The 288,358-nt window shown below is 42.6% G+C and overlaps 3 protein-coding genes across 8 annotated transcripts in view; 1 reads left to right on the top strand and 2 right to left on the bottom strand.

Moving 5' to 3' along the window:
- Positions 1-73,816: 73,816 nt before the first annotated feature.
- On the bottom strand, positions 73,817-235,044 carry tarbp1 (TAR (HIV-1) RNA binding protein 1). Of its 5 annotated transcripts, none has more exons than XM_052013185.1 (30): positions 234,172-235,044; positions 227,684-227,781; positions 226,450-226,519; positions 225,254-225,402; positions 224,250-224,302; positions 224,071-224,168; positions 219,918-220,053; positions 219,304-219,400; positions 216,780-216,869; positions 207,826-207,964; positions 206,080-206,179; positions 203,259-203,437; positions 190,971-191,065; positions 183,719-183,880; positions 174,909-175,102; positions 166,371-166,632; positions 165,931-166,113; positions 150,054-150,253; positions 149,690-149,761; positions 148,218-148,338; positions 143,849-143,959; positions 143,212-143,361; positions 130,846-130,932; positions 125,873-126,075; positions 125,024-125,105; positions 123,017-123,191; positions 112,575-112,769; positions 107,515-107,639; positions 100,407-100,543; positions 73,817-74,815 (listed from the first exon to the last, which is right to left on the bottom strand). In XM_052013185.1, the coding sequence occupies exons 1-30, from the start codon at positions 235,022-235,024 to the stop codon at positions 74,650-74,652; spliced, it is 4,782 nt and encodes a 1,593-aa protein (XP_051869145.1). In that variant the 5' UTR covers positions 235,025-235,044; the 3' UTR covers positions 73,817-74,649. The 5 variants fall into 5 exon arrangements, with proteins under 5 accessions (XP_051869145.1, XP_051869147.1, XP_051869149.1 ...); XM_052013187.1 differs by having other exon boundaries at positions 225,254-225,318; XM_052013186.1 differs by lacking the exon at positions 73,817-74,815 and adding an exon at positions 89,548-89,675.
- A 10,237-nt stretch (positions 235,045-245,281) lies between these two features.
- Positions 245,282-259,997, top strand: c3h1orf198 (chromosome 3 C1orf198 homolog). The gene is made up of 4 exons (XM_052013196.1): positions 245,282-245,657; positions 250,792-250,842; positions 254,312-254,905; positions 257,042-259,997. The coding sequence occupies exons 1-4, from the start codon at positions 245,319-245,321 to the stop codon at positions 257,096-257,098; spliced, it is 1,041 nt and encodes a 346-aa protein (XP_051869156.1). The 5' UTR covers positions 245,282-245,318; the 3' UTR covers positions 257,099-259,997.
- Positions 259,998-260,362: 365 nt separating this feature from the next.
- The window catches only part of ttc13 (tetratricopeptide repeat domain 13), a 44,483-nt gene continuing 16,487 nt past the window's right edge, over positions 260,363-288,358 (bottom strand). Inside the window, exons 9-23 of one of the 2 annotated variants that reach the window (XM_052013192.1) lie at positions 287,877-287,959; positions 287,399-287,540; positions 285,193-285,367; positions 282,483-282,639; positions 280,994-281,124; positions 278,264-278,396; positions 274,920-275,012; positions 272,959-273,042; positions 271,747-271,831; positions 270,657-270,766; positions 269,924-270,059; positions 268,554-268,633; positions 267,337-267,415; positions 262,975-263,054; positions 260,363-261,933 (exon numbers count right to left, since the gene is read on the bottom strand). In XM_052013192.1, coding sequence (XP_051869152.1) covers positions 261,819-261,933; positions 262,975-263,054; positions 267,337-267,415; positions 268,554-268,633; positions 269,924-270,059; positions 270,657-270,766; positions 271,747-271,831; positions 272,959-273,042; positions 274,920-275,012; positions 278,264-278,396; positions 280,994-281,124; positions 282,483-282,639; positions 285,193-285,367; positions 287,399-287,540; positions 287,877-287,959 — 1,683 coding nt within the window. In that variant the 3' untranslated portion in view covers positions 260,363-261,818. The remainder of the gene's footprint in view (positions 261,934-262,974; positions 263,055-267,336; positions 267,416-268,553; positions 268,634-269,923; positions 270,060-270,656; positions 270,767-271,746; positions 271,832-272,958; positions 273,043-274,919; positions 275,013-278,263; positions 278,397-280,993; positions 281,125-282,482; positions 282,640-285,192; positions 285,368-287,398; positions 287,541-287,876; positions 287,960-288,358) is intronic. The other variant, XM_052013193.1, reaches the window with a different exon arrangement.

The following is a 288,358-nucleotide window of genomic DNA, read 5'->3' as shown; positions in this document are numbered from 1 at the left end:
CTCTATCTAATAAACCACCAGGCACCATTCTGTTCAAACTGGGTTTCAGCCTTTCAATAGGCCAACGCCCTTCCTTCTTGCTTAGGGTCTGAACTTGTGATGTTTCTTTTGCTTATTCATTGGAGGTTATTCATCTATAACCGTCCTTCTGAAGTGTGGCCACTACAGAGGGAAGTTCAGTGTTATGGATCTGGAGTTACACACAAGCCAGATCAAGTAAGAACAGCAAAATCCTGCCCTAAGACAAGTTCTCCCTGTGAATGCATGGGTTTCCTCTAGAGCTCCAGATTCCTCCCATATCCCAAAGACATGCCATTGTAGGTGAGTGGGAGAACCCAGGGGCAGTTGCTGGAAATTTGAAGATGACACCAAAATTGGTGGCATAGTGGACAGTGAAGAAGAGCGTCTAAGGTTACAACAGGATCTAGGTCAACTGGGAAAATGGGCAAAGGAATGCCATCCATCATTAAGGACCCTCACCGCCCAGGACATGCCCTCTTCACATTACTACCATCGGGTAGGAGGTACAGGAGCCTGAAGACCCACACGCAATGTTTCAGGAACAGCTCCTTCCCTTCCGCCATCAGATTTCTGAACGGTTCCTGAACCCATGAACACTACCTCGTTAATCCTCTTTTGCACTATTTATTTACTTTTGTAACTTATAGTAATTTTTATGTCTTTATGTAATGCACTGTACAGCTGCCACAAAACAACAAATTTCACAGCATACGTCAGTGATAATAAACCTGATTCTGATTCTGATGGAATTTAACTCAGACAAGTGCGAAGTGATGCATTTTGGCAAGTTAAACCAGGGCAGGACGTACACAGTGAATGGGGATTGTTGTTGAACAGGGAGACCTTGAAGTACAAATACATAAGAGTCATAGCATGGAAACAGGTCCTTCGGCCCAACTGGTCCATGCGAACCAAGATCCAAGCTAGTCCCATTTGCCAGCATTTGGCCCATAACCTTCTAAACCTTTCCAATCCATGTACCTGTCCAACTGTCTTTTAAGTAGTTCCCTGAAAGTGGCAGCACAGGTAGGCAGGGTGGTGAAGAAGGCACATGGTATGCTTGACTTCATCAGCTGAGGCACTGAGAATAGAAGGTGGGACATCAAGTTCCAGTTGTACAAATCATTGGTTAGGGTACGCTTGGAGTATTGTGTGCAGTTCTGGTCACCACGCTAGGGGAAGAATGTGATTAAGCTAGAGAGGGTGCAGGAAAGATTCACAAGGATGTTGCCAGGACCTAAGGGTTTGAGTTAAAACGGAGAAATTGGATACGCTGGGACTGTTTCCCTGGAGCGAAGGAGGCTGAGGGGTGACCCTATAGAAACATGAGGGGCATAGACAGGGTAGGTAGGATCAGTCATTTTCCCAGGGTAGGGTGTCTCAAACTAGAGAGCATAGGTTTAAGGTGAGAGGGGAAAGATTTAAAGGAGATCTGAGGGGCAAGGTTTTCCACACAGAGGTGGGTATGTGGAACAAGCTGCCAGAGGACGTAGTAGGGGTGGGTAGAATTACAATATTTAAAGTACATTAGGTATATAGTTAGGAAAGGTTTAGAGGGATATGAATCAAACACAGACAGATGGGCATTTTGGTCGGCATGGATGAGTTGGACCGAAGGGCTTGTTTCCATGCTGTATAAGGCTGCATATCTATGAAATGTAGGAAGAATAGGTTACAGTGAAAATTAGTGAGGGACGGGATGGGTGCTGGCATAGACCCCATGGGCTGAATGGCCTCTTTTGGCGTTGTAAGAGAACATAAGAATATAACGAATGAAGCAGACGAGACAAGCTTTTTAATTCCAGATATGTTCTGGTGCTTGCAGCTAAATACTCCCCTGCCATGGTGGGATTCAAATATATTGCTCCGTTTGGTCCTGATGCAGGGTCTTGACCTGAGATGCCAACCATCCCTTTGCCTTCACAGTTGCTGCTCAATCCACTGAGTTCTTCCAGCTGTTTCATTTTTTGCTCCATTTGGATAGCCCAGAGCATTGGTTGTTAAACCGGCAACTTAACTATTCTCCTATAGTACTCGACGAATGGTCTCAGACCTGAAATGTTAACTGTTGCTCTTTCCATAGGTGCTGCCTGACCTGCTGAGTTTCCTGTGCTTTAGCACCACTTATTACACTTGCAAGTAGACCCATGATTGAATGATAGTTTCTGTATTCTGTACACCTGTTATGAAACCCAAACCTACATTAGTTTTTAATGCCCTTGTCTATTGATTGATGTTTTTAATAGCTTATGAAATCAATGCCCCCCCCTCCTCTGTCCTCAGTTTCTCTGCCCTTCCACATCACCCAACCTTTTCAAACTATATTTACTTTCTTACCAAAGTGAACCACCTCCCGCCTACTGGTTTAATTGGACTTCCAGATATTTTTGCTTATTTCACCGTCTCATTGATACTTCCCTGCAGTTTAATTTGGTCATCAGAATTACTCATAATGTCCTTCTGTTGGCTTTGGATGCCAAACCTTGCAGTCCAATATCCAAATCATTAATGGTCTACCCATTTTGAACCACTCTGACAAACTTCTCCTAAATCCTATTCTTCTGAACAAGTATCAATCCAGTTTGATATCACCCCTCAGTTTATACATTTTCATCCCCTTTACTAACGGCCAACTTGTGAAGTGTCAGCATGATTGATTCTTGTTGGTGGGGATTGTGTGCTCAGTTTTGGCTCTCCCAGTCAAGCCAGTGTGCCATAAAAGCCACAAAGCTCATTGTAAATCCTTGACACCCACAACAAACATATTCATTATTTTATTTATGGTGAGATAAATTAATGGAACAAGTGGCCAATGTAACGCGGCATGAACTATAACATCTCCAGGTTTAAGAGTGGCATTTGGAATGGGAAAAGGATTAGAGTTAGTAGCACATTTAATGAAATATTATAAGGCTTTCTGGGTCAGCTATAAATGCAATATTAGTTCAATAATCTTGTTATCAGTTAGTGTCATTAAATCACGACTGTATTAGTTTAAACTTTGTTCATCAGACAAACAGAATATGCCACCTAATTCTGTTCAACATGCTCTCATCTATAATGGACATGTACAACATGCAAAGCAATAAAAATTTTAGTAAGGTTTAGGTTTACCTAAAAATGGGCAGGCAAGGTAGTGTAGCGGTTAGCGTAACGCTTTACAGCGCCAGTGACCCGGGTTCAAATCCGGCCACTGTCTGTAAGGAGTTTGTACGTTCTCCCTGTGTCTGAGTGGGTTTCCTCCGGGTGCTCCAGTTTCCTCCCACATTCCAAAGACGTACAGGTTAGGAAGTTGTGGACATGCTATGTTGGTGCCGGAAGCTTGGCGACACTTGCGGGCTGCCCCCAGAACACTCTACGCAAAAAGATGCATTTCACTGTGTTTCGATGTACATGTGACTAATAAAGAAATCTTATCTTAACAAGAATATTTTCGTTGAATGAATTATAGAAATGCATAGCACAGGAAGAGGCCACCCATTTAATGGTGCCTGTGTCAACTCATTAGTAAATCTCTCCAATTGGTCCCTCTCTGTATACTTATAAAGATTTAGCCACACTTGCATTTGTGCCTCTATTTATAGAATGTTTTTTAACAGCCTTGTCAACTTGTCCTGCTGCTGTCAAAGATTTATGTATGTGAACTCCCCTAGTCTTTCTATTCTTGTAAATTCTTTAAAATATTATCATTTAAAGATTGCCCTGAAGAAATTTATTCACTGGCCTGGTAGATTATGTACAAATGAGTTTGTACATTAAGTTTGAATTGAAAAGATGCCTCCAGTTCTAAAATTGCAATCAAATAGTCGTAAGGATTCAGCCAATCCCATCAAAACATTTTTACCAATGCCAGGCAAAGACTTGGGTTTCAAATTTCAGAACCATTGGCCTCCTGCAAGGTTACTAGTCTGGAGTGAGTTGTCGGAATTGGTAATCAGACAACGTAATGAATGGGATGTCAGATTACATTCTGTGAACTGTCATGTTGCAGCCAGAGAAAACTTGCAAATGGCGAGAGCTTCCGATGTGATTAGTATTTATTGTAAGAAATAAGTGTGATGCTGAGTGATTACAAGGTAGTAATCATTGTGTCATCTCCTGGACCTTGTGAATAATTGCCTGCATGTTATACAATCCCAGTCATGTATTATTCTATATAAAGAACAACTTGAAGCTGTAATGACAGGAAGCTCAATTGAAAAAAAGTTTGCTATTGTTTTTGCTGTTAACTCTGTGTTTCCATTCCATTCAATGGGATAATCTTAGGTCTACTTTTATTGAAAGAAGATGTTGAATAACCATGCCTGCAATTTCAATCATCTTTAGATTGCAATTTTGAGAAGACTCCTAAATTCTAATATTCCACAGGTCCCTTTTGGGCTTGCTATTGTGAGAAAGTGAGTTTCAAAATTTCTGTGTGGAGGAATTGTTGCAAATATTGAAACATTCTCAGGGATACCTGGATAATATTGACACTCTCGTTGGGATACCCTAAAAATATTAACTTACTCCTGAGCAATCACGCAACTAATGATGCAGAGGACTCCCTGAAGATATGAACGCACTACCAAGGACATATGGCTCAGGATTCACCTTGATGAGCTCTTGAAGTGCCATAAACTACTGGGCTACTGATTGAGAGTTGAGAAGGAGGGTCAGTCTGAAGAGCTCCTTTTGGGTTGGTATGATCATGATGAACCACAGTCTCATTCAATATATAAATTTCATAGAATCGTAGAAAATTGACAACGCAGATAGAAGTCACCTATTCCTTATACCTGTGGCAATCAAAAAAGAATCCCAAACGTAATCCCAGCACCAGGTCCATCACTCTCTTCAAGTACACATTCAGGGACTATTTAACTATAATGAGACTTGCTCTGTCTCCCACCCTTTAAGGCAGCGTTTTCCAGACACCTACTAGTCTCTGATGAAAAAGAATTCCTCATCCCTCCTCTAACCCTTCCACCAATCACTTTAAATCTCCTTTCGTCTTTTCCCTCTGCCCAACAACCCTCCTCACTCCCCTGACACCTCAAAGGGTAGTTCCTTCCTGCTGATTCTATCCAGGCTCTTCATAATTTACTACCCCTCAATTAATTCTCCCCTCAACCTCATTGTTCCAGAGGAAACAACCCTACCTTTCCTCATAGCTGCACTTTTCCAGTCCCACAATATCTTTCATAAATCTCCTCTGCACCCTCATATCTTTCCTGTAATGTGGTGACCAGAACTGTACCCTGCACTCAAGCCATGGTCCAACTTGTGTTGTGGACAGCTCCAGCATGGACCCCTTTGCTCATTCATTCTGTGCTTCAGTTAATAACAGGAATATTCCCATTTGCCTTCTTAACCCTTTATTAACCTGATCTGCTCCAAGGTTCTTGTGTTCCTTCACACCACTCAATCTCTTCTCTTATCTTGCTGCATCTCCCCAAATTCATTACTTCACACTTCTCTGGATAATGTTCTATTTTCGCTTTTTCTGTCCAACCAACCAGAGCATCTCTATCTTCCTGCATTATAAAGCTTTCTCCTCACTGTCAATCATAAGGCCAATTCTTGTATCATTACAAACTTCTTTATCACACCTCACGGGTAACAGCCTTCCAATCACGAAAGCACCCGTCAACCATTAGCCTTGTCCGAACACTTGCCCCTACGCCATCTCCCTCACCACCATCCAGGGACCTAAACAGCCCTTCCAGTTGAGGCAAAGATTCACAAAGATTCCAATCCTCCTCCAACCTCACCCATTGCGTTCAGTGCTCTCGATGTGGCCTCCTCTACATCGGTGAGACCAAGCAAAGACTAGGTGACCGCCTTGAAGAGCACCTGCGCACTGTCCTCGATGGCCATCTTGAGCTTCCGGTTGTTTGCCACTTCAACTCTCCTCCCCACTCCCACACTGACCTGTCTGACCTCGCCTTCTCCACTGCCAGGGTGAGGCCAAGCACAAACTAGAAGAGCAACACCTCATCTGCCTATGGTATGAACATCAGATTTTCCATTTTCAGGTAACCCACACTCTGTGTTCCTTTCCCACTCCCACTGGTCCACACAGGTTCTCTCTCCCTTCTCCATTTCCATTTACCCATCACCCACACACCTCCCCACCTGGGTTTCTTCTCCCTTGGCCGACCCTTCTTATCTCCTCCCCCATCTGCCTATCATCCACTGCCTACCACTGTGATAGGACTATTGAACGGTTCCCTTATACAATGAGATGGACTCTGACCTCACGATCTGCCTTGTTGTGACCTTGCACCTTATTGTCTACCTGCACTGCACTCTCTCTGTAGCTGTGACACTTTACTCTTGCTTTTACCTGTACTACCTCAATGCACTCTGTACTAACTCAATGTAACTGCACTGTGAAATGAATTGACCTGTACGATCGGTATGCAAGACAAGTTTTTCACTGTACCTCGGTACAAGTGACAGTAATAAATCAATACCAATACCAACCCCTCTCTTATCTGGTTCTGCATCACCTTCCATCTATCTCTACCTTCCCTCCCCACACCTGGCCCCATTTACCCATTTTTACCCTTTTATCTGTTTCCAACTATCACCCACCAGCCTCTGTCTCTAACCACCACCCCCTTCCCCCTCCCCACCCAATCTGGCTCTATTTTTCCATCATCTCCCTCCTCACCTGGTTCCACCTATCACCTACCAGCCCCTGCCTCTCCCCTCCCTTTCACCACTTTACACTATCTCTCCTTGCTCTATACTCTCAGTCCTGATGCAGGGTCTCGACCCAAAACGTTGACTGTCCCTCTGCCTCCACAGATTCTGCCTGACCCACTGAGTTCCTCTAGCAGTTTGATTTTTACTCCACATTCCAGCATCTGCAGTCTCTTGTGTAACCATTACCCTTTGCTCCCTGCTATCGGCCAACTTTGGATCCTAAAGCAACAAACAAGATGCTGGAGGAACTCAGCGGATCAGGCAGCATCTGCGGAGAGAAATGGACAGTCAACGTTTCGGGTCGAGACCCTTCATCTGCTGCTCTCCTTCTCAACTTTGGATCCAGCTTGCTTGTCTCCCTAGGATCCCATTGGTTTCAATCTTAGACCAGCCTGCTACATTAGATCTTCAGAAAAGCCTTGCTAAAGTCATGTCAACAACATCAAATACACAGCCCTCATCGACTCTGCTTGTTACCCCCTCAAAATGTTCATTCAAGTTAGTCAGACATGGCCTTCCCTTAACAGATCCCCGCTGACTGTTCCTGATTAATCTGTGCATATCTGAATGGAGGTTTATACTGCACTTCAGAATGGATTCCAATAATTTACCCAACACGCAAAGTTAAACTAACTGGCCTGTCCTGTAATTACTTGGCTTATTCAACATTAACAGTCCTCCAAACCTTTGGCAACAATCCTGTAGCCAGAGAGGAGAGAGAAACTATAATCAGAGCCTTTGAAACTTCTTCCCTTTTAACAGCCTGGGATATATTTCATCCAATGATTTATTCACTTTCAAAGATGATAAACACCTTAATACTTGCACTGTGTTTACCCCATCCGATATTTCACACGATCATGTTACCTACAACATCAACATCTCTTTTGTGAAGATGGTCTCAAAATATTCATGTAGATCCTTACTACATCCTCTGCCTCCACACACTCTTTCCTTAGTTGTCTCTTGCTCCTTATATCGTTTATTTGAATATTTATTAATTTTACTTGGAAGCATATCTTCCATGCCATCCCTTAGCTTTCTTAGTTTCCCTTTTAAAATTCATGTTGACACTTTCTATATTCTCCTATGATTTCTGAATTCCATATGGGAAAGAATTTAAAATTATTCGAGAAACTGTGTATGCAAGTCGCAAAGAGCTAAATCCTAGATAGACAGAAATTCACTAATCTTCTGGTCCCACAGACTTCTGTGCAATTCTTATGTTGCAGTTGTACAAAACGTTATTAAGGCCGCATTTGGAAAATTGTGTTCGGTTTGGTCGCCCTGCTATAGGAAAGATGTCATTAAGCTGGAAAGAACGCCGAGGATATTTACGAGAATGTTGCCGGGACTTGAGTACGTTAACAACATTTAAAAGGTACTTGGACAGGTACATGGATAGGAAAGGTTTGGAGGGACATGGGCCAAATGCAGGCAAATGGGATGAGCTTAGATGGGTGTCTTGGTTGACATGGACCAATTGGGCCAAAGGGTCTGTTTCTGTGCTGAATGACTCTGTGAATGGATGCACGTGTAACTGTTACATCTGTGACTTTTAACACACCTCTGTACAACAGAGTCTTCACTCATATAGCTGCTATCAACTCAAATGCATTATCTGTTTTCAAGCACAATGCAAGAGGCTTCTAAGCTTCTTCAACAGCAAGGATATCAATCAGCATTTTTAAAAAATGATTACTCAGCAAATTCTCTAATCTCTTCGTGGAGTCCAGTTGGTAACAACAGGTCTTGTGGGGTGGAGTGACTGTGAATCACCTGGGCTCAGTGTATTATTTAAGCTAAAAGCTCAGGCAAGAGATAGGTTACAGGAAATTAAGCGTACAGATGACTTTGATTATCAGTGTACAGATAAAGTTAACAGGCACAGACACGCAATATGAGCAAAAGGTAGGCAGTAGGGGACAAACCTTGCTCTGAAAGTTCAGGGGACGATACACACCACCTGCTTTCCTGTGGAAATCAACAATATTGAAAATTGGGCTACTTCCGTACTGGTAACCCGAGATACACACACACCCAGTCCATCAGGGCGAATGGTACCACTCTGTGTACAGAATAAAGTTACATGTAAGTGCAAAGATAATTTAAAACAAAACTAAAACAAATTATGCTTTTAAAAAATAACAAAGCTTCCCTTTTGCCTCCTAAATCTTGCCTGACAATCAAATCAACAAGACTTCAGGGTTATCCCTTTTATATTTATACAACTTTTCGCATTACATTGGACAACATGATCTTTTCATTCAATACGTGGGCATCTCTGAAGTTTTTTTAAATTCTTCATTCAGTACTTGAACGTAGTTCCATATCCTAGGGAACAGTTCCTCATCTACAAGGACCTCCTCAGATCCCTGATGCCTACAGTGCTCCTCCATGATGCAATTTATATCCTTCATTGCCTTTGGTAAAGAGTCATATCAAAATAGCAGTGTTGGAAGCAAGACACCTTCAAATACTGTAGGGTAAGAGAGCCCAGGAGGTGAGATATCCCTTGCTCACTGTTGGTTCCAGGTTTGGCTATGCCTCAGTTTCAAAATTCTCATCTTGAATTCCAAACCCTCCACTGCCACCCCTCTCTCTCTGTGACCTCCTCCCAACCTGCAATCCTTTCAGTCCTCTACAAAATCCAGTGCTGGGTTCTTCCTCAATTCTGCTGCTCTGCCATTGGTGACTGTGGCTTTAACTACCTGAGTCCTAAGATCTGGGAATTCCTTCCTGGATCCTTTTCACTTCCCTCTCCTCCTCCAAACACTCCTTAAGGTCACTCCTTGGACCACTTGACTTCTGTTTGACAAAATGTTTAGTCACCTGTGCTTACACAGCTGAATGTAATTTTTTTCTCATTAACTTTCCTAAGAAGAATCTTCAGTTTACAGTAAAGAGACCATATGAATGTAGGTGTTTGTTGCTAATAGTGACAATATCTTTCCCTTCCTGGAGGAATTAGCAATAATCTAGAGGTTTTCTAGAAATGGCCGACAATACACTGTGCAACTTGAACTTATGACATCCTAATTATGCTCTGATACCTTAGTAAATACACCATTATATTTAAGCAATATTGTAATGGGAGGTCGATAGATCCGCAACATGTGTCTATGTCAATATGAAAGTGATGCTTATATCGATGTAACAAATCATTACACAAGCTACATTTATATTGGGCCATTTTTTAAGTAATATTGATTTTCTGTAAGTGTGAGAATGAAGCAAAAGTCTTCACTATTGGTGTAACATCCTCTTGACAGAGACCAGAAATAAACTGCAGACACAACAGAGACTGCAGATGCTGGAATCTGGAGAAACACACAAAATGCTGGAGGAACTCAGCATCTATGGAGGGAAACGGACATCGACATATCAAGTCGAGACCCTTCCTATCAGATTCATAGAACATAGAACATAGAACACTACAGCACAGTACAGGCCCTTCGGCCCACAATGTTGTGCCGACATTTTATCCTGCTCTAAGATCTATCTAACCCTTCCCTCCCACAGACCCCTCCATTTTTCTATCATTCATGTGTCTAAGAGTCTCTTAAATGTCCCTAATGTGTCTGCCTCCACCATCTCTGTCGGCAGTACGTTCCATGCACCCACCATCCTCTGTGTAAAAAACTTACCTCTGACATCCCCCTTATACTTTCCTCCAATCACCTTAAAATGATGTCCCCTCGTGTGAGCCATTGTCACCCTGGGAAAAAGTCTCTGACTGTCCACTCGATCTATGCCTCTTATCATCTTGCTCACCTCTATCAAGTCACCTCTCATCCTCCTTCTCTCCGAAGAGAAAAGCCCCAGCTCACTCAACCTATCCTCATAAGACATGCTCTCCAATCCAGGAAACATCCTGGTAAATCTTCTCTGCTCGCACTCTAAAGCTTCCACATCCTTTCTAGTACAAAGTACAAACCTGAACGGAGGATGTCAGAGGCAGAGTACAGGATTCTTAGGGGGAATTCTTCTTGGAACTTGGTCCGGATCTACTCTTCAGTTTACTTCTCATGGTTTCCAGATCCCTTTTCCAAGTTTATCTGTGTTCTAAAATTTGTTCAAAGGAAAATGTTTGGTTTCCTCTCTCAGTTTCCCCGGACTATTCCCTTCACATTGACTGTGTATCTTGATGCTGTTTTTTTCTGGAGCAATACACAAAATGCTGGAGGAACTCAGCGGGTCAGGCGGCAGCTATGGAGGGAAACAGACAATCGACATTTTTGGTCAAGACCCTTCATTGGGACTGGAAGGAAAGAAGGGAGATCGCCAGTATAAAAGGGTGGGGTGAAGGGGTGGAGCAGGAGCTAGCGGGTGACGTGGATCCAGGTGAATGGGGGGTAGGATAATGGCCAGATAGGTGAGGGCAGGGGAGAGTGGGAACGATATAAGAAGCTGGGAGGTGATAGGTGGAAGCGACAAAGGGCTGAAGAAGATGGAATATTGATGGTGTATTGAGTTAAGAGCCGCAAAGTAACGTTGCAGCTCTGTAGAACTCTGGTCAGACCACACTTGGAGGATTGTGTTCAGTTCTGGTCGCCTCATTATAGAACATAGAACAGTACAGCACAATACAGGCCATTCGGCCCACAATATTGTGCCGACCTTTAAACCTCGCCTAAGACTATCTAACCCCTTCCTCCCATATATCCCTCTTTTTCAAATTCCTCCATATACTTATCTAGTAATCTCTTGAATTTGACCAATGTAGCTGCTTCCAGCACCGCCCCAGGCAGCGCATTCCATGCACCAACCACTCTCTGGGTAAAAAACCTCCCTCTGATATCTTCCTTGAACTTCCCACCCATTACTTTAAAGCCATGCCCTCTTGTATTGAGTATTGGTGCCCTGGGAAAGAGGCGCTGGCTGTACACTCTATCTATTCCTCTTAATAGTTTGTACACCTCTATCATGTCTCCCCTCATCCTCCTTCTCTCCAAAGAGTAAAGCCCTAGCTCCCTCAGTCTGTCCTCATAATCCATACCCTCTAAACCAGGCAGCATCCTGGTAAATCTCCTCTGCACCCTTTCCAACGCTTCCACATCCTTCCTATAATGAGGCGACCAGAACTGGACACAGTACTCTAAGTGTGGTCTAACCAGAGTTTTATGGAGCTGCATCATTACCTCATGGCTCTTAAACTTGATCCCTCGACTCATGAAAGCCAACACCCCATAAGCTTTCTTAACTACCCTATCCACCTGTGAGGCAACTTTCAGAAATCTGTGGATGTGGACCCCCCGATCCCTCTGCTCCTCCACACTATCAAGAATCCTTCTTTCCTTCCAGTCCCAATGAAGGGTCTTGACCAAAAATGTCGATTGTCTGTTTCCCTCCATAGCTGCCGCCTGACCCGCTGAGTTCCTCCAGCATTTTGTGTATTGCTCCAGAAAAAAACAGCATCAAGATACACAGTCAATGTGAAGGGAATAGTCCGGGGAAACTGAGAGAGGAAACCAAACATTTTCCTTTGAACAAATTTTAGAACACAGATAAACTTGGAAAAGGGATCTGGAAACCATGAGAAGTAAACTGAAGAGTAGATCCGGACCAAGTTCCAAGAAGACTAATTTTCGAAGGAAATCCTATGCATAAATCCTGTATTAGTTATCTCTTGAATCAAATGGAAACAAGTAGAAATTCAAATTGCCAGACATAGGATTGTTTCTTTGAGACAATGGAATTGGATCTTGAGATGTTGAGAAGGCAGGCACAGTAGTGTAGCGGTTAGTGTAACACTAGTGTAGCAGTTAGCGTAAACCTTACAGCGCCAGCGACCTGGGTTCAATTCCCGCCACTGTCTGTAAGGAGTCTTTACATTCTCCCCGTGTCTGCGTGGGTTTCCTCCGGGTGCTCTGGTTTCCTCCCACATTCCAAAGACATATGGGTTAGGAAGTTGTGGGCATGCTATGTTGGCACCAGAAGTGTGGTGACACTTGCAGGCTGCCCACAGAACACTTTACACAAAAGGACACATTTCACTGTGTGTTTTGATGTACATTTGACCAATAAAGAAATCTTTAAAAAATCTTATTTTAGTAGATGTATATTTGCATTTGAGACTACATTTTTATTTCACTAGTTATTAGGTACTAAAAGCTAGAGTGTATTTAATTCTGACATTTTCTAACAGTGAACAGATTGGGGCTTTTCCCCTTGAGACACAAAGCTGAAGGCTATGGAATCAGATACCACACAGAAAAATGGAGACACAGGAGACTGCAGATGCTGGAATCTGGAGCAACACAATCTGCTGGAGGAAGTTAACGGTTCAAGCAGCATCCGTGGGAGGAAAGGAATTGTTGATATTTCAGGTCTTGATGCAGGTTTTTGACCTGAAAGGTCGACAATTCCTTTCCCCCCACAGATGCTGCTCGACCCGCTGAGTTCCTCCAGCAGTTTGTCTTTTGCACCACGCCCATTGAATCTGTGCCAGCTCATTCAATCGCCCTTGCTTCTCCATATACATGTAAGTATTCCTTCTTTGACTATTTATTCAATTCCCTTCTGAAAGCAACGCTTGGATCAGTCAGGCAGTATGTTCCAAATTTTACTATCTCTATTACAACTTCAAGGATTCTCTACTCCATAAGGAATGACTCCTGCTTCTCCTGTCTATCTGTGTAAACATCATCCTTCATTCCTGGAACCGTTCCAATAAAGCTCTTTTGTGTGTCCTCTCCAAAGGTTTAAAACCTCTACTTAAGTCTAGCACTCTGAACTGGGCATTCTAGTTGCTGTTTGTTTCCTGTGTTAGACAACAGAAGATCAATTCTTTCACAAATGTGTAAGGAATTCTCTCTAAACTTGAATGTATCCTTGAGGTTCAGGTTTAAGTGTGTTGTCCAAAGGCAAGTATTTCACCAACCCCCCCCCCCCACCCCAAAAAAAAGTCCCACAATGGATAACGTACAGCCATCCACACCACCAGGTTCAGGAACAGCTATGTTCCTACGACCATCAGGTTCTTGAACCGACCTGCACAACCCTACCCCTACCTCAGCAATGGAACACTATGGACCACCTCTTGCACTGCCATGGACTTGTCTCTGATTGTGTTCTTGCACTAATATCTTGTTTTGCACTGTCTTTTTCTTCACTATCTTGTATGATTTATGTATAAGGTATCTTTGGTAGTCACATTTACATCGAAACACACAGTGAAATGCATCTTTTGCATAGGGTGTTCTATTGGCAGCCTGCAGGTGTCACGACTTTTCTGGTGCCAACAGAGCATGCCCACAACTTCCTAACCCATACGTCTTTGGAATGTGGGAGGAAACCGGAGCACCCGGAGGAAACCCACGCAGGCACGGGGAGAACGTACTGTGTGTTAGCTGAATCTACAGGCCTGTGATGCTGCTGCAAGTTTTCCACTGTACCTGGACATCACCGTACCTGTGCACATGACAATAAGCTCGACTTGACCTGACTTGAACCTGGCTTCTTGCAGGCCCAAGTCACTAGACTCACTTTCTTTAGGTAATTCGTAATGGCAATTGGTTTATTATTGCCACATGTACTGAGGTACAGTGAAAAACTTTGTCTTGCATGCCATCCAGATGGATCAAATCATCACATCAGTACATCAAGGTGGTACAAAAGGAAAGGCAATAACAAGATACAGAATATAATGTCACAGCTACAGAGAAAGTGCAGTGCAAGCAGACAAATAAGGTGCAAGGGCCATGACGAGGTAGATTGGGAGATCAAGAATTCATCTTTATTGTACAAGAGGTCCATTCAAGAGTCTTCTAACAGTGGGATAGAAGCTGTCCTTGAGCATGGTGGTGGGTGTTCTACGTAGAACTTAGAACATAGTACAGCACAGAACAGGCCCTTTGGCCCACAATGTTGTGCCGACATAGCTATTCCCTCCTAACTACAGAATGCCCACATCCCTCCATTTTCCTCTCATTCACATGCTCATCCAAGCCTCTCTTAAAAGCCCCCAATGAATATGCCCCCACCACCTTATCAGGCAACGCATTCCAGGCATCCACCTACTCTCTCAGTAAAAAATGTACCACTGACGTCTGTTCTGAACCTACCCCCTCTCACCTTAAATGCATGCCCTCTGGTATTGGATCTCTCAATAATGGGAAAAAGATTTTCAAGCTTTTTTATGGAAAGGGAGAGAAGAGAGAATGTCTGGTATGGGAGGTGTCTTTGATTATGTTGGCTGCTTTCCCAAGGCAGCGGGAAGTGTAGACAGATGGTGTTTGGCTTCTGACTACTCCATAAGTCCTCCCCTTCCAGAGTCTTCTGATTATTGGGGAATTCCCTTGTACTTCCACCACCAACTCCGGAACCTTTTTCTTTAATGTCAATTCACGTCACCTGATACTCAGAAATGTCTCTTCTGTCCAAACCTCCAGGCTTCGATGTCATTTGTTAAAGAACTAAAAGGTTGCTGTGTTGGGCACATGCCCGTTCAATCTCCTCTTCTCACACTTCGTAAAGGGCAAACCACACACATTTCCTAGGCTGACAATGTCTCAGGATGTGGACGACTCCAGGTGGAAGACTAGATTCAAAACTGTGATTATTCTGATTAGGAAGTGTAAAGGAGCAGGTTCTAGCAGATTGATTCTGGTCACAAAAACACTCAATGATTACAGAAAGTTTGAGCAGACACTTGCCAATATGAGTCACCCTTGTGATTCATGCAATTTCCATGTCAGGGACATACAGGGTGATGTCATACCTCATATAGGTTAGCCTGGGGTGCCTGTCAACCAGAACTTCAGGGACAACACAGCCTTCGCAATGGCAGGTGTGGAAGGTAACAAAAATATTCAATCGAAAACCCAAAGCGACGCCCCCAACATCACCCTGATCTCCATCCCACCCCTAACCCTCCTATCTTACCCCATGCTCACGTCTAACCCCAACACACCAACTGCTGCCTACCTCATTTCCGCCCCCCAACTGCCCTCCCCACCAGTCCCTCGCTCCCCAGTGGGTGTACCAGGGTCCCTAGACAGATATTCCAGGCAGGGTGATGAAGCAAGAGTTTGATAAAGGTTCAGCATAACACCCTGGCTTCTGATCTCCTTTCTTTAATAAGCCCTGAATCTTATGTGCATTACTAGTTATGTTTCACTAACCCATCCTTCTACCTTCAAGGACATGTAAAAGTAGCTATTGGATGCTCCCAGGTTATAGCCTCGGTAAAGTTTAACATTTAATGTCTCTTCTCACTCCTTCTATCAAAGTCATGGAGTATCATGGAGACGTACAGCACAGAAACAGGCCCTTCAGCCCACCATGTCTGTGCTAACCATTGTATTTATCTATACTTGCCCCACATCCCCATTTGGCCCCAAGCCTTCTATGCCTTGGCGGTTCAAGTGCTCGTCCAAGGTGCCCCCACCACCTCTTCAGTATAACCTCATGTATTGCTCTGTTGAATTTCATCTTCCATAGGGAGACACCAGAGACTGCAGACACTGGAATCTGGAGCAATAAACAATCTGCTGGAGGAACTCAGCGGGTCGAGCAGCATCTGCGGGGGGATGATAGGACACGGAGGGGAAACCGAAGGGAGGCGTGGTGAATTGAATGTACACACATGGGGTCCTGGCTGGGGCCAAACCGGGAGGCCCAGGAACGGAGCTGGAAGCCGCACGGGAAAAGGTGGCGGCGAAGGCAAGTACTGAGGAAGGACACGAGTCTTCGGAAGAACGTGATCGAAGAGCAGGAGAGCTGCAGAAACCACAGAGAGGGAGCAGTGAGGGAGGCCCTCACAGACCTCGCATCGGAGGAGGGAAACCTCTTCAAAGTCGGCATTCCTTGGAGAGACTTCACGGTGGAGCAGTTAAATGGAGACACAAGAGACTGCAGATACTGAGAATCTTTAGCTACAAGCAATCTCCTCCCCCCACAGATGCTGCTCGACCCATTGAGTTTCCCCAGCAGATTGTTTGTTGCTTCATCTTCCAGATGGAAAGTCAAAGTCAGAGTTTATTGTCACATGCACGAGTCCATGTGTGCACAGGTGCGATGAAAAATTTACTTGCAACAGCATCACAGGCACATAGCATCAGATAAGCAGCATTCACAAGAAAAAACATAAATATTTGTAAATTTTACTCAATTTTTACAAGAAAGAACTAAATTAGTCCATTGCAGTGCAAAGTGGTCATAGTGTTGTTGTACTGAGGTGGTGATTAGGGTTGTGCAGGTTGGTTCAAGAACCAAATGGTTGAAGGGAAGTAGCTGTTCTTCAAGTTCAAGTTATACTTTATTGTCATTCATCCATATGCTATAAAAACACATGAACGAAATGTTGTTTCCCCCAGACTCACACAACAGAGGACATACATAGAACAGAGGACATACAATAAACACAGACAAAAAAATTGTGCAAGTACAAATAGTGCAAAAAACGGTATATACAGAATACAACTAGTTCAGAGTTAGTGCAAAACTGAGTTGGACGAAGAAAGTACAGAACTCAGTGTGTTACACTAATTGTATAAACATGTTCAGCAGCAGCCAAGGTTCTTATACGCTGTTGTGCAAACCAGGGCTTTTGACACGGCATTTGTCTGAAACCGTCTCCAGGGTATTCACGAGCCTGACGGCCTGGGGGAAAATACTGTTGAACCTGGTGGTGTGGGACTTCAGGCTTTTGTACCTCCTGCCCAATGATAGCTGCAAGAAGATGGCATGGCCCGGATGGTGGGGATCTTTGATGATGGATGTTGCCTTTTTGAGGCAGTGCCTCATGTAGATACTCCCGATGGTGGGGAGGGATGTGCCCGTGATGCATTGGGCAGAGTCCACTACTCTCTGCAGCTTCTAACGTTCCTGTGCGTTCAAATTGCTGTACCAGACCATGATGCAACCAGTCAGGATACTTTCAACAGAACATCTGTAGAACTTTGTTAGAGTGTTTGGTGACATGCCAAACCTCCTTAACCTTCTAAGAAATTAAAGACACTGGCACACCTTACTTATGGTTGCATCTATGTGCTGGGCCCAGAACATAGAACATTGAGCAGTACAGCACAGGAACAGGCCCTTCGGCCCACGATGTCTGTGCCAACCATGATTCCAATTTAAACTAATGCCATCTGCCTGCACGTGGTCGATATCCTTGCATTCCTTGCCTGTTCATGTGCTTTTCCAAATGCCTCTTAAATGTCGCTGTCGTTCCTGCTTCCGCCACCTCCCCTGGCAGCCTGTTCCAGGAGCCCACCACCGTCTGTGTGAAAAATTTGCCTTGTAATCTTCTTTAAACCTTCCCCCTCTCAACTTAAACCTGTGCCCTCTTGTATTTCACATTTTGCCACTGGCAAAAAGACTCAGACTTTCTAGAGACACACGAGACTGCAGATGCTGGAATCCGGAGCAAAGAGCAAACTCAAATGCCCACATATATTTCTACCTACCTCAGTGTCTACTACACTTTCAGGTTTGGTGTCATCTACAAACCGGAAACATCTGATTCTTAGCTGAATGCTCCTATGGTTTCAGCTGTGAGCAGATTTGCTCACATTACCGTGGACAGGTTCCGTCACATCGGGAGAAATCCGCCCATCCCAAAGTTAATTCCGAGATGCTGCATTCTCTTTCTCTCTTTCAAAGACTGCATTAATCCCTGCCATATTTTGATCAATATTGGTCTAATGTTTATTCACCATCAGGCTTATAACTATATCTGTCTCATTACTTATTACTCATTACTAAATCTAATTTGGCCCACCCCTTGTTGGTTCTAGTACATACTGTTGCTAAAGCTACTATAAATGATCATCCTAACCATGGGAATTATTATGCACTTTGTGATATAATTTGTGTAATGACTGGTGACTGGTAACCCATAAACCTTATTAGTTTGATAACGCTTTTCCTCTCTTGTGGTTCAGGTTTGATTGCAATTTTATGAATACCGTCCAATTCTTGCTGCTGTTGGCAGAAATTGCTGCAGAACATACTTGAGAAATTTGCTACCTTTCTGAAATCCCTCACTGAAACCATTCTGCATTTATTTCATATTTATCTGTTGCTAATAGTCAACAATCCCTTTCCCCCCACAGCTGCTGCTCGACCCACTGTGAACCGATAAAACTGCTCTGTGCCTTGACCCTTCAGGAAACCTGTGATCTTTGGAAAAAGTTAAAATCTTACAACCTGCATCTCCAAAGAATCACCTGACATTGTGACAAAGGTGGGCATCCAGGAAAGGCGTGGTAGTGTAGCGGCTAGCGTAACGCTATTACAGCGCCAGTGACCTGGGTTCAATTCCAGCCACTGTCTGTAAGGAGTTTGTACGTTCTCCCCGTGTCTGTGTGGGTTTCCTCCGGGTGCTCCGGTTTCCTCCCACATTCCAAAGATGTACAGGTTAGGAAGTTGTGGGCATGCTATGTTGTTGCCGGAATTGTGGCGACACTTGCCGGCTGGCCCCAGAACATTTCACTGTGTGTTTTGATGTACATGTGACTAATAAAGATATCTTATCTTACCAGAGCAGTTCTGGTTCTCCCATGCATAAACACCTTTTCTGACCCATTGAAGAAGATTCCTTGGCCTTAAGTGATGAGCTCCTGAATTTTGCTTCAGGAAAGGTCTATCCTTTTGTCCACTAGATCAGGCCTTTCCTCAAGCTGTTGAGGCCTGGTGTTCTAGTCAAAGCCTACACAGTTTCTTTAATACACTTCTGTCTTCCACACTGTCCTTCATCTTCATAACTAAGGATGACTTGCTTCCACCCCGTTTTGCGGCCTCCAAAGTTGCTGATCAGGCCAGGCCCTTCCACAGCTGGAGCATGAGGGGCCTAATGAGACAAGTAGATGCAATATCAATTGACATCTCTACTGTTCACATGCACGGAAACCAGTGAATGAACTTCACCTTGCTCGCCTAAAGTCCAAACACCATCTCCTAATTGATTTGCCCTTCCTTGAAATCAGGTGAGACCTAAAAAACACATGCCATACGATAGAATTTCTACCTCCAGGTAATCGTGTTATTGTCACCATGTCCATTTACACCAGCAGTATTCTATTTGTACCTCAACAATGAAACAGACCACTAACAGGGAAACAAAATGAAATTTTAAAAAAATCACATAAAGTCACAGACAAAAGAGGCTCTGCAGATGCTGGAATCTGGAGCAACACACACAAAATGCTGGAGGAACTCAGTGGGTCAGACAGCATCTATGGTGGGAAATAAGCAGTCGATGTGTCATAGAGCATAGAACATTACAGCACAGTACAGGCCCTTTGGCGACATTTGTGTGTGCCGACATTTTATCCTGCTCTAAGATCTCTCTTACCCTTCCCTCTAGCATAACCCTCCATTTCTTTATCATTCATGTGTCTATCTAAGAGTCTCTTAAATGTCCCTAATACATCTGCTTCCACAACCTCTGCCGGCAGTACGTTCCATGCACCCACCACTCTCTGTGTAAAAAACTTAACCCTGACATCCCCCTTGTATCTTCCTCTAGTTAACAAATTATGTCCCCTTGTGTGAGCCATTTTCACCCAAGGAAAAATCCTCTGACTGTCCACTCAGTCTACGCCTCTTATCATCTTGTACACCACTAACAAGTCACCTCTCATCCTCCTTCTCTCCAAAGAAAAAAACCCCTAGCTCACTCAACCTATCCTCATAAGGCATGGTCTCCCAATCCAGGCAGCATCCTGGTAAATCTCCTCTGCACCCTCTCTAAAGCTTCCACATCCTTCCTAATAATGAGGCGACCAGAACTGAACACAATACTCCAAGTGTGGTCTAACCAGACTTCTAGAGAGCTGCAACATCACCTCACAGCTCTTGAACTCAATACCCTGACTAATGATGGCCAACACATCATACACCCTCTTAACAACCCTACCAACCTGCGCGGCAACCTTGAGGGGTCTATGGACGTGGACCCCAAGATCCCTCTGTTCCTCCACACTGCTAAGAGTCCTGCTATTAACCCTGTATTCTGCCTTCAAATTTTATCTCCCAAAGTGTATCACTTCACACTTTTCCGGATTGAACTCCATCTGCCACTACTCAGCCCAGCTCTGCATTCCATCAATATCCTGTTGTAACCTACAGCAACCTTCTACACTACCCACAACACCACCAACCTTTGTATCATCAGCAAACTTACTAACCCACCCTTCCACATCCTCATCCAAGTCACTTATAAAAATTACAAAGAGCAAGGGTCCCAGAACAGATCCCTGCGGAACACCACTGGTCCATGACCACCGGGCAGAATACCACCACCCTCTGTCTTCTACAAGCGAGCCAATTCTGAATCCAGACAGCCAAGTTTCCCTGGATCCCATGCCTCCTGACTTTCTGAATGAGTTTTCCATGAGGAACCTTACCCATGTACACCATATCCGCTGCTTTACCTTTATCAATGTGCTTTGTCACATCCTCAAAGAGTTCAATCAAGCTCGTGAGGCACGACCTGCCCCTCACAAAGCCGTGCTGACTGTCCCTAATCAGCTTATGCTTCTCCAAATGCCCATAAATCCTGTCTCTAAGAATCTTCTCCAGTAATTTGCCCACCACTGAAGTAAGACTCACTGGTCTGTAATTCCCAGGGTTATCCCTACTCCCTTTCTTAAACAAAGGAACAATATTTGCCACCTTCCAATCATCTGGCACTACTCCTGTGGCCAGTGAGGACGCAAAGATCATTGCCAAAGGCGCAGCAATCTCTTCCCTTGCTTCCTGTAATAACCTTGGATATATCCCATCCGGCCTTCATGAAGAATGAGGGGCTCAACCTGAAACGTTGACTGTTTATTTCCCTCCACAGATGCTGCCTCACCTGCTGAGTTCCTCCAGTATTTTGTGTGTGTTGAAACCACATAAAGTCCTGGGAGAAGTGGAGTGGTAATGTTCTGAAGGAGCTGTAAGGCCATTCTGGTCACGGAAGAGCACAAGGCAAGGTACACGTGCAGTTTGCCCTCTTTGCTTTGCCCGAGGAACCCCCTGATGCCCTGGACGGGAAATGTTGAAAAGAGGAACAGGGTGATGGGGCAGAGAAACCCTATCCCTTACCGGACTCTTGGAATTTCCTGGGCTATTCCGCAAATTGATCATGACCTCATCCCTTCCCCTACCTATGTCGTTGGTACCTACATTTACCACAACCTCTGAACGTTCACCTTCCACTATCAGAATGCTCCAGCATCCGCTCCAAGACATCTTTCACCCAAGCACCAGGGAGGCAACATATCATCCTAGAGTCTCACTTGCGACCACGGATACAGTAGAATTCCCTACCACTATTGCTCTCCCAGTTCTGTCTTTCCCGCCCCACCCACCCAACCCCTCTGTATTGCAGCACCCACTATGGTTTGCTGTTCTCCCATGGAAGGCCATTCCCCCCCCCCCCCCCACCATATCCAACACGGTATACTTGTTATCAAGGGGGAATGACCACAGGCCATTACCTATCTGCCGGCCCTGACAGCCTTTCTTGGTGGTCCCCCACCTGCTCTCTTTCTCACTACCAGCGGAGTGACCAGCTCACTAAAGGTATTGAATACCATATTCTCTGAATCCCAGATGCTCCATAGCAAGTCCATCTGCAGCTCCAACTGCTCTAGGCAGTCTGCCAGGAGCTACAGATTGACACATTTCCTGAACTTAAGTCTAAGGAGTGAATTGTTCTTCATTCCTCAATACAGTTCTGGGTTTTGTGGTTGGCATGTTCTGTTTTTAAAACACATTTATTCAGTCTAAGAGTAAGGGTGACATTAATAAATCAATATTTATTGCCTGTTATAATTTTCCCAAGGGCAACAAACATCAGCTTGAGACCGGAGTCACTTGGAGACTTGAAAGGAGCAGTGAGTACTGAGCAGTGTCAGTGGAGATAGAAATAAACGTAACAATTCTTGGGATCTATGGATCTTGGGGTCCAAGTTCATAGCTCGCTGAAAGTGGCTGCATTGGTTGATAGGACAGTAAAAAAGGCTTATGGCATACTTGCCTTTATTAGTTGGGGAACTGAGTTCAAGAGTCAGGAAGTTATGTTGCAGCTTTATAAAACTGTGGTTGGGCAGCATCTGGAGTATGACATTCAGTTCTGGTCGCCCCATTACAGGAAGGATGTCGGGGTTTTGGAGAGGGTGCAGAAGAGGTTCACCAGGATGCTGCCTGGATTAGAGGGCATGTGCTTTAAGGAGAGGTTGGACAAACTTGGTTTGTTTTCTCTGGAGCAGCGGAGGGTGAGGGGAGACCTGATAGAAGTTTATAGGATTATCAGAGGCATAGACAGTAGACAGCCAGTATTGTTTTCCCCAGGGTCGAAATGTCTAATACTAGAGGGCAAGCATTTAAGGTGACAGGGGGTAAGTTGAAAGGAGATGTGTGGGGCAAGTTTTTTTTACACAGAGATTCAAAGGCGCTGCCAGGGGTGGTGGTGGAGGCAAATATGACGTTTAAGGGGGTCTTAGATAGGCACATGAATGTGCAGAGAATGGTGGGATATGAACATTGTGTAGACAGAAGGGTTTAGTTTAGTTAAGCTTTTAATTACTAGTTTAATTAGTTTGGCACAACATTGTGGGCTGAAGGGGCTGTTCCTGTCCTGTACTGTTCTACGTTCTATGTATGTTCTAATTCAGATCTTTTATGAAATGCTAGTTTTGTGATTACCATTACGTGTTTAATTCCAGGTGTTCATTACTGGAATCTAAATTCTTCACCTCCTGTGGAGGAATTTCACTTCATGCTTGGGGATTAATGATCAAGAACTTCAGATGTTTGTCCAATAACTTCTGAAGATGCTGTTGAATATGCACTTTCAGGCAGGAAATTGCAGATTAGATCAACTATTGCTAAAAAAAATTCCCATGGTCATAGAGTTATACAGCATGCACACAGGCCCTTCAGCCCAACTTGTCCATGCTGACCAAAGTGTCTTCCTGAGCTAATCCCATTTGCCTATCCTATCCCTTATGTAACTGTCCAAATGCTCTTCAGCTTGCTGCTGTCCTTTCCCCTATTATTTGAAATCTGTATCCACAAGTTGTCATGGTGTCTACCAGAACAGAAACTGTCCGCATCAAACATCAAGCTCCCACTTACACTAATCCTGCATTAGTCCCATTTTATTTATCCTACGTTTCCATCGTTCACCCCGACTCTATCAATTACCAATGCAATGGGGCAATTTACAGCGGCCAATTAACCCACCAACCCGCACATCTGTGGGATGTGGGAGGAAAACAGAACACCCTGAGGAAAGCCAGCACTGCTGGTCAGGATTGAACATGGACCACTGGAGTGTGAGACTGCAGCCCTACTAGCTGCACCACTGTGCAGTCCATAGTTACTGACCAATCCCCCTTTGGGAAAAAGACTTTTCTCTACTTTATTAAGGTCTCTCACTAATCTATTAATTTTCTCTTCTCTATGCCTTGAGTAACCTCAACAGGTAGCTGAAATTACCCAGCCTACAATACGCAGAAGGTATTTTAATGGAAACATCTTTACTTAAAAAAAACATTAAGTTGGAAAAAACAATGGACAAAAATACTGCATTTTACCACCATGGTTTCATATGAATACATTAAGTGTTTGCTAACATTAGCAACTGTAATTACTGGTGCATGATAACTGTTATATCACCATTAACTGATAATTAATGACAATTTAAATCCGCGCAACAGAGCTTGATTACTGTGTGCCCAAACACAATATTTGGATTCATTCTACTATAAACTGAACTCTCTGGTGAACCCACTGTTCTTTTTTTTTCATGAGAGATCATTTTCCCCACCTTCTCCTGCCCCACTATCTCCCCTCAGCCCTTCCTTTCCTCCCTGCCTGCCTCCCATGCTGATCTAGCCTTGCTCGGTGTTTCCTTCTTGCTCTCTCCTGTCTGCTTCCAGATCCTCTATCCTGATATTCACTGAACTCTCAATCTCTGCATCACACCGGGTCGTCATTATCGGCAAGGGGTAGGGACACAGACTTGAGAGAATAACGAAGACAGGGATACCTCCAAGCGCGCTGGTGATGACAAGATGGCTGCATTGAGCCTCCTTGGGCAGGATGACTTCTGAGTATATTTCAGCTTGTCAAAACTGGTGTAACACACAAGTTGCTGGAGGAACTCAGCGGTTCAGGCAGCAGTAATGGAAGATAATGGACAGAGGACATTTTGGGCCGAGACCCTTCATCTTGGACTGAAATATACAGCCAGTGTAAAGAGATGGAGGGAAGGGGTGGAGCAAGAGCTGGCAGGTGGTAGGTGGATCCAGGTGAGGAGGGGTGAGAGGCAGATGGGGGAGGGGAGAGTGGGAATGGTGCCAGAAGCTGGGAGGGGATAGCTGGAAGCGACAAAGGGCTGAAGAAGATGGAATCTGATAAGAGAGGAAGGTGGAGCCTGGAATAAAGGGAGGTGGGGAGGGGAACCGGTGGGTGTTAGGCAGATGGAGAGGGTGGAGGAGGGGTCTCCCAACATTCCTTACCTGACCCCAGCCGCAAACCTACCGATGTTCCTGACCTCTTGATCTCTCAATCTACCTCGTCGTGGCCCTTGCACTTTATTTGTCTGCCTGCACTGCACTTTCTCTGTAACTGTAACACTATATTATGCATACTGTTTTGTTTTCCCTTTGTACTATAGTGTAGTGGCGCAGTAGTGTAGCGGTTAGCGTAACGCTATTACAGTGCTAGCGACCCGGGTTCAATTCCTCTCCGCTGTCTGTAAGGAGTTTGTACGTTCTCCCCGTGTGTCTGCGTGGGTTTCCTCCGGGTGCTCCAGTTTCCTCCCACATTCCAAAGACGTACGGGTTAGGAAGCTGTGGGCATGTTATGTTGGCGCCGGAAGCGTGGTGACACTTGCGGGCTGCCCCCAAAACACTCTGTGCACACTGAGTGTTTTGATGTACTGTACATAGAACACAGAACATTACAGCACAGCACAGGCCCTCCAGCCCACGATGTTGTGCTGACATTTTATCCTGCTCTAAGATCTATCTGACCCTTGCCTCCCACATAGCCCTCCACTTCTCTATCATTCATGTACCTATCTAAGAGTCTCTTAAATGTCCCTAACGTATCTGCCCCCACAACCTCTGTAGACAGTGTGCTCCACGCACCCACCACTCTCTGTGTAAAAAAACTTACCCCGACATCCCCCTTATACCTTTCTCCAATCACCTTAAAATTATGTCCCCTTTTGTGAGCCCTTTTCTCCTTGGGAAAAAGTCTCTGACTGTCCACTTGATCTATGCCTCTCATCATCTTGTTCACCTCTATCAAGTCACCTCTCATCCTCCTTCTCTCCAAAGAGAAAAGCATGTACATGTGACTAATAAAGGTATCTATCTTATCTTATTTTACTACTTCAATGTAATTATGTATGGGATGATCTGTCTGGATGGCACGCAAACAAAAGCTTTTCACTGTATCTTGGTACACGTGACAATAATAAACCAATGACCAATTAGCTCCAGAATTCCATCTAACTGCACATTTCAGCCAGTCTGGTCGTGCTGCAGTGAGGCCAATCCAGTTCTCAATGACTTTGGAGGTGATGGTGGTTACTACCTGTGAGCCTGTCAGGGGCCAGGATTTGCAATCTGTAAGCATAGGGCACCTGGGATATCAGGCATATGAAGAATCATCCCCAGACAAAACTGGCACAGGTCTCCTTTATAGCACCATCTTAACACACAGGAATCCCATCCGCCCCGTCTCCATCTCACCGCTGCTTCTTGTTATATCACTCTCTCTGACTGATCTATCCTATGGGAAAGATGGTCACAAAATAAAGGAATATGAAAAGACTGCCACTGACTTAAAAGACTAATCTACCTCTCCATCCGTAGCCTCTTCTGATTAACTACTCAGCTATCTGTATAAATATTCATGAATATTCACCATCATTGCCTGGGGTCTTCACACTTCACATGCCTGTGATTGCTTTCCTCAACTTCGCTGCTGTAATGGGCCTTTTAATCTAGTCCTGTCAGAACCAGGGACCTTGGGGAGGTCCATTCTGTCTAAACATTGTGATGTGGCAGGGAAAGACAAGTCTCATCTTAGAAAGATGCAAAGGCAAAAGAGGTCTGTTAACTGAGAACTAAAGCCATCAGACTCCTGGAGGTGTTTTAAGGGCCTGAATTTGGCCCTCGCTCTGTAGGGCAGGGGTCAGCTGATTTCAGGAGAAGAGGTCAGAGAGCACCAGGGAGAGCAAGAGAAGCAGAGAGGTCTTCCCACAGATCAAAGCAGATCAACCTTCCAGAGTAACCTGGGACAACCCTGGCTATGTCTGTTACCTTCGATCTACTGGTAGCACGGTTTTACAGCAAAGAGTGTTAAACATCTAAATTCCTAACATTCTACCATCACAATGGGGCAAAGGATTCAAGCCCAGTCTAACTGAGGAAAAGGCAAATTTTGTGACTAGCACCGGGAAGCTCTAACATTTCTCATGACTTGTTTCAAATATTTATCTATCTCCACCTTTAATATGGGGATGTGGAAGGGTGGGTTAGCAAGTTTGCAGATGACACGAAGGTTGGTGGTGTTGTGGATAGTGTAGAAGGTTGCTGTAGGTTACAACAGGACATTGATAGAATGCAGACCTGGGCTGAGAAGTGGCAGATGGAGTTCAACCCGGAAAAGTGTGAAGTGATACACTTTAGAAGATTGAATTTGAAGGCAGAATACAAGGTTAATAGCAGGACTCTTATCAGTGTGGAGGAACAAAGGGATCTTGGGGTCCACGTCCATAGATCCCTCAAGGTTGCCACGCAGGTTGATAGGGTTGTTAAGAAGACGTATGGTGCATCGGTCTTCATTAGTCGGGGTATTGAGTTCGAGAGCCACGTGGTGATGTTGCAGCTCTATAGAACTCTGGTTAGACCACACTTGGAGTATTGTGTTCAGTTCTGGTCACATTATAGGAAGGATGTGGAAGCTTTCGAGAGAGTGCAGAAGAGATTTACCAGGATGCTGCCTGGAATGGAGAGCGTGTCTTATGAGGATAGGTTGAGTGAACTGGGGCTTTTCTCTTTGGAGAGAAGGAGGATGAGAGGTGACTTGATAGAGGTGAACAAGATGATAAGAGGCATAGATCGAGTGGACAGTCAGAGACTTTTTCCCGGGGAGAAAATGGCTCACACAAGCGGGCATAATTTTAAGGTGATTGGAGGAAGGTATAAGGGGGACGTCAGGGGTAAGTTTTTTACACAGATGGTGGTGGGTGTGTGAAACACACTGCCGGCAGAGGTTGTGGGGGCAGATACATTATGGACATTTAAGAGACTCTTAGATAGCCACATGAATGATAGAGAAATGGAGGGGTATGTTGGAGGGAAGGGTTAGATAGATCTTAGAGCAGGATAAAATGTTGGCACAACATAATGGGCTGAAGGGCCTGTACTGTGCTGTAATGTTCTATGTTTAATATATCTAATAGAATCGTAGAGCAGGGAAACAGGCCCCTTGGCCCAACTTGAATGATCCAGCCTCCACCACGTTCAGGAGCAGAGAATTCCAGAGACTCACCAACCTCTGAGAGAAGAAGTTTCCACCCACCTCAGTTTTAAATGACTGGCCCTTTATTTCCTTGCTGTGTCATCTTGTTTGCAGCTCTCGCACTAATGGAAACATCTCTCCATAGGATCTTATACGTTTAAATAAGGTTGCCCTCTTTCTTCTAAATTCCAAGGAACACAAACCCAAATTGTCTCGCCTCTCTTGGTAGGACAAGCCTCCAGTCCCAGGAATTAGCCTGGTGAATCCCCTTTGGACTGCCCCCAGTGTTTCTATATCCTCTTGTTAGGTAAGGGGACCAAAACTATGTGCAGAGTTCCAGATGTGGCCTCACCAATAAACACCCTGTACAACTGTGACAGAACCTCCCTATTCATAAAGTCCAACCCCTTCATAATAAAGGCCATCATGCAGATTGCCTTCTTAACTACTTGTCAGACCTGCCTGCTAACCTCTTATGATTCATGCACAAGAACATTTGGATCCCTCTTTACTCATTTGCTGTCTCGCTCCGTTTAGATAATAAACCACCTTTAGGTTCCTCTTACCAAAGTGGATGACCTCACGCTTCCCCACGTTAAACTCCTTTTTGCCCAATCACTCACTCCACCCCTTTGCAGAATCACAATGTTCTCATCAAAACATGCCCTTCCACCTATTGTAGTATCTTCGGCAAACTTGGAAACCTCACAGACACAAGAGACTACAGGTGCTGGAATCTGGAGATACAATCAAGATGCTGGAGGAACTCAGAGAGTCAAGCAGCATCTGGGGGGGTGGGGTGAAGAGGACGGTCAACTGTATCTTTTTCGTTGCCTGGAAATCAGTCCCTTCTCCAGGTCAATAACATAAAGAGTGAACAATTGAGGGCCAAGAACTGATCCCTGGGGTATTCCGATGGTTATGTCCCTCCAGCTTGAAAAATACCTGGATCATGTGACTTGGCTTCTCAGCCAGGAATGGTGGAACTGATGACATTGCCTGTCAAGGTCAGTGCCATAACCACACCATTGTTCCTTATACTGGGGATTCTGATGAACTTATTAAGTTCATCTTCTTTCAGTTCTACAAAGGGCCTTTAAAATTGTTAGATTTGGTGTGAATTACAAGTATTCATGTGATGCCAAGTGTTAATAATGCTGGCAGTGATAATCTTGGATAAGTTTCTGTCTAGAAGGACCATATATCAAATTAATTTGCGTAAAACCAATCGAAAGCTGTAACATTTCACAGTGAGCTATTGCAATCAGTTCTGCGGCCACACTGCAGGAAGAAGGTCAAGGCCTTGTAGAAGGTTGCAAAGGAGATTGACCAGAATGGAGCCAAGGCTCGTGTTATGCAGAGACTGCAAAACCTGGTTCCGTTTTACAATGTTAAGGGTGCATTGAAGAGGAAAGACGGTGCTCCAAACACCAACAGAGCCAAGTTTACAAGAGAGGTAGGTGATAGATCATTGTTGACTCCCCTTGTAATCTTGAAGCCCTTGATGAAGGGCTCCTCATTCACAAATTCACAAGACATCTTTGAAATCCGGGCAGTACAAAAGGTGAAAAGAGCGAAAGTATTCCAGGGCCAAGCAAGTTAATGCAGAGTCTTGACCCGAAATGTTCACCATCCCCCTGCCCCCACAAAGGTTGCCTGACCTGCTGAGTTCCTCCAACAGCTTGGTTTTTGCTTGACTTCTCCCACTGCCAGAGAGACCCTGAGTCATGTCCGGTATGTGATTGGAGCAATGGCATCACTGCATCGCGGTGCAGTTCCCTCCAGACACGCAAGTCGTCAAGGACGCCTGGGTGACTGGTTGCTTGTCACAAAAAGCACACCTGCACTTGGGACAGGAGCCAGGACAAACTGAGTCTGAGGGTCTGACTTCCCTTGTGATCTCTTTGGTGCCACAGTGGTGCAGCTGGTAAAGCAGCAGCCTCACAGCTCCAGCGACCCAGGTTCGATTCTGGCCTCCGGTGCTGTCTGCGTGGAGTCTGCACGTTCTCCTTGTGACCGCATGGGTTTCCCCCGGGTGCTCCAGTTTCCTCTCACATCCCAAAGATGTGCAGATCAGTAGGTTAATTGGCCACTGTAAATTGTGAGTGAGTGGTAGGATCCTCGGGGGGGGGGGGGGGGTGCGGAGTTGATGGGAATGTGGGGAGGATAAAATGGAATGGGTGTAGGATCCGTGTAAATTTGGAAAGTCGGCCATTCGGCCCATCGAGTCTACTCCGCCATTCTATCATGAGCTGATCCATTCTCCCATTTAACCCCACTCCCCCGCCTTCTCACCATAACCTTTGATGCCCTGGCTACTCAGATACCTACAGTACCAATCTCTGCCTTAAATACACCTAATGACTTTGCCTCCACAGCCGCCCGTGGCAACAAATTCCACAGATTCACCACTCTCTGGCTGAAGAAATTTCTCTGCATCTCTGTTCTGAATGGGTGCCCATGAGTGAAGATCCCCTGGAGTCAGTGTGAGGGACACTATCATTTCTTAATATATATTAGTGCTAGGGACTTGGATACACTGGGCACAATTTCCAAATGTGCAAATGACACCAAGTCAGAAACATAGTGAACTGCAAGGAGGAAAGTGAGAGACTTCAGGGAGAAATAGGAGGGCTGAGAGAATGAGCAGGTAGGTGGCAGGTGAAAGGTAATGCTGAGAAATGTGATGAAATATCTTAGTAGGAGGTGAGAGAAGATGGAGGGCATAATCCAAAAGGGAGTGCAGGAACAGAGAGATCTGGGGTGAATGTGTACGTTTCTTTGAATGTGGCAGGGCACGTTGACAAAGTGCTCGTTACCCACATTACAACTGTAACTATACCCATTGGTCTGTAAACATACAGCCATATGAATAAGGCGCAGAGGGAGTAGGTCTCTCCGCCCCTCAAGCCTGGTCCGACGTTTACTGACGACAGAGCGGACCTGACTGCAACCTCAATTCTGCATTCCGTGTCAGGATCTATCAGTCTCTCCCTTAAAGATATTCAAAGGCTCTTCCTCCAGCGACCTTTGAGGGAAAGAGTTCCAAAGATCACAACCCACTGAGAGAAAAAATGTTGCCCCCGTCTTAAGTGAGTGACCATTCATCTTAAACAGTGACCCCTAGTTTCCCCCAGAGATTCCTCCATAAGAGGATTGTGTTTCAGCTAAGTCCCCTCTCAGTCCTCTAAACTCTTGCATATCCAAGCCCAGCCTGAGCAACCTGTCCTTATAAGACAACCCACCCACTCCAGGCTTTAGTCAGGTTAACCTTCTCCAATGCATCAACATCCTTCCTGAAATCAGGAGACCAATACTGTACACAATAGTCTGGATATATCCTTATCACTACTCTATATATAACTGAAACATAACCTGCCTATATTTGCATTCAATTCCCCGAGCAATAAAAGAGAACAGGCTGTTAGCTTTCCTAATTACCTGCTGAACTTGCCTTTTGCAAACTGTGCACTGGGACACTCAGATCCCTCTGCGCCTCAGTCTGTCATCCTTTAGGCAATACGCTTTTTTTATTTTTCTGGACAATTTCACATTTTCCCACATTTGGCACCTTTGCCCGTTCACTTAACCCACCTATATCCTCTTGTGGCCTCCTTATGTCCTTATCACAGCTTACTTACAAGAACTTACAAGATGGCGCCGGAGCATAGTGACTCGTTGCTAGCTCTCTGCAGATCTACACATTACTTTTACTATAATCATTCTACTCATTTAAATTTAAATTCTATGTCACTAAGTATTCCCTTCCCTGTAGCTGTGACACTTTACTCTGTATTCTGTTATTGTTTTTACCCTGTACTACTTATTCAGATCATAATCGAAGACCCCACCCACCCAGGACATTCTTTCTTCTCTCCTCTTCCATCAGGTAGAAGGTACAGGAGCCTGAGGGCACGTACCACCAGGCTCAAGGACAGCTTCTACCCCACTGTGATAAGACTATTGAACGGTTCCGTTATACAATGAGATGGACTCTGACCTCACGATCTACCTTGTTGTGATCTCGCACCTTATTGCACTGCACTTTCTCTGTAGCTGTGACACTTTACTCTGTACTGTTACTGTTTTTACCTGTACTACGTCAATGCACTCTGTACTAACTCAATGTAACTGCACTGTGTAATGAATTGAACTGTATGATCGGTATGCAAAACAAGTTTTTCACTGTACCTCGGGACAAGTGACAATAATAAACCAATACCAATACCAATACGATACCAATACTTTCCTACCCATCTTTGTGTCTTCTGAATATTTAGCAACCATACCTTTGGTGCCTTCATTCAGGTCACATCTAACTTGTCAGAGGCTGAGATCCCAGCACTGACCCCTGTGATACACCACTCGTCTCACCTTGTCAACCAGAAGAGAGAAGCTTCTCTCTATGCCAACATATTGCGCCCTGCACCATGAGCTTTTATTTTAGCAATAACCTTATCAAATGCCTTCTGGCAACCTAAGTATAGTCCATTCACTGGTTCCCCTTCATCCACAATGTACAGAACAATAAACAGATTAAATGTGATTTCTCTTTTACAAAACTGTTGATTTTACCTGATTGCATTGAATTTTTTAAGTCTCTTGCTATAGTGTTTTTAATAATAGCTCTTAACCTTTTCCAATGAAAAATGTTAAGCTAACTGGCCTATAATTTCCTGCTTTCTCTCTTGCTCCCTCTCTGAATAAAGGAGTTATACCTTGGCTGCTTTGAAATGTGAGAGGTTCATTATAATATTTTCTGCAGGGATCTTCACAAGTTAATGCATCAGCTTTAGTGCTGGCATGTGTACGTTTATCTAATGCAGCTGCCATACACAGTCAATCTATTTCATTCGGGCGAGAGTCTTGATGATAGCTTATAATGGCCATTGTAGAAATGTTTGTACTGTTTTATGGCCTTCATTTACAAGATTAGGTATTGCCAGCAAGGCTGGTATTTATTGATAAGATAAGATATCTTTATTAGTCACGTGTACATCGAAGCACACAGTAAAATGCATCTTTTGCGTAGAGTGTTCTGGGGGCAGCCCACAAGTGTCGCTACGCTTCCGGCGCCAACATAGCATGCCCACAACTTCCTAACCTGTACGTCTTTGGAATGTGGGAGGAAACCAGAGCACCCGGAGGAAACCCACACAGACACGGGGAGAATGTACAAACTCCTTACAGACAGCAGCGGGAACTGAACCCGGGTCGCTGGTGCTGTAATAGCGTTACGCTAACCACTACACTACCGTGCCTGCCCATTGCCCATTGCTAATTGCCCTTGAGGAGGTGATGGTGAACTGCTGCAGCCCTAATGTTGCTCCCACAGTGCTGTTGGGTAGTGAGTTCTAGGATGTAGACCCAGTGATGGTGAAGAACCAGCGATATTTGTCCAAGAGAGGATGGCGTGTGGCTTGCAGAGGAACCTGCAGATGCTGATGTTTCTTTGGACCAGCTGGTCTTAGCCTTCCTGTTGGTAGAGGTAATTGGTAGAGGTCGAGGTAGAGGTAATTGGTTTGGAAGATGCTGTCAGTGTAGCCTGGGTGAGTAAATGCAGTGCATTTTGTAGATGGAACACACTGCAGTCACTGTACACCAGTGATGGGGGGAACGAATGGTGAGTCTTGTGTATGGGTTGCTAATCAAGTTGGATACCTTAACCTGCATGGTGTTGAGTTTCTTGAGGATTACTTGAGCTGCATTCATCCAGTAGGTGTTCCAGCACACTCATGGCTTGTGGTTTGGGTTTGTCGGGAGGCGAGGCATTCCCCCAGGCTCAGTCCTGCTCCTGTACCCACTGTGTTTTAGTGACTGGTCCAATATTTTGACTGCAACCACCAACAGAGTGTTGATGGAGTTGATAATGGTGTTGATTGTCAAAGGCATGTTGACAGAGATGGTCATTGCCTTTCACTCTGGTGGAGCAAAGGTTACTTGCTGTTTATAGTCATAAGAGTCACAGAGTAATACAGCATGGAAACAGGTCCCTCGGCCCAACTCCTCCATGCCCATCTAAGTTAGTCCCATTTGCCTGTGTTTGGCCCATATCCCTCAAAATCTTTCCTATCCATGTACCTGTTCAAATGTCTTTTAAATGTGGTTATTGTATCTGCCTCTACCACTTTCTCTGGCAGCTCATTCCATATACCCACCACCCTCTGTGTGAAGAAGTTGCCCCTCAGGTCCCTTTTAAATCTTTTCCCTCTCATGCTAACCCTGTGCCCTCCAGTTTTAGATTCCCTTTCCCTTGGGAAAAAGACTGTGTGCATTCACCCTATTTATGCCCTTCATGGTTTTATGCGCCTCTATAAGGTCACCCCTCAGTCTCCTGTGCTCTAAGGAATATTGTCCTCGCCTGCCCAACCTCTCTCTATATCAGGCCCCCGAGTCCAGGCAACATTCTCGTAAATCTTCTTTGCACTCTTTCTAGTTTAATGATGTTTTTCCTATAAAAGGGCAACCAGAACAAAGCAATATAATATTGTGTACAGTTTTGGTTATCCTTTTATAGAAGAGATGTTGTCTAGGTCCAGCTGCAATCAGTTGCATTTTTAATAGAATATAGAACATAGAACACTACAGCACAGTACAGGCCCTTCGGCCCACAATGTTGTGCCGACATTTTATCCTGCTCTATTATTTATCTAACCCTTCCCTCCCACATAGTCCCCCATTTCTCTATCATGTAAGAAACACAAAATGTAGACATTTAAAGACTGCTACTGGGTTTAGGTAATATTGTGGCACTGGCCTGAATTACTGATCATGGGATGTGAGATCAACTCTCAATGGGGAATTTAAATTGAAAAATCACAAAACTGCCTGGCTGCTGTAAAAAACCTGCCCAGTGACCCTCAATGAAGAAAATCTGCTGTCCTGGGGTATATGAGACTCCAGACCCACACTAGTTGTTCTTTACACAGAGAGTAATGAATCTCTGCAACTTGCTGACCCTGAGGGTGATGGAGGCTAGATTAGAGGTAAATATATAAAAAAATTTTAAAAATTGAAAAAAGAAGTAAGATTAATGATGGATTATTGTGCATGGGTGGTCGATGAACAGCATGGACTCGATGGGCTGAAGGGTCTGCTTATGACTCTAAATTTTAGATTTATGGCTATAAATTTTAGATTTATGGCTCTATTGATTTTAGATTTATGACTCTATAAATTCTATGACTATAAATATTTTAAGTATTTGGAATTGAGGGCCATGGGGAACTTTTAGCAAAGAGGAGTTGAGGCCTGGGGCAGACCAGCCATGATCAAATTGAATGGTAGGGCAGGATGGGGCCGAGTGGCCTACTCCTGCTATCTTCTTGTGTAATGTGAGTGATTCTGAAATGGCCAAGCAATCTGAACCAAACTCTTCATGAAGGGGGTTCACTCCCACCAAACAAGGGGTGAACGTTAGGCCAGACACCTGAGGTAACGCGTACGGTCTAGTCCAGGTCCATATCTGCTAACGGACGGAGATACCCATTCAGCTCACCAAATGGACTGGAAGCACTGCAAAAGTGGAACAAAATGGAAATCTGTGCACTAAAGAAATACATTTAATACATCAGCAGGGGAGAAGATAGAGAAATAGAAGAACCAGTTCTCCTTCATTAGTCACAGCAATTATTGCATTAAAGAGTGCCCTGCTTCCCCTTTGATCCCATGGGTCCTGTTTGTATTTATAGCCTTCTAATTGGGGATGAGGGCACTTGAGACATAGCTGAGTAAAATGGATTAAGTTTAGCACAGATAGGGTATCAGTTCTAAAACTGAAGCAACAGTGAAAAGAAGAAACGGCTATTTTTTATAGATGGGACATTAAGGAGGTAAGGCTTTCATTGAAGTGAACAGCCTGATATCTCTGGAGCAAAAATCAAACCACTGGAAGAACTCAGCAGGCCAGGCAGCATCTGTGGAGGAAGAGGGATAGTTGACGTTTCAGGTCAAGACCATGCATGATGCAGGGTCTCGACCTGTAATATTGGCCATCCCTCTGCCTCCACAGATACTGCCTGACCTGTTGAGTTCCTCCAGCAGTTTGGTTCTTACTCCAGAGGGCAACATCTGCCGTCTCTCGTGTCCTCAGCCTGACAAATCTATTTGCCCCATTTGTCCTTGCCGGTTGAAATACAAAAGTAAAAGTCATGTCTGGACATCCACAATGCAAGAAAGTATTAGGAAAGAAATCAAGATATTCCATACGTGAACATTGGGGTTGCAGTTTACATGGTGGGGGAAGCCTCTGTCATCAAATGAGATCCATGGGATTTCTATCATTGCAACTTAGAAAATTCTTGCAGGGTTCTAATTAATTCTATTCAACAGGGTAAGATTTAAAAGGGACCTGAGGGACAACTTTTCCACACAGAGGGTGGCGGGTATATGGAACGAGCTGCCAGAGGAAGTGGGAAAAGGAGGTTACAATTACAATGTTTAACAGACATTTGGACAGGTACATGGATGAAAAGGATTTAGAGGGACGTGGGTTAAACACAGGGAAATGGTTCCCCACTGCCCTCAGGTTCTTGAACCAACCTGAAAAACCTTAATTCTACCTCAGACTATATTTCCCTCAACTTGCACTGATGTTTTTATTTTGTTGTGTAAGTTATGTATAATTTATGTTAATTTAAGTTTATTTAATTTATGTTTGTCGTGTTGTTATGTACTGTGCTGCCACTGCAAAAAGCTAATCTTCATGGCATTTAAACCCTGGGTATGTATGTTCATGAGAATAACCAAATACACAACAAACAATGAACAATAGACTAGCTCAGGTGGGCACCTTGGTCAGCATGGACGAGTTGGGCCAAAGGGTCTGTTTCCGTGCTGTTGGGTGACATCAACAACCAGAAACACTGTGCTTTTCTGTCCATATAAGGTGCCTGAGTATTAATTGAATTTTCTGTGTTTTATTACGGCCTCCTAATTTCAAAAGCTTCTGATAAACTGTCTCTTTGAAAACCGACTAGAAAATCAAAAGAGATATCTGATATTAGAAATAAAATGCCACAAAGACATGGCAGGTGAAGCTACTCATCAGGACTGATCCCATTCCCTCAGGTTTGTACCGGAGACTATGGCATCGCCTTTAGTCTGGAACCATGGTCACCTTCACTGCAAATGATGTAAATACCTACCTTTGCGTCACATCACAGAAGTTGAGGAGAAAGAGAAGGACAATTCTTCTCGTTTTCCTTGTCCTTAACACACATCTCTGAATAATTTTCCCATTCAGATTCCCTGAGTGAAGGTATTAAATCCTCCTCATGATACTATGGATGTGAGGAAGAGCTCCTGGAACACAGGAGGCTCCAGACTGGAAGGGGATCTGCACAACTGAAAACTAAGGACACACTAAGGAATATTTGCACAATTATTTTCTTTTCTGTTGCTTTGACCCGGACCGAATTTGTAACCATGCACATGTGAAGAAGGTTATTCTTCACTCTGGTGCCTCAGCGCTGGGTAAATCTTAAATTGGAATGCCAGGGATGTAAATAATTGGATGGGAACCTGAATTTAAACTGTACATGGAAGCTCACAGAGCCTAAATATCAGACATCACTGGTCCTGTCAACCTCTGATCACACCAGTTAACCGCATCATGAAGTCTTCGCTTGCAAGGTCTAGACAGCATATGGGGAAAGTCACCAGTTGTACACACCTTTAATAAGTGATGATCAGTTTCCTTACGGAGCCTAAGAGAAACCTTCCCTCAAATTGGTCCTTGCTTACAACTAGGTTTTCCAGGGGATAACTTGGCTTCCAGATAGAGAACTATATGTGGCATCACACAAGGCATTGAACTTGCGTTGAATGAGCTGGCTAGACTGGGGAACTGTTTCCTGTCCATCGCTGTTCAAATGTTCATCTGACGCTCTTGCTTCATAGGACGACAGGAGCCCAGATCATAGTTCAAGCTGCAGAATTATAGCCCTCAACCTTGCCCCCACCTCAGCCCCACTGAGGCTTCCCTCCACATGCACCTGAGCACTTTGGCACATCCTGAGGTACATGGATAGGAAAGGTTTAGAGGGACATGGGCCAAATGCAGGCAAATGGGACTATCAGGTAGGCAACTTGGCTGGCATGTGTGAGATGGGCTGAAGGGCCTGTTTCCATGCTGTATAACCCTATGACTCAATGAACTGATTAGATTCTATATCAATAAAATCCATAGACTGACTCCATTATGTCCCCGTGTCCATGGGGAGTAACTGGGAGTCTAAGGACAGAGACCATCCTCCACTTTGCTTTTTTTTCCATTGCTCAGCAGATTTACGCCTTTTGTGGGAAAATCCTGCTAATGCCGGGGTCCCAAATGTCCAATCAAACCCCTCGTATGACCTTTACTGAATGAGATTATCCAATCAGAGTCATAGAGTCATAGTCATACAGAACAGTAACAGACCCTTCAGCTCAACTGTTTCATGTCAATCAGGTTCCCATCTAAGCTAGTCCCATTTGCCTGCACTTGGCTCATATCCCTTGAAAGCCTTCCTATCCATGTACCTGTCCAAGTACCTTTTAAATGTAGTTATTGTACCAACCTCAAACACTTCTTCTGACAGCTCGTTCCATATACTGAGCACTCTCTGGGTGAAAAAGTTGCCCCTCAGGTTCCTATTAAATCTCTCCCCTCTCACCCTCAAGTTTTTGATTCCCCAACCCTGGAAAAAAGACTGCGCAAATGCCCCTTGCGATTATATATTGCAACTCTATAAGATCACCCCTCAGTCTCCTACTCTCCAACAAGAACAGTCCCAACCTGTCTCCATAACTCAGTCCCTCAATTCCCAGCAACATCCTTGTAAATCTCCTCTGCACTCTTTCCAATCAATTAATGCCAAACTGCATGCAGTTTTGCCTGCACGGATGGGTAGGAATCCACTGGGGAAATCAATTCCAAGTGGCAAAACACGGTAAACCCACCATGTAGAAATGGAGACTCAAACCACCCCTCGTGTCTGTCAGACAGTGGTGTGAAAATGAAGGGGGCATTTTTCTGCATTTATTCACATTCAATGAATGGGATCATTCCTTTCCCTTGCTTGCAACAGATTCATAGGGACCACAAAACTCTGCATTCTAAATATAGTTCTCTCGTGTCTGATTTTTTTTTCTAATAAACATCTTTAGCTTCTTCAGGTGCTCTGCAGTGACATCCCTGACTGGCTGCTTAATTAAATGTTGCTGAAGGATTCAGCAACTGAGGCCCGAAATATCTCTTGCCTGAGGATTCAGCATTATCACACATTAACTTTTTCCTCTCTGGGGTTTGGCTGCAGGTTTCTGTTGGTGTGCAGGGTGATGCAATGTGTAAAAAGGATACTGAACAAATACAATAAGGGGAGCACATCTACTTCCTCACTCTTGTTTCCACAGTGGTGCAGCTGGTAGAGCCGCTGCCTCACGGCCCCAGCAACCTGGGTTCGATTCTGACTTCGAGTGCTCTCTGTGTGGAGTTTGCATGTTCTCCATGTGACAGTGCAGGTTGGTGGTAAAAATTGGCAGTAGTTCAGGGAAATATGGGGAGAATTAAGTAGGACTTGTACGGGTTAGGAAGTTGTGGGCTTGCTACATTGGCGCCGGAAGCATAGTGACACTTGCGGGCTGCCCCCAAAACACTCTGCGCAAAAGGTGCATTGCACTGTGTGTTTTGATGTACATGTGACTAATAAAGATATCTCATCTCATCGAAGCCAGTCCCATCTGCCTGTGTTTGGCCCATATCCCGCTAAACCTTTCCTGTCCATGTACCTGTCCAAGTACCTTTTAAATGTTGTTAATGTACCTGCCTCAACCACTTCCTCTGGCAGCTCGTTCCATATACTGACCACTCTCTGGGTGACAAAGTTGCCCCTCTAGTTCCTACTAAATCTCTCCCCTCTCACAAACTTGGATGTATAACTTCGTGTTCCATTAGTATGAATTCAGCAGATATTCCTCAGCAGAGATTGGATGGGATAATCATCTCTTGCCGTACTTCCTAATAGTTTTTATCCATTCACTGGATATGGAAGTGACAGAACCCAGAATAGAGAGTCTGTTTCAGGAGTCTGGATATTAGACATCCAAACAACATGGTTGTGCCCAGGGGAGCCCAGTGAATGTAACCAGGTCCTTGGTTAGTAGTTCACGTTGATGACTTTTCATCAGAAATGGCAAGAAAAGAACTCAAGAGTGTTTTAGTTGGCAGAGAATGGTGACAGGTGGAGAAAACTGAGGGAACATTTGTAACTTAAACCACCCTCCTTCTCTCACCCTTCCAGTTCATTGACCCAGGCCAATAGCTGTTTTTCCACAGATGCTGCCCAAGTTTTTCCAACATCCTCTGTCTTTATGTCAACTGGCATCCTTTGATTTCAGAATCAGAGTCAGGTTTATTATCTCTGTAGCTGTGACACTTTACTCTGTACTGTTATTGTTTTTACCTGTACTACATCAATGCACTCTGTACTAACTCAATGTAACTGCACTGTGTAATGAATTGACCTGTACGATCGGTATGCAAGACAAGCTTTTCACTGTACCTCAGTACAAGTGACAATAATAAACCAATACCAATACCAATCACTGACATATGTCACGAAATGCGTTGTTCTGCGGCAGCAGTACAGTGCAAGGCATTAAAATTACTATGAGCTACAAAAATAAATATATAGTGCCAAAGAGGAATAGTGAGGTAGTGTTCGTGGGTTCATGGACCGTTCAGAAATCTGATGGCGGAGGGGAAGAAGCTGTTCCTCAAACGTTGAGTGTGGGTCTTCAGGCTCCTGTACCTCCTCCCCGATGGTAGTAACCAGAAGAGGGCATGTCCCAGATGGTGAGGGTCCTTAATGATGGATGCCACCTTCTTGAGGCACCGCCTCGAAGATGTCCTCAATGGTGGGGAGGGTTGTGCCTGTGATGGAGCTGGCTGAGTCTATAACCCTCTGCAGCCTCTTTCGATCCTACACATTGGAGCCTCCATACCACATTTTTTTTGCCTCTGAGCCAATTTTGGATCCAATTTCGGATCCAATTTCAGGTTTTCTCATGAATCCCATGGACCTTTCATTTCCTGACCAGATTTTCATGTGGGAGATCCTCAAGCAATGTGCTAATATCCAATGAAAATCCAAAAATCTGCAGGTGCTGGATATCTGAAGTTAAAACTGAAAGTGCTGGAAACATTCAGTAGGTCAGGCAACATGTGTGGGAAGAGATACCAAAGTTTCGGATCGCTAACATTCATGCAGACTACAGTGAGCACTCTCTTCCCTCATTGAAGTTCTTTGCTTCTGACTCCAGAAAAATAATAGCTAGTCAGACATACCTTCCCTCGCTCTCCCAGGGTGTCCCCTGCCACTCAACACTGATTTACCTGTGGAAAAGTTGTTCCAGTGGTTTGCATGGGGTGGAGGGATAAAGAGGCGGTGTGGGGGGAATGGCCATGGGGGGGAAAATAGAGCCAAAAAATATAAACTTAAGATTCAGCCGTCTTATAAATGGAATCCTGTCAGATCAACGAATATGAAGTAAATAATTACAATGACTATAATTATTATGCTAATGAGCAGAGATCTTCAGGAGCTCATTTTACTGATGCAAATACATTCAGTGCACCCTCATTCCACTCCCACACTGCCACCTCCACCACCTATAGAGACACTCCACACAGCTACAAATATAGTGGTTAAACTACTTGATTAGCCGTTCAGGAGATGTGAGGTGGAATTCAAAAACATAAACTCAGACCTCACCGTACCAGCTGGAGGGTTTAAAGTCTGTTAATTAAATAAATGTAAAATAAAAGGCAGAATCAGTAAAGTCAACCACAAAACCGCCAGAATGTCATATCCCATCGCCTATAGAAACGAAATATGCTGGAAACACTCAGCAGGTCAGGTAGCATCTGTGTGGAGGAGAGAGAGAGAGAGAGAGAGAGAGAGAGAATGCTTCAGAACATAGAACATAGAACAGTACAGCAAAGTACAGGCCCTTCGGCCCACAATGTTGTGTCGACATTTTATCCTGCTCTAAGATCTATCTAACCCTTCCCTCCCACATAGCCCACCATTTCTCTATCATTCATGTGTCTATCTAAGATTCTCTTAAATGTCCCTAATATACCTGCCCCCACAACCTCTGCTGGCAGTGCGTTCCATGCACCCACCACTCTCTGTGTAAAAAACTTACCCCTGACATCCCCCTTATACCTTCCTCTAATCACCTTAAAATGATATCCCCTCGTGTGAACCAGTGTCGCCCTGGGAAAAAGTCAGGTTGAAGACCTTTCATCAGAACTGGAAAACTTAAAGATAAACTGGTTTTATGTTGCAGAGAAAGGGAGGAGAGTGGGCAGGACAAAATAAACCAGGTGTGATCCGAAGCAGAGATTAATAGATAGGTGATGGAGTTGGCTAAAAGCAGTGATAAAGGTCTGTCTGGGTCAGATGTAACTGGAGGGACACAAATGAAATTTGAGAGACCAGAAGAAGAAAGAGAAACAAATTGAAGGCTGGAAAATGGAAACAGAGGTATAGTGAACTGTGTGTAGGTTAGTAACAGACTTAAGAGGGATATAGGCAGACTTGTGGAATGGGCAGGTCACTTGCAGATGTTTAACGTTGAGAAATGTGAAGTGAGATATTTTGGCGGGAAGAATGAGAGGTAACATCAAGGAGATGGAATTCTAAAGCAGGGGCAGGATCAGAGAGATCTGGGGGTACATGTGCATATTCCCTCGGAAGTGGCAGGGCAGGTTGAGCAAGTGGTTAGAAGAGCAGATGGGATCCAGGGCAAAGTGTATGAGAGCAAGGAGGTCATGGTGGGGCTTTATAAAACATTGGTTCTGCTACAACTGGGTCCTGTTAGTGGCGCTACACTTTAGAAAAGAAGTGAAAGTTTCAGAGAGGGTGCAGAAGTCTATCCTTACCTGATCTGGTCTGTATGTGACCAGACCCATGGCTCACTCTTGAATGGAATAACAAACAATATTCTGGAGGAATTCAGCACGTCAGGGAGCATCTGTGGAGGGAAATGGACAGTTGAGACCCTTCGTCCGGATCACTTCCCTCCACAGATGCTGCCTGGAGATTCCTCCAGCATCTGGTGTGTTGCTCCAGATTCCAGCATCTGCAGAATCCCTTGTGTCTCCATCTTGACTGAAACAGCCCACCAAGCCTTTCAGTTCAAGGGCCAGTGATACGAGATGGTGCCTCCCAACCTTTCTAAATGAAAGCCCCTCATTCACTCTCAGTAAAACACATGCCCCTCTCCATAAACCCCTGATGATGTCAAGAGCTGCTCGTCTTGAGGAGTTGAGGCTATGCCAAGGATTCTGAATGACTGCTAAGGGCAGCTGGTGGGGCCAACTATCTTTTCATTTAATTGGTTAGCTGCAATTTTATTAACATCTCACAGACCTTCATAATCTGTGGCGCCTCTCCGGGTGTGACCTGGACTCATGATGGATTAAAATGTACAAGCGTTGTACATCCACTTAACTGACACACTGAGATTTAGTGGCAGACTTTTGGTGTGAGGTTCAACTATATTCTGGCGGAGTGGGAGGCTGAGAAGAGCTGAGTTAAAAGGTACAATCCCACTGAGCTCTGCTTGCTCCTGACTGACTGAAAGGAAATCACAGCTGGACATTAATGGAACCCTTACAACATAACACAGGGTTCATCAGAGGAGCACCTCATATAATTCTGCCATTCTGAGTCCATCTTTTATTTAAAAAGAATTAAATACAGCTTGACAGCCCTAGGAGATGAAGCTGGATGAATTATTAATTATAAGAATTTTTTAAAATGATAATGTGACAGGCAAATCTATTTTTTAATTGGTATAATATGACTTTTCTTGGCTTATGTACTGCTGCTGTTAGATTTTAGTGCTCAAGAAAGCTTCCAACTCTGATTAAAAATATTAATTTGGTTCCACTGTAAGTAATTAGCACAGTAGAAAGCTTTCTGTTTGCTGAGTGCTGCTTAAAAGAATTAAACTATTCTGTACGGATCCGGCAATATGTAGTCCAACCCATTGTGATGATAGTTTCATTCCCAGTAGCGATAGTATGGGAATTCAACCATCCTGATACTTGAAAGTTAGTGGAAGAAGAGAGAGCTCAATGTGTTGAACTGGAAGGTCAGAGTCAAGGCCAGAGAAGGTGGTGGTGAGTCACCATCTTGAAGTGGTGAAAATGCTCCCACAGTGGTTGTGTGTGGGGTGCTCCAGGATTTTGATCCAGGGATGATGAAGGACCCCAGCGATATATTTCCAGCTCAGATGGTGTGCAACTCAGAATCAGAATCTGAATCAGGTTTATTATCACTGACTTATATGACGTGAAATTTGTTGTTTTGCGGCAGCGGTACAGTGCAATGACATAAAATTACATGCATCACTGCCTGGTATGGAGGATCCAATACGTAGGATTGAGACTCACAAGATCACAAGATCACGAGACAAGGGAGCAGAAGTAGGCCATTCGGCCCATTGAGTCTGCTCCATGAGCTAAACTAAAACTATTCCTATCTAGCCCCAATTTCCAGCCTTATCCCCATATCCCTTGATACCTTGACTAATTAAATACCTATCAATCTCCTCCTTAAACGCCTCCAATGATTGGGCCTCCATTGCTGTACGTGGCAAAGAATTCCATAATTTCACTACCCTCTGGCTAAAGAAATTTCTCCTCATTTCTGTTTTAAACCGGTACCCTCTAATTCTAAGATTGTGCCCTCTAGTCCTGGACTCACCCACCAAGGGAAACAGCTTAGCCACATCTACTCTGTCCAGTCCTTTCAACATTCTAAATGTTTCTGTGAGGTCCCCTCTCATTCTTCTGTACTCCAGTGAGTACAGTCCAAGAGCCGACAAACACTCATCATATGTAAGCCCTTTCATTCCGGGAATCTTCTTCGTAAATCTTCTCTGAACCCTCTCCAACATCAGTATATCCTTCCTAAGATAAGGGGCCCAAAACTGCACACAGTATTCCAAATGAGGCCTCACCAGTGCCCCGTAGAGCCTCATCAACACTTCCTTACTTTTATACATTATACCTCACAAAATGAATGCCAACATAGCATTCGCTTTCTTTACCGCCGATCTGACTGGTGGTTAACCTTTAGGGTATCCTGCACGAGTACCCCCCAAGTCCCTTTGTACTTCTGTACTTTGAATTTTCTCCCCTTCTAGATAATAATCTGCCCATTTATTTCTTTTTCCAAAGTGTACAACTGCACATTCCTCAACATTGAATCTCATCTGCCATTTCTTTGCCCATTCTCCTAAACTATCTAAGTCTCTCTGCAACTCGTTATTCCTCTTTTGCACTTTTTTTTTGTAACTTGTTGTAATTTTTACATCTTGCATTGTACTGTTGCCACAAAATAACAAATTACATGACATATGTTGGTGATAATAAACCTGGTTCTGATTCAGAAATAAATAAATGGTGCAAAACAAATGGAATAATGAGGGAGTGTTCATGGGTTCACGGATCATTCAGAGATCTGACGGCAGAGGGGAAGAAGCTGTTCCTAAATTGTTGAGTGCGGGTCTTCAGGCTCCTGTACCTCGTCCCTGAAGGTAGTAACAAGAAGAGGGTGTCCTGGATGGTGAGGGTCCTTAGTGATGGATGTCGCCTTCTTGAGGCACCGCCTCTTGAAGATGTCCTCGATGGTGGGGAGGGCTGTGCCCATGATGGAGCTGGCTGGGTCTACAACCCTCTGCAGCCTCTTGCGATCCTGTGCATTGGAGCCTCCACATCAGGCGGTGAGAGGGGAACCTTCAGGTGCTGCTGCCTTTCTTGGTGGAGGAGGTCATGGGTTTGGGAGCTGCTGTCAGAGTAGGCTGGGTGTACATGTTGTAGATGGTACACATTGCAACCACTGTGCAGTGATGGTGGAGAGGATAGACTGAGGTGGTGGATGGGGTGCCTATACAGTGGGTCATTTGTCCTGGATGGTGTCGAGCTTTTTGAACAAGTGGTGAATATCCCGTCACACCCTGACTTGTGCCTTGTAGATGATGGAAAGGCCTTGGGGTGTCAGGAGGTGAGTCATTCACTGCAGGATACCCTGCCCCTGGCCCACTCTTGTGGCCAAGTTTATTTCAGATTTCTGGCATCTGCAGTATTTTGCTTTTGAGCTATCAGTTTGAGAAAGGCAGCTAAGTTATTCCTGATAGAAAAGCAAAATATTGCAGATGCTGGAAATCCTATATAAAACAGGTAATGCTGGTAATAGTCAGTAGGTCAGGCAGCACCCATGGAGAGAGAACCAGAGACCTTTCATCCAACAGCATCACAAAATCTCATTATGTGGTCATTATCCCACTGATATTTACAAGTGTTTGCTGTCTGCCAATTGGCTCTTGTATTTCCTACACTTCAACACTGCTCTTCAAAATCACTTAAATGGTTGTAAATAGCAGCGTCAGGCTAGATTATGGTTCAAGGCTTAAATTACTAACCTTCCAATAAAAAAACCGAGAGTGCTTCCACAGAGCAGGGCCTACACACCTATGAGGAACAGGTTAGGCAGCAATCAAAGCACTGCTTCCAGATGTGGGACGGATAGCAGGGCCTTGGATGGATTCTTTTGGATGGGCAACTTTTCAGAAGGATACCAAGGAGGAGGACATTTAGTTATGTGGAGAACCTACACAGCTGTTCTCCTTAGAGGAGTGAAGTTCAAGGTTTAATAGATGTATTCAGAACTACAAGCTGTGTACTTTCATTGCCAGAGGCTCAGAGGATACATTGAGTCATAGAGTAATACAGCACTGAAACGAGGCCTTCAGCCCAACTCGTCCATACTGACTAAGATCCCCATCTAACCTAATCCCATTTGCCCGTGTTAGGCCCATATCCCTCTAAACCTTTCCTATTCACGTGCTTGTCCAAATGTCTTTTAAATGTTGTTATTGTACCTGCCTGAACCACTTCCCCACATATTCAAGGTCCTTTGCACACAAATTACAGAAGAAGGAAGAAATATCTTTAAGCGGTATGCTGTTATGGCCTGGAGTTCACTGCCTGAAAGGAAAGTGGAAACGGATTGCAATGGTAGTCTTTGGACTATTTCTCTGTGACATATTTGACTCAGGTAATATTGGTTAATCCAGTCAATCCAGATGACGGGTCTTGACCTGAAACATCAACTGTCCATTTCCCTCCACAGATGCTGCCTGACCTATTGAGTTCCTCCAGCATTTTGTTTTTTGCTTCAGATTCCATCATCTGTGGTCTCCTGCGACTCCATGACTCAGGTCATATCAGTTGTTAACAATCACAGCTGTTTTAAGGCTGTACTGTTTTAAAATTGTACATGAGATCTGAGGCTTTCTATGTTATGCAAAATTGTACAGGGTAGAATTGGCCAGAACCAGTCTCCCTGTATGGCAGTAAGCCACAGCAAAGATATCCTTCTCCAATGTCAGTGTTTCTTTTGTTTAATAAAGTATACACTTAAATCACCAATTAATTTCCAGAGAGATACTGAGACACTTTCAAATAGTCAGTACAAACATGATGGGCTGCCTTTTATTTTGTGGTCACAGATACATATTAATTCAACTTTGACTGAATTATAAAGAAATTCTTAGCACATCACTAATTTATAATTAACTGCAAGTATTCAGATTGCTATAGAGTCTTTCAGTTAAAGAAAGGGGATAGGAGGGTCAATAAACAATTATATTCGGTTTATATAAGAAGTTAAATAAATGTGAATATGTTAGATAGGACTTAATGAATGCAAGTAAATAAATTGACCAATTACATTTCAATTACTGAGGTAATATTTTAAATAATTGTAAAATCCCATGAAACTGCCCATTGACATTAATCCCAGTGATGGCAACAATTGTTGTGTAATATATTACCAAAGGCTCCAAGCTAAAAGTTAATAAATAATGCTGTTCAGTCATTCCAGGTCCCAATGGATGAGTAGGGTGCATTGGGGGTTACTGTAGCTCAGTGGTTAGGTCAGGACTACCTGAGTGTTTATATTTTTTCATTGGATGCAGATATCACTGGCAATGCCAGCAGTTATTGCCCATTGTTATAGCCCAACTATTGAGGAGACTGAGTCAAGCCAAAGAAAGATTGCAGATGGTTATAGGAAAGGCGTCACTAAGCTGGAAAGAGTGCAGAAGAGATTTACGGGGATGTTGCCGGGACTCGAGGGACTGAGTTATGGAGAGAAGTTGAGCAGGCTAGGACTTCATTCATTGGAGCGTAGGGGAATGAGAGGTGGAGGGGCAATAAATAGGGTGAATGCACACGGTCTTTTTCCCAGGGTTGGTGAATCAAGAACTAGAGGACACAGATTTAGGATGAGAGGGGAGAGATTTAAGAGGAACCTGAGGGGCACCTTTTTCACTGAGAGGGTGGTCCATATATAGAATGAGCTGCCAGAAGAAGTGGTTGAGACAGGTACATTAACAACATTTAAAAGTCATTTGGGCTGGTACATGGATAGGAAAGGTTCAGAAGGATATGGGCCAAATGCAGGCAAATGGAACTAGCTTAGATGGGAATCTTGGTCAGCATGGACGTTGGGCCGAAGGGCCTGTTTTCATGCTGTATGAACCTTTGACTCTATCTATTGCCTGTTCTTATAGCCCATCTATTGAGGAGACTAAGAAGGTCAAAGAAAGGTTGCACAATATGACAAAATATGATGAACCATATGGCATTTTACAACAATCCAGCAGTTTTGCAATCACTATTCAGCTTTTTTTAAATTCTAAATTTATTTACTCACTTGAAGTTAAATTCCACATGAACTCATGTCTCAGAATCAATGGTCCAGTCAATACTGGTCTGGTGCCTTAACCACTGTGCTACCATACTCATAGCAGTGACAATGAGGATAGTTTGGGTAGAGCTATAGAGTCAGAGAATCATTAGAATGAAGAATTACATCTTATAATATAATCAAGATGCACTACTGAAAGGGTGCTGCATTGTCAGAAGAACAGTCCTGCAGAAGAAAGATGTAACAGAGAATTTGGCTGTTCGCACTAATGGTTTAGCAGGATGCTCAATATGTAGCTGCAATACATAAGCAAAAGGAGGAGATTGTCCAAGAATCATGGCTAACAATCATCTGTCAAGCATCACCACACAAAAGTAAAAGCTAATCACTCCAGATGGAGCAACCAATTGTGCTATAAGGAGAGGTTGAACAAACTAGGGTTGCTTTCTCTGGACCAGTAGAGGCTGAGGGGAGACCTGATAAAAGTTCATAAAATTATGAGGAATAGATAGGGCAGACAGCCGGTATCTTTTTCCCAGGGTCAAAATGTCTAATGCTAGAGGGCATGCATTTAAGGTGAGAGGGAGAAAGTTCAAAGGAGATGCGTGGGGCAGGTTTCTTTTACACAGAGAGTGGTGGGTGCCTGGAATGCGCTGCCTGGGGTGGTGATGGAGGTAGATACAATGGAGGCATTTAAGAGGGTCTCACATAGGCACATGGATGTGCGGAGCATGGAGGGTCATGGACCATGAACAATGACCACATTAGCTTAATTAGTTTGGCACAACAGTGTGGGCCAAAGGGTCTGTTCCTGTGCTGTACTGTTCTGTGTTCTGTTGGAATACCTGTCAATGTTTACTGATTTATCTCTGGACTGAAAGTGTAAAGACATATTGAGTTGGGGACAAGAAGGAATAAAGTCAAACAATATCACACATAACCCAATCCCTCCTCGCAATGCAAACCAGTAGGCATTGTTAATGTCACCATTTTTTGCTTTTTAAATATGTTTGGAAATATCATGTCCAAACTTACATCCCAAACACACCCTTTCATTGTTCGTCATTTTCTTCAGGAATCTCCCAAGACTGAGTTTAGCCAAAGTGACTTCAGAGAAAGGGTTAAATACAAACATTAGTTGATTTGGAGATGTCATCCATGTTTAGAAAATAGTCTGTGTCAGTCATTCAGATGGATTTTTTGTTTAAATTGCCCAGGGTTGTGTAACCTCTGACAATGCTGGTATTTATTATCCCATCCCCAGTTCCCTCCAAACTGAGGAGGAGCTAAAAATCAAGAGTCATTTGGTGAATCCAGAACCACATGTAGGCCAGGCCAGGTTACAGATGGCAGAGGCTATTAGTCAACCAGATGAGTTCTTGTGCCACAGCCTGATTTCATTGTTGTCATTACTGAGACCAGCTTTAATTCCAGATCTAATTAACTACTTAAATTTAAATCCACAGATGCAACAGTCGGGTTCAAACTCATGTCTCTGGATTAATGGTCCTCTCTGTTAAGTGATAGGTTTGATTTTTTGGATAGAATCATGTGATCTTCCCCATCCTAAAGTATCTGGAAGTCTCTCAGTCTGGCTCTGGCTACCTATCCCGTGCTCCTGCTGACAACTAGCACAAGGGTAATGAGTCACTCCTGAGATAATAAGTGCTTCTGTGCCCTGAGTTAACATACATGTTTTCTTTAGCCAGGCCAATAGTAAATGAGTTGAAGTTTAGTTCAAGTTTCAATCATTTTTTTCCCACATTTACAAGAAATAAACAAAATAATCATTGAAATTACACAGGATTTTGGTGAGATGGCAGCTCGAGTATTGTGGACAGTTCTGGTGTTCCTCAGATATAAAAACTACACTTGCCTTAGAGGGAGCTTAGCAAAGATTCATTGGATTAAGAGGGACCTGAGGGGCAACTTGTTTCAAGCAGAGGGTGGGGAGTATATGGAACGAGCTGCAAGGGGAAGTGGTTGAGGCAGGTACAATAGTATCATTTATGAAGCACTTGGATAGGTACATGGAGGGGAGGGGCCTGGAGGGATATGGGCCGAACACAGGAAATTGGGACAAGCTAGGTAGACAACACAGTCGGCATGGACTGGTTGGGCTGAAGGGCCTGTATCCATGCTGTATTGCTCTATGACTCTCTGACTGATTCCTGAGTCAGTGGATTTGCCATATGAGGAGAGATTCTGTAGACTGAAAGTGTATTCTCAAGACTTTATAAGAGTGAGAGGAGATTTCCTTCTACCGGTCTCAAAAGCTCAATGCAGGGAAGATGTTTCCCCTGGCTGAGGACTCAGGGAAAACAGCCTCGCTAGGGTCTGAATCTCAGAATAAGGATTAAGAAGCCATTTAATGACAGGAGGAGAAAGCGCTTTGCACAGAGTGTAGTGGAGCATTGGTACTCTCTACTCAAGAGTCCTAAGGGGGCTCAATCATTAATTTCATTCAAAACAGGGATCAATAGATTTCTGGAATGTTAAGGAAATAAAGGCATATGGGGAAACTGCAAGAAAATGGTCCTGAGGTAAAAGATCACCCATGGTCTTGAATGGTAGAGCAGGCTGGAAGGGCCAAATGGCCTACTCCATTCCTAATTCCAATAATACAAAATACAATCACAACACAATCCCTAACCAATACCAATTGCAAGCCAATACCAATACCAGTAGGTCATTTTACAGAAATTTCCTTGAATCCTGTCCACATAGCAAGACGGATAGCCAAAAAAAAAAGCAGAAAATGCTGGAAGTATTCAGCAAGTCGGGCAGCATCTGGAGAGAGAAACTGGGTTAAGTTTTCAGGTCAAAGAACCGCCGTTAAATACTCCACAGTCTTCTAGTTTCTGTGTTTGTTTTAATCCTTTTGCAGAACTTTGACATCTGGCTGAACCTTTTGGAACATTTAAGATTCAACTTTCGTAATTATCTGCATCAGGATAAGACCAATAGTTGTCCATTTTTTAAGAAAACAAGCCACCAACTTGCTTGGTTCTGTCGGGAGGAGTAGCACATTAACGTTCCTTTAGCTGCCACTGGATTTCAAATGAAGCAGAGTCGGCCTAGGAAACCAAATCCTTCTAAATACAATAAACTTATCACTCACTCACCTTTTGTAATTGGTCATAACCAAGGAACCCTGAGATATAACAGAGAATCGAGGGCCATGGGGAACAGAAGGTGAGGCCTGGGGCAGATCAGCCATGATCATATTGAATGGCTTGAGGGACTGAGTGCCCTACTCCTGCTCCAGTGTTCTAATGTTCTTATGTATCCTCTGTGTTCAGACTACCCTGCAACAAACCACAGCCTAGAAACCAGTCTCAAGTTGCTTGGCAACAAAACTGACTAAATTGTCACTTCCTCAGCTTTTGAACAAGGTGATTGAGAAATATGGAAGGACTTACTAAACTCAGCATTATTTTGTGATAAACTAACAAATAAGCTCTTAGTTGCAATGGCATCTCTTTAATTGGGTTTAGGAAACGTATTTCCAAACCTCCTTAAATCTTCTCACTTACAGCCCAACTTCCTTCTTCTTTGGAAACTGCTTCTTGCTTCCTCTATAAGGAGAGTGACCTCTTGATTTTTCAATAATCCTGTTTCCCTTAAATCAATATTTGCTCCAGTTACAAAAACAACAGCCATCAAAGTGTCCACCAACATAGGTTTCTGTTCTAGTTCATTATGACTTCACGAAAGTCCACCATCATGATGTGCTTCAAGAGGCTGGACATGGCACACATCAATTCCAGCCTCCCAGACAACCTTGACCCACTGCAATTCGCCTATCACCGAAGCCAGTCTATGGTGGAAGCCATCTCCCTGGCCCTACACTCAGCTCTGGAGCATCTGGACAGTAAAGGTACCTACATTAGACCATTGTTTATTGTCCACAGCTCCACCTTCAATACTATAATTCCAAGCAAACTCATCAGCAAACTCCGAGACCTGGGACTCAACACATCCCTCTGCAACTGGATCCTTGACTTCCTGACCAACAGACTGCAATCAGTGAAGATAGGCAGCAAACACCTCCAGCACAATTATTCTCAACACTGGTGCCCCACAAGGCTGTGTCCTCAGCCCTCTACTCTACTCCCTATACACTCATGACTGTGTGGCCAGATTCTGCTCTAACTCCATCTACAAGTTTGCAGATGATACCACCGTTGTAGGCCGTATCTCAAATAATGATGAGTCGGAGTGCAGGAAGGAGATAGAGAGCTTAGTGACATGGTGCCATGACAGCAACCTTTCCCTCAATGTCAGCAAAACAAAAGAGCTGGTCATTGACTTCAGGAAGTGGGGTGCACATGCTCCTGTTTGTATCAATGGTGCTCAGGTTGAGAGGGTTGAAAGCTTCGAGTTCCTAGGAGCGAACATCATCGATAGCCTGTCCTGTACAACCACGTAGATGCCACAGCCAAGAAAGCTCACCAGCGCCTCTACTGCCTCAGGAGGCTAAAGAAATTTGGCATTGTCCCCTTTGACACTCACCAACTTTTATCGATGCACCATAGAAAGCATCCTATCTGGATGCATCATGGCTTGGTACGGCAACTGCTCTGCCTGTGACTGCAAGAAACTGCAGAGAGTTAAGGACGCAGCTCAGCACATCACAGAAACCAACTTCCCCTCCGTGGACTCTGCACTTCTCGCTGCCTCAGTGAAGCAGCCAACATAAAGACCCCACCCACCCCAGACATTCTCTCTTCTCCCCCCTCCCATCAGGCAGAAGATACAAAAGCCTGTAAGCATGTACCACCAGGCTCAAGGACAGCTTCTATCCCACTGTTATAAGGCTATTGAACGGTCCCCTAGTACGATAAGATGGACTCTTGACTTCACAATCTACCTCGGTTTGTCCTTGCACCTTATTGTCTACCTGCACTGCACTTTCTCTGTAACTGTAACACTTCATTCTGCATTCTGTTATTGTTTTCCCTTGTATTACCTCAATGCACTGTTATAATGAACACTCAACACAAAGGATGCATTTCACTGTTTCGATGTACATGTGACTAATAAAGATATCTTATCTTATGCATTACAACAGTGCATTGAGGCAGTACAAGATAAGCACAATAACAGAGTGCAGAATAAAATGTTACAGTTTCTCTGTACAGAGAAAGTGCAGTGCAGGTAGACAATAAGGTGCAAGGCCATAACGAGGTAGATTGTGAGGTCAGGAATCCATTTTATCATACTAGGGGATTGTTCAATAGTCTTATAACAGCAGGATAGAAGCTGTCCTTGAGCCTGGTGGTACGTGCTTTCAGGTTTTTGTATCTTCTGCCCAATGGGAGAGGGGAGAAGAGAGAATGTCCGGGGTGGGTGGGGTCTTTGATTTTGCTGGCTGCTTTACCGAGGCAGCGAGAAGTATAGACAGAGTCCATGGAGGGGAGGCTGGTTTCTGTGATGTGCTGAATTACTTAAAGTTCTGACAAAGGGTTTCAGAGCTGAAACATTAACTTTCTCTTTCCACAGATGATGCCTGACCTGCTCAGTGTTTCCAGCATTTTCCGTTTTTATTTCAGTTTTCCATCATCTTCAGCCTTGTGTTTGATTTTCACGAGCATGAAGGCAGCCCATTCTCTCGAGCCTGCTAGTGCCACCAACCAAAGCCAAATTCCTCATCAAGGTTCGCAAGAATTTATCTTTAAATCTGTAAAGTTGTAATCTCAGTTTGCTACAACAGCACAGTGAGCAGTTAATTCCAGCAGCACAATGAAAGCCTTCTCTTCACATCCTCTACCCATGACAACGGTATTTGTTGGTCTGTATTTGCCCTGTATCCACAGACAAAGAAAAATGACAGGTTGGAACTGGTGAACTTTGTTACCCTGTCATGTGTCAAATTAATAGGCTGCCAGATCAAACTATCATCTCTCATTTGCTTGAAAACTCCTTGTTTGCTCTCCTTCCTCTGTATTTATTGAGTGAAACGGGTAACTGTGTGGACACACGACTTGGGTTTGGATGGGAAAATATAGGAGGTAAACTGATTCTCTATTTTTTGGTGCTGATACTAACTTAAAGATATTGCTGGCTCAGAAGGTTTTGTTCTTGCATAACTAATATACCCTCTTTTTGAGCTCAAAATACAGCAAACTATTTTCCTCAGGATGCAAGTGTTTTATGCTGGGTAGATTCAGTAGCCTTAAAGGGGCAGGCCATTTTATTTACAGCTCAGACTAACATCCAATGTGTCATGACATCCAGTCTTCTTTATTTTGTGCACTGGTTTCGAAGTGTAGGCACTGTTGTAATGAAGGAAAATCGCCTGACAATTTGTGCACAGCAAGATCCCAAAAACACCATTATGAAAATGATCTGGTCATCAATTTTTTTAAACATTGATTAAGAACATAGGAACAGGACCTTCAGCCCACCACGTCTGCACTGAGAATGATGCCAAATTGAACAAATCCCTACTGTCTGCACAGGATCTGTATCCCTCCATTCCCTGCCTCTTGAACGCCACTGTTGTATCTGCTTTCACTGCATCCCCTGACAGCGCGTTCCAGGCACCTACCACTCTCTGTTTAAACAACCTGCTCTGCACACCCCCTTTAAGCTCCCCCCATCCCTCACCTTAAAGTTATGCCCTCTAGTATTCAACAGTTCTACCCTGGCAAGAAGATTCTGACTGTCTACCCTTTCTGTACCTCTCATAAATTTATAAACTTCCATCAGGTCTCCCTTCAGCCTCTGACGCTCCAGAGAAAACTATCCAAGTTTGTCCAACCTCTCCTTATAGCTCATACTCTTGAATCCAGGCAGCATCCTGGTGAACCTCCTCTGCACCCTCTCCAAAGCCTCCACATTCTTCCTGTAATGGGGTGACCAGAACTGCATGCAATACTCCAAGTGCAGCCTAACCAAAGTTTTAAACAAGGTATACATATATTTCGCAACACAGGAGAGAACCTTCTTACTCACTTTTAAAATGGTTCCCTGGGATATTTTAACACTCACTCAAAAGGCACTCCAAGAGAGTTATGTTACCCGAATACCACACTGGAATGCCAGTCTGAATTTTTGGGTTCAACCCTCTGAAGTGGGATTCAGATCTGCAACATTCTGACACAGAGGCATGATTGCTGATATTGAACATCATCTGAAACTAAAATCAAATGTCCTCAAGACAAATATCATCTGGATGTCTGCAGAAACATGATTATAGAGTCATAGAGTGATACAGCACAGAAACAGGCCCTTTGGCCCAACTGGTCCATGCTGACCAAGATTCCCATCTAAGCTGGTCCCATTTGCCCACATTTGGCCCATATCCCTCTAAATCTTTCCTATCCATGTACCTGTCCAAAAGTCTTTTAAATGTTGTTAATGTACCTGCCTCAACCACTTCCTCTGGCAGCTCATTCCATATATACACCACTCTCTGGTGTGAAAAAGTTGCTCCTTAGGTTCCTATTAAATCTCTCCCCTCTCACCTTAAACCTATGCCCTCTAGTTCTTGATTCCCCAACCCTGGGAAAAGGACTGTGTGCATTCACCCTACCTATGCCCCTCATAATTTTATAAACCTCTATAAGATCACCCCTCGTTCTCCAACACTCTAATGAATAAAGCCCTAGCCTGCTCAATCTCGTTCTATGACTAAGTCTTTATACTTTAGACAAAAGAAAAGCTAAATAACATCGATGTTAAGGTTTGTGTGTGTGTGGTGTGTTGTGCACGTAATATGTGTCATCAATTTAACAAAAAGGTCAAACAACCAAGTAGGAATGTGGCATTCCGTGTGTGGGATGCCACCAGTTCCCATGCAATCAAGAATCATTTTGTTTCTTTTGAAAGTTAGAGGAAAAGACATAACGTTAAAAACAATGCTTTGACATCTTTCCACCTCCATGTAGTTTATTGCATGTACAATGTACAAAATATAGTCTGTATGGATACAATGTGGGCAATGTCTAATGCTGGTGAAGAGATCTTAAGAACACCAGACAGCAATTTTAATAATTTCTTTTCAAAAACAGATAAATAGAAACCATTACCTTCCTTAAAAATACATTGTCACTCACTGAAAGATTAGAAAGATTCAGTACTTGCTGAATTTGGAAAAAAAACGACTGGGCTGCCAGATTTAAACTTGGGATATTTAAGGGAGGGGTAAATAGATTTTTAAGACCTGGCGAATCAAGGGTTATGGGGAATGGGCAGTAAATCTTAGATAAAGCTAGAGATCAGGTCAGCTACTGTTGTACTGAATGGCAGATCAGACAGTGGCCATCTGACCTGCTCCTGCTACTATTGTTTATATTCTTACATAAGCACATGATATATTTGTCCCGCAAAACATTCACATCACATTAATGTTAACTGGTTCCTATTTCTGTCTGAAAATGCAAACAAAGCAAATTCATTCATGCTGTGGTTAACCAGGGCTTTGATTCCTCCAGGTTGCTTTGACGCTCTACTCAGAGTGAAGATCATTTATGTTCTGTCGCTTCTTTAGGTGCACCTTATCAAATCACACCGAAAAATAGTCAATTATTTATTTTATTCCATGAAGTCAAATATACATTGAGACCTCACAGAGCGTGATGCCTGTAAAGCAGTATATATGTGAGCAATCAAGTGCACCAGTGTCTACTTTCTTAGAAGGTTAAGGAGGATCTGCTTGTCACTGAACACCCTAACAAACTTCTACAGATGTACTGTTGAAAGTGTCCTGACCGGCTGCATCATGGTCTGGTACGGCAATTTGAATGTACAAAAACGTAAGAATCTGCAGAGGGTAGTGGACTCTGCCCAATACATCACGGGCACATCCCTCCCCACCATCAGTAGTATCTACAGGAGGCGCTGCTTCAAGAAGGCAACATCCATCATTGAAGATCCCCACCATCCAGGCCATGTCATCTTCTCGCAGCTACCATCAGCAGGAGGTACAGAAGCCTGAAGCCCCAGGTTCAAGGACAGCTAATTCCCTTCAACCATTCAGTTCTTGAACCAACCGGCACAACCCTAATCACTTCCTCAGTATAGCAACACTATCTGACCACTTTGCACTAAAATGGACCTTGTTTTTATTTGTTCTAATTGTGTTTTTTCTTGTATAATTTACGTTTAATTTGTTTTTCTTTCTTGTGAATGTGTCTCTGCTGCGATGTGCCTGTGATGCTGCTGCAAGTAAGTTTTTCATTGCACCTGTGCACACTTGGACTTGTGCAGATGACGATAAACTCGACTTGCCTTGACTTGAGCAATGGGCTACAGTCAAGATCAATGCTGCCTCTTATTTCTACCAAAACGTACAGAACACAAACCATCTACAACAGACGCATGGATGGTAAACGTGTTTGAGGTAGATATTCAACTTATTCCGGGAGCATTCAGAACCTAAAACAAACACAGCAGGAGGTCTGCTCAGGTCTGTAGTTCAAACCTGAACCCGGCCCAAGCTTGAGGACCTATAATACTTGACAGCCAACCTTACTTTGCAGCTGAGTTTGCACCAGGCGATGTCTGAACCGCAGAACCCTTCTCAACTAACCCCAGCTCTCCCTGTAAGTGGACGTCACATCCTCAGTGGTTTGCTGTGCAACGTCCTCCCCACCTTCTTCCTTCTACCACCCTCACCCCCTCCCACCCTCACCCCCACCCTCACCCCCCCACCCTCACCCCCCACTCACCCCCCACCCTCACCCCTCACCCTCACCCCCCACTCTCACCCCCCACCTTCACCCCTCCACCCTCACCCCTCCAACACCCTCACCCCCCACCCTCACCCCTCCTCTCCACCCCTCACCCTCCACACCCTCACCCCCCACCCTCACCCCTCCCTCTCCCACCCTCAACCCCCACCGTCACCCTCCACACCCCTCACCCCCCACCCTCACCCCTCTGTGCTCTCACCCCTCCATCCTCATCCCTCTAGACCCTCCGACCCTCACCCCCCACCCTCACCCCCCACCCTCACCCCTCCACCCTCACCCCCCACCCTCACCCCCCCACCCTCACCCCTCCACCCTCACCCCTCCACACCCTCACCCCCCACCCTCACCCCTCCTCTCCCACCCTCACCCTCCACACCCTCACCCCCCACCCTCACCCCTCCTCTCCCACCCTCAACCCCCACCGTCACCCTCCACACCCTCACCCCCCACCCTCACCCCTCTGTGCTCTCACCCCTCCATCCTCATCCCTCTAGACCCTCCGACCCTCACCCCTCCACCCTCACCCCTCCCCCTCCTCCCACCCCCTCCCCCTTCACCAACTCCCACCCCTCCCCCAGCTCCCAAGCCCCTCCCCCACCAGCTCCCATCCCCTCCCCTTCACCAACCCCCAACCTCACCCCTGCCTTTCACTCCCTTGCTACTGGCTGCAGAAATATAACAAGTTCCACCCTGTGAATTCTCTTCTCACAGAACAATGGACAGGCTGAACATTCGTTCCAAATAAAGACATCCTTTGAATCAATAGTTAGTTTGATATACGTAAGATAAAAGAATAAACAGAATGCAGTTGAACACTAAGATACTTATTTCCCCTTGCACTCCTGTTATATAAAACAGCAAAGACTCCATTATTTGCTTGGTTGTCCCAAGACTCTCATCTTCATACTCTGCCATGTTTAATTGCTTCACCATTGGATGCCCTGCTCTAGCTGCTGAGGTCACATACTCCGGAACTTCCTACCCAAACCTTTTGCTCTCCTGTTAAACTCTCCCTGACTTCCAGCTCTTTCAGTCACCTGGTCCAATGTCATTTTATGCGATCTGGGTCAGAGTTTGTTGGCAGTTCCTGTGGATGAAGTTAAAGTTGCTGCATGTATCCATCCAAAAGAAAAATAAAATGATGCTGGGGATCTGAAACAGAACCAAAATGCTGGAAGCACTCAGCAGGTCAGGCAGCTTCTGTGGAGAGAGAAACAGAGCCAATGTTTCAGGCTGATGACCGCTCATCGGAACTGGGAAATGTAGAGACAAACTAGCTTTGAGATGTAGAGAAGGGTGTGTGGAGGTGAGAGCACATAGAAGGGGTAGAAAGAACCACATGATAGAGTGGAGGGCAGAGAGATTAAATGACACATGTAAGGAGAAAGCAGGTGGCAAATCACAAAAGGTCACTCTAGAGGCATATATAAGATAAGGTATTTATTTCTTAGTTGCACGTACATCGAAACACACAGTGGAATACATCTTTTTGCGTTACTAAGAGTGTTCTGGGGGCAGTCTGCAAATGTCGCCACGCTTCCTGCGCCAACATAGCATGCCCACAACTTCCTAACCCGTACGTCTTCGGAATGTGGGAGGAAACCGGAGCACCCGGAGGAAACCCACACAGACACAGGGAGAACGTACAAACTCCTTACAGACAGCGGTCAGAATTGAACCCGGGTCGCTGGCCCTGTAAAGCGTTATGCTAACCGCTACGCTACCGTGCCGCAATAATGCCATCGATGCTGAAAATCTGAAATAAAACACTGAAAATGCTGATTGGCTGAAATGGTTGAGCTTAATGTTGAGTCCTGAAGGCATCAACGTGCCCAGTTGGTGATGAGGTTCCGTTCCTCAAGCTTACATTGAGCTTTGTTGTAAGAGTGTTCAAGGCCAAAGACAGAGAGATCAGTGGGAGTGTCATAGATAATTAAAGTGACAGGCGATGGAAGCTTGGATTCATACAGCCTGAAAGGATGTGCTCCAGAAAGCAGTCACGTAATGTCTAATTGGTTTCCCCAGTGCAGAACAGGCTGAATTGGGAGCAGTGAATACTGAATGTTGAATTGAAATAAATACAAGTAAATCATTGCTACACAAGGATAGTCCCTTTTGGCTTCTGGATGGTGCGTAGCAAGGAGGTAAAAGCGTAGGAGATATCCTACTTCCAGTTCCACAGAACGTTCCTGTGGAAAGGGGAGGTTGATACATTTATGTTTTTCTTGTGAGTGCTGATTACATGATGCTATGTGCCTGTGATGCTGCCAGAGAGGGTATCACAATTTCCCAGAGGAAACGCTGAGTGCTGAAAGGAGAGGGGGAGATATATCCAGTAGTGGCATGGCTTTGGAAGTTTCCTGAGATTGCAGAGGGTGTAGAATTGGACGTGAAGTGACTTGGCCAGATCAAGTCCCACCCACAAAGCACTTCCTCAGCTTTGTTGGCTGTTAAGACTTTTCAATGTTTCTAAATGTGATTGGCATTCAAAATAAAAATGAAACGTTTAAAAAAATAAAAATTTAAGAAATCATCCCAAAACACTAAAACTGGTAAAAACATTGAACAAAACTAGATTGAAGGCCAACGTGCAGGTGAAGCAAGTAATTAGAGGGGTAAATGGTGTATCAGCCTTTATTACAAGAAGACTTGATTACAGTGATAAGGAAGTCTTAGTGTAATTGCAAAGGGCCTGAAAGAGACTGCACCTGGAGTATTGCGTCCAGTTATGATCTCTTTCCGTATGAAGGGATGTGTGTGCCACGGAGGGAGTGCCACGGAGGGGGTGCAGCGATGATTTACCAGACTGATTCCAGCCATGGCAGGTTTGCCCTATGAGGAGAGATTGAGTAGACTGGGACAGTATTCCCCGGAGTTCAGAACAATGAAAGAAGATCTTATCACAACATGCAAAATTCTTGAAGAACCTGACAGGTGAGATGAAGGGAGCATGTTTCCACAGCCTGGGGAGTCTGGGACCAGAGGACACAGCTTCAGCGTAAGGTTTAGGCTGTTTAGGACCAAGATGAGGAGAATTCCAAAGTCAAAGTCGAGTTCATTGTCAGATGCACAAGTACATGTGTGCACAGGTGCGATGAAAAACTTACTTGCGGCAACATCACAGGCACGTAGCATCAGATACACAGCACTCACAAGAAAAACATAAATATAAATTACGCACAATTTTTGCAAGAAAGAACACAATTGGAACAAAAAAAAACAAAGTTCATTTTAGTGCAAAGTGATTAAAGTGGCCATGGTGTTTGCTGTACTGAGGTGCTGATCAGGGTTGTGCAGGTTGTTTCAAGAACCAAATGGCTGAAGGGAAGTAGCTGTTCTTGAACCTGGTGGTGTGGGACTTCAGGCTTCTGTACCTCCTGCCCGATGGTAGCTGTGAGAAGATGGCATGGCCCAGATAGTGGGGATCTTTGTTGACTTCTTGAGGCAGCACCTCCTGTAGATACTACCGAAGGTGGGGAGGGATGTGCCCATGATGTATTGGGCAGAGTCCACTACTCTCTGCAGCTTCTTACATTCCTGTGCATTCAAATTGCTGTCCCAGACCATGAGGCAACCAGACAGGATATTTTCAACAATATATTTTATCTATTTTTCCCTCACTGGGTGGTGGACCTTTGGAATTCTCTACCCACAGAAATCTGTGCAGGCTGATTTGCTGCATGCATTTAAATCAGACATTGATTGCCTTCTTGCCTTTAAGGTGGTCAAGGGAGGTAGGGATAGAGCAGGAAAGTGGAGCTGAGTTGGAAAACCTTGATGAACAGTGGAGCAGGTTGTGAGGACCAGAAGGCCAACCCCTGCTCTATTTTGTAGGTTCTATGTTAATTAATTTAAAAGAAGGTGTTGGTGAGCCTCAGCAGGTGCCAGCCTTGCCAGTGGACTCCATGGGGTATCCAGCAATGGAGTTCAACCAGGAAATGCCTGGTAGGCGAGGGCTCAGCATTTGCTTGGAGACACAAGAGACTGCAGATGCTGGAATCTGGAGCAACACACAAAGTGCAGGAGGAACTCAGTGGGTCAGACAGCATCTATGGAGGGAAACAAATTGTGGACACAGCTCAGCACATCATGGAAACCAGCCTCCCCTCCATGGACTCTGTCTACACTTCTCACTGCCTCGGTAAAGCAGCCAACGTGATCAAAGACCCCACCCACCCCAGGCATGCTCTCTTCTCCCCCCTCCCATTGAGCAGAAGATACAAAGGCCTGAAAGCACGTACCACCAGGCTCAAGGACAGCTTCTATCCTGCTGTTATAAGACTATTGAACAGTCCCCAGTACAATAAAATGGACTCTCGACCTCACAATCTACCTTGTTATGACCTTGCACCTTATTGTCCACCTGCAATGCACTTTCTCTGTAGCTGTGACACTTTATTCTGCATTCTGTTATTGTTTTCCTTTGTACTACCTCAATGTACTGTTGTAATGAAATAATGTGTATGGATGGCATGCAAAATTCTGCCTGGAGGTCGGTGACCAATGGTGTTCTGCAGGGATCTGTTCTGGGACCCCTGCTATTTGTGATTTTTATAAATGACTTGGATGAGGATGTGGAAGGGTGGGTTAGTCAGTTTGCTGATGACACAAAGGTTGGTGGTGTTGTGGATAGTGTAGAAGGTTGCTGTAGATTACAACAGGATATTGATAGGATGCAGAGCTGGGCAGAGAAGTGGCAGATGGAGTTCAACCCGGAAAAGTGTGAAGTGATACACTTTGGGAGATCGAATTTGACGGCAGAATACAAGGTTAATGGCAGGACTCTTAGCAGTGTGGAGGAACAGAGGGCTCTTGGGGTCCACGTCCATAGATCCCTCAAGGTTGCCATGCAGGTTGATAGGGTTGTTAAGAAGGCGTATGGAGTGTTGGCCTTCATTAGTCGGGGTATTGAGTTCAAGAGCCGTGAGGTAATGTTGAGCTCTTTGAAACTCTGGTTAAACCACACTTGGGGTAGTATGGTGTTCAGTTCTGGTCGCCTCATTATAGGAAGGACGTGGAAGCTTTAGAGAGGGTGCAGAGGAGATTTACCAGGATGCTGCCTGGATTGGAGAGTGTGTCTTATGAGGATAGGTTGAGTGAGCTAGGGCTGTTCTCTTTGGAGAGGAGGAGGATAAGAGGTGACTTGATAGAGGTGTACAAGATGATAAGAGGCATAGATCAAGTGGACAGTCAGACTTTTTCCCAGGGTGACAATGGCTAACATGAGGGGACATCATTTTAACGTGATTGGAGGAAGATACAAGGGGGTCAGGGGTAAGTTTTTTACACAGAGAGTGGAGGGTGCATTAAACGTACTGCCAGCAGAGGTTGTGGGAACATTTAGGGACATTTAAAAGACTCTTAGATAGACACATGAATGATAGAGAAATGGGGAGCTATGTGGGAGATCACAAGATCACAAGACAAGGGAGCAGAAGCAGGCCATTCGGCCCATCAAGTCTGCTCCAAGGAAAGGGAAATAGAAATGAGAAATGGGGAATGGGGGAAGAAGAAGAAGAAAAAGAAAAAAAAACTATTCTAATCCCAACTACCGGCCTTATCCCCATATCCCTTGATATCCTGACTATTTAGATATCTATCTATCTCCTCCTTGAACGCCCCCACTCATCTGGCCTCCACTGCTGTACGTGGCAAGGAGTTCCACAAATTCACCACCCTCTGGCTAAAGAAATTTTTCCTCATCTCTGTTTTGAAACTGTACCCTCTAATTCTAAGATTGTGCCCTCTGGTCCTGGACTCACCCACCAAGGGAAACAGCCTAGCCACATTTACTCTGTCCTTTCCTATCAATATTTTAAATGTCGCTATGAGGTCCCCTCTCATTCTTCTGTACTCCAGTGAGTACAGTCCAAGAGCCGACAAACGCTCCTCATACGTAAGCCCTTTCATTCCTGGAATCATCCTCGTAAATCTCCTCTGAACCCTCTCCAGCGTCAACACATCCTTCCTAAGATGTGGGGCCCAAAACTGTGCACAATATTCCAAATGAGGCCTCACTAGTGCCCTGTAGAGCCTCATCAACACTTCCTTACTTTTATACACTATACCTCTCGAAATGAATGCCAACATAGCATTCGCTTTCTTTACCACTGATCCGACCTGGTGGTTAACCTTTAAGGTATCCTGCACGAGTACCCCCAAGTCCCTTTGTACCTCCGTGCTTTGGATTTTCTCTCCTCCTAGATAATAATCTGCCCGCTTATTTCTGCTTCCAAAGTGTACAACTGCACATTTCCCCACATTGAATCCCATCTGCCATTTCCTTGCCCATTCTCCTAAACTGTCTAGGTCCCTCTGCAACCTTCCTATCTCCTCAATACTCCCTACTCCTCCCCCTATCTTGGTGTCATCCGCAAACTTAGCCACGAAACCATTTATTCCATCATCCAAATCGTTAAAGTACAAGGTAAAAAGAAGCAGTCCCAACACCGACCCCTGTGGCACACCACTAGTAAACGGTAGCCAATCAGAACGAGATCCTTTTATTTCCACTCTTTGCTTCCTGTCAACCAGCCAATGCTCCACCCATTCTGTTATCCTACCTGTGATTCCATGTCCTCGCATCTCATTAATCAGTCTCTTGTGAGGCACCTTATCAAAGGCCTTTTGAAAGTCTAAATACACAACATCTACCGCCTCTCCCTTATCCACCTTACCTATGATTTCTTCAAAAAACTCCAATAGGTTGGTCAGGCAGGATCTTCCCTTCACAAAACCATGTTGGCTAGGACCTATCCTGCCCTGCGCCTCTAGGTATTCCGTAACCCCGTCTTTGAGGATAGATTCCAATAACTTTCCCACCACTGACGTCAGACTAATAGGTCTGTAATTTCCTTTATGCTGCCTCCCACCTTTCTTATACAATGGAACTACATTTGCGACCCTCCAGTCCTCTGGAACCACGCCGGAATCTATCGATTTCTGGAAAATTATCGCCAATGCCTCCGCTATCTCTAAAGCCACCTCCTTCAGAACCCGGGGATGCACCTCATCCGGTCCGGGAGACTTATCAGTCTTTAGTCCATTTAGTTTTCCCAGCACCTTCTCCCTAGTAATCTTAACTGAACTCAATTCCATTTCGTGAGACTCCTGACTAACCGGCACATTGCTGATGTCCTCCACGGTGAAGACCGATGCAAAATATTCATTCAATTCCTCTGCCATCTCTCTATCATCCATTATAATAGCTCCTGCACCGTTATCAATTGGTCCTATATCAACCCGTGTCTCTCTTTTACACCTTATGTATTTAAAAAAACTCTTAGTATCCTTTCGAATGTTATCCGCCAACTTCCTTTCATAATTCATCTTTTCTTTCCTAATGACCTTCTTAGTTTCTCTCTGCAGGTTTTTAAAAGCTTCCCAGTCTTCTGTTTTCCCACTAATTTTTGCTTCTTTGTACGCCGCCCCTTTTGCTTTTATTTTAGCCTTCACCTCTCTCGTTATCCACATTTGTGCCTTTTTTCCATTAAAAACCTTTTTCTTGGAATATATCTATCCTGCAATTTCCTTATTTCCTGTAGAAATTCCTTCCATTTCTCCTCTGCCGTCCCTCCAGCCAGCTTACTCTTCCAATCAATTAGGGCCAACTCTTCTCTCATACCATTGTAATTTCCTTTGTTCCACTGAAATAGCGATACACCAGTTATCAGTTTCCCCTTTTCAAACTTGAAACTGAACTCAATCATATTGTGATCACTGGTTCCCAGTGGTTCCTTTACCTTTAGTTCCCTAATCACCTCCGGTTCATTACACAGTACCCAATCCAAAACAGCCGATCCCCTGGTGGGCTTTTCAACAAGTTGCTCTAGAAAAACGTCCCTTAGACATTCCACAAACTCCCTCTCCTGAGTACTACCGCCATTCTGGATTTCCCAGTCCACCTTCATGTTAAAATCCCCCATAATTATCTTCACATTGTTACTCTGGCATGCTTTTTCTATCTCAAACTGCAACCTATCGTCCACTTGCTGACTGCTATTAGGGGGCCTATATATAACTGCTACTATTGTCCTTTTACCCTTGCTATTCCTTAGCTCCACCCACAAGGATTCCACCTCCTCTGACCCAATATCCTTCCTTTCTATTGATTTTATATCACTACTAACCATCATGGCCACACCTCCCCCTCTGCCTACCCGCCTATCCTTCCTATACACTGTGTACCCCTGGACATTCAGTTCCCAATCACATCTATCATAAAGCCATGACTCGGTGATTGCCACAATGTCATATTTATTAACCTGTAGTTGTGCCACTAGGTCATCTACTTTATTCCTAATGCTATGTGCATTTAAATATAGTACGTTTAGTCCGGTATCTGCTATTAATTTTGTTGTACTTCTATTGTTCAGCAGATTATCCTGGCTTTCCACCTGTCTATCCTTCTTACCATCTTCATTACATACTACCTTAGACATGTTCCTATATACCTCATCCCCTATCCTAACATTCTGTATCCTAACATCCTGACTTGTACTTCTATTATTCAGCAAATTATCCTGACTTCTCACCTGCCTGTCCTTCTTGCCATCCTCATTGGACTTGTTTCTATAAACTCCCTCCTTTACCTTAGCATCTTGTAACCTAACATCCTGGTTTCCATCCCCCTGCCAGATCAGCTTAAATCCTCCCCTACAACTAAATCAAACATTCCCGCCAAGATATTGGAACCTCTGGAGTTTAGGTGCAACCCATCCTTAGCGAATAGGTCATGCCTCCCCCAAAAAAGGTCCCAATTATCCAAAAATCTGAAGCCCTGCCCCCTGCACCAGTCACTCAGCCACGCATTCATCTGCCAGAGCTTTCTATTCTTTCTATCATTGACACGTGGCACAGGTAGTAATCCTGAGATTACTACCCTTGAGGTCCTACTTCTCAACCTTCTCCCCAATGTCTTGTATTCCTCCTTCAGGACCTCTTCTCTTTTTCTACCTATATCATTGGTACCTACATGTACCAAGACTCCTGGCTGCTCACCCTCTCCCCTCAGAATATTCTGGACCCAGTCCGTGATATCCCGTACCTTGGCACCAGGGAGGCAACACACCATCCGAGACTCACTGTCGCTATCGCAGAATCTGCTATCCGTACCCCTTACTATAGAATCCCCAATAACCACTGCATTTCGCTTCCTCCGCTGGACCACAGTACCAGGCATGGTGCCAAGGTCCCAGTTGCTGAGGTCTTCCTCTATCAGGTCATCCTCTCCAACCGAATCTAAAATGAGATATCGGTTTTTGAGGGGGACCGCCACAGAGGTGCTGTCTACAAACTCTTTATAACTCCTATCTATTTCCTGCTCGCTCTCCCTAACCAACCGAAGGTCATCGAGCTGCAGCTCCAGACTCTCAATCCGTTCCTTGAGGAGCCGCATCTCGGTGCACTTTGCGCAGATGTAGTTATCGGGGAGTCTGGTAGTCTCCCAGGGTCCCCACATCTGACACTCCAACCATAAGACCAACCCTAGATGCATCTTGCTGAATACCACTGAGTTCAACAAATAAACTAATAACTTACCCCCTCTCTATTAGTCTCGCCTCTTTCCCTCTCTTGCCGAAGCCCGTTGAGCCAAAGCCTAACCCACTCTGCTCCCTCACACTCCGCTGCCCGCTCCGACGCTGCCCGCTAGATATGTTGGTCTGCTATTTAAATCGCCCGCGCGCTTCCGAGTGACGTCACGCGCTTGCTCAGTCACTCGCCGCTATCCCGAACGCTAGAAAGGAAAAAAAACATCGCTCCTGGTTAATTTCCGGCACTCTCCGCTCTCTGGTCGCTGGAAAGGGTTAGGTAGACCTTAGAGAAGGATAAAATGCCAGCACAACATTGTGGGCCAAAGGGCCTGTATTGTGCTGTAATGGTCTATCTATAAAATAAAGTTTTTCACCTCGGGACATGTGACAATAATAAACCAATTTACCAATATTTACAGTGGACTTTCTGGGTAGAGACCCTTCAGCATTTGCTTGTTGTCACTTACAGGGATAAATACCAGCATTTCCCTGGGGAAATACAGGAGAAACAGAAAATCCAAGCTACACTTCCAAGTAATACCCATTCCCAATATTAATCTTTCACCTTTATTTTGTAATTTTTCTTACAGGACATTTTCAGGCGGAAATGTTCAGACTGGGGACTATTCTTGAAATGCTTCTGAAGCAGCAGAGGATGACGATCACTTGTTTTCCTTTGGCACTTAAACCTGTGAGAGGATCAGCCTGGTTATTTATCACTTCCCTTCCAAACATTGGAACAGTTTTATGAGTCTTCAGCATTAGCTTCAGCTGCAGCTAAATGGCTCATCTGGAAGCTTTTGTATAGTCTGCTCTCCAACACATTTCACCCCTGGATACCACAAGACTGAAATATTTTCCCCCTTACCAAGACAGAAAAAAATGATTATTTCTATTTCGGGACAAAATACAACACAGGGCGTTCCTGGGTTACGAACGCCTGACTTACAAACAGCCCCTACATATGAACGAGCTCCCATAATATTAAATTCAGAAGTCCGATGTTTATTCCTACTCTCTTCACTTCTAGAAATTGTTCTTTCATATCAGTCTTATGTGCTTTTGATGCCATTCATTACAATGCTGTGGAGGTGTGGTTACTGTATTGAGAGATTTTTGTGTATTTTCCAACTTAAGGACAAAATCGACTTATGGACATCTGTAACATGGAACCCATTTGTTATGCAGAGGACTGCCTGTAAACTAGAAAAACATAAACATAAATTATGCACAATTTTTGCAAGAAAGAACAAAATTAAAACAAAAAAAAGTCCATTTTTGTGCAAAGTGATAAAAGTGGTCATAGTGTTGCTGTACTGAGGTAGTGATCAGGGTTTTGCTGGTTGTTTCAAGAACCAAATGGTTGAAGGGAGGTAACTATTCTTGAACCTGGTGATGTGGGACTTCAGGCTTCTGCACCTCCTGCCCGATCCCACTCCATGCTTGGAATTGGGATTGTTTATTAATGTCACATGTACCGAGGTACAGTGGAAAATCTTGTCTTGCATACCATTCATGCAGATCAATTCAGTACACAGCGCATTGAGGCAGTACAAGGTAAAACAATAACAGAATGCAGAGTAAAGTGTAACAGTTACAGAGAGAGTGCAGTGCAGGCAGACAATAAGGTACAAGGTCATAATGAGGTAGAGTGTGAGGTCAAGAGTCCACTTTATCATACTAGGGAACCGTTCAATAGTCTTATTGCTTGATTATATGAGAAATAGGAAGAGTGTATCAGAGAAAGGCTTGGACAGAGTGGACATGGAGAGGACGTTTCCATTAGTATGAAAGTCTAGGATCTGAAGGCTCAGCCTCAGCATATAGGAATGTCCCTTTAAAACAGATGAGGAGGAATTTCTTCACCAGAGGGTGGTGAATCTGTGGAATTCGTTGCCACAGAGGGCGGTAGAGGCCGAGTCATTGGGTGCATTTAAGGCACAGATTGATAGGTTCTTGGTTAAGGGTTACGGGGTTAAGAATTACAGGGGAAGGTGGGAGAATGGGAAAAAGATTGGAAATAGAAGTCAGCCATGATTGAATGGCAGAGCAGACTCAATGGGCTGAATGGCCTAATTCTGCTCCTATATCTGATGGATCTTATATTTTATCATAAGGTCCTTGACTCCTGCACAACCATTCCATTCTGGCTTATCTGATCCTGTCTCAACTTCACCTTACTGCCTGTTTTCCAGGACTCCTGGTTCCCCATAGCACAAAAGTCTGTCTTTCCCAGCCTTGCTCCTATTCAATGATCCAACCTCCAGGGCTCCCTGGGGTAGAGAATTCCAACGATTAGCTACCCTTGGAGAAGTTGTTCCTCCTCAGCTTGGATTTAAATAAAAGATCCCTGAGTCTGAAACTCCACCTCATAGACCTAGGTTCCCCCATGAGGGGGTGTAAAGCCTCTCAGCATCTACCTGGCCAAGTCCACTCAGATTCTGTTTTAATAATATTTCCATTATATGCTTCAATACAAACACTGCTTTGGGCAAGGGAGCTCAAATATACTGCCTCAAAGCAACCTTGGGGATTCAATCATTAGAAATATGTAGATTCTTCATACAAATAAATTTATGGGAGATGCTGCTTTAAGATGTTTTTTCATTCATTGGACAATCCTTTAATTCCTAAAGATATAAGATATACAGGTTTAAAATTTTGGATATCAAGATAGCCCAGGTTGTAGGTTAAACAAATGTTTCTTTTTACAGTTTAAGTGCTGGACTCCTGGAAACTGATATATGTGGGAGCATGGGTAGGCTGTTTGACCCCTTGAGTCTGCTCTGGCACTCAATTCGATCATGACCGACCCTCTGTTTCAATGCCATATTCTCACCGTCGCCCCATACACACCCTGGGGTCTTTTATAGCTGCGTCTCCCCCCTTTTTAAATACATTCAGCAACATGGCCCCTCTGTCCTGAGTGCCTTACCACGTATCCTGAGATGGTGACCCGTTTCTAGATCCCCCAGCAAGGGAAGACATGCTCCCTGCATCCAGCCGGTCAGAATTTTGTGGATGAACACTCAGAAATATCATTGAATGTAGATCATCTGATGAGTGATTAAACACATTTTTGAAAAATAATTCACTCCATTCCTGCATTCCTCTTTCCCACCACCAAAGAGTGCCAGCTCATACTGAGGTGCATTATCACAAGCGCGTTTCCAGTTCATTCAGGCAAGGGCATCCCTGCCAAATCTGGCCTTGTCTTCACTCAGTATCCACATATACATGGGAATTGTACTTCCTGAGGTCTTGATAGGTCTCAGTATGAACCCATAGTACATTATACTCACCATCCAGTTCCACCTGAATTCCGGAACACTGAGCTGTTTATTCACCTCTCCCAACCACCTCTCCCCACCTGCCCATGATCCCCTCCCCACCCAGTTCCACCCACCACCTACCAGCCTCCACTCCTCCCTCCATACTGCTATACACTGGCCATCTTTGCCCTTCCCTCCCAGTCCTGATGCAGGGTCTTGACCTGAAATGTCAACTTCTACCTTTTCACCCCCACGGATGCTCCTTGATCTGCTGAGTTCTTCCAGTGTTCTGTTTCTTGTTCCAGATTCCAGCACCTGTGTTCTCTTTTGTCCTTGTTTCCACCTGAACGCTACATGTAATAGCTTTGAACCTTTCTTATTAACATAAATTCAATGCTATTTTTTGAAGAGCAGTTTCCCTGACGCCAGTACTGCTAAGGTGCTCGTCAATTCTGTTATCACTGTGGGGAAAATAAAATCTTGCTTTCAAATCTTGAATGGCATCCCTCCAGAAAAACTATCCTGATAATCTTTCTGTATTTGTGAAAATGCTAATGACTGAATCCTCATCTTCACGACTTCAGTCACAGGGAAGGCAACATTTTCTCAGCCCTCTGCCTTCACATCTACTCTTTTCAGAGAAATCGAGGCCCATTGTATTGCTGCAGGGAGATCAGCTTGCTCAGCAGTGAGTGGTTGAACCTTAGGTCTTCTAACATGTACAGTGCAGCTCCATGCTGCTTCCCCACTACACCACCAAGACCTCTTGTGCAACTGTCACCAATCATTACATGCTGAACGTGGTGTCTTTCTGGTTTGACACTATTCGGAACCCTGTCAGCCTTCATAGGTGGAAGTGAAAGACCCGACAGCTGTTGGAAGCTGAGAGTTCTCCAGGTGACTGCGACAACTTTTTCCCTCTTGAATGATGCTGCCAAATATAAATTTGGTTGTTTATCTTGCTGCTTCTTGTGGGATCTTGCTTGGCATCCTCACAGAGGCACAATCACAGCCATCCGATAGTTTGCAAGTGACAATGTGCTGCTACTTAAGGGGGTGGGAATTGATAGCAATTGTTTATGGGGGACTTTGGCAGTATTGTTGTGGATAACAGACTAGGCTGTACATTTAGACATTTTGTATGTGTGTCCATCATTGGATTCTAATTGTTTTGTTATCTCTTAAAGTGACCTCATTGTCATCCCGTCCATATGCACTGGTTTCAACTGTGTCCCTGAAAGTGAAAGTGCTTTACATTAATCCACCTAACCTCATGAAAGCACATTCTAAACGTCAGGTAATGTTGAAGGACTGTAGTCAACATCCCTTGATTTAAGTTGTGCTTGAAGAGCAAGTTTGGAAGACACAATTCAGATAATTGACAAAGGAAAGCTATTGATCCAGACAGTGCTCATGGCCGCGTAACTGAACCGCCAGATGTATGTTGGTGGAAAAGAGTTATTAAGAGACCATTCACTCTTTAAGAACGTAGAACAGTACAGCACAGAACAGGCCCTTTGACCCACAATGTTGTGCCAACATAGCTATTCCCTCCTACCGACAGAATGCCCATATCCCTCTATTTTCCTCTCATTCATGTGCTTATCCAAGCCCCTCTTAAAAGCCCCCAATGAATTTGCCTCCACCACCCTATCAGGCAACGCATTCCAGGCATCCACCACTCTCTCAGTAAAAAACGTACCCCTCACGTCTGTTCTGAACCTGCCCCCTCTCCCCTTATATGCATACCCCCTCTTACTTTAAATGCTGTGAAAATGCATTGTTGCATTGTAGAATGACTTTGCTTCAAAATAATTCATTGAAAGTGAAGTGGTGAGAGATCTTTCAAAGTGTGGCTGAAGGGTGCACCATTCACAAAATGCTTGCAGATATCTTTCCAGGTGACTCTGACAGCAGACTCCAAATGAAAGAGGAAGACAAAGGGCAGCAGCAGGATTGGAACTCAACCAACTGCAGGTTCCTCTCCAAATCGCACACCACCCCTACTTGCAAATCCTTTGACATTCTTTCATGGTCACTGCATCCAAATTCTGGTACTGTTTGCAACAGCAACGCGGGAGTAAATTCTTCAGAAGGTCTGCAGGAGTTCGCTACTATTTTCTCAAGAGATTTTAGGTGTAAATGCTCTCATTGCCAGCAATCCTCTCATCCCTTGAAATAAATTTAAAAGGCTCTTTTTAAGCAATTTAGGGTCACGTATAGCATAGAAACAGGCTCTTCGGCCCACTATTGGGAATGCAATCCTAGGAACCCTCCTGCAGCTGAGGTGGAATCTAACGAAGAAAATCCTCATTAACCTGATTGAATGTGCTCTTTACTGGTCTTTATTAGAAAAAGGTTAAAAAATCAATCTGGAGAGAAACAGATTTGTCACATTTACACTAACCGTTACCAATTTGTTACAAACATTTGCGCTGATTTTATTTATAAAAAGGATGCTGATGGTGAAGCTGCATCTGAAAAAGATAATGTGACTGAAATATTTGAGAGATTCTTGTTCATAATTTATTGCGACTCAACACTTAAGAGAAATCATTTCCTCTGGTGGGAGAACTCAAGAGGCCATAAGCTTCAGATTCCAGCCTGGTCACTCAGAAGTGATATCAGGAAGCACTTCCTTACACAGTGTGTGGAGGGAACCTGGAATAATTTCCTGTACAATGCAGTTCAAGTTACCTGAAGATTCAAAGGCGAGATTTGATGGGTTTTATTAGGAAAGGGTCGGAAGGGAAGGTGTAACTGTGAGTAAATGGAGATGAGATAGTGATTAGCTCAGGGGCTGGACAGTTCTCTATTGTTCCCAAGCTCTTGTACAAAAGGAAATAATGTGTTCCTTTTGTAATGTATTTCCTAAATAATGTATTTCCTAAAGGAAATAATAGGTGTTAACAAAAAATAGATATATTCTTATTTATAAATAAATGTCAAAAAGGTGCAAGATATCCAACCAAGTCCAAAGCAGCCAAAAGCTCAATGACATCATTGTCTGCTGCCAATCTTTGAGAACACTCTATTTTCACCAGACCATCCAGGGAATTGTAGACTTCCTCCATAGCTGTTTGTTCATAGCAGCACAGAGCTATTGATTTATAAGTAGCAAGACATATTAACAAGAGATGGTCTCTTAATTTTCACATCTGCACAAACCAATTTATGGTCTCACACCCTGCTTCATCATCTGCTGTCGTGTGTATTCCCACATGAGCAACGCTCCACTCACATGGACATTGAGCGATCGGATGATCCCACACTGTGGGATTTCCACACACACATCTAGGTGCTGGATCAAATTGGCTGGAATTCCTTCTCGTTCATTCCTAGAAAAATAAAATCAAATGTTGGGAAAAGAAATCTTAGTGGACCTTTCAGTGCATTAATACAAGGACGCATTAATTCAGGAGTACATGGAAATATTCACTTCTTAACCATCACAATTTAAAATGTAGGTTCTGTGTTAAAAATATGCCTTATATACATCTTTAAAAATCAAGAACATTTTACAGCAAGAAGAAATTCTTCAGTTTTATCCCAGAAATGTAAAATCAGACTATTTACAAGTTGTAATGTTAGCTTATTTTGGCACAGATGTTACTGATGCCACCAAGCAAATGTCTTCTATCACATTTAACACGTATAAGTTATCTACACAGTGTAAATGAGATCAAGGTCTAAAAATAAAAGCACTCCTGTCCACTTCACATTAGTCCAGGACCCTTGTTCTAGTCTGAAAAAAGAACTGGTTACACAAATAAAGAAAATTTGCTGGCATACTGGTCAGCCAAAAAAGGATGCATGCAAACAAAATGGCAACACGCTCCTTAAAGAAACATGACAATGTTAAACTGAGTTTCATAATATGGTCTGGAAATTGATTTAGCAACTTCTGTGGTGAGAAAGGCCTTTCCTGCTGCCGGGCAGTCGGATCGCTGGGGTGCTGCTTTGTCGTCAGGCTTGGCTGAACAGCCAATCACCTGAAAGGATTTTCACCAACAACAAACCAGGATGGAAAGAGCACAGTTTTCCATTAAGTTTTTTCAACAGCATACAGACCAAAGAATGATCAGAACCATACAAGCAATTAAGGTAAAAGTAGGTAAAAGTAGACATGCTGTTAAATGTTTCTAGTAAAAATTTTAAAATCTCATACTAAAATCTTTAGGTCAAGATAATGCAATAAACTCCCATTGTTTTTTTTTAAAGTGCCTTTATAAATCTCCCTGCACTTTAATTACCCAATACATAAACCTGCAGAATATCTAGATTGTATGGGTACGGTACTATTGTAGTAAAATTATTGAACTCGAAATAGAAGTGTGGACCAATGATGCAGAGACATGATTTCAAAGAAGCCGAAAACTTCTATTAATTAAAAAAAATAAACCTGGAATAAAAATCTAGTATCAGAAACAGTGATCATAAAATTACTGCCCACTAACATTCTTTGGGGAAGGAAATCTGCTGTCCTCACCCAGTTTGCTTTACATTGCATTGAGTACGTAACTGACCCTTAACTTCCCTCTGAAATGTCTCAGCAAGCCATTCAGATTAAGGCCAATTAGCAATGGGCAATTAATCATGCTACATCCCAATACTACTTATTCTTTCATACAAGGTAGAGTAAGACTGATCTGGAGTGACATGCCAGCGAGGACAAGTTTCGATCCCTTGGATTTATATAGTGGTTTTAACATAATAGATATCTGAAGGTGTTTCACAGGAGTGTTATGAAATAAAACTAAGCCACAAGTGGTGACCAAAAGTTTGGTCAAGCAGTTGGGTTTTTAAGGAGAGAGGAGTTTAAGGAATGAATTCCTGAGCAATGATGATCCCTTCTTGTGATCTGGCCACAGTTGCAAATGTGGAGCAATTAAGTTCAAAGATGAGAAGAGGCCAGAGCTTGAGGACAATTCACACCATGGAGGCTGGAAGGCACAGCAGAGATGGGAAGGGGCTGGGCTACAGATGAATTTGAAGGACAGGTTTCTTTATAACACTCCTCATTGACCAGAATATACTGGGAAATTTTGTGATAAAAGTGAACTCCAGAAATAGTGACTAAGAACCAAACAAAATATCCAGGGGATAGAAACTTGTCCTCAGTGGCATGTCTTCTCTACGTCAGTCTTATTCTACCTTGTATGCAATAATAAGTAGTATAGTGTATATTTAAAGCTGTTAGAAGGAGCACATAGGTTCAGTTTCTGCTAACTCAGACTTATTTTTTGTCTGCCTAATTCACCTCTTGTTTTTTTCCATTTTACATGACGTAATAATCATACGAACACAGATTATCTTTCCACGCAGGAAGACTGTTTATCCAGAGACCGCTGAATCATAACAAATATTGCTGAGGACAGTTAAGTATCAAAAGAGTTGGGTTTATAAAAAGGAGTTTATTGTCCCATGAACATTTGAAATGCACTGATTAATAACTGCCTTAAACGTCTCTATCCGTTAAGTAAAAACAAAAACATCAAAGAGAGCACAGCATTTATCTCATACTTTTCACAGGATGTCACAAAGCACTTTACAGCCAACAAAGCACTTTTTGACTGTAGTCACTATTGTAATGTAGGGAATATGGTAGCCAAGTTGTGCATAGCAAGCTCCCAAAACAGCAATGTTTTTGTGGTGTGCTTGAGGATGTACTTTGGCCAGGGTGCTGTATATAACCTTCTAATCACCTTCAAAATTATGTCATCTGACCTGCTCTGTCCTCTTGAAATAGTTTTTTCTTTAATGTCTATGGTGAAAAGTGCTGGTAAACCTCAGGGAAACAGGCAGCATAGTGAAGGTTAACTTGGCAGGAATGGTAAGCAGTCAAGGGGTTATCAACTCTAGTGGATGACCTTGTGTCAAAGCATAAAATTTGAACCTCTGTGCTCCCCTCTATGTTGACTGAATTGTTTAGGTGTCTCCAGCATATTCTAGTTTTACTTCAGATATTCTACTTCCAGAATATATTGTTCTTTGCTTGAATGAATTCAATTGTTAACCTTTCATAATACAGTTACTTCATTTAAGGCTCAGGGCGTATTCCTGGGAAAAAGAGCATTAATGGAATCTCCTATAATGGAGAGTGGAACTAACGGAATCTCCTTCCATTCACCTCTTTATACTGGCTATCTCCCCTCTATCTCTCAGTACAGATGAATGGTCTCGACCCAAAACGTCGACTGTCCATTTCCCTCCATAGACCTGCTGAGTTCATAGAACATTACAGCACAGTACAGGTCCTTCGGCCCACAATGTTGTACTGACATTTTATCCTGCTCTAAGATCTATCTAACCTTTCCCTCCCACATAGCCCCCCATTTCTCTATCATTCATGTGTCTTAAATGTCCCTAATGTATCTGCCCCTACAACCTCTGCTGGCGTGCGTTCCACACACTCACCACTCCCTGTGTAAAAAACTTACCCCTGACGTCCCCCTTATATACTTTCCTCCAATCACCCTAAAATTATGTTCCCTTGTGTTAGCCATCGTCGCCCTGGGAAAAAGTCTCTGACTGTCTGCTCGATCTATGCCTCTTATCATCTTGTACACCTCTCATCCTCCGTCTCTCCAAAGAGAAAAGCCCTAGCTCACTCAACCTATCCTCATAACACATGCTCTCCAATCCAGACAACATCCTGATAAATCTTCTCTGCACCCTCTCTAAAGCTTCCACATCCTTCCTATAATGAGGCAACCAGAAATGAACACAATACTCCAAGTGTGGTCTAACCAGAGTTCTATAGGGTTCCTCCAGCATTTTGTGCATTGCTCCAGATTCCAGCATCTGCAGTCTCTTACGCCCCCTATAATGGTACGCTGGATCTTTATTTTGCCACACCCATGATAAACACTGGTAGTCTAATAGCAGATCTCAATAATATGCCTCATATATTGAGCTCCAAGGGAACCATTGGGTTATAGAATCATGGAATCATTACTGCACAAAGAGCGACCTGTGGCTAATTAAGTCCACGGTGGCTCCCTGCAGTGCAATTTATTCATTCCCATTCCCCTTCTCGTTCTCTGTAGTCCTGCAAATTAATTTCTCTCAATTGCCTATCCAGTTTCCTTTTGGCAGCATTGACTGACTTTGCTTCCATCTTTCTTACAGACAGCGAGTTCCCAATCATCACCCCTCTGTGTAAAACAAATCATTCTTTACATCCCTGTGCATCATTTACCCTTCACTTTACAAATTCCCAGTGTTACTACTAATGGGAACAGCCTCCCTCTATCTAAAGCAGACATGACCTTGTTCTCTATCAAGCTTTTCTTTGCTTCCAAGGAGAACCAGCCCAAATATTCCAATCAAATCTTGCGGTGGAAATTTGTCATCCCTGGCACTATTCTAGTAAATCTCACCAGACCTTTCCTAGAAATTTCATATCTTTCCAGAATTGGACACAATAGTCCAGTTATGGTTTAATATGCTGGTGACGTTTGTGCAATTAGCATCCTTCTGTTGAGCAGTGCTTCTGTGAATCATGTGGACAATTAAATATTTTCTGCAAATACATACTGGTCAAAATCATTGCAACAGATCAGTTGAGTTTTCAGGAAGGAATCAATCCATTCCATTCGATTACAAGCACCTTTTGGGACCGTGTACAGTGCCTTTTGTTTCTGTGGTATTTGGAGTGCTATAAAATGAAATCTTGGATTTCTTCAAAAGAACTTGGTTATGTTTTGGCCGCATTGCAACAAAATCCAGGGGTGAGAGAGCCTTCTTGGAGGACTTTATAACCAGCATGTGACCATTAGACATGTATTAAGCAATGAAAATCAAATAAACACAAATGCTGGAAATCCTAACTAAAACAGAAATGCTGGAAACACTCAGATGGTTTGGTAGCATCTGTGGAAAGAGAAATAAGAGTTAACATTTCAGGTCAAAGACCCTTCCTCAGTACTGGAGAAGAGATGAAACCAGTTAGTTTTAATTTGCAGCAGGGCTGTGGGCATGTCCAAAGGGTCCTTCTGCTGAAATGTTAACTCTGTTTCTACAGATGCTGTCTGACCTGCTGAGAATTTCCAGGGTCTTCTGCTTTCATTATTAGGAAATTACTTCTTCAATTGCCTGTTTTAAAATAAAACACTAGAAATTATATGGCAATTCATACTTCTTATGAGATTCAGTGAGATTATCTACTTGAATCAATGGTTGGGGGATGAATGTTCGTTCGGACACTGAGAGAACTCTCTTGTTCTTTTAGTTCCATGTATTGGTATTGGTTTATTATGGTCACTTGTACCGAGGTACAGTGAAAAACTTGTCTTGCATACTGATCGTACAGGTCTTTTACACAGTGCAGTTACATTGAGTTAGTACAGAGTGCATTGAGGTAGTACAGGTAAAAACAATAACAGTATAGAGTAAAGTGTCACAGCTACAGAGAAAGTGCAGTGCAGATATAGACAATAAGGTGCAAGGTCACAACAAGGTAGATCGTGAGGTCAGAGTCCATCTCATCGTACAAGGGAACCGTTCAATAGTCTTATCACCGTAGGAATAGAAGCTGTCCTTGAGCCTGGTGGTATGTGCCCTCAGGCTCCTGTATCTTCTACCTGATGGAAGAGGAGAGAAGAGCGAATGACCCGGGTGGGTGGGGTCTTTGATTATGCTGGTGTGACCTCTTCCTTTCACCTGCGAGGTCAGGTGGAGAAGGATGGCACCTGTAACAGTTGCAGCAACCCCTAAACCAACAAATAGGTAATGTCTTCAAATCTCAGGATCCAGCTCAGGTGAGACTGCTACCAATGATTCGGAGGCTTTTTTGTGATATCACCCGTTGCCCGAGTACAGATTGACTCCTGAATCTGAATCTACAGTTGGCAATATTGGGATAAGTCATGCAAACTGTTTTTGTGAAAGACACAAGGTTGTCTTATGGCACGGGCAAGAGATTTCTATTGCAAGGAGAATGTACAGGGTGGGAAACCAAAAATGTAACAACATAGAACGAGTTATTGACCTTGGATCCATAGTAGTTCCCATTAAAGCACTTTGCTTCAGCATAACTGAATAGCGATAAAAATTTTTAGACAAATTGACCAGAAGCAATTCCGTCAGTAAAACACTGTACAAGTCAATTGTGCAACAGAATTTTCCAGGATTAGCAGGAGTAACAACAAACAGTCATTTTCCATCAATTTATTGTTCAAAACTTAATTAATTGGTGCAGTAACATGTAGCAGAGTGACTCCCAAAGAACATCAGTGAGATATCTAACACTACAAGCTCTATGAACAGTAAATGCATCAAAGTCCAATAGATCCCTTTTCCTTTTCAGAACAAATCCAGTGCAATGATAATACATCTGCAATTCTTGCTCCTCTAACCTTGACTATAGCAGTTTTAACGACTTCCATTTTTGCTACAGGGTATCTGGGTGACCTTTGGTCAACATTCATTGTCTGGTCAATTGATTTGGAGAAAAGTTCAAATTCCACCACTGCAGCTGGGGTTTTTAAATTCATGCAATTAAATAAATATGAACAAGAAGCCAGCATCAGTAATGACAAGCTTGAAACTACTGGATTGCTGTAAAATCCCCATCTGATTCACTAAAGCCTCCCAGGGTTGGAAATCGTCCGTCCTTAACAGTCTAACCTAAATGTGACCCAGCCCAGCTCATCACAGACACCAGGCTCCCCTCCTTGGACTCTGTCTTTACCTCTCGTTGTCTTGGTGAAGCAGCCAGCATAATCAAAGACCCCCCCCCCGCCCCCCCCACCCGGGTCATTCTCTCTTCTCTCCTCTTCCATCAGGTAGAAGACACGGAGCCTGAGGGCATGTACCACCAGACTTAAGGACAGCTTCTACCCCACTGTGATAAGACTATTGAATGGTTCGCTCATACGATGAGATGGACTATGACCTCACGATCTACCTTGTTGTGACCTTGCACCTTATTGCACTGCACTTTCTCTGTAGCTGTTACACTTTACTCTGTACTGTTATTGTTTTTACCTGTACTACCTCAATGCACTCTACTGCACTGTGTAATGAATTGACCTGTACGATCGGTGTGCAAGACAAGTTTTTCACTGTACCTCGGTACAAGTGACAATTATAAACCCATACCAATACCTACCAACTCGTTAGTGGCTTCTGAAATGGCAAGTCATTCAAAGTAGGGTCAATCAGTGAGAGGGCAGTAAGTGCTGATCTGGGCACCGAGTCCACATCCCAGGAACAAACACCGAATTAAAAAAGTCATCACTCCTGACTTGAAGCATTCAAGTCACAGCTGGATTTTGTCTTTCAGATTTGTCATACCTGAACTTGGTTACAGTTTTGTTTTAGTTGCTGTTTTTAGTTAGGAAGAAAATATCAAATACAATAAAATGTTCAGTTGCCTGGGACTGGAATTCCTTATCTAGTTAAGCATAAGGGGATATTGATCATAAATTGTAGATTATATGGAAATGGCAAATGCAGAATATTGCTTTAAACCAGATGGAGGGGAGGACACTGATAAAATAGGAAAAGGAAATTTAAAATTTCAGATGGTTACTAGGAAGATCGAGACACCAAAATGACATGAATTAGCAGAGTGAACACCCATGAAATCATGAAAGATAGATTTGCTACAACAGTGGGGATGTGGGGATACCAGAAGAAGAGAGACAGAGTCACAGAGTTATACAGAAACATGCCCTTTGGCCCAACTCATCCATGTCGATCTAGATATCTAAGCTGGTCTCATTTTCTGCTTTTAGCCCATATCCCTCTAAACCTTTTCTATCCATTTACCTGTCCAAATGTCTTTTAAACATTCTAATTGCACCCATCTCTACAGCTTCTTCTGGCAGCTCCTTCCACATACCAAACATTGTCCCTCAGGTCCCTTTTAAACCTTTCCCCCCTTCACCTTAAACCTGTGCCGTCTATTTTAGACTCCACTACCCTGGGAAAGAGACTGTGACAATCTATCTTATCTATTCCCTTTATGATTTTATACACCTCACTCTCCTATACTCCAGGGAAAAAAGTCACAGCTTATCGAGCCTTTCCTTATAACTCAAGCTCTCCAGTCCCAGTAACTCCAGCTTAATGATACCCCTCCTAGAGCTGGGCAATCGGAACTGAACACTGAGATCGGGAGGCTCGCCTTATTGGCTGATTTTTGGTTTTCTCTGTGAACCTGGGATGCTTCGAACGGAAAGCTGCTCCAACAGTCTAGTGAGGGAAAGACTGTGATCACACAAGGGATTGTGATAGATATCATAGCAGATTTATAAATTTATGCCCCCCTCACACAGAGTGGCAAACTCCCTAGTCTCCGAACCAAAGGAGAGACATGGGTGCCTGTGATGTCAAATGGCAACAGCTTTTTAAAAATGAAATTTTAATATTTGAAGGGGAAAGAGCAGGGCAGAGAGGTTAATTGCATGTCGACTGAAGGACTAGTAGAGATAGGATGGAATGAATGGCCGCTAAGAACAAACTGTTGGAGGGATTCAGTGGATTGAGCAGCATCTGCAGAGGCAGAGGGATGGTTGCTGGTTTTGGTTGAGACCCGGCATCAGGACTGAAATTGAAATTTACGGGCAAGTATTTTTTCTAACTTTCTGCCTCTCTTTCCTTTTGAATAAAAGGAGTTACATTTGCTATTTTCCAATCTAATGGAAACTTCCCCACATCCAGGGACTTTTTTTGGCAATTAAAACCAATGCAGTAACCATCTAGACACTTTTTTTTCAGACTCCCAGATGAGTTGGAGATCCAACAATTTGTTCTGATGCACCTCCCCATTTAATAACCTTGACCAAAGCTCTATAAAACTGAAGCAGGACTTCCACACCTCTGAACACCAAACACCATGAGAGGAAAAGCAGTATTAGAACATAAAACAGCACAGGAACAGGCCCTTTGGAGGCCGAACCAATTACATTAGTAATAAAATGCCCAACTAAACTAATCCCTCCTGCCTCCACAATCCTACCATTTCCCTCATATTCATGTGCCTAATTAAGAGCTTCTTGAATGCCCCGATCGTATCTACCTCCATCACCACCCCAGGCAGTGCATTCCAGGCACCCACCACTCTCTGGGTAAACCACTTGCCCTCTTGAACATCCCCTTTGAACTTACCCCTATCACTTTAAATACATGCTCTCTGGTTTTAGACATTTCAACCCTGGGGAAAAGATACTGGCTGTCTACTCTATCTATGCCTCTTGTAATCTTATAAACCTCTATCAGATCTCCCCTCAGCCTCCATTGCTGCAGAGAAAACAACCCAACTTTGTCCAACCTCTCCTCATAGCACATGCCCTCTAATCCAGGCAGCATCTTGGTAAACCTCTTCTGCACCTTCTCCAAAGGCTTGACATCCTTCTTATAATGGGGCGACCAGAACTGAATGCAATACTCCAGCTGCAGCCTAACTAAAGTTTTATAAAGCTGCAGCATAACTTTCTGACCCTTGAACTCAGTGCTTCGACTTATGAAGGCAAGCATGCCATATGCCTTCTTTACCGCCCTATCAACCCGTGTAGCCACTTTCAGGGAGCTATGAACTTGGACCCCAAGCTCCCTCTGCTCATCAACACTGTTAAGGGTCTTGCCACTAACAGTGTACAGTCTCTTTACATTTGCCGCCAGAAGAGTGGTGACACTTGCGAACTGCCCCCAGCACATTCTCAGTAACGCAAAAAGATGCATTTCACTGTGTGTTTCAATGTTCAGGTGACTAATAAATAAGATATAACATAAGATATAAGACATTTATCTCCCAAGATGCAACACTTCACATTTGGCCGGGTTGAACTCCATCTGCCATTTCTCCAACCATATCTGCAGCTGATCTATATCCCACTCTATCCCTTTGCAATCTTCTACACTATCCACAACACCACCGATTTTTGTATCATCTGCGAATTTACTAACCCACCCATCTACATTCTCATCCAGGTCATTTATATACATCACAAACAGCAGAGGTGCCAGTTCGGATCCCTGAGGAACGCCACTAGTAACAGACCTCCAGCTATAATAAGTCCTATCGACCACTACCCTCTGTCTTCTATGGGCAAACCAGTTCTGATTCCAAATGGCCAACTCACTTTGGATGCCATGCATCTTAGTCTTCTGGGTGAGCCTCCCATGAGGGACCTTGTCAAACACCTTACCAAAATCCATGTAGACAACATCCACAGCTCTACCTTCATCAATCACCCTCGTCACCTCGTCAAAAAACTCAATCAAGTTAGTAGGGCATGACTTGCCCTGCACAAAGCCATGCTGACTGTCCCTAATTAGGCCATGGTTTTCCAAATGCTCATAAATCCTATCCCTAAGTATCCTCTCCAGTAACTTCCCTACCATTGACGTGAGACTCACCAGTCTATAGTTACTAGGGTTATTTCTGTTTCCCTTCTTGAATAATGGAACAACATTAGCTACTCACCAGTCCTCTGGGACTTCACCTGTGGCTAGAGAGGACATGAAGATATTGGTCAAGGCTCCAGCAATTTCATCTCTTGCCTCTCTCAATAACCTGGGGTATATCCCATCAGGCCCTGGGGACTTAATGCTCTTTAAGAGACCTGACACTACCTCCTCCTTTATCTCTAAATGTCATAGCATTGTTATTCTTTCTGCAGACTGAGACACAGATAGCACAGATCTTCGGTCGTTTCCTGGTTCTGCTATTTTAAATCTAGATGTGAAATGTTCTCTGTGATCACAAAGCAGGTACAGGTGGATATTTCACTGCACAGTCGAATCTGCTGGGAGCCTGAAGCAAGGCCATAAAGGCCAAATTGAAAACTAAATTGATGCTTCTGTCATCAGTCAAAATATACCACAAGGCAGACAAATGAAGTTCATGACTTGCATCCTGTTCTTTTCTGTTTTAAGTACAGGTCCCAAAAGATTCCTTTGCAAGCAATAAGGTCGCATAATGCACACTTGTCTTGGTAGATTTATGTCCCCAAGTTTTTGAGTTACTGATATTAGGCGAGGTTATGGTCCTATAAGGTACAATTATTTGCAGCCAATGACCATGCACTTCAGAAAGTTGTGAAGTTGTTGAAAATACAAGTAACCAGCACTGTGCATGCATTGTTGAGACAGGCCTACATGCAGGTCAACAAATCTTACAACCAGCTGCCAGTAAAGTGAGTCAAAAACCATATGGTTGGATTCAAGGAGGTGTTTTAGAACAGAAAAACCTAGGGGTACAGGTACATAGTTCCCTGAAAGTGGTGACAAGGTGGTGGGCACGCTTGCCTTCATCAGTCAGGGCACCGAGTACAAGAGTTGGGATGTCATGTTACAACTGTACAAGACATTGGAGAGACTGCACTTGGAGAATTGTGTGCAGTCTGGCCGCCCAGCTATAGGAAGGATGCAGAAAGGATTCACAAGGATGTTGCTGGGGCTGGGTTATAAGGAGAGATCGGATAGGCTGGGGAGTGAAGGAGGCTGAGGGGTGACCGTACAGAAGTTTATAAAATCATGAGGGGCATAGATAAGGTGGATGGTCACAGTCTTTTCCCCAGGGTAGGGGAGTCTAAAACTAGAGGGCATAGATTTAAGGTGAGAGGGGAAAGATTTAAAGGGGACCTGAGGGGAAACCTTTCCACACAGAGGATGGTGGGTGCATGGAGCAAGCTGCCAGAGGAAGTGGTAGAGGAGGGTACAGTCACAACACTTCAAAAAACATTTAGACAGATACATGGATAGGAAAGGGATATAGGCCTAACACAGGTAAATGGGATCAGCTCAGATAGACATCTCGACTGGCATGGAGTAGTTGGGCCGAAGGGCCTGTTTCTGTGCTGTATATTTCTATAACTATAAGAAATTGATGGAGGGAAAATATAATGTAAGGGTAAATTAGTGAGAAACTTGGAGCTCAACTGTAAGAGCTTTTTTTTCGATATGTAAAAAGAACAAGTGAGGGAAAATACAGTGCCCCTATAATGAAGAACAAGGAAATGCAGAGAAATTAAGCAAATACTTTGCGTCAATCTTCATGAAAGAAGACAAAAACCTGCCAGAAATACAAATGAGTCAAGGGTCAAGCGAGAATGAGGAAATGAAGGAAGTTGTTATGAGTAAAATAAAACTAGATAGGAATTGGTGAGTTTGAAAGCTGATAAATCCCGAGGACCTGAAGATCTAAATCCCAGAGTTTTGAAAGAGGTGGCTTCAGAGATGGTGGATGCTCTGCTAATCATCTTCAAAATCTATAGATCTTGGAATTGTTCCTGTGGATTGGAGGTTAGCAAATGTGACCCCACCATTTAAGAGAAAACAGGGAATTACTATTAGCCTAATATCAGTATGAGGGAGAATGCAAAAAGCTTTACTGAATCTTTAATAACAGATACCTCGAAAGGAATAATAGGAATGAGTAGAGGCAGTGTGGAATTAATAAAAGGAAAATCAACTTTGACTCATCAATTGGAGTTTATTTTTGAGGACGTAACAGGTAGAGTTGATTAGGTGGAACGTGGGTGTGATGGTTAAATTATCAGAAGATATTAAATTATCAGTGAGAGGCAACAACAACCTTGCACTCAGCGTCAGCAAGACCAAGGAACAGATTGTGGACTTCAGGAAGGGGAAGTTGCGAGAACACACACCAGTCCTCATTGAGGGGTCAGCGGTGGAAAGGGTGAGCAGCTTCAAGTTCCTGGGTGTCAACATCTCAGAGGATCTGGCCTGGGTCCAACACATTGATGCAATCACAAAGAAGGCACACCAATGGCTCTACTTCATTAGGAGTTTGAGGAGATTTGGTATATCACCAAAGCCTCTTGCGAATTTCTATAGATGTACGGTGGAGAACATTCTGACTGATTGCATCACCGTCTGGTATGGAGGCTCCAATGCACAGGATCACAAGAGGCTGCAGAGGGTTACAGACTCAGCCAGCTCCATCACGGGCACAACCCTCCCCACCACTGAGGACACCTTCAAGAGGTGGCGCCTCAAGAAAGTGGCATTCATCACGAAGGACCCTCACCATCCAGGTTATGCCCTCTTCTCATTACTACCATCAGGGAGGAGGTACAGTAGCCTGAAGACCCACACTCAGTGATTTAGGAACAGCTTCTTCCCCTCTGCCATCAGATTTCTGAACAGTCCATGAACACTACCTCATTATTCCTTTTTGCTCTATGTATTTATATTTTGTATTTTATAGTAATTTTATGTCTTTGCACTGTACTGCTGCTGCAAAACAACAAATTTTACAACATACAAGTCAGTGATAATAAACCTGATTCTGAGGCTTTCAGTAAGGTCCCCCACAGGAGGTTGGTCAACAAGGATAGAGCACATGGAATTGGGCATAATATACTGATATGGATTAAGTCTTGGTTGTCAGACAGAAAGCTAAGGGTGGGAATAAAGAGATCTTTCTCAGATTGGCAGGCTGTGACTACTGCAGGGATCAATGCTTGGACCACAGATATGCACAATCTGTGTTAATAAATGTATTTCCAAATTTGCTGATGACAGAAAGTAAGTGGGGTTGTGAATAGGGAGATATACATGCACTGGGTGAGAACACAGCAGATGGAATATAATGTGGAAAGCGTGAGGTCATGCACTTTGGTGCACAAAGCTAAAACCTGGAGTACTTTTTAAATAGTGAGAGATTGGGAAATGTTGATGTTCACAGGAACCTGGCGTCCTTATACACAAGTCACTGAGAGATGAGATGCAGCTGCAGCAGACCATTAAGAAGCCAAATGGTATATTGGCCTTTATTAGCAGATGGGTTTTCATGACAACCTGCACGGTCAAGGTTGGCGAAGGCAGCAGTGATGTATACTGTTTGTCTCTGCGGTTACCCAACTTAAAATCAGGTTCTAATCATGCCGGGGGGGGGGGGGGGGGGGGGGGGGGTGGTGTGGAGGGGAGACTTGCAACACAAAGCCAGGTGTTCTTTCTGCCTGTTTAGTAGAGCACATTAAAAATGCAGCATTCAGACATTGTGGGTAACTAACCCTGGTGACTTCACCCACCCTTGGGCAGGTAGAATTAAAGTCAGCCCTAGAAGTCAACACAGTGCAGATTATAAGAACAGAACACAGGATTCTGTGTTTGGCATTTAACATGGAGGAGAGGAAAAGTTCAGAATATTAGTCGCTATAACACAGCAGCAACGAGTTTCTGAAGCATCTATAATGTCGTGAGACATCCCAAGTCACTTCACAGATCTACTATCAAACAACATCCTACACTCGGCCACATGAGGAGACGTTAGAACAAATGTCCAAAAGCTTCTTCAAAGAGCTGGGTTTTAGGGAACTGCTCTTTGAATATTTAGCAAATTGAAAGCAATACATCTGAAGTTAGGAACCCACAGTTTAACTATTGCAACAAACTCTTACTAAACACTAAACTAATGCAAATTAAAATTGAGATATACAGTAAACAATTTTAAAAAATGTTTCATTAAAACATTGAATAGTTTCAAACATAGGAAGGCATTTAAGGAGGCAACAAACAATCTGCTGAAGGAACAGCAACATGCAGGGTTTCGACCTGAAACATCGACAGTTCCTTTCCCCCACAGATGCTGCTCAACCCACTGTTCCTCCTGCAGATTGTTTGTTGCTCCGGATTCCAGCATCTGCAGTCTCCTGCGTCTCCATTCAAGGAGGCAATTTCAGAGCATAGGCTCTTCATTACTGAAGGTGTGGTTACCAATGTAGCCATTACATTTGAGGATAAGCAAGAGACCAGAATTGTGGAATACAGACACTGCAATGAGTTATGGGGTTGAGGAGATTACAGAGCTTGAGATAGACAAAGCAGTGGAGGGATTTAAACACAGGAGATATAATTTTATTACCAAAATCTTGCTTGACTACAAGCCAAGAAAGCACAGAAGTAAAGATAGGCAGCAGAATGTTTGAGTAGGTTGCTTACGGATGGTTGAGTGAGGAGGAGCCACTGGATGGAACCCTTCTTTCTTAGCGCCTTTCTTGAGTGAATTTTGTTTCCATAAGGTGGCATTGACTATGACAGCATTTGGATTTGTTGAATGCAGAGGTCAGTAAATAGCAGGATTTCTTCATGATTCCTAGTGAATACAGTGCTCAAATTCTACTCCCTACTTTGACTGACGACAGAAGTATGATCGATGTCCATGGATGCACTTTTAAACAAGCATTAGTAAGGCAGCAGGCCATAAATCCAAAGTTATTGCTTGAAAAAAGCACATTCATTTCAAAATTGTTAGTTAAACTCCTGAAAGACAAAACCATATACTTTGTTCATTTACACTTGGGAACTGTGGCTGAGTTTGACATCTGCGGGAGACTGCACTAAGTCGTAAGGGCGTTGAGCAGCTGTGCAGATTGTTAAACCTTTAACCTGGTGACAAATGAGTCAGGTAGGAATGGAGCAGATGGCAAATGTCACAGAACCTGCAGCCATGCAACAAATGAATGTTGCATTTGATTAGCCCAGTTCCGAACAAACACCTTCTGAAGCAGGGCATCTTGATCCAGGCAGTTAACAGTTCACCAAAATGTTGAGAGTACATATTTTAAAAATATTTGTTAATGGGGAAGAGATAATATCCTTAGTGGACAAAAATAGTTTGAATGTAAAGCTGAATCTAAGATTATTTGACGTACCCTTAAACCTCAATTTTGTCTCTGCACGCACCAGAATTAAAGTGGGGGGATACTTCAGGAGTGAAAGGAGTGGTCCAACTGCATCACAGTGTAGTTATTATTTCAGTCTGTGGGAGGCCAGTGGCAATCCCACCTGTGAAACCTGGCATGTGGTAACAATGTGGCCAGAGGCAACCACTGAAATTCTTAATTTGAGGAGAATTACTAGAGGTCTGAGAGGTTTGTGGAGTGTTTCACCACTCGTTGCAAGGAAATGTAGGGCCCTTTCTTGCTAATCTTGCCTTTCACTCACCTGCATAATCAAAGACCCCATCCTCCTGGGTCATTCTCTCTTCTTCCCTCTTCTATCAGGTAGAAGATACAGGAGCCTGAGGGCCTGTACCACCAGGCTCAAGGACAGCTTCTACCCCACTGTGATAAGACTATTGAACGGTTCCGTTATACAATGAGATGGACTATGACCTCACGATCTACCTTGTTGTGACCTTGCACCTTATTGTCTACTTGCACTGCACTCTCTCTGTAGCTGTTACACTTTACTCTGTACTGTTATTGTTTTTACCTGTACTACCTCAATGCACTCTGTACTAACTCAATGTAACTGTACTGTGTAATGAATTGACCTGTACGATCGGAACGCAAGACAAGTTTTTCACTGTACCTCGGTACAAGTGACAATAATAAACCAATACCAATAAAAGCAATGAGCTTTGCAAAGCTCCCAGCACCCAATAATCAGTGCACACAGGAGTTCCCCAGCTCATGCCCTTGTTTCTGCTCTGGTTCCAGTTTTGTTCCAACCAGCTCCAAATATAATCTTGGAGTAGTCAACCAAAATGAGGGGCTTGGTACCACGTACCACAGTTTCTGATGGTTATTCCTAGCCAAGTGCTTAAGGTGTCATTAGCAATCTTGCTTAATATTGGTTGTGTCATGGTTAATATGAGTTCTTAGTGGTTTTTCTATAAGTTTTGAGGGCTTTCTTTGTGAAAGTTTCTTGTCAACTTAATGGGAATCTTGCATTCATTGTTGGCTTCCTTTTGGGTTAAGTTCTTTAATGAACTCTTGTATCATTCGGTGGGTGTTCACGTACAATGGGCTAATATAATAAAAATCGATTTCAATATCACAACTATTGACCGGTTTGAGTTGAAACACCCTAACTAGGAAGGTCCAGTGCTGGGTTCACAGTGGGTTAGCTGTGCTGGACCAGGAAACAACACTGAAAGGTACGAGGGTGGGGTAGAAGTATGGATCCAGCAGCATCACCTACTGATGTCCAGACAGGTTTCTACTCTTGACCTGTTCAAACTCAACAACGGATGCTGGGGAATTTAAATCCAGCTGATCGAGTAAATGAGGAAGCGAAGGAACTATGTGTACTGGTGACCATGAAACTATCAGACGGTCATAAAAACCCATGTTGGTCACTGACCTGCTGTAAGGTTTGGTCAGCCGATCACTGTCCCCTGCCCCACTGGAAACATGGGCTCATTTTAAGCACTTATTTCAGAGTTACAGCATACTGGTTGTATTTTGCTTCTGCCACCCATAGCCAGCTGTGGGGTGCACTACAGCATGATGTTGAGATAAGGTCATAGCAAAGAACAGCAGGGGAGTGAACTTGTACTATTATTGAGAATACTCTTTATAAATACCACAGCATTACCATATATAACCAGAATTGTTGTTTCTATTGTCCCCACAATTCAGCCCAGTATCTTGATGTTTAAAGAGAGCTGAGACTTACGCGGGCAAAAGTTAACACATTTATGAGCTAATTCTGTTGATGACATTATCTTAACTATTTATTCAGTGACGGTGTTAAATACAAAGTCGTGTACTCCTTCCATAAAACTCAGTGCAAGTGATAAAAATATTGATGTGTGGCTTGAGCATTCTCATTAGGTTATTGAGTCATTGGTGTTTGAAATATTTATTTGATATCAGCTCCTATTTAAATATCATTGCCAATTTCTAGATGGAATTTCTCTGGACAAGTCACAATTTCTAAAAAAAAAACACCTTTGTAATCATTGCCCAAACATTAAAAGGAATGCAAAGGGTTTATATGTTCTGTCACATGGTTTTATGTAAAACAAATTTATGATAAGATTTCTTGCAATCAGTCAAAATATATACAAAATATCAAGCAAATTTTCTTCCAGCTAATTAGATAGGATGTAGATGTACTTTCTGTTATTGATTAATACTAGTTAGTTAGCTTTCCCTCAGCCAGAAGCTCACAGTCAATGATTCATCTGCCAGTCCCACCATTACAGAAGCCAATCTTCACTCCTTGTGATATCAAGAAACAGCTGAGCACACTGGTTACGATAAATTCTAAAGGCCTTGGCAACACTCTAGTTCAAAACATGCTCTCCAAAAGCAGCAACACCTATTAGCCAAGGTACAGCATTGTCACCTACCCACAAGGTGGGAACTCGTTTAAATATATTCCTTTCACGAGACGTAGGGCAAATTTAACCTGGCTAATTAGTATCCCATTAATCTGTCTCAATCATCAACAAAATGGAATGCACCTCCTCGGCGGAGTTGGTCTACGGCACCCCCCGACGGTCCTGGGCGAGTTCGTGCCAGAGGCCCGAGGTCCATCAGGGACGCCGGCAGAGGTGCCGACGAGGCTGCGGGACAAGGTAGGGACCCTGGCACCAATGCCGACCTCCAGGCACGGCACTACACCATCCTTTATCCCTAAGGACCTCCGGGATTGCGAGTACATCTTCATTCGCAGGGGCATGCACAAGTCACCCCTACAGCGGCCGTACGAAGGCCCCTTCAAGGTGATCCAGCACAACGGGTCTACGTGTGTCGTGGAGGTGGGTGGCCGTGAGGAGACTTTTACAGTGGACCGCCTCAAACCGGCGCATTTGGACATCGAGCAACCAGTGAGGGTACCCACACCGCACCAGAGAGGCAGGCCACCCAAGTGGGACACACAGACTGGGAGCCCCACACCCCCGATGGACGTTTCGGGCTGGGGGGGGTGGGGGTGTGTAGCGGCCCGTACACACGGGACTTGAACCACCATCGGCGGAGCACGTCGTGAATGAACCACAGGGCGGGCCTTCCGGTGGGAACCTTATGTCACATCTGCCCCACCTGGGCCCGGAGAGGCTCTCGGGTACTTTGGCGTGCGCGTGTTTTTGTCCTGAAGAAGTAAAATGTGCTATGAATCCGACCTTCTCGTCTCCGAGTTTTTCTTCGGAAATACGCCGCGCCCGGCTACATATCAATATTTTAAGTAATAAATCTCAGCTTTCTTCAAAAGCCATGGTTCGATTTGTAACTAACAGATGATTAGCTCAAGGGAGTTTCCACAGAATGTGGAATGACGAGCACAATTTTCTATGACGCATCGGGATATTCGAATTACCTTTATCCTATGACAGGACTCTTGATTAGCTTCCTTGCAAATGATTCCAAAACACAATGCTGTATAATTATTTTCTATTTTAATTAATATCTATATTTTAATAATCAACTGCTTAAGTTTTACCTAAGAGAGAGAAACACTTCAAACAATTATTTACACTTCAAAGTGTGTGTGTCTCTCTCTCTCTCTCTATGTATATACACACACACACACACACGCGCACGCAGGGATCTTTGTTAATGACAACTTTTCTGCCAGAAAAAGCTCACCAGCTATCGTACAAGAGTGTAAAGTACCGACACTGGCATAATAAGAAAGTTAAAAACTATTTCATAATTAATATTATTAACATTACTTGGTGCACAGTACAAGAGGATTTTCTTTAAGGATTGATCTTAAAAGGTCTCACCTTCTTTGATAAGTCTTAATTTCTTCCCTTCAGATCCACATACCCCACCCTCCCACAGCAGTAAATGCTGTTAGCTCAAGAGAAATGCTATAATCCTTATGGGTGCAGTATACTTGGTTCCCCCAAACTAAGACTGCACACCTCGTTTTCATCAATTTCCACCCCAACTCATTGGAATACAACCTGCAGAATGATTTCTTCCAGGTGGTGGTTTCTTATATTTTAGCCCAGAAAAATGCATGCATAAAAGGTACAAAGAAAGACACCTTGTCACCATCTGTTGTTTGAATGCATTACTCTTCAATTGGTTCATCTGCTACCACTGAGGTAATTCCTTTGACAATAACATTAATTCACAACCCTGACCAAGATCATGTTATCAGTTGAGATTTTAACTAAATTTTACACATTGTTTACTTTGCATATCAACAATTCTATGATGCACAATCACTTCAGTGTAAAAGCCCAGAGCACTTCTAAGTAGTAATCCATTGAAAGAATTAATGACATAACCTAACATTTCCAGGATACAATTGCCACTGTTGGAGATAAGCTCAGTATAGAAACAGGAAGTTAAATACATATTGGAGATGCACAGCTGTGAAACAGCAGGTGCCTGTCTTATCTGGTTTACAAGGTCTGTAATGGTTGGCTAGAACCTGAAACTGCCAATCTAAGGACAAACAAAGAAGAAACCAGTACAGCAATATTTATATAATGTACAATTTCTGAGTTGAGTGCAAGTTAAAAGATGGCTAAAATGTAATTATCAACCTTTAGTTTTTATCATATTGGTTGACAAATTTTCTAATTCTACTCTGCTTACAGCTGCATCATAAAATGTTGCTGAAACAGATGGAAAGGACATGATTAAGCTAGAGAGGGTGCAGAAACGAATCACAAGGATGTTGCCTGGATTGAAGGGCTTGAATTATCAAGGTGGGAGATTAGGTTAGATAGGCTGCATCTGTTTTGCTTGGAGCAAAGGCGGTGACACGATAGAGTTCCGTGACCAGTGGTAGTCCGGAGGGATCGGTGCTGCATCCCCTGTTGTTTGTCATCCATATTAATGATTTGTATGAGAACGAGGGTGGCGCGATTATTACGTTTGCAGATGACACCAAAACTGGCGGTGTGGTGGACAGTGAAGAAGGTTGTCCAAGGTTACAACAGGATCTGCATCAACTGGGAAAGTGATTCATTTTGGAAGTTAAACTGGGGCTGGACATACACAGTGAATGACATGGCCCCGAGGAGTGTTGTAGAACAGACCCCTCAGGGCACAAGTACAAAGTCCTCTGAAAGTGGTGACACAGGTAGGCGAAGTGATGAAGAAGGCATACGGCACCTTGCCTTCATTGGACAGTGCATTGAGTACAAGAGTTCAGGGTGTCACATTACAGCTGTACAAGATGTTGGTGAGACTGCTCCTGGAGTATTGTATGCAGTTCTAGTCACCTAGGTACAGGAAGGATGTGATTAAGCTAAATAGGGTGCAGAAAAGATACACCAGGATGGTGCCAGGACTGGAGGGCTTGAGTTATAAGGAGAGACTGGATAAGCTGGGACTGTTTTCCCCTGGAGCACAGGAGGCTGAGGGATAACCTGATAGAGGTTTATAAAATCATGACGGGCAGAGGTAAGGTGGATGGTCACAGTCTTTTTCCCAAGGTAGGGGAGTCTAAAACTAGAGGGCGTAGGTTTAAGGTGAGAGGGGAAAGATTGAAAGGAGACCAGAGGGGCAAGTTTTTCACAGAGAGTGGAGGGTATATGGAATGTGCTGCCAAAAGTGTAGAGGCGGGTCCAATTACAACACTTAAAAGATATTTTGACAGGTACATGGGTAGGAAAGGTTTGGGGGGATATGGGCCAAATACAGACAAATGGGACTAGCTCAGGTAGGCACCTTGGTTGGCATGGACCAGTGGGCTCATTTCTGTGCTGTACAAGTCTCTGAGAGGCACAGATAGGGTAGATAGCCACTCTGTTCCCCATGGTAAGGGAGTCTAAAACCAGAGGGCACAGGCTTAAGGTGAGAGGGAGGAGTTTTAAAGGGGGATCTAATAGGCAAATTTTTCACACAAAGAGTAGTTGGTATCTGGAATGAACTGCCAGAGGAGGTGGTGGAGGAAGGAGCAGTAACAACACTTAAGAGGTATCTGAACTGATACTTGAATGAGCCGGGCGTAGAGGGATCCAGAATCAATGCAGACAAGTGGAATGAGTATAGATAGGCATGTTGGTTGGCATAGGAATGGTGGGCTGAAAGGCCTGTTTCTATGCTGTACTCTTATGACATTGAAGCTGGGTGGGAACTTAATGTAGGATACACAGATTCAAAGGTCTCCAGATGATTTTTTGCAGGTTGGCTGGTATCAACAATGCTATTACATTCAAATTAAAAAAAAGTAAAAGCTTGGCTCAAAATAGCCACAGATAAAGGCAATCACCACCTCAAGAGATTCTGTAGTTAACAAAGTTTTCATTCTGATGTTAGAAAAGAGGCAACCAATTTATGCACAGTAAGCTCCTACTTTTTAAAGAAATGCCAATGAAGGGTAATTGGTATACTATTGTCACTTGTACCGAGGTACAGTGAAAAGCTTGTCTTACAAACCAATCGTACAGGTCAATTCATTACACAGTGCAGTTACATTGAGTTAGTACAGAGTGCACTGATGTAATACAGGTAAAAACAGTAACAGTGCAGAGTAAAGTGTCGTAGCTACGGAGAAAGTGCAAGGTCACAACAAGGCAGATTGTCAGGTCATAGTCCATCTCATTGTATAAGGGAACCGTTCAATAGTCTTATCACAGTGGGGTAGAAGCTGTCCTTAAGTCTGGTGGTATGTGCTCTCAGGCTCCTGTATCTTCTACCCGATGGAAGAGGAGAGAAGAGAGAATGTCCCGGGGGGGTGGGGTCTTTGATTATGCTGGCTGCTTCACCAAGACAACGAGAGGCAAAGACTGTCCAAGGAGGGGCGGCTGGTGTCCGTGATGCGCTGGGCAGTGTCCACAACTCTCTGCAGCTTCTTGTGGTCCTGGGCAGAGCAGTTGCTGTACCAAGCCGTGATACAACCAGATAGGATGCTTTTTATGGTGCATCGGTAAAAGTTGGTGAGAGTCAAAGGGGACAAACCAAATTTCCTTAGCCTCCTGAGGAAGTAGAGGTGCTGGTGAGCTTTCTTGGCTGTGGCATCTATGTGATTTAACCAGGACAGGCTGTTGGTGATGTTCACACCCAGGAATACTGGTGATAAATTTGCTGCTCTTCATCAAAATACCATTCTAACAACAGGACCCAAAAGCAGACAGGAGCTTTGGGTTACATCTTACACCTACAACAGGGCAGCACTTTCTCTGTGACGATACCAAAGTAAGACAATGTAGCAATCCACCCAGTGGAATGGGTCGATGCCCTTTTAACTTTTGCTAAGAGGTTGTCTGTCCTCTGAAGGTATTGGATGACACTGACTGTGTGTATGTATTGGCTGGAAACACCACATGGAATCTCAAGTACATGCAATTATCTACATTCCTGCTGAGCAGAGCAATAAGTCAATAGTTCAGAAATTCTGTGAGCTGTGAAGAGAAGCGGACGATGCATTTTATTTGAAAACAGTAATTATCTTTGTTTCCAGATCCAGAATGCAGCATTGTGCTCCACAACTCCAGAAGCCATTGGTGACCTAATCTTGCCTGCCAGCCCTACAGCCATCATCAGGGTGTGTACCTGATCTAACCTCTAATAATACTGGACCAGAAAACTGTGCTGACTTTTCACACAACTTATTGTCAAGATCCTAAACTTTCCCACTGGAGCATTCCTCTTCAACCACCTCCACACCACACCTCACCCTGAACTAATAATCCATTGGTGGTCATTGTCTCCCAATGACCCAGATGTTGCTCAAGGGCAGACTGGCAATGTGCACTGCCTAGTGTGCCAATCTCACATTGCTAACTTGCTTCAAATGCTGCCAGTTTTCTATCCAGAGTATATTTCAGCAAACATAGCAGTAATTACATGAGCCTCAGGAGTGAAAGGCTTTTAGATAATGGCCTAGAATTTGCAGTTGTAACGAAAGCAGAACAGTTAGCACTTTACTACCAGAGTTGTGTAAAATAGACAGAAACACCTAACATCCATCCACATGTGCAACTAAATACTAAAATCCACAAGCTCTACAAGGTGCATTTTAGTAGATGCAATCAGTATCAGTCTTTTGATGCAAACTTCAACTTTTAGTGCATACGTAAAATCGTACAAAAATATTAAACCTTGTTTGATTCAGATTAAATGAGTTTTTAGATGTCACGGTGATAATTACCGGTGAACTGCCATTCTGGCACTGAAAGGCTAATTCTACTAATGTGAACTCTCAAAAAAGCATTTGAAGTTATTAAAAATATATCTTTAGAGTGCCCAGCTTCTCCTTTTATCCCTAATGCTTTTTTTCTTTTAATTTCGCTTTCCAGATAATCATTAAAATGTAAATCGTAATCTCTGCTGCGTAAGGGACTTCTTCAATCCAATCAAGAACTACATGACAAGGGTTTAATGTGAGAGGGAAGAGATTTAATAGGTACCTGAGGGGCAACATTTTCACCCAGAGAGTGGTCAGTAGATGCAATGAGCTGCCAGAGGAAGTGTTTGAGGCAGGTACAATAACAACATTTAATAGGTACTTGGACAGGTACGTGGATTGGAAAGGTTTACAGGGATAAGGGCCAAACATGGGTAAATGACACTAGCTTAAATGGGAATCTAGGTCAGCATGGACCAATTGGGCCAAAGGGCCTGTTGCTGTGTTGTATAGCTCTATGACTCTAATTCCTGATCATCCTGCCTGCAACCTGCAAACTACAAGTTCTTCCTTAGAGGGTGCTGAATCTTAAACCACACCAGAATAACAGAAATCCAGGCTCTGGGGCGGGTGAGATCTTTGTGGGCAACTTCTCCGCTAGCCAATATCCCAAGGCCACTGGAGAGCACAGTCTCTTTGCCTCAAGCAAAATCTGGACCACTGTGGACATAAAGGGATGCCAGAGGTGAGTCTGATCCTACCATAGTCTCAGTCAAGTTCAGAAGCTCTAGTAAAGAACAAAAACTCCAGTGGTGATTTTCTCTTCTCTAATCTTGCGGCTTCTCTGCCACTACCCCAGCTGAGATCAGCTAACTCAGCAAGGAAAGGTGATCAAACCTTAAGTCATCCTGGTTATTTTCTGACTGAAAAGCCACGTCTAGGCAAATTTATTCCATTAACAGCACCAGTTGCGATGATTGTGAGAAGAAAGAAAAGGCAAAACTCCCCTCAAACACAAGCTTTGGTCACAGCCCAAGTGCCAGGGCTGTCAAGTCAGAAACCTCCAGCATCAGCTCTACCAGAGTAGAATAGTGGGTGCCAGGAGCAGGTTCTATACTTTCACACGACTTAACCTGCAACTTCTTCATGGGCTTTCTGCCTACCAGCTGCCTATATCAACAGGATAGTGGCTTCCTGGCTGATCCCAGAATCCCAGGGGGAATTGCCCAAGAGCCTCCTAAGACTTGAGTGTCTTTATGGGACTCTATGCTTGGGACTGAAAGAAGGTGACTTACAGCTACTGCAAGGCCTAAGACTTCTATAGTCTCCGCTTTTGCTGGGTTATATGCACTGTGCAAAAAAATAACTTTAAAAAATCAGGAATGAAATTGTCATACGGTTGAAATACTTCCTTACTTCCTTACGACATACAAGGCCAATCAGCCCATCAAATTTATGGCAGTTTACAGAGCAATCCCATTCCCCCATTAAATGAGGGGCAGTACAGTAGTGTAGCAGTTAGCGTATCGCTATCACAGCACCAGCGACCCGGGTTCAATTCTGGTCACTGTCTGTAAGGAGTTTGTACGTTCTCCCCACATCTGCTGGGTTTCCTCTGGGTGCTCCGGTTTCCTCCCACATTCCAAAGACGTACGGGTTAGGAATTTGTGGGCATGCTATGTTGGCGCCGGAAGCGTGGCGACACTTGCGGGCTGCCCCCAGCACACTCTACGCAAAGGATGCATTTCACTGTGTGTTTTGATGTACATGTGACTAATAAAGATATCTTACCTTATCTTAATTTCCCCTGTGACCTATTCTCCCCAACACCCCCCAGATTCTACTACTCACCTACAATGGGGGCAATTTACAGTTGCCATTTAACCTACCAACCCGTATGTCCTTGGGATGTGGGAGGAAACAGGAGCACCCGGAGGAAACCCACTCAAACCAAGAGTTGAAAATTACACAAAGAAATATGACTGGCAAAGTAAACTGGGCTCATTTCTAGATACACCAATCTACACCAAGGTTAACACATTCGTTCCATATGTAGATGTATAAAAGGGTTGCTCAATTACCCTTTTATAGTGTTCTTTTTGTTCTTCAATCACAAGCAAGAAGACCACAACCTGATAAACTCATCAGCTCAATATATGGCTATCTGGGGTACATGTGACTTACCCGAGCAACAGCAGTGTTTTATCTGGGAAACTATAGTGAGCAAGATCTTGGCTGTTGGCCGTCTGTTCCACTCCAATGATCGTGTGCCCCTCAGTTTTCTTCTGCTGCAGGTAGTCAACCAGCTGATCAGGTCTCACCTGCAAAACGAAGAGATTGAAGATAAAGAACTATAGAGCCTATATTGGGGACATAATTTGCAGGTGACTTACCCATCCTGTTTCACTCTTTAGTGGCAGACTACACAAATGTTTCACCTTTCTTCAAATGTAGTCCCCATGTCCAAGGTAAATTACATCTATTGGTATTGGTATTGGTTTATTATTGTCACTTGTACGGAGGTACAGTGAAAAACTTGTCTTACAAACCAATCTTACAGGTCAATTCATTACACAGTGCAGTTACATTAAGTTAGTACAGAGTGCATTGATGTAGTACAGGTACAAAAAACAATAACAGTACAGAGTAAAGTGTCACAGCTACAGAGAAAGTGCAGTGCAATAAGGTGCAAGGTCACAACAAGGTAGATCGTGAGGTCATGAGGTCATAGTCCATCTCATTGTATAAGGGAACTGTTCAATAGTCTTATCACTGTGGGGTAGAAGCTGTCCTTAAGTCTGGTGGTACGTGCCCTCAGGCACCTGTATCTTCTACCCGATGGAAGAGGAGAGAAGAGAGAATGTCCCGGGTGGGTGGGGTCTTTGATTATGCTGGCTGCTACGCCAAGACAACGAGAGGTAAAGACAGAGCCCAAGGAGGGGAGAGTGGTGTCCATAATGCGCTGGGCTGTGTCCACAACTCTCTGCAGCTTCTTGCAGTCTTGGGCAGAGCAGTTGCCATACCAAGCCGTGATACATCCTGATAGGATGCTTTCTATGGTGCATCGGTAAAAGTTGGTGAGAGTCAAAGGGGACAAACCAAATTTCTTTAGCCTCCTGAGGAAGTAGAGACGCTGGTGAGCTTTCTTGGCCATGGCATCCACGTGGTTTGTCCAGGACAGGTTGTTGGTGATGTTCACTCCCAGGAACTTGAAGCTCTCAACCCTCTCGACCTCAGCACCATTGATGTAGACAGGTGTATGTACACCGCCCCCTTTCCTGAAGTCAATGATCAGCTCTTTTGTTTTGTTGACATTGAGGGAAAGCTTGTTGTCATGACACCATTCCACTAAGCTCTCTATCTCCCTCCTGTACTCCGACTCATCACTGTTTGAGATACGGCCTGCAAACTTGTAGATGGAGCTAGAGCAGAATCTGGCCACACAGTCATGAGTGTATAGGAAGTAGAGTAGAGGGCTCAGGGTGCACCAGTGTTGAGAATAATCGTGCCGGAGGAATTGCTGCCTATCCTCACTGATTGCAGTCTGTTTGTTAGAAAGTCAAGGATCCAGTTACAGGGGGAGATGTTGAGTCCTAGGTCTCGGAGTTTGGTGACAAGCTTGCTTGGTGTTATTGTATTGAAGGCAGAGCTGTAGTCAATAAACAACAGTCTAACATAAGTGTCTTTACTGTCAAGATGCTCCAGAGCTGAGTGAAGGGCCAGGGAGATGGCATCCGCTGTAGACCTGTTTCGGCGATAGGCAAATTGCAATGGGTCCAGGTTGTCTGGGAGGCTGGAGTTGATGCGTGCCATGACCAACCTCTCAAAGCACTTCATGATGGTGGATGTCAGAGCCACTGGTCAGTAGTCATTGAGGCATGTTACCTTGCTTTTCTTTGGTACCGGAATGATAGTGGTCTTCTTAAGACAGGAGGGAACCTGAGATTGAAGCAGGGAGAGGTTGAATATGTCCGCAAATACTTCTGCCAGCTGATCAGCACAAGATCTGAGCACGCGGCCCGGGACACCATCTGGGCCAGGTGCTTTCCTCGTGCTCACTCTCCAGAAGACTGATCTTACGTCCTCCACTGTGATCACAGGTTCAGCTGCGTTGGTGGCTGTCAGAGTGGATGGTGACAATCCACTTCCTTTTTGTTCAAAACGTGCATAGAATGCGTTAAGTTCATCAGGAAGGGATGCGAAGTTGTTAACTATGCAGCCTGACTTCGTCTTGTAGCCTGTTATGGCATGTAAGCCCTGCCATAACTGGCGGCTGGTCAGGGACTCTATTTTGAGTTGGTATTGCCTCTTCGCATCCCTTATAGCTTTCTGAAGGTCATACCTCGCTTTCTTGTACAGATCAGGAAATATCTCCCAGTATTTAGGTTGATGACTGGAAGAGCAAAGATAAGTGGCACTACTTGGCAGGTTTTTCCAATGGAATGCCTTGCCATCCAACATTAGTTATTTATTTCAGTGTGGTTATCACAATTCACCAACTCTGCATTGAAGAGTTGTAAGCAGCTGCAAGTCTGGCTCCTACTCAGTGCACTTTGAATGGGTATCAAAGGATTTAATTTTTTTGAAAATTGAAAAATTGATAATTGGTGATGCCACTAAGTCACTTCCATGATGATTCACAAATGCTTATTTTATCTATTGTTTACAAGCCAGGTGAGTGTCATTAAATAAGAATATAGATTTAACATTTTCATTGGTACTTCTCTTGCATTAGGACCTGGTCCAAATATTTCAGGATATGTGGTTACAAATATATTTTTACCTGGCAAGGTTACATCTCCTCTAGGAGATCTTTGCACACTTTCAATTCCGGATTTTTAAAATTCATTCACAGATGAAGGGACTTCATTGATGAAGGCAGCATTTATGGCCCATTCGTAGGTGCCTTTGAACTGAGCGCCTTGCTAGAGCAATTCAGGGGCCGGTTAGGAGAAAGCTTTATCCCACTGGAATCACTAACATGCCGGACTGAACAACAACAACAAATTTCCTTCCCAATCAGACTGAAATGAATCAGATGGATTTTTACAGCAATCTGTTAATTTCAAAGTCACCAATTGGATGACTAGCTCTTCTGAACTAACTGCCCGGTTATTTAATTAACTATTTAAATTCCCCAGCTGCCGTGGTGAGAATCCCTTGAACAATCCTGATTTTAGTCACTGCACCACTGGCATTCCATTGCCTTGGCCCCAAGTTCTGGAGTGCCCTCATAAACCCACTCCTTTAAGGTGCTCCTTAAAGACACCACTTTAACCAAGTGTTTGGTCTCCTATCCGAGCAACATATTGAGATTTCAATAAGTTAAAGGCTTTAAGTCCCAGTTGTTCCATAAGAACCTGACAAACAAGAGCAAGGGAAGGCTGTTCAGCCCTCAAATCTGACCCACCATTCAACAAGATCATGGATTTATCTTCTACCACAGACACTATTTGCCTGCCTTACCTCCATATCCCTTGATCCTTTAATTCCCAGAAACCTATCAATTTATGATCTGAGTTTTCACTGCATTTCAAGTGAGAGAATTCCAAATATTCACCACCTTCGAGTGAACAATTTTCCATTTCAGTTCCACATGGCCTACTCCTTATTTTGAGAGTCCTCGTTCTTGACTCCTCAATCAGGGGAAACATCCTCCCCAAATCCACCCAGTCAAGCCCTCTAAGTACTTTATAAACATTTTGATGAGGCCACCTCTAATTCTTCGAAATTCCAGAGAATAGAGGCCTAGCCTACTCAAGTGCCATCCTAGGAACTAGTATGGTTGACCTTTCCTGCAGCCGCAATATATAGCAAAGGTATCCTTCCCTGTGAGAGGAGACCAGAACAACACAATAATCAAGCAATGATCTCACCAATGCCCTATCCAATTGTAATATGGCATCTTTGATTAGTGTAGATGGGTAAAAAGGTCGGTATGGATGGTCGGTGGGCTAAAGGGCCCATTTCTGTGCTGTATGACTCAATGACTTGCTGATGTTAAGTGTAATACTTGATTATTATGACATATGATGTACAATAACATCATGGAAATTATTTAGATCAGATTAGATACAGAGGACATACAGCAGAGAAACATGTCACCCAATCAATCCATGCTGGTATCTGTACTCCACTCTAGGCTTCTTCTGCTTTTCTGTCATTTAAATTTATTTAAATCCTTCAATATTTGGGCTTACTTCTTTGTAATTTTTTGTTCATTCCACAGAAAACAAGCTAGTATGGATTTTCTCCTTCGTAAGTGGATACCTCAAGAACTAACGTACAAATAGCGAGAGCTCTCTTCAAAAGAATAACTATTCACCGATATCTAGAAATATATACAATACAGAACGATAACCATTGCTGCATGATCTATAAGAAAGTCCAAGGTTTTGCCTGCACACAATGTAGTGTGTACCATCTACAAAATAGTACGCACCCATCTAGGCTACTCCCACAGCACCTCTAAAACCCACAACCTCCACCACCAAGGTCGAGGCAGCAGGAGCATGGAAAATTCACCACCTATGGGTTTCCCACAAAGTTACACACCATCCTGATTTGCAAATATATCACTGATCTTTCATTATTGTTGGACCCATATCCTGGACAATCATCTCTACAGCTCAATGGGAGTACCTTCACCGGAAGGATGTCATTGGTTCAAGGCAGTGGCTCATCACCAACATCTCAAGGGCATCTAGGGATGGGCAATAATGCTGCCCCGGTACTAACAGAAAAGGAGAGGTTTTTTTCCAAACTGAAGATCTAAGTGCTCTAAACACAGCTCTCAAAGATAGATTACCCAGAGGAATCAGAGCACCAACATATGTATGAGTGTGCTGTCAGTCACTAACACACAAATGAAGCACTCACTCAAGTAGGAAACCTAACAGAGCCTCCAGAGGCTGAACACTGCAGAATCAACTAAATGCAAATTACCGAGCTAATAGGTGGAAAAGGAGAAAGCTACAAATACTGGCATTGTGCCTCTCAGAAATATAACAGCAAGTTACATGGGACATACAACGTAGATTATTTAGAAATGATTACAACACATGGATTACAAGTGTGGGCATTTATCTAATCTATTATTTAATAAGTTAATATTTGTCAAAAATAATTATAATGTAAAATTATTTGATATTTCAGTCCAATTTTTCTGTTGAATTATCACCTCTTGTATTGCATTTGCTCAACCTAAATCTCACTCAGATACTTGCCTGATACTGACAGACCGATAAAACCTAATAGTTAAGCTTCTTGTGAAATAGCTTCAGCACTTTCAAATATACACCTAAAAGCAGATGTATAATTTCCATGAACATATATAATAATAATCAAGTATTACACTTAACATCAGCAAGTCATTGAGTCACACAGCACAGAAATAGGCCCTTCAGCCCACCACATCCATACTGACCTTTTTACCCATTTACACTAATCAGCCCATTGTATTAAAGCCTTGGCATTTAAAGTCAACAGAGAGACAAGCCAAAACTAAGTCTTGACAAACCAGGTCTGAGCAGTTGGAGGTAAGAATCACAAATGCTGCAAAGCCCAAACAAAGACCCCACCCACCCGGGACATTCTCTCTTCTCTCCTCTTCCATCGGGTAGAAGATACAGGAGCCTTGGGCACGTACCACCAGACTTGACAGCTTCTACCCCACTGTGATAAGACTATTGAACGGTTCCCTTATACAATGAGATGGACTATGACCTCACGATCTACCTTGTTGTGACCTTGCACCTAATTGCACTGCACTTTCTCTGTAGCTGTGACACTTTACTCTGTACTGTTATTGTTTTTACCTGTACTACCTCAGTGCACTCCGTACTAACTCAATGCAACTGCACTGTGCAATGAATTGACCTGTACGATCGGTATGCAAGACAAGTTTTTCACTGTACCTCGGTACAAGTGACAATAATAAACCAATACCAATACAAAAAACAATGCTGGAAGTTCTCAGCAGGTCAAGCAGAATCTGTGGAGAGGCTGGCTCTGTCTCTTTCTCTCTCTCCACAGATGCTGCTTGATCTGATGAGAGCTTCCAACATTTTCTGTTTTTGTTTCAGTTCTGAGTGATGCTTCCTGAATGAGATGTTGCAGACGCCAAGTATGCCATAACAGCTACATCATTAACTATGCATTTTTATGGATACGAAAATAGAATGTGCAGTTTTGGCAGTTTTACTAATTCCCACCCCTATTCCACCAGAGGGTTTTACTAATCACTTTCAAAATATCATATCTGCAGCTGAGCTGTTCACTTTTGGAACTAAAATGCAACCCATTTCATATTTACATACTGCTCTTCTGAACAAATGGAAGATAAAATGCCAGTGATGTGAAGCAGTTTTGCCCATAGGTAATCATTTGAAATCTATAATGCATCAGTGAATAGACCTGAAATTTTACAACAGTATTCGTAAGCCAAAACCTCAAGGTGTTATCACTTATTGAAACAGGGCCATCATATAACTACAGCAAAGCATTAAGAAGGTTTATCAAAGGTTTAACACACACACAAACTACAAAATAAGAGTTTAAAAATATTTTTGTGTAACTTGACTCATTAAACATTAACACTGATGGGCCGGAGAACTGCAATTCTTTAATCGCCCGTAAGTAAACAACAGACTGAAATTTAAACATTAAGTTTATTCACATTAATTATACATCTAATATACTGTATCTTGTTGTTTGCTAGCCAATGCAGTCTGTTGCCATACTTTTCATTGCATCAAACTCCCTTTGACCTGCACAAGCCTCTGTAGCAGCATACAGCTGACAGAAATGTAACCAATTTCTTTATGACTCCACTTGATTGATCAGTCATTTCAGCCCCAGGCTTGATATTCTCTGAGCTTCTGTAACTTGTACAGCCTTCTTGGTTAACAATGAAAGGGCTTAATTGCATTTTCAAAATAATGAGTGAGGTGTTGAACAGATTTATAAACCCTACACATGTAAACACTCCTTGGAGACATGGTTCCACATCCATGTTTGGTGGACTAACCATGTACATGTGACTAATAAAGATATCTTATCTTATGAAACATTGACTCTGTTTCTCTCCACTGATACTGCCCCATCTGCAATGCACTTTCAGTATTCTTTGTTTGTTTCTCATTTCCAGCATCTGCAGTTTTTTTTGCTCCAAAGACTTGTATCTCAAATCCATTTCCTTGCCCAGAGTTCTGCCGTATGGAACCACTCTTTCACTTGTTTGTTGCTGATGTATGAAACCAAGGAAGATCAAATAGGGAGCCCTGTTACTCACCTCAATGACAGTTAGCCACTGTTCTGCAGAAACACTGAGGGCTTGAAATTGCTTGTCGTTCACACAATGTATGTTGCTCACAACCAGTGCAGAAGCCCCAAATATCTCACTTGTTCGACACAAACCTGGAAAGAGAATACATAAACTATAAAAGCTAGCAAGGATAATTCTGAATCAAAGTAATAGAATCTGAACACAAGATAAAAATGAGTTAACTCCTACCAGTCCATTTATTCAATATGTACTAAAAGTAAACTTGCATCTTTACTCAAGCCACTTTAAATCATTCATACAGCTGAGTAAAAGAATGAAGATCTCATGCTCACAGCAAAATAAAACAAATATATGATTGGGGGAATAAGAAAAAATAACTATTACTTAACTAAAGGAAACTTTTTTCTACACCCATACAGCATGAAGAAAACTAAATAGAGAAACGTATTGTTTGTGCCCCTTTAAGGAGTTCTTTTATTGCAACTGCAACAAAGATAAAATAATTTACAAGGGAGAATTATAGTAATGTTCAGCATCAAAAAGTGTATCCTAATTTAAAAAAAACATTTAAATCAACTCCAGTAAATGCAAATCGGAAAAGAAAACTGCAGATAACGGAAACCTGAAACAAAAACAGACAATGCGAGAAACACCCAGCAGGCTAGGCAGCATCTGTGGTAAGAGAAACAGAGTTAATTTTTCAAGTCAAAGATCCTTTGTAAATAAAATCCACATTTTATTACAGTGCAGAAGTAATACTGTGTTCTTAGAAAAGATTTCATATACATGACCAAGTTATCACCTCAAATACATCAACACTGCAAAGATAACACTTAAATTTTTAGAATGTCAAAATCAATTACAATTTAAATTCAATAGAGACTACGTAATATTAAATCTGATAAATTAAGCTAACTGAACTGTGGCAGAACATAATGAAGCATGGAAATTCAATTCAGAGGCCTTTACAAGTTTTCAATGAAGAATTGTCAGCTGCAGCTGGAATACATGTTTTCCACCAGAAAGGGCTAGCTACAATTTTTGTGTTGTACAATACAAAATAAGTCTTAGTCTAAAAATATAGAGATTTGATAATATAAAGCTAGGCTTTTGTTGCTTATTTCATAAATGGGAACAGGAACTTATGACCGTAACTTGGACACAAGGAATAAGGCTAATTAAAAGTGCAATATAATACACACACACATTTTAGTAACAGTTGAATGCTTTGATTGGATATGCTTATCAAAAATGAGATACCAGATAAAGTCATAGCTCTTTAAAAAATTGTTCTTTAAACTACAGAAAGAGTCGTTAGTCATTGGTCTTTGCCTTCTCTTTAGTTAGCATATCCCTTGAATTTCTAGGTTTGCAGTAATGGCACTTGGCAGCTTCTTATCCTTGGCAACAAAAACTAAATCCAGGTTTGAGGTGGCAAGAAACAGTTCTTTTTGCTTGCAGATGGATGTCATGCTTCACTTAGAAAGAAGGACAAAGGTGAGTTCCAAACTCAACAGAAATTAAATCCCAATGCCTTCCTGAGGGATTCTAAGATTTGTCTTGTATCAGACTCCTGCCACCATCCTCAAAAGTTACTTAAGAAAAAAATGTGGAAAGGAAAGCAAACAAAGACAGATACAGACCAATCCATTTTTTTTCTGAAGGGGAAACTTCAGGGGAGTTATCCTTATTCCCCAGAAAGTAAAGGCTACATATAAATCTATGGTTATCTTTAATTCTTTCCACTTCTATTTTTTCAAACTGAGTGCCAAACAGTGAGCTGAGAAGATTTTCAGAATATGGTATGTATTACCACACATTGCATGAGGGAACTAAGAACACGGAATATATGAAGTGAAATAGGAAATGAAGATTGGGAAAAATACTATATTAGAATGTACAGTTAGCAGAGGCACATGTCCAATGAGCTGAAATTTCTACAATAGCAGGGAACAAGGAACTAATTTGAGATCAGTTATCCTGCCTCTAAACACTTTGCTTTGCTTTAGAAACCGCAAAGCAAACTAAGCTTTATTTAACCACTGAAGATGGAGAGAAAACGTGCCTCAAGGGCTTGAATTTATTTTCCAACCAATAATAGTAAAAGATACCCACAAGTCCTAATTAAAAATTTTGGTCTTTTTCCATTAATAAAACTCTGTGTTGGCAATGTTGCAGATCAACCTTGTATCTTGCAGAGGAAGTCTGGATATTGTGCATAAAGTACTGACCACCAGATCTGTCTGTGGACACGTTATAAAAGATGTAAGTCCCTGATGAAACGGAGGGGCAGGAAGGGAATAACCCAATTAGTAAACACACGGTGTCAATGGATAACCTTGAGTGTGCAGGGATTATTTATTGTCATTACCAACTTAGTTGTGATCTATCATAGAAACCAAAAGTTGACGCCTTTGTCTTCAGCTTTTACTAACCAAAAATACCCAATTTTGCCAAACCAAGATAATATTTGAAAACTTACCCACAAACTGAACCAAAAATAAAAACTGTATAAATCCCACACATCATATCATAATTGGAAACTCAGAACCAGGTGTCTACTAACACGTAGAGCTCTATTGGTCAGGTTCCACGGTCAAATTAAACAATTCTTCTTACTACTAACAAAACACTTAATCAACTATGTAAAATTTCTTAGTCTTCAAAAAAAAGCTTTGATTTATTTCTCATTAACATTGTTTTAGTTACATTTGTAGTGTGTGCTTCATGGATAAAAATTATTCTTTAGCTAAGATCAAATGGGCTTGAAACTCAACAGAGAGCATGCAGACATTGATTGGAAGATGGAGAAGATCATGAAGCTGCCACACAGGACTGCATGCATGGCAAGCAGCAAAAACAACATGGGATAGGCACAGCTAAGTGATCTGACAATCAATGGATCACCTCCATACCCAGTAGTCCCATCATACCCAATAATGAGTGGTGGTAGATAATTAAGCAGTTAACAAACATGCCCATCCTGAACAATGGCAGAGGTCGCACCATATGAATGCTAAAGAAAGGCTGAAGCATTAGCAACCATGTTCACTACCATCACAGGTTATCAAGCAATGGTTGAGAAAACTGGATACAGCAAAGGGTGTGGTACAAGAAAAACGTTCTTGAAGTCCTGAGCTCCAGTGCTGGCTGTGCCTCCAATCAAGCCCCTTCCATGACAGTCACACGCTGGCATCTACTTTACAGCATTACCCAGGCACGTTCCATTCATAAAGAGCAGGACAAATCCAATCCAGACATCCCATTCATAAAGAGCAGGACAAATCCAATCCAGACATCCCATTCATAAAGAGCAGGACAAATCCAATCCAGACATCCCGTTCATAAAGAGCAGGACAAATCCAATCCAGACATTTACTCCCCAATCAGATTGCTTCTAACCATTAGCAATGTGAAGGAAGTGTCATTGACAGTGCTATCAAGCAGCATTTACTCATCAGTAAACTGCTCACCAGTGTACAGTTTGAGTTTCATCAGGACCACTCAATTAAGACCTCATTAATGCATTGGTCCAAAAATGGACCAAAGAGCTGAATTCCAGTGGTGAGGTGAGAATGACTGGCCTTGACATCAAGGTACATGTGGCATCAAATGGTCTGGGAACATTGGAGTCAATAAGCATTAAGGGAAAAACACTCCAAAATCTAGAGGCATACCACACACAAAGGGAGATGGCTGTGGCTGTCGGAGGTCGATATTCTAGTCCCAGGATATCACTGCAGGTTTTTCACAGAGCACTACCCTTGGTCCAATCAGCTGTTTCATCAATGACCTTCCTTCCATTGTAAGGACAGAAATGGTGCAGTTTGTTGATGGTTTCACAGGATTCATTTCCTTTCATAACTCCATGGCAAATAAAGCAGTCCATACCTGTATGCAGCAAGACCCAGGTAATATTTGAGCAGGCTGCTAAGTGACAAGTGACATTCATACCACAAACCAGCCAGGCAATAGTCACCTCCAATAAGAGTATCTAGTCATCTCCTCTTGATCACTGAGTCTGGCACCATAACAACAGACAGGCGTCACAATGGACCAGATGTTCAACCAGACCAGCCACATCAACATTTTGGCTGCAACAGCAGGTCAGAGGTTAATTATCCAGAAGTGAATGATGCCCTGAACACCCAAGAGCCTATCCAGCATCTACAAGGCAGATATCAGGGCACTCAAGTAGCTTGATATCATCCAGAATAAAGCGGACCACCTGACTGGAACCTGAACAACCATCTAAAACATTTACTCTCTCAACCACTAGTAGACACGGATGTGGTGAGACCATCTACAAAATCACTGCAGTTACTTGCCTCAGCTATTCTGAGAGCAGCACAAACCAAGCACTAACACCATGAAGGACAAGGGCAGCAGGGAAACACCACCACCTGAAGGTTCTCCTCCATAACATCGTAACTTGGAAATTTATCGCCAGTCCCTTATCATCACTGTGTCTAAATCCTGGAACACCCAAGAACATCTTCACCAGAGGGAAAGTGGCAATTCAAAGGGGTGGCTCACCAACATCTCCTCAAGGGCAATAGCTACTGGCCTGCCAGTGACACCCAGATCCTGAAATATGAAAAAATTCGTCCTGCAATGATATCATCAACCACAAAACAGAAGCACTTTGTTTGACGTATTTGAATCTCAAGATTTGAACCTCAAGGTGGCTAACATATATGTTTGTTCTTTAAGGGTACTTTTAATCCTTACTACAAAAGATTGTAGGGGCAAACAACATCTCCTTGAGATGTAATTTTTCTTTCTATGTTCTGAAATTATTAGAGAGGTCTTATGGAGCAATAAGTGCCAAAGAGCACAGAATACAAAGGATGAAGCAAAAGCTGTCGAAACAGAAGATCAAAAAAATCCAACCAATGGGCAAAATTGTAGAATCATCCTTTTATAGGTTATTTAATGCCTCTCTCATTTATTCACATTTCATGCACGTCCCATGGAATACGCTGAGGGTGCCAGTGAAACCCAAAGTTACAGGAGAATGGCTGAAAAAGAACACATAAAAATATATTAAAAACTTGAAACATTACCTCCCAGGTTAGTTGACTTATCAATAAGTGATGCCACTACAATCAGGCTACTGCTGGATGACCTTCCAAACATGGTGGCTCTTTCCTGACGGAGCAACTCCAGATCTTGGTCTGGGATGTTATTTTTCCAAGGCATTATCTTCTTTTGTACATCTGTCCACTCAGCATCTTGATCCAAGTCAGACAGGCAATAACCTGTAAAGCATTTCCAACCAACAATTAATTAATTTTTTGGATTTGTATATAGGCCAGAGATTAACAATGTCCATAGGTTGTTTCCATTTACTGAAGGTTTAGAATGAAAGACTTCTCAGATTAAATGCAGGTGATTTAGTACCAAGAGCAGAGAAACATTTTTATTAAATGGACACACTGAAAAAGATGAGTTTAGTAACAACTAACAATATTTCTGAACCAAAATGAAGGTGGGATTAATTGCACATTTGTTCAAAGTCCTAGAGTATCGAACTGAAGAATAACACATAAGTGCACCAGAAATTATTTCTAACCATTATAGATATGCTACACTTGCATTCACTGCTGCAGATATTAATGCTGAATAGTTAGATTATATTTTAAAATCACATTTCCTCGATTCTGACACTTCAAGGTCATGAGACTTCATGGGTGCTTGATTAAGCAGTGTGCATACAAAATTAACTACCTTAACTTTGCTGTTGTGTTCCAGTGACTTGTAATATTCCCCTAGGCTAAAATCAGCTGGGTTACATGTTCCAATTATCCACACAGGATATGTGGTATTACTTTTGAGAATTCAGTTTTTAAAATTGCATGGCAAAATTCTCCTTCCATTGCTTAAAAACAATAAAATAGTTGATGGGAACAAATATGAGAAAATAACTAAAATAAAACTGGAATTCTTTTATTAGAAAAGGGGAGGTTATGAGGTGATTTGATATGAAGTGATTGGAGACAGATGGAAATAGGTTGCTTCCATTTACTGAAGGCTTAGAATGAAAGACACAATTTTCAGATTGAATGTAGGTGATTTAGTACCAAGAGCAGAGAAACATTTTTATTAAATTGAAACTCAGAGGTACATTGTAGTCAGTTATTGACATGGAGGTCTTTCCGATGTTTAAGTTAGGTTGGGGATCAATGAAAAGAGGGACATGGAAATAAACTGAACATGCAAAACTACGGCTGCTGCTTGTGCATGGTAAGGATCAGCTGGATCAGGCTGGTCAAATGCTTCATTTGTGTGACTTAATTTAATGTCAATCATTAAATTTTGCACCCTAGTATGAAGTAAATGACATTGGTGCTAAGCAAAACTCTTGGTAATTGGTAAATTGGTTTATTATTGTCACATGTACCAAGGTACAGTGAAAAACTTTGTTTTGCAATGGCATACATACAGATCATTTCACAACATCAGTACATCAAGGTAGTACAAGGGAAAAGCAATAACAGAATGCAGAATATAGTGTTACAGTCGCAGAGAAAGTGCAGTGCAGGCAGACAATGGGATGCAAGGCCACGACGAGGTAGATTGTGAGGTCAAGAGTTCATTTTATCGTACAAGAGGTCTGTTCAATAGTCTTAGGACAGAGGGTAAGAAGCTGTCCTTGAGCCTGGTGGTACATAGAACATAAAACAGTACAGCACAATACAGGCCCTTTGGCCCACAATGTTGTGCCAACCTTTAAACCTCACCTAAGACTATCTAACCCCTTCCTCCCACATATCCCTCTATTTTAAATTCCTCCATATGCTTATCTAGTAATCTCTTGAATTTGACCAATGTACCTGCCTCCACCACCGCCCCAAGCAACGCATTCCATGCCCCAACCACTCTCTGGGTAAAAAACCTTCCTCTGGTATCTCCCTTGAACTTCCCACCCATTACCTTAAAGCCATGCCCTCTTGTATTGAGCATTGGTGCTCTGGGAAAGAGGCACTCGCTGTCCACTCTATCTATTCCTCTTAACATTTTGTACACCTCTATCATGTCTCCTCTCATCCTCCTTCTCTCCAAAGGGTAAAGCCCTAGCTCCGTTAGTCTCTCCTCATAATGCATACTCTCTAAACCAGGCAGCATCCTGGTAAATCTCCTCTGCACCCTGTCCAACGCTTCCACATCCTTCCTATAATGAGCTTTCAGGTACGTACTTTCAGGTTTTTGTACCTCCTGCCCGAAGGGAGGGGGGAGAAGAGAGGATGTCAAAAACACTTGGCAGCCTTAGTCAAGTCCCACAATTGATTAGATCTCAAATATATCTCAATTTAGTTGAAGTTTTCCACCAGTATTTGCCCCATTGGCCAGATATCACACATGTTCACCTGCATGCATAAAGTGGTTAAAGCTAAACTGTACTTACATTTCATTCTTTTAAATGAACTCAGCCCCCACTCCAAAACTTCTGACATTCTGCTGCAAATCACCAAAGGAATGTTGCCAAAGAAGTGGAAGATAACAGATATTGCACTGTTGCTTAGAAAAGTTGAACTATTGAGCAGAAGGCCGCACAGGAGGCCAATAAAAGGAATGACTATAGTAACAATATTTACCAATGGTTAATTGGCCACCTCCTTCCAAAGTCAGTGCAATGTGGCTATAGCAGAAAGAAAGCACCGACATACCTAGACTTTTTCCACAGCACTTGCCAGACCCATGGCTTCTATTACCTGGAAGAGCCAGGATAGCAGTCACGACAACACTGCCATTTTAACTTCCCTTCCAAACCACACATAACAGCAATACAGGGATGCCATCACCACAAAGCAATAGCTCAACAAAACTTTCTTTACGATTAAAAAGGCAGTAAATGCCAGCCTTGCCACTGGCGCCCACAAACAATGAATGAGGAAGACAAAGGCAAACAGTAGATATGAAAAGCTTGATTTTCAAACACCATGTGGTAAAATGTGTTGGAGAAAACTTCTGATGATCCATTTGACAGTACAAAATACAGACCACAGTTATGGACAAAGAAATGGCTGAAAAGAAATACTAACGGGAGAATTTGTTTTGCTTTGTGGCCATTGGTGGACTACTGGGACTTTGCCTGCTTGCTGCAATAAAGGAATGATTTACTCCTGAACTTTGAGAAACTAATATCAAGCAAGGATATTCAATTTACAACTCTCATGGAAAGCAAGGGGATAGATCGAGAGTAATGTCTTCATACAAAATGGTTCCTGAAGGATAAACAAAGCATTGTTACAGTGCTAAGAATTAGATTTTGGAAATGTGGTAAAGTGAAGGAATGTAGACAGCTATGACGTGGGATTAGTTTTGTACTGTTCCAGATTAGAAAGCACATAACACAAGAAGGTCTGAATAGCGTCCTTCTGTGTAAACCCCTCATTTATAGGGATATTTCTCTTACAATGCACAGACAAATTCAACACAAAACATCTGGTTTAAGACCTTGGAATCCAGTTAATATACTTGTCCAATTTTAAGGAATTGGCCAATCTCAAGCTGAATATAAAAATTTGATAGGCTTTAATTTACCATTTGAATTTTAGTGAAAATTAAAGTGTGTTGCCTACCACAAAGACACTAACAGGCAGGGCTGCCCAGTCAGAACAATGTGCTGCAGTATTAAGTTCTAACTCCATGTTTCTATTTTGAGACTTGATCTCTCTTTGCATTGAAGAAGCCAATTTGCATTTCACATTGTTTGGTTCCCAGATTTTTAACGAATGTCTTAGCCTGTATTTAGCATACTGAATGCTCCAGCTCAGCAGGATGATATCTGTAGGAATTAAAACTTAACAAACTCAAGTAAGCCGGCTGGGTGATCAGTGAAGCAGAGAGCAAAATTACAATTTGCAAAGTCATCTTAACCATCTAGCAATGCATAGAACTACAATAGGGAGATAATGGTGAAGCTCGAAAGAAGTATGAAGAGATATGTATTCAAATTTTAAAGAATGCAAATAATTTAATAAAGGTTGAAAAGAAATGTATTTAAGTCAAGCGATTGACAATATTCAGACACAGAAAGTATTTAATACCCAAGACATTGGAGAAAGCAAACTGGAATCATTGGCAAAACAAAGTTTTCTCCCAACTTCACTGCTGCCCCCTCATCCACCTGTTCTGGACATCTATGCAAGAATTTTTAATAATGTTTATTAACGTGTATCAAAAATCAGTCCAGGTTTTCTGCCTATGGTGGCCATTCAACAACTGCTAGGGCAAAAAACGTGTGTCTGATCTTCAGCCGAGAACAGAACAGCATGCACGAATGATAGAGAAATGGAGGGCTATGTGGGAGGGAATGGTTAGATAGATATTAGAGCAGGATAAAATGTCGGCACAACATCATGGGCCGAAGGGCCTGTACCGTGCTGTAATGTTCTCTGTTCTAAACCTCAGGTGAGGACAGAATAAAATGTCATCCAGTGTGTTATGGAGGGCATGTGGTCATGACACTAGATCAGAAATTCGGAGGCCTCCTCAAATCAGAATCAGTATCAGGTTTACTATCACTGACATATGTCATGAAATTTGTTGTTTTGTGGCAGAGGTACAGTAATGATGCAAGGGCACCAGTTCAAATCCCTACATGGCAGCCAGGAAATTTCAATTCAGTTGATTAAATCAATCTGAAGTGAAAAACTGGTATCAAGAATGATGCCTGAGAAATGGCAATTTGTTATAAGTGTACATCTGCTTCACTAGTATCCATCTGAGAAGTAAATCTGCCATCATTTGCATGTCTAGCTTTCACATTACTCTAAACAAGAGTGATGGGCTCTTTATTTTTATACCTATTCCAATTTCATTTCAAAAATACAATAAATTTGTAGTGATAGATTTTTAAGTTCTCTAGGCTAATAAAAAGTGATTCTGTTATCACAAATCCAAGACCAATTAAGCCACTGAGTTTGAAAATATGAAATGGAACAGTAAGTCCATCTCGTGTTTCTGCAACCTTATGAGTCTCAGGACGTTCACACTAATCTTCCTGTACATTATTTAAAAATTAACCTACCTAATGCCACCAGCATAATATCAGCATGCTGATACTTCAGCTTGTTACATCAAGAATTACATATTCTTACATCAACTAATTTAACTTGAGGAAGAAACAGAATGCAAGAATTTGCGGATGACACCAAGATCGGTGGAGTTGTGGACAGTGTAAAGGACTATCAAAGAATACAGCAGGATATAGATCAGTTACAGATATGGGCAGAGAAGTGGCAGATGGAGCTTAATTGGGCCAAATATGCGGTGTTTCACTTTGGGAGGTCAAATGAGAGGAGAAAGTATACAGTTAATGGTCGGCCCCTTAACAGCATTGAGGTACAGAGAGATCTTGGGGTCCAGGTCCATAGTTCACTGAAAGTGGCTACGCAAGTGGATAAGAAGGTGTATGGAATTCTTGCCTTCATTGGTAGGGGTGTCGAGTATAAAAGTAAGGAAGTCATGCTGCAGCTATACAAAATTTTAGTCAGCCCACACTTGGGTATATTGTGTGCAGTTTGGTCGCTCCATGATAGGAGACGTGGAGATTGTGAAAAAGGTGCAGAAGAGGTTTACCAGGATGCTGTCTGGATGAGAGGGTGTGAGCTATAAGGACAGGTTGGACAAACGTGGGTTGTTCTCCCTGGAGTATCAGAGGCTGAGGGGAGACCTGATAGAGGTTTTTAAAATTATGAGAGGCATAGATAGGGTAGACAGTCAGAATCTGTTCCCCAGGGTAGAAATGGAAAACACCAGAGGACATGTTTTTAAGATTAGAGGGGGGCAAGTTTAAAGGTGACGTGAGGGGCAAGTTTTTTTATGCACAGAGTGGTAGGGCCTGGAATGGATTACCAGAGGTAGTGGTGGAATCAGGCAGTTTGGTGCAGTTTAAGATGCTTTTAGATAGACACATGAATATGAAAGGAATGGAGAGATATGGATGATAAACAGGAGGAGGACATTTAGTATAAATTAGCATCAAGATTGGCACAACATCATGAGTCAAATGGCCTGTCCAGTGCTGTACTGTTCTATGTTCTGTGTAATTCATAAATTCAGGTTATAGCTTGAGTAGATACAGTGGCCTTACTCTACAAAAAGAGCATCAGAAATTATACAAAAAGTCTTTGTTATGTACATCAAGAACAACAATTCCCTGAACTTGTATATTTCCCTCTCTCATACACTCAGAGTGAGCACTCAAGAAATGCATACAGGATCTTTATCCTGTCCTACTTAATCTCCCACACAATGGAACTAGGTCTCTGTAATGCCTAGGATATCTTGGCTCTCCCACCAGTAGTTTAAGATGGCTTTCACTAAAGTTCGAAACAATAATTTACATAATTTCAATGTGTCTCACTTGTTCTGCTAGAGTGCTTGCTTATTTTTCATTAGGAAAATGGACGTGGTCTACTCTGCTGTACACAATACCTAAAACTTTATATACAAATTATTTTTTTTAAAGCAGTTGCAACAATAGGAATAAGATGGTATAAGAGGTCGGGAGAGATCGAAAATTAAGTACCAGGCTTAGTAAAATACCTAACTCAACAAGTTTTAATAAAAAGGGCATTTCAATGTAAAAGGTAAGCTACAACCAAAGAATGAACACCAACAGTAAATATTCTAATAAGCGCACCTTTCACAGGCTCACAAGAGGTGAACACTGAGGGCACCAATGTGATAAACTGGATATGTTTCTGTTAGATGAAATAGCTAGAAGGAAAATGTTCATCGCTACCAAAATACCAAATGAAGTTTTTAGATGAATTGTCCAGGGAAGCAGGCTAGATTGACTGATATGGAATTAATCAGGAAACAGAGACTTTGTGCTACTGGTAATTAAAGTGTACATGGTCAAAGCATTAGTAGTCCTTGGAAACTGCAGAACGTGTGAGCAACTGCTCATCTGCATTCTGTGTAAAAGCTCTCACCATTTCAGCTTTAATCATGGATGACTGACAAGCTTGACTTCAGAGGCTTATGAACTGATTAAATACTGGGAAAACTCTGCATAGGGCTTTTGTTCTGCCAGTAATTTCAAATGCCATGATCAAACCAAGATTCACATGGCCATGTACAACCTCGTATCTGAATACTCGATGCAAAGGTTTAACTGTTTCTTTCAGAATTGTTATGATCAGACTTAAATATCTTGAAAAATGGTGTTTTGACCCACTTACCAACAGATGCCAAATTCATTGCCTTTAAGTATTTTGATGGGCTGACATCCTGTTGTACCAATAACCTTCTACAACTTGCTTAATTTTTAATCACAAAATTTGTCTGCTGCATTACATATAATTTCCAAATTAACACATATTGAAATAGTGGTAATAGTTAATCTATTTTTGCCTGCCATCCCCTTTTCTTTTCTTTTTTATTTAGTCTGGCCTGCTGCACCTGCCCCAATAGGTCAGTTTGAATAATATTACACAGTCTATTAGCAGCACATTACACAGACAAAGATGCTTAATTTAATGTTAACTGCCATGTTAGGTCATCTGGTTTCATCCTTTCAGAGAAATTCCCTTTGTTCCATCCATCCCCACTCCCACCTTCTCTGCTACCTAAACTAACTTGTTTCCCCTCTTTCCCATTCAAGACCGTAAACATTACAGTTTCTCTCTCCACAGATGCTGCCTGACCTGCTGAGTTTTTCCAGCATGTTCTGTTTTTAATTTAGGTTTCCACCATCTGCAATTCTTTAAAATTTTATTTTCTGTTACTCTTATACCTAAATATTCTCCCCTCTGCCCCACCAAAAAAAATGTCCATTTGCCCTTTGTGAGATTGTCTGGAGATGAACATAATCAGTTTAAAATATGGACTCAATGGTAATAAAATAGAAAGGTTACACAATTAAATGTTTTTCTCTCCCTTGTTTCCCTGCTCAAGGAAAAAACATCAAATGAGGTCAATGCTGTAGCTGTGTAAAGTGTACACAGCCTACACCATTATAACTTCACAGTAATCGAGAACTGTCCAAGAAACTAAATACTGGGGATGCTTCGTTCAACAACAATAGGAACAACCACTCCAGGAGGTTGCACTTTTTTTTAAAAAGAAGAAATTCATTTCAACCACTGGCAGTTCTGATCAGGTGTTGCTGGGTTGGATCAGGTTGAGTTTTTTTTAACCTCTTACTTTTTAGGAAAGAATCAAAGAAATTGGTAATTTTAAGCTTCAACTTTACTGCTGCTGGTTATCCAAATGAAACCACTGTCACAGAGTGTAGCAGTGCTGTCTTAAAATGTGCCCTCAGGGCCAATATATATTTTATTATACAAGTGTACAGTCAGAAAACGCCCAACCCCTCAACACCCAATTATACACTGCAATGCTACATTCAATGCAAAATCAATTGCTATTTTAGTGCATTTAATTAGCAGTGGCACTCAGCTGCAGGGTTATCATCAACTATCAGAGATAGTACCAAGCATTATGCAATCATTTCTCAAACTATAAAATATTTAAGGTTAATTAACTCAAAAGTGAAAAAAAAATTAGAAAGTGAGCAATTTGGCCAAAAAGTAGTACAAATAATGAGAAAACCACAAATAAATTACCAAATGGTCTTGACCCAAAAATAACACCCATTCTAGTGTCGAAGTTATCATACATTTTCAGTACCCAATAAATCTCTTAACAACGTGGGATAAGTACAATCTATTCCTGACGATTACTTATTTGAGCCTAATTAACTTGCCTAGGATTTTGTATTTGTATTTGATGGAATTAGGTTATTCCATATCTTGCCTTGCAAACACAAGGAAGAAGTCATTGTTCAGAATACTTAGCACTTTGGATTCCACTTCAGTTTCATGACCACTAGGCTGCACCTTTCAAAGCTTTCACCTCTTCTCCGATTGCCTTCTTACTCATAAGCCATTCTACAAGCACTAGATCATGTGCAGCTTGCAAAATAACAATTCTATAAGGAAGTTAAAGTCTGGTAAAGGAGCAGTCGAAGGAAAGGCAGTGGGACTGGCCAGATGAAGAGCAATGATTTCATATACTTTAAATTCTTGTGCTTGCCCAGTACACTTTTGAAATAAATCCCGTGGCTCAGGTGGGAAGCTTATAATACCCTACAAAGGTCTTGGCATTATTGCTGGGGCTGGATCCATAGAGTGCATCCACTCACATCCATTGCAAAGGACTGAAATAATTGATGACAAGCTTCACAAGGAGATAAAAAGTGGGTTTAGATCATGCTAAGAAGCCTATGTAAACAGTAAATTCTTAAAGGATAAAATGCTGTAATTTAATTCTTTATATCTACAGTTAAGCATAAGAACTGGAAAGAGTTGACCATTCAAGCTCTTGTGCCTTCTTCACCAATCATTGAGATCATAGCTGATCTATGCTGGCCTCTTCTGTGCCAGTTCCAATAGCCCTCAATTCCATGATCTTTCAAAAATTTATCTACCTCCTCCTTAAATACTTATCTAGTCTCCAAAAGCCCCTGAGGTATAGAATTCCAGAAACTCACCACCCTCTGCAAAAGAAAAATTTACGCACCTCTGTTTTAAATGACCAGCCCCTTATTTTGTAACAACGTCCCCTTCCTTGTGACTCTCCCACTCAAGAAAACATCTCATGCCCTCTCAGGATCTTATATCTCTCTATATGGTCAGCCCCATTCTTCTGAACTCCAAAGAGTTAGCCTCTCTTGACAGAACAACCCCCTCTTCTCAGGAATTCGCCTGGTGAATCTTCTTTAGGCTGCCTCCAATATTACCATATACTTATTTTAGGTAAGGGGACCAAAACTGTGTGCAGTATTCCAGGTGTGGCCTCACCAACACCCTATACAGCTGTAATAAAACCTTCCTATTCTTTAACTCCAAACCCTTTGCAATAAAAGCCAATATGCCACTTGCCTTTTTAACTACTTGTTGGACCTGACAACTTTTTGTGATTCATGCATTAGAACACCAAGATCCCTCTGAACATTACTCACTTGCAGTCTGCCTCCATTCAGATAATAATCTGCCTTTTTATTTCCCTTACCAAAGTGTGTGACCTCACATTTGCCCACATTAAACTCCGTTTGGCAAGTTTTTGTCCAGTCACTCAATCTACCTACATCCAGTTGCAGGGTTACAACATCCTGATCACACCATGCTTTTACACCTATTGTGTCATCGGCAAACTTGGAAACCTAACGTTTTGTCTCCTCCTTCAGGTCGTTGATATAAATAGAAACTAATTCAGGGCGAAGAACTGATCTCTGGGGTACTCCACTGATTTCATGATTTTAGTGAATTCCAGCTAGTTTGCTTTCATGGTTAAGATGGTTGTACAGGAAGCAGAAGTCACTAAACATGGATCTTTTGGTGTATTGTAAAACCGCCTTTAAGGTCAAAGTAACCATGGAAGGCTGCCCATCTTGTCCACTTGGTTGTGAGCTATTCCAAATCCAGAGAGATTGGACTGAGACACAGAAATATTGTTACATTTTAATAACTGGAAGGTAATCAAGTTTTACCTTTGTCTTGCTGAACCCAGTCAGTGGGTTTCATATCGCGAAACTGATTTCTTAAATTGAACACATGAATTGAAGAGCTGAAGGAAAAGTGATCCATAACTCGGCTAAACTTCCAGCCAGGGATCCATTCATCTTCTATCACATCCGATAAGCTTGGAAAGGTATAAAATATTGTCTGCAAGAGATACAGGGAGATGTATGAGCTAGGAACCTAAAGGACCTGGAGACACGAGAGACTGCAGAAGCTGAAATCTGGAGTAACAAACAATCTGCTGGAGGAGCTCAGCGGGTCGAGCAGCATCTGTGGGAGGAAAGGAACTGTCGACGTTTCGGGTCGAGACCCTGCATCAGGACTGGTGATGGATCAAGTCCTGATGCACAGTTTCGACCCAGGACAGGTCCTGATGCAGGGTCTCAACCCAAAACGTCAACAATTTCTTCCCCCCACCCCCCCTCCCCAGAGATGCTGCTCGACCTGCTGAGTTCTTTCAGCAGATTGCTTGTTACCTCAAGGATCTAGATTGCAATCTCATACTTAATCACAAGGAAAATATACTATGATCGGAAATAATTAGTCCTTTGTTTAAGAAAGGATGTGCTGACATTGAAGAGGGTTCAGGGAAGATTCACTAGAATGATTCCAGGAATGAGAGGGTTAACATATAAGGAACATTTGACGGCTCTTGGGCTGTACTCCTCGGAGTTCAGAAGAATGAGGGGGGACCTCATAGAAACATTTTGAATGTTAAAAGGCCTGGATAGAGTAGATGTGCCAAAGTTGTTTCCCATGGTAGGGGAGTCTAGTACAAGAGGGCACGACTTCAGGATTGTAGGGCGCCCATTCAGAACAGATGCGGAGAAATTTCTTCAGCCAGAGAGTGGTGATCTGTGGGATTTGTTGCCACGGGCAGCTGTGGAGGCAAAGTAATTGGGTGTATTTAAGGCAGAGATTGATAGGTATCTGAGTAGCCAGGGCATCAAAGGTTATGGTGAGAAGGCGGGGGAGTGGGGCTAAATGGGAGAATGGATCAGCTCATGATAGAATGGCAAAGCAGACTTAATGGGCCGAATGGCCGACTTCTGCTCCTTTGTCTCATGGTCTTATGAATTTTTAAAATGCTCCCTTTAATTTTTAGTTAATTGCCTGCCAAATACTGATTGCCAATTTTTTGTTACACATTCATTTTCCTGGAATTGGGCACTGCTCGCAAGCCAGCACTTATTACCCATCCCCAACCTGCCTTTAAAAGGTGGTGGTGAGCCGCCTTCTTGAATGGCTGCAGTCCTTCTGGTGAAGGTCCTCCCGCAGAGCTGTTGGCTAGGGAGTTCCAGGATTTGGACCCAGTGATGATGAAGGTCTAGCAATACATTTCCAAGTGAGAATGGTGTGCAACTTGTAGAGGATCGTCCAGGTGGTGGTATTTCCATTCAACTACTGTCCTTGTCCTTCTTGGAATATAGGTTGGGCATTTGAGAGGTGCTGTTGGGTGACCTAGATTGATAGCTGCCAACTTTCAACCAATAGTAGATGGATGGCCTCAGCCAGTACCATTGACTGAAGTCACATGAATTATAATTACAACATCTAAGAGACATTTAGTCAGGCACATGAATAGAAAAGGTTTAGAGGGATACAGGCCAAACACAGGCAAATGGGACTAGCTTGGGTAGACATCTAGGTCAGCAAAGACGATTTAGGCCGAAGGGCCTGTTTCCATGCTATGTAACTGTATGACTCTAAGTCAGTTAGTTATTACTGACTCGTTGCTATATCAGATGGTCCAGACAAATCACTATAGATGCGTTTACAGTTTTTAAAAAATTGTGATGATGATATGAAAGGCGCCATGTCAATGTCGTTGGCCTCTCTCTTTATTTGCTGTGCATTAAATCTGGCCCAGAATTGCTGCAGGCTAGCTAAAATGGGAAAACCTGACTGAAAAAAGCACTTTACCAAACATCAATAATCAAAGAAAATCTGGAAAATTTTCAGCACCTCGTCTGTACCTCTAAACTGTAGTCTTCCACTGGTTGGAAGTTTCTAAAAAAGAAATGGTCCTGAATTCTCTGCCAGTTCCTTCCAGCATTCCTTGACAGAAAGAAAGAAAAAAAACTTTAGGAATTTACCTCAAAGAGCAAAGCTAAAATACAGAACACGTTGTTCAACCTTTCAAAGGACGCTGAAGCCCGACTAGATCAAGAATACTTAATTTAAAATACGTGTATAATTAGTGGGAAATTAAAATATCTTGTTAAATAGAATAGCAAAAGTAATATGTGCTAATTGAGGAATATTTCGTAATCTTTGCCAGAAGTTTTTTCAGAAGTTCATGATGCAATCATCATGCAGTGCTTGAGGTGATCATACAAGGAAGGTGATTGCCCCTTCTGCACAGTAAGTGACCCCCCTCTCAATTACCTAAGCCACCCAGTGGCCACCTGGCACTACTTCCCTCCTACAGCTAAGGATTTATGGAATATATAGAATGCTGGAGCTCTCCCAGAGTTTCTCATTGTTTACAGAGCTAGGCAATTTCCCGAAGCGAAGAGGAAGAATTATCCTAGATTCCCAAGTGCAGCTTGTAGTAGCCACAATGGAGGCAGCCTTCTAGCAAGGTGAATGATGGTCTGTTGGACCACGTGTGAGGCAGGAAGCTTCAGAAAGAGGAAGAGAAAATATAAGAATACAATTTTACTGCCTTCTCAGCTTATTTTTAGTAACCGCTGGAAGTGTATAGAACACTCACTTTCCCAGGAAATCTTTTGAAGAGGATGACAGTGGACGATCCCCTTACAGCATCTGGAACAAACAGCAATGAGCTTTCAGAGAAAAGTACATAATTGTCTCCCACTGACCCCATGGTTTGCTTCTGTCCAACTTGCTCCAGATAGGATTCTATTATTGGTTCCAAAAACTTCAACTCTTCACCCTCCAGTTTAGACAGTAGACAGGCTTCCCAGACCTTTTGTAAAGCAAGTAGGGCATAAAGTCGCACGCTGAAATTGTGGTTCAGACACCATGGCAATATTACACTCAGTGCCTTCTTCAAATATTGGTCCTAGTTAATAAAACAGAACGATCAACAGAATTTGAATTAGTACCAGCATGTTAATGAATATGAATCTTATGAAATAAGATAGGGGTGGATGATTCATTGCAAACCACCTCCACTTTAAAAATGAATGTGTTTATGGTTTGTTACTGATTTCATTGTAAATACAAAAATGTTGCCGTGTGTAAAAATAAAATCAATTTGACATTGTGTCTGCAAAGAATATAAAGAACATTTTAAATATTAAAAGTAGAGAGAAACACAAGCTATGCCAACATGGCCACCACTTCCAGTGGTTACATGACGGGGTAAAAATGGCAATACTATTGACCCACTTTCTCTGAATACTCCTTTTTCACAGGAGGTGCAACTTCCAGAAAATGACCCAATAACGTTAATTTCATTTGCCTACCCAAGACGAAGTCTGAATTGACGTCTTTTTTTTTCCAGATGTGAAAATTGGAAATAAATCAGGGTGGGCATGGGGAACAGCATGCTCTGTAAATGGAGAGACACTCAGGATCCTGTTTGAAAGACTTTCAGCCTCAGATTTCGAATGGTAACCCAGTGTCAGGTTCAAGGGAATCACTGAGCAGCTGCAAAACATTTTGAAGAGGGAGGGGGATCAAACAGAAGTTGTGGCCTACATCAGTATCAGTGCCAATGGGTTGAGAAAGGGATGACGTCAGTCATCAGATTTAAGGAGAGAGATTAAACACGAGGACTTCTGCAAAAACCTCCAGATTATTTCTGGTGCCAAGCGCCACTGAGTACAGGAATAGAAGGATGATATGGATGAATGTATTGCAGGAGAGATGGTTCAAGAGAAAGGGCTTAAGCTTCTTGGGATATTGGGTCCAGTTCTGGGGAAGGTTGGGTCCAAACAAGAGAGGGGGCTTGTATTTCAACAGTTCTAGGACTTATACCCTTATCTAGAGTGAGTGTGGTCTGTTGGTGCTGTTGAGAAGAGTTTTAACCTGGTTGGGTATGGGGTGGAAAGTTGAACTGACCTGAGCTGAGGTGGAAACAGAAGGTATAAGATCAAGGAGAGAGTTTGGAAGACAAAGCAAACAAAACTTGAAATCTGGCAATGCCTACTGGCATTTGGCTAAACGAAATGAATAAGACAGATGAGCTGAGGGCACATGAAAATAAAAAAAGTTTAGATACTGGAAATATGATATAAAAACAGAAAGCGCTGGAAACGCTCATCAGGTCAGGCAGTATTGTGGAAAGAGAAACATAGTTAACCTTTTAGGTTGAAGGCCCTTCGTCAGAACTGGGAAAGAGAGTATACAGATGGACATGTAAATGTGATATCTTAGCAGTTACTGAGACAAGACTCAAGTAGGTGCAGAAATGGCAGTTCAATGTTCCTTGTTTCAGGTTTTCAGTTGAGATAGAGAGGCGATTAACAAAAAAGGGTGTCCAATATTGGTTAGGGAAACTATTACAGCTGAAGGAAGGGCTGATATGATAGAATCATCAAGTGGTACTTTATGGGTTGAACCAAAGAGTAAAAAGGGGTAATCACATTACTGGCAGTGGACTGTAAACCTCCAAACAGACTGAAGGAGATAGAAGAAGAAATACGTAGACAAATTTCTAATTACCAAAAGACAGCATTATGAGGGACTTTGGTTACCCAAATATTAACTGGGATACAATCAGCATATAAGGTATAGAAGGGCACAGAATTCCTAAGTTACATTCGGGGGATGGTGTGGGAGGCATGGTTTGCGGAATGCAGCAGGAACGAAGCTGGATATGTGGGAGGGGATTTTTGTGGTACTGATCCTAATTTAATTAAATTTTGTATTGTTGTGAAAAATGACAAAGATACAATAGGAGTAGAAATTCTACATTTGAGTGAAATTAAAAAGAAAATTTACATAGCAAAGAAAGGATATTAAAAAAAAACAGCAATTAAATCAAAGGAAATATGAGGATGCTTCTTAACTTCATCAAGAGCAGCTGGATAAGGAGAGAAAAAAAGTCAATTCAGGACCCAAAACAACGATGACTATGGAAAGGGTTGAGCCGATCTTGGACCATAAAGGTAACTTGTGAGTGGATGCTAGTAAGATTGTAAATGAATACTTTTGTAGCTTTCTTCACAAAAATGGGAGAGGATGCCAGTACTGGGGTTGAGGAGGAAAAGTATGAAATGCTGGATGGCATAAAGGTAGGAAGAATGTACGTACGTACAAATTGGGAAGAGGATTAGCCATTTGGCTCCTCAAGCTTGCTCCACCAATGAATAAGGCAGCAGGTTATCTGACTGTGACCTCAGCTTCCCATCCACCCATGGTAACAATTCACCCCCTGCATACTAAGAATCTATCTACCTCTGCCAAACAAAATATATTCAATTTCTCTTCTTTGAAACAGAGGAAAGTGAGGGAAGATTTAATTGAAGTGTTGAAATTTACACAGAACCCAGCTGAAGTAAATCAGAAGGACCTATTTCCCTTAGCAGGGACCAAAATCTAGGGGACACAGTATTTGAAGTATTTGGAAAGAGGATTAAAGGGGAGACGAGGAAAGTTTTTTTAACCCAGGGTGGTAGGGTCCTGGAGCTCACTACCTGAAAGGGTGGAGGAAACAGAAACCATCAACACATACAAGTAGTACTTGGATACATACTTGAAGAGCCATAGGCTGCAGTGCTACAGAACTGGTGCTGTAAAGTGGTTTTTACACTGGGTGGCTCTTTTTTGATTGGCACAGACACAACGGGCTAAATTACCTCCATCCGTGTTGGAAATTTTCTATTACTCTGACATTACTCAATCCCTTTCAAATGATGATACAAAGAACAGTGGCTATTTTAAAATAGCTAGCCAGCCACTGAGCATCTCTGGCTAACAATAAACTGAATTCTGTTTAGTTTTGAATCAGTTCATATTATTGAACTGATTAACCTCGTGAGTTCTGACAAAGGGTCTTCGACTTGAAGCATTAACTCAATTTCTCTTTCTGCGGATGCTGCCTGACCTGCTCATTGTTCCCAGCATTTTCAGCTTTTTTTTTCAGATTTCCAAAACCAGCAGTTTTTGATTAACCTCATTACTGTCAGCCAGGGGTCGATGTTTAAGAAAAAAAAATGAAATCGCAGGGCTGCAAGTTATTGTGACATGCTTAAATTTAATTTCAAATAAAAAGTGTTATCACAGAAGTTTGGGATGCTTTACTCTCGAAGTAGTCAAATAAATAATACAAAGAGCAAAAAACGAGCTGTTGGAGGAACTCAGTGGGTCAGGCAACATCTGTGGAGGGAAATGGACATTTGACGTTTCGGGTCGAGTTCCTCCAGCAGCTTGTTTTTTGCTCCAGATTCCAGCATCTGCAGCCTCTTGTGTCTCCATATTATGCAAAGAGTCAGCACAGTCACAATGAGTTATTTGGCCTCCCTTCTATGCCAAATCATTCCAAGTGCTTCAACATATCATTTTCAAATGGCCTCTTTGAAGTTTGGGAGTTAGAATTTGGTAATTATAGGATTCTTCCTACTGTGAGTTGGAAAGGAAGCTTTATTCATTGCTTGGGCAATGTTACACATTTAACTGCATTAGTTTAAAAATAAGATAAGATAGGATAAGATCTTTATTAGTCACATGTACATCGAAACACCCAGTGAAATGCATCTTTTGTGTAGTGATTTTTGGGGGGCAGCCTGCAAGTGTCGCCACACTTCCGGCGCCAATATAGCATGCCCACAACTTCCTAACCCGTACGTCTTTGGAATGTGGGAGGAAACCGGAGCACCCGGAGGAAACCCACGCAGACATGGGGAGAACGTACAAACTCCGTACAGGCAGTGGCTGGATTTGAACCCAGGTCGCTGGCGCTGTAAAGCATTATGCTAACCACTATGCTACCGTGCCTGCCGTACCGTGTACACAGAAATGCAGGCCGGAAGGGGCTGTAGGGGTAAGGGCAGATAAAATGAAACGTTTAAGAGTATGGAAAAGACTATAGCAGGGATATGACCAACAACCAATTAGTGTAGCGGTTAGTGTAACACTATTATAGCGCAAGCGACCTGGGTTCAATTCCGGCCACTGTCTGTAAGGAGTTTGTACGTTCTCCCCGTGTCTGCGTGGGTTTCCTCCGGGTGCTCCGGTTTCCTCCTATATTCCAAAGACGTAAGGGTTAGGAAGTTGTGGGCATGCTATGTTGGCGCCGGAAGCATGGCGACACTTGTGGGCTAGCCTCAGAACACTCTACACAGAAGATGCATTTCACTGTGTGTTTCGATGTACATGTGACTAATAAAGAAATCTTATCTTATTATACTTTGCATTTTTATTTAATTAAACAATTAAAACAAGATTACTGAAAGAAGACATTGAAGTGAATTCAGCCTTGTTTCAATATCGTAGGTTTATAAAAACCATCTGCAAAATAATGCAGCAAATGGCAAACTTTCAGAAAGGGAGCTTGAGATGGCTGAACGTAGAAGGTGACGGGTCAGGAGTGGGCTGGTGGTACTGGCCGACGCTGGAAATTCACCTGCATTATTGCACCCCGTTTTTGGACCCGCTACACAAGATTTTGACATGCAGTTTGATCATTTGTTTTTTTGGCACTGACTGCATTGAATAAGCAGATGGCATCAGAGTCGTCTTTGTTTCGCTTTTGCTGCGAATGTATCTCCTTCAGGTCTCCAGCAGCTGTTGTCATCAAACAAAATTACCGTGACAATCACCATTTCCATACTTTGTCATGTTACCTCTGGATACTGAAATTGGCTCCAAAAGTAGAAATACTTACCTTCTGGGAAATATTCTTAAGCATCACGTCAATATGAACCAATATGGCCAGGAAAGTACAGATACTAGTTTTTGAATTTTCAGGATTCTGCATAAAAACAAAAAAAGTAGTAAAACTAGAGCAATGAAATATTCAAGTTGACTTAATAAATGAATTACAAATTTATATCTTCAAAACATTTTAGGCATTTTCCATGAACAATTTCTTCAAATGATACTGATTCCTTTGAGAGCCATTTCCCTGCATCTTCAGTTAAAACATCATAAAAGTCATGTTTAAATATTTTACACCCAGAAAGCAAGTTGCCTAGTTTTTTGACAACTTGAAAAGTCTAATCTCAACCTGAAAATATGGACAGCTAGCAGGGTCACTAAATAGAGCTGATAAGACTGGTGGGCCAGATTTTGTGGTCTTAATGACAGTAAAACCATCAGTATCATGACTACATGTTAAAAATGTTGGCCTCTTTCAATTTACAGCACATCCATAACCCAACTATCTCAATGTTGCTGTCAGCAGAAGAGTTCTCCACAGACGAAACTAATTAAGGGAAAAGAACATCAGTGATCTTACGAAAGGTATTTGCAAACTATTCTCACCATAATTATTGCTCAGCGAATTCTCTGCCCCCAAGATGAGAAGTAATTGTGTGTGTGGATTGTAATTCTCTTTGATAAACATTACAAAGTATAATGGATTTCAAAGTAAAAACCAGTTCTTTTCATTTTTTTCTCAGTAGAGAGAAAGATGGAACGAGAGATACAGCAAGGAAAAAGGCCCTTCAGTCCACTGTCTGTGCCGACCATCAACAACCCATTTATACTAATCCTACATTAATCCCATTTTTTATTAAGATAAGATCTTTATTAGTCACACGTACATCGAGACACACAGTGAAATACATCTTTTGCGTAGTGATTTTGGGGGGCAGCCCACAAGTGTCGCAATGCTTCCGGCGCCAACATAGCATGCCCATAACTTCCTAACCTGTACGTCTTTGGAATGTGGGAGGAAACCGGAGCACCCGGAGGAAACCCACGCAGACACGGGGAGAATGTACAAACTTCTTACAGACAGTGGCCGGATTTGCATCCGGCTCGCTGGCGCTGTAAAGCATTATGCTAACCACTATGCTACCCCCAGATTCTACCACTCAGCTACACACTAGGGGTAATTTACAATGGCCAAATGCATATCTGCAAATGCACCAACCTGCATATCTTTGGGACGTGGGAAGAAACCAGAGCTCCCTGAGGAAACTCGCACAGGGAGAATGTGCAAATTCCATGCAGGTGGCACCCGACGTCAAGACTGAACTCAGTCTCTAGTGCTGTGAGGCAGCAGCTCTACTAGCTGCTCCATTTCTGCTGTCCCAACATGTCGCGACATTTCAGCTTCTACTTTAATTTTGTGTGTTATCAAAAAGTCAACACCCTGTGGAATGTTTACAACATTTGTTAAAAGTGGTACTTCCTCTCTTCTGGTTTGCTGCATGTAATGATTCTTCAACATGACTAGCTACTCAGCTAAGTTGATGGCATCACCATCAACAACCGACATCAGGCGCTGGGAGATCAACAGAGACACAAGAGATTCTGCAGATGCTGCAAATATGGAGCAACACAGGCAAAATGCTGGAGGAGCTCAGCAGGTCGGGCAGCATCTATGGAGGGAAATAAACAGTTGACATTTTGCGAAGTGTATCAACTCGAAACGTTGACTGTTTATTTCCCTCCATAAATGCTGCCTGACCTGCTGAGTTCCTCCAGCATTTTGTGTGTGTTGTAGGAGGTCGACAGAGGTTGCAGCACATTTAAGGATAGCATTCTGTGAGGTTAGCAGTGAGCACTGTCACTTTGCTGTTGCTCCTTTCTTGCTTATTCAACAGTCGTATATCTTTCTATTGCACAAGCTGTTGCTCACAAGTTCATGTGCTATCCAGAGGTTGCCCTCAAGCAATGGCCAAACCAAAAGGTGTTGCGTGGTACCTCTAGCTGGTATCCCAGGAATTGACTTGACCATCTGCAAAAATCCAGACCTCATTGTAAACCAGGGAGCTGAGTGCTTCCACTGTGATCAGCTAATCCTGAGAACCATAGCTGGGCCGTTCTGGGAATACAGCTCAGCTAATGCGCTGATTTAACTGAGGAATAAATAAAAATGTAAACAAAGCTGCAGATGCTGAAAAGGTGGTATACTTTGGAAGGACAAACTCCAAGGCAGAGTACAAAGTTAATGGCAGGATTCTGGGTAGTGTGGAGGAGCAGAGGGATCTGGGGGTCCATATCCACAAATCCCTGAAAGTTGCCTCACATGTAGATAGGGTAGTTAAGAAAGCTTACGGGATGTTAGCTTGCATAAGTCGTGGGATCAAGTTTAAGAGCTGCGAGGTAATGTTGCAGCTTTACAAAACTCTGGTTAGACCACACTTAGAGTACTGTATCCAGTTCTGGTCACCTCATTATAGGAAGGATGTGGAAGCGTTGGAAAGGGTGCAGAAGAGATTTACCAGGATGCTGCCTGGTTTGGAGAGTATGAATTATGAGGAGAGACTAAGGGAACTAGGGCTTTACTCTTTGGAGAGAAGGAGGATGAGGGGAGACATGATAGAGGTGTACAAAATATTAAGAGGAATAGATAAGGTAGACACCCAGTGCCTCTTTCCCAGGGCAACAATGCTCAATACAAGAGGGCATGGCTTTAAAGTAATGGGTGGGGAGTTCAAGGGAGATATCAGAGGAAGGTTTTTTTTACCCAGAGAGTGGTTGGGGCATGGAATGCACTGCCTGGAGTGGTGGTGGAGGCAGGTACGTTGGTCAAATTCAAGAGATTACTAGGTAAACATATGGAGGAATTTAAAATAGAGGGATATGTGGGGTTAGATAGTCTTAGGCGAGGTTTAAAGGTCGACACAACATGGTGGGCCGAAGGGCCTGTATTGTGCTGTACTGTTCTACGATTCTATGATTTAAGTATAACAGAAAAAGCCAGAAACATTCAGCAGGTGAAGTAGCATCTGTGGAAAGAGAAACAGTGTTAAATGTTTCATCAGAACTGTAAACTGTTTACATTGACACATTGACGTTAATGTTTCTGTTAACATTAACGCTGTTTCTCTTTCCACAGATGCTGCCTGACTAGCTGAGCAATAGATACAATTTGGCCCATCATTAGTGGGTGAATACAAATTGGGTTTACCGAATACCTTGCATAAAATATTTTTGAAAATAGTTCTTCAGAACAAAAAAATGTTAGCTCAAGCTTTCAAATGCAAGGTCAACTGCCATTACTTTACTATGAATCAGAATCAGAACTATTATCACTGACATATGTCTTGAAATTTGTTGTTTTGTAGCAGCAGTACAGTGCAAGACATAAAAATTACTATAAATTACAAAATAAATAAATTGTGCAGAAAAAGGAATAACGAAGTAGTGTTCATGGACCGTTCAGAAATCTGATGGCGGAGGGGAAGAAGCTGTTCCTGAAACATTGAGTGTGGGTCTTCAGGCTCCTGTACCTCCTCCCCGATGGTAGTAATGAGAAAAGGGCATGTCCTGGATGGTGAGGGTCCTTAGTGATGGATGCTGCCTTCTTGAAGCACCACCTCTTGGACATTTAAGAGACTCTTGGATAGACACATGAATAATAGAAAAATAGGGGGCTATGTGGGAGGGAAGGGTTAGATAGATCTTAGAGCAGGATAAAATGTCAACACAACATTGTGGGCCGAAGGGCCTGTACTGTGCTGTAGTGTTCTATGTCCTCGATGGTGGGGTGGGTTGTACCCATGATGGAGCCACCCGAGTCTACAACTCTCTGCAGCCTCTTTCGATTCTGTGCACTGGAGCCTCCATACGAGGCTGTGATGCAAATGGCTGAGTATACTCTCCACTGTACATCTCCAGCAACAGCAACAATCAGCCTTCCTTTCAAATTCCACCGAGGTAAATCTTCACCTTTAGAAATCATAATGTGCTGCATTTAACAGCTGTTAATTTAAACAGGAAACAGTACCAATTCAGTTGCTTTGCTGAAATAGTCAAGCAAATTAGAAATACTGCACTGGGTTTCAATTAACTATAAAAAGGATTTTTACTTTGAGCCATAATTATAACTCTGGAGATTCCTTTTAAAGCTCCACTTACAAAACAAAATCCCACATAATGAGTCTACACTAATTAGAAAAAAAATAATGAAACTGTCCTTCCTTTTATGAAATCATTTTACCATTATTCATTTTATTCTGTAATTTTGCTTTAAGGGCACATGATATTGGAGCAATTAATTTTGTTATAATGAAACATCCACACTAATGATCAACTATAATGAGGACAGGTGCATATTTTAGGCAAATTATTGTGACGAGGCTTAAATTTGAGGTTAAAGCAGCAGGCAGAAAATAATTTGTTAATAGTGCCCATACCAAATGGATTTTTTGTTTTAAAAAAGAAGCACTTTTACTTTGAGAGGATGCAGTCAATAGTAAACCTGCTCTCTCACTGTCCTTTGGCCTCAACACCAATTCTATTACTCCCCTGGAAAGTATTCCAGACCAACTCACTTACTCAGTGTCCTAGTCAACACCAAGCAATTTTTTTTCAATCTATATGGTTTTGAACATCAAGGTTGTTTACTTCCCCTTAAGCACTATATATTCTGCAAGTGCCACAAAGACACACACCTGTGCCTTTATCACCCCCCCAGACCCAACCATATGAATTTTTCCTGATGTCCTCTTTCCTATAAACTTCATTCTAAATTCTGCTGAATTTCCATCCCCAGGCCACATTGAGCATTCACAGCACGGTAGTGTAGCGGTTAGCGTAACGCTATTACAGTGCCAGAGAACCCGGGTTCAATTCCGGCCGCTGTCTGTAAGGAGCTTGTACGTTCTCCCCATGTCTGCGTGGGTTTCCTCCGGGTGCTCCGGTTTCCTCCCACATTCCAAAGACATAGGGGTTAGGAAGTTGTGGGCATGCTATGCTGGCACCGGAAGCGTGGCGACACCTGCGGGGTGCCCCCAGTACACTCTACGCAAAAAGATGCATTTCACTGTGTGTTTCGATGTACATGTGACTAATAAAGATATCTCACCTTATAACATATGATTGTCCCCTAATGCCCCAGATTTAAAATGCTCAGCTGTTACTTTCAGATCCCACAGTCGCCTTGCCTGAACAGTAAACTTCTCCAGCACAATTATCAAAGCCAAATGGGGACACAAGAGACTGCAGATGTTGGAATCTGGAGCAACAAAAAATTTGCTGGAGGTTCTCAAAGGATGGAGGAGCATCTGTGGGGCGGGGGAGAAGAAATTGTCGACGTTTTGGGTTGAAACCCTGCCAAATTCCCATTTCAAGCACCAGCATCCCTTCACACCATCAGTGGTGACCTTGCTGCCAGTTAAGATGACGATGTTGAACGAAGAAATTGGAAAATATTCACCATCCTAATTACAACAACTGCGCTTGGCACTGGTTAGCATTTAGCAGCCCTCCAGCAAAGCAGGAAGAATTGCTGATCCGTGGATTTGCATCAACTTTGAAATTTTGTATTTGGCATATTCCAGTCATCCAGGAGGAGCAACAGACACACCTACCAGGGTCAGTAGTTCATCACCTGATTGGCCTGGATTGGATTTATACAGTTATAGGGTGAAAAATGTTCGAATTCACTACCTCACCAAGTAACTTCATCTGCCATATCATTGCCCACTCACTCAGCTTGTCTATATCTTCTCAAAGCCTCTTTGTATCATCATAACAACTCATATTCCCACTTAGTTTCCTGTCAGCAGCAAACTTAGAAATTTTACATTTATTCTCTCAGTCAAATTGTTGGTATAGATAGTGAGTAATTGGGATCCAAGAACTTATCCTGCAGTATCTCACAAATCATACCCTACCAACCTGAAAAAGTTCTGTTCAGTTCTGTTCTTTATTTCTATCTGTTAATTAACTTTCAAGCCACACTAGCATATTACCCCATGTATTCTACCTTAGTCCAGCAACCTCCTGTGTGAGACCTTATGAAAAGCCTTCTGAAGATCCAAATGTACCACATCCACTGGTTCCCTTCATCTACTCTACTAGACGCATCTTCAAACTTCTATGGATTAGCCAAACATGGATTTCCCTTTCATACATCCATGTTCTGCTCATCATATTGTTAGTTTCTGAATGTCTTTATATTCTCCCTGGTGCTCTATTCCTGCTCTAACTTTTATTTATTTATTGGCATTGGAGAGCTCTTGTGAGGTTAGCATTTATTGAACCACCTTCTTCAACTGCTGCAGTCCATCTTGTGAAGATATTCCCATAGTGCTGTTGGTGAGGGATTTCCAGTCTGTAGATCCAGCGATGATAAAGCACTGGTGATATATTTCCAAGTCACGATTGTGTATACATTGGACAGACTCTGCAGATGGTGTTGCCTGAGGCCCTGGCCCTTCCTGATGGTCACCAGCTTGGAAGGAAGCCTAGGTGAGAAAGGGCAGGGAATTTGGAGGGAATGAATGTTTAGTGTGATGGATGGGTACCAACCAAACAGTTGTTTTATCCTGGATAGTATCAAGCTTCCTGAGTGTTGTTTGAGCTGCACTCATCCAGGCAAATGGAGAGTATTCCTTCACACTTCTGACTTGTGTCTTGTAGATGGTAGAAAGGCTTTAGGGTATCAGGAGGTCAGTCAATCATCTAGCCTTAAACATGCTCCTGTAGCCACAGTACCTGACCAGTCCAGCTCAGTTTCTTTCGTCATGTGAGTTTTGGTTCCAGCAGCTGAAGTGTTTCCCTCATGAAGCCGACAGACTCTCAGTTTTACCAAGGCTCCTTGATACCACATTCGGTTAATTACTACTTCGATGTCAAAGGTAGGAACTCTCACCTCACCTCTGCAATTGAGTGAATGTTTGGACCAAGGCAAGTGATGACATCTGGAGCTGAGTGGTCATGATCAAACCCAAACTGGACATCAGTGAACAAGTTAATGCCATTTAATAGCAGTACCTACAACACTTTCATCCCTTTACTGACGATGGGACATGACCTGCTTTTAGTGAACAGGACATAAGCTGGACAATTTTCCACATTGTTGGGTAGATGCCAGCATTGCAGCGGAACTGGGAATTCTCGGTCACCTCTTAGCACCAGTCTTCAGCACTACAGCCAGGATGGTCCGACAGCCTTCCCCATATAACGGCTCTCAGTCATTTCTTGTTATCGTGCGAAGTGAATAGAACTGGCTGGCTTCTTTGTTAGTAGAGGTTTCTGAAGGAAGCCAAGATGGGTCATCCTCTCCACCATCCACAAAGCCTAGGAATGTAGAAAGTAGGAGAGCCAGCCAACCCTTTGAGCCTCCTGTGGCATTCAATACAATCATAGGTCATAAAAGTACCAAGATAAAATAATCAGCAGCATTGTTTTTTTCCACTGTTGGTTGAGAGATAAATGTTGCCCACTTTTGATGTTAGCTTTTCTCAAACAAGTTGATAAATGACAATTTAAAACTTACCTTTTCAGTTTTGCCTTTTTTTGGTGCAGTCCCAGTTTCCTGCTCACCATGGCAACGAGAGGGGCCTAGATTTCTGAATAACTTCCCAGCAAAAGCTGGAAATTTCTCTTTGTACTATTTGAACTACCACTCCTTTAAGATAGTGCAAAGGGTAATGTACTCGGTAGACCAGAAATAGAGGAATGTACAGCTAGGCATGTATGGGGAAATGGGAGGCAATAAGAACATGGAAAGATCTGAAACTGACCGACAACGTGAAGTTGATATGGCAGGGTACAAGGAGTCATGAAGGTCATAGAGTCATAGAGCTATACAGCACAGAAACAGGCCCTTCGGCCCAATTCGTCCGTGCCGACCAAGTTGCCTACCTGAGCTAGTACCTGCATTTAGTGACCAAGGATGGGAGTGATCAGCATGCAGTATGGATATACTACTAGGAGGAGCTGAACCAGACAACAAGAAGTATGGAACAATGCTAGAGGAAAAAATGTGTTTGATCTCAACAATAAATATTCCCTTTATTCTCACTCCATCTGCCACACAGAAGGAATTTTATTTCGATGATTAATTTTGGGAGGCTAAACATTTGGCATCTCAAAACTTTTGTTTTTACTGACAGCAATAAATAGGTCCAGCTGAGACTAATATTCTTTTCAGCATTGGAAGCTTTTACCCCATCTCTAACTTCCTCCAGCCCGACAAGGCTCTGAGTCCTGATGCAGGGTTCTGACCTGAAACGTCGACAATTCGCTTGCCCCATCCACAGATGCTGCTCGACCCGCTGAGCGCCTTCAACAGATTGCTTGTTGCTCAAGGGTTCTCTGTGCACCAGCAATTTTGGCCTCCAACGTGGCCTCAATTTCTATTCGTCCACCATCAGCCTAGATCCAGAGCTTGGGGATTTCCTCCCTTACAAGTGCTCCTACCCATCTCAGGCACGGTAGTGCAGCGGTTAGCGTAATGCTTTTACAGCACCAGCAACCCAGGTTCAGTTCCCGCCACTGTCTGTAAGGAGTTTGTACGTTCTCCCCGTGTCTGCGTGGGTTTCCTCCAGGTGCTCCGGTTTCTTCCCACATTCCAAAGGCGTACGGGTTAGGAACATGTGTCATGCTATAGAAACATAGAAAAACTACAGCACAATTCAGGCCCTTCGGCCCACAAAGCTGTGCTGAACATGTCCCTACCCTAGAAATTACTAGGCTTACCCATACCCCTCTATCTTACTCAGCTCCATGTACCTATCCAACAGTCTCTTAAAAGACCCTATCGTATCCTCCTCCACCACCGTTTCCGGCAGCCCATTCCATGCACTCACCACTCTCTGAGTAAAAAACTTACCCCTGACATCTCCTCTATACCTACTCCCCAGCACCTTAAAACTACGTCCTTTTGTGGCCACCATTTCAGTCCTGGAGAAAAGCCTCTGACTATCTACCCTATCAATACCTCTCATCATCTTATACACCTCTATCAGGTCCCCCCTCATCCTCCGTCTCTCCAAGGAGAAAAGGCCGAGTTCCCTCAACCTGCTTTCATAATGCATGCTCCACATTCCAGGCAGCATCTTTGTAAATCTCCTCTGCCCCCTTTCTATGGCTTCCACATCCTTCCTGTAGTAAGGTGACCAGAACTGAGCACAGTACTCCAAGTGGGGTCTAATCAGGGACCTATATAGCTGCAATAATACCTCTCGGCTCCTAAATTCAATTCCCTGATTGATGAAGGACAACACACCATATGCCTTCTTAGCCACATAGTCAACTTGCGCAGCCGCTTTGAGCGTCCTATGGACTCGGACCCCAAGATCCCTCTGATCCTCCATGCTGCTAAGAGTCCTACCATTAAGACTACATTCTGCCATCATATTTGACCTACTAAAATGAACCACTTCACACTTATCTGGGTTGAAATGCATCTGCCACTTCTCAACCCAAATTTGCATCCTATCTATGTCCCTCTGTAACCTCTGACAGCCCTCCAAACTATCCACAACACCCCCAACCTTTGTGTCATCCGCAAACTTACTAACCCACCCCTCCACTTCCTCATCCAGATCATTTATAAAAGTCACAAAGAGCAGGGGTCCCAGTACAGATCCCTGAGGTACACCACTGGTCACCGACCTCCATGCAGAACATGACCCTTCAACAACCATTCTTTGCCTTCTGCGGGCCAGCCAGTTCTGGATCCACACTGCAATGTCCCCTTGGATCCCATGCCTCCTTACTTTCTCAATAAGCCTTGCATGGGGTACCTTATCAAATGCCTTGCTGAAATCCATATACACTACACCTACTGCTCTCCCTTCATCGATGTGTTTAGTCACATCCTCAAAAAATTCAATCAGGCTCGTAAGGCAGGACCTGCCCTTGACGAAGTCATGCTGACTATTCCTAATCATATTATACCTCTCCAGATGTTCATAAATCCTGCCTCTCAGGATCTTCTCCATCAGCTTACCAACCACTGAGGTGAGACTCACTGGTCTATAATTCCCTGGGTTATCCCTATTCCCTTTCTTGAATAAGGGAACAACATCTGCAACCCTCCAATCTTCCAGAACCTCTCCTGTCTCCTTTGACGATGCAAAGATCATCGTCAGAGGCTCCGCAATCTCTTCCCTTGCCTCCCACAGCAACCTGGGGTACACCTCATCAGGTCCCGGCGACTTATCCAACTTGATGCTTTCCAAAAGTTTCAGCACCTCCTCTTTCCTAATATCTACATGCTCAAGCTTTTCAGCCCGCTGCAAGTCCCCACTACAATCCCCCAGATCTTTTTCCGTAGTGAATACTGATGTAAAGTATTCATTAAGTATCTCTGCTATTTCTTCTGGATCCATACACACTTTACCACTGCTGCACTTGATAGGCCCTATTCTTTCACTTCTTACCCTCTTGCTCTTCACATACTTATAGAATGCCTTGGGGTTTTCCCTTAATCCTGCCCGCCAAGGCCTTCTCATGCCCCCTTCTGGCTCTCCTAATCTCCTTAAACTCCTTCCTATTAGCCTTATACTCTTCCAGATCTCTAATATTACCTAGCTCTCTGTATCTTTTGTAAGCGTTTCTTTTCCTTTTGACTAGATTTATTTTAGCCTTTGTACACCACGGTTCCTGTATCCTCTCGTGACTCCCCTGTCTCACTGGAACATGCCTGTGCAGAACTCCACACAAATATCCCCTGAATATTTGCCACACTTCTTCGTACTTTTCCCTGAGAACATCTGTTCCCAATTTAATCTTCCAATTTCCTGCCTGAGAGCCTCATAATTCCCTTTACTCCAAGTAAACACCTTTCTAGTCTGTCTGTTCCTATCTCTCTCCAGTGCTAACGTAAAGGAGAGAGAATTATGATCACTATCACCAAAATGTTCACCCACTGAGAGATATGACACCTGACCAGGTTCATTTCCCAATACCAAATCAAGCACAGCCTCTCCTCTTGTAGGCCTATCTACATATTGTGTCAAGAATCCTTCCTGAACACATTTAACAAACTCCTCTCCATCTAAACCCCTCACTGTCTGGAGATGCCAATTGATGTTTGGGAATTTAAAATCCCCCATCACAACAACTCTGTTATTCTCACACCTTTCTAGGATCTGCTTCCCTATCTGCTCCTCAATATCCCAGTTACTATTGGGCGGCCTATAAAAAACACCCAGCACAGTTATCGACCCCTTCCTGTTCCTAACCTCCACCCACAGAGACTCCATAGACAGTCCCTCCATGATGTCCACATTTTCCGCAGCCGTGACACTATCTCTGATCAACAGCGCCACTCTCCCACCTCTTTTGCCTCCCTCCCTGTCCTTTCTGAAACATCTAAAACCTGGCACTTGAAGCAACCATTCCAGTCCCCAAGCCATCTAAGTCTCCGTAATGGCCACCACATCATAGCTCCAAGTATTGATCCAAGCTCTAAGCTCATCCACCTTGTTCACAATACTCCTTGCGTTAAAATAGACACATCTCAAACCTGTCTGAGCACGTCCCTTCTCTATCACCTGCCTATGGTACCTACTACTAGATTTCTCTATTTGAGAGCCAAACACCTCTTCCCCAGTCTCTCCAGTTCGGATCCCACTCCACAACAATTCTAGTTTAAACTCTCCCCAGTAGCCTTAGCAAACCTATGTTTTAACAACATATGTGTTATGTTGGCGCCAGAAGTGTAGCGACACTTGCGGGCTGCCCCCAGAACACTCTATGCAAAAGATGCATTTCACTGTGTGTTTCGATGTTCATGTGACTAATAAAGATATCTTATCTTATCTCACTTGAAAACCAAGACCCTAGTCATCTGGCTCGATATATGTCACACTTCGTCAATATTTTTTAAAATAACCTCCCATGAGCTGCTTTTTTTTTTAACTACATTTAATATGTCACATAAACCTAAGCTGGCTTTGCAGACATCCCTATATCTGACCTTTGCTAATCAACTCTGACAAGCTTTAGACCTGCAAATAATAAGTCTCTGGAAGGCCATTAGAAATTAAATTTCCATACTTGTTATCAGGTCTGAAAAAAATCAAGTATTTGGAGACTCATAATAGTGGTGTCAAATCCTATAATTATTTTCATTTGAAGATATGTAACTGGAAGGAATTTTTTTTTTATCAAGTTCAATACATCCATTATTGGAACATTACCAACAAAATGAAATAGTCCAGGAAAGTAAATTCAGAAGCAAGAAATACAAATTCCTGGAACAATGAGATTTAAAGTAAAACTGACACCCTTAAGAATGCACATCAGTGTTTGCCCAGTGTTAGTAAATAGATTTCAAGAGTGGTTTAAGAAACTAACAGGAATTCTTAGATGTAATCAATACTGCTTTACTTACATAACTGAAGCATCTCCAGAAAGAATCAATAAATTCTGGGCACTTCTGTAGTACCAAGATGATGAACCATTCGATTAAGTATTTTACAGATGCCTGATTATCACTCAAGGCAGAGCTGAAGACAGTTTCAACAATGCCGCTCAGAAACACCTACGGAACATATTAATGCAGTTTTAACTCAAGCACCTGGGAATTTCATCAATAAACTGACACCAAAGGCAACAACAATATGAAAGTAAACTTGTTTAGGCATGGCTGAAATGGAAAACATCATAGAAATGGGCTTTATTAACCACTGACCTAACTGAATCCCAACGAATTTAATTTGGCTTGAATTCTTAAACTAGGCACAAATTAAGCAAAACTTCAATAAATTATTTGCTATGCACCACAATTCTGTTTGTGCTTTTAATGAGCAATTATCAGTTATGTTCTTTACCAATTAGAATGACCAGAGGAAAAAAATCAACAATTTAACAAGTGCTTCTGTCTCCAATTGGGGAGTAGCTAACGGGGAAAATAAAAAGTGTCATTTTCAGACGCTAAAACTGGAAAAGATTCAACCAACTTCATGCTTAATTACTTCTGGTCTCCTTATGCACATAAAACACAGTCCCTTGTCTGAGAATATTTTTACCTGGTCCAGCTGGGGAAGGAGCATGAGGAGTGTCTGCCAAATTCTGTTCTTTAGTCGATGTATCATGGAGTTCACATAATACCGGCCTTTGGTGTCCCTCAGTTCTTCATCCTGTGAATAGGTCAAATAGGGGCATTGGCCAGCTTAAACGTTATTTGGCATTTTGTCAATAAATCCAAAAAGATGACAAATACCATTTTATTACCATTTACATTGTAAATGACACATAATCATAATTCTATGAAAGATCTCCCTACAATACTGAAGAAGCTTTTGACTTAGAGAATTTGTACCCCAACCTTCTCTGCTACCTAAAAATTAATTTGTTTTCTGTCTTTCTCAGTTCTCAGAAGTCAGAGCAAGAGCGGGATTGAAAATTAATGTAAGGGGTTGCTGGAAGCTCAGCGTCCCCTTGCCGACTGAAAACAATGTTGCACAAAGTGCTCACCTAACCTGCAATTGGTTTCTCCGATGTAGAGACCACATAGCGAACAAGACACTAAGTTGGATGCTAATTCTAGGTTTCTTGAAGATCAGAAAGAGTCTGCTACCCTCAAAATTATTGTAGCCTTTGTGATATTAAACACTTCCATCATTCTGCATGTAAGTACATGGTTTTAACAAAAATGCACCAATTTTTGCATTTTTGATTTGTAAAACTGCATGCTCATTTGATGCATGTTCACATGTGATATTAGCTCTGCACTGTAGGAAGGATTTTAAAGCTTGAGAGAAGGCACAATGTTTCTATATTCTGCTTTCTTTCAGGCTTTAAAATCCTCCTTGGAGTGCAGAGCTAATAAAGCGCACAGCAGTCAAACGAGCATGTGGTTTCAAATGCAAACCTTTCCTCAAGGGCCATTTATTTGCACATGCAATGCACTTTTACATGTTCTAGATGGAAACCCTTTCCATCTCATTTACTAAATGGCAGACTGCATACTTCTCTGTGAAATAGACTACATGCACACGCAATTGATACCTGTACTGACACTCACTTTATACCTGTGAAATTTACCAAATATTATTCCAGTTATTAAGCCTGTATCTTTTTTCACTGTTCTTGCCAGAGGTGTTAGACTGTATAATCCGGTTAAGCACTCTTCAGGACTAGTAATCGTCTACTGACTGATAAGTAGAGGGCTCCAAAATTCAAACGTATATTGTCATTCTCTAACAATGTACAATTGTGCTGATGTCTACATAATTCAAGATGTAATTAGAACCCTTTAATTTCCTCATACCTCCCTCCCTCCACCCCCTATCTCCAGACAGCTTTTCCATTTGTTTAAGATAAATACTATTCAAGAATGCTTTTATAATTCACCTCTGACCTTCCATTCTGTGAAGAAAAGTTCCCAATATAAACAGCTGGAAGTTAAAGAAAAATGTTCCATCAGTGAAACTAACTGAACAGTAATGCCTCAGGGAATCAGCCACACTGGATAATCCAATGCAAGGCAAAAAAAAACCCATAAAGGCTCTTGGGAGAGGCCATCAAATAAAATCTTTTGTACAAGTGTTAAAAGAAGGCAAAGACGATTCATTAGACAAACGCACTCAAGGGGCTGTGAATTATCTTTTAAAATTACGTTTGTGTTTATTTTGGACATTATTAATTGGAGTAAAAATGCATGAGAGAAAAAAATGTCAGTAAACATATTGAATAAATTATGGCAGTCATGGGGTTAGATATTCTCATTACGCAATAACCATTGTTGCAAGCCTCCCAGCATTACACCAGGTAGGGAATGGAGGGAAATGGACCACGTGCAGGCAGATGTGCAGTTTAAATTGGCATCCTGGTCGTCACAGACCTGTTGGGCCAAAGGGCTTGTTCTTGTGCTGCACTGGAGTCAAAATGGAGAATGTTAGAAATACTCAGCAAACCAGGCAGCATTGATGGAGATAGAGACAATGTGTTGGGTCAAGGACCTTTGATCAGAACTAGGAAAAGTTAAACACATTTTAAATTGCTGAGGAGGAGAAACAGAGGAAACGATGAGAATGCTTGTGATAAGGTGGAGATAAATAGATACTGAATGACGTGATGCTGGCGCTGACCGAGAAAGAATGGTGAAGGCTTTAATAATGCAACTAATCTGCCTGGAAGGGATGTAAATAGATGAATGAAAATAGAGGAGAGAAAAAAAACATAGAGGAGACCATATTGTGAGCATTGAATGCAATGCACTAAATGAGTAGTCATCACTGTTTAATGTGGAGTCATAATAGAAACAGAAAATGGTGGAAACACTCAGCAGGTCGAGCTGCATTCTATGGAGAGAGAAACAGGTTTTATAAAGGCTTAAGCGCCCAGTCTCAGAAGCTCTGAAAGGTGTTGTCATCAGGACAGACAGGAGAGATCAGGAGCAACTAGGAGAGTGCAATGGAATCATTAAAGGAATCAGGGTGGATTGGAGGTGCAGTCAAGATATCTGTGGGAGTCCATGGGCCTTCAACAGATAAGGGTTGCTAACCTGCCCCCTACAACAGAGGGCAAGAGTCAGAGATGGAACATCTGAAAGTAAGAGCAAGGTGGAAATTGCATGAAACTGAGAGCAGGAAGCAGCACTGAATCAGTACACTGGGAAAAATGGTTAGGGAAGAGGGCAGAGAAGGACTGGTCCCCTCAACAGCAGACAGACAGACAGGAAGGGCAAAAACCCATGTGGTTTGGTGGAAATATGCAGGGTTGGGGTCTATGAAGCTGAAGGCTGTGGATGGGAGATCTCCAGAGGAAATGTGATCAATGATTGGGAGAAAATGGCCGAATGTTCAGATGGTGGGGTCATGGTACAGAGGGATGCATGAGGAAGTGTCAGAGATCTGTTGGTCAGCCTGTGAGGTAAAGAACAGTTTCCCAAACAACAGCAGTACCGCCTTTGTGAGCAGGCTTGACGACAATGTTTGGGTAGGTCCTAAGTGAGCTGAGCACTAGAAGTTCAAAGGATGATTAGAGTGAGGATGTCTCCCAGACAGATCAGTTGTAGGGTTAACGAGACTTGAACACCCTGTGTCAGCTGACAGCACCACCACTTGCCATCCACGCTCTCTACCTTTGTCCTCTCCTCCCACTCCACCCTTTTTTGCAATTTAAACAGATCTTTTTCTAACTTTTCTCAGTTTTGATGAAAGGGCATTGGTCTGAAATGTTAACTCTATTTCTCTCTCCACAAATGCTACCTTACGTGCTGAGTACTTCCAGCATTTGCAGTTTTTTTTTGCTTTATGACCACTATGGGAATAATTATAGAATCATAGAACAGAACAGCACAGTACAGGCCCTTCAGCCCACAATTCTGTACCGACCTTTAAACCTCACCTAAGACTATCTAACCCCTTCCTCCCACATTTCCCTCTATTTTAAATTCCTCCATATGCTTATCTAACAATCTCTTGAATCTGACCAATGTATCTGCCTCCACCACCACCCCAGGCAGCGCATTCCATGCCCCAACCACTCTCTGGGTAAAAAACCTTCCTCTGATATCTCCCTTGAACTTCCCACCCATTACTTTAAAGCCATGCCCTCCTGTATTAAACATTGGTGCCCTGGGAAAGAGGCGCTGGCTGTCTACCCTATCTATTCCTCTTAATATTTTGTACACCTCTATCATGTCTCCCCTCATCCTCCTTCTCTCCAAAGAGTAAAGCCCTAGCTCCCTTAGTCTCTCCTCATAATCCATACTCTCCAAACCAGGCAGCATCCTGGTAAATCTCTTCTGCACCCTTTCCAACGCTTCCACATCCTTCCTATAATGAGGCGACCAGAAATGGACACAGTACTCTAAGTGTGTCCTAACCAGAGTTTTGTAGAGCTGCATCATTACTTCGCAGCTCTTAGACTTGATCCCATGACTTATGAATGCTAACACCCCATAAGCTTTCTTAACTATCCTATCCCTGTGAGGTAACTTTCAGGGATCTGTGGATATGGACCCCCAGATCCCTCTGCTCCTCCACACTACCCAGAATCCTGCCATTAACTTTGTACTCTGCATTGGAGTTTGTCATTCCAAAGTGTACCACCTCACACTTTTCTGTATTGAACTCCATTTGCCACTTCTCAACCCAGCTCTGCATCCTATCAATGTCCCACTGCAATCTTCAACAGTCCTCCACACTATCCACACCACCACCAATAATAGTTTTCTAAAATAGATTTTTAATACAACACGTAACATATTCCAGAAACAGATTGAATATTATCAATTTCCCTGTTCAGGAAAATTTCTGCTATGATCTTGAACCACTCTTTGCTTCATACTGAAATCGAAGTACAGTATTTTGTAAAGAATCATTGTTACTGGCGAAAATTTCATGCCAACACTAGTGCAAGATAATACAAGGTTAAAAAAAAAATTACCTTCTCAAGAAGTTTGCTGACCAGAATCTCCATGAATTTCTTATGCAATAAATTTGATCCATTCAATTGACAGAGGAAGTTAATGGCCCAAATCCGCACAAATTGATCATCACGGTTTTCACTGCAAGATCGCAAAGTGGAAAAAAAAGCTTTTTTTTTTAAAAGGAGTTAAGTTTCATCCACCTGATTTATAAGGTCTTGATAATGGCTTATCAGATTGCTACTACTTCAGTAACCTAGAAGCAACTTTTCTATAGGAAAATTATAAATCCTATTTTTCCAAGAGCATTTACATTTTGCTTTTGTTTTCCTCTGCCATGCACCCATATATGAGCAGTGTACCCATATCTTAGGTGCCTGCTTACGTCATTCCAACCTGGCTGGCAGACAGTATGTACAAAAGATTACATTGGAATTACCAACCCTACATCATCTGTCGTTTCGCCAGCAGTGGACTTCAAAGCCATTGGTATTGTTCTACCTCCGTATGTTTCAAACTTGCAGTCATTAAAAGAAATGCTTTACGAAAAAATATCACAAGGAATGTCTAAGGAAATTGTGCCAAAAATATATTTTGAGAGGATTATGGGCAAGTGGGCATATTTTAGTTTTTAAATATGTTTTTTAAAAAAGCAGCCAAAATTGCAATAGGCCATGGGCTTATGCTGAACTGTTAACAATTAACCAAAATTTAAATAATTGATCTAACGAATTGATGCCTCCTTTGCTCCGTCACCAAAGACATAGTGAGCCAAAGGGCCTGTTCTTGTACTGTATTCTTCCATGTTCCATGTACGTGCAAAAGGAGATGCGAAAAAGGCAGGAAGAGTAACAGAGAGATGGTGTAGAGATTGACGGGTCTGAAGGCAGATTGTGCAAATTGATTTAGGCAAAGCATAATCAGAAAAATCAAATACGTTAAAGAACAAATACATTAAAGAACAAATACATTAAAGAACTCACATAAGCAGGAGGAGGAGTAAATCAAACTATTTGAAAGTAGTTTAAATAAAATGGTAAGTGACGCAAGACAGTGGACGAAAACAGGATGAGTGCACTGGTTCTAAGAGCAATCTCGTTAATCCCATTCGCCCACTTATTTCCTTGTAATCTACTCTCTCTCACGTGCCCAACAACCCCTCCTTGTGTCTCCTGCTGCTCACCCATTCTCAAGGTAATTTACAGTAGCCAATTAACCTACCAGCACATCCTTGGAATGAGGGAGGAAACTGTAGCACCAACACCATCAAAGGAAGAAGGTGCAAAGACCACACAGACGGCACTGGAGGTCAGTATTGAATCTTGAGTCAGGGGAGCTGAGACAGCAGCACTACCCGCTGTATCACTGTACCTTTGTGAATGGGCCACAAAGATGAGCCCTTTCCAAATTCACAAACTATTTGCTCCCATCATTCAAACGTACTCTTCCCCTGCCCAACTGTAAAAGACTCAATATCCAGCTGTTGCCTTACTTTGCAGATGCCTTGTTGGCAGCACAATCATCTCCCAATAGTTCTATGTAAGTGTGTACATCTTGAATAAGCCTAAATGAAAACAAAAAAAAAAGATAATTCAAATCCAGTGAAAAACGAGCAGAAATTTACCATATATAAAAACCAGGCAAAGAACGGAATGTTTTAAAATTTGTAGTTGATTATACAATTGTAAAACCCAAATAATTATAGTTTAAGTTTACTTTTCAAGCTGGTAGTAACTAACTAGAACTAATTTAAACTTTGTAAAATGAAAAAATGTGTTTGAAATTGATTTTAACATTGAGAGACAGGATTTTTGAGAATAAGTTCCTTAAAACTTTACAATAGTTCCTCACTTTACCTTTGATCCTTCCTAAAAACAGGCCCAAATAAACAAGCTTCTACAAAGAGATCCACATGGTTTTCAGCGCTCGTGAAAGAATCCTGGAGGGAATCATTGGCAGCAGATCCAGTAGGCAACCAGGTTTGGCAGCAATGGGAAATTAATATATTGAAGACTCCAGTTTTGGTTTCTGAAATTTTAAGCAACTTGCTTATAATCTACAAAAGGAAAGAGGGGTTGAAATTGCATTTTTACAGTGTGTTTCATAAATTCAATCCCAAAACACTTCATGGCTGATGAAGTACTGTTACTGGTATAATGTAGGTAACAGAAATCAAGAGTAAGGCTCCACAAAGAGCAGACTGATACATGACCATACAATGTTACTTCAACCAAGTTAGTTAAAGGATAAATGTTAGACAGCTAGAAAACTTTGCTACTCTCCTTCAGGTGGTGTCATGGGAATTTTAACACAGAGAAAGGATGACAGACTGGGCCACGATTTTAATTTCTCAACTGAAAGGTAATGGAGTTTCAGATTAAATACATTCAGTCTCAGGCTGGGCTTTATCTCATAACCTTCAGAATCAGATGTGCGGCACCATATGGGAATGCTGACTATTAATCTGAAATAAAGATATAAAATGGACTGAAGGTCTATAGGATTCTGAGAGCAGGCCAACCTTTCAACTACAGGCTCTTCATCACAACAAGCTAGGGATTTCCACTCAAAATAAGAACATATTTTCTCTTTCAAAATGTCCAAGAGGTTAATTGTCTATTTTTGAAAAAAGTTGAAGAGGAAGCAGTTGGTTTAAATTTGTCATGAAATGCATTACTCATGCTTGCCAGTTGCTTTAACATCATTGCACCATGGATGTCCTACATCCAAGTAACAAGAACAATTTTAGCAAGTATACTGCCATTATTGCTGTTACTTATTGGGAAGTGCCTGTTCTACTTTGCGGCTCCTTCATAAAGCAATTTCTTCATTTGTAATACTCAGACTAACCTGCTCAAGCAAACAACAAGTATATACACATCAACTGGAGAGCTTGAGTTATCAGGAGAGAATGGATTGGCTGGGTCTGTTTTCCCTGGAGCAAAGGAGGCTGAGAGGTGACATGACAGAGGTATATAAAATTATGAGAGGCAAAAATAGGGTAGGTAGCCAGTGTCTGTTTCCCATGCTAGGGGTGTCTAAAACATGGTAGGGGTGGCAGACACGGTAGTGGGCAGCCACGGTAGTATAGCGGTTAGTGTAATGCTATTACAGTGCCAGCGACCTGGGTTCAATTCCAGCTGCTGTCTGTAAGGGGTTTGTACGTTCTCCCTGTGACTGTGTGGGTTTCCTCCGGGTGCTCTGGTTTCCTCCCACATTCCAAAGACGTACAGGTTAGGAAGTTGTGGTCATGCTATGTTGGCACCAGAAGCATGGCGACACTTGCGGGCTGCCCCCAGAAGACTCCACGCTAAAGATGCATTTCACTGTGTGTTTTGATGTACATGTGACTAATAAAGATACCTTACCTTAACTAGGGGGCATAGGTTTAAGATGAGAAGGAGGAGGTCTAAAGGGAATCTGAGGGGTAGATTCTCAGAGTAGTTGGTATCTGGAATGAGCTGCCAGAGGAGGTGGCAGAGGCAAGAAAAGTAACATTTAAGAGGCATCTGGGCAGATAATTGAATAAGCATGACACAGAGGTATATGGAGGTAAGTGGGATGAGTATAGCTAGGCATATGGTTGGCACAGATGTGGTGGGACAAAGGTTTCTGTGCTGTACAACTCTATGACTCTAAAAGGGTCTTCAACCTGAAGTTTTAACTTTGTTTCCCTTTCCACAGAGGCTGCCTGACATGCTGAGTATTTTCAGCATTTTCCGTTTTTGTTTCGGATCTCAGGCATCCCCAGTTTGTTGATTTTCAGGTAGGTACTCATGACGAAAAATCAGAGGTTATGGTCAGAGAGTCGTACAACACAAAACTGGTCCCTTTGACCCAATGTTGACCTTTTCCCCCATCTACACTAATCCCATTTGCCCACATTAGCACTGTATCCTTCTCTGCCTTGCCTATTTAAGTGCTTGTCGAAATGTCTCTTAAATGTAGTAACTGTATCTGATTCCACCTCCTCCTCTGGAAGCACATTCCAGGTATCAACCACTCTCTGTGTAAAATTATCCCTCAGATTCCCTTTAAAGCTCCTTCCTCTCACCTTAAACACATGACCTCTTGTTTTTTTATGCCACTACAATGGGGAAAAAAATTGGCTATCTACCTTATGACTTTTTGACTATCTACCTCTCATAGAGGGTAGCAAAGATATCTTGCTGTCTCACACCACTTCATTGGCCATCTACCTATACGTTTTTGACTATCTACCTCTCATAATTTTATATACTTCTATCAGATCAATCCCTCAGCCTTCTTCACTCCAGAGAAACCAAGCATAGTGTTTCCAATCTCCTCCCCATAACTGCAGTCCTCCAATCTGGGCAACATCCGAGTGAATCTCCTCTGCACACTCTCCAACACCAGTACATCCACCCTATAGCGTGGGAACCATACCCCAATTGCGGCCTAACCAGTGCTTTGCAAAGGTGCAACACAATGTCCCAAACCATATATTCTACGCCCTGACTTACCAAGGCAAGCATGCCGCATACAGTATGTCCTATTTACCACCCTATCCACCTTTGTTGCCACTTTCTTATTCTAGGTATCACTGTTGAGCAACATTCCTTAGTGCCCTACCAATTATCATACAAGTCCTACCCTTTTTGAATTTCCAAAATGCATCACCTCACACTTGTCAGGATTAAATTCCATCTGCCAGTGCCCCACCCAACTTTCCATCTGATCTACACAGGCAACCACTGCATTACTGCTGTTCAGGTGACAGAAGTTCGCCTTTATAGAATTCGCCCTAAATTAATAAATGCAAAACTTATTTTTTCTATCAACTCGCGTTTCTTGACACAGGTGCAAATGATGTGATTTTGCGCTACAGAAACTCGCAATAAGGATCATTTTCCCGGAACGCAACTCCCCCCATAATGCAGGGGTTGGCTGAATGCTGCTGTAGCCTTAGACAACCCTCCTCACTATCCACAACACCATCATATTATTCCCAAGCTTACTCATCACGTGTCACCCGTAAACTTACTGGGTTAGTTAGCAATCGCATGCTTGCCCATGTTTGAATTCCCCACATGAATTCACAACACCAAAAGTCCACATCTCATGTTTTGAACCACTGGTAAGCCCCGTCTTATCAAACTCCATTTTCCTTCACATATTTGTCTTTTTAAGTCTTTCCAGAGCAAATAGGTCCTTGCGAATCTCTGAGGCATTGCTGCTGAATTCTGCTAGCTTCTGCAGTTGATTTTGCTGCAGTCTGTACATCACTCCCATTCACTAATGCACACGATTCCCATTTAAGGGTGAACAGTAGGTTCATTAAAAAACTGGAGCTGGTTGTCTTAATTTTGAAATTTACTTCACAGACATGGGCCATTAGGCTCATGTGTCCATGCTGGGCAAAAACTAAATGTATTTATTTAGATTCCCTCTTAGACCATGGTTCTTCAATTGCTCATCTAGTTACCTTGTAGATGGGATGTGGGGAAGGTTCAGGCAGTGAATTCCACAGGGGACATGAGGGGCAATTATTTTTTTAGACAGAGAGTGGTTGTTATCTAGAATATGCTGGCAGAGGAGGTGATGGAATCAGAAAAATTACTATGTTTAAGAGGCATTTAGTCAGACACTTAAATAGTCAAGTAATATGGCCACATCCATGCTGACCTTTTCTCTCATCCCATTTGCCCTCATTAAGACTAAAGAAGGATTTGGTCCTAATGAGGGCAAATGGGAGAAAAGGTCAGCATGGACGTGGTGGGCCAAAGGGTCTGTTTCTGTGCTGTAGGACTCCATGACACAATCTTTTGGGTGAATATAAAAACAGAAAATGTTGGAAATACTCAGCAGATCACTCCGTTTCTCTTTCCATAGATGTGGCCTGACCTGCTGAGTATTTCCAGCATTTTCTGGTTTTTATTTTAGATTTCCAGCATCTGCAATTTGTTGGATTTTCACCTTCGGGTGAAGTCATTTTTCCTCAGTTCTGCTCTAATTACTAATGTCCACTTGTTCTCCACCACTCGTCCAAAAGAAATAGATCCTTCCTGTTCACCCAATTCAGGCCTCTCATAACTTTTATAATTCATTTTTAATGGGATAATTTTCAACTGGAACTACCTTACTCAAGAGCCTAAAGCTGCACATGTTTTACATGGACAGGGAGCACAATCAAACTCTGACAGGCATCTGCATTAGAATACTGGGTTGTCCAAGCTCTGTGATAGCCAGCTTGGCTATGTACAGCCCCAAAAAAGGAGAAACTGAGGTGCGTGAATACGCTTAATACAATATTTTAAATAAGTGATTGCTAGTATGATAATTAAGTTTCTATAAGATATCTTTATTAGTCACATGTACATCGAAAAACACAGTGAAATGCATCTTTTGCATAGAGTATTCTGGGAGCAGCCCACAAGTGTCGCCACACTTCCAGTGCCAATATAGCATGCCCACAACTTCCTAACCTGTACGTCTTTGGAATGTGGGAGGAAACCGGAGGAAACCCACGCAGACACGGGGAGAACGTACAAACTCCTTACAGACAGTGGCTGGAATTGAACCGGGGTTGCTGGCGCTGTAATAGTGTTACGCTAACCACTACACTGCTATCCAGAGCCATGAACTAATGACATGAGTCCAGAAGCACAAGTCCAAAATCCATCATGACCCAACTGGAATTTCAAACATTTGCAGGGTTTTGATAGGGTTAAGTTTGTCGTTTTGGCAAACAAGGAGAATGATGGAAACATGGTACCAATATCTATGCCTCAAAATACTGTCTCAAAAGGAATTTGAGTTCAAAATATGTACTTGTGTTCCTACATTGTGAATAAAGTATTTTCCTGCATGGATTTGAACATATTCCTTTTGTGACAGAACTCTATAATTGGGAACAGTGATCATCTTTCAATGACAACAAAATCTGGTGGATAATTTTAACAGTGATATATCTCAGTACCAATTACTTATTGAATCAGAGAGACACCGTCTGGTCCACACCGACCATCAACCATCCATTTTACGTTAATTGTACATTAATCCAATTTTTTATTCTCCCCACGTTCTCATCAACTCCCCCCCATCACCCCTGAATCTACCACAAATCCACACAATAAGGGCAATTTTACAGTGGCCAATTAACTTACCAATCCTTGTCTTTGGGATGTGGGAGGAAACCAGAGTAACCAGGGGGAAACCCACACAGTCACAGGGAGAACATGCACAATCCACACAGACAGCACCCAAGGTCAGGACTGAACCCAGATTTCTAGTGCTATGAGGCAGCAGCTCTACTGGTGGTGCCACTGTGCTGGTCGTAACTCTGGTCAAATTTAAAGATCTATTTAAAAACTAATGGTGCAATATTTACTGTGTTATTACGATTACAAATCAGTCTTCACTGATTATTCCACTCAGCCTGCCTATTGTGAAAATGATTAGCATTTAGCAAATGGATTACTGAATAAGAGGGTTCAATCCAGAGTTCACCACAGCATTGAAGTGACTGGTTAAATACCAGTGGTAGCACAAATTTGGGACTAAGTTGCTCACCCATTTTTGTTAACCATGATCCATCCGAACACTGCATGGAGATAGTTAAGCTATGTGTAATTTGGAATAAAAAAAATATTAGTTACAGTTTTGGAATATTATCAAACTTGCATGTTTAATGTCCATATATATTTTTCCATAAACTATAAAAGGAACGAATAGAGAATCCTTGCCACTGCATTCGAGTTTATCCGAATATATGAAATGCTGTCACAGGATGTCCATCATCTATAGAGGAGCAGAATGTATTTTACGTTGAAGCAAAACTACAAACTGACCAATAAATTCACTTAATATTAAATAAATAAATTACCATTTTTTAGTATAATCTGCAGATTCATTCTGAGTATTCTAGAAATGTATGAACAAGAATCTATCTTTGGATATTGAATTTTTGGTTATTGAATCAAGGGATATTGGATTAAAAGAAGGTAGGACTGAGGTAAAGGATTAGCCATATTACTAAATGACAGAAAAGACAAATGGCTGACTTCTGCATCTATTCCTTATGTTCTTGTGAGAAAGTCACTCACTGAGAGTATCTTAACGTACTACGATGGAGCTATAGTGGTACTATATCTGCTGCCTTCAAACTCGCTCTCTGCTTCTTTGACCATTATACTAGCCCACAGCCAAAAGTTACTGATAGAGAAGTCTGCCAGAAAGGATCTCTGGCCTCATGCTCAAGCACAGATGATAAAGGATGATCTAGCTGAGGGGCACAAATGTCGGCACAACATTGTGGGCCAAAGGGCCTGTACTGTACTGTGCTGTAGTGTTCTATGTTCCATGTTCTATGGGTTTAAGATGTTTAAAAAATGAGGGTAGGCCAGACAAGGAATTAAAGGGAGGAAACAAGTCATTTGTTTCTGATAGCAATCTTGTGAAACACCATGAAATATTTTACTACATGAAAATTTTACTCTACTAATCATGTTGATGCATTTCATATAAAGGACATCTGAGACCTTCTTTCCCCAAAAGATGATCACTGATTAACTGAAAACGTCAAAACTGAGACATTTTGCTGAATAAAGGTGTTAACGGACATAGAACCAAAACAAGTCTTTGTGACACCTGACCGAGTTGAATGCTGGAACACTCACAAAGGGATGGATGACCTACTTCTGCTCCTATTTTCTCAACCAAAGCTTCAACCTGAATGCTGCAATCAATCAGAACTTCTAACCTAGATTCTTAATTGTTTAAAACATTTGGAACTAAGGTAGCTTGATTTATTAATTCTTACCAAGTATTTTGAATTACCTTCTAGACTGTTACTGAAACGAATAATAGAATTAATCCTACCAAGGACTCCCGGAACGAAGTAAGACTCTGTCTTGCGCTTAGATGCACGCAATAACAAGGTTATTATGGGTTATTTAACAAATGAAGGATCCTCGCTGTTTACCATAGTCCTAAAATGAACGCCCCTGGAGTGTATGGGATTCTCTGCATATTGCATGACAGAGGGGCAGACAACATACTGACTCAAGGAGTTTCAAAAAGGAATTTCAGATTCTATTTCAGGTCAACCATAAATCTTAATGGGATTATTGGCTCGTTTAATAACAACTTGCCATCTAAAATCTGACAGCTTTGCTTTTAGTAATTATCTCAACATGTCATTTTCTGCTATTCACTTGGTTTGAATCACTTAGATTAATAGCCATTTGAGCTAATTTCATGTCATTACACCTGACTGCAAACTTGCTACAACTGCATACCAGCTCAGGAAGTAAAAATCTGAGTCACTACAACGTAATGTAAGGAAGATCCTGTTAATTTAAAGTAATTACTGTGCATTTTAAACTGTAAAGTAAATGCAGCAGACTCTGGAATTGTTAACAGTCCTGAAGCTACCTGGCTTACTTTACTTGGGATCCCTCCAAAAGTCTTGCCTCACTCCTCTGATTAGCCATTTCCATTGTATTCATTATTCTACGAAAACAATCATGAACGCAAGATATTTGCATTCTAAATGTCAATATCTATTCTGACTTGCATGCCAAAAACTTCGTTAGTCAGACAGTTTGATCCATTCCTGCCATTATTGCGTCTTTCAGCAGCACTGCAATCTTTTCTGCAGCCTAAATTTGAATGTTTTTCTTTGCACTGCTGAGCATCCATTCTGATAATTAAATACACATTCTGGGGCTGAAACATATTACACATTCACTGACAATGTTTTGAAAATAAGTCTCCTATTAATTATATTTCTTTCACAGCTACCTTAGGGGTAAAAAATCTAACTGGTAAATAACAAACAACTCCTGCTGTATGGCTGCCATCACATGGAGAACATGAAGTGGGAGATAAGATATCTTTATTAGTCACATGTACATCAAAACACAGTGAAATACGTCTTTTTGTGTTACTGAGAATGTGCTGGGGGCAGCCCACAAGTGTTGCCACGCTTCCAGATCCAACACAGCATACCCACAATGCCTAACACTTATGTCTTTGGAATGTGGGAGGAAACTGGAGCACCTGGAGGAAACCCACACAGACACAGGGAGAACGTACAAACTCCTTACAGACAGCAGCCAGAATTGAAGCCAGGTCACTGGCACTGTAATAGCATTATGCTAACTGTTACACTACCGTGCCTGCTTAAGAGAGATATCACAGGACAGCAGGTTGGTGATTGATTGGAACAATACACAAAAAGTGCTGGAGGAACTCAGCAGGTCAGGCAGCATCTATGGAGGGAAATTAACAGTCGACGTTTCGGGCCAAGACCCTTCATCAGGACTGGAAAGGAAGAGGGCAGAAGCCAAAATAAGAAGGCGGGAGGGAAGGGGAGAAGCACACACAGGCAGGGGATAGGTGAGTTCAGATGATAGGTGAGTCCAGGTAAGAGGGGGAAGGTAGGTGGGTGGAGGAGGAGGGGGGGAAGATGTAATAAGCTGAGAGGTGAGAGGTGGAAGATGCAAAGGGCCGAAGGAGGAGGAATCCGGTAGAAGAGGGCAGTGGACCATGGAATAGAGGATGGAGGAGGGGAGGGGAGGAGAGGAGATGGGCAGGTCATCAAGGCAGGGGAAGGGAGCCACAGGAATAAGGGAAGACAAAGGAGTCAGGGGGGGGGGAAGGGGGAAGGGGGAGGAAAAGAAGGGGTGGGTTTACCGTAAGTTAGAGAAATCTATGTTGAGGCTGTCAGTTTGGAGACGTCCAAGACGAAATACGAGGTGTTGTTCCTCCAAACTGTGTCTGGCCTCAACGTGGCAGTAGAGGAGGCCATGGATAGACATGTCAGTGTGGGAGTGGAATGTGGAAGATATTAGGTTTTCATTTAGGGCAGTGGTTTAAACTGGGACCAGGAAACTATAATGTACCATGTTTACTTCATAGCTTAACTAATTAACTGTATAAATAAATCAATGAATAACATTGAATTAATTAAATAAAGTCTCAGATTTGGTAGGGCAGGTCATAGATCTCATCTGTATGATGTGGGAGTTTGTCGATGCGAGACTGTCACAAGATTTCTCCATCTTGAATTCTCTGGCTCCAAGTCATTGGGTTGAAGTGACGTGTGTGATTGTCTCCAAATGTAACGTTAACTCTATTTCTCTTCCCACAGATACTGCCTGCCTTGCTGTCTGGTTACAGCATTTGCTGTTTGAGTCTTTAGAGGGGCAGAATTGAAAAGTAAAACCTCGATCAAATCTTGGTTAGATCATGAGTACTGCACACAGTTCTGGTCACCGTATTACGTAAGAGATTGAAGCATAGAACAAAACAGCAGAGTACGGGCCCTTTGGCCCACGATGTTGTGCCGACCTATATAAACCTACTCTATGATCAATCTAACCCTTCCCTCCCACACAGGCCATAACCCTCCATTTTTCTTACATCCATGTGAGTCTTATAAATGTCCCTATTGTATCAGCCTCTACCACCACCTCCAGTGGTGTGTTCCAGGCACGCACCACTCTCTGTGTAAAAATCTAACCTCTGACATCCCCCCCAAACTTTCATCCTCTGATTTTAAACTGGTGTCCTCTGGTATTGGCCATTGCCGCCCTGGGGAAAAGGTGTTGGCTATCCACTCTATCTATGCCTCTCATAACCTCAATCAAGTCACCTCTCATCCTGCATTGCTCCAAAGAGAGAAGCCCTAGCTTGCTCAAACTTTCCTCATATGTTCTCTCAACCAGGCAACATCCTGGTAAATCTCCTCTGAACCCTCTCTAGAGCTTCCACATCCTTCTTATAATGAAGTGACCAGAACTGAACACAATACTCTAAGTATGATCTAACCAGAGTTTTATAGAACTGTAACATTACCTCGCGGCTCTTGATCTCAATCCCCTGACTAATGAAGGGCAGCACACCATATGCCTTCTTAACAACCCTATCGACCTGCACAACAGCTTTGAGGGATCTAAGGACTTGGATCCCAAGATGCCTCTGTTCCTCCACACTGCTAAGAATCCCGCCTTCAAATCCGATCTCCTAAAGTGTATCACTTCACACTTGTCCAGATTGAACTTCATCTGCCACTCCTCCACCCAACCCTGCATCCTGTCTATACACCATTGTAACCTACGACAACCTTCTACACTATCCACAACACAACCTTCGTGTCATCCGCAAACTTACCAACCCATCCCTCCACTTCCTCATCCAAGTCATTTATAAAAATCACAAAGAGCAGGGGTTCCAGAACAGATCCCTGCGGAACACCACTGGTCACTGACTGCCACTCAGAATACTCTCCATCTGCAACCGTGCACTTGGGATTGAAGCAGAGAAGTTTACAAGGAAGCTGTGAAAAAATTTGGTGTAATCATATCAGAAGAAAATGAACAGACTGGGTCTCTTTTCTCTTGAGAACATAGGTTGAGAGGGGAGTGACCTAATAGAAGTCTTCAAAATTATGACAGGTTTTGATAGGATGTAGACTGAATGTTTCCCATATTAGACGTTTTCTTTATAAGACTGTCACCAAAATAAATGCAATAGATAATTCAGAAACTTTACCCAAAAAGTGGTGAGAACATGAAATTCACAGGGTGTGACTGTGGTGGTACATCAAAGGGGAGGCTGGGCAAGCACATGAAGGAGAAGGGATTGGAGGACTATGCAGATCGACTTAAATGAGTAGACAGGAGTTGGCTCCTGTAGAGCAAACACCAGCATAGACGGGTTGGGTAGAATGGTCTGTTTCTGTACCATATATCTCATGTAGTACAATTCATTTTGCATCATAATCTTTTTTCCAGGAATTTATGTCTCACAACAATGCCAATAGTTAACCACATCATAAAAAGAAAATACAACACATGCTGGTAACCTGAAATACTCAGTTGTTTGGGAAACATTACAATGACCTAACATAGAAATTACAATGAGGACCTTGAGTGTTTGTTGAGATCGAAGCTACTGCAATGTTTGCTATATGGTAGGAAAAGCATTAACTGAATATCAATAGTGAAAATGAATGGCCTGAGAATAGTTGTGAATTAACCTATCTTAAGCAGGTTGAATAAGGCAACGTGACAGCAAAATTTCATCATGTAAAGATGAAGTACCAAGGATGAAGGGGAAAAAAAAGTAACTGGATAAGTATAGTTATTTATCAATTGTGGAGAAAATTGTATACTACAGTCAGAAATAAATGGAAAATTAAATTCCAAAAGTTTACTCTGCATTATATCAAACCCTTAGATGAAATGATCATTAGTTAAAATGATTCAAGCTCAGTAAAAATGAGCAGTGAAAACAAAATTATAATATAATGAAAATATTATTGCAGACTCTTTGCAGAAAAAATAGAAGTAAATCTATATCCGAGTAAATGAATAATTCAACAGCAGTCATTGGAAGAGAATTAGGTCATGCCCAAAGCTAATTTGTGGAGAAGTTGATAAACACTCAAATATTCCGTAGTAATAGTAGACAGTCATAATCTACGTTTTTTTTGTAATTTAAAACATGGAACAATAAATACTGTGAAGCCAAGACCATATCTCAGATGACATTATCGAGGTTTTGTGAAGGCTAGCTGAATCTAATTGCATAATTTCAACGTACAATTTTAATCATCTAGGGAAAGGTGACAGGTCTTTCTTGAGATGAAGTTTGCACTGAGAGAATATGCTGTCATAATTTAGTTACTAAACAGTCTAATACACAAAATCCAAAATAGCAGCAGGAGACCTTCAATGACTGGCATGGAATAGGAGGATGTAGTCTTCATCTATGCCAATTACAATATGGAGATCTTTGAAGCCTTCCTATCAACTTAATGCACAAGGAAACACTTTTTCTTTGCAGATTTCTCTCCTCCCAAATATATCTCTTGCACACTGATTTCCCCAGGTCACAAAAAAACTTACACAGGATATTGAATCAATATGCCATACTAAAGGCATTTTGAGCAGCTCACTCAGCTAGCTTGAGATAATTTTTCCTTCCTGTGTGAAAACATCTGGCTTTAATTGGGTGCCTTTTTGCAGCTGGGACTGGCAAATCAAGGCACTAATGCTTTCTAAAAGCATGTAAATCAATTCTTACACTGCCAGTGATACATTTACAGATGAAGATACACTCAGACTAAAACAGTTCCCCTTGAGATTTAAGCCATCCCTCTAAAAAGCCTAGCTATCAGAGGACTTTGCTTATACAGTATTAATTAATAAGATATCTTTATTAGTCACATGTACGTCGAAACACACAGTGAAATGCACTTTTGCGTAGAGTGTTCTGGGGGCAGCCCGCAAGTGTCACCATGCTTCTGGCGCCAACACAGCATGCCCACAACTTCCTAACCTGTACGTCTTTGGAATGTGGATGGAAACTGGAGCACCCGGAGGAAACGCACGCAGTTAAAGGGAGAACATATAAACTCCTTACAGGCAGCAGCCGGAATTGAACCTGGGTCGGTGGCACTGTAATAGCATTACACTAACCGCTATGATACCATGCCTGCCCATTCTTATCTTATGTTCTTTTGCTTCTACTTGTATAACTGAACAGTTGTTCAAGGCATCAACTGCAATATATCAAAAGACTAACCAAAAACAAAATAGTATGTTCTTGACAACAGATATCAGATGAGCTGAAACTCTACTCTATGAATATCTTAAAATCATGGCCAAAAGGCAGACCATCGAATCAGCTGAACTCAGACATGTCTTTTCGCAATCACCAAGAGGATTCTGTTTGCCCAAATGACAATCAGTCAACAGTGATATGAAAGCTGGCTGACCCATCACAACTGAAAAGCAATTAACCCGGACGGCCTCACAGGAATTAGTGGGCTTCAACTCGCACAGAAAGCTTTGGGTTGCAGTTCATAGTCCTTAAACACCGCACAGCAATGTAGCTGTTGCTCTCTCTCATAAATGTAAAATGAAAAAATTGTTCTGTGCAAGTGTGGTGAGTACAATCTGGACTCTATCCACAATATACCGACCTCTGCCCATTGTTCACCTACATTAGCCACACCCAATCGTGGACCACTATTCACCTAGAACTATAACAGCCCATGATACACATATATCGGCCACTGTATGCTATTTACTCACACTAATCATGACCTGCTATTCACCGAAAATGACTGTGGCCTGCTTTCACCTAAAACCACGGCTGCCCACTATTCACCTACATTGACTGCTGCCTATTATACACGTTAAATGACTGAGATCCGGTATTCATCTATGCCAGCTGCAAATAACTATTCACCTAAAACTACTGCCTGCTGTTCATCCACGACCACTGCATCCTGCTGTATGTCTGCATTGGCCACTGTCCACTATATATCTACACTGGACAGAGCCTGAGAGACATCTACATTGACTGCTGTAGATACATTCAAGCATTGAACAATTTGAATGGATTGCTAAACTCAACATTCAGTTTACAGCATTTTGTTGGCTGCTTTTCAAACAGGCATTGAGTGAAATGCCCATGGGTTATTATCTCTAACAGTGATTCTCTCTCCCCAAGGATTAATCCAAGAGTCACTTGAACATCACAGGTAGTCACTCTGACCAAAGTTTGCTTATACAATTGATCCTACAAGTCTGCCACCTTACGGTTGGGTGAAAATGATTGTGAGATGGTTACCGTATTAAAGATGTGATAGTGAGACGAGTAATCCCCATCTGATCAGTATATTTGGGTGAAGATCATAAACATGCAGGTTCATTTGATCATAAGCAGATCTATGTGATCTTATGCATGGTCCTACCAATTTTGCAAACGCTATGGGTGTGAACTTGATTTGCATCTCATCATCTATACCTAACTTCTTTCCGAAGTTTTAACATTTTATAATTCTAGTGCTATGTTAGATTCAATTGGTAAATAAATAGTCACTGCAAAGATATCCACCACAATTAACTTTAGGTATATTTAATGAAATTTTAAAAAATGTGTCAGGTAGCATCAGTTAAGGGTGAAACAGAGTTAACTTTTGAGGTTGATGACCATTCATCAAAATTCGGGCAGGCACTGTAATGTAGCGGTTAGCATAACGCTATTACAGCACCAGCGACCCGGGTTCAATTCCGGCCGCTGTCTGTAAGGAGTTTGTACGTTCTCCCCGTGTCTGCGTGTGTTTCCTCCGGGTGCTCCGGTTTCCTCCCACATTCCAAAGACGGACGGGTTAGGAAGTTGTGGGCATGCTACATTGGTGCCGGAAGTGTGGCGACACTTGCGGGCTGACCCCAGAACACTCTTATCTTGTAAAGGTCTTAAGACATAGAGGAAAGGGTAAGAAGAAGAGAGAACAGAAGAGAAGGCCTGTGAAGGGGCAGGAAGAAGAAGAGATGAAAAAAGATGGTGGTAACTGGAAGGTGGTAATGGACAAGCAACTAAAGATCAATCTGGTGGTGAAATATTAAATGATATACAGTATTTGCCATTATACTATTGTACAACAAATTAAGCAGATTTTCCAATTATTCTCATTCTTAAGATGATTCATTCATGTTTCAATTGTCTATAAAATGTCAACTTGACTTGTAAAATGCAAAAATACACAGTGCTTTATTAAGATGATTAAAGCAGTGCTTGTGTTAACTTCCAGTACATGAGCAGCAACAGTACAAACATGGGCACAAAGTACAAATGTTTCTGTTCTGCCATCCTTCCATGGCATATCCAAAGTTCTTGCAGTGAAGGCAACAAGAAACCCTAAAATTGCATGAGTAATGATGAGTTGGTTCGCCAAATGTCACTGGAGAAGGGTATCGTCAATTTGGAAAAGTATGCTGACAAAAATGAACTTGGAAGTGTGATAGCCACCACTCAGGTATTTTAATAAAAGAGAAAGTGGAGCAATGCGCAAGTCCTAGAAACAATTCAAATTTTCTATGCAATCATCATAAACCTCAAAAGTTTCTTTGATCTAAAATGCTCAAATAAACATTTTATACATCCTGTCTTCATGTTGCCCATCACTGCATCCTCAAGAGATCCCTAAAGTTGGAATCCTATTAAGAAAATGATTTGTAACACTTAGGATAAAAGTGTTATTTCTTTGTTGCTTTACTCTAATATCTTGTCTCGCATCATATTGAAAAAGACAATGATGCAAGACATTAAAAGTTATTTGAATGTTCAAAGCTATGAGCATTTTGATGGAAGTAAATAAACAGAAACTATAGAGGCTGGAAGACCAATAACCAAATGTCACTGACTTAAGCTAAATGACAAATAAAGGGGCAAAAAAATTCAGGAGAAATTATACTACATGGTGCATTGTTAAGATTTGGAATATCCTCAATGAAAAGGTGGTGGAAGCATATTGAGTCGTGACATTCTAAAGGAAAATGTTTACATACCCATACTTTGCAAGACTGAGGGAAAGAATTAGGGGAGTTGCATGAAATAGATTGCTCTTTCAAAGAGCTGCCACAATCAAGTCCGGCCAAATAGCTGAGACACAAGAGATTCTGCAGATGCTGAAATCTGGAGAAATACATATAAAGTGCTGGAGGAACTTTGCAGGTCAGGCAGCATCTATGGAAGGAAATAAACAGTTGACATTTCAGGTTGAGACCCTTCATCAGGACTTGATGAACCTGATGAAGGGTCTCGACCTGAAACATCGACTGTTTATTTCCCTCCACAGATGCTGCCTGACCTGCTGGGTTCTTCCAGCATTTTGTGTGCATCCAGCCAAATAGCTTCCATGTCTCAAAAATAATGATTCAAATGTACGAAAGATGATGAAATTCATCTCACCTCCTTCACTTTCACTCGCATAGGACATTCCTCTGCTATACCAAGCAGCTGGTGGTGAAAGGCAATGTGCACAAAAGCGCTTAAGGTGGGCCAAAAACGTTGCTGGTTGCTGTTCAGATCCACCACTACTTTCCAAGCTAGGTCAAGAGATTTCACACACAGAGACTCTTCAGACCTATAAAGCTGAATAATTCAAGAACAAGTTCTAATGGACAATAAATCATAACTCAGATAAAAATATTACCAGTATAATGGAAGTTGAGACTGCTTTGTTAGATGTTTTATCGAAACAAACTTTCGCGAAGACTTCCAGAAAGATTAAAATTACATCTATAGTAGTTACAAGATGTGAATTTAGGCCAATGTTAGATTTGCAGGAATAATTAAGAGTTGTCTTCCTTCCAACAAGCCCGTCATTTGTCACATCTAATTTTGCTTACCTTAGGCACAAGAATCTTCATGCACTGCAGTATGGGAAGTACTTGGTCCGCTGGAACAATGTTCAGGGCTTCAATACAGGCGTGGAGTGTGGGTGCTGCATTTTCTACACTAAGTGAAGAAAGTTCACAACTCTTCTTGGCTGCACTCTCAGGCAAAGGAACAGATTTGTTCAAAATAAAATAAATGCAGACCCACTGATCATGGACATACTGTGTAGACACCTTCCCCCAACCCTGGGCCGAAGATCCGTCTTCTAGAAGCCTAAAGGAAAAGAGGAACATTGCTTCTTTTTAAATCCAGGAACAGTACAGCACTAACTTGACATTTTTCAAAACATTTAAGTGTGATAGCAAATGTATTCTGCTCCTGCCACCTTTTAAAGTTCTACCAGTGTGTTAGTAAGGCCACAAGTGGAGGGAGAACTGTGCACAGTTTTGGTCTCCTTATTTGAGGAGGAATAAATTTGCATTGGAGGCATTTCAGGGAAGATTCTCGAGGTTGATTCCTGGGATGACTTATGAGGAAGGTTGAGTAAGTCAGGTCTATACTCATTGAGTAGACCTAATAAACAGCAAGAGACAAAAAACATTGATGGGATTTGTATACAAGTCCTAAACTGTAATGATAACATAGGCCTAAGTATAAATCAGGAAATTAGAAGTCCAAGTAACAAGGCTAATTCAATAATCATGCAGGATTTCAATCTACATGCAGATGGGCAAATCAAATTAGCAACAACCATGTAGAGGATGAACTTAGTGAGTGCACGAGAGATGGTTTTCCACATCAGTACATTGAACTAATGAGGGAATAGACTATTGTAGATCTAGTATTGTTTAATGAGAAAGGTTTAATTGATGATCTGGTAGTTAATGGGCCTTTAGGGAACAGTGAACATAATATTTTATTATTAATTTTGAAGAAAGTTTGGAAGTGATTTAGTTCAACCTGAAGCCAAGTCTGAAATCTGAATAAAACAAACCATGAGGGTCATAAGACTGGAAACTCACATTAAATATTATGGCAGTACACAAGCAATTATCAACTTTTGTGCCCTTGTACACAATTCACTGGAAGTTAATATACAGGTAGGACAGTTTCTATCCTGCTCTTATATGGCCATTGAATGGTTCCCTAGTACAATAAGATGAACTCTTGACCTCACAATCTACCTCAATATGACCTTGCTCCTTACTGTCTTCCTGCACTGTACTTTCTCTGTAACTGTTGCACTTTATTCTGCATTCTGTTATTTTACCTTGTACTACCTCAATGCACTGTGTAATGAATTGACCTGCATGAGCAGTAAGGCAAGTTTTTCACTGTACCTCGGTACATGAGACAATAATAAACCAATTCCAATTTCAGCAAGTAATTAGGAAGGCAATCATAGAACATAGAGCAGTACAGCGCAGGAACAGGCCCTTTGGCACACAATGTCTATGCCGACTTTGATGCCAATTTAAATTAATTCCATTTGCCTGCACATGGTCCATTTCCATCCATTCCCTGCCTGTTCATGTGCCTTGTCTAAAGGCTCTTCGGCCCAAAGAGCCCATGCCAACCATGGTGCCCACCCATCGCCCCAATTTCCTGCGTTCGGCCCATATCCCTCTAAGCCCTGCCCCTCTATGTACCTATCCAAGTGTTTCTTAAATGATACCATTGTTACTGCCTCAACCACTTCCTCTGGCAGCTCATTCCATATACTCACCGTCCTCTGCATGAAAAAGTTGCCCCTCAAGTCCATTTTAAATCTTTCCCCTCTCACCCTAAATCTATGCCCCCTAGTTTTGGACTCCCCTACCCTGGGGAAAAGACTGTTACCGTCCACTTTATCTATGCCCCTAGTTTATTTTATAAACCTTTATAAGGTCACGCCTCATTCTCCTACACTCCAAGGAATAAAGACCTAGCCTGGCCAATGTCTCCCTATAACTCAGGCCCTCCAGCCTGGCAACATCCTCATAAATCTTTTCTGCACTCTTTCCAATTATACCACGTCTTTTCTATAACAGGGCAACCAAAACTACTCCAAGTGCGGCCTCACCAATGACTTAAGTAAAAAAAAACTTGCCTCTCAAATCCCCCTCTCACCTTAAATCTGTGCCCTCTAATATTTGACATTTCCAGTCTGGGAAAAGGACTCTATCTACTCTTATCGATGCCTCTCACAATTTTATAAAGCTCTATCAGGTCATTCCTCAACCTCCGATGCTCCAGTGAAAACAATCCAAGTTTGTCCAACTTCTCATATCCTCTAACCCAGGCAACATCCTGGTGAACCTCTTTTGCACCCTCTCCAAAGCCTTCACATCCTGTAATGCAGTGACAGAACTGCACACAATACTCCAAATATGGCCTAACAAAAGTTTTGCACAGCTGCAAAGTGACTTCCCAACTTCTATACTCAATGCAAGTATGTTGGCTTTACTGCAAGAAAGGTTGAGAATGAGATTAAAGACATCTTGTTCCAATTATATTGAACCCTGGCGAGATCTGAGCTGGAATATTGTGTACAGGTCTGATCTCCCTATTTCAGAAAGGACAGGGTCATTCTAGAGCCACCGTTGAACAGCTAGTGGAGCTGCTGCTTCACAGTTCCAGTAACCCGGGTTCAATCTTCTGATGCTCTCTGTTCTCCCTGTGACTGTGTGGGTTTCCTCTGGGCGCTCGAGTTTCATGCCACATTCCAACAAACTGCGGGCTGGTAGGTTAATTGGCCATTATAAATTGCCCCTAGTGCAGATGTGAATGGTACAATCTGGAGAAAATCAATGGGAATATGGGGAGAATAGGTTACAGGAAAATTCATGGACGAATAGGCTTGATGAGCCAAGCACAGATTCAATGGGCCAAATGGCCTTGTTCTACATCAAAAAAAAATGGAAATATAAAGGGAGTGCTGCAAAAGCTCATAAGATTGAGTCTTGGGATGGTGCATTTGTCAGATTAAGCAGACGGGGCGTATACTGTTATCAGTTTCGAAGAATAAGGGTGATCTCATCGTAATATACAAAATCCTGGAGGGGTTGGCAGGATAGATTGAGAGTTGATTCTTCCCCTGATTCGGCATCTGCAGAGCTGTTTCTTTTCTCATGAGATGTGGAGGAGCCTTCCAATCCAGAAAACTTCTAATTTGCAGTTAATTAGCTTCTGGTTCTCCTGGTCATTCTTATCAAACTAGTCCTAGTGTCTTCTGGTTGAGAAGCCAATAGTTTCTTCACGACTGCTAATTAAGTTGGACTTCAGAACAGTCCAGATGATGTGAGCATTCTACAGCTCCTATTGGCTTGGTGTTATCAGGTTGTCTGTGAGGTGCAGTCTGAGAAAAGCTATCGTTGCAGGATTATTGAAGCCTTCAACATTGATTTTTTTTTGTGTTATCATTGCCTTCACTGTTTGGACTCAGGATGATTAGGTGATGGCTAGTCGAACAGCTATCGGTACTTGCTGTAGCACATCTTATGTAGACATCCTTACAGTCTCTCCTTCAGAGAATAATATAATCTAACAGGTGCTAGTGTCTGCATTGGCAGTGTTGCCATAAGGCTTTGAGCTCATCTCTCTGGTAAGGGTATCAATCACCAAATGTACTTTCAAAAATCAGAAGCTTTCTTAATAATTACAGTTATAACTGCCCATTAAATATATTAAAAAGCCTTGGATAAAAACACACTGCAGTTGGATAATATGTTGACATCATCTGGACCCTTGAACTACTGCACCAAAACTACTTGAACATTGCCAGTTCTTCAAATTATATTTGCTGACAGATTTTTGCTGTTAAAATTCCAGCCTTCTGACTGATGCAGCTTTAAAAACTACCAGTGGTGAATTTACAGCAGATGGGTCCATACTTTGAAATGCTTTTAAAGCTGTAAGCAATGGCAAGAGCAGTTGTTTTGCGGTTACATTAATAATTGTAAGCATATTCTTTGTTTATTAATAGATTGCATTGTTATTTAACGCAGCAAATCCATTTTTGAGTATTCTCCGGTGGGCTGACGAATTTACTTCTGAGAAGGCAAAATAAAGTGCTGTTGTCTCTAACTTGGAGTTCATGGCAATTTTTAATAACTTAAATGGACCTAATAATATCAATCTGAAAATACTTAATTATTCAGAGAGAACAGGTAAGTGCAAAGCGGTGCATTTTGGTAGGTCAAATATGATGGCAGAATATAGTATTAATGATAGGGCTCTTGGCAGTATGGAGGATCAGAGGGATCTTGGGGTCTGAGTCCATAGGACGCTCAAAGCAGCTGCGCAGGTTGACTCTGTGGTTAAGAAGGCATATGGTGTATTGTCCTTCATCAATCAGGGAATTGAATTTAGGAGCTGGGAGGTATTGTTGCAGCTATATAGGACCATGGTCAGACCCCACTTGGAGTACTGTGCTCAGTTCTGGTAGCCTCACTACAGGAAGGATGTGGAAGCCATAGAAAGGGTGCAGAGGAGATTTACAAGAATGCTGCCTGGAATGCAGAGCATGCCTTATGAAAGCAGGTTGAGGGAACTCGGCCTTTTCTCCTTGGAGCGACGGAAGATGAGAGGGGACTGATAGAGGTATGTAAGATGATAGGCATTGATTGGGTCGATAGTCAGAGGCTTTTCCCCAGGGCTGAAATGGTGGCCACGAGGACATAGGTTTAAGGTGCTGGGGAGTAGTTATAGAGGAGATGTCAGGGGTAAGTTTTTTTACTCAGTGGTGAGTGCGTGGAATGGGCTGCCGGCAACGGTGGTGGAGGCGGATATGATAGGGTCTTTTAAGAGACTTTTGGATAGGTACATGGAGCTGAGAAAAAGAGGGCTATGGGTAAGCCTAGTAATTTCTAAGGTAGGGACATGTTCGGCACAGCTTTGTGGGCCGAAGGGCCTGAATTGTGCTGTAGGTTTTTCTATGTTTCTAACACTGATGCTTTCAGATTTGTACCTTTAAGAGGCAATTAGATAGACACATCAATATGCAGGGAGTGGAGGGATATGAATCACGTGCAGGCAGAGGAGACTTAGTTTAATTCGGCATTGTGTTCAGCGCAGACATTGTGCACCAAAGGGCCTGCTCCTGTGCTGTTCTATGTTCATACACTGATGTTACCAAGACTGCTGATTCTCCTAAGCTAGCCAGTCATCATTTCAACTAAAAACATTGGCTTTGCAGAACTATCCAGCACAAGAATACTGTTTACATTTGGATTTTCCCTTCTTAAAGTAACCAGGTGATTTGCTCCCATGCCACCATTTATATTGCCTATTTTTTGGCTGGGTGCTCTAACAGGCATGAGCAGATTTTACTAATTTTCTCCACACACGCTGGGTGCTTGGCCTCCACTCAATCCCTCCCATGGGCTATATTGCACCTGTCAAGATCAAACAATACACTCGAAGTTCTTGACAACCATCAAGAATTATCAAGGCAGAAAAACAAGTGAGTGTCAAAACAAATTATTTTTACAGGACAGCTATCGAAACCTTAACCTTGATAAAATTATCCTTCCTTTCCAGAACCAACAGAGCCGTTACTTGAATTTTTCCACTGCACCTCCCCCAATCAGACCTAGAAAAGATATTAACTTTCCGCATGGACCAGTGGAGCCGAAGAACCTGTTTCCGTGTTATATAACCGTAATTTAAGATGGCTATCTTCTCTTTCCTTGGGTGGTTCCTCAGGTTAAGAACGTAAGAAGTTGAGGATAACTGGTTCTGTAGGTTCCACGGTAGCTGATGAGGCTAATGTGGGGAACAGACTCTTCCTCAGTTGGGGCAGCAGATACCTAACAGCGTAGTTTGTGAGGAGCTGCACTCCCTTCACTGTTTGCGCTGAGCTTATGCACTCCTGATGTGGGATTCTCAGTGACATATCCCAAGATATTCTGTTGAAATAGGATAAAAATGAGAAGAAGAAAGAGCCTGATTTAACAACAAGAGAGTGCTATAGAACAAAGAGACCAAGGGGTACATAGTTCCCTAAAAGTGGAGACACGGCAGTGAAGAAAGCATTTTGTAAGCTTGCTTCATCGGTCAGGGCATGTAGTACCGGAGCTGGGACGTCATGTTGCAACCGATCAAGTGGCTGGTGAGACCACACTTGGAGGATTGTGCACAGTTCTGGTTGCCCAGCTACAGAAAGGATGTCATTAAACTGAAAAGGGTGCAGAATAGATTCACAATGATGTTACCAGGACTGGAGGGCTTGAGTTATAAGGAGAGACTGGATAGGCTGAAGGCTGAGGGGTGACCTTATAGAGGTAGGTAAAATCATGCGGGGCATAGATAAGGTCACAGTTTTTTCCTCCCAGGGTAAGGGAGCCTAAAACTAGAGGGCATAGGTTTGTGAGAGGGGAAAGACTCAAAGGGACCTGAGGGTCAACTTTCTCACACAGAGGGTGGTGGGTATATGGAATGATCTGCCAGAGTAAGCTATAGAGGCGGGTATAATAATAGCATTTAATTTGGACAGGTACAGGGATAGGAAAGGTTTAGAGAGATAATGCACCAAACACGGTCAAATGGGACTAGCTCAGATAGATATCTTGGTCGGCATGGACGAGTTGGGCCGAAGGGCCTGTTTCCATGTTCTATAACACTTTATCAAATGGTCCTTCCCAATTTTGAGCAGACATGGTCCCAGGATTCCCAGGAAACAATTGGGAAGGCTATAATCTTCCTAGTGAAGCTTTGAGAAAGTTCTTGAATCTTTTCTTCTGTCCACCTGACAATTTCTTCCCATGCCAGAGTTTGGAATAGAGTGCCTGTTTCAATGCCTGGAGCTGTTAACAACGTGACTTGCCCAACAGAGTGCAATTAGGGCCTCAGTGACCAGGATGTTGGTTCACTTATCCTGCCAGTGGATTTGTAGGATTTTACAGAGATAGAGCTGATGGTATCTCTCCAGTGCCTTCAGATGCCCGAAGTAGGTCATCTATGTTTCAGAAGCATTTAGGAGGGCAAAAATCACCAAACCTGGTACACCATGAGCTTTCTGCAAGGTTTAAGGCCTTGACAGGCACTTATGGATTATTAACTTCCAAGTGGTATAGTTCTATGGGCTGAATTCATGTTATAAAGCAATGAAATATAAAATTCAGATACAGGCGGAGCTGAGAAAAAAAAGACTACACAGCTACCATGAGAAAAATCTTAGGCTCTGATTTTGAAGATGCTGAATGTAATTCCTTGGAGGAGGAATAAATTCCACAGAAAGTATTCATCCTTTTTTTTATTAAATTTTGAGCTACGTCTCTAACATCTAGATCTGGAAAAAAAAAAGCAAGCATCCATAAAGATGATCATGAAACCAGTGGATTATCCCAGAAGTACTTCTGGTTCACTAATGCCTTTTAGAGAAGGAAATCTAGTATCTTTAGCCAGTCAGATATCTGCATGATCTCTGCATACTTAGCTCTTAAGAATAAAAAATGCTGGAAAGCAGTCAGACAGCATATGTGGAAAGAGAAACTGAGTTAATGTTTCAGGTCAAAGAGAAAAACAAAGCCAATATCACGGATGAATGAGTGACAGCAGACTTGGTTCAGTTTTTCTTTCCTCATTAGTACAGCCTGACCTGTTGAGCATAACACAGACAAAGAAAAGTAATCGACAACAGAAAACAAATAAAACTACAGATGCTGGAATTTGAAACAGAAACAGGAAATCCTGAAAAACTCAGCCAGTCAAGCAGCATATGTGGAAAGAGAAGCCAATCAACGTTTCAGCTCAGAACTAAGGGTAAGAGCAGAGGGTTTAGGGCCTAGACAGAGTAGATGTGGCAAAGTTGTTTCCCACGGTAGGGGAGTCTAGTACAAGAGGTCACGACTTCAGGATTGAAGGGCACCCATTCAGAACAGAGATGCAGAGAAATTTCTTCAGCCAGAGAGTGGTGAATCTGTGGAATTTGTTGCCACGGGCGGCTGTGGAGGCAAAGTCATTGGGTGTATTTAAGGCAGAGAGTGATAGGTATCTGAGTAGCCACGGCATCAAAGGTTATGATGAGAAGGTGGGGGAGTGGGGCTAAATGGGAGAATGGATCAGCTCATCATAGAATGGCGGAGCAGGCTCAATGGGCCAAATGGCCAACTTCTGCTCCTTTGTCGTATGGTTTATGTAAAAACACAATTACCTCCTAACTACCCTATTAACCCAGTCTCACCCTATCACAGATTGTTCTCTCCATCCCTCCTGCCACCTACTTTGCAATTTAAAATTACCTTCTTTAATCTGTTTCCCAGTTCTAATGAAGCACCTCCAACCAACATGTGCATAACATCCCTGAAACATTAACTGCTTCTTGTCTCAAGGATGCTACCTGCCCAGCTAAGTGTTTGCAACATTCTCTGTTTTAAGTTCAAAATTTCCAGCATCTAGTTTTCTTTTTGATTTTCATCACCTCTTAATAATCCACTGAAACAGCTTAGCGGGCCACTAAATTCATTAGGAATGAGTTATAAATGGCAAAGCACAATGAAATAAAATTAAAGTAAGTTTAACATTAAATATTGAATCTAAATATTAAAATCGTATCTTCTATTACTTACCCATTGTTTTTGTTGCTGCAGAAAGGCTTCTCAAGGTTATGGTTGAAAGGGCTAATTAAGATAAATTTTCCTAGTGCTTTGACAGCATCAAGGGAGTCAAGCTGCAGCTCTGGATACTGGGCAGTCATCCTGCAAACCCAAGCTAAAGAGGCTCGAGCAGCCACAAGTTGGATTTGTCTTCTGAGGTTTAGGATCTATGATGAAAAATAAATACCTTTCAGCTAAATCATACAGCTTATATACACGATAAGATGAGACAATTTTTCATTTACTCCACAATTTTTCAAGTCAAGACTGAATAGATTTTAAATGCAATTTATATAAATTAATAGAATTTAAGTAAACTTTAAATGCACAAGACAGCAACTGACAAAAGCTAATTTATCTTTCAACTAATAGAGAAGGCCCAAAACAATACCTTGCCCTAGACCTTTCATGAGCAACTTGAGCTTCAGACTTTAATTCTGAAGCTGGGAAATTGAAGCTGATAAGTCTGGTAGTCTGTGGATTAGTGCCAGAAGAAACGACCACAAATGATGCCAAAAAATTCAACATTTATTTCATGGAAGGAAACCTTGCACCAAGGCTAATGGATAGAAAAGGTGTAGAGGGATATGGGAAATGCGGGCAAATATGACTAGTTTGGATGGACATCTTGGTCGGCATGGACCAGTTGGGCTGAAGGCTGTATAACTACATGCTGTATAACTCTATGACTCTAAGACTGCGATTGGCCTGGTGATAATGGAAACCTGCACTACCTCTTAGGATCAATAACCCATCCAGTTGTACAAATCATCACTGTTCAGGAAGGCAGACTACCACCTTACCTTGCCAACTGGACATGGGCCAAAAATGTTGCCTCATCAACAACACTTGTATCCTAAATAAAACAGTTTTGGTTCAGAGAAAGGCATTTGACTACATTCATCCAAGGAATGAAGAGACATGATTGAGGCTTTCAAAAATAGACCTCATTTTGTTTCATTAATAAGGGTACGAGAACGGTCATCATGTGAAGGTGGTAGGAATTTCCCCTGTCATCTATAGAGAGTCGGGAGCACGTCGCCAAATTTTCCCTGTGTATGGATTCCCTGCAGTTCTTTATAAGATATCTTTATTAGTCACATGTACATCGAAACACACAGTGAAATGCATCTTTTGCGTGGAGTGTTCTGGGGGCAGCCTGCAAGTGTCGCCATGCTTCCAGCACCAACATAGCATGCCCACAACTTCCTAACCCGTATGTTTTTGGAATGTGGGAGGAAACCGGAGCAGCCAGAGGAAACCCACACAGACACAGGGAGAACGTACAAACTCCTTACAGACAGCGGCGGGAATTGAACCCAGGTCACTGGCGCTGTATTAGCGTCATGCTAACTACTACACAAGTTCCTGAAGGAGGAGGTGGCTGCGAATTGAGAGATGCAGGAGACACTTTGCTTGACTACATCAGGGGTCAGCGAACAAATTCATGAAGATATTCCCCCCCCCCACTACTATATCGAGATTTGTGTTACTAGCTCTAGCAATGGAGCAGAGATAATAAAGCCAATAAGGGTGCAGAGTAAAGCCAAAAGGTAGGAAGTAGTAGTTGCCAACCAGACTTGACAGAAATCTGAAGAAATGCTCTTTGAAGCTTCAGAGAAAAATGCAGAAGTTTTTGATTGCTCAGTAAAGGGCAAGTCCACAAATAGACTCTCAGAGTTTGGACCACGGACAAGTTCAGATGCTTCAAGAGACCAGGTGGTAACAGAGCTTTCATGTGCAAAATATATTTAGAGACAGAAAAGTAGGCCCAATTGAACCCAGATGTACGACAGGCCTCACAGATGAGAAGAGTAAAGGTATGCATCTTTCATGCCAACTGGAACAACATCACTTATAGCAGTAACACAGGTAGAAAAGTCAGAGAAATAAAGAAAACAGCTGAATCAAGGTCAAAGAGCAGCTCACCTCCACAGGTTAAGGGTCAAGCAAGTTAACATTTAAGAGTGTGATTTGCTGTATGGCATTTCACAACAGTCATCAAAGTAATCATTGTGGGGCGGAGTGGGGTGGGGTGGGGTGGGGGGGGGAGAGGTGATCTAGTCTAAAAGTGCCTACTGAAGGTAAGGAGAACTAACACATCTGGTATTGCTGGTAGGACATCTTTTTAAACAAAAACACTCACTTATTTGTAGAAGAATGAAAAGATTTACGACGTAATTATTCACCTTATACCAAAGAATAGAACATGTCTACAATTTCCATTCCCAATCTTCGCTCCATGATCAAGGAGAGACATAGATGGAAAAAAGTAGGGTGGGGTAGGATGGGGAAGAGGTGTAGTGGGAAAAAAAATTTATGCTGGGCCACCTTTGACCACGTCCAAGCATGTATTAAGAGCAGAATTGTCATTTCATAAGGCAATACATAGCAAAAGAGAGAAATTCAAGCAGAGTGGTGGGGATGTTAACAGCATCTAAATAGGAGCATTAATGCACACTACAATCACTTGGTGTTTTACAAAGGTTGATGAAAAATTCTTTAACATGAAGGGACCACAGCCAATACTTTTTTGAAATAGATTATTAAAAAATCTGGAGAGCAGAGTGGAATAATTGCCAAATATGCAGAAGGCATTTAAATAATGGAGAATTCTTCACAGAGTTCAATACATTTTATATCTTTTGTCACGAATTTATGTGGACTTCTAAACTAAAGGTCAATGACTGAAGCAGTATCTGTTTTCTCTTCAGAGGAGCTGTCTGACACACTGAATAGTTCCAAAATTTTGTTTCACATCAGATTTCAAACATCTGTGGTATTTTGCTTTTGTGTTTTATACCATTATGTCACCTCTTAAACATACTTATCTAAATAACAAACAGGTAACACTATAGAAAATACGACATGCTAAAGCTGAGGTATCACACTGTCACAGCACATCCTATGAAGGATAACTAATGAAACTATTTATAATTTTAGGCTAATTAGAATTTCCCACAGAAATGTACAGAGGCTCAACAAAATTCTGGGCTCAGGACGATCCTTGCAAGCAAACTTTTAAAATTAATCTTTGAGGTCAACTTTATTTGAACTTCTGCTCCATTGCAATAAATCCACATCAGACCCTCACACAGGTTATGAATTCTAATTATAGATTCATAGAACAGAATAGAAACATAGAATCGTACAGCACAGAAATGGGCCCTTTCAGGTCACCTTTTCCATTCCGACCATGATGCCTATCCACACTAATCCTATTTGCCAGCATTAAACTATATCCTTCTATACCTTTCCTATCTAAGTACCCGTCCAAATTTCTTTTAAACTTTGTAATTGTATCCGACTCTACCACCTCCTCCAGCAGGTTGTTCCAGATAACCACCATCTTCAGCGTGAAAAACATAACTCTCAGATATTTAAATTTCTCCTCTCTCACCTTAACCCTGTGTCCTCTAGTTCTAGACACCTCTGCTCTGGGGAAAAAAAGACTCTGACTAACAATTCTATCTATGCCCCTCATAACTTAATAAACTTCTTTTAGGTCATCCCTCAGCCTCCTACGTTCCAATGAAAATAAACCCAGCCTATCCAATCTCTCCTGATAACTACAGCCCTCTATTCCAGACAACATCCTGGTGAATCCCTTCTAGACTCTTTCTATTAATACCACATCCTGCCTATAGTGTGGCAACCAGAATTGTACACAAGACTCCATATACAGTCTAAACAGCTGCAACATGAGATCCTAAATCTTATACTCAATGCCTCAGCCTAGGTGCACCTCAAGGATACGTACTTAGCCCACTGCTCTACTCTCTTGACACTCATGACTGTGTAGCTAGGTCATGAGTGTAGATAGAGTAGAGCAGCCATCTACAAATTCGCTGATGACACCACTGCTGTTGGCAGAATCTCAGATGGCGATGAAGAGGCATACAGGAGTCAGATAGATCAGCTGGTTGAGTGGTGTCACAACAACAACCTCGCACTCAACGTCAGCAAGACCAAGGAATTGATTGTGGACTTCAGAAAGGGGAAGTCAGGAGAACACACACCAGTCTTCATTGAGGGGTCAGCAGTGGAAAGGGTGAGCAAGGATGTCAACATCTCGGAGGATCTATCCTGGGCCCAACACATTAATGCAATCACGAAGGCGGCATGCTAGCAGCTCTACTTCATTAAGAGTTTGAGGAGATTTGGTATGTCACCAAAGACCCTCGCAAATTTCTACCTGTGTATGGTGGAGAGCATTCTGACTGGTTGTATCACTGCCTGGTAATGGAGGCTCCAATGTGCAGGATCAAAAGAGGCTGCAGAGGGTTGTAGACTCAGCCAGCTCCATCACAGGCACAACCCTCCCCACCTTTGAGCACAATTTCAAGAGGTGGTGCCTCAAGGCGGCAGCATCCATCACTAAGGATCCTCACCATCCAGGACACATCCTCTTCACATTACTACCATCAGGGAAGAGGTACAGGAGCCTGAAGACCCACACTCAATGTTTCAGCTTTTTCGCTGAAACGGTGCATGAACCCATGAACACTACCTCATTATTCCTCTTTTGCACTATTTATTTATTTTTGTAACATAATAATTTTTGTCTTTATGTCTTGCACTGCATTGCTGCTGCAAAACAACAAATTTCACAACATATGTCAGTGATAACAAACCTGATTCTGATTCGGAAAGCAAGAACACTAAATGCCTTCTTCACTACTCTATCTACCTGTGTCACCACATTCAGTGAGCTATGGACTTGTATGCCAAGGCCCCTCTGCACATCAAATCTAAGCTCCCTGCCATTTACTCTATGTCCTACCAGAATTTGACTTTCCAAAGTGCATCACCTCACACTTGTCTGAATTAAATTCCATCTGCCACCACTCCACCCAACTTTACAGCTGATCTACGTCTCGCTGTATCCTTGGGCAACCTTCTTCACTGACTACGACTCCAGTAATTTTCACATCATCTGCAAACCTACTCATCAGACCACCTCCTTTCTCATCCAAGTCACTTATATAACAAACAACAAAGGGCCCAGCACTGATCCCTGCAGTACAGCACTTGTTACAGATCTGCAGTTAGAAACACACCCATCCACCACTACCCTCTGCTTCCTATCACCAAACCAATTTTGGATCCAGTTTGCCAGTACTCCTTGGATCCTTTGTGCCTTAACCAGCCTACCATGCTGGGCCTTGTGAAATGCCCGACTGAAGCCCATGTAAACCATGTCTGCCATGCAGCCTTCACCAATTTTCTTAGAGAAATTCAGTGCAGAAACAGCCCCTATGGCCCACTGAGTCCGCATTGACCATCAAGCACCCATTTTTCCATTAATCCCATCCAATTCCATTTTATTTTTCCATATTATCATCAACTCACCCCCTCAATTTTACCATTCATCTACACTCAATTCACATTAGTTAATTAACGCACAAACCCATATTTCTGGGATGCGGGCATACTCCAGAGCACCCAGGTGGAATGTGCAAACACTGCACAGGTAGCACTTGATTGAACCCTGTTTGCTGGAGCCATGAGGTAGCAGCTCCACTGGCTACATCACTGTGCCACCCTATGTTTCGTTAATATTTAGGTTGCTCAACAGTTCCTTCTGTAGCTCATGCTAACTTCTGTTCAAAAATACTTTCAGGTGAGGGGAGAAACTGCAAGGACAAAGGATACCCAGCTCCCAGTGCCAACAATGAAAAGCAGACTTGTTAAATCCCAAGTTGCATGCTTCATTCCTCCCACCTATAAAGCCAACTCCCAGATGAGACCATAAAAGACCTAAGCAGGAGCATTGTAAAGCCTGCATATTCTGCAGTCCAAGAGGAACCACCTGGCTTTCAGTATTTAACAGATGTCCATCTTGGGAATAGTGCTACTGCTTTGCTCCACCCTACTGTAACTTTCACCTCAAGTCCCCCTTAAATTCCTTTTAAGATTTTCTTCAGTTTGGTCATGATATTTCTCAGAGAAAAAGAATTGTTCTGACAAAGAGTCTTTGACTTGAAATTTTAACTGTTTCTCTTATCACAGATGTTGCCTGACTGGTTGAGTGTTTCCAATATTTTCTCTTTTTATTTAGAAAAAAATGATTTTTTGAGTCCCTTTAAAATGTCACTATTTGGCTTATATTGCCCATCCACATGGTTCAACAACAACCACCTTTTATACTGCATCTTGAACACAGAATAAACTTCCCATGGTGCTTCACAGGAGTGCGCAATCAATGCCAAGCCAAGTAAGAAGACAGTTGGACAGAAAAACAAAGGTTTCATTAAAGAGGCAGGTTTAAATGAGCATCTCAAGGAAAGGAGTGAGAGGCAAAGAGGCAGACAGTTTTATGAAGGGAATTCAGGGCTTTTGTAGCTGAAGCAATGGTCACCAAATGCATAGGGAGGTGATCATGAGGACAAAATTTGAACAGGTAATTCAAAGAGATAATTTGCTTGGCTCACATGTTCAAAAGCTTTTATTGGACAATACCAGCTTTATGACAAGATGAGAAAAGGCAAGCGTCTGAAACAGAAATTAATTATCCAGAATAAAATTAACTTGGGAAGTTTAGCCACAATTATCTCTACAAAATAAAATGATCTGAGAATGAAGGTTTGAAGTAAATTTTATCTGTCTCATCCATCAGTTTTATGCTTTTTCTGTATTTTTGTTTTAAAACTGGAATACTGGTATGCTTTCTCAAATTTGACATTTTCTAATGGAGGTTTTGAAGAATTAAACCTGTCCTTTAAATTACTCATATTCATATGTACAACCCATATTGGTAACTGATAACCTTTTTGATCCTTTTGCAGAGTTATAATGAAACAACTTTTATATTTCAGATATAAGCATCACTTTAATGAGGAACTGTTCCCACTGGTAACCAGAGGGGGACAAATATCCATTAATTTGCAAAAGTACTGGAGGACAAATGAGAATAATTGCTTCTACATAGGGCCAGTTGCTGTGATCTGGAATTGAGGCAAAAAAAATGCAAATGCTGGAAATCTGAAACAAAATTGGACGATGCCAGAACATTCAGTGAGTTAGGTAGCATCTGTGGAGAACTGAGATGCAGAGAAGGGGAGGAGTGGAGAGAACAGAAGAATATCTGTAATAGAGCGGAGACCAAGCTGAACAGATTTATATAACTGTTTTCTGTCTTGTCCAGTTAAGAGATGAATGGAGGCTACACGAGGGACAGGGAAAAACAAAAGAACGTGCTAGAACTGTGAGAAACAGCAGTTGCTGCAAATATGAAACAAAAGAAAATACTAGAAAATCCAGCAGAACAGGGAACAACCATGGCCAGTTCTGATATGGGTGACATGATTAGTAAGACTGCAGATGACACCAACATTCCTGGTATAGTGGACAGTGAAGATTGTTGGAGGTTACAACAGGATTTGGATCAACTGGGGAAGTGGACAAGGGAATGTTTGATGGAATTTAACAGACAAGTGCGTAGTGATACATTTTGGGAAGCTACACCAGGCCAGGACATACACAGTGAATGACAGGGGGAGTATTATTGAACATGAAACCTTGCGGTACAAGTAAATAGTTCCCTGAAAGTGGCGAAATGGATAGACACAGCAGTGGGGTCGACCTATGATATGTTTGCCTTCATCGGCTGAAGCATTGAGTATAGGAGTTGGGATGTCATGCTATAGTCGAGTTAGGCCACAGTTGGAATATTGTGTGCAGTTCTGGTCACCACACCATAGGAAGGATGTGATTAAGCTAGAGATGGTGTAGAAGTGATTCTCAGGAACGTTGCCTGGACTGGAGAGCTTGAGTTATCAGGAGAGATTGGACAGGCTAGGGCTGTTTTCCCTGGAGCGAAGGAGGCTGAGGGATGACCTTACAGAGGTCTATAAAATCATGAGGGGCATAGACAGAGTAGATAGGAACAGTCTTTTTCCCAGGTTAGGGTGTCTAAAACTAGAGGGCATAGGTTTAAGGTGAGAGGGGAAAGACTTAAAGGAGACTTGAGGAGCTAGTTACTCCACACAGAGGGTATATGGAACGAGCTGCCAGAGGAGGTGGCAACAAAGTTTGTAAAGTACAATTACAAACTTTAAAAGACATTTGGACAGGTTCATGGATAGGAAAGGTTTAGAGGGATGTGGGCCAAGCGCAGGCAAATGGGATCGGCTTGGATTGGCATCCTTGTTGGCATGGATGAGTGGGGTCAGAGAGCCTATTTCCATGCTTTATAACTCCGTGACTCTATGAATCTATGAGATAGATGGATAGATCCCCCTGTGGCACTGACTCAGTGTTTTCCCTCTCCACACGTGCTGCCTGTTCTGCTGCGTATTTCCAGCATTCTCTCGTTATATATTTCCAGCAACTGCTGTGTTCTGCCTCACCGTTCCGGCATATTCTTTTGTTGCTTTTCTCTCTCTAACTGCCCCCTTTCGTCTGACCCACTCAGTGCTTCTGGCATTTTCTATTTACATTATGATCTGAAGTTCATCCTCTGAAAGAGGGCAGAAGGAGTTTCAGTTGTAACTTTCCAGAGGGAATTAAGTGCACACATCTGCAGGGATAGGAGGAAAAACCAGGGGATAGAGCCAATTAGAAACCTTTATCAAAGAGCTGGCACAAGCAGGATGGACCAAATGTGCTGTACTCTATCATTCTTAATTTATTGCTTCAGAAAACTTGGAGAGGACATTCAACAGAGGTATTACAGGTAAAATAGAAAGAGATAAGCAGGAGGAGGAAAAGTGAAAGAGGGTGACCTTATGTGAATGTGGCATGGTAGTTTAGACAATAAACATCGGAATAGGGTAGAGTACCTCGCCATCATTTGCAGCTTGGAGATGTCGAATTGAAGTCTGTGTCAGAGAAGAGATAAATCTCCACATCCATGACCCTCTCACTGGGCCACCCGTTGAAAGTATCTTCGCCATGTCACTCAGCACAGCAAGGTACAGGCTACATCTATCAAGATCCAGAACCTCAATGAAGGAGAAACAAAACAAACTTAGAAAAATGAAGGAAGAAACTTGGCTCCCATTCTTCCTTATTTCGTTGCCAATAAGGCAGCTACTGTCTGATAAAATGAAATAATAATAAAGCTTTACTTAATGTCTACCTTCAAATTAAATATAAATGTGTCATATCTTGCTGACCTAGTCACTCCACCCAGAATAACCAATGATAGCCCACAAGGCTCAGAAATACCTTGTCTGAGTACAGCGAGCTCTATGCAGCCTAACCTCTAGAAGCGTGCTCTCACATACTGCATTCAGAAATATTTAAAAGCTATGAAAATTGAAATTAATTATTACAAAAATAAATTAAAGTTCACTAAAATATTTAAATAATTAAACAATATTAAAGTAAAGCAACACAAATAAATTAAATTGCCTCTCTTTGCCTCCTAAATCTTCAACCTGCAATTGTCTCAGACGCTACACCAGACCTGGCCTGGCACAAGATCTGCTTGACAATGCAGTAACTTTATGCTGAAGAATCGCAGCAAGACAAGGCAGCATGGCTGGATGCCATTGAGGTGACCATTCCACTTTTGGTTAACGAGTTGTGGTTATTGAATTGACCATTAACCTTTCTGTGCAATTGGCCATAGTAACATTGTGGGCTTAACAGGTACTAAGGGCATAAGTTTTAAGGAGTTTTGTTTCACGTGGTGCACCTCATAGTCCAGGGCATACAGCAGTTCCATAGAACCATAGAACAATACAGCAGAGTACAGGCCCTTCGGCCCACCATGCTGTGCCGACCTTCAAACGACACCGAAGATTATCTAACCCTTCCTCCCACATATCCCTCTACCTTAAATTCCCCCATATGCTTATCTAACAATCTCTTGAACTTGACCAACGTATCTGCCCCCACCACAACCCCAGGCAGTGCATTCCATGCACCAACCACTCTCTGGGTGAAAAACCTCCCTCTGACATCTCCCTTGAACTTCCCACCCATTACCTTAAAGCCATGCCCTCTTGTAATGAGCATTGGTGCCCTGGGAAAGAGGTGCTGGCTGTCCACTCTATCTATTCCTCTTAATATTTTGCATAGCTCTATCATGTCTCCCCTCATCCTCCTTCTCTCCAATGAGTAAAGCCCTAGCTCCTTTAGTCTCTCCTCATAATCCATACTCTCTAATCCAGGCAGCATCCTGGTACATCTCTTCTGCACCCTCTCCAACACCTCCACATCCTTCTCATAATGAGGCAACCAGAACTGGGCACAGTACTCTGTGTGGTCTAACCAGAGTTTTGTAAAGCTGCATCATTACTTCGCGGCTCTTGAACTCAATCCCACTACTTATGAAAGCTAACATCCCATAAGCTTTCTTAACTACCCTATCCACCTGTGAGGCAACTTTCAGTGATCTGTGGATATGAACCCCCAGATCCCTCTGCTCCTCCACACTGCCCAGAATCTTGCCATTTACCTTGTACTCCGCCTTGGAGTTTGTCTTTCCAAAGTGTACCACCTCACACTTCTCCAGATTGAACTCCATCTGCCACCCGTCAGCCCAGCTCTGCATCCTATCAATATCCCTTTGTAAGCTTCGACAGCCCTCCACATTATCCACAACACCACCGATCTTTGTGTCATCTGCAAACTTGCTAACCCACCCTCCCACCCCCTCATCTAAGTCACTAATAAATATACAAAAAGTAGAGGTCCCAGAACCAATCCCTGTGGGACACCACTAGTCACAGCCCTCCAATCCGAATGCACTCCCTCCACCACAAACCTCTGCTTTCTACAGGTAAGCCAATTCTGAATCCACACGGCCAAGCCTCACCGGATCCCTTGGCCTCTGATCTTCTGAAGAAGCCTACCATGTGGAACCTTGTCAAATGCCTTACTAAAATCCATGTAGACCACATCTACTGCACTACCCTCATCAATCTTCCTGGTCACCTCCTCAAGGAACCCTATCAGGCTTGTGAGGCAAGATCTTCCCTTCACAAAGCCATGCTGGCTGTCCCTAATCAGTCCATGATCCTCTAAATGCTCATAGATCCTATCTCTTAGAATCCTTTCTAACAGCCCACAGACGTAAGGCTCACTGGTCTGTAATTCCCTGGACTATCCCTACTACCTTTTTTGTATAAGGGGACAACATTTGCCACCCACCAATCCTCCGGTACCATCCCCATGGACAATGAGGACTCAAAGATCCTAGCCAACAGTTCAGCAATCTCTTCCCTCACCTCGCGCAGCAACCTGGGGAATATTCCGTCAGGCCCCAGGGACTCATCTGTCCTAATATTTTCTAACAGCTCCAACACATCCTCTCTCTTCATATCTGCATACTCAAGAACATTACCCTTACCAACACTGTCCTCAGTGTCAAGACCCCTCTCCTTGGTGAATACTGAAGAGAAGTGTTCATTGAGAACCTCACCCACTTCCACAGCTTCCAGGCACATCTTCCCACCTTTATCTTTAATCAGACCTACCTTTACTCTAGCCATCCTTCTGCTCTTCATGTACGAGAAAAAAGCCTTGGGATTCTCCTTGATCATACTCGCCAAAGCCTTTTCATATCCCCTTCTCGCTCTCCTCAGACCCTTTTTAAGTTCCTTCCTTGCTACTCTATATTCCTCACGAGCCTTATCTGATCCTTGCTGCTTACACCTTATGTATGCTGCCGCCTTCTTCCTAACTAGTTGTTCCACCTCTCTTGTCACCCATGGTTCCTTCACCCTGCCATTCTTTCTCTGCCTCACCGGGACAAATTTATCCCTAACATCCTGCAAGAGATCCCTGAACATCGACCACATCTCCACAGTACATTTCCCTTCAAAAATGTCATCCCAATTTACACTCTCAAGTTCTCGCCTTATAGTCTCATAATTCGCCTTTCCCCAATTAAATATCTTCCCTTCCTCTTTGCTCCTATCCCTGTCCATGACAATGCTAAAGGTTATGGAGCAGTGGTCGCTGTCCCCCAAATGCTCACCCACCGATAGGTCTGTCACCTGATCCAGTTCATTACCTAAAACTAGATCTAACGTGGCATTCCCTCTAGTTGGCCTGTCAACATACTGTGCCAGGAATCCGTCCTGGACACACTTAACAAACTCCGCCCCATCTAAACCTTTGGCACTAAGCAGGTACCAATCAATATTTGGGAAGTTGGTCTCCCACGATAACAACCCTGTTATTTTTGCATCTTTTGAAAATCTGCCTCCCAATCTGCTCCTCAGTATCCCTACTGCTACCGGGGGGCCCATAGAATACTCCCAGTAGAGTAACTGCTCCTTTCTTGTTCCTAACTTCCACCCATATTGACTCTAGAGAGGATCCTTCTACATTATCTACCCTTTCTGCAGCTGTAATAGTGTCCCTGACCAGTAGCACCACCCCTCTTCCTCCCCTCCCTATCCCTTTCATAACACTGAAAACCAGGAATATTCAACATCCATTCCTGCCCTGGTGTCAGCCATGTCTCTGTAATAGCCACAATATCGTAGCCCCATGTACTTATCCAAGCTCTCAGTTCATCTCCCTTATTCCTGATGCTTCTTGCATTTAAGTAAGTGCACTTTAGCCCATCCACCTTACTACTTTTATAGCCTATACTCTGCTTCTCCTTCCTCAAAGCCTCTCTACCTATTAGAGGTAACAATGGTTAAACATCAGGTGAGTATGGTCAGAAACACCAACAATAGCGAGCAAGGATGTCATAGTGGTGCTGCAAGCAATATAGCTGTCTCATAGCTCCAGTGACCCAAAATCAATTGTGTGTGGAGTTTATACGTTCTCTGTAACCACCTGACATTCCCCCAGTGCTTCAGTTTCCTCCCAGATCCCAAAGACATCCTGGCTGTTAATTGTCTATTGTAAGTTGCCCCTAGTGTAGGCAGGTGACAGGATAATCAGGAGGTGTTAATGGCTATATATGAGACAATAGTTAACAGGGAAATGTGGGGGAATGGGTCAGGTGGGATTGCTTTAAGAGCCAGCACAGAGTCAATGGATGGAATGGCTTCCTTCTGTATTGCAAGGAAAAATGAAATGTGAAATCTGGTCGAAAATATCTTGGTCCCAACTCATAACAAAAGTGGCAGCATTTCATTTTATACACATTTACAATTTCAATATAAACTGACAGGCAACGAATTAGTTCACAGTTTTGACAATTTCCTAATCTGGTTCCAATGTCAAAACAACACAAAAAGAAAGTCAAGAAACTTGGCAGCATGGTTTAATTTTCCTGGGTTTAAAGACAGGTATATATCAAACATTTTGGAAGTTTACTTGTTTCATTTTCAACCATGGAGGAAGAATGAATTAGGTTTATTTTTGCATTATCAACAAAGAGGTCACCTGTTTTTCTCCAAAATATACTGCAAATGTCAATTGAAGCTACATTCTATAAAGAAAAAGGGTAGTTTGTCAATTTCAATTAACTTTTTTTAATCCAATTTTTTTGTAGCTTTAAAATTCATGAATTTCCTGTATTTGTGTAATCTAAATGTATATAGTTACACATATCAGTTTACTCAAAATCTGCGTTTATCACACATAAACCCTGTGGAAATTACTTGGTTCTGTTTTCACAAAGGAATTAACGCACCCTGTTTATACCAAGTTGTCATGCCTTAGTAATTAAATCTTTGATGTCTGATTCCATGGAGCTTTAATTGATAATTCCCAACAGAACACTTCCCTCAGTGGAATTGCTTATAAATTCTGCATTTTCCCTTAAAGTAATTAACATGCTGGACACAGAGGTTTGTAAAAATATTGAAGAAGTTTACCTTCACTATTCAGTGCCTTTTGTAGAAACAGATTGATGTTTATTGTCTTTAAAACTCTCTCCCAACAAAATTACTCAGAGTTCACAGGGCCAGCTGGAGATCATTGGAGCCCTTGCACAATCAGCTTGAGGCTGATGTTGAGTGTTTTAGTCGACTTGACATCTAACTCTTTAAGAAGCAAAAGCACCAGGTTTACATTACCATTCCTTGATTTGTGAGCTTACTTTAAACTGACCAAGCTTTAATCCTTTACCCTCTGTTACCATGGCTACTTGGTACCTACCTCACCAAGCCCTTTTACCAGCTTTCATTAGTTACCCGGCAATCTTCTAACTCGAAGAAGTGCAAATCTTATTTGCAAACTGCTTTTGTAATGAGCATATATATCTTCCAATATTTCCTGAAGTTAATGGCCCAAATTGAATGCTCAAATGCAAACAAATTTTGTGGGTTCAAATCCCATTCCAGTTACTTGAGAGAAATGAGGAAGTGCAGCACAGCTGGGCGTGCCTTCTTTCAGATGGGATGTCAAGCCAAGGCTGAACGTTCACCGTGTTGAAGAGCCCAGCAGTTTGCTTCAATATCCAAGCTAATATTTATTCCTTAACCAAAATCTAAAACAACATCTCATTTCCAATCATGGGGACTTGTGATGTGCAACTATCTGGTGTTTTCTACATTACATCGGTGACAACATTGCTTTATTATATCCTGATAGGCACTAGAGACACTGAAATGTTTCCCATTTTCTACCAAAGTGTGGGGTATTACTGATCCTTCGGACAACAAATCTTAAGGTATTGAAAATACATACTTATCAAAAGTCATATTGCTGTTTTTCTAGCTGGAGCGGAAAACAGGCAAACACCTTCCCATCTGTTATCATTTTTCATCTGATAACAATAAAACAAATTCCACCAGATTAACGTACAGCTTTATAACCTGTCTGGCCTTAAAAAAAAGTGAAGGCACAAGAGACTGCAGATGCTGGAATCTAGAGCAAAAAAAAAACCAAAACACTGGAGGAATTCAGCAAGTCAGGCAGCATCTGTGGAGGGAAATGGACAGTCGACGTTTCAGCCAGATGAGACCCGATGAAGGGTCTTGAACTGAAGCGTCAACTGTCCATTTCCCTCCACAGATGCTGCCTGAACTTGCTGAGTTCCTCCAGCATTTTGTTGTTTGCTTAAAAGGTAGCCGGTTAAAGCTTATATCCACGTCAGCAGCAGGATATATCACAGAAAATAGCTTCGTTACCATTGTTGTGTTCAATTCAAGTGCAATGTTCAATGCCATTTGTATTTTCCAGACAATGAAGGAGCCATGCCCGTTTGCAGCAAGACCTGGACAATACATAGGCATTATCTTTTACACCACGGAATAGCCAGGTAATGAGCATGTCCACTAAGTAAAATCAAAATAGAAAATGCTGGAACTACTAGCAGGTAAAGGACCATCTGTGGGGAGTAAAATATGTTTCAGGTCAATGATCTTTCAACAGAACGAGAAATGAAGCACACTTTAAACTGCAGAGAAGGGGAAGGGTTGGAGGGAATAAAGAAAATGTCTGTGATAGGTTGGAGGCCAAGAGAATCTGAATAACACAAGTGGTGGAGGTGGTTGTTGAGAGAGGGTAGTGAAGGCTTGTGAGTCACAACTGATCTATCAGGAGGAGATGAATAAAAGAGAGAAAAGAAACAGTGCTGGAACTATGAGTTAAAGACACTGCAGATGCTGGAAATCTGAAATAAAACAGAGATGCATTCACTCTCTCCACCATTGGTACACCATGGCTACAATGTGGACCATCTACAAAAAATACTAGTTACTTGCCTACGATACTTGAACAGCATCTTCCAAATCTGGGACCTCTGCCTGCAAGGGCAGGGGCAGCTGGTGCATCTTTAAGATCACTCCAACACATTATCCTTCATCATTGCTCGTCTAACTCAACAACGTTGGAATGTGAACCTCCGGCTGAAGGACTGCAGTGGTTTAAGGCAGAGGCTCATTATAACCATCTAGAGAATAATAGCAATGAGCATTAAATGCTCACATCCTGTTGAAAAAAAATACTGCTTACGACTTGCTAGCTGCCTCTTCATCCAAGTTCACGAGCATCAAGGAAAATCCAATTCAATGGCATAGATTTAAACAAGAAATGTTATTAGATTACCATTTAAATAATACCAAATGCCAGCTGTTGCTGCAGTGGAAATGCTATTTCACTTGTGTATAAACAGAGTTATTTGCACCACAGTCGATTTTGAGTGGAATAGGTTAAAACAGTCATACTTACAGTTTGTAATTCACTTGTCAACCTCCTGAGTGTGTACTCCAGTACATGTTCCACTGAAGACATGATATGTTCTTGCAAAACATTCAGGACCCTATCTATAGACAAAAAGAATAAGTGGTTTACACAAATTAATCTACTTCATAAAAGTTGTTTTTGCCTGCAAGTTAACGATGGCCTAGCAGCAAAAATAAATTAATAATTGGAGACATGTTCACTACATTGCAAAACATCACAAATCCTAAAGCAAGTAATCAGTGTCAACCACATTTTGCAGAATGCTTGACAGCAACCTATTAATGTCAGGCACAGAAAAGCATTTCCTGAGGCAGATCTTCAAGGCATTAACCCAGGTCCACTGAATACACACTGCATCTTCTAAAACAACTTTCACTGCATTTCAATATAATTAATTTAAGAACCTTTTGTTATTTTAAGGTTGGGATTGGAAACACGATTTTTTTTAATGGAATTCCATCATGTGTCAGTCCAGATTACAAATTAATATTAAAATGTACCCCTGAGGAACATGCATTCCAAGCATGAATCTACGATGTCTAATGTAAAACCATGGAAAATGCAAACCCACAATGCACAATAAAGAATAAACAAATGTCTTGCAAACACAGATTAATGTTTCTTTAAATGAATACACATTCAATGCTTCTTACAGGGGTGGTATTGTACTTCAATAAATTTTAACTCCCAATTTGCTGAATTGGGATGTAGATTCACAACAACAGACCCTCACATGAAAAGTTCATGTGGATGGTGGCACAGGGAAAAGATGCAGAGTGAAGGCCAGAAAGTGGCTGGGGAGCAGGGCAAGAAGTTGTGGCGTATGCCAAGGCTGGTGGAAGGAAGGCTGGGAGAATGGAAAAAAAGGAATGAGAAGGGGTGGGGGGGGAAAGAGGGTGGGGGGAGGAGAGGCTTCAAGCAAATTTACATTTGCAATGAGCCTTATGACATTTTCCACAAATATTAGGTACAATTAATTAATTGGAAGTGTAAATAAGTGTAATTAAATCATTGCAGCTGCAAATTGTATCCAGTAAAAATCACACTGATTAAAGACCAAAACCAATGGTCAAGGAAAGGACTTTCCTGCAAAATGGTTTAATGACAAGCATTATTAGATTTGTAATAGATTTTGGGAAATCTAAGAAAAGCGAGGCAAAAAGAATCAGCTCCAAGTAAAAACAATTCTTACAATTTACCTCATGCGAAGACTAGCTGTGACAAATTTTATTTTTAAAAAAGCTGAGAATTGCTATTCACATCCTTCTTGTCCTTCGTTAACTAGCACGTCCCTATATTTCAGACAGACTGAAATATGGCTTAAAACTGCCTCTGACAACTGAACTGGCATTTAGAAATGCAAAGCACAGGATCAACCAACTTGCATTGGAGACATTACATAAACCAGACATGATGATATTCAGTTATAAAAAAGCTTATTAAAAATAACTAGCAAAGACGTGTAAACACGGGATAAATGAGTGTTGTAAGTGTTATTGAAGGCGTGTTGGCAGGAGTGGAAGATTCCACTTTGCTTTCTACTTGGCTACAAACTACACAGTTAGCAGTGACTAATCAGACCAAAGACCAGAGAATTACATTCTGTAAGCACTGTAATGCATCTTAGGTGCTGAGAGCTGACCTATTAATGAAAGTTTGCTCTTTATAACACTCACAGAAGGCAACTGCAATATATTTTCACACTGTTTCCTATTTTAGTTAAAGCAAATAACTGTGACTTCAAACATTTGAAAATTCACATCAACTGTTCAATTCCATTTTTTTTAAAAATTCCCTTAATTAGTACCATGACAGTAACTGCCACCTAAAGGGTTTACAAAAAAAATCAGGGGTAATTTCTTTCTCCTGCATGGAATGCTAGCAGCAATACAGAAACAGTGGTTGCCACCGATAATTATGCTCATCTTGGTGTTATTCTAGTGTCATCTAGTCCAATATAACCAGTCGTCAACCATTCTTGCCACGATTTCCCCACTCAGCTCAGCAAGTCCCATTTTACTAAAGTCCTTGCTCACTGACCCACCCTGACAGAAGTGTGCAACAACTCATGTGGACTTACTAAAGAAAATTAGATGTCCCCTTCACAAAAACAAACTTGCACTTAAGTGAGATGCTTGATTTATTGTTTGAATTGCAGAAGGGGAAATTAAACCATTCGTTACATTCATCACAAGTTTAATAAAAAGGACTCTTAGTTGGTGTTGCCACATTGATGTTCGTCCACTGCGTGGTCAATCACTGAAAATTTGGTACTGATGTTGTCAACTTAGACTCCACAGTACACCTATCCAGTGCCTATGTAGAAAGCTGGTGGTTTATGGTGACTTGCTCAATTAAACCTACATGCTCTGTTTTTAAACTTTTCTTTTTCAGGGCTGGTGACCTATTTGGAAGGCTCAACAAACAATAATATTAATTTAAACATCTCATCATTTGAAAAACATACTTGAATTAGTTCTTAAAGTCCTCAGCACTGAGGAAAGGGACATCTCTTTCACGTCAAATTAATCTCCATCAGCGGAGGTTTCTGGATTATTTTGAATGGCTATATGCGTACCACCTGTGACAACTTTTATATAACTAGACTGTGGTATTGACGTTTAATTGACCCTTGCAGTCACCATTCCAATAATGAGGCCAAAACTGGCATTAGGTAATTCCAATCAGTGCCCACAAGCAGTATCATTTGTTTAGGTGATGAAAGCAAATATAACATTTCCAAGGAGACACCAAGAGACTGCCAATTCTGGAACCTGGAGCAAAAACAAAACTGCTAGAGGAACTCAGTGAGATGAGCAGCATCTGTGGGGGGAAAGGAATCATTGACGTTTCAGGTCGAGACCCTGCGTCAAAGAGGCTTCAAGGAGGATTTAGCCAAGCTAAGTGGGTGGGCAACAACATGGCAGATAGATAGAATGCAGAAAAATGTAAGGTTATCTACTTCGGAACAGAAAACAGAAATGCAGAATACTTTTTAAACTGGTGAGAGATTGAGAAAAATTGATGTTCAAAGAGATCTTGTGATAAGTCACTTAAAGCCAAGTGGAGGTATAGCAGGGGATTAGGAAGGTTGACGGCATATTGGGCTTTATTACAAGAGGACATGAGTAATGATGTCTTCCTAGAATTCCTTGGTGAGAACATTCCTGCAATATTGTGCACAAACTTGATCCCCTCACTTTAAAAAGGATATGCTTGCTCGTACAGGAAGTGTAGCAAAGATTCGCCAGACTTGTTCCTGGGTTGAGAAGTCTGTCATACAAGAGGTTGAATAGACTCGGCCTCTATTCTCTAGTGTGTAGAAGAATCAGATGCAACCTTTTAGAAACATAGAACATTCTTAGAGGTCTTTAGAGGGTAGATGTGGGAAGGATGTTTCCCCTGGCTGAGGAGTTAAGAACTGTGGGTGGGTGGTGGGGGGTGGGTCACAGTCTCATAATAAGCAGTAGGTCATTTAGGATTTTATCATTCAGAGGGTGATGAATCTTTGGAATTCTCTGCTCTACAGGGCTGTGGAGGTTCAGACGTTGATAGCATTCAAAACAGAGTCTGAAGAATTTCTGTATATAGGGGAATCGAGGGATATGGGCATAGGACAGGAAAATGGTGCTGGGTTAGAAGACCAGCAGTGATCTTTTTGAATGGTTGAGCAGGCTCTGGAGGCTAAATGGCCTATTCCTGTTCCTATTTCTTGTTCTGTGCTAGACTGTTAACTGCCAACCACTTAGATGGTTCATGGTTCCAGCAGAAGGTTCATTGCATTAATCAGGGTTTATTTTAATAACGAGCATTATTTTTAACTCAGCAGCAGTGACTTTACCAAATATATTTGTGTTCCGTTCTTTCTGTAACTGTCATTAATAAATTTATGAACTTTTTCCTCTAATTTTCTCATGAGACCCATCCAGATATTTATCATCCCAGTTGATGAACAAGCTCTGTGCTGTCATCGTTGCTATTCCCTTTTCACTCAGAAGTTTTCTGACTGCTTTGTCTTCTAGTCAACATAGTTGTCTTTGTTTCTCTGACTGTTTATTCTCATGGCTACTTATTGGTCTCTCTGTGCTGGCATTTACCATCTTTTAACCACTATTTTCCCATCTTTTGAATGACGTGTGCAGTTGTAAAGCAGGAACCAACACTGATTCATCCATCCAATGACTGAGAGAACATGAAAGCATATCTTATGTTCTTGGTCTGTTCAGAGAAAGGAAAGCTACCTGCAAAGTAAGCTCTTCAACAACAAGTTTGTCCATTATGCAAACAGACAGGCTCCAAGTTTGGATGTCTGCCTGCACCAGACAAATTTCTTTGACCTCAGTGCCAGTGTCATCCCTGACTTCAAGATCCAGGCATGTATTTTCTCTCTCCAGCTGTACCTTTTGGCTCGACGCGCAGCTTTTTGTACATTCTGTCAGGATGTCCCTGTGAGGATTCACTCCTCACATTGTTATGCCCAAAATGAGGGCTGTCCCAATAATTATTTATGTTGCCTCAAATTTTCTCTAAAGATGCCCCTGTGAAGCACCTTTGGACTTCTTACTATACTGACAATACTATTTAAATACGTGCTGTGGTTGAATAGTCAAGGTTTATATTTTCTCTTGAAGATTAAGGAGCAATATGGTCGACCATATTTCCCCCATCAAATCCCTTTAACAAAGAACTATTTCCTCAGGTCTGAGAATGCAAAACAAGGGAGCATAACCTCAAGATTAGAAATCAGCAGGCACTTGTTCCTGTATCATGGCCCCCTAAAACATTGATGCTGGGTGAACAGAGATGTTCATGGAGATGGTTAGAGCTTTGTTAGGTAAGGGTATCAGAAGCATACATCCAAAACTGTATGGGAAAGTCAACAACAGCGACTGGTGCTCCTTGCCTGATGACAGGAGAGAGTGTTTTAACCCAAACCAATTGTTTGCCAAAAACCCTTCCATGAAAGGATTACATTTTTAAGCATTCAAGAGTCTAACAGAAGCTTTCTTCACCATAAGACGCACTCAGTTAGTACATTTACATGTTTACTCTCTGCTGCTTCCTAATGTATGCATAAGTTAAAAATAGCACTGGAAATGAAACCGGGTGCAACACAATGGAAAGAACATAAGATTGTCCATGTAAAACTTACCCATTCCTTTTTTAATAATTGTAAATTATTTTAATATCATACACACGGAACAGTAATGAAGTAAGCTAATTTATGTAAAATGTACAGCCCACTGCTGAAATTCTGGCAATACAATAACGTGGTGGAAAATTGTACTTGTATTCCACATAAGTTCACATCCCGTAAGAAGGAAGTAGCAGTGGGGAAGGGGCACTTTCTTTACTTTATCAACCAATGACCAGCAACTGGACATGTTCCAAATAAGTAAATACAGGAACAAGTGGTCAACAAGCATCCAGCTGCTGATGAAGCTAATTTTTTTCTTTGACCATTCACGAAATATTGACGTCATAGCAACACCATATTTATTGTCCTTCCCTAAATGCCTCTGATTTAGGAAGCACCCAAGAGTCTGAATTATAGGGAGAGGTTGGCCAGGTTGGTCTTTATTCCTTGGAATATAGGAGAATGAGAAGCGACCTTATAGGATTGTTTAAAATTATGAGAGGCAGAGATAAGGTGGACAGTAGCAGTCTTTTCCCCAGGGTAGGGGAGTCCAAAACTAGGGGGACATAGATTTAGGGTGAGAGGGGAAAGATTTAAAAGGGACCTGAGGGGCAACTTTTTCACACAGAGGGTGGTGAATATATGGAAAGAACTGCCAGAGGAAGTGATTGAGGCAGGTACTACAGTACCATTTAAGAAGCACCTACTCTCCCAGGACCGCAAGAAACTACAGAAGGTTGTGGACACAGCCCAGCGCATCACGGACACCAGCCTCCCCTCCTTGGACTCTGTCTTTACCTCTCGTTGTCTTTGTGTAGCAGCCAGCATAATCAAAGACCCCACCCACCCGGGACATTCTCTCTTCTCTCCTCTTCCATCGGGTAGAAGATACAGGACCCTGAGGGCACGTACCACCAGACTTAAGGACAGCTTCTATCCCACTGTGATAAGACTATCGAACAGTTCCCTTATACAATGAGATGGACTATGACCTCACAATCCACCTTGTTGTGACCTCGCACCTTATTGCACTGCACTTTCTCTGTAGCTGTGACACTTTACTCTGTACTGTTACTGTTTTTACCTGTACTACATCAACGCACTTTGTACTAACTCAATGTAACTGCACTGTGTAATGAATTGACCTGTACGATCGGTTTGTAAGACAAGCTTTTCACTGTAACTCAGTACAAGTGACAATAATAAACCAAAACCAAAAACAAAAACCAATGGAGGGGCGGGGCTTGGAGGGATATGGGTCGAACACAGGTAATTAGGACTAGCTGGGTGGGCACTGTGGTCAGTATGGACAGGTTGGGCCAAAGGGCCTGTAGCTGTGCTGTACTGCTCTGTAACTCTAAGAGCCAACGACATTGATGGGTGTGGAATCACATGTGGACCAAATTGGTTAAGGATGGCAGATTTTCTACCCTGAAGGAGACTGGTAAATGCCTTTTGCTACAATCCAGAAGGCCCATGGTTTATGTTACTGAGACCAGCCTTCTCTGCCAAAATTCCAGATTTTATATTACTTGAATTTAACTTCCACAGCTGCCATGGTAGGGTTAAAACCCACGTTTCGAATCAATAGTTCAGAGCTCTGGCTAGTCCAGTAACTTAACCACCTCTACATTGCCACTCTACATGGCCTCCTCTACATTGGTGAGACCAAACGCAGATTAGGTGACCATTTCTCAGTGTCCGTAACCACGATCTGCATCTCCCTGTTGCCAGTCACTTCAACTCCCCCTCCCACACTACCACAGATAGGTCAGTCCTCGGCCTCCTCCACTGCCAGGAGAATTCCAAGCGCAAACTGGAGGAGCAGCACCTCATCTTCCGTCTTAGAACATTACAGCCTAACGGCATGAACATTGAATCCTCCCACTTTAAGTAATCCCCACCCCCTTCCCCCACCACGCTTCTTCTTTCTTCCTTTCCTAGCCTCTCTCTTTTTTCTACCCCCTTTTTTCTCTTCTCTCTCTCTTTATCTTTGACCCATCCCCTGGTGGATCTGCTCTCCCCTCCTCCCCCGCACCTGCCCATCACTATCTCTCACCTGCATCTACCTATCACTGCCTTGTGTCCATTCCGCCTCCCCTCTTTTGTCCACCTAGCACTGCTCTGCTTTTCCCTCCTGTATATCGGGCTTCCCCTTTTCCTATCTTCAGTCCTGAAGAAGGGTCCTGACCCGAAATGTTGACCACCTGCTTCTCTCCACGGATGCTGCCTGGTCTGCTGAGTTCCTCCAGCATCATTGTGTTTTTCAACTTAACCACGATACTGAGGTACCCCTATTAAACTAGCAATGTAACCTTTGATCAGGATTTTGCATTTGATGTAAGGAGAAGCTGTCCCTGTGCCTCAGTTGATTAAACCACTGCAGATTGCTGTCTACTGTTTAAGTGCACTTGTTGATGAAACAGAAGCAGTTTTGATTGGATTTCACGGAGAGCTTCCCAATATCCCAATAACCTATGCTTAGAAAGAGAAAGCAACTGAATTTTCTCTTCTAGGTGGTGTATCACAAAGTTATTGGGTGGACAGCAGTTGGAAAGTGAGCTGTTGTGGGAGTCAGAGAGCGATGGAAATAAATGGATTGAAAGAGAATTTAGATGCCCAAATAAACCACATAATGTACTCTCATTTAAACTTTCAAAGATTAATTGGGCTGCATTGACAAAACAGAAGGAACCACATTGAAGCACAGTTCCAGGACAATGTTATGCAAGGTTTCATTACGTCTGAATAGGAACATTCACCCTCCAGCACAGTCGGCAGTTAAACATTCACAGCTGCACTTCACACAAAATTTTTGCAATTTAAATAGTCCAGGAGTATAAAGGAAGCAAGTTTCCTGTGTCTGGTAACCTTCCACAACATTTAAACTCTTGTGGTAAAGAAAACACAAATGACAGGACAGTATCTTTAAATAGTGTAATCTCTTTTTGTGCAGGAAATGGCTAATGAGTCCATCCACAATTTAACTTCCAACAAATCAAATATAGACACCACCAAGTAATGTTCCTTAAAATAGAAAGCATTATGGTTATCCTTCCCAACTTCATTAATTCTTTTGCCTGCCTAAATATCAAAGAAAAAGGGACTGGTATCTGGTTTCATGTAAAAATGCAATAGGAAAGAGTTAAATGCACTGTGATAATATTATCTCCTGTCCACACATTCACTTATCTAAGTGGTGGGCAGCTAATTAATACTATTAAAACAACTTTGGAATTCTAAATAGCATAGTTATCCCAGAAGAAGCATGGGCTCTGGAGTACAGTCAACAAAATGTCACAGGATTGGAAACATATCAATCAGTGACTGAAAAGATACCACTGCTTAAATGAAAGCATTTGGCCTCTTCTACCATTATCTTTTTCCCAGCCAGTTTCTGATATCTGTTGCGGGTTTAGTCTATAGGAAACATTGTGGGAATAAGGCTGAAAGCTTGGGCAACATTCAGTGCATGCTTTCCTGCAGGCTGCTAGTGGTACTGTTAGCTGTTTTGTCACCCCTCATTAACCCATGATTTATGTGAAACAAAGCCAAATTGGTCAAATGTTCATCCCCAGCCTGCCTCCAGTTCCACTCATCTTGCAAAACAGTTCTGAAGATCATTCCAACCACACCATCACAGATTAGCTGGTGAACAGCTGAGCCCACTAACAAGATTCAACCTTTCTGATCTCAGCTGGAATGGTCGCAGAACTACTTTGTCCCTCTCTGGGTTAAGAGAAAGCCAGGGGGAAAATGAAATCAGCCAGAATGTTGTTTACCAATAACCTCTGCCACTTGGATGGATGGCAGATTAAACAATAAATGGCTTTCACATGCATTGTGATCACTTGGATGAAATCGTGGACAGTGCTTGACATTGTGGAATTGCCAAGGTAGCAAATGAAGGAGAGTGGATAGAAGGAGAAGGAGAGGGTGGAGAGGGGGAGGGGGAGGGGCAAGAAATGGGGAGGGGGGGAGAAGGGGAGGAGGGGGAGAAGGGGAGGAGGGGGAGGAGGGGGAGAAGGGGAGGAGGGGGAGGAGGGGGAGGAGGAGAAGAAGGGGGGAGGAGGAGAAGGGGGGAGGAGGAGAAGGGGGGAGGAGGAGAAGGGGAGGAGGAGAAGGGGGAGGAGGAGAAGGGGGAGGAGGAGGAGGGGGGGAGGAGGAGGGGGGGGAGGAGGAGGAGGAGGGGGGGAGGAGGAGGAGGAGGGGGGGGAGGAGGAGGAGGAGGGGGGGAGGAGGAGGAGGAGGGGGGGGAGGAGGAGGAGGGGGGAAGGAGGAGGAGGAGGGGGGGGAGGAGGAGGAGGAGGGGGGGGAGGAGGAGGAGGAGGGGGGGGAGGAGGAGGAGGAGGGGGGGGAGGAGGAGGAGGGGGGGAGGAGGACGAGGAGGGGGGGAGGAGGAGGAGGAGGGGGGGAGGAGGAGGAGGAGGAGGGGGGGAGGAGGAGGAGGAGGAGGAGGGGGGGAGGAGGAGGAGGAGGAGGGGGGGGAGGAGGAGGAGGAGAGGGGGGGAGGGGGGAGGAGGAGGAGGAGAGGGGGGGAGGGGGAGGGAGAAGGGAGAAGGGGGGAGGGGGGAGGGAGAAGGGGGGAGGGGGAGGGAGAAGGGGGGAGGGGGAGGGAGAAGGGGGGAGGGGGAAGGGGGAGGGGGAGGGAGAAGGGGGGAGGGGAAGGGGGAGGGGGGAGGGAGAAGGGGGGAGGGGAAGGGGGAGGGGGGAGGGAGAAGGGGGGAGGGGGGAGGGGGAGGGGAGGGGGAAGGGGGAGGGGGAAGGGGGAGGGGGAAGGGGGAGGGGGAAGGGGGAAGGGGGAGGGGGGAGGGGGAAGGGGGAGGGGGAAGGGGAAGGGGGAGGGGGAGGGGGGAGGGGGGAGGGGGAGGGAGAAGGGGGAGGGGGAGGGGGGAGGGGGGAGGGGGAGGGAGAAGGGGGGAGGGGGGAGGGGGGGAGGAGGAGGAGGGGGGGAGGAGGACGAGGAGGGGGGGAGGAGGACGAGGAGGGGGGAGGAGGACGAGGAGGGGGGGGAGGAGGAGGAGGAGGAGGGGGAGGAGGAGGAGGGGGGAGGGGGGAGGGAGAAGGGGGGAGGGGGAGGGGAGGGGGAGGGGGGAAGGGGGAGGGGGGAGGGGGAAGGGGGAGGGGGGAGGGGGGAGGGGGGAGGGGGGAAGGGGGAGGGGGAGGGGGGGGAAGGGGGAGGGGGGAGGGGGAAGGGGGAAGGGGGAGGGGGGAGGGAGAAGGGGAGGGGGAGGAGGAGAGGGGGGAGGGAGAGGGGGGGAGGGGAGGGGGGGAGGGGGAGGGGGAGGGGGGGAGGGGGAGGGGGAGGGAGAGGGGGAGGGGGGAGGAGGAGAGGGGGAGGGAGAGGGGGGGAGGAGAGGGGGGGAGGGGGAGGGGGAGGGGGAGGGGGAGGGAGAGGGGGGGAGGGGGAGGGAGAGGGGGGGAGGGGGAGGGGGGGAGGGGGGAGGGGGGAGGGAGGAGAAGGGGGGAGGGGGGGAGGGAGGAGAAGGGGGAGGGGGGAGGGAGGAGAAGGGGGGAGGGGGGGAGGAGGAGAAGAGGGGAGGGGGGAGGGGGGAGGGAGGAGAAGGGGGGAGGGGGGAGGGAGGAGAAGGGGGAGGGGGGAGGGAGGAGAAGGGGGAGGGGGGGAGGGAGGAGAAGGGGGGAGGGGGGGAGGGAGGAGAAGGGGAGGGGGGAAGGGGGAGAAGGGGGGAGAAGGGGGAGAGGGGGGAGAGGGGGGAGAGGGGGGAGGGGGAGAAGGGGGGAGGGGGGAGAAGGGGGGAGGGGGAGAAGGGGGGAGAATGGGAGGGGGGAGAAGGGGGGAGAAGGGGGAGAGGGGGAGAAGGGGGAGAGGGGGGAGGGGGGAGAGGGGGGAGAGGGGGGAGGGGGGAGAAGGGGGGAGGGGGGAGAAGGGGGGAGGGGGAGAAGGGGGGAGAATGGGAGGGGGGATGGGGCAGAGGGGGGCGGAGAATAGGAGGGGGAGGGGGGGAGAATGGGGGGGAGAATGGGGGGGAGGGGGGAGGAGGGGGGAAGGGGGAGGGGGAGGGGGAGGAGGAGGGGAGGGGGAGGGGGAGGGAGGAGGGGAGGGGGAGGGGGAGGGAGAAGGGGAGGGGAGGGGGAGGGAGAAGGGGAGGGGGAGGGGGAGGGAGGAGGGAGGGGGAGGGGGAGGGAGGAGGGGAGGGGGAGGGGGAGGGAGGAGGGGAGGGGGAGGGGGGGATGGGGAGAAGGGGCAGGGAGGAGGGGGGAGGGGGAGAAGGGGCAGGGAGGAGGGGGGAGGGGGAGGGAGGGAGGGAGGGAGGGGGGGAGAAGGGGCAGGGAGGAGGGGGGAGAAGGGGCAGGGAGGAGGGGAGGGAGGAGGAGGAGGGGGGAGGGGAGGGGGAGCAGGGGGTAGGGGGAGGGGGGAGCAGGGGGAGAAGGGGCAGGGAGGAGGGGGGAGGGGGAGGAGGGAGGAGGGGGGAGGAGGGAGGAGGGGGGAGAAGGGGCGGGGGGAGGGGTGGGGGTGGAGGGGAGGGGAGGGGTGAGGAGGGGGGTGGAGAGGGAGAAGGAGAGGGGGAGGGGGAGGAGGGAGGAGGGGAGGGGGAGGAGGGGGAGGGGAGGGGTGGGGAGGAGGGGGGGGGGGAGGGGTGGGGAGGAGGGGGGAGGGGAGGGGTGGGGAGGAGGGGAGAGGGGTGGAGGGGGAGAAGGAGAGGGGGAGGGAGAGGGGGAGAAGGAGAGGGGGGTGGGAGAGGGGAAGAAGGAGAGGGGGGATGGAGAGGGGGAGAAGGAGAGGGGGAGAAGGAGAGGGGGGAGAAGGAGAGGGGGGAGAAGGAGAGGGGGGAGAAGGAGAGGGGGGAGAAGGAGAGGGGAGAAGGAGAGGGGGAGAAGGAGAGGGGGAGAAGGAGAGGGGGAGAAGGAGAGGGGGAGAAGGAGAGGGGGAGAAGGAGAGGGGGAGAAGGAGAGGGGGAAAAGGATGAGGGGGAGAAGGAGAGGGGCAAAACAAGGGAGAGGGTGAGGGGAAGAATGAGGGAGAGGGTGAGGGGGAGACGGGGAGGGGGGATAAAGTGGGGTGGAAGGAGAGGGGGATGGAGAAGAAAAGAACAGGAGAGAGAGAGAAAAGAGGAGTCTAGGGAAATGTGCCTAATCTGAAGATATACTACTTGATTTTTAAGAGGTTAACCAACCTTTCGATGTTGTTGCGTTGTGCTTTGGTATAGACATCTCCAACAGCTTCAGCAATAGCTGTAGGCTCTTGTCTGCTTTCAGCAAAGGTAGGTAAGCATGAGTATTCAACTTTGTCAAGGCATCCAGAAGGGGTCGTAAGAACCAAGCCAAGGCATTCTGTTCCCCAGCATATAAGGCACTAAATTTAAAAAGAAGAAGCATGAGCAGAATCAAGTTTAGAGAAAACTTTTTTATCACACTTTTCTTTGAACTAATAAAGACAGTTTTTAATTTTGAAGCATGGCACTTTCCACTTCAGTCCTAGAAGACCAGATAAATCGTGGTCAGGTGCTGGCTGGTTCACTCACTCGCAAGTTCACCCCTTAGATATGCAGCTGAAGGAATTTGATCTTCCACCCATATCATTCTCTTCGGGATTAGTCAGTGACACGGCTTCTCAAATATGCCCATCCCTGTGTCAATGTAATGATTTGCAAGTGCTTGAACAGATTCTATCCATCGTGAAGACCACAACCCTTCCCAGTAGAAAACACAGTGGAAGAACATCAGAATGACAAGTGATGCAGCTAATCAGAGTTGTGGCCTCACAGGTTCAGAATCTGCCAGGTTTGATCCTGACCTCTGGAGCTGTCTGTGTGGAGTCTACAAGTTCTTCTGGTCACTGCATGAGTTTCCACCGGGTGCTCTGGTTTCCTCCCACATGTCAAAGATGTGTGGGCCAGTGTAAATTGCCCCTAGTGTGTGAGTGAGTGGTGGAATCTGCAAGGAGTTGATGGGAATTTATTCTCCCACATTCCCGTGACTCACAGCAAACAGCCTACTGTATGCTAAAAAAAGTCAACTGACATAGGTCCAAGCCAGCATGGTTTCATGAAGGGAAGATCCTGCCTGACCAACCTATTGGAATCTCAAGTAGGATGGACAAGGGAGAGGCTGTGGATGTTGCGTATTTAGATTTTCAAAAGGCCTTCGACAAGGTGCCGCATAAGAGGCTGCTTAATAAGATGAGAGCCCATGGAATTACAGGAAAGATATTAGAATGGGTGGAGCATTGGCTGATAGGCAGAAAGCAAAGAGTGGGAATAAAGGGATCCTGTACTGGTTGGTTGCCGGTTACTAGTGGTGCTCCGCAGGGCTCGGTGTTGGGGATGCTTCTTTTTACACTGTATATCGATGATTTGGATTATGGATTAAATGGTTTTGTGGCGAAGTTTGCAGATGACACCAAGATAGGTGGAGAAGCAGGAAGTGTTGAAGAAACAGAAAGGTTGCAGAGAGACTTGGACAGTTTAGGAGAGTGGGCAAAGAAATGGCAGATGAGATACAATGTTGAGAAATGTGCGGTTGTACATTTTGGAAAAAGAAATAAGCGGGCAGATTATTATCTAGATGGGGAGAAAATTCAAAATTCAGAAGTGCAAAGGGACTTGGGGGTACTCATGCAGGATACCCTAAAGGTTAACACCAGGTTAGATTGGCAGTAAGGAAAGTGAATGCTATGTTGGCATTCATTTCAAGAGGAAGAGCGTATAAAAGTAAGGATGTGTTGATGAGGCTTTATGGGGCATTGGTGAGGCCTCATTTGGAATACTGTGTGCAGTTTTGGGCCCCTTATCTTAGAAAGGATATACTGATGTTGGAGAGGGTTCAGAGAAGATTTATGAAGATGATTCCCGGAATGCAAAGGCATACATATGAGGAGCGTTTGTCGGCTTTTGGACTGTACTCATTGGAGTATAGAAGAATGAGAGAGGACCTCATAGAAACATTTCGAATGTTGAAAGGATTGGACAGAGTAGATGTGGCTAAGTTATTTCCCTTGGTGGGTGAGTCGAGGACAAGGGGGCACAGTTTTAGAATTAGAGGGTACCCACTTAAAACAGAGATGAGGAGAAATTTCTTTAGCCAGAGGGTCGTGGATTTATGGAATTCTTAGCCACATACAGCTGTGGAGGCCCAATCATTGGGGGCGTTTAAGGAGGAGATTAATAGGTATCTAATTAGTCAGGGTATCAAGGGATATGGGGAAAAGGCCGGGAATTGGGGCTAGATGGGAGAATAGTTTAGCTCATGGTGAAGTGGCAGAGCAAACTCAATGGGCTGAATGGCCTACTTCTGCTCCTTTGTCTTGTGATCTTAACAATACACACAAAATGCTGGAGGAACTCAGCAGGTCAGGTAGTATCTATGGAGGGAAATAAACAGTGAATGTTTCGGGTCAAAACCCTCATTCTGATGAAGGGTCTCAACCTGAAACATCGACTGTTTATGTCCATCCATAGATGCTGTCTGACCCACTGAGTTCCTCCAGCATTTTGTGTGTGTTGCTCCAGATTCCAGCATCTGCAGAATCTCTTGTGTCTCCAACTGACTTAACAACATGCATAAAGAGCAAACAGAAACAACTGCAACTCTCCCAGTAAAAGTGGTGTAATTTCTCAAGAAAAATGCAACGAGTACAGGATAGAAACACATAAGTTATTGACATGAAATTAAAAACCACTTACTTACAACAGCCTGGTTGACAAAAGAATTATCCAATCATCTCCATTCTAGATGGATGCACTGACACTTTATGCAGCCATTTGGGAATGAAAAATATTACAAAAATGCTGCAAGATTAATTTCACAATTTGTCACTAAGAAAACTTTAAGCACTGTAATGTGTTAATTAATGCCAGCTTTACTTCTTCACATTCACTTCAACGCACCAAGAACCAAATTTTAACCCACTAACATGGCAAAATTATAGAAACTAGTTTTGCTTTTGACTTGCACTCAAAGTAATGGAACATATACGTATAGAATAACAGATGTTACCCTTCAGCGCAATGTTGCTCTTCAACGTCAGCAGCAAGAAGAATCATTCGAGCAACAAGCTGGGCCTCAAACCAGTCTGGCAAGTAACTGGCGTTTTCCCCTGGTTGTCAAGAAAGCAGAGCAAATGGACATCAAACATATTGTCTGCTGGATGGGGAACATTACTGCAGCATCCAGATGTTTCCAGACAAGACCAGTCTTACAACCTTGAAATGCACCATTACGATGGCTCAGAATTTGTGAGAAATGCCCTCATACTGCAATCCTGCACAATTTCTAATTTTAATTCGTTATAATTGGTGGGTAGGTGGGAGGGGGTGGTGGTGAGGGCAGGTTAATTCTTCTATGGGGAAGAACACGGTAAACCAGGTGAGGAGACATTCCATTTGTTCAGCATCCGAGGTACAACAGATTGCATGTTTCACAATCTCAGGACATCCCAAACAACCTAACAGTTAATGAAATAGTTTTGAAGTGTACTTATGACTGTAATGTAGAAAACACAGAAGCCATATTTTGCATAACAAATCCCCACAAGCAGTAATGTGTCAATGAATAATGCATCAATGATCGCTTGATCTATTTTAGTAATGTTGACTGAGAGATAAATATAAGGCAGGGTACTAAAGTTGCTGCTCCTCTTTGAAATAGTGTTATGAGGTCTTTGCACTTACTCAGTGACCTGATGGGCTTTGGATTAATGTCACATCTGAAGGATGGCACCTCTGCCCTGTTCCTGCCCCCTCAGTAATGCACTGGAATGTCAACCTGGCTATTGTGGTCCAGTCTCAGGAGTGCAGCTTGAACCTTTTGACTCAGAGATGAGAGTGTTGCTCACTGAGAACAATTCAAGTCAATAGCCTATGCGCTCTCTGAGCTGAGACATACATGTAGGAACCTGAAAGGACTGTACTTCAGGGCTTGTTTATGCTGAGAACTGTACAAAATACTCATTGTATACTGCTGGTTTCTTGGACTGAAAAATATCATTTATTGCAAAATAAAATTAAAATAAATTTGAACGTTAAAAAAACTGCCAAACATGTTGACATTTCCAATACAGCCTATTGATAAGCTCATGTAGAAACATGTCTGTCCTCATGGAACCAAACTGCACAAGATTCATCAGGTGGCTCATTCTGCCAATGTTGGCTTTGGCAAAGCATGTCCAAAATTAACTCAATGACCCAGTAAGCAAGAATAAAACAGTCTTTCCTTGTTCAGAATTCTAGAGACAGCTATTAAATCTCCCCTCAGGTTTATGTGCTGTCATGGAAATAATTCCAAGATTTTTCTCATTCCTGCCCATCAACAATACTACTCTTGTACCATTTCTTAAATATTGTAGAACATCCCAAAGCATTCCACAGAAAGATAACCAGACAAATATTGACTGAGGCAACGCAACAGATAATGGGTCAGAGCTAACATCTTGTGCAAAGTGTAAGGTTTTTACATGCAGCCATAACAGATTTCTGGAGGGAATTCCAGAAATTAAGATTTGTACAGAAGAAAGTATGGTTGTCAATGGTAAGGGGCAAAGCAAATGGGGAATGCCCCAAGAGGTCAGATTTGGAGCAATGCAGAGTTTTTAGAGCATCTCAGACATGGGAGGGGAGAGACCATGAAGAAATGTGAAACAGGAGCTGCTAATTTTTAAATCAAGGCGTTGGTAGGCGGTAAAATTCTAGTGAATCCACATGAGAATCTTGCTAGTCACATGAATAATATAAGTATGTCTCTTACCATCAGCCACTGGCACCTTCATGTACTGCTCCACTATGTTCTGAACAAAGGTACTTAGTGCAGGTCGCTTTAGATGCAGTTCAGTAGCACTGTCTTCACACCTGAAACTCCTGTCATTGCTGTACAACCACTCACACACCTAAAAATATCCACAACATCCAAGAAATTAGAATCAAGTTGCACATACAAATGACCTATTTCTCTCATGGTGTTAACAGGTTTATTGATAAATTATTTATTCAGGTTTAACTACCCTTTAAAAAATAGGTACCATTTCTCCTGATCTAAAGTGGTGAAGAAACATACTGTATGTGACAGAGACAAGAGCTAGGACTGAGCCAGATGCAACTGGAGCAGCCTGGGTTTGGCAGATTATCTGGGTTCACACATGAGGAAAGGTTCGATTGACCAGGTTCCAAAAGAGGCTGCAAAGGGTTGTAGACTCAGCCAGCTCCATCATCGGCACAACATCCCCACCAAGAGGCGGTGTCTCAAGAAGGTGGCATCCATCACGAAGGATCCTCACCATCTGGGACATGTCCTCTTCTCATAACTACTAAGGAGGAGGTACCCACACTCAACGATTCAGAAACAGCTTCCTTCCCCTCCACCATCAGATTTCTGAACGGTCCATGAACACTACCTCATTATTGCTTTTTTTGCACTATTTATTTATTTTTGTGATTTTTATGTCTTTGCATGTACTGCTGCTGCAAAACAACAAATTTCACATCATACAAGTCAGTGATAATAAACCTGATTCTGATGTTCTGAGTAACTGTGCAATCATTTCCCAACACAGACAAGGGAGGGAATGGGAGAAGGATTGAAGACTGATAGGAGAACATTACAACTCAAGATGAGAGCTGTCTTTTTTTTAAATTACTGATTAGCTTCAGATAGTATGAAAAATCAAATATTAGCTAAGTGCCAAAGAATCTCCAAATCCCAATACTTACAAAATGATGGTTGGGAAGAGCAGTGGCTTTCGTTTAACATGGGATGGATTCACAATGACGAATGAAGGAAATGGGTGCATAAGTAAATCGTTATCCTCTTCCTAAGCAGACCCTCAGATTCAGGATGACTTGCTTCCTATCTGTTTTTCTGGGTTCCGAGGTGATTAGTGAGGCCAGTGTGGGAACAGCAGGCTCTTTCATGGATGAGGCTTGTGATGCCTTCGAGGTACGTGGAAGGATAGTTGTTGAGATGGAGAGCTCTTCCTGCTGCTCAAGCAAAGATATCTGTTTGCTCCTGATGCCTGGACTATGGTTCCCAACAACATCCTGAATGTCCCATCTTCATTTTGAGCAGCTTTGGGCCAAAGATTCCAAGGAGTCAGTGGAATGTTGCAGTGTTTCAAGGAAGCTTTGAGCACATCCTAGAATCTTTGCCTGCTTGATAATCTTTCCCCGCTTGATAATCTTTCCCCATGACAGAGCTCAGTATAGAGGGTGGCATTGGGCACCCAGACATTGTGGCCTACTCAACGTAGCCTAAAATATCTAACTAGGGCCTCAATATTTAAGTAATTAAGGCAGATTAACTTAGAGCTCGGATTTGTGCATGGAAGTATAACATTGTGGCCATTACAGAGACTTCTTTGAGAAAAGGGCAGGACTGGCAGCTCAACATTTCAGGATTTAGATGTTTCTGATGCGACAGAGAAGGATGTATAAGAGGTGGGGAGTTGCCCTACTTGGAGAATGTCACAGCTGCACTTAGAGAGGATATTGTACTGAGAGATTCTCCCTAAAGAATGCTTCCATCAGGTCTCCTTCTGAATGTCAGCTGGTGCTGAATGAAGACTTTTATATCTACAGTTCCAGTCTCTGTGAGGCTTATTCAAATTCACGAGAAAAATCTTTACTAAAGGCGCAAAATGGAAGATAGAGGCCCAATGTTCTGCAAAACAGATGGTTGCTAATTAAATTTCTTATCATGCCTTGAAAAACAGGTTTACAAAGTGTTAAATGAAGCAGCTGGAAAGACAAAGCTAGCCATTTCTGTGGTACTTCAGAAGGTGCAAAGTAACTGCTGGATAGAGATAGCTCCGTACTTCATGGCTGTTAAGCAATTACAGATTTTTTATGAAGTGTGATTAAAGCCCAGTATCATCGTCATGTGTGAAACACAATTGTTTGTCTTCCTGTGAATATACATCCTTGGCAGCTCTGCTGGATGAAAAATGACAACCCTTGCCTTCCTTCAGCTTTGGCTTGGAAGTAGCATTCACACGTCAGTGTTAGAAAGTTTTAGTTCAAGTCCCATTTCAAATTCCTGAGGAGATAACCTCACCCAAATTTTACAGGAAAGACATGGTTAAACTGGAAAGAATGCAGAAAAGATTTACAAGGATGTTGCCAGGACTAGAGGGCCTGAGTTATAGAGAGAGGTTGGCCAGGGCTAGGTCTTTATTCCTTGGGGGTAGGAGAATGAGGGGTGACTTTATAGAAATGTTTAATATTACGAGAGGCATAGGTAAGGTGGACGGTAAGAGTCTTTTCCCTAGGGTAGGGGAGTCCAAAACTAGGGGGCATAGATTTAGGGCGAGGGAGGAAAGATCTAAAATGGACTTAAGGGGCAACTTTTTCACACAGAGGGTGGTGAGTATGTGGAATGAGCTGCCAGAGGAAGTAGTTCAATGGTATCATTTAAGAAGCAATTGGATAGGTACATGGAGGGGCAGGGCTTAGAGGGACATGGGCCAAATGCTGGAAATTGGGACTAGCTGGGTGGGCACCGTGGTCAACATAGACTCATTGGGCCGAAGGGCCAGTATCCGTGCTGTATTGCTCTATGACTCTATGAATCTATAAATGTAAAACAGAAAATGCTAAATACACTCAGCAGGTCAGGCAGCATTTGTGGAAAGAGAAACAGTTAACATTTCAGGTTGAAGACCCTTTGTCAGAACTGGGGAAGAGGGAGCGGAAAAAAACTGATATTAAGTAGGCTTAGCTGGTAAGTAGGATGTGTTCAAACCCTCCATTAAACTAATTTTTTTTCTCTCTTTCCCAGTTCTGACGAACGGTCTTCTACTTGAAACTCTGCTTCTCTTTCCGCAAATACTGCCTGACCTGCTGAGTGTTTACAGATTTTTCTGTTTTTATTTCAGATTTCACATCCGCAATTTTTTTTTAAATCTTTAATCACACCCAAAATTCCTCCATCCAGGAACTAAGGAAGGCTGCAGAGATGGTGTGTGAAACCACCTTCAGGCAAGTGCCTGCCTTGTCTCCAAGAAGATGTGAAAAATCTCAAAGAAATTGCTCAACCACCACAAATGAGAAATATAGACTCAAGGAGTTATACAGCACAGAAACAAGCCCTCTGGCCCAACTCCTCCAAGCCGTCTGCCTGAGTTAGTCCCATTTGCCTGCATTTAGCCCATATCCCTCAAACCCTTTCCTATCCACATACCTGTCTAAATGTCTTTTAAGTGTTGTACCCGTCTCTACAGCTTCCCCTGGCAGCTTGTTCCATATACCCACCAGAAAATACTCGAGGACAAAAGTCAAAAATCAATCTTACTCACTTTCTGCTGGCCTGGTAATTAAATAATATGCTAATACTAGATAGTTCACTAACCTCTATCAGTCTGCAAAAAATAATTTGCAGCCAAATAGCACCTTCACCAAATATGCCATGGCAGGCCATAGAAGCTTCATTATGTGACTGGTCACACAGCAGAATAGCTGGCATTTGTTAATCCTATCTCAAACCATCAAATTCTACATCAAAAGGACACCAATTTGTCCATCCTATCGAGTATTTTTAGCCCCATTGTTTTTCTGCCTTACCGCTATATACTTTTAAATTTGTTTCATAAACTTAACAACCTTCTTCATACAAAAAGACTTTCCCCCTTTATCCCCCCCATTTCAAATCCATGCCAGTTATTTTCCCAAGCCCCTTTACAAAGATATCTTAGAATTTTGATCAAAGCAGGAGTTTATAGATAGATCTGTAAAGTATCATCTGCTACACACTGCTTTTTGTAATATTAAACAATATAATACACGAGGATTTATGATGGGGCTTACAGGAGCAGTGTTCTGGGGAGTGATACTACTGATGCTATTGATACTTAAGCAGAGCAGCAGCACCATCTACAGGAACCTCAAGGTACAATTTATGAACCATACCACTGGATGTAACAACATCATCTGGAGAACATTGAGTGATTCTGCAACAACTTTTTCCACACAGTCCAATTTCCATTCAGAACTCCCAACTCAACAATGCCTCAGGAACAGATAGTATTCCTAAGGAAGTCCTGAAATTCTACCAAACTGCCCCCACTCAGTCACAAATCCACAGGCTCTTCTCCAATATCTGGGAAGACAAAGATATTATAAGATACAAGATATCCTTATTAGTCGTACGTGCATTTAAATACAAAGTGAAATACATCTTTTGCGTAGAGTGTGTTGGGGGCAGCCCGCAAGTGTCGCCACACTTCCAGCGCCAACATAGCATGCCCACAACTTCCTAACCTGTACGTCTTTGGAATGCGGGAGGAAACCGGAGTACCCGAAGGAAACCCATGCAGACATGGGGAGAACGTACAAACTCCTTACAGACAGCGGCCGGAATTGAACCTGGGTCACAGGCGCTGTAGCCTCTACTGCTTCCCTGGGCAGAGAATTCCACAGGTTCACTACTCCCTGGGAAAAGCAGTTTCTCCTCATCTCCATCCTAAATCTATTCCCCCGAATCTTGAGGATATGTCCCCTAGTTCTAGTCGCACCTACCAGTGAAAACAACCTTCCTGCCTCTATCTTATCTATCCTTACTGATTGCCTCTATCTCATCTATTCCAAGAGATCTCAGAGAAGCGGAGTGAGAAGTCTGACTGTGTAATTACAGAGGGGCCTCCCTGCTGTCTTCTCCAATGGAACTCATAGCCTGGGTCCTCTTCAACTGGTTCCTCCCAGTAACCGAAGATCCGCTGCCCAAATTGCAGTGTGGATTCAGTCCATGGAGGGACACAGTAGACACTATCTTCACTGAATGACAATTCCAAGAAGAATGCAGGGAGCAACATCGGCCACTATACCTGCCCTTTTTCAACCTCACCTCAGCATTTAACTCTTCTATCAGCTGCCCACAGATTTTCAGCTTTTCATCTCCATCGTATGCTTGCTCCACGATGGCCAATGTCTTCCGCAGAGAGGTTCTAGTTACACACAGTTGGCTGCACTGGGCAGGCCGCACCAATCACATGTCTGACACCTGACTTCCAAACAGACATTCTGTTCTGAGCTCTGTCCTGGGAAGAGGTTACAAGATGAATGGAGGAAAATATTCAAGGATGTGCTCAACACGTCCTTGAAGAAATTTTAAATCCCCATTGACTCCTGGGAATCTCAGGCCGATGACTGCTCAAAGTGGAGAACCTCAAGTCTGTGCATCAGGAGTACACAGAGGCCCTGCGTATGTGGTAGGAGCAAACCACCTCACAAACTATCTGTGTACCCACCTGCCCTGTCAGCCACCTCCTGCCCTACCTGTGGAAGAATCATCATTTTTCACACTGGCCTCATTAGCCACCACAGAATCCACAAAATTGGAGTGGAAGCAAGCAATCCTCAATCCTGAGAAACTGCCTAAGATGGAGCAGCAGCAGCAGCACCATCTACAGGAACCTAGTGATACAATTTGTTTGTGAACCACACCATTGGGTACGAAATTATCTAGAGAACAATGAGCGAGCGACTCTGTGGCACTCTTTTCATTGTCCAATTTTCCTTTCCTGATTTTTTTCCCCCAAAAATCAGCTGAAGTATAAAAGCAGAAACCATTTTACTATTGTTTATTTTCATGGTGAATTTAGATTGCTTTAAAACTCACACCTCCTCCTGGTGACATGCATTATAAAGGTGCATCTAATTTGGAATCCTTGAACAGAAATAGTGGTTGAGGTGGACACATTAGCAACATTTAAAAGCCACCTAAGTAAGTACAGGGAGAGGAGAGGTTTAGAGGGCAATGGACCAAACACGGGCAGATGGGACTAGCTCGCTGGGAAACAGTCGGCATGGATGAGTTGGGCTGAGGGGCCTGTATCCATGCTGTATGGCTCAATGATTCCATGACTCTATAACAACCCAAAAAAGAATGGAAAGTATGCAATAAGTAACTGCAAGCATTGCTCCATATTTTTCTGAGACTTTTACATCACTGTTATCTTTGATGTTTACAAAGAATTCCCTAGGGAAAAGTGATGGCAACCTTGTGCAGGATTGCACCGATGAGTTCATAAAGAATTATGAAAACAGGTTGAGTGAACTCGGCCTTTTCTCCTTGGAGCGACGGAGGATGAGGGGGGACCTGGTAGAGGTGTATAAGATGATGGGAGGCATTGATCGTGTGGATAGTCAGAGGCTTTCTCCCAGGGCAGAAATGGTTGCCACAAGAGGACACAGGTTTAAGGTGCTGGGGAGTAGATACAGAGGAGATGTCAGGGGTAAGTTATTTACTCAGAGAGTGGTGAGTGCGTGGAATGGGCTGCCGGCAATGGTGGTGGAGGCAGATACGATAGGGCCTTTTAAGAGACTTTTGGATAGGTACATGGAGCTTAGAAAAATAGAGGGCTATGGGTAAGTTTAGTAATTTCTAAGGTAGGGACATGTTTGGCACAACTTTGTGGGCTGAGGGGCCTGTATGTGCTGTAGGTTTTCTATGTTTCTAATTACCAACTAGCCTCCATGCCCAAGGCAGCCCATTCCAAACTTCCCTGTCTGTCCACTGCTCAACCCTGGGGCTTTTTCTATAAGTTACTGAGCTAAGCAGCTGATACACTTAGTATCTAGCCCTTCAGCTTTATGAAAGCTAGTTGATGTAATTGATTAGATTTTGCTTAAAGCAGCAAATTTTACTTTTCAAAATATTGCTACTACGAACCTACATCAATAAAGCAATTTTCATCCAAAGCCTCCTCAAGCACCTTTGACGACAAAAAAAGGGTGGTGGTGTCAAAGAAGTGGAATGGAGGCGGAAAAGTTTAAAGGAACTTTAAAGGAACTAAAGGAGTCGGGGCATCGAGTATAAAAGTTGGGAGGCCACGGTGTGGTTGTACAGGATGCTGGTGAGATCACACTTGGATATTGCGTTCAGTTTTGGTCACCCTGCTGTAGGAAAGATGTTATTAAATGAAAAAGTGCAGAAAAGATTTACAAGGATGTTGCCAGGACCTGAGGGACTGAGTTATAGGGAGAGGTTGGACAGGCTAGGATTTTATTCCTTGGAGTGTAGGAGACTGAGAGGTGATCTTACAGAGCTGTATAAAATCATGAGGGGCATATATAGGGTGAATGCACTCAGTCTTTTTCCCAGGGTTGGGGAATCAAGAACTAGAGGGCATAGGCTTAAGGTGAGAGGGGAAAGATTTAATAGGAACTAGAGGGGCATTTTTTTTTTTTACACAGAGGGTGGTACCTATATGGAATGAGCAGCCAGAGAAGTGGTTGAGGCAGGTACAATAACAACATTTAAAAGGCATTTGGACAGGTACATAGATAGGAAAGGTTCATGGGCCAAACACTGGCAAATGGGACAAGCTTGGATGGGGCATCTTAGTCAGCATGGACCAGTTGGGCCGAAGGGTTGTGTCCATGCTGTTTAACTCTATGACCCTATGAAAGTTGTCTACAGTGTCGTCTAAAAGCTGAACTTTGCTAAAGTTCTAAGGCGGCAAAGAGCAAAAAGGCAGATGGATTGAGTGAAATACCTGCCTCCCTGGTGCAACTGCATCGGAACCAAACCACAGCAGACCAAAGCAGAACAAGTGGGGAGAGATCATGCTGGGATGTACAGCTGGAAAAGGTTACATTAGGGGACCTCTGGGAAGTGGGGAGGGGCAGAATTCATATTGATGCATAGCAGAAGAGGGGCCAATAACCCTGAACTTGAGAGAGCTTCAATAGATTTGACTAAGTTTAGTTGGAAGCTAAACCAGCTTTTAACCACAGACAACTGCTTTGCCAAAATGAGCGAACAGAAAGGGAAATTTCTAACACTTGCCTTCTTACACTAATGACATAGGAACTCCCAGGACAGCAATTCCATTAGTCCCATTCCCCCCACCTTCCTATTCCCCTGCATTCCTGCAACTCATTCTCCCTCACACATGCCCATCAATTCCTCTTTGATTCCTTTTTGCCATTAACCTACACTAACACACAGTAAGCTTGCAATGTGGGAAGAAAGTGGAATACACAGGAAATCTACATGATCGTGGAGAGAACGTGTAAATCCTGCAACAGCACTTGGGGTTAGGATTGAACCTGGTCCCTCAAACACTTCCTAATAATGTTCAAAGACTTTTTAGCTTCCTAACACACCACATTAGCCTGGGAAAGGCAGACTGAGTGAACTAAAGACAAAAAATCCCTTCCAAAGTAGGATTTCAAATGCACTGTGTAAACCAGAGAATTAAACCATCCTCCTCCTCTTTAAGGAGTCACACAACAGGTTGCATTTATGTAACATCTCTGATACAGCAGAACATCCCATTTCACAGGAGCATCATTAATCAAAAATAGGCAGTAAGCCACTATAAAAGCAAACGTTTTATCAAGGAGGTAGACTTAATGGCGGAGAGATACATGGGAGGAATTCAAGAGCTTCAGGCCTTGGCAGCCAAAGGCACGGTATCAATGGTGGAGAAACCAAAGTGGGAATAATCCAGAAACCAGAATTAGAGTGGAGGAAAATTACAGAGGAGGGAGGAATGTGACATAGTAAGATCTATAAAAATAACTTCAAAAAGTAAATATTGGGTGTGACTTTTAAAATATGTACAGAATGGAAGGGGGAAAGGAAGAGTGATGCAGAAATAGTCTAATGAAAGTTAACATTGCAAGAAATAATACTGATGACTGACTTGGTAATAGTTGATTCAACTCTTCACGGCTGCATTGCCCAATAAAGTAATTATTTGCTCTCACCTCCGTCCACAATTTTGTCCCCCGAGATAACGCCTCTTCAGTTCGAATGGATGCCAGAAAGCTTGAAATGTCAGAGATCATCACCAGTTCCTAAAAGAGCGAAAATAATGCATTAACAAGAATCAGTTAACATATGGATCCACTTATCAGAATATGGATTTCATTCACCGTAAACTGATACAAAAGAAACTTCACAAGCAGAAAACTAATTTTATCATCATTACACCAACTAATAGACTAAATTAATCAATATTTATACTGTAATTGCTACTTAATTAATTAATTACTTAAAATGGAGCAGGTATGAAATCAGCATTCTTGAAAAGGCAAAACAATCTGCAAATAAAAAGATACCATAGACTGATATTTTAATCAATAACATACAAAAGAGTTCTCATGTCCCGCCAAGGATAAAAGAGCAGGGGGAAATAAATGAACAGAGCTGACAAGAAAGGTGGCTTTTAAACTTTTAAAATACTAAAAAAAAATATAAGCAGGCTTTGTCATTTTATTCTTATTCTATAATCCTAGAAAATATACAATTACATCCAAGATATCAATTTAAGAATTCCTTGGTAACTCCAATTACCTCTTTCTAAATCTTGCTTTCAATTAGTTTAACTTGCTATTGAAATTCTGCTTGAACATTTTAGACATTTTTTTGGATTTCCCTCTAACCAAAATCTTATGGTAACATTTCCTAACTTTCAACTCTGCTTGCTTTAACATGCATTGAAAGATTCAGATACCTGCTTGTTAATGAAGCCCAGTATCCTTCACCAGTCACTTTCACAAGTGTTCAAAACAGTCACTGTTACCCTAGATTAATTTTTTAAAAAACTGAACAAACCTCAACTGTGCATTTGCTTGATGTGTAATCCACCATGGATTGTTACAACGCCTGAATGGGATGACCTTCATTGGTAACCTCATAACAAGAAATTGATCATTCACTGGAGTCAAGTATGGTGCAGGCAGGGTGTGTCATCATTCCGACCTTGTCTCCCACTGACCTCGCAATCATCTTGATTTCACCAACGATCACTGCCCTGCTAGAGTTGACACTAAACAGATTGAATAGAGGGCTCTTCAATCTTTGATATGGCAGTTCAAAAACCAAAGGTTGCAAGGAATTCATCTTCAATATGCCAATGATTGTGCTATCCTTGCACACACCGGGAGGGATATATATGGTATGTGCTAGATCTCTGAAGAAGTTTATCAAAGCCTGAGACTCTTCCTCAACATCTGAGAAGATAGTGCTTCATCAGTCTCTTGAGGCCTTGCAAATGACCACAATTTATCATTGAAGAACAGACCCTAGAAACAGTGGTTTAACCTTCCCTTACAGCAAACATCAATGAAGATTCAGCACAGGTCCCAGTACCGTAGTGTCTCCTGTTAGAAACTACTTTGGTGTATCTTCACCATCTGCGACCTCAGGAATGACACCAAGATCCAAGCATACAGTCTGGATATCATTCCCACTCATCTTCATGGATGTGAAACGGTGACTTGCTGGCTTCACCTAAAGAGTCTCCAAAAGGATCACCAATGATGCCAGTGGAAATCCTCCTCTGGAAATGAGAGAAGACCACTGCACTAACATCTGTGTTTATATCAAAGCCAATATCATCAGCACTGAAGTAATGATCCTCAGGCATTAGCTCCATTGGATCAGACACAGAATGGATGCCCATATTCTGAGCCCTCAAACAACTTTAATACTCCCGGTTCAGCTGCAACCAAAAATCCTGTGCTGGTCAAAGGAAATGGAAAGTGATGCGCTATTTTCTTGGGAGATTCGTTCACAGACATCATGAGCTGGGAAGAGCTGGCGATCTACGAATATTAATGGCACCAAAGTTTCCGTTAAGTGTGAGTCTGCTTCAAAGAGAAATGCTTTGCCCTTGCAAAGAGTAGGTAAAGGAAAAGAAACACTGATGAGTAGGCAGCTCTCTTCACACAGAAACATTTGCAGTTTCAGCCAATTGATTTGTGAGTATAGGATCACCCTTGAAGCAAGGGATTGCTGACAATGGTGAGACATAAAAAGATGAACATTTTAAGCAGCAATCAGACTTCTAATTTGCTTTCTTTGCTTCTTTGGGTCAAATGGAACTAAATACCAACGTTTCATACTTCAAGCACGTTGGGTTTGTACTGATGTGCACAGCGCAGACCAGCCGTACTCCTGAATGAAATACAGTGTTTGTCAATAAGCAGAAGGCAGAGAAAAGATGGAAAAAGAAAAAAAGTGATTGCTTGCTATTTACAAGCAGAAATCCTGTATAACATGTATTATATCAAATCACCGACGGCACAAGAAGCATGAAGTTTTCTTCAGGTCTTTGGAGAGGAGTATAGTTCTGATGAAGCAGCTGCAGCGTACAGCTACTTCAGCATTTGATGTTGAGTCCCTATTAGATTTAATTCAGACACTTATGTTGGATTCATGGATATAACAGATTCAATATACAAAGATTACTGACAAATAAAAGCTAAAGAGTAACATTTCCCTTACCACATTAGTCAGGTGCATAGCAGCTTGTAGAAGGTAACACTGAGTTGCTCCTCGCAGCAATACTTGGTGATTGGTCAGAGTACAACGTAATACTTCTCTGTAAAATATCAGATGTAAGATAAGAAGCAAAATTTTAATATGAACTGCAAATGATAGCCAAGCATTATAAAAGTTAAAGAATAAAAAAATGGATAACATTTAAAAAAGGATAACACATTGGTTTATATTGTATTTCATTAAAGTTTTTGGTTATTAAGTCATAAGCACATTCCATGTCACAATAGAAGGATCACGCCATTAGGTGCTCTTTGTGTTGAAAGTTTCTTGACATCTTTTGCTTTTCAAGTTCTGTAAAAAAACAAAATTTATGCTCCAACCCATCCTTGTTGGCATTTACCGCAGCTACAAGCAGATCTCTGATTGTATTATACACCCTGTCCCTATGTACCTTCTATCCTTTATCCAACTATAAATTTCAATCTCAATATACTGTATATCCAAACTCCAATATTAATGTAGTTTTTGCTCAATCACTATACCAATTAGCATAGGCAAATTTGCATTTAAAATCATTGTGGGTGAAGTTAAAGCTACTTTCCTATAATTGTCCTTACCGAAGAGCGTGAAGCCCTTCTACTCCCCAGGTTTTGCATGATGGGATGTGCTCTAGGGCTTGAGAGATGAAGAGAATGGGGATGGCGCACCAATGCTTGGTGGCCATGCTCTTAATCAACTTCGTGAGAAAGTCACCTAGTCAAAGGAAATAAAAGATTTTTTGGCTTTCCACACAAACCGGTTAAAGTACAGGACATTTTAAACAAACTGCAAATTCGTTCCAGTTTCCAAGACCCGTGGGTTTGATCTCAAGTTATAACATTTCCAAAAATATGGTCAATGTAAATATGTCTTTTATCCATAACTATTGCAATAATCCAACTTATACAAGGTATATTTCATGGTGTACAATGTCATTGAGATTAGCACTATAATACACGTGTGGTGTAAAATTATTAGATACGGAGAGACATGTATCTGTTTGCTGACCCTTGTTGTGCACAACATCTGGAAATCTGCTAAGTATAAGTTATAACATTGTCAATCTAGCAGCGAAAACAAACAAAAAGATGCTTAATTACTCTCAATGCAAAATAACTGATGATTTTATTTGAATTGAATTAATGAACCTCAAAAAAACAGCTGCCTGGGGTATCCAGGTATGTAGTGTAAATCCTTGCATAGGCCAGAGTTGCGCTGTTCGTGCTGGTCAGCAAGGGAAAAAGGAGCTGTAAGTTTGTGGGATGGAATATAAAAAGTAATCAGGGTTTACATTTTTGATCATCATCTAATGTCCTGCTCATGAACATCATCTTATCATCTGTGATGGTGAAACAGCCCACAGGCATGGTTGCTAACAGCGTCAAGTATTGCACACCACCTATAAATGCCAACTCCAATCCAAGTCATAATAAAAGTATAAAAACATAGACTACCATAAATTTTAAGGTAAGTGTTATGTTACCAGTCATTAATCATTACTTAGATTAAAACACAATGATTACCAGGGTTAAGATAATCACTTCTAGATTGCACATGGGATAGATTTTATAACAATATGTCCCCAAACCAATGGGCAGGTCACATTAGATCTGGTAAAGAGTAGTGAGCCAGAATGTATTAATCCTATAACAGTGCAAGAGCATTTACCATACAGTATTTGCAACATGATCCTATTTAATGTAATGTTCAGCAGGGAATAAAACAAAGCAGCGAAGGATTCTGGATTTAGGTAAAGCTGACTTCCCAGTCCAAAAGGAACTCGGGAAATCAACTGATGGATAAAAACACAGCCGAGCAGTGGAAGGTGTTCAACTAAGAATTGAATGTGATAACCAATTTTTGCACCCCAGGCTCTGCTAATTCTAAAACATAAAAAAAGTAACCAATAATGGATGATGAAAGGATTAAGTAAAATAGAAGACAGAGAGTAGGGGTGGAAGGCTGTTGTTCTGGCTGGAGGTCCATGACCAGTGCTGTTCTGCAAGGATTGGTGCTGGGACCTCTGTTGTTTATGATATATATCAATGACTTAAATGAAGAAGTAGATAGGTGGATTAGCAGGTTTGAGGATGACACCAAGATTGGTAGAGTTATTGACAGTGTGAAGGACTATCAAAGAATACAGCGGGATATAGATCAGTTACAGATATGGGCAGAGAAGTAGCAGATGGAGTTTAATCCAGGCAAGTGTGAGGTGTAACACTTTGGAAGGTCAAATGAATGAGAAAGTATACAGTTAATGGTAGGCCCCTTAATAGCACTGAGGTACAGAGGGATCTTGGGGTCCAGGTCCATAGTTCACTGAAAGTGCCTATGCAAGTGGATAAGGTGGTAAGGCATATGACATGCTTACCTTCATTGGTAGGCGTGTTGAGTATAAGAGTCAGGAAGTAATGTTGCAGCTATATAAAAATTTAGTCAGACTGCACTTGGGAGTATTGTGTGCAGTTCTGGTTGCCCCCTTGTAGAAAGGAAGTGGAGACTGTGGAAAGGGTGCAGAAGAGGTTTACCACAATACTGCCTGGATTAGAGGGTATGAGCTATAAGGAAAGGTTGGACAAACTTAAGTTGTTCTCCCTAGAGCGTCGGAGGCTGAGGGGAGACCTGATAGAGGTCTTTAAAATGATGAGAGGCATAGATAGGGTAGACAGTCAGAATCTTTTCCCCAGGGTAGAAATGTCAAACGCCAGAGGACATGCTTTTAAGGTTAGAGGGGGGACGTTTAAAGGCGACGTGAGGGGCAAGTTTTTTTTTACACAGAGAGTGGTAGGTGCCTGGAATGGGTTACAAGGGGTAGCAGTAGAAGCAGGCAGTTTGGAAGAGTTTAAGAAGCTTTTAGATAGACAGAAGAAATGAAGGGAATGGAAGGATATTGATGGAGGAGGATATTTAGTATAAATTGGCATCAAGATTGGCACAACATAGTGGGCTGAATGGCCTGTCCAGTGCTGTACTGTCCTATGTTTAAAAACTAAAAGATAAAGCATATAAGGCAAAAGCTAATACAGTGGAAACTGATAAAAATACATTGAATAGCAAAAGGTGTCAAAACAGAAGGCAACAGCAATAACATTTGAGAAAGCAAAGAAAATAAAAGCATGGAAGTTATTTTATTACAAAAGAAATGAGCAGCACTGTGGCCCATTTTACTGTTCTCTTATTTTCATTTACAGTATTATTGTACACAATAATACTATAAATGAAAATAAGAGAACAGTAAACACGTTAAATAATTACTTTGCACCAATATTTACAGCTGAAGAGAATAGCATCCAAGACATCCTGATGAAATTAATATTGAATCAGGGAAAGAAGTCAGCAAAATTGACTTGTAAAGGGAATTATAGACTAATATCTGTGGCCAGAATTAGAATCTACAATTAATGATAAAGTGGCTGAACAGCCTGAAGGAGGACATGCCTGGCAATCCTGATAAAATTATACGAAGAGATGAACAGTGGAATGTTTATGTTATTGATATGCATTTCCAAAAAGCATTTGATCAAACTTTCAGAAGAGACTGCTAATTAGTCAGGGTATTGAGTTCAAGAGCCGTGAGGTGATGTTGCAGCTCTATAAAACTCTGGTCAGACCACACTTGGAATATTGTGTTCAGTTCTGCTCGCCTCATTATAGGAAGAATATGGAAGCTTTAGAGAGGGTGCAGAGGAGATTTACCAGGATGTTGCCTGGATTAGAGAGCATGTTTTAAGATATCTTTATTAGTCACATGTGCATCGAAACACAGTGAAATACATCTTTTTGCATAGAGTGTTCTGGGGGCAGCCCACAAGTGTCGCCACGCTTCCAGTGCCAACATAGCATGCCCACAACTTCCTAACCTGTACGTCTTTGGAATATGGGAGGAAACCGGAGTACCCGGAGGAAACCCACGCAGACACGGGGAGAACGTACAAACTCTTTACAGACAGTGGCTGGATTTGAACCTGGGTCACTGGCGCTGTAGAGCGTTACCCTAATCACTGAGGATAGGTTTAATGAGCTAGAGCATTTCTCTTTGGAGAAAAGGAGGATGAGAGGTGACTTGATAGAGGTGTACAAGATGACAAGAGGCATAGATTGAGTGGACAGTCAGAGACTTTTTCCCAGTGCGACAATGGCTAACACAAGGGTTCATAATTTTAAGGTGAATGGAGGAAGGTATAAGGGGAATGTCAGGGGTAAGTTTTTTACACAGAGAGTGTTGGGTGCGTGGAACGCACTGCCGGCAGAGGTTGTGGGGGCAGATCCATTAGGGACATTTAAGAGACTCTTAGATAGACACATGAATGATAGAAAAATAGGGGGCTCTGTGGGAGGGAAGGGTTAGATAGATCTTAGATAAAATGTCGGCACAACATTGTGGGCCAAAGGGCCTGTACTGTGCTGTAGTGTTCTATGTTCTAAATTTGAAGGCAATTTATTGATCTGGCTAGGTTCACAATTAATTGACTTAAATAGAGGTACACATGACTATTTCTTTAAATAATTAACAGGAATTCTATATAAAGTTCAAGTAACCTTCCATGGTAAACAAGAGCAATGGAAATCATTAACTATAATCAACAGAGCTTTGACTTTACTTCCACAGTGTGCCCCAACCATCCAGCCAAACCAGGTTATGTAAGTGTTATCCTGAATCGCAAACATCAGTACAATTCAATTCATCCATCACTTTCAAAACAAGTTCTATAAATCTCAAGAGCTTACCTTTGAATTCCTCAGGCATATTCTCCATAAAATCAACGAACAATGTCTGTAACTTCACAGCTAAAACAGGACAGCTGCCAATGATTTGATCAGGAGATCTGAAAATTTAAAATGCAATTACATATCAAGGCAGGTGAAGAAGTGACATCAATAACAGAAAGGAAAATTAAGCCATTTACCTGCTATACAGCATACTTTCTGAAAGAGCATCCATCACCGGCCCACAGATAAACTTAAATTATAAAGAAAATCTTGAATTAGTATAAAATTTCGAAAATGGAAAAGAAAGTGAAATAAGCTAGAAAGAACTAAAAGATACATAATAAGAACTTTCAAAGAATACATGATTTTCAAGTGAAAATATCCATGTGACATGTACTGTTGAAAGTATCCGGACTGGTTGCATCATGGTCTGGTACGGCAATTTGAATGCACAGGAACGTAAGAAGCTGCAGAGACTAGTCAACTCTGCCCAATACATCACAGGCACATCCCTCCCCACTATCAGTGGTATCTACAGGAGGCGCTGCCTCAAGAAGGCAACATCTATCATCAAAGATCCCCACCATCCAGGCCATTCTATCTTTTCGCAGCTACCATCGGGCAGGAGGTACAGAAGCCTGAAGTCCCACACCACCAGGTTCAGGAACAGCTACTTCCCTTCAACCATTCGGTTCTTGAACCAACCTGCACAACCCTAATCAATGCCTCAGTAGAGCAACACCATGACCACTTTGATTAATTTGCACTAAAATGGACTTTTTTTTGTTCTAATTGTGTTCTTTCTTGTAAAAATTGTGTAAAATTTATGTTTCATTTATGTTTTTCTTGTGAATGCTGCTTATATGATGCTATGTGCCTGTCATGCTCCTGCAATTAAGTTTTTCATTCCAGCTGTGTAGCTATGTATTGTGCACGTGACAATAAACTCGACTTGATTTGACCATTTCACTTGTTGCATACTGCCTTAAATACCAAGCTTGAATGTTAATTATTGAAAGTTCCAGCCACAGATGTAGTTTCTGAAATAGGATGCCAACTTTACCCGATACTGACCAGGATCACAAAACATTGATCCTAGCAGCAACATTCAGTTACCTGTATATGAGTTTTTTTTCTTCTTTCTGTTGTAGGAAAATTTAGATTTTTCACTTATTGATTGAAGCAAATTTCAAAAACTTACATCAGACAGTTCTTGAGTTCTGATTGAATATTTCGTGACATCGAGATCCAGGAAATGAAATAGGCCTTCTTTCATCACAGTTTTATTTTCATTTTGAAACATACGTTTATAAGCACAAAGGAGCCAAGATGGGTGGAAAAGTGAATTACCTAGGTGATATATAAATGCACCATTTCATTAATCAACTTCAGTAGCTGCTTTTCTTCCATCCATCTACGTAAAATGAAAAAAAAATTCTGAACCACAATAGCATTAAAATTTTAAATATGGCACACTTAGACATCATTCTTATCCTTGGGTGGTGGAGGGTTAAAGTCAGATGGGTAGGTCATTGCACATATGGAACCTGACCATGCGTCAGCAAAAAAATTAAATGCATGCCCAGATAGGTCACATTTAAAAACAAAGCAGATTCATTACAGAGAAAGATGGGCATCAACCACCACCATTGTTCACTAACGGGGAAATCTCTGGGACAGAATAGAGAGGCATAATTACTGTTCATAGACTATATTGATTGACACATTAAGCAAGCGTGACACAGAGCTTGGAATAACTAGTCAAAACAAGAATACGTTGCTATTTCTAAATCAAGATGTGATGTACAAGACTTCCAAGCAATAAACCATTTTGCTTGAGTGATACAAAAACACAGATACATGGGAAATTGTCCCCATAACCTAATGATTAGATGAGAGTGTGGATAGAAAACTAAAAGTGATCCAGAACCAGCTGTTCCCAATTAAGACATATTTACGAAAAGAAATCATGCAATATAATTAACATTCCATAGATGAATTTATCTGCTAACTCTCAGCACAGCTACCAGTTGACTTTAACCCTTTAATTTTCATTATGTATTTAGTTTGCTCCATAATAATTGCAATTGAAAATTATTTTTAAAAGTTATTATAATTGACACAAATAGATTGTATGATTATGCCTCTGATACATCCCCATGAAATGCACTTTCCATCCTACTTCTCAAACATTACCAAAGTACAGGTTAAAAAATGCTACGATAACGTTGTGTGCTAGGAACCAACATTGATCCTCCCTAACAAGTGTGTTTAGGACCAAGAACACAAACTGCCAAAACCTGAGCTGCTTCTTGTGTCTTGGACTATAGCAAAGGTTAAAAATATTGACAGATAATGCAGCGAGAGAATACAAGTACCACAAGGTGTCACAGTCACCTTTTTCATTGGAAACAGTGGTATCCATTAGGCTCTTAAGCCGTGGCAAAATTGGTCTTATGACATGAACCTAAGAAACAAAACCAAAGAATTGTCATGTTAATTTGTCAATGGAAACATGAAAAGCAAACCACTTTCGCTAAAATTTCACTATCATTTTCATTGTGCATATGTATGGACATCACTTGTTCCAGCCATGAGACTGACACAATATCAGAGACCCACAGCTCAGAAGCAATAATAAAAAAAAACAACCAATGTAAGAAGTATCTTTCAACATACAAAGGCACTGTAACAAAGTTTCAGGAAACAAAGGAATCCATCAAACCCTCCAGTTAGTGCATAATCTACACTCTTTACCACAAAGGGTTCTTGTCCAATTCCCTTTTGAAATGCTCCAGGAATCTGTTTGTGGTAATCTAATACAGGGGGTAATGACTCATTGTTCAAACTCCATGTCCAACCTTTGCATCATTTTTAAAACCTCAGTTAGATTTCCTGTAACCTATACAAAATTAAAACATAGAACACTACAGCACAGTACAGAGCCTTCGGCCCACAATGTTGTGTCGACATTTTATCCTGCTCTAAGATCTATCTAACCCTTCCCTCCCACATAGCCTCCTAGTTTTCTATCAAGAAAATCTATAAAAGACCAAAGTCTGGCTGTCACATTGGTCATCCAGGGACCATGAATGTTACATGCCTTTAATGATATTTCCACTGGGACCCCCAAATTTCTCTTCTTGCCATATCATCTTAGTGAATACATAAGTATCCCGATATCAGGGAAGGTGAAAGTACTCTTATTAATGTAAAGAGCCAAGGTTCACTTGCCCAAATAGTCTGAAAGGTAGATGTCATGCAGGTATTCCTCAAATTCATTCCTCAATACCACTGCTTCACTCATGCCGACACTACCCAATTTCCAACATCAACAATATCCAATCCGGTTATATTTTGCCCAGATGAACTGGAAACCTCTTATGTCAAGGTACGCCCTTCCACAATGTCTACATTTCAACACTTCTGCTGTCTCTATCAGATAAGTTCTTTGGATTACTGTTTTAATTAGTTCAACACAACATCATTGGCCAAAGGGTCTATTCCTGTACTGTCTGGCAGGGCAATATAGAGAAGCACGTGAATATGACTTTAAACCTGAAATTTCATTTTTTTTAAGCTGTGGTAGTTTTCAGTGAGATTTGACATAAACCAAGCATGAATTACTCACTTGATTTTCTTCCAATGTCTCCATAATTAAAATATAATTTTCCCATAATTGTACAAGTTGTTTGCTTTTTTCACCCAACCACCAGAAAAGGCACGAATCTAAAATAAGAATGTTCAAATTAGGATGAAACTTAGAAATTCCCACATTTGCCTCAACACTTAGACCAGACATAAAGGAGAAACATGCTTTTGCAGGTCAGGCAGCATCTGTGGAGAGAGAAACAGAATTAACGCCAGGTCGATGACCTTTCACCAGAGTGAGGAAAAAATAGAAATCAAGCGTGCCGAGTTGCAGAGAAAGTTGGAGGGGGCGGGAGGATTGGGCAAAAGGAATATCTGTGATAGGGCAGAGACCAACAGAGACTTTTCAGTTTCATTTAACCCAGACAAATTTATCTTCAAATGTCAAGTTATGCAACTTATTTACCCTTGTGGATGAAAATCTAGTGGTCTTTAAATGTATAGAGGGTTCCAATAATGCTCTCACCCAAGCATATCTGCCACCATAGTACACAAAATGTTTCCTTTTTTCTCAGGCAACCTGTCAGGGTCAAGGATGCCTTGTGTCCCTTCTATTTCTGAGGGTTCCAAGGTAGGTGATGAGGGCAATGTGAAACCTGCAGAGTATATAACACGTGCAGCACATGGTGCTTGACGGGGCAGGCAGGAGATGGTTTGGGATGTGCTGTGATACGTCTGCCATTTACATGGGCTTCTGTACACTCCCAAAGGAAGGAGGTTCTCAGCTCCACTCCAAATACTCCTATTCTAAGTGTTCATGAACCAGGGATACCCAGGATGGGAATGTTACACTTTCATATGGAGGATTTGAGAACACTATCCACCCTTTAGCCTCTTGTTGTGATGAAACATTTTGCTCGTCTTGGGAGTCTGGTGTTGGGTATGCTACTGCCTACAAAGCTAATGGAGTGCAATTGGAGCCATGATGTGGTTGTAGGCCTGGGAGAGGATGTTGATATTCTTTTATTCTACAAGTGGATCTGGAGGATTTTGCAAAGGTAGCATTGGTGGTACCTCTCCAGTGCTCTAAAGTGCCTTCTACAGGTGGTCCATGCCTCAGAGGCAAACTGGAGGCCAGGAACCACAAATATCTGGTAGACCATCAGCTTGAAGGTCTCGATCTTCAAAAATTCTTTTCTCAAATGGCCAAAATGCTATACTAGCACACTGGAGGCAATGGTGAATGGTGGTGGTGGGGGGGGGAAGGGGTTGGAGCAGTGGTGGTGTTATTCCATGGAGGCAGTTTGACATGGGACCTGTGTTCTACATATGTTTAAGTCACACACTCTCATATGCTGATGATGAAGACTTTAAGCCCAGCCTCAAAATATGTCTAAACACCAGCAGTGTCTGCCTAATGCCATTCAAAGACCGAGATTCCAGTGACCTTACCAACTAGCCTGCAACCAGCAAGTTAGGTTTATTAAACGATTGAAGTTGAGCACCCTTAGTTCTGGAATGGAAGCATCCCATGCCCTGTAGGTTGACACCACTCCAGCAGGATGCTTGTTGAAGGCAAAGTGTAACTTTGAAGCAAGAAAGACTGAGAAGAGTGTTGGGGTAGTGACACAACCTTGCTTGACATAAGGCTGCAATGAGATCAAGTCTATTGGGTCTGCACTAACTCAATGTAACTGCACTGTGTAATGAATTGACCTGCACGATCAGTATGCAAGATAAGTTTTTCACTGTACCTCGGTACAAGTGACAATAATAAACCAATACCAATATTGTGGGTTAACATCATGGTTTGCAGGCCATCACATGTCAAACCTAGAGTGGACATAACTTTGAGAGCAGCTAAATTTGAAAAGAACATGGCAGTCCCTTTCAAATAATGGAGTATGGACATATTAAAAAGATAAGGATTCAATGCAGGGGGGAAATGGGTTTTCACTATTTGTCTCCAGTCTGCTTGAGTAGTTAACTGTTCAACATTTCAGTACTTTGTGTAAATTAATTTGCTTAATATAATGAAACATAATAACCCAGAGAGTATAACCCTTGAGATCCTGTTCTTCAGTTTAGCTTTAACACCTAGTACTTTGCAAAGTGAGCATCTTCATTATCAATCCCAACACGGACCCACCCCCCTTTCCTCCATAATGTCTTGCAAGCAAACTCAGGATCACATAATCAAAGAAAGATTACATGACCACATGGCCTCCTTCCAAGCCTATGCCAGCTATAAGCATGGGCATCGGGCTTTTCTCACTCACCTGCTTCTCCATATTGCCCTGAAAATATTTTCTTTTCAAATGCTTATCCCAGTTTGCTTTTAAACACCACTATTGAATCTGCCTCCCCTATACCCCTCTTGTAAAGCATTTCAGCATCTGGGCATCACTGCCAAAGACAGCATTTATTGTCGTTCCTAAAGACCCTGAGAAGGTAGTGGTCAGCTGCCCTCTTGAATCACTGCTGGCTTTGCAGCAAAGGAACTCCCAATGATGAAGGATTGGCGACACATTTCCAAATCAGGTTGGTGTAGGACTTGGAGGGAACCTTCATCTTGGAGCTTTCCTATGTGGCTGCTGTCTTCTTGGTCACGGATTTGGGATGTGCCATTGGAACAGACAATTGACTGCAGTGTATTGTACAAAGGTATCACTCTGCAGCAACTGTGCACCAACTGTGCACCAGTGGAGGAGGGGATGAATGTTTACAGGGGCTGCTGGGTGTCAATCATGCATACTGCTGTGTCCTGGGTAGTGACAAGCTTCTTGAAGGTTGTTGGAGCTGCACTCATCCAGACAAGTGCACTTTGCAGATGGTGGAAAAGCTTCAGGGTATCAGGACAAGTTATTCATTGAAGGATACCCAGCCTCTGACTTGTTCTTGGAGCCAAGGTATTTACATAGCCAGTCCAGTTGAGTTTTTGATCAGTGATGACCCCCAGAACATTAATGGTAATGCTACTGAATGGTGAGTGTAAGTGATTATGATTCTCCTGTTGAAAATGGCCAGTGGGCCCAGGATATTTCACTCCCTGCTGTGATGTCTTTGGGCTGGGATAATTGACCTCTGAAACACAACCATCTTCCTTCGTGCAAGCTATGAGGTGAGATTAACTTTACATCATGGCACATTTGACTGAGTGTGGTTTGCCTCCAACCACTGAAACTTTTTTTTGAGGCAAATTGACTTTTCTTTATTATATACAGGGGCTCCTTGATGGCACGCTCAAATGCTGCCTTGTTGTAAAGGTCAGACACTCACCTCATTCTCTGTTTATGTTGTGTAGCATGACAATCAAGGCACTGGTGAGGTCTGGAACCAAGAGGTCCTGGCAAAACCCAAAATGAGCATTGGCGAGTCAATGACTCACTGAGCCAGGGTTGATCCCCCTAGCTTGATGGTAATGATAGAGTGAGGTATACATTGAGCCACAAGGTTGAATATTGTGATATTTCTGATGTTGTGATGGTCCATAACACCTCACGGATCTCCAGTTCTGGACAGTCAGATCTGTTATGCGTCTATCACATTCGGCTTGATTGTCATGCTACACAACACAAACAGAGAATGTCTGTGGTGAGTAAACAGATTTTTCTGTGAAAGTGGACAGGAACAGGCAGATGGAATGTAATGTGGTCATTCATATTGCTGCACCAAAGATAAAAGCAGAGGTTTTCGTTCAAATTGTAGTGGATAAGGAAATCCGATTTAGGTGGCCTGAAAGCACATACCACCAGGTTCAAGGACAGCTTCTGTGATAAGACTATTGAACGGTCCCTTAAGTACAATAAGATGGACTCTTGACCTCACAATCTATTTCATTATGGCCTTGCACCTTATTGCCTGCCTGCACTGAACTTTCTCTGTAACTGTAACACTTTATTCTGAATTTTGTTATTGTTTTCCCTTGTACTACCTCAGTGCAATGTTGTAATGAAATGATCTGTATGGATGGCATGCAAAACAAAGTTTTTCACTGTACTTCCGTACATGTGACAATAATAAACCAATTTTATTTATGAGGACTTTACAGCAGTAAAGATGACTGTGCAATTATAAGGCCTTGGTAAGACTGCACTGAGATTGCCTTTGCCTAAAATAGGACATACAAGCCATCCCTGGGTTAAGAATGCCCAACTTATGGACACTTATGAATGAGCTCCCATTAAAATTATAACATTCAAAAGTCTGACGTATATACATTCATTCCTACAAATGGCAGAATTAGTTTCCTCTCTCTCTCTCTCCACTTTTTGAAATTGCTCATTCTCATCAGTCTTGTGGTATTGATGTCATTAATTGTAATACTGTCAAGGTATGGTTACGATATCAAGCAATCTTTGTGCGTTTTCCAACTTATGGACAAAAATCAACATATGAATGTCTAAAAGTGGAACCCATTCATTACCCAGAGACGACCTGTATTTGCAATAAAGATTTACCAAATTTTTTCCTGAGGTGACAGGTTTGCTGTATGAGATTGAACAGATTGGGTCTATAATCTCTACAGTTTAGACAAATGAGAGGATTTCATACACAGAACACAGAACAGTACAGCAGAGGAACAGGCCCTTCAGCCCACGTAATCTGTGCTTAGCATGATGCTGATTTAAAATGCACATCTGCCTGAACATGGTCTATATCCCTCCATTCCCTACCCAGTCATGTGCCTGCCGAAATGCCTCTTAACCTTGCTGTCAGATCTGCTTCCACCACTTCCTCTGGCAGTGCTTTCCAGGCACCTACTACTGTGTAAAAAAAAACTCAAATCTTCTTTAAACTTTCCCCTGCTCACCTTAAACCTATGCCCTCTAGTTTTTTTTGACATTTCCACCTTAGGAAAAAGACTCTAAGTATCCCATCTATGTCCATCGTAATTTTATAAACTTCTTTCAGCGCACTCCTCAGCCTCTGACACTCTGGAGAAAACAATCCAAGTTTGTCCAACCTCTCCCTATAGCTAATAGCCTCTAATCCAAGGAACATCCTAGTGAACCTTCTCTGCACCCTCTCCAAAACCTCCACATCCTTTCTGTAATGCAGCAACCAGAACTGCACACAATACTCCAAATGTGGTCTAACCAAAGTTTTATACAGCTGCAACCTGACTTCCTGACTTTTATACTCAACACCCCTAAGGCAAGTATGCCTTATGCCTAATTTACCACTCTATCTACTTGGTTTGCCACTTTCAGGGAGCTATGGACTTGCACCCCAAGATCCCCATTTCTTTGAAACTTCCAAAATTACTACTGGCTCCACAGGGTGTATGCAGAGATCAATAGTTTTTTGGATATTAAGAGAATCAAAGAATCTGGGATAATGCAGGAAAATAACATTGGGATAGATCAGGCGTGATCTTGATGAATGGTGGGGCAGGCTTGAAAGGCCAGTTGGCCTAGTCTTGCTCCTATTTCTTATGTTCTTACAGCTGTTCCTCACCCTCGCATATAGTGGGTAAGATATGACATTATTTACTCAATCCTTCCACAAAGGACACCGTGAATTACCAAATTCCTGACGAAACAGAGGATTTTGCAGATGACAGTACTGACTTAATGTTTGAATGGCTTCCTTCTATGGCATTCCGGGACAGTGAGATTCCCTTCCTGGATAGTCTCCTCCCAACAGGTGCTCTATGGTCAGCAATCAGATGAAAAATTCATGCTTATCCTCATGGATAAGTACAATAACATCCCTCTTGGATAATATCCACAGATGCAGAGGAATATAAATATTACATTATGACAGAGCAGACTTTTTCTGAGCTGCAAATGCAAGAGTATGTGGACAGCAAGACCCTTGAGTAAATGCATTTACGGACTAGGAATAGATTATTAGACTAATAGACTATGGACTAGGACTATTGCATCCCTTCAATGACACTGGGTCTGCATAAAACAGCACAATGGGTGAAGTTTTAGGTTATATTCAATGCCTCACTCCACCAGCGCCTTGATAGAGATGGGCGATTTCCCCATTCCATTAAATTGAACAGGGGCCACTGTGTCTACTGATGGCGTTGCCACTTACACACTCCTTGGACTGTCTTTACCTCTCACTGCCTTGGCAAAGCAGCCAGCATAATCAAAGACCCCACCCACCCGGGTCATTCTCTCCCCTTCCATTGGGTAGAAGATACAGGAGCCTGAGGGCACATACCACCAGACAAGGTCAGCTTCTACCCCACCGTGATAAGACTATTGAACGGTTCCCTTATACGATGAGATGGACTATGACCTCACGACCTACCTTGTTGTGACCTTGCACCTTATTGCACTGCACTTTCTCTGTAGCTGTGACACTTTACTCTGTACTGTTATTGTTTTTACCTGTACTACATCAATTGGCTCCGTACTAACACAATGTAACTGCACTGTGTAATGAATTGACCTGTACGATCGGTATGTAAGACAAGCTTTTCATTGTACCTCGGTACAAGTGACAATAATAACCCAATACCAATAAGACTGTTACTCGTTACAAGAGATGAACTAGTCATCAAAATACCGTATTCGCTCTGACACTCCAAGGCGAAGTCCCTTTCCAATGCATTAGAAACATCCACCGCCCTGTTCAACAGGTACAAGGCTCTCTTGCGAGTCGTGTTGTCCGTGTGCACCAGTCCCGTCTGCACCACTTTCCAAAACTCAGTACACGTCCAGAGGTCGAGGCTGCCGGAGGGCGAGAGCGAACTGAGTAGCAACAGGAGTCTGGAGACGCTGCCGGGGAACTCCCACCGCCTCACCCGGTCCCAGACATCCCGCATGGTCAGGCTGCCCTGCTCCAAGAGGGCGGGGATCAGCCGGCTGGCCACCCCGGCCGCCACGCTGTCCTCGCCCACCCTCACAGCGGTCAGGGCCAGAGGCAGCAGCAGCTCGCCGGTGCCCGGGTCCCGCTCCAACACCAGAGGCCACAGCTTCACCAGCACCTCGACCACGACGCGGATGTCCGAGTACCCGGGGCCCGGGGAGGAGGCGGCCCCGCTCCGCTGCTCGGTGTAAGCCCGCAGCTCCCGCAGGCAGGAAGCGGCCGCCCGCTCCAGCAGCTCCGGCGGGGCCAGCCGGCAACAGGCCAGCAGCAGGCGGCAGAGGGCGAGCGCCAGCCGGCGGCCGGCCGCCGCCTCCTCCTCCAGCCGCACGGCCCGCAGCAGCGGCAGGCACCGCTCCTCCGCCAGCCCCCGCAGGCCCCGCCACTCCAGCCCGAGGCCTCGGGCCTCCAGCTCGTCGAGCAGGAGGCGCAGCGTCTCCACCCGGCCGGCGTCCGGCTCCGCCTCCCAGCACCACCGGCACAGCTCCGGCAGCATCTTCGGCGGCTCAGGGCCGAGGCGCAGCAGCAGATCCACCACCAGCCGCGGCTCCATGCTCGCTGGCGGGGACCCAACAGCCGGACGGACCGCCCGTTCACTGGGAGTCACACTCTCAAACGACCGGCGGGAACGCTTCCGGTTGTTGCAGCGGGAGGGCGCTGCAAAACTAAAATACCGCAGCTGCTGGAAACCTGAGATCAATGGCGAGCTGTTGGAGTCGGGTTGACAGCATCTGTGGGACGAGAAACTTTGTTTTCAAGTCGATGCTCCCATCACCAGTTGTGGTTCCTCAAGCTGCAAAAACAACAAGAAGTAAAAAGAAAAGATATCAACATGTCAGCATCTAACTTCAGCAGATAAAATAGTAAATCGGTCTGACATTGTCACATGTACAGTGAAAAACTTTTTGTATGCCTTCCAGACAGATCATTTCGTTACAGCAATGCATTGAGGTGGTATGAACGGTATGCAAGACAAGTTTTTCACTGTACCTCGTTACAAGTGACAATAATAAACCAATTCCAATACAAAGGAAAGCAATACCAGAATCCAGAATAAAGTGTTATTGCTACAGAGAAAAGTGCAACGCAGGCAGACAATAAGGTGCAAAGCCATAACAAGGTAGATTGCGAGTCCACCTTATCCTACTAAGGGACCGTCTTATATCAGGTGGTGATGGGTTGAACTCCTAACCCAGAAATTTGACCACAAAGATCTAAGTCTGGCAATCCAGTGAAGTACAAATGGAGTGCTACACTGCCATGGACATGAAGCTGTGGTCCCATCTACCCTTTAAGGTGAATGTTAAAGATCCCATGGCAGTAATACCAGGAAGAATGGTAGAGAAATCACTGGTCAACAAAACAAAAGAAAATTGTCATTAACTTGCTGTGCCAAGTGCTGTTAAATGGCTTCCTGTAGAAAAGTAATTAATAGCATGGACAGGGTGGGTCGATGGGTCTTTATTTGTGCTGTATGACTCCATGGTTACAATTCAAGATTCTCAGACAATTAACCATTTTTGAAGTCTCTTTACTGTTGTAGAGTAGCAAACATAGCACACAGCAAGTTCTCAGTGACCAGATGTAATAATAACCAGTTTACCTTTAAGTAATGTTACAGGGGATAAATATTGGCCAATTTTCTGAGGATAACTCCCCAATTCTTTTTCAGGTTAGTGTCATGTGATCTTTTATGTCCATCCAAGGAAGCAAACAGTTTTGCATTTGCACCTGTATAGCAACAATTTCAATTGTGTAGCACTTGTTAGTTCTGCGTGTCTTGGATGGTTTTTGTTTTCAGGTCCTTGGAAATGGGATTTGATTCAGAAACTTGTTACTCTCAGAAGCAAGAGTGCTAAATGCAAAACCAGGGCTCAAAATGTGGAGCAACAAACAATCTGCTGGAAGAACTCAGTGGGTCGAGCGGCATCTGTGGGAGGAAAGGAATTGTCAATGTTTTGGGTCAAAACCCTGCATCAGGACCCTGTGCAGACACTTGTCTGTCCTCAAAATGTGTTTTTTTACCTGCAGTGAGACATATTGAGGAGGGCACTGTGGATAACACTTCTGTTCAAATTGATGATGATTGCTTTTTATGGAATAAAAACAGGAAGCATTGCAAACATTGAGTGGGTCATGCCGTATCTGTGGAAAGAGGAACAGGGCTAATAATTCAGGTCGAAGATGCTGCCTGACCTGCTGAGTGTTTCCAGCAATTTCTCTTTTTATTTCAGATTTCCACCTTCTGCACAGTTTTGATTTTCACTCTTGCAGTGGCACCGAGAATACAGCGAGGTCCAATGCAAGCTTAAGAAGCAGCACCCAAGCCTTCCAGACTCATTATCAAATTCCTGAACTTCTGATAACTCACTTACCTTGTTTAATAGATAGATAGATATTTATTTATCAGTCACATGTACATCGAAACACAGTGAAATGCATCTTTTTGCGTTACTGAGAATGTTCTGGGGGCAGCCCACAAGTGTCACCACACTTCCAGCGCCAAAATAGCATGCCCTCAACTTCTTAACCCGTACGTCTTTGGAATGTGGGAGGAAACCGGAGCACCCAGAGGAAACCCACACAGACACGGGGAGAACGTCCTTATAGACAGCATCGGGAATTGAACCCGGGTCGCCAGCACTATAATAGTGTTACGCTAACCACTACACTACCATGTATGTCAGAAATGACCAGTTCTGCTGCAAAAGTCTGTGATATTGGTTTGTTTTTTTTCTCCTTCTCAATAGCACACGTGACCTGCTATTTGCTTTGTCAACCTCTAACTGTTCCATTAATAACCCATCTCCATAGCACCCTTACTCCAACCTATCATAGACATTCCCTTGTGCTTTCCACCCTTCCCACCATTTATGTGAGAGTTTATTTTTGACTGGCATGGGCACGATGAGCTGGATGGATTCCACCTGTGGTATAAATGGTATAAAATTCGTGTCAAGAATTTTATACCATTTTATACAAGGAGCACCTGAGCATGGTGCAGTAGTCCTCCATTAAAATTTCTCTATCTCATAACTGAGGTAGAAATTTCATTTGAAACACCAGTTGACCTGCGTTGTTTATTGCTGATGGCAAAGCTAAAGTTGAACAACACTTGGGTTGAATGTAAACATTTATGATTTAGTGCTATAATTGTGCGGGCTCAGTGTGTGCCGATGCAGTTAATCTCTGGAGGAATTTTATTTGTAAGTTGTAACATTTCACCCCACTGGTTATTTTGTCATTTCATAATTTTGTGTTGATCACTGAGGGAAGGGAGTTCTGTTCCTCAGGGGACTGACTTTAGTGTCTTGTGCAGTTGTGATAAGTGCAGAGTAGAGTACTGGTACGGGCTGATTATTCACATTTGGAAAAGCATGGACATTAGGGAAAGCCAGCGTGGCTTTATGTGGGGGAGGTCTTGTCTCACAAATTTGATTGAGTTTTTGGGGAAGTGATGAAGATTATGACGGTAGGGCAGTGAATGTCGTCTACATGGACTTTGGTAAAGCACTTGACATGGTCCCTCATAGTAGGCTGGTCCAGAAGATTAAGTCACACAGGATGCACAGTGAGTTGGTAAATTGGATGCAAAAGTGGAGTGGCCATAAAAGACAGAGGGTAGTGGTGGAAGGGCGTTTTTCTGACTGGAGATTTGTGACCAGTGGTGTTCTGGAAGGACCAGTGTTGCTGTTTTGTAACATGTATTACTGATATGGAAGAAAATGTAGGTAATCTGATTAGTAAGTTTGCAGTTGGCACGGAAGTTGGTGGAGTTGTGGATAGCGAGGAAGGGTATCAAGGGATACAGCAGGATACTAGATCATTTGGAAATTTGGATGGGAAAATGGCAAATGGAGTTTAATTTGGAGAAGTGGAGGTGCTGTATTTTGGGAGGTCAAATGTAAGAAGAAAATATACAGTAGATGACACTGATCTGCAGAGTGATCTTGTGGTGCAAGTCCATAGCTCCCTGAAAGTGGCAACACAAGTAGAATTGGCATTCTTGTCTTCATCGGTCAGGGTGTTGAGTTTAAAGTCAGGAAGTCATGGTGCAGCTGTATAAAACTTTGGTTAAGCAATATTTGATGTGTTGTGTGCGGTTCTGGTTGCCTCACTACAGGAAGAATGTGGAGGCTTTGGAGAGGGTGCAGGAGAGGTTCACCAGGATGTTGCTTGGATTGGAGTGTATTAGTTGTAAGATTGGACAAACTTGGATAGTTTTCTCTGAGCATCAATGGCTGTACGATGATGCATCAACCAGATTTGCTTGTCGTTTGTTTTAAAAGAAATTTGTTCACTGCCTACACAATAACATTCCTTGATGAAAAACACGATGATGCTGGAGGAACTCAGCAGGCCAGGCAGCATCTGTGGAGAAAAGCAGGCGGTCAACGTTTCAGGTCAGGACCATTCTTTAAGATAAGATCTTTATTAAGATAAGATCTTTATTAGTCACATGTACGTCGAAACACACAGTGAAATACATCTTTTTTGCGTAGTGATTTTTGGGGGGCAGCCCGCAAGTGTCACCATGCTTCCAACGCCAACATAGCACCCATGACTTCCTAACCTGTATGTCTTTTTGGAATGTGGGAGGAAACCGGAGCACCCGGAGGAAACCCACACAGACACGGGGAGAACGTACAAACTCCTTACAGACAGTGGCCGGATTTGAACCCAGGTCGCTGGCGCTGTAAAGCGTTAGGCTAACCACTATGAATGAAAATAGAGTTCCTGAAGACTATCTCTGACTCCTTCTGTGGTGTTTAAGAATCCGTCACCTCCACCAAAGAATATTAAGAGTAAGTAGATATCTTGTGGTTTTCTTTAACTAAAATGAGAGATTCCAAACAATATTTAAACTTAGAACATGCCTCAGAATAGTTTCATAAAGCTGAGGCAACAAAGGAACAACTTTAGTTCCAGATTTAATATCAAATTTTCTAACTTTAGATAACATTCTCTTTCTTCTGGTCAATATAAGAACCATTCCTGCCTGCCACCCCTTTGCCTTTTCGTGTATAGTCTGACCTGCTGGGGATGTCCCAGTACGCCAGAACCACACCAGTAATATTTACATAGCCATAGTATCTTAACCTGATCCCACCTGTCACGTGCCTTCACTCTGTCAGAGAAATTCCATTTGTTCCACCCACTCCACTGCTACCTAGTCTAACTTGTTTCTCTCTGTCTCAAGTGTGATGAAGCATCCCTCATAGAACAGTACAGCACAGGAACAGGCCACAATGCTGAGCCAAACCAATTACATTAGTAATAAAATGCCCAACTAAACTAATCCCTTCTGCCGACACGATGTCCATATCCCACCATTTCCCTCACATTCATGTGCCTATCTAAGAGCTCCTTGAACGCTCCCATCGTATTTGCCTCCACCACCACCCCAGGCAGCACATCCAGGCACCCACCGCTCTCTGTGTGAAAAACTTGCCCACACATCTCCTTTGAACTTACCCCCTTTCACCTTAAATACATGCCCTCAGTACTAGACAATTCGACCCTGGGGAAAAGATTATTGTCTACTCTGCCTCTCATAATCTTATAAACCTCCATCAGATCTCCCCTTAGCCTCCACCGCTCCGAGAAAACGACCCAACTTTGTCCAACCTCTCCTCATAGCACATGCCCTCTAATCCAGGCAGCATCCTGGTAAACTTCTCTGCACCCTCTCCAAAGCCTCGACATCCCTATAATAGGGCGACCAGAACTGAATGCAATACTCCAGATGCGGCCAACAAAGTTTATAAAACTGCAGCATAACTTCCGACTCTCGAACTCAACCTCGACAATGAAGGCAAGCATGCCATATGCCTTCTTTACCGCCCTATCTGTGTAGATCAGGAGCTATAACTTGGACCCCAAGATCCCTCTGTTCATCAACACTGTTAAGGGTCTTGCCATTAACATGTACTGTCAACATTTAACTTTCTCCTTCCACAGATGCTGCCTGACCTGCTTTGTTTTAACAGCATTTTCCATTTTTTGTTGTTATTACTTTGGCTCAGTTTTTCTTATCCTACTTGTATAAGTCTGGCCTGCCAGACAGGTTCCAACATCTTGCCATCAATGACACATTAAACGGACCAAGTAGCTTAATGTGCTAGTAACTGCCACATTAAGCCATTAAAACTTGTCCTACCACTTGTCCTTTCTACACATCCCTCCTTCACCTTCTCTCTTACTGAAAACTAACTTGCATCTCTCTTTCCCATTCTGGGGAAGGGACGCCAACCCAAAATTGACTGTTTCTCTTTCCATAGTGCTACTTCGCTTGCTGAAAGTTCCCAGCGTTTTCTGTTTTTTATTTTATATAAAATATTTGCAGTTTTGATTGTTATTTTATACACATCAAGGTAAAAATGACTAGATTTTCTCATTAGTAACGTTAGATGAGTGTTTGGCCCTCTGCCTTGTTTGTAGCAAAGCTCAGTATAAGCTTGAGGAATAGCATCTCTGCGTATGTTATAGCTATTGGGTCTTAGTACTGAATACTCAGATTCTCTTCTTTCTTCTTCTCTCTCATGGATGTAGCAGTCCCTTTTTCTTTCAATTTCTTTCATTTTTCTGTTCTGTCATCAACTGTTCAAGTGATTGTAACCTTGACAGCATTGGTCCACACCTATCCCAGACGTTACCTCTGTTCTCTCCACCCTTCCCCCCCCCCCCCCCCCCCCCCCCCCCCCCCCCCCCCCCCCCCCCCCCCCCCCCCCCCCCCCCCCCCCCCCCCCCCCCCCCCCCGTAACACAAAACACATTAGGCATTATCAGATCAGAAGTGGGGATGTTCACTGACAATTGCACAATCTTCAGTTCCATTCACAACTCTTCAGGAAATGAAGCAGTCATGCCAGCAAATAGCACAATCTCGTGAATGCTGCTTATCTGATGCTATGTGCCTGTGATGCTGCCGCAAGTAAGTTTTTCATTGCACCTGTGCATACATGCACTTGTGCATATGACAATAAACTCAATTTTGACTTCAACCTGGTATTGACTGATAAGTCACAAATAATATTCACATCACAGGCAATGACCATTTAGAGAGAGTCTAACCACCCATGTGATGACATTCAATGGCATTACCATTGATTAGTACTCCACCATCAACATCCTGGGAGTCACCATTGATCTGGAACTCAAATGGACCACCACATTAATACTTGGCTACAAGGGCAGGCCAGAGGATGGGTATCCTGTGGTGAGTGACTCACCTCCTGACATCCCAAAGCTTTTTCACCATCTACAAAGCACGTCAGGCATGATGGAACACTCTCCCTTTGGCTGGAGGAGTGCAGCCTCAACATTTGTTCTATATTGCAACCACCTCAGGATAAAAAACATCCTTCTCCGATCCCCTCTGAACGTTTTACTCCTCACCTTAAACCTAAACCTCTGGTCATGAGTTTGGTCCATGCCAGCTCTCTACCAGAACAAATCTCTAGTTCCACTCAATGGTGCTTTTTCTGTGGACTTGCAGGTTTGTTCTCCACCATATATTTATCAAATTCCCTTTTGAAGGCCATAATCAAACCTACCTGCATCACATCTGCAGGCAGTGCATTCCAAATTGGAAATACACACTGCGTAAAAAAAAACTCTCCTTCATGTCACTCTTAATTCTCTTCCTTATTATATACCTCTGACCTTTAGCCTTCAACTCTCCCACCAAAGGGAACAGTCTGCCACTATCCACTCTACCTGAACCCCTCATTATTTTATATTTTTCTATTTAATCTCCCCACAGCTGCCTCTCCCCAAAGAAAACAGTTCCAGTCTCTCTAATCAGTGCTTCATGCCATAATTCCTCATCCCATGAACCATTCTTGTAAATCATTTTAGGGCCATAGAGTTCTACAGTACAGAGACAGGAGATTCACCAGGCTAATTCCTTGGGTGAGAGGAATGTCCTATCAAGAGAGACTAAACAGTTTGGAGATTAGAAGAATGAGAGGGGTGACCTTATTGAGACATATAAGATTATGAGGGGGAATGACGGGGTAGTCATTGGTACGGCAACTGCTCTGCCCAGGACCGCAAGAAACTGTAGAGAGTTGTGGACACAGCCCAGCGCATCACAAAAACCAGCCTCCCCTCCATGGACTCTGTCTTTACCTCTTGTTGTCTTGGCAAAGCAGACAGTATAATCAAAGACCCCACCCACCCAGGACATTCTCTCTTCTCTCCTCTTCCATCAGGTAGAAGATACAAGAGCCTGAAGGCATGTACCGCCAGACTTAAGGACAGCTTCTACCCCACTGTGATAAGACTATTGAATGGTTCCCTTATACAATGAGATGGACTATGACCTCATGATCTACTTTGTTGTGACCTTGCACCTTATTGCACTGCACTTTCTCTGTAGCTGTGACACTTTACTCTGTACTGTTATTGTTTTTACCTGCACTACATCAATGGACTCTGTACTAACTCAATGTAACTGCACTGTGTAATGAATTGACCAGTACGATCAGTGTGCAAGACAAGTTTTTCACTGTACCTCAGTACAATAATAAACCAATACCAATAGATGTTGAGACGGGTTCACTGTTGGGTGAGTCTCTTCCCTTTAAGGTAATATAAAAAAGGAGGTATGTAGAAATTTCTTTTTGCAGTCAGTGGTGAACCTCTGGAATCCTCTACCCCACAGAGTTGTCGAGGCTAAATTTTTAGGAGTATAAGATAAGATCTTTATTAGTCACATGTACATCGAAACACACAGTGAAATGCATCTTTTTACGTAGAGTGTTCTGGGGGCAGCCCACAAGTGTCGCCATGCTTCCCGCACCAACATAGCATGTCCACAACTTCCTAACCCGTACGCCTTTGGAATGTGGGAGGAAACCCACGCAGTCACACAGGGAGAACGTACAAACTCCTTACAGACAGCGGCGGGAATTGAACCCGGGTCGCTGGTGCTGTAATAGCATTACGCTAACCACTACACGTGGAGGTGGATACATTTTTGAAAGATCAGGGAACTGAGGGCCCTGGGCTGCTGGTGTAGTAGGGGAGTTGAGGACGGCATAGATCAGCCATGATCACATTGAATGGCAGTGCGGGTGACCTACACCTGCTCCTATTTTCTTGTCTTCACCTCAGCCCTTGCAGCCTCTCAACACCAAACCATGGGTGATTCTTTGCTGTGAGCAATTGTGAGTAAAACTTTTGAAGAAATGAAATAAAATAAACTGCATTCTTTTTTCTACGTCCTCACTCTCTGACTGCTTCCATTCACTCATTGACCAGATAACCTTGTCTATTGGTCCTGTTGCAGGGTCCTGACCTGAAGTGTCAACCATCCTCCTTTCTCCACATATGCTGCTCGACCTGTTGAGTTCTTCCAGCACTTTGTTTTTTGCTCCAGGTACCAGCATCTGCAGTCTCTTGCAACACAGAAGCCATCAGGTTCTTGAACTGACCTGAAAAATCTTAACACTACCTCAGAATATATTTCTTTTCTCTCAATCTTGCACTAGTGCCATTATGTTTATTTTGCACACGTGTAAGTTATGTATAATTCATGTTAATTTAAGCTTATGTTAATTTATGTTTGTCCTTATCTTGTAATGTATTGTGCTGCTGCTGCAAAAATTCCTGTGGCATTTATACTCTGCCAATGATAACATTGAACTCAAACCAGAACTTAAGATGCAGGAGGAACTCAGCAGGTCAGGCAGCTTCCATGGAAGGAGATGGACAGTTGACATTCCGGGTCGAGATGTTTTATCTGGACTGTGACTTCTGCTGCTCTCCTGCTTTTCGACAGTCCAGATGAAGGGTCTCGACCCGAAACATCAACTGTCTGTTTCCCCCACAGATGCTGCCTACCTGCTGAGTTACTCCAGCATCTTGTGTGTTGCTCCAGATTCCAGCATCTGCACTATCTTGTTTATCCCCATGTTCACCCTGGTTTTACCCCATTTGAATCAGAATCAGATTTATTATTGCTGATGTGAGGTGAAATTTGTTGTTTTGTAGCAGCAGTACAGTGCAAAGACATAAAATCTATAAATTACAAAAAAATAATAAAAGTGCAAAAAATTATGAAGTAGTGTTCATGGATTGTTCAGAAATCTGATGGCAGAGGGGAAGAAGCTGTTCCTGAATCATTGAGGCTTCCCCTACCTCCTCCCTGATGGTGGTAACGGGAATAGGGCGTGTCCCTCCATCCCTGCAGGCTTTGCAAGCTTTTGTCTTCTTCCCAGTAGGATCCCCCAACGTGGACTCTTTGTTTCTCTTGGTATTGGTTTATTATTGTCACTTGTACCGAGGTACAGTGAAAAACTTGTCTTGCATACGGATGGTACAGGTCAATTCATTACACAGTGCAGTTACACTGAGTTAGTACAGAGTGCATTGATGTAGTACAGGTAAAAACAATAACAGAATACAGAGTAAAGTGTCACAGCCGCAGGGAAGTGCATTCTCACATATGCGGCCTGACCTGCTGAATATTTCCAGTATGTTGTTTTTTTTCCTTATATTGAATGTGTTTGTGTTTTGTTTGTAAAAGAAACCCCAGACTTGCAGCCAGCGGCTGTCCATTCAGTCCTCCCGCGTGACGTCACACGGAGCCCGCCCGCGGCAGGGAGCGAGGGTGACGGCTGCCGGAGGCCTGCGCCTGCGCACCAGCCGCCGGCTCCGGCAGCCGTCTCTTCAGTCCTCCCGCCCGGCGCCTGGGAGGGTGACGGCTGCCGGAGGTCTGCGCCTGCGCACCAGCCGCCGGCTCCGGCAGCCGTCTCTTCAGTCCTCCCGCCCGGCGCCTGGGAGGGTGACGGCTGCCGGAGGTCTGCGCCTGCGCACCAGCCGCCCCTTCCATTGACTGCGATGGCGTCGGCGGCCGTGGCGATGGCGGGCGGTGAGGCCGGAGGGGCGGCGGCAGCGGCGGCGGGTGGCAGCCTGGAGCAGAAGAAGTTCGAGTACTTCTCCTCCATCAGCCCGATGGCGAGGAAGATCATGCTGGAAAAGCAGAAGATCCGGGAGAAGTACGGGCCGCGCTGGGACACGATGGAGCCGCGGGAGCAGGAGGACATCATCGACAACTGGATGGTGGAGCCGCAGATCCGCAGCCGCTACAGCCTGCACCGGGTGAGCCGGGAGGAGCCGGCCTGCTACCCCAGGCTGCAGCTGCAGACCGGACAGAAGGTGGTGCACTTCGGAGAGGAGGTAAAGGCAGCAACGGCCCTGAGGGGAGTGGGGAGTTGGGAGGGGGAGTGGGGTTTGGGGAAGGGGGTGGGGAGGGGTTTGGGGAGTTGCGGGGGGGGGGGTGGGAGGGATTTGGGAAGGAGGGAGGGGTGGGTTTGGTAGGGGGATGGGGGAGGGGAAGGGTGGGGAGAGTGTCTGGCCTCAAGCCCCGGGCCACAATATGTCAGCAATGCCGGCGACAATGAAGTCTCTGTGGCTTCTCCCTCCCCACTGTGCTTCCTTCCAAGAATAGCTTTTATTTTCATTTTAAATGTCTTAAAGTTATCCAGATTCAGATTAGTGTATTGTCATATTTGTCTGTTTTGTTTTGCATGCCATTCAGACAGTTCATTTCATTACAGCAGTGCATTGAAGTGATACAAGGGAAAGCAATAGCAGAATGCAGAATAAAGTGTTACAGAGAAGTTCAAGCAGATAATAAGGGCCAGTACAAGGTAGATAGAGAGATAAATAGTTCATCTTTATCATACAAGATGGTAGGCATGGTAGCATAGTGGTTAGCATAATGCTTTACAGTGCCAGTGACCTGGGTTCAAATCCGGCCACTGTCTGTAAGGAGTTTGTACGTTCTCCTTGTGTCTGTGTGGGTTTCCTCCGGGTGCTCTGGCTTTTTCCCACATTCCAAAGACATACAGGTTAGGAAGTTGTGGGTGTGCTATGTCGGCACCGGAAGCGTGGCGACACTTGCAGGCTGCCCCCCCCCCCCCCCCCCAAAAGATCACTACGCAAAAGATGTATTTCACTGTTTCGATGTACATGTGACTAATAAAGATCTGATCTTATCTTATTTCTATTCAAGAATCTTATAACAGTGGGATAGAATTGGAATTGGTTTATTATTGTCAATTGTACCGAGGTACAGTGAAAAACTTGGCTTGCATACTTTTCAAGGAGCTGTCCTTGAGCCTGTAAACAGTACACATGGTGGTAATAAATACAGCAAGGAGTGCAAAACAACAGAATGGTGCAAAGTTTAGTAGTGTAATTTGAAGTAGTGCAAAAAGAATGCAAAAGTGACAACAACGGACTAAGCAAGAGAGGTAGAGTTAACGGTCTGAGAACATGGCAGTGCCACAGGGAAGGGGATGACCAAATAATCCCTTGCTTCAGGCAGTTGGAGTAAAGTAATTGAGTAAATGAAATTTTAAAAAAACTGCAAATACATTCCTTTCTCTGAAAGAAATTTGCTATGAAGGCCATTCAACCTGTCCTGTTCATTCTGGCCAATATACTCGGTTACTTTCCCCCTTTCTGACTTCACGCCCATGGCCTCTGGGTTCCTACCCTGCTTGTTCTGGAGCTTAAAGTGATTGAGGCAGAAACCCTTGCCACCCTTCTAGGCAGGCACCTCTGGACCTGACATTAAATTTGCGGAAGAAAAATACCAATTCAGTTTTAATCCTTTTGCATGTTAATTTAGATCCATTTTCCTTAGGTACTGACATATTTGTGAGGGGGAAATGGCTTTTTCCTGTTCAGTTTGTCTAGGCCTTTCCATTTTATACAACTCAAATCTATTTGCCGTATCCTTTGTTCGAAAGAAAACAACCCCAGCCTTACCAGTATCCTAATTATAATTCTTCAACCCTGACAACATCCTCGTAAATCTCCTCTGCAATTTTTCTAGAAATGATGTGCTTTACTTATTTTTAGAATTTATTGCAAATTCTAAGTAGTAAAAAGTTTTAAAAAATCTTGAGTCATGCAAATATTTGTGGTTGGCACTCCTACAGCAGGAAATTGTGGGATAAGGTCCCTTGTGGAGGCCTCACGTAATGGATGAAATGGGAGGATGACTTAAGAGCAGATGATAAATGCTGTGGAGCAAGTGGTTACTCTTGAGGGAAGTGCTGGTGTTTCTGAAGGGATCTAGAGGGGAGTAGATGATGGACATGATCCACAGTCAAAATAGTAAGTTGCTTCCCAAATGCTAAGATTCATACAAAAGATGGACGAGGTTCAGGTATGGTTCATACCGGAACCAGTGGCATACATGTAGACTAGGTTTAAAGCACTATGAAGGGTATATATGATGTTCCATTGTAAGGAATCAAAGATCAAGGTTGCATTGGAACTTCAGCATTTGACTGGAACGGGAACACTTTTCACATTCACCTAAATTGTGAGGTAGCATTCCTTTCAGAAGAGTAAATAGGGCTGGGAAGGATATAAACTGGTTAGGCAAGTGGGAGGGAGAAAGCTACACTGCCAGAAATTGATGGACCAAGATCAGGGCATTTGGGCAGTTCCCTGATTAAGACACATGTTCATAGCATAAGAAATAAAGCAAGTGAGTTAGAAACACAAACTCAATTTAAAATATACTATGTAGAAATAGTAGAACTAACCTGAGCATGATAGGCATTAACATATTTGAGGCAAGTGAGTTTCAGAGTAAAATTGAGTTTCAGAGTAAAATTGAGTTTCAGAGTAAAATTGAGTTTCAGAGTAAGGAGTAATATTTTTAAATAATAAACTGAGGCAGTGGAAATGCAAAGGATTCAGGACTCTGTCACCAGACAGCAACCAATTTATATCAATGGGAGCCAAGGCATAAAAAATAATCAAGATCAGGAATTAAGTTGCAAAATAAAAAAGAATAGTTTCCAGAATGTACTTGTACTAGATTTCTCTACCAATATGTTTTAAATTGAGAAGGCTTCAGGCCAGACTAGCTTTGGAGATATAACAGGCCAGAATAAATTAACAGTTGTATAGTGAAGAAATATCTTACAGATAGTGACTGTAATTTGATAGTAGACTTGAGAAGGAAAAGTTTAAAAACCAAGGTTGTAAATTTTCAGGCAAATTCTGAATGGTGAGAAATGAGTAATTGCTTTAAACTGGCTGAATGTTAATTGGTAAATCTGTAGAGGGAAACATTCAAAGAAATAAAAACAAAATTCTGGAAGAACTCAGCAAGTCGGGCAGCATTTGAGGAGAGAGAAACATTCAATGTTTTCAGGTCTTTAACTTTTTGTCAAAACTGGGAAATAAATATGTGGAAGAAAATCCGTACATCATTCTAAAAGGCAAACACTTTATAGTCAATCATGATCAATAAATAAATTAAGAACCAGTATCAAGCTAAAAGGAAAGGCTTGCACAAGTATGGATGAAAGATGATATTCTCAGCAATTTGCATTGGTGACAATTTTTTTGCCATTTATTAATAGCTAGGATGATGGAATAGATATGTGGATATCCAAGTTAATCCATACTCAACACGTGGGTTAATATTTTTTGTTCATCTATTGTTCCTACAGGATTTTGGTCAGAAGCTGCAAACATAATTGTTTCCAATTATAAATTGTTTTATTTGCATTATAGGTTATTGGTGCCTTGTTTGTAATGTGAACTAGCATTGTCTGAGAGTACACAAGAACGTGAGAAATTGGGAGTTGGCCATTTGACCCCTCAAACCTGCTTTGTCAATCAATAAGATCATGGCTGATCTATCCCAGTACCATTTTCCTGCCCCATTCCCTTATCCCTTACTTCCTCTGATATCCAGAAGTTTATCAATTTCTACTTTGAATGCAATCAGTGACTCAGCTTTCATAACCCTGGGGTAGGGAATTCCAAAGCTCCACCATCCTCTGAGTGAAGAACTTTCTCCTCATTTCAGTTGTAAATGCTTACTCCCTATTTAGAGATTGAGAGACCTAGTTCAAAATTCCTGAGCAGGCAAACATCCTCCCTGCATCTACTCAGTCAGGCCCCTTAGAATTTTGGATGTTTTATCTTCTGAACTCTGAGGGACAGAGCCATTTATTATTCCATCTCACGTACCATCTCAGGAACCAGTTTGGTGAATCTTCACTGTACTCTATATCCGCTCGGGAAAGGAGACTAATTTTGTACACACTACTTGGAATTTTCTTACCAAGGATCTAGGTAATTGTAGTTACACACCTTCACTCTTGTACTCAAGTTCTTTTGGAATAAAATCCATCATATCATTTGGCTTCCCAACTACTTGCTGCACTTGTGTTTTAGTTTGCAGTGACTTGTGCACATGGACACGTGGGTCCCTTTAGACATCAATATTTCCATCTCTTTACAAAAAATCTTTCTACCTAAGTGGAATGATTTTATGGTAGTCAGGAAATTCAGTTCATGCCAAATTTCAAATCTTAGCTATTTACTGACGTTGAAATGGAATTTCAGAATAACCCATAATTATTTGCAGCTTTCTAATGTGCATATTCTGTTTCTGCTCTCAAGAAGAATTTTAATTTTTGGCAGCTTTTGTCCAAGTGAATACCTGTCAGTGCACACCACATCATTGGAATGTAACGATGCTTCGCTTGGCAAGGAATAACATGATTGAATGTTTATGGCTATGTAATCTAGTTGAACATTGTACGTTGACCACATTGATCTGGCTTGCATAATATGGTAAAGTCAAAAGAGGTACAAGAAATTTACATTGGATATGGAATGATTAAATAAATAGTGTCAAAAGCATTGCAGCATTTTTGACCATCTGATTCTTGGTACGTTAACGGGACAGGATGCTCTACTGAGAATTCTTATTCCCAGTATGGCATGTAACAGTATGGCACAGTGAAACAAGACCATGTGAATGTTCATGGATTAAGGGATATACCTTTTTGTTCAACCAGTTGTTTGCTAAAAGTCAGGGAATTTAATGTTACTAATGCAAAGGAATTATGGTATGACATGAGAATAATTTCCCTCCTTTTGAGCTGTCATCAACTGAAAACTTGCGTGTTGTGATGAATTTACTTCAGTTCAAGAAAAATTGCTTTGTCAGGGTTCCAGTCTTTTGTCTGAAATATTTAGCTGAGATTGCATCTGCTTTTGAGTGGACTTTTCGAAATATTATGGATTTTTTTAGAGCATAAGGAACTTATCCCTGGTGTCTTGACAAACATTATTAGTTATCAGTTTATGGTCATTATCCCATTGCTGCTGAAGGGATTTTGCTACATTATGATCCTTTTTTTTAAAAAAAACTCTTGATATTCTAAGGTCATGAAGAATGAAAATGTACATCAAGATTGTTTCTTTGTTTCTATCTCATAGAGTAACAAATACACTTGATTAACTCACTATTTTGTAATCTTAGGATATTACATGGCAAGATGAACACTCGGCTCCATTCTCTTGGGAAACCAAGGTAAATGATGCATAGTCTTCATGGCAAAGTTAGTTACTTGTATCCTTGCATAAAATATACAAAATAAAATTTTATACTTAAGTTATAATCACTTATGTAAATAATTACATTTTGCTTTTTATGGGAAGGGCAAGATTCTCACATTTAGAAAAAATACACTATACAGTAAAACTCAGATACTCTGCTGTCCGATTGTGCGGCATCTGGCTCACTGACTGCTAATTTCCCATGTTTCCTTGAACACACCAGGGCCCTGGTTTCCACACACCCTTGAAACTCACCAGATTAACTGGAAAATATACCACTGTACTGTCTAACGTGTTCCTTTTTAAAAGAAAAATGAATTAAAGTGTTGGGGTATTAATTGGAATAACTTCCAATAATCCGTAAAATCTGCTAGTCAGCAACACCAAAGCACTGAGTGTGCTGGATTAATGGAGTTTTACCATATGTATTGTGAACATCTGAAGAGCAATCCATGAAAGTTCTAATATCGAGTTTAAATAGTTTAGTTGCATTTGTCAAATTCTACCACTCACCTACACACTGGGGGCAATTTACAGTGGCCAATTATCCTACCAACCTGCACGTGGGATGGGGAGGAAACTCATGTCACACCCAGAACATGCAAACTCCACACAAACAGCATCCAAGGTCAGAATTCATCTTTGTTACTAATTTCCACTTCGCCGTCAAATTCACCCGGACAATTTCTGACACCTCTCCCCCTTTTCTGGATCACTGCGTCTCCATCTCAGGAGACAAACCATCCACCGACATTTACTACAAACCCACCGATCCCAGAGCTAACTCGACGACGCTTCCTCCTGCCCTCTCCTGCCATTCCTTTCTCTCAGCTTCCGCCGCATGTGTTCTCGAATTGAGGCTTTCCACTCCAGGACACCCGAGATGTCCTCCTCTCTCAGGAAATGTGGCTTCCCCTCTACTGTGGTTGATGGGGCCCTCACCCGCATCTCCTCCATTTCCCGCACTTCTGCTGTTACCTCACCTTGCCCCAGAGAGAACAGGGGTAGAATTCCCTTGGTCCTCACCTTTCACCCAGCCAGCCTCCGTCTCCAGTGCATCATCCTTCGTCATTTCCTCCAGCTACAACACGATGCCACCACCAGTCTGATGCCACCATCAGGCGAGATGGAGCCTGGGGCACGTACCGCTCTAGGACAGCTTCTGTCCTGTGATAGACTATTGAGATTCCCTTATGCGATGGATGGACTCTTGACCTCACGTCTACCTTGTTGTGACCTTGCACCTTGTTTTCTGCCTGCGCTGCACTTCCTCTGTGCTGTGACACTTTCTCTGTATTCTGTTGTTGTTTTTACCCTGTACTACTTCAATGCACTGTATAATTGATCTGTACAATGGTATCCAGGCAGTTTTTCACTGTACTCAGTACAAGTGACAATAAAATACCAATACCCCTCCCCACCCTTTCCTGCTTTCTGCAGGGACCACTGTCTCTCTTGACTCAATGGTTCGCTCACCCTTCCCCGTTCCGAGGAGGTGTAACACTTGTCTCTGCCCCTCCTCCCTCACCACCATCCAGGGACCTGAACAGCCCTTCCAGGTGAGGCAGAGATTCACTGCACCTTCCAACCTCATCTACTGCATTTGGTGCTCCCATGTGGCCTCCACTACATCGCGAGACCATTGTGCAGGACACCCGTGCTCTGTCCACAACGGGCATCTTGAGCTCCTGTTGCAATGTTATTTCAACTCCCTTTCCCACACTGACCTGTCCATCCTCAGCCTTCTCCACTGCGAGGGCAGGCCCAACGCAAGCTGAGGAACAGCTCCTTGTATTGCATCTGGGTAGTTTGCAACCCAATGGTATGAGCATTGCATTTAACTGAAATTGGAAAATACAGAGGGATATGGGCCTAATGCAGGCAAATGGGTTTATTGTGGATGGTCATCAGGCAGGCATGGACCACAAGGCTCTGTTTTAGTGCACTTTATCCTGAGATCATTATTTGTGTTGCTGCAAACTCCAGATCTTTTGCTCGACAATTGGATTAGTTACCACAGTGTCGATGGAAGTGCTGAGTTGAGGTTAGAATCAAATAAGCCACAATCTTCATAAGATTGAGCAGGCTTCAGAGACCAAGGGCCAACTCCTGCTCCAAATCCATCTGTTTATATGTCTGGACAAATGCAGTGCATCAATTCATTAACTTCTCTTTGAGAAAGGTTTGTGAGAAAGGTTTACTTCTTGGATAGAGGGAACTCGTGTTTTGTCATTCTGTTACTAGCTTCATTTGCTTTTGAGATTCTCATGTGAATTGTCAATACAATATGCTTCAGTTATAAAGAATCACTTTGCTGTGGGTGGCACAGTGGCATAGCAATTAGTGCTGCCACCTCGCAGCTCCAGGGACTCTGGTTCACTCCTGACCTCAGGTACTGTCTGTGCAGAGTTTGCATATTTTCTTTGTGACTATGGATTTCCATTAGGCCACTCCAGTTTTCTCCCACATCCCAAACATGTGTTGGTAGGTTAGTTAGCTTCTGTAAATTATTCCTTTGGTTGCAAAAGAATTGAAGGGGAGTTCAGTGAGGAAAAATGAATTGCAGCGGTATAGGGAAGTAAGAGGAGAGAGAATTGGTTTAATTGGATTGTTTGCTTGGGAGCTGGCTGTCACTCAGTGGGCTGAATGGCCTTGGTCTGTGTTCTAATCATAATTAAATTTTATTGGTAAAAGCTGCATGGGAATGTGATTGAGGACAATACTTCTATTCATTGTAATTTTAAACATATTTGTCAAAATAATTGAACATCTTTGATCACACTTGAGTCTTGCTTTTCTCCTTGTCAGGTCACTTTGGTGTTGTCATCAGTGATATATCCCAAAGTGGCTTCATATGAAACAGGAGGCTGAGGCATTGGAATAGATTGTGACCGGACTTGAGAGAGAATCTGGGAAAGAGCCAGGGCACCAATGCTCAATACAAGAGAGCATGGCTTTAAAGTAATGGGTGGGAAGTTCAAGGGAGATATCAGAGGAAGGTTTTTTACCCAGCGAGTGGTTGGGGCATGGAATGCGCTGCCTGGGGCGGCGGTGGTGGAAGGTACATTGGTCAGATTCAAGAGATTGCTAGATAAGCATATGGAGGAATTTAAAATCGAGGAAGGGGTTAGATAATCTTAGGTGAGATTTAAAGGTTGGCACAACATTGTGGGCCGAAGGGCCTGTATTGTGCTGTACTATTCTATGTTCTATGAAAGCACACAGTAGGTGTGGAATACACAGCTAGCCTGAGAGTGGTTCCACTTGAATTGGAACTCTTGGGACTTTTTGTTTAACTCCATGTATAGTTGAGTCCTAATCTTCCAAGTAGCCACGAGGGAAAGTCTTTGGAAAAGCAAGAATATTTTGGTGAATGTACTTCTCTCTCTATACTCCTTACTCTCACCTTCTGCTTACATTCAAATACACTTTAATCATTGCAGAGTCAGATGGAATTCAGCTTTGCCAGCACCACTGCTGCAGAACCAGTGGTACCAGCACAGAATGAACACCGACAGCCAGGCAAGACATCCCAAGGAAATCACCAACATAAAACATCCCAGGGAGGTCAGCCAGTCAAACAGCTGCAAAATGGAAAAACACCAAGTGTAGATGGTCTTGCACCAGTCAAAAAGGAAGAGTCATCGTCCTTCTGGAAACTGAGCAATGAAAGATCTAAGCTGGAAGGTGATCAGTCTGATTACCAGTATGTAACTCCAAGTCAGATCAAGTCAATGGAGAAAGGAGAAAAGCCCGTTCCTTCCTATTTGAGACAAGAGTCTTCAAAGGAGAAAGATGAAAATAAATCCGAGAAGCCTTGGATGAAGAAACAAGAGCGAATAATCAACACCAACGTCTCATCGGTGTTCATTGATATGGACAGGCCGCGGGCGAGCCAGCCTTCATTTGGTACACAGGAAGATGTTTTATCTCCTGGCCAAATTGAGAAATCTCCAGATAAAAAGAATGTTGCAAAGGAATCGGAGGATGAAGAGAGAGATGAATCCTATGCATCCGATACACCATTTTTCTCACAGGTACGTACATCGTGGCTTAATGTGGATTGCAGCAACTTTGTGTTGACTATAATGGTATAATTGTGGATCCATTAGAAAGAGTGCCAGAATGAATGATATTTTTGTTTTAAATAGTTTAAAATAATGCAGTTTTGTTGTGCAAACCCATTTCAAATACAGATCATAGAAATGTACAAGAGTGGGCAATGCTGATTCTCTTCTGAATCATTTCTCCCTCCTGCTTCAAGGAGAATACTTGGATATTAATCATATAGTAGGGAAAAAGTGCAGCAACAAGCTGGAGGGGAATTTATAAAAATGGGGAAGTATTTATCTAAACCTGTGGTAAGTTTATATAAGTTCCTAAGTTTCCTTTTTCTTTAAATAATACAAACGACTTAAAACTAATTGTTCTCCAAGTTCCAACAGAGACCTACTCCAGCTTTTATCATTTCTCTGAACCTTCCGTTTTTACTGTGCTGTGCATTTTTCCTTATCCACATAATGGCCGAACCTGCTCGTACCGTGATCTGACGTTCCTGCGGCTCCTTTCACCTTTCCACCTCTTTCCCCACCTTTAAAAATTAATCTGAAAGGTCATTTAGGCCAGCCCTTCCATGTGGCCTAGTATCAGTTCCTTCATGTATTTACTCCCCTGCTACTTAATAAAATGCAGTGTGATATTTTCAACATTAAAGGTGTTTCATTAATGCACGTTGTTGATGTATTTGTCAAAAGCTCCACAGGGAAATTTTCTAATTATTCCATCCAACTCTGGATGAGGATAATGAAGTACCAGAACTAAGGAATTGCAACACAGTGGACTTGAAACTGGTAGTTTAACTTCCAAAATGGCTTACCTGGTGATGTATTTTCTTTGAGGAAGTAGAGAGAGCTCTGATTGTGTGGGGCCTTTTTACTGAGATCTGTCCCACTCCATGGCTTTCCCTTTTGAAATTTTTAGTTGGTAGCCTTTCTTCAGCACTCCATAAGGAAGAAATCTGCCATGGTAAACCTGTTCTGTATATTAAAAAAAAAGGCAGGAATTCCATCAAGTCAGTTAGAGGCACACTCTGTGTTGATGTGGTTAAGGGAGGAAGGATTTGGGTTGAATGACCCACTTTCTGTGCTGTATTTCTATATGCTTCCAGTAAATTGATGGCTCGTATTGCTCATTCTTGACTTGTATGCACTGAAAAATGTTACTGGGACCCCAATGAAGTAGCTGACTCGTTCTTTGCTTGTGGGGCACAAAGCTTTAATATCATTGAAGATGGTAAAGGTGTATGGCATGCTTGCCTCTGTTAGTCGAGGCATTGAATTCAAGAGTCCAGAACTTGTTGCAGCTTTATAAAACCCTGGTTAGGCTGCATCTGGATTATGGCATTCAATTCCGGTCGCCCCATTATAGGAAGGATGTGGAGGCTCTAGAGAGGGTGTGGAGGAGGTTTACCAGGAGACACAACACTGCAGCTGCTGGATGCTGCCTGAACTAGAGGGCATGTGCTATGAGGAGAGGTTGGACAAACTTGGGTGTTTTCTCTAAAGCAGCGGAGGCTGAAGGGAGACCTGATAGATGTTTAAGAGGCATAGAGTAGACAGTGATATCTTTTCCCCAGGGTTGAATTGTCTAATACCAGAGAGCATGTATTTCAGGTGAAAAGGGGGAAAGTTCAAAGGAGACGTGTGGGGCAAGATGTTTACACAGAGTGGTGGGTGCCTGGAATGCGCTGCCATGGGTGGTGGTGGAGGCAAATACAATAGAGGCATTTAAGAGGCTCTTAGATAGGCACATGAATGTGCAGAGAATGGAGGGATATGGACATTGTGTAGGCAGAAGGGATTAGTTTAAATGCTAGATTAGTGCAGCACAACATCGTGGGCTGAAGGGCCTGTTGCTGTGCTGTACTGTTGTATGTTCTACTGTGTATATTTGATATAATGAAAAGCCTACTATCTCGTGGATGAAATTGATAACTCATTATTGCATGGCTCCTATACAAGAAGCCTTGTGGGTGCTGCAGGGATGTGTGAGAAGAAATTTAAAGTCATTCCAGAAATTATATATAAAAAATGTCTAAGGGATTCATGGAGTAAATATGACTAAGTAAAGTCACTAGTTCTAAAACAAATTTATATTCCCTTCTCTTCCTACAGATTAATATGAGCAGTTCCATTCGAAAGACAGGCTTTGACTTCCTGGACAACTGGTAATCTTCCTGCGGCCTTCAATTTCTAACAGCCAAAAAGAAACTCCAACTATAAGCGTGGTCACATTTGGATGAAAGTATTGCTCAAGTACTCCAGTTAGTAATTTAAGTTAACACTACACATTTTTACATTGTTGTACTTTGCAGTATGTATGAAATGAGTTACTTTCTGTAAAGAGGAAAAGTCCTTAAATTATAGGCGTATTGCTTCATTAAATGGAATCTGTTTACCCTCAGTTATTCTAATGTAGGGCACGTATATATTTCAAGTCAGAACTCTGATTTCAAGAGAGAAATCTGCAGGTGACTATTGTTACTTCTCTTGCAAATGACATTGCTTGGGTAGCTGTCTGTTCGGATGATTGCCTCAGCTCCCAAGGGAAACATGTTAACTTCAGTAACCAAAACTTGGCTCAACAGGAGAAGAAAATAAAGGAATGTTTATAGCACATACAGGTAATGATGAAATATTTAAAAAAAAAACTGCTGGAGGAACTCTGGGTGAGGCAGCATCTGTGGAGGAAATGAACAGTCGATTTTTTGGGTTGAGACCCTTCATCAGTCCATATGAAGGGTTTCAACTCAAAACTTTGACTGCCTACATTTCCTTCCACAGATGCTGCCTCACCGACTGAGTTCCTCCAGCAGTTTGCTTTTTTTGCTCGATTCCAGCATCTGCAGTCACGTTCAAAACTAACTGCAGTTATGTACAAAACAACTACCATCTCTTCCTAAATTGATGAAATCTCTATCATTCTAACTGGTCTTTGTTCTTGTACATACATTCTTTCTGTATTAATTCTATCATGTTGGATTCCAAAGTTTAAAAAATCCAGTTGTTGTTAGTGAAAGAATTGCTGTATGAGGAATAACTGTACTTGGTCTGATGATTTAAGATTATTTTGAAGAAAGTGTCCCATTCCTACTGAAAGTAGTAAGCTACAGCCTTAACACTTGACATAATATTTGCTTTTGAAAATGGATATCAAACACAAACTTCTATAAACATGGGCACTGTATCTTGGGGTGCAAAAATGTTAACTTTTACCTTGATTTGCATTGGCCTCATTCATCTGGAAGCTATTGTATGAGAAGACTGTTTCTTTGGTCCAAATGTCGTTTGAACAGTTAAAACTGATTTTTCAAGTTATAAAATTTAACAATAAAATAGGTTCATCACTCAAGTCCTTGCATATTTATATTAAATTGTATAGCAGCTTTTCATCAAAAGCAAATACATTTTCTCAGTGGAGAAAGAAACTCCTGCTTTGGTCATTGTGGTAATAAAAATACCATATTCACAAAGATGTGTAATAAAGCAGTAAAATCTTGTTTGCTTAGGTGCTTTCAATATTACACCAAAAAAATTATGAAACTTTGTTCAGTGACATTAGAGCATTTTTTTAAGCAGTAGCTAAGAAACAGTACAACACTTACCCCACCACCCATTTTCACCAACACTCACCCACCCCCCCCCCCTCCCCTTTCCTGGTTCCAATCACCTACTACCCACACATTTCACCCACTGGAACCTCTGCCCCTTCACTCTCCCCTCATGGTTCTTGTTATTATCTTCCTTATCAGATTCCAGCACTGGTAGCTTCTGTGTTCCTGCTCTTCAGCCTCTGTCCTGCAGCTCCATCTACACTTTTTCTATAAAATCTGATCACAACAGAACTGCTCAAAAAAAAATGTTCTGAGGTTATAGCAATGTATTTGTAATGTAGCATATTTATGTAGAGAGAACTTTTTTTATACTATGAACTTGTAAATGCTATAGACTAGATCTGTCATGTATCATCATGTAGACTTCAATATGTTGTCTGTTGCAAAGGCTGTCAATTATTCAAAATTCTGTACTCTTCAGCTAGCATGTTATGCTGCTTGTTGCATAAAATTTAAATTAGAAACGCAACCACAGTCTCCAGTGAACTGTTTGTTTTCGTATCAGCACCCAACACACAGCTGTAATCCTGGCAGCATTTGAAGAAGTAAAATGTAGGCTTTGCTTTGTATTTTCTAGGACAGAGATGTTGCTACCACCAGATACCCTTTCCTAAAGACCATTTATGAAATGTGAATGTAAGTTTTATGGTCACCAATCACAATACTGGCAGCTAAGGAATTTAAGCTAATTACATGTATTTTATGTGAAATGGCTACTAGTGAGGAACCAGCTGGATATTTATTAAAACCATCTTTTTCACAAATTGGTGTAGTAACACCTGTTTCTTTTAATTATACCCCTCAAAGTTAGCTGGCATTGCTCATGTTGCTCCCAGTGTGATATCTTGGCAAGATTGAAAACTAAGTGCAGCTTTTGAATTTGCATGGCACTTGACCAATGAAAGAAACAATACCACTTTCAGATACCTTAACTGCCTAACTTCACCTTGCTCTTAATGACAGGATTGGGTGTGGACTTTATGCACTTCACCACAAAAGGATCCTGGAAATGCCCCCTTTATATTGTGACTAAATGAGAAACTATCTCCAGTAGAATGTGCCAATCTAAATTCCACCCATTTGATCCATGGAATGTGCAGCATATTCAAGTACACCCATTCCATTATTATACTTCACTCAAACCTTCCATGTACCCATCCCCACCCCCTACTGAACCCCACCCTGGGTGCAATTCCCACCACTGTCTGTAAGGAGTTTGTACATTCTCCCTGTGTCTGCATGGGTTTCCTCCCACATTCCAAAGACATATGGGTTAGGAAGTCACGGGCATGCTATGTTGGTACCAGAAGAGTGGCAACACTTACAGGCTGCCTCCAGAACACTCTATGTGAAAGATGTATTTCACTGCATTTTTGATGTACGTGACTAATGAATAAATACCTTAAATACTTCCATTATATACCAGTATTGCTTTCTGCCTTGTAAGTTCATCTGCATTCCCAAATACACCTATTGTCCTGTGCTAATCCTTGTAGTAACCAGTTCTCCATTCTCACCCATCCAGTAAGGTTTCTTCTACATAAATCCAACACTGACAAGTTGTCAAGAAAAATAAAGCAAACTTCAACCACCAACTTCAAGACTGCTGTGCATATGCAGGCAGGAATCCCAAACATTGGCAGGTGCAGAAATTCTGCTTTATCCACATAATATGGGCTAGAATATGATTTTTGTATAGTAAAACAATCCAAATTATGGAGCATCAAGGAGCCTGAAGTCAATGACTATCAAGAAGAACACATTCCATTGGGTGGTATGATACTTCATACAAAGGAAGAGGGTCATGGTTGTTGGCAGCTATTCAGGTCAGGGAAAGGTGTAGAGAGAAGCTATTTAGTTAGTTACCACCCTTCTCTTGCCTCATTTCAACAGCTCATTATCCACCAATGTTGATCTAAACTTTAGAGACTATATAAAAGGCAACTCCAGATTGAAAGCATCTTTAATAAGACAAAACTGATCCCTTACAAAATGTTTGATAACATGAACATATAATTTTAAGAAAACAAAGCACATACAAAATGCCACTGATAGTTCTACCAAAACGTAGAAGAAAAGCATATTTGTAATTAGGCTTCTGCATAAAACAGTAAGAAAATATAGTGCAAATTTAAAACTGAATCACAGTGGCATTGAGAAAAGCACCAAAAATGAACTTGTGTCAATGGAAGGTCAAATGCCATGGAAGATGGTTGGACATACAGCAAACTTTGTTCTATGGGGTAGGTATAGAGCCCCTTTATTGAAGCAAATAATTTAAGACAAAATGCACTTAAAAAATGGTTGTACAGGCAACTAAACCAAATGTCAATCAACCAGGCATTCAAATAAAATAATTTTTCTTTTGAAAGAAAAATACATATTGATAAAGGCTCAGAACTTTCAAAAATTGTTGCTTAGCAGTAAACACATTGCACTTTCCTAAGTAAACATGTCCCAGTTTCCAGTTCCTGTTCATACAAAGCCGAAGGCTTTAACTCCTGTGTTTAGCCCACAACCAAGCAAGGGACTAAAAGAATTTGCGACCCCAAATTAAATTAATGGAGGTCGTCCTGACTAAGGTGCCCCATAGCCATGACAGGTTTGAAGCTCTGAATACTTCTTATGCATTTCTTGCACCCTCATTTATTTGTTAAGCTGTTTAACCTAGAAGCCCCTAAAGAAGATAAATTGAAAATAATTTGTCACAGATCCAGCAACTTCACAATGTTCCTACAAATTATGATGGTTTGCTAAAGCCAAACCACCAAAAAGCAATAAACCAAACAGTATCTCATCCACTAAAATGCAGCTTCTGAAATCTACAGCCATTTTAGGGAACATTTGTTAGCCAAGCAAAGTAGGAAGAGATACATGTGGAAACACAACATTTGATAATTCTGGCAGCACTCTACATGATGCGGTTAATCAATGTTTGTGTTTGTAAGGGCCAGATCGGAAAGTAAATTACAGTTGGTATTTTGTTCACCAAGAATATTGCTTGCATATCATATAGCCAGGTAGTAGTCTCTTTATAAGTTGTCAACCCGTTCTTTTAAGTACTGTACCTTTCTATATCCAAATAAGGAATGAGCAACACCCAATGTTTTATATAATGTTCAAAGAGGTTTGTCTTTTTCTTCCAAATATTAAATTAAGCAGTATCAAAAAGTACCAAAAAAATCAAAATGGACCTCATTTGTTTACATCTTTTTTTTAATTATAAAAATAACTTAATGTGAAGCTAAGCCTGCATTTTGTTCAGTCTTCAGGCATTCCTATGAGTTCTTGGGACAATGAGAAGATGAGTCTGTGTTAAGTGCTTCAATCATTGTTCTTTTTGTCGGGAAAGTATCCAGTACAGCTGGAAGACTGGAGTACGATGCTGGCAAGCTGAAGAGAAAAAGGATGAAATAATCAATAATATTACGTTATCTATTGCATCAGTATTCATTGTGTTTAAAACTATTGGAATTGGTTTATTATTGTCACTTGTACCGAGGTAGAGTGAAAAACTTCTCATGCATACTGTTCATACAGATCAATTCATTACACAGTGCATTGAGGTAGTACAGGGTAAAACAATACAGCATGCAGAGTAAAGTGTCACAGCTACAGGGAAACAATTCAATCAAAATCTGGAATGCCTTTTTAATTAAAACAATGCAGTAACCACTTAACTATCAGCCTTCTGAGTGAACCAGTGATGATTCACCTCCTTCAGTATTTGTGGTATTCAGTGGTACAGAGATTACACGCAGGTACTTTATTCATCAGGAAACAACGTTAACCATAATGAGAGAATACAAGCAGAAGGAGCACAGCACCCCGTGGAAAAGCAGGAAGATTGTGGAGTGGAGGAAACATTTCCAAAGGGACCAACTTTAAATCCAGTATTACAAAAATAAATAAGTGCTAATTTTAACATACCCTTCCACCCACTCCTCCATCCCCCTTCCAGGCTTATGCAAGTGCTGTATTCCATCTCAGGGTTATTTGCTTTGCCTTGTGATTCACTCTCTCAATGAAATAATTCACTTCTCTGGTCAACTCAGCCAAGATCAGGAGGCTTATTTAGTGATGACTACCTCCTGCACTACACTAGCAGATCGCCTCGAAAAATTTGTTGAAATGTGAATTGTGTTTGAATTATGCACCAACTGTGAGTAGACAATATGATACAAAGCTCTCAACATATTACAAGAATGAAATCTACTTCCCGATGATCACACTTCCAAATTAAATTTTTGACCAAATGGAATCAGCATGGAGCCACACACCAAATCAATGGTTAAATAATCACAGGTTTCCATGTTGTACCACAACTACATAGTGAGAGTCAAGATATTGTACAGGATTAATCTGTTGTTTCACTTTAATGGGAGACATTGCCATTAAATTGAAGAATCTAATCTTTCTTCCTAAATTCCTCACCTTTTCAAGTTCATCCAGCTTTTTCCTATTTTACTGAACGCCTCTGGGCTCGGTGTTGTCATGGCTTCAAAATCTACTAACTGAAAAGTATAAAACCATGATTAAAATCATTTATCCACAAAGAAACCCAACAACAAGGACTGGTTTAAATAAAAGTCAAAAGTTTAACCAGTGCCTGGTTGCCCAAGCATGGATGGGCTGCTTCAGGCCCTCCAGTATTAACTCCGCTGAAACAAGATTAGACTTGCTGTATGGCCTACCCGTTGAATTTTGCAGCACTGTAGTTTGGGAGAGTGCTGTTCTTAGCACTTGTACCTCACATGCCCTACAATAGAACACTTCGATCAGTGAGTAACTGTATCTGGAGATAAACCATGTTAATGTACGTACTGACATAAACCAGAAAGCTCCACATTTCCCACCCAAGTAAAATGTTGACTAAAGCAGGAGGGAAACTTCTCAGGAGGTAAAGTAACCCAGAAGCTGCTCAGGCAGTGGTAGCCTGGCAACACAAAGAAAACTTGCTAACATGCAAAGAGCTTTGACAAGAAGAAAGACCCACAACATGTTTTAACAGGGCTGTTGCCAGTAACGAACTGAACAATAACTTGTATCATTTACAAAGTACCATTAATATAGGAAAATTTCCCAGGACACTTCAAAGGATCAATTAAAAGCTGATGTACAATTCCATCAATGGCTCAAAGGATAAACACAATACCTCATGCTTCAATGAGGCAGATGAAAACTTCCAAAGTTTAATCTTTGACTGAAATGAGCAAGCTAGTCTCAGATAGACCTCTTTAATTGCAGGTGAAAATTAATAAGTATACTCCAATAGCACAAGATGACACTAAGGCCTACGTTGTCCATCACTGTTGATTAACCACTCAACACTAAGCATATGTGTGGATGGGATGCTGGAGCAAGGTATCCTGAAATCTAAAATACATTTTAGTAAAATGTATTATCTTATGGGGTAGGATTTAGTGGCCATTACAGAAACATGGTTGCAGGGTGGAGATGAGTGGGAATTAAATATCCAAGGGTATCAGGTAATACAGAAGGATAGGCAGGAAGGTAAGGGAGGTGGGGTAGCGCTCTTAATTAAGGATGAGATCAGGGCAATAGTGAGAGACGATATAAGATCTAAGGAGCATAAAGTTGAGTCCATCTGGGTAGAGATTAGGAGTAGTAAAGGGGGAAAAAAAAATCACTGGTGGGAGTTGTCCATAGACCACTGAATAATAACATTACAGGCAATAAACCAAGAAAGATCTGATGCATGTAAGAATGGAACGGCAGTTGTCATGGGGGGCTTTAACTTCCACATAGATTGGGTGAGTCAAGTTGGTCGAGACAGTCTTGAGGAGGACTTCATAAAATGCATCCGTGATAGCTTTCTTGAGCAGCATGTTAGTGAACCTACAAGGGAAAATTCTATCTTAGATCTGATCCTCTGCAAATGAGACAGGTAAAATTAACGATCTTGTAGTTAGGGATCCTCTTGGAAAGAGTGACCATAGTATGATTGAATTTCTCATATGGAGGGTGCAATAGTTCAATCTAAAACCAGTGTATTATGCCTAAACAAGGGAGACTACAATGGGATGAGAGAAGAGTTGGCTAGTGTAGACTGGGAACACAGGCTATGTGGCGGGACAGTTGAGGAACAGTGGAAGACTTTCAAAGTGATTTTTCATGGTGCTCAACAGAAGTATATTCCAGTTAAAAGCAAGGACAGTAAGGGTGGGGAGAGCCTGCCTTGGATAACTAAGGAAATAAAAGGCGGCATCAAGCTAAAAGCTCATGCATACAAAGTCACCAAGAGTAGTGGGAAACTGAAAGATTGGGAAATCTTTAAAAAGGAACAAAGAACCACTAAGCAAGCAATAAGAAAAGATAGATTATGAAAGTAAACTTGCACAAAATATAAAAAAAGTAAAAGTTTTTATAATTATATAAAGCAGAAAAGGGTGGCTAAAGTGAACATGCGTCCCTTGGTAGATGAGGGGGAATTAATATTGGGTAATGTGGAAATGGCCAAGGCCTTGAACGACTATTTTGTGTCAGTCTTCACGATGGAGGACACATCTAAAGTGTCGAATAGAGATGTTATGGATGCAATGGGAGGTGAGGACCTCGATACAATTGCTGTCACTGAAGAGGTAGTGATGAGCAAACTAGTGGGCCTAAAGGTAGACAGGTCCCCTGGTCCTGATGGGATGCATCCCAGGGTACTGAAAGAAATGGCGGAAGTTATAGCAGAGGCGTTTGAGATAATTTACCAAAATTCTCTGGACTCTGGGCAGGTCCCGGTGGATTGGATGACAGCGAATGTCACGCCACTGTTTTAAAAAGGATGTAGGCAAAAGGCAGGTAACTATAGGCCAGTTAGCTTAACGCCTGTAGTCGGGAAAATGCTTGAAGCTATCATTAAGGAACAAATAGCGAGGCATCTGGATAGAAGTGGTTCCGTCAGGCAGACACAGCATGGATTCAGGAAGGGCAGGTCCTGTTTGACAAACTTACTGGAGTTCTTTGAGGATATAATGAGCACAGTGGATAGAGGGGAGCAGGTGGATGTTGTATACTTGGATTTCCAGAAGGCATTCGATAAGGTGCCACATAAAAGACTTAAGATAAGGATGCATGGAGTTGGGGGTAATGTATTAGCCTGGATAGAGGACTGGTTAACCAATAGAAGGCAGAGTTGGGATAAATGGGTGTTTCTCTGGTTGGCAATCAGTGGTGAGTGGGGTGCCAGAGGGGTCGGCGCTGGGCCCACAACTGTTCACAATATACATTAACGATTTGGAAGAGGGGACCGAGTGTAGTGTATCTAAGTTTGCCGAGGACACTAAATTGAGTGGTAAAGCAAATTGTACAGAGAGTCTGCAGAGAGATATAGATAGATTAAGTGAGTGGGCAAGGGTCTGGCAGATGGAGTATGATGTTGGTAAATGCGAGGTCATCCACTTTGGAAGGAAAAATAAAGATCAGATTATTATTTAAATGGTGAAAGATTGCAGCACGCTGTTGTGCAGAGGGACTTGGGAGTGAATCACAAAAGGTTGGTTTGCAGGTGAAACAGGTTATCAAGAAGGCAAATGGAATGTTGGCCTTCATTGCTAGAAGGATTGAATGTAAGAGCAGGGAGGTTATGCTGCAACTGTACAGGATACTGGTGAGGCTGCACCTGGAGTACTGTGTGCAGTTTCAGTCTCCTTATTTGAGGAAAGATATACTGGCTTTGGAGGCGGTGCAGAGGAGATTCACTGGGTTGATTCTGGAAATGAGGTGGTTAGCCTATGAGGAGAGATTGAGTCACCTGGGACTATACTCACTGGAATTCAGAAGAATAAGAGAGAATCTTATAGAAACATAAAATCATGAGAGGGATAGATAAGATAGAAGCAGGAAGGTTGCTTCCACTGGTAGGTGAGACTAGAACTAGGGGACATAGCCTCAAGATTCAGGGGAGTAGATTTAGGATGGAGATGAGGAGAAACTGCTGTTCCCAGGGAGTAGTGAATCTGTGGACTTCTCTGCCCAGGGAAGCAGTAGAGGCTACCTCATTAAATATATTTAAGACATAGATAGATTTTTGCATAGTAGAGGAACTAAGGGTTATGGGGAAAAGGCAGGTAGGTGGATCTGAGTCCACGGCCAGATCAGCCATGATCTTATTGAACGGCAGAGCAGGCTCGACGGGCCAGATGGCCTCCTCCTGCTCCTATTTCTTATGTTCTAATAATTGTTTTTAAAATTCAGGAATGCCACACTGATGTTGGGACGGTTGGACCAACAGTCTGTACTCGGGACAGGGACTGAAATTCCCTGCTGCGTGCTCTTTTCACTCTTCCACTTTAGTCAGCTCCTTGGGGGAACCCTGTACATAATGCAAGGTATCACCAATTGTCACTAAAGCTTGGGTTCAATTTCAGAAACAATGGCATCCAGAGGCTGTCAATCATCTGCCAGGTCAGCTCAGTGCTGAAGTGTTCCTCTTGTGAAGAAGGGCAAGGCAGAGAGCAGGATCCAATTAAGATAAAAATCAACTTGCTCTCTGTTCAGTGAGGGATATCCCACCAAGTCACTGAGTTGAAATATAAATAAACATGGTTGACCAGCAAGTCACGAGAGGGGTTTGTTACTACTTCAACTGTAGAATTGGAATGCAAAGTGGAACTCTCGGTGAATCAGTTCCATTTTCAGAAATGTGGTCATTAAGCTACTAACATGAAGATAAAAATGTCTAGCGTACACTTTTAAAATAAATTGTGCATAAATCCACAAGGTTTCTAGCCTCCCAGCAGAAGACCCAGAATTGATCAATTTATTCTTGCACACTCAGCTTACCTTTCCTTTGGGGATTTTCCCCGTGATCTCCTTCCCACTAGCCATCAGTGCTCCCATAATGACTGAATATGCTACTACACTAGAAAATGAAGCACAATGGCATTAGAACACAGCAGAATTCAACAACTTTACAGCATAACATAACGCTACAGGGTTCTACTCAGAATGTCAGGTACTTGCCCTGACAGGTTGCTCTTTCACAATCTTCCTCTGCAACATGCCACTTGAGCCGAAAGACATAGTCTGACTGCACTGTGGGAGGTGTGACCCTGGGCGACATCTGATAGGAGAGGAAGGTGGAGCATGGAATAAATGGTGGGGGGAGGGAGGGGAACCAGTGGGAGGAGTGTGTGGGTGATGGAGAGGGTGGAGGAGGGGAAGGAGACAGGGTGATGGGGGCTAGGTAGATCAGGAGAAGGGACAAAGGTTACCGAAAGTTGGAGAATTCAATGTTAATACCGCCAGGGTATAGACTACCCAGGCGGAGCAGAAGGTGCTGTTCCTCTGGTTTGCGTTTAGCTTCAACTTGGCAGTGGAGGCCAAGAACAGACACGTCCGTGTGGGAATGGGGAGGAGAAGCAAAATGACTGGCAACCAAGAGATCCAGACAGCCATGATGGACGGAACTCAGGTGCTCAGTGAAGCAGCCGACCATTATGTATCCAGTTTGAATCCTATCAGATTCCATCATCAGCCCTTTTGTCACTTCCATCTATCACCTCCCAGCTTCTGACGCTATTCCCACTCTCCCCTCCCTCACCTGCCTACCACTCCCTCACTTGGATCCACCTATCACCTGCCAGCTCTTGCTCCACTCCTTCCCTCCGCCTCTTTGTACTGGCCATCTCCTCTCCATCTTTCAGTCCAGATGAAGGGTCACGATCCAAAATGCAAAACCAACCATTCCCAATGCACTTTGATGTAACCACCATGGTTACACATGTGATTCTGACAGTGCATTGGCCTGTAATGTTTTTCTCCATTATACTCTTGATGGCTACAGTGGGTGGGAAACCTCCTCATAAGGCCTTGTATACTTTTGAGGCCACCATTACAATACTGTGGCCATATCAAGTGATTTTTGTGTGTTTTCCGACTTATGGACAAAATCGACTTACGGATGTCTGAAAAAAAAAACGAACCCGTTTGTTTCCCGGGGATGGCCTGTACACTTTTTTTTAAATAAAGGTTTAAAGAGTAGATTGTACTCCACTAACCTGGATCCTCTTGAAAGAGGCATGAGATTGTAGAAGTAATACACCAAAGAAAGGATCAGGTTGCACACTGCATCAGCTTCCTGTTAAAGATAAAACCAGCTAAATTCCTTAAAACGGCATCATTTTAAACAACTAGTTAGGCAGATTTCTTGTGATAAGCACCACAGTTACATATGTGATTCTGATGGTGTATTGGCCTGTAATGTTTTTCTCCAATATACTCTTGATGGCCACAGTAGGTGGGAAACCTCCCCATAAGGTCTCATTATTATTGCATTAGCTGTTTAGAGGCTCTCAAGAGTGATTCAGAAATGACTATGCTCTTTCATTAACCACCATTCAACACAACCACTCAAGTTCTTACTGCTCTGCACACTCTGATCTAATGTAGACTAGAATCTACATTTTTAAGCAGCCACAGTAGGTTGCTTCTCCAACACCCCCAAACACACCAGTGGTTTAAAAGAAAGATTCCCACATTTTAAAACTTTCGTTCAATAAAACACTGATACAATCTACAAGTGAACATCAGACAAAAAGTATGACTGTTCCAAATAATGAAATTTGTAAACAGTGAATCAATGGATGTTCAGTGAGATTTCATCATTGCTGCAGTCCACAAGCACTTGATGATTTTAATCACTGGTAATAAATCTTTCAGTTTTTCCCAGCTTATTAGAACTTCCCCTTCTTCCTTTCTTCTTCTTGAGCTTCTTCCCCTCCACCAGATTTCTGAACGGTCCATGAACACCACCTCATTATTTCTTTTTTGCACTATTTATTTATTTTTGTAATTTATAGATTCTTATGTCTTGCACCATACTGCTGCTGCAAAACAACATACTTCACATCATATATGATAATAAATCTGATTCTGAACTTCAATTTAAATTTATTCCTTAAATTAAAAAAAACAGGATCTAGAGGGCTGAATTTAAGAGATAATGGGATTTTTCCAACTCATTTCAAGTGAACTCTGAAGCCCACAGATAGAACCTAACTTGGAGTGGGAAACTCTATTAAGGTCATTGATATTACGTGATTAAATCTCAACTGTACAACCAATCATACGTGGGAGTCTGTTCACATCAGATTCAGCCCGCCATCTGGAACTCCATTTCTCAAAGATAAAAAAAAAATGATTACAGCTGGCAATACATGACTGAAATTACTTCAATCCCCATCACAATTTTAAGAAGATTGCTTTGGGAATTCAAGATTATTTCAGTTATCATGAACAAACCACTGAGTGAAAAGGAAATCTGTATTCATGTCTTGAATGCATAACCAACCATTCCCAATGCACTGCAACTAGCAATACTTCAGATCAACAGCTTCAAAAGTTGTGATTTTGGGGAAAACAACCTTACCCCAAGCTCAGTGGAAAGTATCAGTGCTTTTCCTTTGCTGCTTAGGTCCTTGTACAGTGCTTCTATTTCATCGTGATATTGCTGAGTCCTCTCCTCAGTTGTCTGTGTTTCCACTGAAAACAGCATGTTTCCCACTCTGAAAGACGCACAGTGAAAGGAAAGGATTACCCAAATTATTTCATTTCTTCTTCATAAATCATCTAAGAATCAAGCTTTGTGATTTATAGCATGGTGATGGGACATGCTGCTCTTCGTACCCAATGTAATTAGCTGCATGCCTATTTTGGGGTAGACTCTGTGCTACACCAATAATGCTCAGTCCCAACTACTTACACACACGCCTGCACAACAGCTTTCTTCATACACTGAGTGACCTCGCTGATCTGTGATGAGTTGTGTGAGGAGCCTGCATCCCTGAGGAAATCAGCTCAAGCTGGTTCAAAATTCTCATCACTCAGGGACTTGATGACAGAACAGAGAGCAATGACAACATTTGTTCAGGTCAGATTTAGCCAAGATTTCTGTGATCCATTCCAAAGACAAACTTAGACATACAAATTAGATGAAAAGGGTATGCCATGTATTTTTCCAGTTTATTTATTCTTACCAAAGCCCCATTCTTTGGCTCTTACTTTGATAGGCAAGCCGCCCCCCATTCAAGGATTATTACAACATGACTAAAAACTAAACCTCACACAAAGTAATAATTTCACTTATGTAATGGTCAACCTACCTGTCACCAGTTATAGTGATGGTGAATCCGTCATACTCCTTCCCTTGATATTTTAAACTGGGCACCTTTGTGTTTACAGTGAAGCCGTCTCTGGTTTTGCTGTTGAACTGCTTCCAAAAGGAAGAACAAATGTAACGATTACTGAATGATAATTTCAAGTTACATCCAGATTTTGTGCAACACCATTAAGATTATAGAAGCAGAGGCTCTTTCCTTTGGAACAGAGGAGACTTAATTGAGGTGCATGAAATTAGGGACCTAAATTACATAAATAGGAAAGGTATTTTTCCCCTTAGCAGATGGGTTAAAAACCCAGGGGATTAGATTTAGATTAATTGCTAGAGAGATTAGGAGTGAAGGAAATATTATCTCATCCAGAGAGTGGTTGGGATAGTTGCCTGAAATGATGGTAGAGGCAGAAACCTCATCATATATAAATAATATATGGATGTGTACTTTGAAGAACCTGACATTCAAGTTAGGAGCAGGGCTACTCAAGCCTGCTCTGCCATTTAACAAGGTCATGGTTGTTCTGACTCAACTCTGCATTCCAGTCTGTCTCCACAATTTATCACCCTCTTATCAAAAATCTATCTACCTCTGCCTTAAAAATATTTAATGATTGCTTCCACTGTCCTTCGAGGAAGGGTTCCAAACACTTGAGTCTCAGAGGATTAAGATCTCAAGACATCTTAAATTGTGCCAACTTTTTAAACAGTATGGTGTGCTGGCTGGCTGTAAGGAACAATGTATCCATGATGTGTGGGGTTATGGACCTAGTGCTGGAAGCTGGATTTAGGTTGGGAACAGTACAAATACAATAGACTGAATGGCCTCCTTCTGTGACATGAATTTTCTATGACTTTAGTCTTCATCAAGAAGCATCTCATGGAACACAAACTGAAATAGGGCATAAGCATCCAGAGACAATATGAAAACAGATACAAATAAAATCCCTTAACATTCACTTATCTTTATACGCAAGCTTAGATTCCTAGTTCAATGACTGCATCATTCAATGACACACGTTTCTAGACTATTTAAGCATGAACTATTTTTAAAGCAAAAGCATTTTCCTTAGCAAAGTTACTTTCATGATTGGAAGGAGGTCTTCCACTTTTTTCACTTTCTCCAGGGCATCTCTCACTTCCGAGAGTCCTTTGGGATTGTTTGCACTAGAGAAGAGGAGGAAAAAAGTTACTTTTCAAAATGGTACCTTCATTATAACCATTCCAATTTCTTCTGTTCATTTTCTGCATGCTTAAAAACTGTGAATGTATGGAACTGAAAATCAGGAAAATACCAGCTTTGTATATAAATATTCCCTCCTTTCCCCCCCTCTGGCAGCCGCAAAATGAGGGGCAAAAAACATGGCAAAGAAACAAAGCAACGATAAGTGGAGAAACACCCTGGAGAATGTTCTTCCACGGGACAGAAACTAGTCCAATGAAAAGCATGGACTGTGGTATGATCCCAAGGTTCATCACATGGCCAGACAGATCATAAGATCTACAAGTGTGAAATTATACCACTTCACGACCTGGTTGATAACAGAAGCATTCTAAACCAACCCGAGCAGACCAAAGAACTCCAGTTCAGACTGATAGTCTGAGATGTGCCTAATGCGACAAGTGCAACAAATTAAATCAGAATAGGAAAAAAAGCTTCCTACTCCCCCATCACAATGATCACAGCTGGAAAAATCTATACCGAGCAAGGAAATCTGATGCATATTCAAATAGTCTGTCAGTACTGCTTTCACAAAGCTGGGTAGCCCTGTGTAATAGCTGTTTTCTTTGGTTACAGATCATGGACTAGACAAATTACACTTCACTCCGGAGGATGTATGAAACAGCTGGGACAATCATTTCAAACTTAACCACCCCGTACAAAGCAGATCAAAATATTTCAAAGCACACAACAACACAAGCAACATACTCATTCTATTTTAACCCAAGAGCATTCACTGCATTTGCAGCTCATTTGATAACCAAGTATTTTGGAAATGCAGTGGCAAACAGTGGAGTTGCTGAAATGATTTTATTAAACTACACAAAATGTCACAGGAAAAGTTGATATGTATTCTTTACCTCCGTGCTTTCCACAGTAAGGGGGCGTCCCCCTTGTTTGGTCACGGAATGCTAAAATACAGGTTGCTATTTCTAAATAAACACCAGTTCGCAAACTGGAGAACATATTATTTTTGGGTCACGTGGGCGAACCATTCGGTCAAAGTGGATCGCCTTAAGTTTGAAAGCCACAGCTTTATTTGACTCAGCAAAATGAAAGGAAAGTGAATTACCCGTGATAAACAAGTATCCTGTCTTTTATAAAGTTCAGTATTTTGTCAAAATATGCCAGGTACCGCATGTTAATGATCTGACCCCTAAGGAAGAGAAAAAAAACATTGTTGATATACAGACTATACTAGACAATCTGCAAAACAAATGAGCTTCAGGTAATTTGACTGTCGTTATGTGAAGTTAATAAATTGCCAGGAAACACAAAAGTGCCAGCATTAGAGAACTGGGAAGTCTCTATATACTAGGAAATCATTCTTTAACTGAAAGGCAACTGCTCCGTCTTCAGATAACAAACATGTTAGCTTCTGTTCAGCTATTAAATGGCCAAGTACCTCCTTCACATTCACTTATGTCCACTGCAATGTTGTGGTTAAAGTTTTGAAATTCACCTTGCAGATTTATAGAAGAAGAAAAAATTGTCCTCTGCCCCACAATGCTGCAAGCTGTTTAGCGCAACACGGTTTCTCTTCGGCTTTCACTGCACTGTTCTGACATTTCAACAGTAGCTCTACCTCACAAGTACTTCATTGGCTGTAAAACACTGAGGCATTCCGAGCTCATTTCATGGCCACAGATACATGGGATGAACACTTGTCAACTGCACACCAAACTAAAATCAATGCTCCCATTCACTTACACTCATCGCCAGCTGTTGATACTCAAGGACCTTAGTATTCTGATATAGGATTTAATAACCAGTGAAGCAAGTGAGCAAGGAGCAGTCATTTTCAGACTGGTTGGATCACAAAAGTTAATCACAAGTCAGTAAATAAGAAACAGGTGCACAAATGGGAATGAGTTGCTTAAGTCTCAGGGCCACACTGTCGGGGCATGGGGAGTGCATTTGGCCCAGTGTCAGTCAGAAAAGTCTGCATTACTCTATACAGAAAGCTGCAGCAATAGGTCACTCCATAACCTGTGCTTCCAAGGCCAACAACAGCCATTCTGTTCCTTGAATATGGAGGGAATGGATCATGTGCAGGCAGAAGAGATTTTGTTTAATTTGGCATCATGTTTGGCACAGACATTGTGGGCTGAAGGGTCTGTTCCTGAGTTGTACTGCTATATGCTATGTGCATCTCCCCAGCAAATGAAACACCCATGCCTGCACACAGCATGACCAAGGCAATATTCAGGCAAAAGCTGTTATGTGGCAAGTGACAAGTGACATTTGCACACTGAACATGCCAAGCAATGACTATATCCAAGAAAGGGTATAACCACCCACCTTTAACATTCAATGGTGGTGTTACCACCATCAATATCCTTGGAGTCACCATTGACAAGAAACTCAACTGGATCAGCCACAGTAATACTCTGGCTACAAGAGCAGGTCAGAGACTGGGTTTCCTGTGGTAAGTGACTCAACTCTTGACATCCCAATGCCTTCCCACTATCTACAAGGCACAAGTCAGGAGTTTGATGGAATATTCTTCACTTGGCTGGATGAGTGCAGCTAACATCTCTCAGGAGGCTCAAAAACATCCAGGACAAAGCACCGCACTTGACTGGATTCCCATCAACCACCCTGAACATTCATTCCGTCCACCACTGGTGTGCAGTGGCTGCACTGTTGTTACTCACTGAGACAACTCCAACAGCACCTTCCAACCCTACAACCTCTACTGCCAAGGCAGCCAAGGGGAACAGGTGCATGAGAATTCCACCACCTCCAAGTTTCACACTATCCTTCACTGTTCCCCATCCAAATCCTGGATCTCCCTACCACACAGCACCGTGGGAGTAAATTCACCAGGTTAAGCAGAGGTGAGAATCGAGGGCCAACAGCAACAAAGATCATAGTTGGAGGTACTATCTTTCACACACGACATGAAACAGAGATACAACCTTTCCAAAAGAGCAAACACAAAAAAAGCTCCCATGGCACAATGCAGAGAAGAACAAAGTTCTCCTTGGCTAAAATTCCTCTGTTATTCTTTTAAGCAAAACAAAGACGTACCTGATGAGGTTTATATGATTATTGAAGCCACGGCTGAGGCTTTGAGGTGGCATCTGGTCCAACCACAGTACTGGCTGATCTGGATCCGCAATCCTGAGGTCAAAAAGGCAAAGAAAAGCCAAGTCAACTTAGAATCGTAGAATAGTACAGCACAATACAGGCCCTTCGGCCCACAATGATGTGCCTCACCTAAGGCTACCTAACCCCTTCCTCCCACATATCCCTCTATTTTAAATTCCTCCATATGCTTATCTAGCAATCTCTTGAATTTGACCAATGTACCTGCCACCACCATCGCCCCAGGCAGCGCATTCCATGCCCCAACCACTCTCTGGGTGAAAAACCTCGCTCTGATATCTCCCTTGAACTACCCACCCATTACTTTAAAGCCATGCCCTCTTGTATTGAGCATTGGTGCCCTGGGAAAGAGGCACTGGCTGTCCACTATCTATTCCTCTTAATATTTTGTACACCTCTATCATGTCTCCCCTCATCCTCCTTCTCTCCAAAGAGTAAAGCCCTAGCTCCCTTAGTCTCTCCTCATAATCCATACTCTCCAAACCAGGCAGCATCTTGGTAAATCTCCTCCGCACCCTTTCCAATACTTCCACATCCTTCCTATAATGAGGCGACCAGAACTGGACACAGTACTCTGTGGTCTAACCAGAGGTTCGTAGAGCTGCATCATTACCTTGCGGCTCCTAAACTCGATCCCACGACTTAAAAAAGCATATGGGATGTTAGCATTCATAACTACCCTATCCACCTCTGAGGCTTATGACAGCATACCCAAGCCCTCCAAAGCCATTTGCTTACCGATGCTCCGTCCTAACCTGTCAGTGTAGCCTAAACTTTTATTGTGAGCACTCAACAGAAAAAGACACGGTTTGCAAAATAAACAAAATGCTGCACTGCCAAAGATCGGCTCAAGGACAGACTGAAGGACTTCTTGCAGCATCAACAAATTATGCAGTCGACACCTCCAGTCATTGGGAATATGGTGAAGACAGCAGTGAAATGACACCACACACGGACAACTGAAGCTGGAAACAGCCATCACCTACACTACTTTGAAATCACATATTGTTCTTCATTCTTTCCTGACAGCAGCACTTCCTGCCAAATAGTGTATTGCAAAAAACACAAGTAGAAGCAGTAGGCCAGCAGACCCATCGTGCCTCTACTGCTGTCCATAAAATTATGCCTAATCTGTTACCTCAGCCATATTTTCCTGCACACACCTTAAATTCTCTTAATAAGCAAGAAAAATCTATCAGTCCTGAATACAGTCAGCAACCGAGCCTCCACAGCCCTCTTTGGGTTATTCCAAAGATTCACAACCTTGTACGTGAAGATATTTCTTACCTCTATCCTGGATGGCTAACCTTTCAGTTTGAGGCTGTGACTTCTGGTGCTAAGCCGGAAAACAAACTATCTGCATCTGCCCTGTCAAGCCCCAAAGATTTTTGTGCATTTCCATGAGATCACAAATCCAGTCTCAACAGCACTCTACATAATTTCAGAATGGTCCTTGTGTTTAATTCCTCTTACAACGAAGGCCAACGTATCACTTGTGTTCCGAATTGTTGCTGCAACTGCACAGTAACTTGGAGTGACATGTGACACCCAGACCCCTGTACCACCTCTTCTCATTTTTCCTTTTTGTCTTTCCCTTCCCAGGTCTTTTCATTCCCAACTCGGTCACTTTGCAACAACGTCTTCCTAATGGCCACTACATCACACCCATTGACAGTACAACTCTGACAATCTGGCATCCGATCCTGGAGAAACCTTGGTGCTTTGGCATCCAGCTGACTCATTGATCCTGAATATGAGCTGGAGGTCCAGAGTGCAAGCAGGGCGTACAGGCAGAGCTGAGCATCTAGAGTGTAGCCAGGGTCAGGGTCCTGACTGTGGGCCAGGTGTGTAGACAGAGCTGGGGTTGGGGTTGTTGTATTTGACTGTTTTAAGTAGGTTTTTTTTTAAACATGTACAGTGTTTAATACACCTCAAGTGGCTGCACAAGGAATGGCTGCTTCCTAGCTTGTTGGTTCATCCATCAGGTGAATATGTGTTCTCTCACTGGTTGGTTTGGCCACAGGTATCTAATAGGTTTCCTGATTGGACTATTGTTAGCCAAGGAGTACCTCTTATTTCAGGTATAAAAGGTGTTGTTTTTGTTTAATCACTCTCTTGCTTATCTTGCTCTCTCTCTCTCTTGCTCATCTTGCCTGTCTCTCTCTTGGTCTCTTCCCCCCCAGCCCTAGCTCATCTTTAGTTCCTTTTGTCTCGGCTCATCTCCTGGTAGTAAAGCTAGTGCCATGTGCTTTGTGACTGTTTCTTTGTTTTAAACTTTTCCAATAAAACTTTGTGAAGCACCAAGTTGTTTTCAACTCATTAGTGGATTCTTGGATCCCTGAAAGAACCTGCGGATTCAAAAAAAAAACCGGATCTGACAGGGTCTGGAACACCAGGTGCAAACAATGTGGGCAGGTTTGCAGCTGGAGTTGGGATCCAGAGTGCTCATCCATTTCCTGCTCCCTTTAACTTGCTGGGTTCATTTGTAAATTCATTATATGACCATATAACATGTAAAAATTCTTCCACACTAATCTCTGAGCCACACATTCAAGTCTGATCTTGTTAAGTGCATGTTTTGTTCAAGACTAAATAATCGATTTGGAGGGTCTTGTTCTACGATGGCCATGACATCAATCCTTATCCAATATGCACATTCCTTCACAGCAAGTATCACTCAACAGCAAACGGAATACTTCCCTCCAAACAGCCCATGTAGTCCTAATCCTTCCCTCTAAACACTTGCCCATGAACACACAGCAATATCACTGGTGACTTTGGCCAACATTATGGAAAATAGAAAGTTGGAAGTTTCCTAGCCTCTGTCTACAAGACTGATGAAATTATTCTACAAGTATCAACACCTGTCAGACCCACTACTTTGAGGGAAGCATCATTTGAATAAGCAGATTCTGATTGCTTGACAAATAGTTCAAACCCCTATTGATTCATTTAAGTGAAAATTCTTTGCACTCTTGCATCAGACAGTTCAAAAATAATTTAGAGTTTAAATAAAAAGCAACACCCTTCAGATTGTGCCACAGCAAACAATTCCAAATGATGGAACTTATAAGGTGGACTGGTTTTGTTATACATATTCTGCTTTTCTATTCATCTATAGGGTCCCTTATCATTCTTCACAACAATAATTACTTAGTCACTGCTACGTTCCAATTTGTGTTAGCATTGAATATTTATGTTAAGTCTACACTTGATTACTATCCCCATCTTTGTATGGCCCCCACCAAACCTCATTATGTCATTACCTCCTCCATTTCACCGCAATATCAAACATGTCCTTCCATTGCATCAATCTGGTTTTGCCACCAACACGGATTTTTGAATTTGCCCATGTTCGTTGTACAACCTGCATAATTTCTAACGTTGCAAGTCCCATAGCTGCAAACACATAACAAAAAGTTACAATTTATAACAAAAAAGTGTTCTATAATAAATATTTAAAATATTTTTTTGGTGTAGCTTATTCTATTCCTTCCCTCTAAATCCATCTGCACTCCGCACGTATCATTTGAAGTGTGAGGTGGTACACTTTGGAAGGACAAACTCCAGGGCAGAGTACAGGGTAAACGGCAAGGGACTTGGCAGTGTGGAGGAGCAGAGGGATCTGGGGGTTCATATTCACACTTCATTGAAAGTTGCCTCACAGGTGGAAAGAGCAGTTAAGAAGGCCAATGGGATGTTGGCTTTCATAAGTCGCGGGATCGAGTTTAAGAGCCGCGAGGTGATGATGCAGCTTTACAAAACTCTAGTTAGGCCACACTTAGAGTCCTGTGTTCAGTTCTGGTCGCCTCATTATAGGAAGGATGTGGAGGCGTTGGAGAGGGTGCAGAGGAGATTTACCAGGATGCTGCCTGGATTGGAGAGTATTGAATATGAGGAGAGGCTTAAGGTGCTAGGGCTTTATTCACTGGAAAGGAGGAGGATGAGAGGAGACATGATAGAGGTATATAAAATATTGAGAGGAATAGATAGAGTAGACAGTCAGCGCCTCCTTCCCAGGGCACCAATGCTCAAGACGAGAGGTCATGGCTTTAAGGTTACGGGTGGGAGGTTCAGGGGAGATGTCAGAGGGAGGTTTTTCACCCAAAGAGTGGTTGGTGCATGGAATGCACTGCCTGGGGTGGTGGTGGAGGCAGATACATCGAACAGGTTCAAGAGCTTGTTGGATAGGCATATGGAGGAACGTGAGATAGAGGGATATGCGGGAGGAAGGGGTTAGGTAGTGTGAGGGTGGTCTGATGGACGGCACGACACGGTGGGCCGAAGGGCCTGTTTTGTGCTGTATGGTTCTATGGTTCTATGGAAGTGAAAAACCAATGTTGGCAACTCTTCTAGTAGGATCTTCACAACCCAGCCCAATCTGTCTTCTGCAGTTTTTAATGCAAAGGTCACACATCAGAGTAAGAACCCAAGCAATTTTCCACACCATTTCCCTTACCTATAGGCATAAAACAGCAACTCTACTTGAGATCAGTGAAAAAAAACACACATTTTTGTAGTTAATTTGTTCCAAGGCTTTTCACAGGTCACAAGACTAGGGAGCAGAAGTAGGCCATTCAGCCCATCGAGTCTTCTCCAAGAAATGGGGAAAAAGAAAAAAAAAGGAAAAAGAAAAAGAAATGAGAAATGGGGGGGGGCAGTCTGCTCCATGAGCAGAAAAAACACCTGGTCAAAGAGGTAATTATCTTGGAGAGTGGAGAGTCAGAGTTTTTTTTAAGCGGGGAGAGCATGTTAGGGTAGAGGGTTGGAATTTTGGAGCTCAGAGCCTTGGAAACTGAAAGCAAGCCTACAATACTGGGATGAGATGCGCAAGAACAGAGATCTCAGGAGGTTTGTACAGGTAGAGGTTACAGAGCTAGAGAGAGACAAGATCAGATTTAAAAACAATGATGGGGTTTTTTCATCTGGCCGTCAAGAGCTTTGCTGAACATGAGGATATGAAGAGTAGAGTTTGGAATGAGCTTAGTAAAAGGAGGGTAGGAGGAAGGAGCCTGGCCAGGAGAACTTTGGAATAGTCAAATAGCAAAATGTGGGCTCACCTTGGGAACACAGGTTAAGCCCAACCAAGGATTCCACGCAACCTTTAGAAAAACTTCAGCTAGCTTTTCTTCAGTGCCTTGAGAGCAGCTAAGCATGTACACAATTTCTGCTAAGACTTGGCATTCAGAAGGCATATAGAAAATTACCTGGAATGGTAAAATTAGTGTAGCCCCTCACGGAATAAATGCTATCACTATTAACAAAGGGTTATCAGTGACTTCACAGAGATAAAATTCATAACACCAATGGCCAGGTCTGGGAAATAGATGCTTTGTAAGAAAATCAATGCAGGGTCAAAACCCAGTAGCATGAAGTAAAACAAAAATAGTTTTACTTTTAGGAGATACAAAAAAATAACAAAGATCATAAATCAACAATAACAGGTGTTGAAAACAACTTCAAACTTTGTCTATTTCAAATACTTAATGAAAGGTATACTGTATTTGTGCAACTGGAAGGTCTGATTGCAATGAACTGCTGTGATACTTGGATCTATAGCTGCAGAGGTTTCAATCATGTACAAGCATACTGCGATGTCAAGAAACAAAGAATAAAAACTGTAGATGTTTCATGTGAAACTTGAATTTGTTAGCTGCTAATGGACGTAGCTGATATATGTCAATGCACATACATCAATCACTGCTCATTAACCCAAATACAAGCAAAAGGTTTCCACCTCTGTCAGAGGTGCTTGAATTTAAAGTTTGAAAACTTCAGTCGGTGCTCTAACCATCTGGATGAACCAGAAATCCAAGAATATCTTTTGAGCAAAATTCCAAACCCAAACATGTTGTGATCTGATAATCTTAAAATGTTAAACTTAACACCTTAAATCTATATTGTTCCCTTCACCAACAAAAGCAGATTCAAAGGGCTCAAAGGACAATGCAGAATTTTCAGAAACACACAAGTTTCCTCAGCATTTTCCAGCTCACCTCTATGTATCCTTTTATTTGGAAGAAAACCTGGTGTAGCATATTGCATGAGTGAACCCAAGCGGTCCGCAGTGCAAATTAGCCCTTGGACCTCCTCACTGTAGCTTTCAAACTTCTGAGGTAGAACATCCCTGTAAAGAACATCTGCATTTTACTAATTACGTGTATACGTACGTAATACTAACTACAATACTACTTATATATAGTATAATATTCCTTATATATGTTAATATTCTAAATAGATGAACTGTGAAGCATGTTATGAATGGATCTCATCAGTCATCTCAATTAAAGCTCTCCTCTCAGCTGCCAATAACCCCCCTCCATTAATCTCATGGTTAATGACATTTTTTTTAATGTCCTAACGTTAGGAACAGGAATTCTTTTTGATTTTCCTTTTGCTATGGAATGCCCAAACTTTTGTGCATTTATTTAAAACAGAAGAAAATAAGAGCAGGAAGAGGACACTTGCCCCTTCAAGCCTGCCCTTCACCACCCCATTCAATATGATTGTGACTGATCTACCGCAAGCCTCATCTCTCCCAAAGCCCTCAGATCACCCCTCAGTCTTCCAAACTCAAAAGAACATAGACTGAATTTCTTTCGCCCTTCGTGACAGGACAACCCTCATATCCCAGGAATTAGCCACGTGAATCTTTCTTTGGACTGTCTCCAATGCTTGTATATCCTTTCCTTAAATATGGGGAGTGAAAAAGAAAAGATTGAGCGCATCTCCTCCAAATCTATTTGTCCACGTCGCCAGTCTACACCAGTTAAATCTATTGGCCTTTCAGGGGTTCCTTAATAATCCATATTCAAGTTTACTTTGGAGAGCATGGTGCTGGTGATGGGGGGGTAGGTGTTGTGGGAGACAAGGGGGGGTAGGTGTTGTGATCACATTATGACCGTTTTCCTACAAGATTTTAATTAATCCCCCGGTCTACATTTGTTTCCCTTTAAGCCATGTGCCCTCAAGGTCTTCATTCCCTCCGCTTCCCTCACAGCAGTTTGATCTCCTTTATGTCCTTTGATGGCTCATTAGAAATCATCTTCTTTCACTAGAGGGCAGTCTCAGTGTAAGAATTATCCCATTAGGACTAAGGAGAAATTTCTTCACTGAGAGCATTGTAAATCTTGGGAATTCCATCAGCTAGAGGCTCGAGATACTCAGTCATTCATACATTCAAGACAAATTGATAGAATTTTGAACATCATGAGAATCAAGGGACATGGGAGGGATAGAGGTACAGTAACAGTTCTGATCTGACTTAATGACAGCACATGCTCAAGGCGCCAATGTGGCCGACACCTACTCTATTTCTTTAGTTATTTATTTTATTGTGTTCATCTGTGTTTTTTGGTTTCATTTAATAGTTACCCTTGACAGCTCCACCCTGGCACACCCAATTAAAAGCTTAGCCAAAGGAACAAAACACAGTCAACAGACCAACAATTTTGCAAAACAGCAGTTTTGTTTAATTAAACTCACTTTATGTGAGGCTGTAATCCTGGTTGTTCTTCATAGTCTTCAATAAGGAAGGGGAGATTCTTAGCCCAGTGATCCTTGAAATTACCAGGAAGATCAACGTCTATATTGTACTCGGTCACCGGCAGATCGAGGTGTGCATGTAAGTAACGTGAATATTCTGCAAAGGGTTAGGCAAATTTAAGCTTACAAAAGCATTCTCACTAATTCAAAATGACATCCAAAACCCCCACAAAATTCCAGCCTATTTAAAGCACTATACCATAGCCACTCTGACTGTTAGAGTTCCCATAATGTTATCAAAGGCTATGCTAAAACTTTCACGTTACCGACCTATGTTGCCACTTTACAAAACACTGGTTAGACCAAACTTGGAGTGCTGTGTGCAGTTCTAGATGCCATACTATAGGACGTGGTTGCGCTGGGGACAGTGCAGAGGAGATTCACCAGGATATTGCCTGGATTGGAGGACTTTAGTTGTGGGGAGGGATTGGATCAGTTGGGTTTGGTTTTCCCTGGAGCGAGAAAGGCTGGGGTTGATCTGATACGAGGTATATAAAAACACAAGAGGCATCGATATGGTAGATAGTCAGAATATTTCTCCCATGGTCGGGGTATCAAAAACAAGAGGAGAGAGAAAGGTGTTTGTAAAGGGAATCTAAGGGGCATGTATTAGTTTTTTTTTTAAACACAGAGAGTCATTAATATCAGGAACTTGCTGCCAGAGGTGGTGGTGGAGTCAGATACAATCACTATGGTTAAGAGACATTTAGACAGGCACTTAAATAGGCAAAGCATTGAGGTATACAACTTAACCCGGGGAAATAGGATTAGTGTAGATGGGCAAAAAGGGTCAGCATCGACATGATGAGCCAAATGGCCCGCTTCCATGCTGTACAACTCTATGACCTAAAAATAAGCATCAGTGGACTTGAAGAGCACAAGTGAGGTGGTAAACACGACACCGGGAATTAATGAAGTTCCAACACATGATGACACGCATCCAACCATGATTCTATAATTCTAGCAATGAATAATATGGTCCAGTGCAGAGGAGATTTACCAGGATGCTGCCTGGTTTAGAGAGTATGGATTATGAGGAGAGACTAACGGAGCTAGGGCTTTACTCTTTGGAGAGAAGGAGGATGAGGGGAGACATGATAGAAGTATACAAAATATTAAGAGGAATAGATAGGGTAGACAGCCAGCGCCTCTTTCCCAGGGCACCAATGCTCAATACAAGAGGGCATGGCTTTAAAGTAATGGGTGGGAAGTTCAAGGAGATATCAGAGGAAGGTTTTTTACCCAGAGAGTGGTTGGGGCATGGAATGCGCTGCCAGGGGTGGTGGAGGCAGGTGCATTGGTCAAATTCAAGAGATTGCTAGATAAGCATATGGCGGAATTTAAAATAGAGGGATATGTGGGAGGAAGGGGGTTAGATAGTCTTAGGCGAGGTTTAAAGGTCGGCACAACGTTGTGGGCCGAAGGGACTGTATTTTGCTGTACTGTTCTCTGATTCTATGAATAAGACGAGTGTTTTACATACTGGTCACAGGCAATTTCTGAGTTCATTGGAGGCAGGGTTCTTGTTTAATGGATGGAGCTGCAAAACTCAGACAGCCAACCAATGCAGTACTTTCCCACACCTACAGCACCAGCAGAGATCGCCACCTTTCCTCTCTCTGGGTATATTTGAGGCATGAGGAATAATATGAAGCAGGAGGAGCACTGTCAACATTCCTGTTTGTAGTAGTGAAAAATAAAAGGCCTGACAGCTAACTGAGTTTTCTCAATATCCAGGCTCTATCAGGTTTTAGTTGGGTCTGCAATGGGAATGTTAAAACTAACCTCAGCATGCCAGGAAGAAAAATAATCCAGCAGGGTTCCTCGTACTGAAGATTATTAGGCAACCTTCCTGGAACTGCACATAATATTATTCATATAGAAGTAAGAGCCACTGAACTAAACTACAGGAGAGCAAATGAGAGAAATGAAACCATATCCCAGCAAGGCGTACAGAAGGAAGCACAGAAAAAAAACTGGTAGAGACTTTTGGTTAAAAAAAGGAAATAAAGAATGAAAATCAAAGTAGGAAGGGTATAGACATGCAGTAAAAATCAGAATGAAGCTGTCTATGTTGAATTACATCCATCGTAAGCTAGTCACAGAGTTTTAATTATCAAGCCCACAGCGGATGTTGTCCCTTCCCCAAGCAAAAGGAGGGAATATTTGGAAAAACAAATACTATATAAATATTAACGAAGCTAAAGACAGTCATTCTTCTGTATAAAACCAGCTCCACGAGGAGAGTTTGTGGATGAGAATGAAGTTCGTGGGATTTTAGAATTTAACAAAATTATTCAATTATTGAATTACTGCTATTTCTGCAGTTAAAAATAGTTTCAATGGTTTGTAATTTAAAGTATTATATAAGAACATTAAAATAAGAAAATATAACTGTTACCATAACAAATCCCAATGCAGACAATGGGTCTATACTAAAGCTATATTTAAAATTATTTGCTGAAATCAATACAAGGATATTACAGAATGCAATATCTGTACGTTATTCAAAGCATGCTCAGTGAAATAGTTTTCAAATACCCACATACTTGGAGAGATAAACCTTCAAAACATCCACATGAGCTCTTACTTTAATAAACATCTTTACATTAGGAGCACCAGATTTAAAATGTGATATAGTGCAACTCACCTCTGAGGTATTTTACTTTGAGATATTCAGAACTCGCTTTCTGACCTGGAAGTGGGTCATTTAACATCACTTTAGTTTGAGCTTTAATTCCTTCATAAAACTGACCCATTGCGACATGACCCAGGCCCCTCATGTACTGGCAAACTTCATTATATGGCTCCAACTGCAGGCATCCCTATATTTTAAAACAAAAGAAACCCAAACACAATGCTGGGTAATTTTTTTTTAAGCTTTGCTCTTTCAGTGGCACAGACAATCTAAGTAAAATGAAACACCAGCCCCAGAATGAACAGATCACAAGTAGGCATAACTTCTGAGCAGGCATTTAAGCCTGCAACCTAATCTTTTGATAACTCAATTGAGTTTGAAATGTAGCATCATTTGAAGCCCAGGATGGGCCAAGTGCTGGAAGATGGGATTAGTGCAGATGACTGCCCACTGGTCAGTGTGGACCATGTTGCATGACTTTATATGTTCACGTCTCTATGAGATGAGAGATTTGAGATTCACAAATTTTCATTGTTCATAAAAATTGGTAGCACTGAAGGAGACGATTTGGCCGTCATGACCAAATGATCTATTCAGATTTATCAGCCTTTCCAGCTCCCAGCACATAGGCCTGTGGGTTATGCTCTTCAATTGTTTGTCCATCAACTCAGGGAGCGAGTTTGACCCCAATGTTCATTGTTAATTTTTTTTCCCCTGCCTCAACTCTCTCTAATCCTCTCACCAATTAACATAAATCTATGTTTCCCAGTCATTGACCTCTTTGCTATGAAACCAGTTCATCACCTGGTCTAAACCTCTCCACCCCATCTTCAATTAATCTCACTCTGCCTCCTTTGTTCGAAAAGAGACACATCCCAGCCTGGTCAGCCTTTCCTCCCAGCTACAATTCTCCATCCCCAGAAATATCCTTGTAAAATCTCCCAATCCTAGTTTCAGTAATTGTGACCAGAACTGTAAATGGTACTCTACCTGTGACCCAACTAGTTCTGTCTAACAGTTTTAACATGACCTCCCTGCTCTTGTGATTTATGCTGATAAAATAAACATACATTTTCTTAACTGCCTTATCTTTGTGCTCTCCTTCAGTGGATGTGCACTTTAAAATCCATCCATCTCTCCAGGTTTTCTGATATCCTACCCTTCATCGTGAATCCTCTTGCCTAATTTTCCCCTCACCAAAACTGATACTTCTTACTTCCCCATGATGAATTCAATTTACCATTTATGTTCACCAAACTAGCCCACTGATATTTTCCTACAGTCTAGAACCTTCTGCCTCACCTATTGGTATTGGTTTATTATTGTCACTTGTACCGAGGTACAGAGAATCAACAACCATCAAAAGGTAAACTTGTTCATCAGGTATCCTACATTTAAACCTGTCATCAATGTGTAGCACGAGCAGCAAGGAACTCAGTACTGAAGCCTTTGAAAGCCCTTCACATACAGCCTTCTACCCACTGAAACTCATGCTGACCATTATCCCACTCTGCCTATTTTTAATCCAGCTTGCTATTTGCCCTTGGCCGACTATCCTAACCAATCAGCCATGTCATCATTTGGAATACACCCAGTTAAAATCCCTGCATGCTCCATTAAATGCATTGCCCTCATTACCGTTCCTACTATACACAGGAACAGGCTATTTGGCCCACGGTGTCTGTACCAACCTTGATGCTAAGTTAAATTAATCCCTTCTGCCTGCAGATGCTCCGTAGCCTTCTGTTCCCGGCATATTCATGTGCCTATCTAAAAGCCTCTCGAACGCTACAATTGTATCTGCCTTGACTACTACCCGTGGCAGTGCATTCCAGGCACCTACAATTCTGTTAAAAAAAAAACTCCTTTAAACGTTCTCCCTCTCAGCTAAAAGTTATATCCTCTCGTATTTGACATTTCTACCCTGGGAAAAAGACCCTGGCTGTCTACCCTATCTATGCCTCTCATAATTTTATAAAGTTCCATCAGGTCTCCCCTCAGCCTCCAACGCCCCAGAGAAAACAACCCAAGTTTGTCCAACCTCTCGTTATAGTTAATACTGAATTAGAGGGCATCCTGGTAAAGCTCTTCTGAACCCTCTCCAAAGCTGTCTTAATGGAGTAGGTCAAGATGAAATCAGGAGAAAGAGAACATAAAAATGAACCTAAAAATTTATGTATATATTTTAAAAAGCACAAAATATACAAATATCCTGTACCTTGAAGTCTTTCAATGCCTCCTGAAGACTGCCATGATGGTAAAGCATCATTCCTCTCAATTGCAGAGACTGAATGTGGTTTTGATTTAGCAGTAAGGCCTTCTGGAAACTTTCCATTGCTGCTTCAAAATCACCCAACTCTCTATGGGAAAATTACATTATCACAGCAAAACTAATCAGATATTCTAAAAGATAGAACAGGAGCTCATATATACCGAAGGACCTTCACCATTCAAAATGATTATGTGAAGATTTTGTAATTACAAACCAAACTGGATTTTCTTTGTACAGAACAGTGATAAAAATGTGAAAATTTCCCCAAATAATAAAATTATTCATATATTAAAACTTCTGGGTCAAACCACTGTAATCTTCAGTACTGTGACTTCAACTTTTGTTATTTGCTACCAATAAATATCAACAGAAATTTAATTTGTCCCTCCCCCCCACCCCCAGTAGAAATTAAAAGTAAACCAACCTGTAGGCTTGCCCTAGACTTCTATAGGCATCTGTAAAATCTATTTTTAGTTCAAGGGCATCTTTGAATGCATCAATTGCTTCCTAAAAAAAGGTAAAAATTTAAAATATCTGTTCAAATTTATCATGTTAATATATAAAATAATCTCTGTAGCTTCTCTAGACCTTCACTGTGATCTATCCAGTAGATCGCAAGTCTCATGAAGTGTACAATGCTCACCAAAAAGACGGAAGATATTTTTTTAGAATGGCCTAGGCAACAATGCACTCCATGTGCCAAGGGTCAATAGACTGAAATACAATGTAGTAAGATGCTAGTTTGTGCTGCGATCCTAAATGTGAACTCCCTGTCCCCCATTCATGGTAATTACATTGAGCCGAGGAGAGTGACAAGTGTCCCAGCAGTTGCCAGAAAGGCATCTTCAAGATGCACTTAGTAGTCTAAATTCAAGGGAAGAGCTTATATGCTAATTAAACCACAAG

Source organism: Pristis pectinata, chromosome 3 (assembly GCF_009764475.1).
Source record: "Pristis pectinata isolate sPriPec2 chromosome 3, sPriPec2.1.pri, whole genome shotgun sequence".
Lineage (NCBI taxonomy): Eukaryota > Metazoa > Chordata > Chondrichthyes > Rhinopristiformes > Pristidae > Pristis > Pristis pectinata.
This window is presented reverse-complemented; position numbering and strand designations above follow the sequence as displayed.

Coding starts and splice junctions, on each gene's coding strand:
- tarbp1 (XM_052013185.1), bottom strand. CDS start 235,024: ATGGAGCCGCGGCTGGTGGTGGATCTGCTGCTGCGCCTCGGCCCTGAG. Junction 224,303..225,253: donor GAACTCAAGAACTGTCTGAT/GTAAGTTTTTGA, acceptor TTATAATTTAAG/TTTATCTGTGGGCCGGTGAT. Junction 220,054..224,070: donor TATGCCTGAGGAATTCAAAG/GTAAGCTCTTGA, acceptor TCCTTTGACTAG/GTGACTTTCTCACGAAGTTG.
- c3h1orf198 (XM_052013196.1), top strand. CDS start 245,319: ATGGCGTCGGCGGCCGTGGCGATGGCGGGCGGTGAGGCCGGAGGGGCG. Junction 250,843..254,311: donor CATTCTCTTGGGAAACCAAG/GTAAATGATGCA, acceptor TAATCATTGCAG/AGTCAGATGGAATTCAGCTT. Junction 254,906..257,041: donor ATACACCATTTTTCTCACAG/GTACGTACATCG, acceptor CTCTTCCTACAG/ATTAATATGAGCAGTTCCAT.